The sequence below is a fragment of the Spermophilus citellus genome (assembly GCF_964194105.1).
Source record: "Spermophilus citellus genome assembly, chromosome: 6".
Classification (NCBI taxonomy): Eukaryota; Metazoa; Chordata; class Mammalia; order Rodentia; family Sciuridae; genus Spermophilus; species Spermophilus citellus.
The window spans coordinates 27,090,605-27,306,459 of NC_138187.1; the positions used below are offsets into that span (position 1 = coordinate 27,090,605).

Below are 215,855 nucleotides of genomic sequence, written 5' to 3' on the forward strand. Positions count from 1 at the left end.
CTAATGACTCATTCATGATGGGAGGATTTACAGATGCTCATATTACTCCCAATCATGTGACTAGATTTAATTATTCTGGCTACAGTGCCCAATTACCTTTATGTTGGTCACATGATAAACATGCTGGCTGTCTGAAAGTATCATTTGAAGAAAAGACAGCGATTGGTAAACCTAGACTGACAAATAATTCTATTTATGGAGACTTAAAACCTAATACTAGATCAATAATTAAGATGGGACTTTCCCATAACAAGCCAGTCATTTCTGCAAAACCTCCACCGGTACCCCACTGTCCAAATAGTTCTATAATTGAAATTGGCACCTTTCCTAAATGGATGGATTGTGTAAATACCTTTCCTGTACAACATAAGGTGTCTAAAGCTAGTGGGTATATTTTAGACTGGTCTCCAAAAATTGATAAGAGACAATTACGAAGAAATTCTGCTATGACACCTGCAGGATTTGTTAGTAATATTTTGACTTATAGTGAAGGAGGCATTCAAAGAGATATTTGGCGTTTAATTGCTGCCTCAGAGTATTTACATTTTTCAGACAAACCTTTACCAAAATTTGTCGGCAAGAACTGTAAAGAGGGATCTTGCTATGGCCTAAGAGCCTGTGTCCAATCTCCTTATGTTTTAATTATTGGAAATGTAAAAGTTAGATGGATAGATGATAGATATTTTGTTACTTGTAATAAGTGCAACCTAACCAATTGTATTTCTAGGTATAATGGAGGAAAAGGAGTGCTGATACTTCATCAGCCCTCTTTTGTTTTATTACCTGCTAATATTTCAGAGCCATGGTATGCTGATGCTGGTTTACAAGTTTTACAGCAAATTCATGCCCAGCTAACAAGACCTAAACGTGCTATTGGAGTCATAATTGTTGGTGTCTTAGCACTGGTCTCATTTATTGCCTCAACCGTCTCTGCATCTCTGACATTGTCTCAGAATATTCAGCATGCAAAATTTCTTAATAATTTAGCTCAAAATACTTCCAAGGCTCTGCGTAATCAAGTAAATATTGATGAAAGGATTGAGACTAAGTTAAACGCCTTAGAGGCGACTGTTATTAACATTGGTAATGAACTTTCAGCCTTAAAATTTAAGGAAAGGCTTAAATGCCATGCTAATTATAAGTATGTATGTGTTACAGCTGCCAAGTACAATGCTTCTCTCTGGGATTGGGAGAAGGTTAAAACCCATTTATTAGGTATTTGGCAAAATAGTAATAATAGCTTGGATATTCTGGAACTTCATCACCATATCCAAGACATTCAAAATAATAGAGCTGATTTTTCAGATCCTTCTTCTTTGGCTAACCAAATATTGAAGGAGTTAAATGGATTCAACCCTGGAAATATTCTTAAACACTCCGCTTGGTACATTATTGGATTATTCTCTTTGCTGTTAATTCTCTTTTGTATTGTAACTATAGGATGGCGAGTCCTCCAATCAAGAATCCGGGGACTCCAGAGAGTGAACCGCCGCCTCATTGTTAAGAATAAAAAGGGGGAATATGTGGGGAGCCATTCTGACACGTGATTGGGTGACTCCCGTTAAGGGCCTGAGGCACTCTGGCTGTGTCGGAGTTATCCCGACCCTTTCCTGATGAGAGAGCCCATCCGTGTGGGGGTGTGCGTAACCACTGACCCTGGAGACCCAATCACTGACCCTGACCTTGGAGTACAGCCCCCCCTCAACCTTCATTGGATGGAATTCTCCCCTGAATCTCTTGTTTCCCCCAAATAAAAGGCTGATCCCCGGCGTGTTCGCTCTCTCTCTCTCCTGCTAGCCCAGAGTAATCCTCGCTGCCCTGCTGAGCGGCTGGAGGCAGGGAAACAGGGAGACCGAGCCGTCTCGGACCTAGCATTAAAATAAGGTACTGTCTGTGTGTTTTATTTTGATCTCTTCTAACTAACTGAATGCCAGAACCTCATTAATGAAACCACTGCGCAGGCCGCGTGGTAGACTCCTTGTCTCTCCTGGAGGCCAAGGTCAGCGCTCGCCTTCTCTGAATCCCCTGAAGGCTGAGAACCAGGCTCTGACTGACTGTAGATTAATTAATACGGAGTCCAGGTCCCCACAAGGACGTTTTTGGATGTTTAAAAATAAAACTAGACAGTGAAATGCTATGTGTCACTTGTCAACAAAGCCCAGCATATTTCAGTGAAATAAGCATCTGATTTTGGAAAAACTTAATTAAAACTGCTGCTGGCGCTCAAGTGATTTACACCATCATTCCCAGCCTCCGCCCGAAGATTCCCTGGAGAGACACCAATTATCTCCTGGGGATGTTGTGAAATTTTCAAAATACTCTAGTTCTAAACAACATGAATCTTTAATACATTTTAACTATTAAAAAAAATCAGATCACACAAAGCACTTTTTTCAGGAAAAAAAAAATTCCAAAGTTTGAAGGGAAGTAAAATCGAAAAGAAATAAAAAGACCCTAGCAGACACGGGTCTGAACTCCAGGATTTCATCAGGTGCTGTGAGCCTACTAGGTGCTGTCACTGGGAAAATCCCAGGCAAGTCACTATCCCTTGGATCTGGGAAGAAATGGCTTTGTAGATAGAGGAGGGAGCTGGGCCTTAGCTTGTCACCTCCACCAGCCTCTTGCATGAATCAGAACTGGCCCAGAGAGAAGCCCGCTGCTGATCATCCATCATCTGCTCACCTCCACCTCCTCCCGAGGCTACAGACATGGTTGTGGTGGTGTTTCTGACCTCTCTTGTTCTTAGCAAGACTATTGACTGGTCACCTACCACTCTGTCCTCCCTGGAGGCAAGTTCAAAATTGCATCCAGTCCTGCACCACAAATGATGTGTTAGTCCATACCGAGCCACATCTGCAGCCGTAGTCCCTCAAGATTATAGTGGAGATCTGTGCACAGTGGCACACGCTTGTAATCCCAGGGGCTCAGGAAGCAGAAACAGGAGGATCATGAGTTCAAAGCCAGCCTCAACAATGGTGAAGTGCTTAGCCACTCAGTGAGACCCTATCTCTGAATAGGGCTGGGGATGTGGCTCAGTGGTCGAGTCCCCAGTAGCCCCCTCCAAAGAGAGAGAGAGAGAGAGAGAGAGAGAGAGAGAGATTATAATGGAACTGCAACGTTTCTGCCATCTGGGGCTGTCATGGACATTATGGCACCACAGGGCAACATGCCACTCACATCTGTGGTGACATTGGTATAAGCACACCTGCTGAGCTGCAGGTCACATAACCACGCAGTCCCACCTGACATATCACCTGCAGTGGTGTACAGTACATAACCTGGTCAGATCACAGACGGCTGCTGGGTATCCGCGGGGCTAGGTTTTTATTGTCATTTTAAAGCATTCTCCTCCTTATGTTTTTAAAAAGGCAGGTCCTTCAGGAGGTGCTTAAGAAGGTGTTGTCACCACAGGAGTTACAGCCCCATATGCGTCTCCTGGAGGCCTTCCAGTGGGACGAGATGTGGAGGTAGAAGGTGGCGATGTCAGGTCACGTGGGCTGAAGAGCGTGCGTGTGTCTTAGACTTTGGCAAAAAGTTTGCAAAGTAAAGTAATCATAGGAATAATACTTAATTTTAAATAGTTGCACCGTGTGGCCCAGGAGTGGAGTGGGCTCTGCCTTCTAGGTTTGTGTAGGTACCATCTGTGAGGTTCAGTGACAAAGTGGCCTCAGAAGGCGTCTCCCTCACTAACCAAGACACAACTGTGTCCACACCCATGAAATACGGCCCGATCCACATGAACAAATCCACCCCTGCGCTCATTTAACATTTAGGAGGTGGCCCTGGACTTCTCTGGGCCCATGGCTCTGTGCCGTCAGAGGAGTGCGGAGCCCCATGGTTACGGGAGACGGAGCCCTGCCCTCCTGGCTGCTGTGGAGCTGGCTGTCCTTCACCTTTCTAGCTGTTCGGGCAGCATTTTTCCCTTTGTGCTCTTTTCTGATCTGACTTCAAGCCTCTTAGTGATCTGTTTCATCTAGATCCATAACGTGTTTTGTGGGATGATGAATGCTGCCCTCTGGTCATCATATCTATGCCCAAGGCAGACATCACTAATCCATCCCGGGAAGCCTTCCCTCTGATCCAAGGGCTGGCCTCAGAACCACACTCAGCACAGTGCCCCGGTCAGCCACTACCAATCGACCACAGACAGCAGGCAAGACTGGACACGCTCACCAGCCCTAGGTGCAGCTGGGCTCTAAAACCTGTCAGGCCATGAAGGGCTTATGGGTTTGCTTGAGCCATCTCAAGGCAGGGGGCAGTGATCTTCTGAGAACTCTCAGTGCAATGCCACCGATTCAAGACACTCCATGTGTGCTGGCACCTGTCCATCAGCTCAGACAGCCCACGGTCCAAACGCAGCAACCCAGAAGTAGAGGAGGTGGGCGCTGAAGGGAAAGCAAGGAGCAAGAGACGGGTAAGTGAGAAATGAGAGACCAGGCAGAGATGCACACAGAGGTTATTTGTCAGAGTTAACAGAAAGGCCCTCTCTCCATAGACAGGGAGGGCAACACAGGCTTGGGGTTCCGGGACTTTTGTGGGGGAGGCTCAGGAATCAGAGCCTGTCGGGTCCTGTGTGGGCAGTTAAGGGTGGGGTGCTATGAGGGGGTGGCCAGCCTTTCTCAGAAACACCTCGGGGCTCCGCCTTGACTCTTAATCTTGTCCATGAGCCTGTGCGGTGGGCACCAGTGGTCCCCCTGGACAGGGGTGAAAACTGAGGAGCTTTTCTTGACCTCGTGTGTATACTCTCAAGATTGGAAAGCAAGGGGCTGGGGTTGTGGCTCAGTGGTAGAGCGCTCGTCTAGCATGTGTGAGGCCCTGGGTTCAGTCCTCAGCACCACATAAAAATGAATAAATAAAATAAAGATGTTGTGTCTAGTTATAACTAAAAAATATATATAAGAAAAAAAAAAGACTGGAAAGCAATACAGTCCACACAGACAAATCCCAGCCCCGCCACTTAACACCTGTAGGGTATGACTTGCTGCCCACTTCCAGTCTTGGGGCCACACATGTGGCTGGGATGGCTCCTGGCCATCAGCCAGGAGGCGGTGCTGTGGGTGGTGACGGAAAAGGCGGACCACCTCCAGGATAGGTCCGGGACTCTTCCACCCTCGTGGACAGCTCATGCCTTCCCTTACGGACTATGGGATCGGTGTACACGTGAACTCGCTCCACCCTTCTGACCTTTATCCTGATTGGCTCCTGTGCAGTATATTAGCTGTGTGTGTTTCCTCAATAAACGAGATCCTGCTTTGAGTCGTCTCCCGGGCGCGTCTGATTGTCCTCTGGCGAGGGAGGGCTGGGGTGGGCGGCCAGTCCACCTTTACCTTTCTTGGCTCGTCCTGGTCCGGGCGTGCTTTCCCCACTTCTCCTGCAGGTCAGGAGGAAACGGGGGCTAAAACCCCTGACAACTACCGACAGCTCTGTGCCTCTGTTTCCCCTTCCTTAACGCGGGATTGGCTCCCTCACCCACCATCACCCTGAGGAGCCAGAAGCTCTCTGTACCCAACTTGGAGAGGTCCTTGCTCGTATCTCCAGTCCTGCTTCATCCCTGCTTGGCAGCTCTGGAGGTGAATCAGGAAAACCCATGTGAAGAATGCAGAGCCCATCTGAAGGGCTCCAGTCACCTTGAAAGAGGAAGCAGGAAGCAGGATGAACTCAAAATAACCCCACTTAGCTCCGTCTGTCATCGGTTATGTGACCTTGAGAAAGTCACTCTGCCTCAGGTCCCCTCTCTACAAAATGCATGCAATGCCCACCTGGTAAGGCCACATCAGGGATTTCATGCTCCTGCTGTCTGGAAAGCCACACCTGTGGGTCTCTATGAGTTGGTGACGATGAAGATGAGCGTCCTCTGGGGACAGCCAAGCATGCTCCAAGTCACCACCTTGCAAGGAAGAACCTGGCCCAACATAACATGGGCTTGGTGCTTGTCCTGGGTCCTGTCACAGAGCTTCAAAAACCCCAAGGATCTGGAGAGAGAGGGGCATCCTCTGATGTCCATAGGAAGCCCTTCTGAGCCAGGAGGGGGACACGAAGCTCTGTGCCCTCCCCACGCCTTGCTGGCCTTTGGGGAGTTGTGTGCTCCATGATCAAACTGTGGTTGTCGGTCGTCCTGAGTTCTGCAAGCTGTGTTGGCAAACGTCCAAGCCTCGGGGAAGGACGGGAGACCCCTGAGCCAGTAGCTGGTCAGGTAGCTGACCAGGCAGGAGTCTGAGCAGCGGGGGCCACCCCCAGGGCTGGGCGGGTGTCTGACGCAGGGGCAGCCTCATGAGTCCTTTACTACTGGGGTCCACTAACCCTAGTTCCAGGCAGCTGGTGTCAGACTGAGTGGAGAGTGGGCAGCCCAGCCCAGGGGCAGCGTCAGGAGCAAAGAGCATGAGGTGGGCACATCCAGGCCACGGAGGAGAAAGCCGCAGTCGAAGATGTTCAGAGCCTCCTCCCCCAGGGCCTCCCCTGCACCTCCTCCCCCACCTCGGCCTCCCCCAGAAACAGAAAGATGGGAAGAGATGTGACCAGGACCAGGGCTGGTCACTGAGGGAGAACCTCGGGCCCCTTTACCTTTCCCCAGTGGACAAGTCCCCCTGACACCTGCCTCCTCTTTCTGCACGTCCTTAGCAATCTGCAGACCATAGCTCTGTGGGGCGAGGGTGTGGCCCAGACAGGTCCGCGCCCAGCCAGCCACAGCCCTCCACTCGGAAGATGGATTCCAAGGAAGACCCGCTCCTGACAGATTCCCCAGAGCCAACCCCCGTGAAGTGTTAACAGCAGAATCCACAAGAAAGACGCTTCCTGTGAGCAGAGTGCTCCTGGGGGGCCACTTTGTTTCCTGCCAGGTCTTTAGGACCCTCCGAGGAGGGCGGAGGCCGACTTCCCATCAGTTGCTCAGAGCACAGGACGGGGAAAGGGGAGGAGGGACAGTAGCTGCAGTGGTGCCCGGCAGAGTGGCTCTGAGAGGCCTGGGGTCCAGGTCCCCAGCTGGGCACGCAGTCCCGGGCGAGCCAGCCCCTTCCTCTGCCTGTCCCTGTGGCCAGCACTGCAGGGTGGTTCAGGATAAAACATAATGGGTCATGTGGGGAGTCCTGACCCCTGATGGCCTCTAGTGCGCTCCACCTAAGGGCCATCAGGACACAGGAAAGTCTCCACAAATGCAGGTGGCTGGGCCCCGAGAGGGGACCCAGGCGTCCCATCTCTAGCGGGCTCTGCGGGACAGCAGGTCCATGGGACCCTGTGTTGAACCATGTCTGGGAATGGTGAGTGGGGGTCATGGGGCAGAGGGCAGGAAGGAGTCCCCTGAAGTCCTTTGCCTCCTGTGTCCTAGTACAGTCACCTCTCCTGGGACACCTTTACAGGCTGCCGAGGCTCTGCTCTCAGCCACCTCCTGCCACCTGCAGGGGCCTGCGCACACCTCCAGCCAGGGCTCCCCAACCTGACCCACGGCATCACCTGGGGCAGTACCCTGGGGGGTACCCCAGAAGACAGGAGCCCTGAAACCCAATCTAACGGCTCCCTTCAGGGCAGCCTTGGTGTCCACTCAAGGAGGAGGGCTGTTGCCACCTCAGAGGAGCGAGGCACTGTGTGGACGTGGGATGTGGCCATATCTCCCTCCACGCCCAGAACTCAAGTGCTTTCTTTGTCTGGCCTGCCCCAGATTCTGCACAAAGTCCCTTGGCCGACTCAGCTCTATGTATACATAGTCTGGGGACAAAAATCACCTCCATACAAAGAAAAACGTCTCCTTTTCTCTGGGTAGAAGCAAGCCCATGTCACAGCACACAGCCTGGCCAGCAAGCCTCATCCACTCTTTGCACCTGTTGCCTTGGTTCAGTGCACAAACCACACAACCATACATAGCAGACCTGCCTATGGCTTCCTCCCGTCAGCACCTCCAGGGCCTGGATGGCCTCCCTGAGGCCTCTCTGTCCAGCAAACAGTCCTCCCCTTTGACCTTTCTTGGGTCTGTGCTGCCCCTCAGCTGATTCGGCCTTCTTTCCGCCATCTCCTGCTGAGTCCGTTGATTCAATCCCCTGGCACACAGGGGGTTCAAGTGCCCCAAGCCCCTCGTCACCTCCACAACCATCCATAGTTCTTCCACATCCTCCGGTGTCCAAAAGAAACAGCCAGTCCCCCGTGAACCCACGCAGGGTCCACTTCCGTGACCAGCTGTGCGCACCTGCAGCGTCCCGGGCAATGCCTGGGAAGTGACCAGGCGGTTTCTCCCTCAGCAGCCTCGTCCTTGGCCACCAGCTTTATCAGAAAGGTCTCCCTCCCGAGACGTGGCTGTGGCTTCCCACATTACACAAGGGTTTGGAGCAAGGATCGCTGAGAGCCATTTTCTGGCCCCAGAGGGGGACCGTTGAGGCTGGAGTTACTGCACAGACTTCAGGCGCCTCTCCCGACCGGCCTCCGGGCTCAGCCTCCTCTTTCAATTTCTCATCTCAGTGGAAACATCATTCCATGAAGTAAAAGAAACCCTTTCCCATCCGTTTTTTTGTTTTTTTATTTTTTAAGGAAAGGAATAGAAAGAAAAAGACACAGCTGCAGAGGCAGACCTACTGCCGCCGGCTCGGGCCCCTGGATAAGCTTCTTCAGGAACATGCCCTTCCTGCCTGCTGCTGAGGATTAAGCCCAATCCGCCCTGTATCCTGTCACTCCTAGCAAACGGGAAGCCGCGGCTGTGATCCCTCCCCTGTCCCCTTTCTCAAGAGGGATCAGTGTCACCGCCAGGGCTCACGTGTCATCGGCATTGACAGGTACCAGGGCACATAGCGAGGCGCAGCCTTCCCGCCGACAGCATCAGCTGCTCCATCTCCTGCTCTCCGTGGGGTGTCACGTCCGACAGAAGGAGCCACAGCGAAGAGCCCCCCCGCGAGCAGGACCCCAGAGAGCCACCTCGGGCTGCCACGGCCCAGCGCCTCCTGTCCACCCAGAGACGCCCGGGCCCCCCTGGCTGGCACCCTCCACGCTCCAAGACCCCGCTCCGCCTCTAAAGTGCCTCTGTATATAAATATGACAGCGGAATGCATTACAATCCTTATTACGCATACAGAGCACAATTGTTCACATCCCTGGTTGTGCCCACAGTGTATCCACACCAATTCGTGTCTTCATACCTGTTCTTTGGATAGTAATGATCATCACATTCCACCATCATTAATTACCCCCTGCCCCCTCCCTTCCCTCCCACCCCTCTGCCCTATCTAGAGTTCATCTATTCCTCCCATGCTCCCGCTCCCTACCCCACTATGAGTCAGACTCCTTATATCAAAGACTCCTTATATCAGCATTTGTTTTTGGGGATTGGCTGACTTCACTTAGCATATCTTCTCCAACTCCATCCATTTACCCGGAAATGCCATGATTTTATTCTCTTTTATTGCTGAGTAATATTCCATTGTGTATAAATGCCACATTTTTTTTATCCATTCATCCACTGAAGGGCATCTAGGTTGGCTCCACAGTTTAGCTATTGTGAATTGTGCTGCTATAAACATTGATGTGGCTGTGTCCCTGTAGTATGCTGTTTTGAAGTCCTTTGGATATAGTCCGAGGAGAGGGATAGCTGGGTCAAATGGTGGTTCCAGTCCCAGATTTCCAAGGAATCTCTGTACTGCTTTCCATATTGGCTGCACCAATTTGCAGTCCCACCAGCAATGAATGGGTGTACCCTTTTCCCCACATCCTCGCCAACACTTATTGTTGTTTGTCTTCATGATAGCTGCCATTCTGACTGGAGTGAGATGAAATCTTAGAGTGGTTTTGATTTGCATTTCTCTAATTGCTAGAGATGATGAACATTTTTTTCATGTATTTGTTGATTGATTATTCATCATCTTCTGAGAAGTGTCTCTTCAGTTCCTTGGCCCATTTATTGATTGGGTTATTTGTATTTTTGGTGTTTAGGGTTTTTTTTAATATTTTTTAGTTTTCGGTGGACACATCTTTATCTTTATGTGGTGCTGAGGATCGAACCCAGCGCCCCACACATACCAGGTGAGCGCATTACCGCTTGAGCCACATCCCCAGCCCCTGGTGTTTAGCTTTTTGACTGATTATATATACCATAGTGATTCGTGCTCTATCTGATGTGTGAGGGGTAAAGATTTGCTCCCAGGATGTAGGCTGTCTGTTCACCTCACCGATTGTTTCTTTTGCTGAGAAGAAGCTTTTTAGTTTGAGTCCATCCCATTTATTGATTCTTGATTTTAAATCTTGTGCCACAGGAGTCTTATTAAGAAAGTTGGGGCCTAATCCCACATGATGGAGATTAAAGCCTACTTTTTCTTGTATTAGACGCAGAGTCTCTGGTTAAATTTCTAGGTCCTTGATCCATTTTGAGTTGAGTTTTGTGCATGGTGACAGATGGGGGTTTAATTTCATTTTGTTGCATATGGATTTCCAGTTTTCCCAGCACCATTTGTTGAAGATGCTATCTTTTCTCCAATGCGTGTTTTTGGCACCTTTGTCTAATACAAGATAATTGTAGTTTTGTGGGTTTATCTCTGTGTCCTCTATTCTGCACCATTGGTCTATCAGTGGGTTTTGGTGCCAATACCATGCTGTTTCTGTTACGATTGCTCTGTAGTACAGTTTAAGGTCTGGCATAGTGATACCACTTGCTTCATTCTTCCTGCTAAGGATTGCTTTAGCTATTCTGGTTCTCTTATTTTTCCAGATGAATTTCATGATTGCTTTTTCTATTTCCATGAGGAATGCCATTTGGGATTTTGATCAGAATTGCATTAAATCTGTATACTGCTTTTGGAAGTACGGTCGTTTTTATAATATTAATTCTCATTCCCAAGTATTTTTTTTTTAGGCTATTGTAAATGGGGTAGTTTTCCTCGTTTCCCTTTCTGAGGATTTGTTGCTGATATACAGAAATGCCTTTGATTTATGGGTGTTGATTTTATGTCCTGCTACTTTGCTGAGTTCATTTACTAGTTCTAGAAGTTTCCTGGTGGAACTTTCAGGGTCTCCCAGGCACAGAATCATATCATCAGCCAGTAGTGCCCATCTGAGTCGGAGGGTCCTCTGCGCTCTTCACTCACTCCCTGACGCCCCATCCCACCCAGCAGAACTGAAGCACTGACCCCAGGGCCTTGGCATGGCGTTCGGAGGTATGAAGCCAAAGGGCAGCCCTGGGTGAGGCGCCTAGTCCACCCATTAGAAGAGGGGCCTCAGGGCTGGGCGGGGGCTCAGAGGTGGGTGCTTGCCTGGCCCGTATGAGGCCCTGGGTTCCATCCCCAGCACTGTGTAGAGACAAATAAAAGAAATAAAGGTCTCGTGTCCATCTACGACTAAATATATATTTTTTTAAAAAAAAAGAAGAAGAGACTCAGACACACAAGGGACAGCAGGTGACCTAGGACAGCAAGGTAAGGACTCAGCAAGGACACAGCCATCTGCAAGGCCAGAGACTGGGGGAGAGCAGACGGACCCCCAGATCTCGGACTCCCAGCCTCCATCAGGGTGAGGACGAGGAGTCCCTGGGGGATGCCTCCTGGGCGGTGGGGACCACAGGGCAGCCTGAGCAGACCAGGATGCCTGCCGTGTGCGGGGCCAGGAGCTGAGAGCGGGGACGGAGCAAGGGGGCCACTCGGCTTCTGCTTCCAGGAAGGTCTTGGGAAGGACCCAGGGCCCCCGGGAGCTGCCTGTCCCCTCTAGTTGCTCTTGGCCACAGTGATGGGAAGCTGGCTAACACGCCAGGACTCGCCCTCTGCATGGGAGAGGCGAGCTGTTTGCACTGAGGGAGGGACACAGAAGGTGCCTAGGGACCTGGCAGGGCTGCAAGGCGCTCGCCCTCTCCCCCTGTCCACTGCAGAGGCCCTGCTCAGACCTGGAGCCTGACAGAGAAGCCTTCGCACCAGACGCTGAACAGCCGCCAGAACCAGGAGCCAAACAAAAGTCCATCCTCTATAAGGTGCCTGGCCTCAGGTATCGTGTCCAGGAACCAGGACAGACGGCATATTAGCGAGAAACTCGCCCCTTTCCTGGGCACAATGGAGGGTAAAGGGCCAACACACCAAGGGGTGGGTGGACAGAAGGGCCTCTCTCCCTGACGGGTGTCCACCTTCCACATGAACCCTGGAATTGCCGAGCTGCCAACTCCTGAGTGCACACGATCAGTGGACGTCCCTGCTGCTCACGCTGTGGTCCCCGGGATTCCCTGACCCGGTTGCAGCCCCCTCCTTCGCACACAGCGGAGCCGGAGCAGGGTGGGAGGCACTAACGGAATGGAACTGGGTGCCCAGAGCCAGGAGGGAATCTTGTGTGGCTGGGCACAACAGGGCCTGCTGTCTCTAAAGTCAGGTGGGCCAACCAGAGGCTCGGCTGAGGGCAAACCCTCCTGTGGCTATAATTAACCTCCCTGGGCAAATTAGCAGGCTGGACACAAAGCCCTGTCAATCAAGGCTCAAGGAGAAGCAGTGTGTAAATGTGGTGACGTGAAAGATGAGCCTATGGGTGCCAGCAGGCCACCCCAGGGCCACCTCCAACAAGCAGAGCATGTTCCCTACAGCCAAGAGGAAGAAGCAACCCCAATGCCCATCAGTGGATAAATGGCACCTTCTGTAGTGGAATATTACTCAACCATGAAAAGGAAGGACACTTTGATGCAACATGGCAAGCCTGGGAAATTCTGCTCCATTAGAGAAGCCAGGCACCGCGCACTCCGTCACCCCATGTCATGGTGGGATGTCCTGGCCAGGAAACCATAAGGCAAGAAAGCAGATGCTCGGTGATGACCAGGGCTGGGAGAATGTGGGCAGAAGGAGAATGAGAGGGGCAGGAGGTGGCTTTGGGGGAGTGACAGGGATGTTTTAAAACAGATTGTGCTGATCTGCGCACAGGGCTGTCACCACGCAGACACCCACCTCTCATGATGGGCTGCCTCAGGTAAACCCACAGTAAGCTGGAAATTCACTGACCACCCTCCCCAGTCCCTGTCATGGCTTGGCCCTGTCATGGCTTGGCCTTCCCCGCCCAGAGAGCCCACGGCTGGGCAGACGTCAGCACGAAGCCTTTGCTAGACCACAGCCCTGAGTGTCTCATAAAATCCATGGAATGTCGCGCTGAAAGCGAGGAACGGAACAGAGGCACACGTTCGCCACCACAAAGCCGGAGTCAGAAGTCGGACTGCAGCTCCATCGGCTCCACCTGCCCCAGACGCCACCGGACGACTCCACTCCAAGTGGCAAGAAATTTATCTCAATAAAGCTGCTTCTAACAAAATAAAAGAAGCCTGGCCCACGAGCTCAGGCCTTCCTGGCCCTGTGGACATGCCCCACTGAACCCCGGGGGCTCCACGTGGTGGGGGGTCGCTCCCTGGGGTCCCTGCTCTTTGGGGACAGTCCAGCCGCTACCTCTGTCCTCATGGCTGGGTCCACGCTGGCCACCACCTGTAGCCCTGAGACAGCCCAGTGTGGCCTCCGCCACTGAAGGAAAGAAGCTGTCAGCCGGGAGGTCACGTGGGGTGGCCACCACAGGAGACAGCAGAACCGTCTCCAAACCAAGAGCCAGGGGCTGAGCCTCTGCTGAGTGTCCTCGCAGGGGACCTAAATCCTCCCACGAGCGGGCACGGCCACTAGGACACTCGCAGTCAACTCTGCAGTGTCCTGCCCTTGACGTAGGAGAGGGTCACCTCCCAAGGGTCACATGTCCTACGTTGATCTCACGGGACGCGCCTCGCCTGGCAACTCAGGGAGTCTCAATCCGTCTCCTCCCTGTGTCCTGCCACGGCTCAGCCTCACGGAGAGGGTGTGCCTGTGTCCCAGCCCAGGAAAAGACTAAATCCAAAGTTCAGTCTCTAATGAGTGGCTGACTTGGGCACGTCCTAAAGCCGGGAGATCACAGTCAAGCCACCACGAGGTGGCCATCACATCAGGTCCAGGCCTTTCCCGGAGACCACGACCCCTGAACCTCACCTCTCCCTTTCTCTTCCGCTTTTATTTTCCCTCTAGGGATATATCCTGACCCCCTCCCTCTGTCTCTCTGTCTCTCTCTGTCTCTCTGTCTCTCTGTCTCTCTCTCTGTCTCTCTCTCTGTCTCTCTCTGTCTCTCCTTTGTCTCTCTCTGTCTCTCTCTCTGTCTCTGTCTCTCTGTCTCTGTCTCTGTCTCTCTCTCTCTCTCTCTCTCTCTCTCTCTCTCTCTCAGCACCCCAAAGCCTTCTGTTCTGTGGATGGCAATGGCCATGTCCTTTCCCGCACTAAGTCACTTACCTGTCACGAGGCCCACGTGACCGACTTGTGGTCCAACCCCATGGTGACAGCAGCTTTATAGATCAGGAGCTTCAGTGCAGTCTGTCCTCCAGGGGGACAGACGCTGGGGTCCTCTCCGCCCCCCGGGGGGGACACACAACAGGAACAGCAGCCCTGGAGCTCCAGGCCCTCACCTCCATCGCCGATTGAGGTAACTGCAGAGCAGGTGGTTGGGAGAGGAAGAAGAACGGGCGTGTTTGCATGTGGCCTGGGCACTCCCTCCTGCCGCGGCCAGCGGTCTGCAGAGGACTTGGGTAAAGGCCATGTGAATGACAGCTGCGACGCTCAGGAGGAAATGGCCAGGAAGACGCGGCTCCTGTTCTGCACAGACGCAGGTTCTTGAAAATGCTCCCCATCTTCCTACTGTCGGAGCAACAAATGGAGCAGGTGAGATCTGGAAAAGAACTGGCGCCCACTGGCTGCAGCTCCACAGCTGCCCAAGTCTGTGCGGCTGGGTCCCCTGGCCAGAGCCATGTTGGCTGAACATGCACCATCCGCTGGGCCGTCTGTCCAGCAGGGGCAGAGCCCAGTCCTTCTAGAGCAGAAGGGGACAGCACCACGTCCCCGTCCTGGCCCGGAGCTGGGCAGCGGCAGAGAGAGGCAGGGGAGAGAAGAGGCAGAGGTGGCAGGCCAGGGTCTCCAGCTCCCTCCCGCTGGCCATCCTGGTGAGGATGGTGGGGTGGGAAGAAGGGCTGGGAGGGGCCGAGCTCCAAGCAGCGCAGAGGGACACCCCATCTCAGTGACACTGAAAACCACAGCCCTGCTTCCCTCTGCGGGTCAGTCATTTATATATTTTTGATCGTCCGTATCCCAGAAAGACCTTTGCTTTCCTCAGTTCATGTTCCCTACGGGCTGGAGGTGCCCCTGCAGCTTTGTGACGTTCAGACGACAACTGTCCCGCCCGCTTCTGGGACCAGCCTTGGCGATGTGCTGGGCCTGCTCACACCTGGCCCACCCCAATCCTGAAGCCAGGGGTCAGGCCAGCTGCCCAGACCCTGCTGACGCAGAACCAAGCTGACCCACAAAGCTGGCCAAGCAGAGAGCAGGGCCTGCCCAGGCCATTTCGAGAACACCAGAACCACACCCACGAGGTGCCTGCTGCAGAGCAGCCCCGTGGGACCCAGCAGGCCCCTGGGGACGGCCAGGCTCAGGCTCCAGAGCTTGAGCCCAGGAGCCCCACGGATGTTTCCATGAACCAAGAGGGACACCTGGTGGCTGTCAGAAGCGCTCCCGTCCCTGGACCCCACCCCTGGCCCAGCTACAGGGCTCAGCCCTCCTCTCTGAGGACCTTTGGGAGTCCTGCTGGGCTGGACCCCCAAGCTTATCGACTTTCAGTCTCTATGATAACCTCCCTGAGCTAATTAGCTCCTAAAGGGAAACCGGCTATTTGAGCTCCTGGTGTTAGAGGTTTGGTCACAGTCGGGCAGACTCTCGCTTCGTAGTGGGTTGGGGGCAGATGGCAAAAGCCGGCGCTCATGGTGGACCAGGACACAGGGAGGACAGGGCCCCCCTTTCCCCTCAAGGACACTCCCCCAGTGACCCAAAGGCCTCCCACTGGCCAGGCACAGTGGGGGTTGCACACCTGTAATCCCAGCGACTCAGGAGACTGAGGCAGGAGGATAGTGAGCTTGAGGCCAGCCTCAGCAACTCAGTGAGACCCTGCCTCAAAATAAAAAAAAATAAATAAAAAGAGCTGAGGATGTGACTCACAGGTGACTGTAACAAAACACCTGAGACAAACAACTTACAGGGAGGACAGGTCTGTCTGGGCTCCCAGTTTCAGAGGTTCCAGTCCACGGTGGGCTGGCTCTGTCACCTTGGGCCTGTGGCAGAGGCCATGCCCCTTGACGGGGGCACAGGAGGGAGCAGTCACCCACCTTGCAGCAGCCAGGAAGAGAAGAGAAGAGGGGCTGGCTTCCTGCTGTCCCTCCCCAGGTATGCCCATGGCCCTAGCTTCCCTCCACTGTGCCCCGCATCTCAGAGGTCCAGTGACTTCCCAATAGTGCCATGGCCAGCGACCAAGCCTGTGGCACTTGGACCTTCAAGGGATGTTCCAAATGCAAACTGTAGCCATAGGTGTGGGGGCCACTCCCCTGGGTACCTCTGAGCAAGCCCTGGCTCATCCCCTCTTGTGTCCTTTCCCATGGTGACAGGGCCACAGGGAACCGGGATGGGGTGGCAGAAGGTGGGAAGCTGTCCACCTGGAGCATGGCTCCTTCCCTGTCACCAGAGCCCACAGACCTGGAGAGGGGCAGAGTGGACACTGTGGGCCTCCAAAGTGGGGGGCTGGCCCCAGCTATCTGCACAATGTGAGAAAGTAACAGTTTGTCCGCTCAGAGTCATAGGAGAGTCCCGTGGCGTCGCCCCTTCAACCCACAGAGCAGAGCCCTGGGGTGACCTGGAATGAAAGGTTGTGATTGCTCTGCCCAGCTGTTAGGGCGCCTCTGGGTTATTAGCATGGCACCACTGCCACCTAGTGTTCACAGGGGTGAACAGCAGGGACCTGAGGCTGCAGGTGGCCGGGCCACCTGGGGAGCTCTCCAGACAGAGGCCCCCAGGCCCAGAGACAGCTCTCTGAATTACACACCAGCAGGTGCCACTGCCCCAAAATAGACCACACCCAATTTCTGGCCAGGTGTTCAAAACAACTTGTTAAGACATGAGCCCAGCCCCTTGTTACCCCACTAACAAAATGGAGACAGGCCAAGCCCCAGGGTGAATGGACCAGCTGTGCACCCACAGGCCACTCCTCCGCCTCCCAGGGGCTCTAAAATGGCCTCTGAATTGGGTGGATCAGACCCAAGGAGAATTGCACAATCAACACCTACATGTCCAGGAGGACTCACCCCGATGAGGGGGGATGGCACCCGTCACGCCTGCCCCATCTCAGACACCCACCACCCAGCTACAGGACCATTCCCTGCAGGATCCCAGCCCAGGGGCCCAGGGCAGAGCTCTCTGTCCATGAGAGGACACAGAAGTCAAGACAAGCAGTACAATCGCTCAGGTTTTAATCTTTGCGATTAGGTTTGTTTTTTTTTTTTCAAAAATTCAAGCAAAAGACACAGACCTTAGGAATCACTCCACCGAGAATGCACACCCAGCTTTAGAAAACAGCAGGCAAGCCGGCACCGCGGTGCACGCCTATAATCCCAGCAGCTCAGGAGGCTGAGGTAGGAGGATCACAAGTTCAAAGCCAGCCTCGGCAACTTGCAAGGCCCTAAGCAACTCAGCAAGACTCTCTCTCTAAATAAAATATCAAAAGGGCCAGGCTGTGGCTCAGGGTGGAGCGCCGTCCCCAGCACAGAAAACATAAATAAAGGGAAAAAGAAAACAGCTGACAGGGACCCACAGGACAGCTCGCTGTGCATCTTCAGAGCATTTAGGTGGAGAGGGGAGCTGCTGAGGAGAGACGGCCACTGCAGCTGGGACCGCGGAGTGAATACTAGGCCACGGGGACAGAAAGCCTCTGGGGCAGACGGTACTGGGGACAACCTGAGCCTGGGAATTCCACCCATCCGTTAAGTGACACGTTGGGTCAGGGCTGAATGTCCTGGTAAGTGCACTTCTCTCTCCCGATGGTGTCCCGTTGGTAAACGTGGCCGAGTGCAGGGGCCCTCCCAAGGTCAATAGGAAGACATGGACCTACAGCCACCAACGTGTGGCTGGATGTCCACAGCTGGCCTTGACATAGTCCTGGCTCCCAGGCTGGCACAATACACTTCATATTATCGCTGGATTCCCCTGTTATTGCATTGTTTATGCTGTTGTGACAAAGACAATTGTGAAATGATTTCAGTTATTGTGCATGGTCTGGCCAGGCCCTGGGTGTCTACCTCCTGGCTGGGTGCCCCTCAGGGACTGCAGGACCAGCACCATGTGGATGGTCAGGCTGGCAAAGCCAGGTGGAGGGAGAGACCCAGTTCACCTCTCCTCACCGCCCCTCCCCCCTCTCAGTGGGACAGTGACCTCCTCCTGCCCAGCTTGCTGCAGGACAAGGACCAGTGTCATAAGCCAGTCCCAAACTGTCATTTAGTTCTAAATTTGGTTCTATTCTGGGTCCAGCCATGCCGCTAGCCCCCTGGGTGACCTTGGATGAGTGTATCAACCTCTCTGAGCCCAATTTTGTTATTGGTAAGATGGGGCAGGGGCTATGACCACGTGTCATCCTGCAATGACCGACAGGCTGGGGGCGACTGGGAAGGGAGGTGTTGGAGCCAAGCTGTGGGGGAGGGGAACACAAGGCACCTGCCAGCTATGATTGACACTCCTCTCCCTGGGGCCCTGGAGAACAGCTGTGATTTCTCTCTCGCTGCCCTGCATCCTCCAAGGCAGGGGACGGGGAAGCGCTGGTCAGGCCCCAGCAGGGCAGCAACAATGCCCATGAGCATGGAGGTCACAGGACAGAGGGATGTCCCTCCCTGTCACCATCACAGAGCTGGGAGGCCCATCTCAGCACAGCCCCAGCCCATGGCTCCTGCCTGCCCGGGAACAGCAGGTCCTGCCTGTCCCCCTGGACATGGGGCCTCGGCACCAGGCTCTTCAGGGCCCACCCAGCACCCACAGGGCCCGCCCATGACCTCGTGGTCCAGATGGCCTTAGGGGGAGGGGCTTCAGGAACACCTGGTGCTGGAGGGGCTACAGGAGAGCGGTGCCTGTCCCCACTGCTACCTCTGCCGGGAAGCTCAAAGACCGCACTGCAAAGTGCCCACTCTGGTGTCTCAGGCGGCAGGTGCCATGGGCCTGGCACCCGCCTGTCTGGCAGCACGTGAGTGAGCCCTGAGTGAACCCTGTGATGCCTCCAGCTCCAACACCCACGTTCACGTCCCCCTCCGCGAGCCTGGTGGTGCCCACGCCGCAGACAGTGGCAAAGACCGCAGCCTGGTGGCTTAGCAACAGCTTAGGAGGCTGAGGCAGGAGGTTTCAAGTTCAAGGCCAGCCTGGAAACTTAACGAGACCCTGTCTTAAAAAATGAAAAGGGCTGGAGACGCGGCTCAGGCAGAGCGGCCCTGGGCTCAGTCCCCAGTCCCAGGGGAATGGAGAAGAAGTCTTGAGGAGTGGGGGGGGTGATGTGCCGGGAACCAACAAAATGCTGAGAGCCGGGCCCGCCCTACCGAGTGAATGAGGACAGCCGCTGGCCAATGACCTCCCTGTGACTGTATAGTCCCCTGGGCTATCAGGTGCTTGGCTCCCATGTGTCCCAGCCACCCTGGAATGTCTCCAAGGTCACAGCACTTGCCATCTGCAACAGCTGGCAGAAGAGTCCACGCGCAGGTGCCCCACTGCCCAGGGCTGCCCAGGGGCTGCTCTTCCACCTCATCCTCTGCTCTGCCGGCTCTGGAGGAGGCCAGGAGACTCGGGCCTCCCCCCCACTCCCAGGCGAGGGGAGGCTGCGCTCAGCTCCATCTCCCACAGTCGAACGCCAGCTTTCCTGCTCGGCAGCTCCGCCGCCCCTGCTGACCCGCCTGCCTCCCGGCCCAAGGTGGGCTCTGCGGCCACAGGCCCGGGGCCAGCTCTTCCCTGCGCCCGTGGCATTTCCTCCTCCATCCTGCAGTGATCTTTTCAAAACCCAAATCAAAGAGTTTTCTTTTCAAACATGTTTTTCTTTCTGTGGGGAAAAATACTTTAGGATATAATAAAATCCGCGGAGCTGCAGAGCATCATCTGTCAGTCTTTGTCCAAAGAATAAAGTCAGACAAAACACAAAGGCTGATGATCCACTCAGATGCGGCTCTTCAAGAAGTCAAAATCACAGAGACAGAAAGAAAAGGGGACGGGGTGGCCAGGGGCAGAGGGAGCAGGAGGGGGTGGGCTTGGTGGGAGCTCAGTTGCAGATTTGTAAAAAAAAAAAAAAAAAAAGGCCCTGAGTTGGATGGTGATGAGGTCACACAAGATTCTAGCTGCATTAAAACGGCTAAAATTCACCAGGTGCATCGCCAGCCCTTTTCATTTTTTATTTTAAAACAGGGTCTCGCTAAGTTGCCAGGCTGGCCAGCAACTTGGGAGGCTGAGGCAGGAGGATTGCAAGTTGGAGGCCAGCCTCAGCAACTTAGCAAGACCCTAAGCAACTTAGTGAGACCCCCTCTCACTAAGGGGGATGAGAATGTGGCTCCGTGGTTCAACACCACTGGGTTCAATCCCTGATTTAAAAAAAAAAATAGTTAAAAACCTGGTCCTGGAAATAAGAACCACCGGCCTTCCTGGCAAATGCTCGACTTGTCCACCAGCTTAAGTCTTAAGGACCACGAACCCCACAGCTCCACCTGCCCCAGGAACTGTCGGAAACCACACAGCACCTGAGGGGGTCTCACTGGGGAAGCACAGGTCACCCGCCTGCTCTCACCCTGTCTGTTTCTAGGGCCCTGTGCATCGTGTCTTGGGCCTGAACCCAGAGGCCATGCAGAGCACAAGCCATCTTAAAATCCGGTTCTCGATGGTTCACTATGTTCAGAGAGACCGGCTCCCTGAGGGGACCCGGGGGGCTGAGCCTGGGGGCTGCTCCAGGCCGGTTCTCACGTGGGGCTGTCACCCGCGGGGACCGCAGTACCTTGTTCTGGTGGGTGGGATGCCCGTACTGTGATAGAAAGCCTGGGTGGTTTTGTCACTGTGACCTGACCAGAACCACCTGGAGGAAGAACAGGTTACCTTGGCTCCTGGATTCCGAGGCTCCGTCTGTGGTCCGGGGACTCCATAGCTCTGGGCCCAGGATGAGGCAGGACATCATGGTGGAGGAGCCTGGCAGGAGAGGGCAGCTCTCAGTCCATGACAGCCAGAGAGTGACTCAGTTCTCCAGGGACAAAACATGCCACCCAAAGGTGCACCCCCGTGACCTACTCCACCAGCCACACCCCGCCCGCCCACAGTCACCGCCCCATACTAGTCCTTCCGACTGCCTGATCCATCAAATGGATTAATCCACTGCTGGGGGGTCGGGTCTGATCGTCTCACCCTGAACATTCCTGCCTCACACCTGAGCTCTGGGGACTCCTCGTGTTTGAAGATAGCAAGTGGCACCAAAGTCTGTGTCACCTTTACATCTTCCTCAGCATAAGCTGCTCCTTGCCACCACATGTGAGTGGGCACAGCCTCTGACCACTGGGACTCTGCAGAAGCCACAGCTCTCCAGGGAGGACACAGTGGCTCTGGGTGGCCTCTCACACAGGGACTCGCCCTGCCCCAGTCACAGCAGCTCCGGGGCCAGCCTGGAAGGGGCTCATTAGCCCCTGGAGACCTGAACCCCAGTGCTCTGGGCTCCTCACACACACCCTTTGTCACAAGCAAAAGTCACCCAAGATGCCAGCTGCCACCTGCGGCCCCACCCTGGGCAGGAAGAATGACATGGAGCCCTGCCACTGCCCCACTGTCCTGTCAGGGATCTGGGCAGCCCATCTGGGAAGGGGCACATGTGGGATGGTCCCTGATCTCACAGGACATCGTAGGCCAAGTGAGAACATGTCCACTTCCCCCAGGACATGGTGTTTGAACCTGAAACCTGAGCCCATGGCTCTGGAACCGAGTCTCAGTAGAGGAAAAGCACCTCCCGGTTCAGCCGGGAGCTCAGTCAGAGCCCAGAAGCCATCTCTGTCCAGAAGAGAGCCCGTCCCAGCTCAGGCACCCAAACATCCCAGCCCAGAGAGCCAAGTCCCTGCCGCAGCTCAGAGACAGACCAGGGGCCAGCTCACCCAAGGATGGGAAGGACCAGTGCACCCATCTGCACCCAGAGCCACCCAGGTAGCCCCACCCACAGTCCGGAGCCCAGCGCCACCACTCAGCTGCCCACTCCGGCCACTGGAGAAGTTTGGCCCCATGGAAATAGTCAAAATCAAAATGGCATCACTGTTGTTCATCCCATCAAATAAATAAAGCCAGGGAGATGCAGTGGGGGGTTCTCACACATGATTGCCGAACAGTAACTGCATCAGAGACTCCGCTACAGACAACTGTCCCTTCAGCCCTGGGCTGACATCACCCTTGTTATTAATCCCGGGTGGACAAAATATCTTGTGAAATCATCCTGATTTGTTGCCTTTCAAAACTGGCCCCAGCCCTGGCCCCAGCCCTGGCCCCAGCCCTGGCCCTGGCCGCTCTGAGCACACCGTAACTCACCAGGGCTGTCGTGAGGTTCTGCTCTTCCCAAACCAATGCGATCCCACTTGGGCCTTAACCTCTTTGTGTTTCTCGGTCAACAACCGAAAGCCCAGCAGAGTCCAGATCCAAGGTTGGCAAGACCCAAGGAAGAGCAGTGGGGCCCAGTGGTGAGACCTGCTGGCCCGTGAGTCACCCAGGGCCTGGCACTGTCAGGACCCAGCACCAGTCTGAAGCCACCACCCCCCTGTAGGGCTCACAGACGCCCCGACCGTGAGGCCCAGACCACGTCCCAGACCAGAGGCCGCCACCGGAGCCCCTCAGCAGAGCCCAGCCGGAGTTGGCCTTCCTCAGGAGGAGGCTGAGCCTGCCACGGTCCCGCAGGCTGAGGCACAGGGCCTGCCTCCCCTGGAGTGACAAGTTCCCAGGGAGGGACAAAGAGTGGCAGAGACAGCCCAGGAGTCCAAGTCCCAAGCCCAGACTTCAGGCTGGACAGCACCCCTCGAGGTTTCTGAGCAGGGACTGAGCACACAGCGGTTCCTCCACAGGGGGACGTCGCAGGATCCCGCAGCCTTCAGGGACAGTTGGACCTTCCCTGATCCAAACTGAGAACAGTTCTAGGTGCTTCAAAGCCCAACCCACTGGCCTCCACCTGTGGCTCCTCTGAATGGAGTCCCTCTTCTGGGTCTGGGTGGTGCAACGGGGAACAGCACTGGCCCTGGGACCAGGTTACCTGAAGTCTGGTCCTGGCCCTTCTACTTCTGCCTGTGTGATCTTAGGCCAGTCACTCACTTCCTTCATCTGTAAGATGACAATAAATTGTGCCTTTTTCCAAGAGGAGGATTCGAGGTATTTAACCACCAGGGTTGGCCAGCCACCAACCACGGGGCCCTCGTGCAGTAAATCCTCAGACACCAGGGATCCATCCTCAGCACCAAAAAAAAGAAGACAGAAAATGATTTGCTTTGTTCGATCCAGGTTTGGTTGAATCTTCAGATGCAGAACCTGCAGATCCGACGGGCCAATGGTCCGTGCCAAGGAGTTTACATAAATCACCTCTGATCCCGACAGGCTGATGCCACTAATGCATAGGCCACAGGAGGAGGTGGGGTCAGGCTTTGGTGGAGACCCTGCCCATGTCAACTCCTTGTAGCTCACAGGGGGAGGCCCACGGAAGACAACGCAGAGACCCGGGAGAAGGACAATGGTGATGAGCCAGCAAAGCCATCTGGGGAGAAGCCACCCAGAACTCAGGCTCCAGCCTCCAGAGCTCACTGATCAGGCCATCCAGCCCCTGGCTCTTCGTCACGGTGGCCCTGGCAAACTAGCACAGTGAGGACAGCTCCAAGTCCAACCCATGATGTTGGCGCCAGTGTCCACCACGAGTCCCTGCCGCTGCTTCCAGATAAGAAAGCATGAAAGTGGCATTTGCAGTGGGAGTCGTGGACCTGCCCAACTTCCCCCTGGCCCAGCCGACCTCCTGCGGGTCAGGGCTGTCCTGGGGGCCAGAAGAGAGATGCTAGGACTGTGGTGGCTTAGAGTGCACTTGGGGATTTGCATTTGCCCTAAGCATCCATCTCCAACCTCCTTTATTCTACATCCCTCCCGCCCCCCACGCACAGGGACAGAAGGCTAAAATCTGCTTGCCAAGGTCCTTTTGCTGCTAAGGTTCTGTATGCATTTCATGTTCAGCTAATGTAACATGATGTATGTGATCAGGAAAGATCTGGAAGGCGGAAGAGAGGCAGAGAGAGGCTCCAACGGCCTGACATTCGCACTCCAGCTGACAGGAAGGTTTGTAATGCCTGGACTCCCCAAGTCACCCTCGAGTCACCTGCTCATGGCTGTGACCTCAGCAGTGGTCGCTGATGTCCCCTGCAGCTCCACGACCCAGGACAGCAGCAGTTGTCTGACCTTTAAGCTGTCACAGCTACAATGACAGCTCCCTGGATTCCTTTCTTCCAATCCTTCCAACAGTTTTGTAAGCACTTAGTTACTTGTGCTAAATGCCTTTCTGCTTGAAATGCTGAAAAGTTGGGTATGTCAGCCAAGTGTAACAAAACTGGATTACCTAAGAGGAAAATGGCTGTGTAATCATTTGAATCAGTGGCTTGATCCCCAGCTTGGCAGTATCAGGAGGTGGCATGGACCTTTAAGAGGTGGGGCCTATTGAGAGGGCATTAGGTCATTGGGGGGGTGTCTTTGAAGGAGATGGTGAGTCTTCTCCTCTTTCTCTGCCTCCTGGTTTAAGATGTGGCTGCTCACTCCTACACACACTTCCTGCCAGTGCCACCTAGAGCCCCCTACCAGAGGCCCAAACTACTAACACAGTAGTAGTTAGATGTGAGCCTCCCAAGCAGTGATCTAAATAAACCAGCTCTTAGTTGCCTCCAGTGTTTTGTTATAGCCACTCAGCGCTGACTGATATAGGCCCTGACTTTGAACTTGATGCTATTTTCTGGACAAAATGAATTACCCAAAGTCCCTTGGAAAACACTAGAGGAAAGGAAGTATGTAGAAAATAATTTTAATTGTCCTCTCTGGGGAGACATTAAGTGCTTTCAAAGGTTAAACCTTTTCCTAAGAAAGGTAGAAAAAAACTCTAGTTTTTGTTTAAAATATATTTACTGAGCATGACTAGCGATGCCATAAATACGTCCTGAGTACCATGTGCTAAGCATTATCCTGAGACAATTCCAAACCTCCTAAGGTGTTAATGATAAAACCCCATGTTACTCATCTCAAAGTTTTTTTCAGTTATTTTTATAGATGTTACAAATATGTACATATTATTCCACATTCCTAATTTCACCTCTAAGTTTTTTTAAAAATATTCCTTAATTGTAGATGGACACATTATCTTTATTTTATTTATTTCTATGTGGTGCTGAGGATCGAGCCCAGTGCCTCATGCATGCTAGGTAAGTGCTCTACCACTGAGCCACAACCCCAGCCCTATAATTTGAGTCTTAGTTATTGGGTCTAATATGTTTCCCATCTCCAATTATCTTATTTTCTTAAAATATTATTTTATCTTCTAGACTTTTTATTCAGTGTAGTAGTCAGCTTTTACTAGTTTGTGCTGCAATAACAAACAGCCCCACATCTCTGTGACTTACAACTGAACAAATCAGCTGTATCTGAGAAATGCTGTCCTCACAAAAGAGAAGCAGATGCCAGGGGCTGTTAGGACCACAGTGCCTGGTAAAGCCTCTGTTTACCTGTCCACTGACATACCATTGGCCAAGCCAGCCACACCCTCGGCCTAGTGTCCACACATATGCATATTCCCTCACAAGAGGCAGGCACAGCACCTGGGAACAGGATGTGTGGTTCTGTTTCAGAATGGAGTGACACTTTGCCAGGACCCAGAGTAGGATCCCCCACATTCTTGCAGGTAAAGTTTAAATTTAATGGGTTGGTTGTGGATTGGTTGATGGTTTTTGGTTTGGGGTTTGGGGGGTTTGTTTGGTTGATTTGGTTGGGTACTGGGGATTGAACCCACAGGGGCATAACTACAGAGCTACATCCCAGCCCATTTTTGTTTTTTTTATTTTGAAACAGGGTCACATTAAGTTATTCAGGCTGTCCCCAAACTTGTGATCCTCCTGCCCCAGCCTCCCAAGTCACTGAGATCACAGGTGTGTGCCACCATGCCCGGCTTAACATCCTTTTGACAAAAAAAAAAAAAAAAAAAAAAAATCCACAAAAAATGTCATTGGAGATTTTGATTGGCATGATATTGGAAATTTGCATGGTATTTGTTATGCATTTAGTATCACGTAAATAATAATATACCCTTCTTAAAATCCTTAAAACCTAGCCAGAAATACAGTAATTGTCCTCCCTTTATGTTAAGGAGCTAAATACAAAAAAGTCATATGATGGACATCAGATAATAAAATGGAGTTATTCTGGATTCTTGGATGCATGGCATTTGACTTTCCAAGCTTTGAAGAAATACAAGAAATCACAAATGAGATCTTCAGTTGAAAACACAGAAAAGTCCTGAAAGTACTACAATTGGAACTAAAAGGAACCTACTGGGGGAAAGCACCGCTCAAGCACGACATGTTCATCTCCAAGTCTCAGAAAAGGCAAACTTGTGTTTTGAGGGGGAAGGTGGCAAACACTGGAGGCGTGAGCTGCTCAAAGAGGAGCCACAATTCACACGACGGAAAATGGCTCCTTTAAAAGGGTTCGACCTCACAGTTACCAAAGAAATGCAAATTTAAACTACATTGAGAAATGAGCTGAGCAACGTTGTCATCTGTCATCGTCCCCAGGGATATTAGTGCAGAAAAAGGTGCTGTTCCCTGGCTTGTTGGGAGGGTGACAACAGGACAGCTTCAAACTGCCCCCATGCAAGGCGCTGGAGAAGGCATCTCAACCCAGACATGCTCACATCTTCACACAGCAGCCCAGCTTCTAGGATTTTGACCTAAGGAAAGTGTTCCAAAGGAGAAAGAAAGCTATTTTTAAATATTGCATGCAATTTCATTCGCAGCACCTGAAACGCACCAAGGTGCCATGGGAAGGGAAAGAGCTTGGTTTCAAACACAAAGGACCCGAGTTCTGTCTGTGCCTCTTTCCTTCCTGTGCCCTGGCCGTCTGTGCAATCCCTCAACCCTCGCTTCTCCCCTGGAATCCTTTTAAATAAAGTAGCACCGGCGCCCTGCCGGCTGTCGGAGAGACTGAGACATGTGAAGTCCCAGTCCCACACACACTTTCATCATGTTGTGTCCAAATCCATGGCGCTGCCTGATCTGAGACTTGATCCTCCAGAACCATGAACCAAAATAACCCTTTCCTTCCTTGATTAGTAGCCTGCCTCAGGCATTCTGTTACAGCTCTGGAAAGCTGACTGACACAACAAGGTACCAAGCAATTCCTCTGGCCAGAGATTCTCCAGCCTGCTGTGGTGAGCAGAGGGTACCCCCCCCCCACCAGACTGCATGAAAACGTTTGCCTGGGGACTGCCACCTTCATTTAAAAACCAAATTCCTCTTGTGCAGCAAGGCTTACAGTGGGTTTTCTTTTCGTGGCTGTGTTTTTTGTTTTGATGCAAAAATAAAATTTTATAACTAAAGAATTATAAACACACTTCAAGTAACGTCCCATTAAAAGGCAAAGTAGGCAAGCAGCCAGCCTGAAAGACGGGCCACCTGTGTCCCTCTCAAATCTGGCGGAAGCTGAGCCTCGCCTGGTGATTGCCGGGACTTAAATAACTACAGCCCCATTGCTGTGCTTAGCACTCAGAATTCACCACATGTGCCCAGAGCCAGGTGTGAGTCTCTGGCATGCGAGTCCCCATTTCCTGTGACATTCATGCTTTACTCGGGGTGTTCGCTGGCTCAGTTCTCTCTTACAGAAGCTTTAGGACTTCGGCATCTCGGGGATGTGTAGAGCCAAGGACGAGGAGGCTTGCCATCAGGAAGATGCTCAGAAGCTGTGGCTGGGGACTAGTGTGCTCTCTCCTGTCCTGCAGCATAAGGAACACGTGAGACCTCCGGACACGTGGAGCTGAAGTCCACCCCACTGCTGTGCTTTGGGTGTGGCTTGAGCATTGCCCATGGTTCATGCATTGGGAGTTGGTCCCCAGGGGGGCAATGTGAGAGGTGGTGACACTTTTAAGAGGAGGGGTCTTCCAAGGGGTCCTTTTGGGCCCCTCCCAGCTGCCCCGGGTTTCCCCAGGTTTGCGACGGGTTCTCCTTGCTGCGTGCACTCCCACTACAAGGCCATGTTCCATGAAGTGACAGAGCCAAGGGCCCTCACCAGAGCCTGCGCCATGCTGCTTGGACTTGCCGCCTCTAAAACTGGGAGCAAAAAAACCTCTTTTCTTCACACGTACCCAGGCATTTGCACGACAGTAATAAAAAATGAACAAAGGCGTCCCCTTGTGGTCAGGGTGGAGCCACAGCTTGGAAAAACTACAGATTCCAGGGACCAGACCAGAGGAGCCTGCTGTGCTCTCTTGGGTTTAAAATGACATGACAAGGTGGAAATCTGTGGGCCCCTAAGAACAAAGCTGGGAGCTAGATGGGATTCGGGAAAAGGAAACAAAGAGAAGCTGGCTCCCTGAGCCAGGCCCTGTGGGTGATTCACAGGAGGAGCCTGCTGCATCTCGAACCAAACTTAGTGCTAGAATAATTTCTTCTTGTTACTTCTCATGGATTGGCAACTGGGTTTGGTCAGAATACCTAATTTCTGCTCCATTGGTCTGTTGGGCTACTTGAAGGCTGGGGCTGGACTCCTCCAGAGGCTGATGTACCTATATCTATTGTTGGCACTGGCTGCCAGCTGGGCACTCAACTGGGCTCTGCCCCAAAAACCTGTGTGAAGTCTTCCTGTGCCTGTGGGCTTCCTCACAATATGGCGACTGCTCTTCAGGATGCACATCCCAGGGCCTTCCTGTGCCTGTGGGCTTCCTCACAGCATGGCGCCTGCTCTTCAGGATGCACATCCCAGGGCCTTCCTGTGCCTGTGGGCTTCCTCACAGCATGGCGCCTGCTCTTCAGGATGCACATCCCAGGGCCTTCCTGTGCCTGTGGGCTTCCTCACAGCATGGCAGCTGCTCTTTAGGATGCACATCTCAGAGCCTCGCACAAACCCTCCAACAAAGCCAGCATCATCTGTATCTCCACCAGGACTCCAGAAAGCATTCTCTCACCTCAAACGTGATCTATAACTATTACCCCTGCAGCCCCCACAGTCTGATCGCTGTCACTAGAGATTGGTTTTACCCTTCCTAGAACTTAATAGTATCACAAAACAAATTCACAGCCCATTTGGTCTGAAGATCTTAACTGCTCACTGACACAGGTCCTGCTGTGCCACTGACCAAGGCCAGAGCTGGTGTTGCTGGGAGAACACAGATGGAACTGTGGCCCCCTCCCTAGACCTCAGGCACCTCACTACCCCTCTCTGGCACTGTCAGCTCTTACATTGCTGTGACCAAAAGACCTCACAAGAATAATTAGAGCAAGAAAGGTTTGTTGGGCTCATGATTCCAGTGGTTCAGTCTGTGGTTGCCCAGCTCCACAGCTCCGGGCCCAAGGTGAAGCGGAGCATCATGGCGGAAGGGCATGGAGAAGGAAAGCAGCTCAGGACCGGGCCATCAGGAAGCAGAGAGCTCTGCTCACCAGCGACAAATGTCTACCCCAAAGTCACATCCCACAAACCCACCTCCTCCGGCCACACCCCACCTGCCTACAGTTACCTCCCAGCTAATCCATAGGAGTGGATTAATCCACCAGTTAGGTTAAGGTCTCCTAACCCAGTCATTTCACCTCTGAAGATGTCTGCATGTCTCACAGATGAGCTTCTGTGGGGCACCTCGTATCCATAACAGGTTCCCTGTCTCCCATCTGTCAAATGAGGATATTTGAGGAATGTCCCAACAGCCCTGACGTTTGTGACCCTGGCCTCCATTTCCAAAGTGTCACTGGTAACAAGGCTGAGCACCCTCCCTTATCGCATTTGGATTGCATTTAGACTCTGGGTTAGACGTCGGCTTTCTTGTGGAAGGCAGTGATTGACGCCCAAGTCTCCTCTGTAGCTGATGCTGAGATTTTGCCCCCCACCCACCCCATGGTTTCCAACCCCTCTGATCTCACTGGGCCTGGGGCAGCAGAATAATATAGGGCAGTTTAGGGTTAGCTTCACTGGGAACTTGACATTATCTTCAGGGCCAGGGTTAGGCTAGGTGGTGAATTCAGGGTTAGAGTTGGGGTTGTTTTTAGGGTTGGAATTGGGTTCGGGGTGAGGGAAGAGATAGCAGGAGTAGGGCTGGAGTGAGGCGAGCGCTAAGTTAAGGTTAGGACCTGGGCGAGGTTCAAGGTCATGGTCAGGGTTAGTCCTAAGGTAGACCAGGACTAGGAGGGCTTAAGGTCGGGGTTATGGGGGTCTTCCTTGTAGGGTTATGGGGTCTTCCTCGTAGGGTTATGGGGAGTCTTCCTTATAGGATTATGGGGATCTTCCTTGTAGGGCTGTGGGGGTCTTCCTTGTAGGGTTAAGGGGGTCTTCCTTGTAGGGTTATGCAGAGACTAGGGCCCTTGTTTGGCTGGAGACTCATCCTCTACTCTTGCCACGACTAACTTCTTTTTAGGGAGGAAAAATCTATTTTGGTTCACAATTACAGAGGTTCCAGCCCATGACTGGCCAGCCCCACAGCTCTGGTGAGGCAGAGCATCATGGCAGAAGGGCCCAGAGAGAGCCACTGCCGCCTTCTGACTGCTTTTTGAGGCGTCTCTTGATTCACACACCCCGGACTTGTTCAGTCTTTAAAACCTGGCACCCCCCCGCCCCCAGCTGCCCTTCCTCGTCACTTCCTGTAGGGCCTGCAGCCTCCACATGTCTCTCAAGGTTTGGACCTGGAATGTCCCCAGAGGCTGGGTGCTGAAGGCTTGGACCCCAGGGCAGCAGTGTGCCGAGGTGAGGCTGGGGAGTGACTGGCTCCCGAGGGCTCCATCCTCCTCAGTGGATCCACCCATCAATGGATCCAAAATCTGATGGACTGTAAGGGGCAGGGCCTGGCTGGGGGAAGCGGGTCACTGAGGGTATATCTTGTCCCCAGTCCCTTCCTATCACTCTGTCTGCTGCCATGGGCTGAACAGCTTTCCTCGGCCACGCCCTGCCGCCATGATGCTCTGCCTCACCTCAGCCCAAAAACAGTGAAGCCAGCCACCCCTGGATGGAAGCTCTGAAACCCTGAGCCAAAATAGACCTTTTCTCCTTTAAGTTGTTTTTATCAGGCATTTTGTTCACAGTGATGAAAACCTAACAGCGCTTTGCACAAGTTAGAATAGCAACTCTTGAGTCACCTCACTTACCTTCCATCTTCCAGAATGTTCTATCAGTAGGTTGACTTCTATTTTTCAGAGATAATTTTATTACAGCCAAATGCAGAGGTCTTACTCAGATGATCTAATCCATTTTGACCAGCAAATCCCCACGTGGTCTGCCTCTCTACCAAGATCCAGAACATTCCAAGGCCTATAACCTCTCCCCCAGAAGCCTCCACAGATCTGGTCCCTACCACTAGAGAATGGCTTTATCTGTTCTAGAACTTAATATACCGAAAGACAAAAATCGCAACCAATTTCGTTTGAAGACGTTTAATTGCTCTCATTCATGATTCTACAACCAGGCAGACCTCGGAACCAGAACGGACTCAGAGAATTCCAGGGCTGCCCGATGATCAGACAACATTCACGGACAGAGAACAGCTTTATTGGTGGCAGCCCGGTGTCTCACTGTATTTGAACTAGATGATTGGCACTTGTTCCAAGCCCAAGGCTCCCAGTCAGTCTGCGAACCGAGCCAGGCTGCCGTTCATTCACCACACAAGGACCTGGGCACAGAGGAACCTCCTGGCTCCAACTTAATGAACAATATGAACAAACCCCCGTGGCCTGCTCTGCACAAAACCTCCTTCCCAGCAGAATCCGGCTCTTCAGTTTGGTTCTCGCTGTAGTCGACGGGCATTTTTAGCACAAGATGTACAGTCTGATTTTTTTTTTTTTATTACCAAGGACTTTGTCACTCTCTGTTTAAAGCCTGTCACAATAAATGTCTGAGTCGACCCTGTCTCCGGTTATGACTTCTGTCCTCATACAAGGTCCTCTGCTGAGCCATGTCCGAATTACATGATTTCTACACGTCAATTTGCTTTGATGAAGTAGAAGGGGAGCCCATAGGACATTCCAGCCGTGGTAGGTGAGAAGAGACCCTGGGTGTCCCCTCCCTCCTCATTAACTCACCCCATCGGACCAAGATGAGCTGGAGGGGAATGTGAATCAGGGGAGCAGGGGGCCAGGCCCTGATCCAGGAAAGGGCAGGCGAGTTACCCTGGGAAGTGGGAACCAGATCAGAGGTGGCCATGATGGAGAGTCTCCTGGACACAGAGTTGGGGGACAAAAGACCCAGCGAGGTCACTGGTGTCACGGATTTCGGCTTCCCACTTCACCCTGCCTCGCCTGTGAAACGTGGGCCCCACGATTGCCCTAGTGATGGTAACCAGGATTTAGGTACTGCCTCTGAGAGCAACTGAGGCCCCGGAAAACAGCAGGCACCTGGGCAAAGCCAATCAACGTCCTCAAAAGTGCTTTGTAAAGCGGCCACCGGGGGGCACGCCTGTGATCTCAGCCACCCATGAGGCTGAGGCAGGAGGATCCCAAGTTCAAGGCCAGCCTCCGCCACTGAGCAACGTCCTAATCAGTTTAGTGAGACCCTGTGTCTAAATAAAAGGTGAAGAGGGCTGGGGGTGTGGCACAGTGATAAAGTGCCCCCCCTGGTTCAATCAGAACCAAAAAAAGAAAAAAGTCTTCCCCTCATGGTTTGCAGGGACAGGCTGCGCTGTCACTCCCTAGAAATCTTGCAGAGCTGGCTCTCAGATTCACGGACGGCTCCTCCCTGGTCTGCACCATGTAGCCCCCGCCAGTCTCCAGGCTCAGGTGCCACAGACAGCAGAGTTTCCCAAGTGAGTCTGACGTCCCACCTGGGGACAGCACAGAGCAGCTACTATTCGCTCAGGGAGGATGGGTCTGGTGGAGTCAGCCTGAGAGGAGTGACTCCCCAGGGAGCCCCCAGGTCTGCTCTTGTATTAACACCCATCATTCCCTTCCAAAGGTGGCTGACCCTGCAGGCCAACAGTGGACACACACCCCAGCACCCTACCAAAGAACAGGGTACCCACCATGACCACCTGCTGCCACCTCTCAGAACACACAAAGCAGGGACACCTGGTGCCCAGAGAAGTCAGGACTCACCGAACACACCCCCGGAGTCCCTGCAGCTCTCAGCCTCCCCTAAAACCATGCCACTAGTTTTGACCAACAAATTAAGAGACATAATGGCATGTGTCACTTCCAGGTTGAAGCATGGTCCTGCCTGTCTTCCCCTCCCACAGGGACCTCAGAGGTGACACATACCCAAGTCTCCTTCAGCCTGGATGGATCCCTGGGGACTTTATGGAGCAGAGACAGGCTCCTGCCATCCTGGCACAAGGATCGAGAACCCAGGGAGGAGTCGACCTGTGCTGTCTAAGCCACGGAAGGTCAAGGCTGTTGTAATGCCTTGGTCAGCAGCACTCACCCTGAAGACACAGGGACACAGCAGGTGGTTTGACAAACTCTCTGAAACACTGTGGACAGGCAGCGAGGCTCTGGCAGCCTCCAGAACCACCAGCAAGGTCCCCGACTGATGGGCGGAGTCTGCTCTAAACCCTTTGGAACAGCTCCCAAAGAGTGCATGGAATGCTCCACCCGAAACCCTCCGCTCGGTGCCCCTCCTGAGGACCCCCGCCCGGCTGTGAGTTGGCACCAAAGCCAAGCAACTGGCCACCGGCTCAGCCCCTGCGCTGGCACCTAATAAAGATTTTATGGGCCTGTTCAATTGCAGAGCGATGCAGGCAATTAACCTCCATCGAGGTTTTATTGTGGAAAGATGTTGCAAGCTTGGCCCGGGAGCACAGGCTGTGCGTCAGCTGGGGAAACGCGGCTGCCAAAGCCGGGTGGGGTCGGCCGGCCGCGCAGGGCAGATCAGATGGGCAGCTCGTGGCCAATGGGCTGCTCCTGATCTCGCCCAGGGTCGCCTGGCGCTGGGCCCCTGGCAAAGGTCCTGGGAAATGCTGGACAGAACTAGCCACCCACCTAGGATGGGGTGATGCTGAATTCACCCCGGAGGGGTGCGCGGTCATAAAAATCTGCTGCGTTTGCCTTCCTGGCTCAGTCCTGTCCCCATCGCAGACCCACGTCCTCCTTTGGCCAGTGCCGTCTCATGTCCCTCGTCCGAGGGGTGGCTCCTATTCATGAAGGACACAGAGAAAGAGAGGGGGCCTGGACCCTGGGGAGGCTGAAGATGAGACAGAGGGCGGGCAGGTGGCTGTGCGCCTCCCGGTCCTGGTGATGGCGTGGAGCCGCGTTTCCCCAGCAACAGCCTGCCATTGGCCCCGGCCCTGTCTGTCCACCAGCTGACCCAGGTCCTCTCAGTCCCCCTCCCAAGCCGGGGTTCCAGCTCATGGCCGCTCCCCCGCCCCTTCCATCCCCAGGGCCACATTAGGATCTTTAGACGCTCTAAACATTGGATTCACTGATGCGTGCCACCGTCCCAGCCTGTCACTAGGCAATTCACGACAAATGCTCACACGGAGGCCGGAATTAGAACAGTCATCTTTCTCAATTTTCTGATTGCAAAAGTGGTCTCTTCTCTGTCTCTGCGAGTGTCTGTCCTGTGTGTGTGGGCATGTGTCTGGGTGTGCGCCTGAATGGGGGTGTGCCCATGTAAGGGGGGGTGTGCCCGCGTAAGGGGGTGTGCACCCGCATAAGGGGGTGTGCCCGTAAGGAGGTGTGTGCTCACGTAAGGGGGGTGTGCCCACGAAAGAGGTGTGTGCCCACATGGGGGGGGGGTGTCCCCATGTAAAGGAGTGTGCGCCTGAATGGGGGTGTGCCTACGTAAGGAGGTGAGCGCCTGCATAAGGAGAGTGTGCCCACGTAAAGGGGTTGTGCCCACGAAGGGGATGTGTGTCCGCGTAAGGAAGGGGCTGTGGGCCCACGCTAGCGGGGGTGTGCCCAGTGCCCTCATAAAGGGGTGTGCCCATGTAAAAAGGTGTGCCCACGTAAGCCTGTGTCCCTGTTTCCCTGGCCCTGCGTCTGTCCCCTCGCTGTCCTGCGGGCTTCATCTCCCCCAGCGTCTCCTTCTTCGAAGACCCCAGATGAGCCTTGCCTCCCCAGGGAAAATAGGTCAGGGATCCGACCTCTAAGCCAGGCAGGTTGCTGGACAGGATCATGCCAGGGAAAGGGGGTGCAGGGTGGGGCACAGAGGCAGGATGGCCCAGAAGCTGGACGTGAGGAGGGAAGTCGAGTGGGGGCACATCCCCGGATAAGGCCCCACCAGAGGGTCAAGCTGGGACCGGGGCCTGGGAATCACCACCCCTATCCCTCACCTTCACCCTTACCTCCATCACCACGTGCCAGACCTTGCGCCAAGGGTTTGCATACACTGTCCCCTCTAATCCACACAACAATTCTTACATACCCTTGTTCCCAATTGTGCAGATCAGGACCTGAAGATCAGAGACGTTAAGTGACTTTCCCAATGTCACACAGCTAGTGAAGTGGGGAGCCAAGATTCCAACCTAGTCTGCCTGCCTCTAAGGGCTCTGCTCATCCTGCTAAGTCTTGCTATTGCCAGGGAGGGACATATTGGATATCAGAAGTGGTGGCCAAGGATACACCAGAGCCAAGGAAATTATATGAGCAGGCAGTGGGGATGTGGGGAAACCAGAAAGCAGACGGACCCTCAAGGCTCCTCCCTGTTGAGCTCAGTGGCATCTCAGAGGGGAAGCTGGAAGCCAAGCAAGAGACCCCCCCCCCCCATCCCTGGGCTGTGCTCTGAGGGTCAGGCCTCGACGGGACCATCTCCTGCTCTCAGAAAATCTCCACATTCCAGCAGGACAGAATCCTCCTTGTCACTGTGTCCCCAGGAGCACACCGCTCACCCTGAGGGTCTTCCCTTCTCCCCTCCACAAAATGGCAGCAGTAGCCCCCCACTCCCACAAGGAGCTCTGTACAAGGGTCACGCGGTCCCCAAGGTCAGCCAAATGCAGTGGCTTCCGCAGCCAGAGCAGTAGCCAAGGTGCGTGTGTCCAGGGTCTCCACGTGCTTCCCCAAACCCACACTTTGGGAAGATAAAAGCAAGCACGCATTTTCCTGTGAGGAAAAGGCCAAGCTGCAGGACTGGTCCCTGACGGTGGTGGGTGGATGGACCCCTGGCCCTCCTCTCTGTTGACCTCACCTTCTGCTCCTCGGCTGCTGGAAATCCTTCCGCAAGGCCTGTTTGTGCCCACGGCGGCCACTGCCTGGTCTTCTCTTGCTCGGGACCCACCTCCCAGGCAGGGAATTCAGACTTCTCTTTTCTCTCCTTCGAGAACTGGTCAGAGCCTGGCGCGGTGGTGGCACAGAAATCCCAGCAGCTCGGGAGGCTGAGGCAGGAGGATCAGGAGTTCAAAGCCAGCCTCAGCGTAAGTGAGGCCCTAAGCAACTCAGTGAGACCCTGTCTCTAAATAAAGTTCAAAATAGGGCTGGGGGTGGGGCTCAGTGGCCAGTGCCCCTGAGTTCAATCTCCAGTACCAAGAAAAAAAAAGAGAGAGAGAGAAGAAAAGAAAAGAAAAAAAAAAAAGAAAATCTGGTCAGAGAAGGCAGGTCTGCCCTACCAAGGAGGGAGGAGCCGGTGTCCGTGGACCAGCTCCGTGCTGGGCAGCATTCACTCCGTCAGCGCCGGGATGCACCAGACAGGTGAAGAACATCCCAATCCTAATCCAGGGGTCAAGGCCCATGAGATTCAGGTGACCTGTCTCTAAGCTCCCGAACCAGGAAGCCAAGGTGAGAACCCAAACCTGACCCCTGACCATGGGCTTTCCCACCCCAGAGCTCCTGCAAGAGACAGTGTGTGGCCTGACTGGGAAATGGCCGCTTTCTACCTCCTCAAGCCCTCTCTGTGGGTGCCTAACAGCTTGTCTGTGAGACCCGCATCACCTCCAAAGCTGCAGGGCTTCTCCCCACGGCAGGCAAGCAGGGGGCCCTCGAGTCCAATCCAGCTCTGACATTGTCTGCCCAGGCGGTCAGGTCCCACGGGCAGAGGGCTCAGTCCCTGGCCTGGCCCTGGGTGGTTCTGCCTGTGCTTCTGACCCACTAGAGACCCGGGGTCCCAGAGCCCCTCCTCAGGGGGCATGGATTTGCTCAAGCTTCCCGCAGAACTCAGCAAAGCGCCAACTCACCTCTGCTGGCCTGTTATAAAGGCTGCTACCAGGGGTACAGAGGAAGGGGCGCACCCACCCTCCAGGAACCATCCCTAGTTCCGCTTCCAGAAGCTCCTTTTGGGTTTCACGGAGTCTGCATTGATTCCGTCCTCGGCCATGGATGATCAGCTCGCCCGCCCGACAGCCCCTCTCCCCTCCTGACTTGTTTGTCTTTCCCACTGAAAGCCATTAGGGGTTGCCAGCCGTGGTCAGCTCATTAGCATACACAATGACAGCTCATTGGAGATTCCAAGGATCCTAGGAACTGTCACAGTGTGAAGAACAAATGTGCAGGCCACAGGCCCATGCCCTCACAGGGGACTCCCTGGAGGGGTGAAGACCCTCTTGGATCTGACCTGTTCAGACCCCAGCGTGAACATGGTGAGCTCAGGTGTGTTTGTGGAGAAGCAGGGGCTGGGGGATGAGTGTTGTGGGGTCTTCCATCTGTGAGGAGGCCCCTCCTGGGCTCGGGATCCTGGTTTCCCAAGATATAAAACGAAAGCCGTGGGCTAGACCCGTGGTTCTCAAGCCTCAGCAAGCATCGGAATTCCCTGGAGGACTCGTTAAAACACAGACCCACCCCCAGAGACCAGGGTCACTGGGATCTGGATTACTGACCGGTTCCTGGGGGATGTGGGTGCTGCTGGCCGCGGTGCTGGGCTGAAGGACTTGCCTGGGCCATCTCTAAGTGCCCCTCGGCTGGACTTCAGGATCAGGCGACTCCCCATGGCCAGGCCTCCCTGAATCTAGGTGTGGCTCTGTCATCTCTAGCTCTGTGGCATGGCAGGTGATTGATCTCTGCAGACATCAGTTTCCTCTCCCGTAAGATGGGCTGGATGTGAGGATGAAAAGAGCCACTGGGTCGAGCACTCGGAGCCCGACACCTGGTGAGGCGCAGTGTCGCAATTGCTAGGGTTTCCAGTGCTTGATCCACCCACCCGAAAGGCCAGTCAGAAGAGGGTGACCCACTTCCCAGTAGGAAATAGTGGCCACCTTCACTAGACCAATGTCTCCCCCACTGGGACACAGGAACCCCAGGAACCTGGTAACCCCCAGGTCAAGAGGGTACCCCTTCCCAATCACACTCGGGGAAGAGTCACTCTTAAGTGCTTCTCAGAGTCACAAGTGCAGGGACAGCTGTTAGCTGACAGGATAGGCCACAGGATCCCTCCCTGCAAAAGCCCCTCCCTAAGGGGAAAGAAGCCAGCCGGACCCAGAGCTGAGCCTGTCCGTGGCCAAGGCTGGGGCAGGGTGGGAGATTCTGCGTTTCCCACAAGCTCCCAAATGTGCCCAGGCTCCCGGTTGGTGGGCCACACTTCCAGTAGCAGCATTTAAATAGCATTTCTTTACAAAGCAAGGCTGGATAGAGTGTCGGGTAACATGGAAAATGTCTGTGGTTTCTTTTGCATAAAACACCAAACACCCAATAAATGTCCCTATTGTGCTAGACCATTTCAGATAATGCACCACACGAACCACCCAATTCCCTCAGGAGGCAAATTCTCTGCTCTGAGATCTATTTTGGTGGGAAAACCAAGTGAGCTCTGTTAGAAGCCACAGTGCCCTCCAAGCTCTCACGTGTAACTGAAAGCGAGGACCCAAAAATCCCTCCCAGGGGACAATCCACACTAGAAGGAAAGACAATGGATGCTCCTTTGTCCCAACAACAAAGCCTTAGACAGCAACATATGTGTTACTTCTGAGTGTACCACAATCTATTGGCTAAATCTGTCCCCCCCCCCACGTCCCCAGACTCATGCCAGGGTCTGAGACAGAAACAAACGGGTATAAGCTAAAACTAAACGAGCTCTTTTCAAGGATCTAGCATCTCCCACAAAAGGTCTCAAGCCAAGCCACCAAGAGTCCTCTTGAAAAGAGTGATCCAAACAGGAAGGCTTTTTCCATATGCATCAGTGGCCCCCACGTGACTATGATGGCCTGATGCCCAGGGTGGCCACCTGCAGAACAGGGCAGGCAAATGTGGAGCAGCATCCTTCTAAGGAAGAATCCAACCGGCCAAGGGAGTTGAATCAAGTGACCTCCTAGGGTCCTCAAGCAAGGCAACAGAAACTGCCTGCCGGAGAAAATCACTGTCATAAAACAAGAACATCTAGCCCTGGGAAGTCTGGGGGCATCCAGAGGAGGAGGCTCCAATAACGGGCCAAGAAACCGTGGGGAGATCTGTAGCCCTTCAAAGAAGAGATCAGAGGAGTAAGAGCAAGATTTGGGACCAAAAAGAGGGTCTTTCGGAGGCTGACACTCCATAAGCCCAGCAGGTGCCTGGTGGGGCTGAGGTTCTCAGGAACTGGAGGAGGGAGAGGTCAGGCCACCCCAAACTTTCTCATCACGGGAAAGAGCTTGGGCTGCACCCTGGGGGCAGGGAGGAGCCATTGAAGGTTTAAGGGAAGAAATGCCGTGGTCGGTTTTAGACGGATTGCTCTGGAGGCTGGGTGAAGACTCAGTGAGGACTTGTAGCCGAGGCAGAGAAATGTGGGCCTGAACAGAAGTACAGAGTAAGACAGAGTGTCAGAGGGGGTGGTTCTCAAAAGGGGGTCCCTAGAGCAGTAGCAGCAACACCCAGAAACCAGCAAAGGGTGCCAATTCTCGGCCCCCTCCCAGGACACGCTGAATCAGAAACTCAGGGAGCTCAGGAACCATGGCTGTACGCAGCTCTCCTGTGGAGGTTGAGGCATGCTGAAATCTGGGAGCCACTGGCTTAGATCAGCTCAATAAGACCTGGAGATTAGTGACCTCCGAGAGATACAAGGGTCAAGGATGACCCCCAGGTATCTGAATTAAGGAACCAGGTGGAAGGTGGGAGCACTACCTGGTAGGAAACACGGATTTAAAATGTAGATTTAGGCAGGGAGGGAGGAGATCAGTATAGGATGTGTGGAGCCACACACAGTGGCCCCCACCTGCAGTCCCAGCCACGTGGGAGGCTAAAGCAGGCGTTTAGACTAGCCTGGGCAATATAGTGAGAGCCCCCATCTCTTGTTCAAAAACAAAATATGGGATGCACTGAATTTGAAGAACCCATAGGTCATCACAATAAGGAGATGGTCCTGAGCTTGAGAGACAGTACGAGAGTCATCAACTTGGGCATACACCCACTGGGATGCTCAGAGCTAAAAAAAATAAAAAATAAAAAAAACAGGGGGGTGGGGGTGGGGGTGGAAAGACACACAGAAGGAAAGTATGGATTTAATAAAGACATTTAATGAGACTCAACCTAACAAGACCCATGGAAGTAGGTGATCCCAGGGGGAATCCAGAATTGGCATCTCTCCTCTGAATGGAGATTTGTGTTGTTGGGTTTTTTTTTTCAACTATTATAAGCAATACCTTCTACATCCAAATGTGTTTCTGGACATCAATGTTAGAAAGCCCCAGAAATTGAGCTGCTGGATCAAGTGGCACGGGCACTTTTAATTCAAGTGGCTTCTGCCCGATCGCTGATCCTAGTCTTTGCAGCAGTGTGCACTGGTGTGAACGAGCCTGCTCCCCTCTGCTTACCAACCTAATATCCCGATGTATCACCAGCTTGCTGGGCTTTGTCTACAAATGCCAGATTTTTAGAGCCTCTATACCTCTTTTTCTTATATCTCCAAGACTAGCTGACCTGTAAGCAAGCCTCTGCTACTTGCAAACTTCTAATGATCCAGACGCCCCTGGGGGATGAGAGATTGGAGCCTCACATCCTTCCCTCACTCCCAGATTGGAGCAGAACAAGAAGTGATACCAGCAATATAGCAGCTTGGAGGTCTCCCACCTGCACCCCCTCACACATACACACACACACACACACACACACACACAGAAACTTGCAGCAATCCACAGGTAACATACCTTGGGATCCAGGTGAGATGGGAACCCCAGTGGAGCCCAAGACTAAGGAGAGCCATTTTGTGAGGGAAAGTCACACCTAGGTGCCAGCTAGGGTCCTGGATACAGACCCCACCCCAACTGTCCCCACCATAGCCCCACTCAGCCTTGATATGGCAACCAGAACCATCTACCAAGGGGCCCAGGAAGAGTCATGCCTCAGGTTAGAGGCCCACTGATCTCAATGGTCCAGAAGATCCTGAAACAGCCCAGTAATTCAACTCCAGACTGTCTCAGCCATGGGTCAGATACCTGCCAGGAGATACATCTGCCCATGCCTAGAAGCAGGCCTGCCAACCTTGGTCTGACTATAGATTTTCTTTGTTATAATTAGCTATGCATGATAACAGAATGGATTTCTATTCTATGCATGATGACAAATGCAGCACAACTTTCCATTTCTCTGGTTTTATATGACATAGAGTCACACCACGTACATGTACCTAGGGCAGTGATGTTCATCTCATTCCATCATCTTTCCTGCCTGGTCTGACTATAGATTTTAAAGCAGCCTCATGATCTGAATCCATCCCCACTCAACCACTGTCTGAGGGATGTCCTGTCTGTCCAGGAACCTAGCAAGCCCATCTGTTGGTTCCCCAAAGGCAGGTATGCATACCTCAGCTTCAGCTGTGGACCCCGAGTCAGACTGTGACTCAGTTATGTGGCTAGACCTGCCAGCCCAGTGACCTGACTGCCAAACCAGGACCCTCCCAGGAACCTGGTGGGAAGCAAACCATCTGAACAACTGAAAACAGGTCTGAACATCTTCAGACCCAAATGCAGACCCTGAAATAGACCCTTGTTCTAGAACCCTCCCTACTCACCATGTTCCTGGAGGTAGTCCAGTCCACCCAGAAGAATGGATGCCCACCGGAAGCCCTGTAACAGCCCCTATTGCAGACACCACAGCAGTCACATGACCTGATTCCAACTTCACCCATTTGCAGTATCAGAGGCAATCCCTTCAACTCAGATCTTCGACTAGTGAAAACAGTCTCTAAAGACTAGAAAACATTTTTCCTCCTTTATACACACAAACACAAATACAAGGCTACATGGATCTCAAAGAATCAAGCAAACATACCACTAAAGGAAAATAGTAAAGCACCAGTAACTGACCTTCAAGAAATGGGGTTGCCTGAAAAAGAATTCAAAAGAATTATCTTAAAGAAGTTCAATGATAGGGCTGGGGATGTGGCTCAAGCGATAGCGCGCTCGCCTGGCATGCGTGCGGCCCAGGTTCGATCCTCAGCACCACATACCAACAAAAGATGTTGTGTCCGCCGAGAACTAAAAAAATAAATAAATATTAAAAATTCTCTCTCTCTCTCTCTCTCTCTCTCTCTCCTCTCTCACTCTCTCTTTAAAAAAAAAAGAAGTTCAATGATATACATGAGAACCCAGAAAAAGAACTAAAGAAAATCAGGAGAACAATACATAAACAAAGTGACAAGTATAACAAAGAAATAGAAGAGAGAGAGAGACACAGAGAGAGAGAGAGAGAGAGAGAGAGAGAGAGAGATCACAATACAGAAATCCTGGAGCTGAATAATACAATGATAGAACTGAAAAATTCCAGAGAGAGATCAACAACGGACACAATCAAGCAGAAGAACCAACCAACTCAAAAGACAGCTCATCTGAAATTAGTCAATTTGAGGGGAAAAGAATGAAAAAAAAGTGAAGAAAATATATGGGGCATGTGGGACCATCAAGTGAATGAATATACTCATTATGGAAGTCTCAGAAAGAAAAAAACAAAAATTTTAAATAAATAATAGCTAAAAACTTCCTAAATCTAGGAAGAATATGGACATCCAGATTCACGAAATTCAAAAGCAAGACAAACCCAAAGAAGAATATCTAATAAAAATATTTTGACAATTTGCAACCAAATTGTCAAAAGTCAGAGACAAAAAGAATTAAGGTAGCAAGAGTGGCTTCTCCCATACAAGGGAAATACCACAAGGTTCTCAGCTTATTTCTCAGCAGAAATCTGAAAAACGGAAGGAAGTAGGTTGATATTTTCAAAGTGCCAAAAGGAAAAAAAATACTGCCAACCCTGGAGAAGCTCTACTTCAGAAGTGAAGGAGAGACAGACATCACCATCAGTCAGAAGTTGAAGGAGTTTGTCCTCATTATACCTGCCCTGCAAGAAATGCTAAGAGGAGTTTTTCAAGTTGGAACCAATGGACCCTCAGGAATGGCCTAAAAATATATGTGAGTTAAAAAATGTTTGTAAGTAAACACGAGACAAATTCAAAATACTCTACTACTATAATGGTAGTGTATAGATCACTTTTAATTCAAGTATAAAAGTTAAAAGACAAAATTATTAAAAATAACCTTAGCTACAATAATATGTTCATGGACACACAATATGCAAAGATCACAGTGTAACACCAACAACATGATACAGAGGAGAAAAAGTCAGTGTGGGGTTTTATATGCAATGGGACTTAAGTTGTTATCGACTTAAAACAGACTGTTATAACTGCAGTATATTTTAGGTACACCTTATACTAACAACAAAGAAAAATCTTGTAGTAGATACACAAAATACAGAGGGACAGGAATAAGAGCATAGCACTAACCACCAAAAAATGAATAAATCACAAAGGAAGACAGCAAAAGAGGAAAGGATCAAGGGGACTATGAAATAGCCAGAAAACAATTAACAAAATGGCCACACTAAGTCCTTACTGCTGATGATTATTTTAAATGTAAACGGATTAAATTCTCTAAAAGATAGAGTGGCTGAATGATTTTCCAAATATAAAAATAAAGACTAGATCCAACAATATAATGCCTACAAGAGACCCGTCTTAACTTTAAGGACACACACAGGGTGAGAGTGAAGGTACAAAAACACATTTCATGCAGATGGAAACCAAAAAGAGCAAGTAATGATGACATTCATATCAGGAAAAAAGGGACCACCAGTCAAATCTGTCACAGACATAATAATGGTCACTATATAATGATAAAGGTTTCAATCAATCAAAAGAATATAACAATTATAAGCATGCAATCAATCAGCATTGAAGACCTGAATTTATAACAGTAGAGGATATCTACATTACACTTTCAACCACGGATAGATCATCCACGCTGAAATTAATGGAGAAGCCAGGTGTGGTGGCACACACCTGTAATTCCAGCAGCTCTGGAGGCTGAGGCAGGAGGATTACCAAGTTCAAAGCCAGCCTCAGCAACAGCGAGGTGCTAAGCAACTCAGTGAGACTCTGTCCCCAAATAAAATACAAAATAGGGCTGGGGATGTGGCTCAGTGGTCAAGTGCACCTGAGTTCAATCCCTGGTACCCCCCCAAAAAAAAAAGAAATTAATAGGGAAACATTAAGGCTAAGAGGATCTAGCCAAATACAGAACATTCCACCCAACAATAGTAAAACACGTGTTCTTGTCAGATGCATATGGAACACCCTCCAGGTTATATTATACATCAATTGGACCACAAAAGAAGGCTTAACAAATTTAGGAAACTGAAATCATAGCAAGTCTCTTTTCCAACCACGATGGTGTGAAACTATAAAACAGTAACATGAGGGAAAAAATGGAAAATCCACAGGTGCACGGAATTTGAACAACATACTCCTGAAAACCCAGTGGATCAAAGAAGAGAGGAAATCAAAAAGTGTCTGAGACAAATGAAGACAGAAAACACGCACATCAAACCCATGAGACGGTTCTAAGAGGGCGTCTGCCGTGATACGCACCTAGAGTTAAAAAAGGAAAGTTCTCCAGTAAACAGGATGACTTTACACACCCAGAAACTGGGGAAAGAAGAAAGAGCTGAGCCCTACCTTAGCAGAAGCAAGGAAATCAATGAACTAGAGATTAGAAAGACAATAGCAAAGATCAATGAAATCAAGGGTGGATTTAAAAAAAATTAAGAAGTCTTTGGAATAGTGAAGGAAAAAGAAAAAACTCAAATAAAATTTTAAATGAAAGAAGAGACTTACAATAATCATGCCACAAGTGTGAAGGATCCTAAGAGATTACTAGGACAATTACGTGCCAATAAAGTGGGCAGCTTAGGAGAGATTAACAAATTCCTATGAACAACCTGCCAAGACCAAATCACCAGAAAACAGATGATCTGAAGAGAGCCGTGAGGAGTCGGGAGATGGAGGCAGTGATCAAACACTTCCCAGCAGAGAAAGCCCTGGAACCAGGTGGCTCCTCAGGTAGACTCCGCCAGGCATTTAGAGAGTTGACATCCATCCAACTCAAACTCTTCCAGAAACTTGGAGAAAAGGGAACTCTTCCAAACTCTTTTTACCAGGCCATCGTTACTGCCATACCAAAGCCAGAAAAAGGCCACTGGGAGAAACACAGCCAGGCACCGAGTGGTGCACACCTGTAATCCCTGCCGCTTGGAGGCCAAGGCAGGAGGACTGTAAGATCAAAGCCAGCCTCTGCAACTTAGCGAGGCCTGAGACCTGAAATTGTGAAACTCAGGAGAAAGCATGGGGGAAACATGTCGAGACCAGGGTGGGCAAAGGTGTTTTGGCTGAGAACCCAAAACAACAAAAGCAAAAATAGGAAACGGGGTCGTATTAAAGGAGGAAGCTTTAGCATCACAAAGGAAGCCATCACGAGCTACAGGCAACCGTCAGAACGGGAGGAGACGTTCGCACACTATTCATCGGATGAGAGGTTGCTATTCAGAGTATATAAGGAACCCAGCTCCTTAGCAAAAGCAGAGAACAAACAAACCTGTTTAAAGATGAGCAAATGATCTGAAGAGACACTTCCCAACATAAGGTTCCTGAACAGCCCAATAGGAAGATGTCACCAGCTCAGCGTCACCAGCCATCAGGGGAGTACAAATCAGAACCACCAGATAGCGCCTCGCACCTGGTAGGATGGATGCTGTCAAAAAGATGAGAGACAACTGCTGAGGAGGGTGTGGGGAAGTGACCTTGTTCACTGTTGCTGGGATGGAGATTGTTCAGCCATTCCAGAAACCTTCAAATAGAGCCACCATGTGATCCAGCCACCCCACTTCTGGGCACCTACCCCCAGGAGGGAAAATCAGGATCTCAAAGAGACATCTGCCCTCCACATCCATTGTACCAGTCTCAGTAGGCGAGACACGGGAACAACCTGTCTCCAACAGCAGATGAACAGATAAAGAAAACATGACGTGTACTATGCTAAGTGAAACAAGCCAGGCACAGGATGACAAACACTGCAAGATCTCCCTTGTACGTGGACTCTTTCAAACCATCTCATTGCCGGCTGCAGTGCCCCATGCCAGCAATCTCAGGGGTTCAGGAGGCTGAGGCAGGAGGATCACAAGTTTGAGACCAGTCTCAGCAACTTAGTGAGGCCCTAAACAATTTAATGAGACCCCGTCTCAAAATTTAAAAAATAAAAAGGGCTGGGGATGTGGCTCAGGGGTTAAGCACCCCTGGGTTCAATCCCTGGTGATAGGTAGATAGACAGATAAATAGATAGACAGGCTAACACACAAAAGCAAATCGAAGGGTGTTGGCAGAAACTCAGGGAGGGGTGCCATGGAGAGGTGATGGTATAAACTTCACAAAGGACACAAACCTCCAGTTCTAAGGAGTCTAGTGTACGACACAGTGACTACTGTTAATAATGCCGCCGTTTACTGTTCACCAAGGCTCCCTTATCCAGGCGTGGAGCGGCCTCAGGGCTGGAAGGTTGCCCGGGAGCTGGGGGAGGCTGAGGAGCAGGGTGTGGCCCCCAGACTCTGGAACGTGTGCAGGGCTCAGGGTCCCAGCTCAGAGACCTGTCCCTTCAGGACCTGGCCACGTGGGGGGACCTGTTAGCCAGACAGATCGTGCACAATAGCTCAGGGTGGCTGCACCCCGGGAGATGGCTTCCCAAAGCCTCCTCTGCTCAGACTCACCTGCCTTCTGGGGTAGACCTGAACCCTCTGGGGTCCCCGTTTGAAAAGCACTAAACCCGCGTCGCCCTCCACAGTGGAGACAGTTCTGAGATGGTCCCTGCTGTGCGTAGAGTCGCATTCCCCAGTAAAACACTCGGGGGTCCTGACTCCTGGTACCTGTGACCGTGACCGTGTTTGGAAATAGTGTCTTTGTAGATGTGATTGAGTTAACTGAGGTCACGCTGGGTGGGGGTGGACCCTAAGTCCAGTGTCCTTGTAAGAAGAGGAGAGGAGGCCAGATGAACTCAGGGAGAACACCAGGTGACCATCTAGGCAGAGACTGGGGTGATGAGCTACAAGCCAAGGGACGTCGAGGATTTCCAGCTGCCACCAGAAGGAAGGAAGAGGCAAAGCTTCCCTCTGTGGAGCCTTCTGGCTTTGGGCTCCCAGCTGTAGGAGCTGTGACAGAGTACATTTCTGTTGCTTGTTATGGAAACAAGTACCACCCCCAAGATACGCCCCATTGCCTGGAGTAAGTCCCCACATAACCCACCTCTGCCCACTGTGAGCATAGATCAGTCCAGACCTGGGACAGCGGCTGAAACTGGAGTCAGTCAGTCCTGCCCAGTGCCCAAGGGCCAGTCACCCAGTTCCCCCAGGTCAAGCTCACTGGAGCCCCTTCCTTGACCTCAGAAAGAGAAGGAGCAGCCCACCCATGGGTCAGACATCGCGGCTGGCTCAGGCCTCGGCAGCCGGGTGCTCTGGGGACTCTTGTCCTGTTTTGAGCCATTTTTATTTGGTTTTTCACATCTCTGTTCCCTTGTGCCATGGAGCTCAGAGTGACTTTTCCAGGACTGTTTGAAAAATATCAAGGGTTCAGTAGCCACAGAAAGATGTCTGAGGAAATTTACTGAGAGAAATTCTAGGGCCTCTTCCTGCAGAAGGAAGGGAGGGCGGGAGGAAAGAAGGAGGGAGGGAGGGAGAAGAGAGCAAGTGAGGGTCGCTGGGAAGCAGGCTGGAAGGGACTACCTGCAGGGACAAGCTCACTCTCCTGACCAGGGGAGCATATACCACACACCAAGCACCCACACCAGGAAACTGAGGTTCAGGGAAGGAAAGAAAAAGAGACAGGAGTCCCAGAGAGACCTCTGCTGAGCAAAACTGCCCACAGGCACCCTCTGTCCATCAAAGGCACAATATGATGTAAACGAAGCTGAAGAGCCCAAGCAGGAGCCAGCCGCGGGGTAAAGGAGCCACAGAGAGGAGACCTGGGACCCCGAGAGGCCCCGTCGTCCATGCGGTGACGAAAACAGCATGAATTTCAAGATCCTTGAGTAGGGAAATACAGATGGGGTGACTGGATCTGGTTTTCTTATTCATTTTAGAACCTGGGTTCAATCAAAAAAGCTGGGTGAAACAGAGGAGGAAGGAAATAAAGCCCTTTTGTTATTATAGTCAATAGATGAGCTTCACTTTGGACTTTGAAGTGAGACAAGCCAACCAGGAGTCTAAAACCACAGAGGCCACACTGTAGAGTCCCACCAGGGGGTATGTCAATGACAGACACAGAACAGGGCCTGGGTGTGGCCCAGCGCAGAGGGCCCACTCACCACCCACAAGGCGCGGGGTGCCAACCCCAGCACCGAAAGTCAATAAAATGTACAAGGGCACAATCCACAGATGAGTGGATGAAGAAAGTGTGATATAGGAGAAAACCTGCTGGGGGGTCCTCTCGTGCACCTCAGGAGGTCTGGTCCCGGGTGTATCCTTCAATAAATCCTTCTCTTACACTCACAAAAAGAGAGAGAGTGTGAGAGAGAGAGGAAGGAAGGAGGGAAGGAAGATGGTATATATACACCTTGGAGTTCTACTCAGCCATAAAGAAGGATGAAATCATCATGGCGTTTGCTGGTAAATGGATGGAACTAGAGATCATCAACGCTAAGTGAAACAAGCCAGGCTCAGAGCGTCAGAGGCCAAACGCTCTCCCTCGTATGCAGAAGCTACACCTCAAGAAGAGCAGGACGGGGACCGTGAACACAGAGACAGGGAAGGTCAGCTGAGCAGAAGGAGATTGAGAGGGAGGGGGGAGGGACGGGAGATGGGGGGATGCAGGGTGGACTTGACAGCGTCATGCATGTGCTGGTATAAATACACCACAGTGGGTCCCACCTTTATGCATATCTATAAAGCACCCATTAAACTTATCAGTGAGTGCCAGGAAGGCCAGCAGGGAAAGGGGGATGGGGAAGGGAGGGGAGGGAGGGGGCCCAGGATGGAAACGGAGCACATCAGATTCCATGTGTGTGTGTGTGACAAGCTGCTACGGCGCACAGCGATAAGACACCAGGAAAAGAAGAGGCTAAGGGGGCATATACCCTATAGGGAAAGAGAAAAGCAAGGAAAATAACAAGAAATGTCAGAAGAGCCAGTTAAGGGCTTAAAGAACCCTCTCTTTACATACGGCCAAGTGAGAACAGACTATGAAAGAAAGCTTCCAGATCAAGTCAAATCTACTTTATAGGGTTTTAGAAAGAGTGTGGTGGGAGGAGACAGAAAAATCCAAAAGAATATACATCAAAATGTGAACATAAGCATTGGTATCTCTGGGCCTGGGGAGGGATTGGGGCCTGGGGAGGGACTGGGGCCTGGGGAGGGACTGGGGCCTGGGGTGGGATTGGGGCCTGGGGAGAGACTAGGGCATGGGGAGGGATTGGGCCCTGGGGAGGGATTGGGGCCTGGGAAGGGACTGGGGCCTGGGGAGGGATTGGGGCAAGGGGAGGACTGGGGCCTGGGGAGGGATTAGGGCCTGGGGAGGACTGGGGCCTGGGGAGGGACTGGGGCCTGGGGAGGACTGGGGCCTGGGGAGGGCCTGGGGCCTGGGGTGGGATTGGGGCCTGGGGGGGATATGGCTGGGGTGGGATTGGGGCATGAGGAAGGATTGGGGCCTGGGGAGGGATAGGGCATAGGGAGGGATATGGCATGGGGAGGGATTGGGGCCTGGGGAGGGACTGGGGCCTGGGGAGGGCCTGGGGCCTGGGGTGGGATTGGGGCCTGGGGAGGGATTGGGGCCTGGGGAGGCACTGGGGCCTGGGGTGGGATTGGGGCCTTGGGAGGGATTGGGGCCTTGGGAGGGACTGGGGCCTGGGGTGAGACTGGGGCCTGGGGAGGGACTGGGGCCTGGGGAGGGACTGGGGCCTGGGGAGGGATTGGGGCCTGGGGTGGGATTGGGGCCTGGGGAGGGACTGGGGCCTGGGGAGGGATTGGGCCATGGGGAGGGATTGGGCCATGGGGAGGGATTGGGGCCTGGGGGGGATATGGCTGGGGTGGGATTGGGGCCTGGGGAGGGATAGGGCATAGGGAGGGATATGGCATGGGGAGGGATTGGGGCCTGGGGAGGGACTGGGGCCTGGGGTGGGATTGGGGCCTTGGGAGGGATTGGGGCCTTGGGAGGGACTGGGGCCTGGGGTGGGATTGGGGCCTGGGGAGGGACTGGGGCCTGGGGAGGGATTGGGGCCTGGGGAGGGATTGGGGCCTGGGGAGGGACTGGGGCCTGGGGAGGGATTGGGGCCTGGGGAGGGATTGGGGCCTGGGGAGGGACTAGGGCCTGGGGAGGGATAGGGCATAGGGAGGGATATGGCATGGGGAGGGATTGGGGCATGGGGTAGGATTAGGGCAATGTTGATGCTTTTTCTTTTCTGCTTTAAGTGTCTTTGGATGAGGATGATAATCATCCCATGGAGTAAAGAGTTTTAATTAATTATTTCTTATTCCAAATAGTTGGGTCCAGAAGTGGCTCTGATTTCAGATCTTTTTTTGGATTTTGAAATATTTACTTATATGCAGTGGAATGTCTTGGGGCCCAAGTCCCAGTACAAAATTCACTCATGTTCCGTAGCCCCCTCACCCACGCAGGCTGAGGATGATCTTACACAGTATTTTCAGTGTCTGCATTTAGACGGTGACCATCACCTGCCATCAGGAGTGGCATTGTCCACACCTGATGTCACATGGGTCCTCAGAAAGTCTCAGATTCTGGAGCATTTTGGCTTTGGGATTTGGGGGCTAGGGATGCTGGGAAGGGCCGAGGGGTGAAGGAAACAGACCCTCCTGGTGACCCTGGGGCAGGGGGTGGCGCTCGGGAGGGAAGGGAGGGCTTCCTGGAGGGGGCCTGTGAGGATGACCCTGAATTCCCCAAGGCCTAGAGAGAAGGCTGTGCTTCTCGGGCACAGGACCTTGTGTGCAGAGTCCCCTGGACATGAAAGAGCAGGTGACCAGGCAGAGGACAGGGCAGAGTCTCTTGAAGCTCAGTCTGGGAAAGGGAAGTGGCCAGAGGGGAAGATGGAAATTCAAGGAGCCAGATGCTGACAGATGTTGGCATTTACTGCTCATTAAGGGACAGTAAGAGGCGGGGCCTTGCTAGGGCCATGGCGCCAGCCTGTAATCCCAGGGGCTGGGGAGGCTGAGGCAGGAGGATCCCAAGGTCAAAGCCAGCCTCAGTGAAAGTGAGGCCCTAAGCAACTCACTGAGGCCCTGTCTCTAAATAAAATACAAAATAGGGCTGGGTATGGGGCTCAGTGGTCAAGGGCCCCTGAGTTCAATCCCTGGGAACAAAATTTTAAAAAGAGGCGGGGCCTCTAAGGGGCCACCAGGGTCCTGCTGTCAGGAGCCCGTTATTCTCGCGTGTGATTGGTGGGCTGATGGGTTCCCTCCGGCGTCCTGTTGGTGAGTTCCCTGTCTCCCCACATGATGCCCTGTGCCCTGACGCTCCACAGAGACACCCCCCTCAGCCATCCCCCAGTCCCTGCAGTCACTCGGTTCCCCACTGCATAGTCTCAGCCCCCTGGGACCCTCACCCCACACAGCACCTGCCTGCAACAGGAAGAGCGATCTCCAGCAGAACTGCCCAGCAAAGCACTTCCAGAGTCCCTGACCCATAGAAATCAGGAAGTCATAAGTTTGGGGTGGCCCACTTTATGCCACTAAGTTTTGGGGTGGTTCGCTGAAGCAGCAGTCATTAGCAAAACGCTCCCCGAGGTCACACCAGAGCTGGGTTTGAACCTGACTTTTGTTTTGAATTCAAGAGTCTTGGATTCACACGCGAGAGAAGAAGGTCCTCCTTTAATGCCAGAGAGAATTTTGAACCATTATGGATCCTGGGATCCTGGGCCTCAGAGAAACGAGGCCCCTGTCCAACAAGGAGCATGGTGGGGGAGTCCTGCAGGAGGACAGAGGATTGTAGTGTGCTGGGGTGACATGTGGGGTGACATGCTGGGGGGACGAGCTGGAGTGATGTGCTGGAGTGACAAGCTTGGGTGACGAGCTGAGGTGACATGCTGGGATGATGTGCTGGGGTGACAAGCTCAGGTGACGTGCTGGGGTGACGTGCTAGGGTGATGAGCTGTGAGGGCAGAATCGCCAAGCTGGTTCCGTGGCTCTGGAAAGAAAAGTAGGTTAACGAGCTGTGCAGGGTCTGCGCTGCCCGGGGGGAGGCTGTGTAGTGAGGAGAGAGGCTGCAATGGGGGCGGGCAGGGAAAGCCTACCCCCGGCCAGGCACGGGTCAGCGCCCATGCTGCCATGTCTTTGGAAAAAAACAAGACGAGGTCAAGGTCTTTGACCCACGAGGTAAAATCCGTGCCTTCTGCTGGGAAAGGGGCCTGGTCAGTGGTGCGCTGGGCTCTGTCAGGCCTAGTTGGAAGGGGGACAGGACAGGCCTTCAGGCTCCGACCTGCAGGAAAGCAGACTGACCCCTGGCTGACCACAAAGGAGAGCCCCACGGGCTGGAGGCTGCTGAGGGCCTGTGAAGGCAGCCCCACAGAGGCCAGGGAAGGCCAGGGCAGGGAGGGCCCTCAGCAGGCCACAGCCAGCCCCCAGCTCTCCCCGCCCCCGGGGCTGGGTTTCTCTTCTTTGGGTCTCAGCCTCCACCTTCCTGGGAGGACCAGGGCCAGCCTGCTGGGGAGCAGGGCTCTCCCAGCCCAGTCAGCTCTGAGCCGTCAGGAGACCCAGAGCCCAGCCTCACGTCCAGACTGGCCGGTGGCCTCCCTGCTCAGTTCAGTGCCTGAATTAGTTTCCCACTGCTGCTGTGACAACTGCTGACCAAGTCGGTGGCCTCAGCAACACCAGTTAGAATTGAAAACATATTCAAAAAAACACTTGTCCCCTCATGTTCACTCTGACAATAGCCAAAACGTGGAACCAGCCCTGACATCAGTCAGCTGATAAAGGAACGAATAAAATAGGAGTCTGTATTTTATAAATAATGATACAATGTGGGATTGTTTTATCTATTGTGATTGCACAACACGATGAATGTACTCGCTAAACCGTGCACTCTAAAATGACTTCCATGGTCTATGAAATTGACCTCAATACAAAACAATATGCACATTCAAATTTATCACCCAACAGCACAGGAGGTTACTGTCCCAAGTTCATCTCACCAGCTCACCATGTTGAGAGGTCAGCAGGCTGGTTCTTCCTCAGACTCCAGAGACAGTTGCTTCCCCAGACTTGAATGTCACCTGCGCCCTTCCTTCCTCAATGCCACCTGCGCCCTTTCTTCATCTGAAGCCACATGTGCCCTTTATTCCACTCCTCCCTCTCAGGAGACTGGGCAGAGCCTGTGACAGGCCTGGCCTCCAAGGGCTGCTGAGCTTTCGGGAGCCCCAATACTCCTGAGAGCCAAACATCAGGCACCATCAGACCTCCAGAACCCGCCTTGCCAATCTCTTACCTCCCAAGCCAACTGAGCTGACAGCCAATTGTATGTGAGCTCAAGGACATTAGGAAGGATCTGCAAACATCATTTTACCCAGCTGTGTGATATTTCACCTCTTAAAAAACAAAAGTCAACAACTGATAACTCACAGGACTCTACTGCAAATTAAGAGACTGGGAAAAAATTTTTTTTTCCTATTTGGAATCTTCTTTAGACATACAGTGTGCACAGTGCTGGGCAGCTTCTCCAGCCTCCGCGTGCTCACCTTTCAAGTGAGGACAGCACTGGTGTCCCCCCCTCCCACCGGAACGCGTAAGGATCAAAGAAAATATTGAATGCAAAAGACACATGTGCACCCAACTTCCTTCGTAGAGGTGGGATCTCAAGCAGAGTGGAGGGAGACACGGTTCCCAGGGTCCTGTGTGGCCTGGGCAGTGCCCACCTTCTTCCTGCCCTTCCCCACCACGAGGACAAAGAAAGAAGAGGCGAACAAAGGAGTACAAAACAATGCAAATATGGTAGACATTACCGCCATGACGTCACTGATCGCTTTCAACATCCGTGATCTCAATACTCCAATTAAAAACAGAGGCTGTAGGGGGCTGGGGATGTGGCTCAAGTGGTAGCGCGCTCGCCTGGCATGCGTGCGGCCCGGGTTCGATCCTCAGCACCACATACAAAGATGTTGTGTCCGCCAATAACTAAAAAATAAATATTAAAAATTCTCTCTCTCTCTCTCACTCTCTCTCTCTCTCTCTCCTCTCTCACTCTCTCTTTAAAAAAAAAAAAACAGAGGCTGCGGGTGCATTCTAAATATAGACCGACTCTCAAAGAAACCCACTTTAACCATGAAGACACACACTAGGAGCTGGGAGCGTGGCTTAGCGGTAAAGGGCTTTCCTTGCCTGTGTGAGACCCTGGGTCCCCGACCCCAGTACTGAAAAAGAAAAGAAGAAGAAGAAAGGCATAGGTGAAAGGGGATCTGCATGGGTTGACCTCTTCCCCTCCCCACACCACCACCCCCCGCTGCCGCCCCCAGTAACCACTATTCTACTCTCAACTTCTACGAGACCAACGTCTTTAGATTCTGCTTGTAAGTGAGATCGTGCAGTGTTGGTCTTTCTGTGCCTGATTTATTTTGCTTCATAGGATGTCCACAAACACTCTGTGTCCATCAAAAAAAATTTTTATCATTTTTTTTTTAAAGTAAAAGAAGGACTACCCCGGGGTGATCCGCATAGTCCATATATTCTCTACCCAGGTCTCGATGGTATCAGTTACAGAAATAGAAAACACTATCCGAAAATTCACATGGGATCTCAGGGGACTCCCCATAGCCATACTGATCTTGAAAGAGAAGAGCAAGCCTGGAAATCCCCCCACGGGGTGAACTGGAAACGCAGGACAGGTCGCCAGCCATCGAGACGGTATGGTGATGGCATAAGGACCGACCGTGGACCAGCCGAACGGGGAGAGAGCACCCAGAAAAGAGCCCTGACCTTATACAGGAGCTGGACATTTTACAAAGGGGAAAGGACAGTCTTCAAACATGGCCTTGTGGAAATTCCATGTCCACATGCAAAAGAATGAAGCAGACCCTTGACTTAGAACAAATAAAAATGAACTCAATAGGGTCCACAGACCTCAGTGCCAGACCAAAACTAGAAAACTCCAGATCATAGCGGGGAAGATTCCTTATGTTGGATTTGGCAATCCCTTCTGGAACTTGATACCAAGAGCACGAGAAAATGCAGAGGCAAAAGATAAACTGGACCACATCAAGATGACAATGTTCAGTGGGAATCGCTACCAGTGGCCACGGAAGTTCTCTCTTGGGTGATGATAATGTCCTAAGATGGACCGTGGACATGGTCACACAACTCCTTGGTGACCACATTCAAAGCCAGCAGCCTTGTACACTTTAAATAGGTGAATTACATGATATGTGAATGAATCGATGTCTGTTTTAAAAAAAAGATCTTATAATTTTTTAAAAGTTCGCCTGTGCAGCCAAAATCACAACCAACACAATGAAAGTGCCACCAACAGAATAGGAGAGAATATTTGCAGAGCACATAATATTAGGATGGATATTAAAAATACATAAAGAACTCCTATAACTGACCACAAAGAAACGAATCATCTGATTTTAAGTGGGCAAAGGGCTTGGACAGACAATTCTCCAAGGAAGACACTCAGTGATCAAGATATAAACTCTTGGTTAGCAAATGCCTTCAAAGTCACAATGAGATACCGCCTCACGGCCATCCGGAGAGCTCCTGTCAACCAAGTGTTGAGAAAGATGTGGCGAAACTAGGACCCTGGCACCTTGTTGCTGGGAATGTAAAATAGTCCGGGAAACAGAAGGACAGTCTTCAAAACATTAGAGACAGATCATTGTGTGATCAGATAACTCCTTACAGAGGGCAGGCTCCTGAAGATATCTGTATCCCCAGGTTCATATCAACTCACTCACAATAGCCAACAGGTAGAAGCAAATCAAGGGTCCCTCCGTGGCAAAGAAATAAGCAAAATGTGAGATACACATATATAAGCACTTGAATATTGCTGTTGAGGTCAGCTTTTTTGCTGCTGTGACTGAAAAACCTGATAAGAACAATTGGAGAAGGAAAAGTCAAATTTGAGACTCATGGTTCAGAGGTCTCAGTCCATTGAAGGCCGGCTCCATTCCTTAGGGCTGGCGGTGAGGCAGACCATCATGGTGGAAGGGTGTGGAGCAGGAAAGCCACTGGGAACATGGCACCAGGAAGCTAGCTTCTCCTCCTCAGCAAAAAGGCTGAGGCAGGAAAACAACATGGTCAGACCGAGCAGCTCTGTGAATTAGCTGGATCTAATGGCTATCACAGAACACTCCATCCAACAGAAGGGGACCACATGTTCCTCTCAAGCTCACACCACGTGTTCAGCAAGCCAGGACACACCCCAAGCCATGAAACACACTTGACAAAGTATGCTCCCAGACCACCATAAAGCGAAACTAGAAACTATAGCAGAAAGACAGTTAGAAACCCCCAACAGAACAAAAAAAAAAAAAAAAAAAAAAACCACCTCAAAAAAAATAAATAACACACAGGTCAAAGAAAAAGTCTTAAAAGAAAATCTGAGAATATTTTGAGCTAAGCCAGGCATGACTATAGTCATTAAAATCCCAGTGACTCTGGAGGCTGAGGCAGGAGGATCACAAATTCAAGGCCAGCCTCAACAACTTGGCCAGGCCCTATCTTAAAATAAAATAAAAAGAGGTCAAGATGTAACTCAGTGGTAAAGTACCCCTGGGTTCAATCTCTAGCACCAAATTTACATATGCATATATGTAAACACACACACACACACACACACACACACACACATATATATATATATATATATATATATATATATAATATGCATATATAATATTTTTATTATTATATATGGGCTAAATGCCAATGAAAACTATCAAAATTTGTGGGATGCAGTAAAAGAAGTACTTACAGGGAAATTTCTAGTATTAAATGCATATATTATGAAAGAAAAAAGATCTAAAACTAATCGTGTATGCTTGCACTTAGTAAATTAGAGAAAGAAGGATAAATTAAACACAAAGGGAACATAAGAAAAAAATAATAATAAAAATTGGGGTAGCAAAAATTAAATGGAAAACAAAATCAACAGAGAAACATCAATGAGATCAAAAGTTGTTTCTCTGAAATGAAAACAAAATTGATAAAGCTCTGGCCAGGTGAGCTAAGTCAAAAAGCAAGAAGACACAGAGTCCCAGCATCAGCAGTGAAAGAGGCCGAGTACCCGTCCCAGGGACACGGAATGGGAACTAAAAGGACATCGTGCACAAGCCATGCCCCCAGATCTGGTGTCACCGATGAAGTGGGCAGATTCCCTGAGAGTCTCCAAACTCACATAAGGAGGGACAGATCATCTGAATACGCCCCTGCTCGAGAGATTCACCCATAATTAATAATGTTCTAAAACAGAGCGCAGTGGACCCAGATGAAGCCACAAACATTTAAGGAAGAGATGATGCCAATTCTCTACCATCTCTTTGAGGAAACAGAAGCAGAGAAAATACTCCGTTTATGAGGGCAGCACGCCCTTAATACCAAATCAAACAAGCCAAGAAAGGCAAGAAAGAGGAAGTAGAAGCCCCCCATCTCATAAACACAATTGCAAAGATCCTCAACAAAATGTGAGCAAGTCAGATCCTCCAAACTGTATAAAAATAATCACACATCATGATGCCTGTGGTTAGTGTGGTTCGTCCCCACCAAAACTCACGTCAAGGCTGGGTCGTCAAAGGGATGGTGTTGCAAGGTGGTGACCTTGACAGGCCTTGGGGCCTTCTAAAGGGACTCATGCTGTTCTCATGGGCAGGTTAGGTCTCGCAGGCGAGGATGAGTTCCTGCAAGATCTGGTTGTTGTAAAGGAGCAAGTCTGGCCCCTTCCCTGGTCTCTCGCTTCCCCTCTCCTTATGGGATGCTGTCCGCCATGTTGTAGGATGGCCAGGGAGTCCTCACCAGAGAACAAAGCCACTCAAACCAATGGAAATCGGGGAAGAACTTAGCCAAACGCCCAGTTGGGGGGTGAAGAAAGCCATCAGGAGGCAGCATGAAGAAGCTGAAGATTTCTCCGGCCAGTGCCACCAAAGCAGGTACAGACACGTCAGGACAGGCCAGAAGAGATGACATCTGGCCACGTCCACCGCAGAGCTGCTGTGGGAAGTGAGACGTATTGCATTTTCCAAAGATGGCCATGATGACCTCTCCCATCCCCTATGCTTTGATGCCTCCCCCACCAGGAAATGGGGTCCACCAATAGAGCGTGGTGGAAGTCACTGTGACCCTCCAAGGGTGAGTCAGAAAAGGCCATGCAGCTTCCTCCTGGCTTTCATGGACGCTCAACCCCAGGGAAACCATCTACTAGGCAAAAACTGGCCCCACTGAGACTGGCACACTGGAGAGGTCATCTGTAGCAGCCTACAGCCAATCAGCATCGACTGCCAACCATGTGGGTGCGCCATCTTGGATGACCCCTTCCCAGCCCATGTCAACCCCAAGTTGACGTGGAGGGGAGAGGCCAAGCAAGAGAGGCCCAGCTCAGCCCTCCTCTGATCCCTGACCTACCCAGTCGTGAGCAAAATAAGAACAGTGGTTGAAGCTGCTAAGTTGGGGTGGGGGTTGTTATGCAATCATTAAAAACAAGGACAGTAAGGAAGTTAGAGTGGACAGGAGGGAAGAGCCTTGGCCAGGGCTGCTTGGAGGACACTGAAGAAGAAGAAAGATACACCTGACCAGGAGGCAGAAGAAGGAGATCCAGGCCCATCTTTCCTTTTTAGGGGGAAGGGGAGTACTGGGGATTGAACTCGGGGGCACTCGGCCACTGAGCCCCACCCCCAGCCCTATTTTGGATTGTATTTGGAGACAGGGTCTCACTGGGTTACTGAGTGCCTCGCCATTGCCGAGGCTGGCTTTGAACTTACGATCCTCCTGCCTCAGCCTCCAGAGCTGCTGGGATTCCAGGCATGCCCAGCTCCAATCTTTCCTTTCTAATCAACCTTCCCATCTGGCAGTGGGTGTGGCCTGTTCCTTTTGGTTAGGCACCTGGTGCTCTCTTTATATCCTGATATTCATTTTATTTGGAAGGGGGATGCATTTTCTGCCCCATTTTCTTTTTTTTCAATCCCTTCCTCCCTCAACAAAAAAACTTTACAGAACCCACACTCCCCGTGGGAGCCGGGAGAGACAATTTCCACTCCCCTGGTCACCCTGCTGGCCCCCTGGAGGCGGCCAGGCCCGGGAGTGGACACAGGCAGAATTCCAGCTCCTTCTTCCCCTGTGTCTGCATCCATGAGCACACAGACAGCAGGCATTCTCCAACACGCACAAACCCAAAGCAAGGACAAAAGCCGGATTAGAGACAATCAGAGAAGAGGAGTGGAGATGGGTGGGAAGGTTAAGTGGGTCTTTGGACAGCACAGAATGGGTGAGGTTCAAAAGATGCCCTTTGCAAGTTGAACTGCCACTTTAAAATCCTCGGGGCTCAGGGTGGGGCTCTGAGTCTGGGCACTTGCTTAACAAGCCTGGGGCACTGGGCTTCATCCCCAGCCCTGGGATGAAAGGGAAAGAACACCTTCTAAGGAAGACAGAGCCCCGTCTCTGGTGGGAGCCCAGCAGAACACAAAGGAGATCATTTGGAAATGGCATTCCATATTGTCATTGTCATACTGTTTTATTTTTAAATTTTCTTCTTATGATATGTCTGCAATGTGCTTTAAACCGTCCCAGCCAAGAAATGTCGGTGGAGGGACATAGATGAAGTGCTTGGCAAAATGCTCCCCAGTATTTAAGTTGGATAATGGGCCTTTGGGGGTTCATTGTACTCTTCTCTCAACTTTTATGAATGTTTAAAAAATTGTTTTCCATTATAGAAGACATTTAGCCGGGTGCAGTGGCCACAGCACAGGCACCGAGAGTTCCAGCTGCCAGGGAGGCTGAGGCAGGAGGACATCTGGACCTCAGGAATTCAAGACCAGCCTGGGCAGCATAGTGAGATCCCAGTTAAAAAAAAAAAAAAAGGCAGGAGGGATATTTTTCTTTTCCTTTAGCTAGAAAAGAAGATGTTTGGTTTTAAATGTTAAAATGTACAAGCTACTTTGTTGCAATAGAACTAAATGTATACACAGAGCCACTGACATTAGAACCTATGCAGTCATCCCTCGTATCCACTGGGGATTAGTCCAGGGCTCCATGGACACCAAAGGCCAGATGCAGGCACTTCCTCCAGTGTACTTTAATCCTCTCTTGGTGACTTATGATACCTGATACAATGTAAATGCTCTGTAAATAGTTGTTACAGGTATTGTTTAGGGAATAAGGACAACAAAGGGGTCTGTCCATTTTCAGTGCAGATGCAACTGGGTTTAAAAATGTTTTTGATCTGCAGTTGGTAGAATCCACAGCCGCAGAACCTGCAGATCTGAGCAACAGTACCTCAGGCCTTCTTGGTGTGATGCACTTAATAAACACATACTAGAACTTAATATCTCCAGTTCTAGTACATTCCTGTCCCATGCACATTGTCAGTGACCTCTGGGCCACAGTTCTGGTCTAACACAACCAACACAAACTCTCAGTGGGTTTAGTTCACCTGCAGTGACATCATCCATACACACAGCTCTGGGATACCCCCACGGTTAAAATTTGGAGCTTGATTTTATATTTAATGTTTATCACAAATTGACTGCTTAAAAATGGGTCCTAGTTGGGTGCTGTGGCTCACACCTATAATCCCAGCGGCTCAGGAGGCTGAGGCAGGAGGATTGCAAGTTCAAAGCCAGCCTCAGCAATGGCAAAGCCCTAAGCAACTCAGTGACACCCTGTCTCTAAATAAAATACAAAATAGGGTTGGGGGTATGGCTCAGTGGTGGAGCACCCCGAGTTCAATCTACAAGGAAATGACACCAGTGTGTGGAAGAGATCTCTGTGCTCCCAGGTTGACCTCAGCATTATTCACAGTAGCTGAGAGAAGGAAGCAACCTGGAAGTCCATCAATAATGAGTGGAGAAAGAAAACATGGCAGACATAGACATGGGGGATCTGGTCAGTCTCTACAGAAGAAAAGCACTCTGCATGTGTGACGGCAGTGTAGGTGAGAATGGAGGACATGCTAAGTGGAATGACCCAGGCCCAGGGGACAGGCCGTGCCTTCGCTGTTACACATGGGGTCCAAACGCGTTGAACTTGGAGTTGGAGAGTATACTGCGGGCTCCCAGAGCCCAGGCCTGGGGTGGGCTGCACGGGGCGATGTTGGCCAAAGGGTATGAAGTTTCCACTGACAGGAGGAATAACTTCTGGGGTCCTTTTGCACAACATGGTGAATACGGTTAACAATAATATATCACATATTTCAAAACTGCCGCAGAAGTAGATTGTAAGTATTCTCCCCACAGAATTAACGAGCGTGGTGATGGAATGCTAGTCCAGTCTACTTCCTCTTGGTGCATTGGATACATATATCAAAGCAGCATATTGTACCCCATAAATCTATATGATCTATTCATCAATTCAATCTCTTCTTTCTAAGTTCCAGAGGTCGCAGGCTGAGGGTGTAGTTCAGTGGTCAACCCTTTCCTAGCTGCACAAGGCCCTGACCCCCATCCCCAGCACCAGGGGGGAAAAAAATCCTAAAGCCCCATCGTTTTTACAGCAATGCACATAGAGTTAAGAACACCCTGTCATACACATAAAATGTTGTCACATTACGTATTCTTTACCATGATAAAAATAAATAAATAACTAAGCAGGCGATCGGTCGTGCATATGGAAATGGTAAAGTCCACCATCAACCCAGGGAGCTGTCAAGTGCTTGAATGCCTGGGGACCATCGGGCCATGTGCTGGAAGCTCTTTTGCACCCAAAGAGATAAAGAGACTCTCAATAACAATGGCGGAGGGGCTGCCGTAGGTGTCCCCAGTAGGCGTGATCATGAGCCACCTGCTCCCAGGACCCACAGGTGAGGGCTTTAGCCGTGGCTCCAAGCAGCTGGGCATCCTCACGGCCAGTTGCCCTAAACAAGCAGACGGTGATCCTCACACTGATGCATCTGCTGACATCTCCTATGGTCAGGCCGTGTTGGAGGTGGGGACGTCGGGAGGACGACGGGCGGTGGGCACAGGTGGAACCCGTGCTGTGGGGCTATGAGCAGGTCCCCACCTTCAAAGAAGACTTCCCTGGGGAGCCCTCAAGGGCTGTGGCCACCTGGATTCTTCAGAGTCACTTAGTTCAGCAACTAGAGGACTAGCTCGACCAGAACAGTTGAAATTCAAAGCGGTCGATTTCCAAAAAGCAAAATAATGAACGGCCACAGATGAAAAATGTCCTATTTACCCATTTTACTGTTCATAACTATGCAGCCTCATCTTGCTTATAGTTTAAAAATCAGACATTTTCCTGCAGCATTAAGTTAGCTTAAACAGGACAACGTCATTGTCCTACTCCTGCTACCATACTAAAAAGACAAATCCTAAAAAAAAAAACAAGGGCCAAATGTTCTCCCTGGTAAGTGGGTGCTGCTCCATAATGGGGGGCAGGGGGCAGGAAAGATGGCGGAATGAGATGGATGTCATTACCCCAGGGACAGGTGTGACTGCACACATGGTGTGATGCTGCATCGTGCACAACCAGAGAAATGAAAAGTTGTGCTCCATTTGCGGACAATGAATCAAAATGCATTCTTTATGTATAACTAAATAGAAAAAAACTTTTAAAAAATAAAAATGCTCTTACCAAAAAAAAAAAAAAAAAAAAGAATCATTCAAAAATCCAGGTGTTTTGTAAAACAAAATGTTGATTAAAATGAATCACTAGAAAGATTTAAAAAGAGGGGAGTCTCTCAAGAGCAAAGAACTATGGAAGAATTTGGATAAAAATTCCTTTTGTTCTTGATTAAGTGTTAGTTATCAAGCAGAAAGCAAAGCCAGATGGGCTCACCCCCAGGCCTGGTTGGAACAGCGGGCCTCTCTGGCCAACAAAAGGCCCCTGTGTGGCCACAAAACCCTTCAGGGCAGGTGCTACCACTCGTGACCACGGAGAGCTGCAGACCCAGTAGCTGAAGTCCAATGTCACTTAACTGGTTTTAGAGAGGTGCATGGACACCCATTGATTTAAGACTTTTAGGGGCTCAACTGCATCTCCCCAAAATTGACATTTTGAAGTACTAAGCTACAGTACTTCAGAGGAAAGGTTGACCTGGGCTCACGGTTTCAGAGGTTTCAGTCCATGGAGCTTGGCCCCACTGTCCCTGGGACGGGGGTGAGGCAGGACAGCACGGTTGTTGAGCGGGCTGGGAGCAAAGGGGAAGGAAGAGATGGGACTCAGGGTCCCAGGGCCCCTTCAAAGTCCTGCCCCCCGTGATCTGAGGCCTCCACGAGGCCCCGCCTCTGAAAGTCTCTACCGACTTTGAACAGACCACACTGAAGACCAAGCCTCCAATGCAGGAGAGTCCAGGTGCACAGGTAGCCTGAGAGGGTCCAGGTGCACAGGTAGCCCGGGAGCCCAGGGAGACACTGAGGCCTCGCTGAGGCCATGAGGGTGGATTCCCATCGTGGGAATGACATCCTATGACATAGAGGGCTTGTTCTCCTCTCTCCCTGACCATGTGAGGACACAGCAAGATGCTGGCCACCTGCAGACCAAGAATCAAAGCCCTCTGCAGACTCTGGGTCTGCTGGCACCTGGGCCCTGGCACCCCAACCTCCAGGAACCTAAGAACAAATGAGATATCTGAGATATTCCGTTACAGCCACCCAGTCACCCCTGGCCAGGGGCCTGGCCACCAAGCTCGCATGGCCAGCCTAGTGGACAGCAGAGCGGAGAGCGTCCCCCTTACTACCCGCAGCTCTATGGGGCAGCGCCGCTCTCAGGAGTCTAAACGTGGGGGTCACAGCAGCGGCCTCTCCAAGGCAGGGGGAGCTGGACAGACAGAGAAGTCTGGGACTAACAGTGGGGACAGCTGCCGCCACCTCCCACCGAGCGTTTGTCCCCGCAGGGCCTGAGTCAGAGGCCTGTAGGCCTCCTGGGCACCCCCTCATCTCTGCGGGGGCCACAGTAGCATCAGCTAAGGAACCTGAGGGTCAGGGGTAGAGGCTCCGAGCAAGTGGCCACGGGGAAGGGCGCCCGCCAAGTCTCCCAGATGGCAGGAGGGTGGCAGCACCGGGGGAACCCAGACCACCAAAGGGCAAGCTGAGGCCAGAGCTGCTCCCCAGGCCGCCAGGGGAAGGGTGGTTCACGGGTGCCAGGACCCCGCAGGCCCACTGGCCACTGCACCTGAGGTCAGGAGACCAGGACCGGCACCAGCTTCTCGGGGAGCTGAGGCTGCTGCCCAGCGCTCCACCCAGGCCAGGGCTGGTGCAGCACCCCCAGCAGAAAGGCCTCAGTGACCCCAGCTGCAAAGGACCCAGAGCACCAGGGACAGAGTGGCCCGGTGGCAGGGCACCCTTGAGAGCCAAGGACAGCATCGCCTGAGCTTCCCCATCGAGAGCCACTCCTGGCCTGCTGCCCAGCTTCACGGTTTGTGGGTGACATTCCTGGGCCCCATGTCCTCCTGGCTGCCAGGGGTCCCCACATCCCTGGACAGGAAGCCCCCAGCCTCAGCAGTTCTAGGTTGTCTCCTGAGACAGACGTGGGAGGAAGAGGTGACAATCGCAGAGGTGGCCCAGGGATCTGTCACCCGAGCTCCAGGACAAACAACTGTGACCCCAGGTGTGACCCCAGGAGCCTCCCTCTGCTTCAGGGTGGGGGTGGGGACATTCTGCCCCATCTGGAGCAGCCTAGGGACCTGCCCTCACTGTGCCCTGGCCCTGGGAAGCCAAGCAAGAGGCAGAGGCCCTGAATGTGCCAGACAGCCGCTGGCAGGCGACCGCGAATCTGCCCGAGGTGTGACATGTCTGTTTTTAGAACCAGAATGTCACATCAGCAGGAACCAGTGGCCAGAGCTGGGAGGACGGGGGTGCCAAACGAGGTGGGTCAGCGCTGGCCCACGGCTGCAGGTATCTGGGGCTCATTTGCACAGTGCCCGGGGCCCCCAGCCTCACCTCGAGGAGGTCCCTGCTCCCCAAAACTGTAGGGCCCCCAGGCTACGCTATTGGCCTGGAGCATTGTCCCTGCTTTGCAAATGGAGCACCAGCGTCTGGGTCACGCACCCTCCAGGCCAGCCTCACGGCTGGCAGTAGCCTCCGCAGCTGTTGGCTGAGGGCTCCCGTCCTGGGCACCAGAGCAGAGCAGAGCCACAGAGCAGAAACAAGCACCCCAGAACTAAGGCCTCCCACTCCTGGGGTCACCCTTACCGATGACTGATGAGAATGGCAACTCTGAGCACTGAAGGAGCCACTCCAGCCCACAGGTGGGACAACTCGGGGCCCTGCCACCTGCAGTGTCCTGGAAGTCCCCACGGTTTAAGCTCAGCCGCCTCCTGGCACTTGCTGGGCATGGCTCCTGTCCCCCCGCCACCTGGGGCTCTAGGCTGCCTCACTGGGGATCCTGGGAGGGACCCAAACAGGCTGTGGGAAAAAGAGAAACCTGACAGCTGCCGGGCCACCACTGGCCACCTCCACTGTCCCGCCTGGGGTCAGGGTGGGGGTGCAGGGATGCAGGAGCCTGGCGGCAGTGGGCTGGAGGTGACATCAGGTGGACAGGTGGGGGCTGCACCCAGCAGCAGTCTCCAGGGAGCAGAGCGGCTGGACTGTACTCTGGGTGGCCTGTCCAGGCTAGAGAAGGACCTGAGGATATGGAGTCAGGGTCCATCCCTGGGAGAGGGGTCAGGATGGACCTGGGCACCCGGGCAGGGCTCGAAACTGAGGTGGAACCACAGCATTCATCACGGCTGCAGCAGAAACCCAGAAGGATCTGCTCAACACGGGTCAAAGGGGAAGTCAGAGGTACAGGTCACAGGCTTCTCCAGGTCTCCGACGGAAAAGAGTCCCCAGGAGTCCACCTGACCTGGCCCAGGAGGGGCAGTCCTGGGCAGGGCCATCGCACTGGACAAGGATAACCTCCCCCCTCCAAGTGGCAGCTGAGCCCCAGACTCCCTCACCCCTCCCACCATTCTTCAGATCGCCAGGCTGATGTCAGTCCCCGAGAGAAACCCCTGTGGACCACATTCAGTTGGACCCTCTCTGTGCCAGAGAGGTCCTGACCTACAAGAGGCACTTCAAGAGCTGAGTGATGAACTATGCAAGAGCCCAAGGAGGAGAAGGGGGGAGGGTGGGGGTCCCCATCACGGTAACACAGGTTCCAGACCAAGAGGAAGGAGGAAGGTTGGCAGCAACGGGAGGAGGAGAGCCAGCAAGTGTCTCCAAGACGGGAGTCCTCCCACCAAGAGTCCTCCCTCCAAGAGTCCTCCCTCCAAGAGTCCTCCCACCAAGTGGCCCTAGAACAGAGAGCACTGTAACATGAATGTAAGGCCCATCACTGCTCAACCATGTCAAATCCAGGGCAAAACAGAAATCTTAAAAGTCATCCAAAATAAGGCATATCCACAAAATAAGAGAGATACGATCTAAATCTTCCAAACTAGCAAAAGTTAAGTATATTTCAAAATATGTGTGTAGCCTGATGTGGTGGTGCACACCTGTAATCCCAGCAGCTCGGGAGGCTGAGGCAAGAGGATCGCAAGTTCAAAGCCAGCCTCAGCAATTTAGTGAGGCCCTAAAATAACTTAGTGAGGCCGTAAAATAACTTAGTGACAGCATGTCTCTAAATAAAATATATTTTAAAGGGGGAAGAGCTGGGGATGTGGCTCAGTGGTAAGCACCCATGGTTTAATCCCCAATATATTAAAAAAAAAAAAGTGTGTGTAAATATATCCAGAGATGACAGAAGACAGAGAAGATAAAAGGAAGGAGAAAAAAATAATGTGAATAAAAAACATACAAGGAAATGGTATAGTAAATCTAAATGCATTTCAAATAGTAATATGTCATATGAACTTCACAATTAATATATGTTATCATATATACAATGTGCTATCCTGAAAATTAAGAATACTCATCATTTTCACATATACATTAAAGACCTATAAAATAAATCATGCATTAGGTCACAAAGGGAGGTGTGACAAAGTTCAAAAGTGTGTATCCTACAGACCAGGTTTTCTGACCACGATTGAATTAAAATGGATCTCAACAATAGAAAGTTGTTTTTTTCTTCAAAGTTTGGAAACCTAAAATTTCATCCTGAATAGCTCCCAGGTGAAGAGGAAATCATACTTGGAATTGCAAGTATGATTTTTATAACTAAATGAGAGTCGGCGCGGTCCTGTGTGACACAGCCAGCACCATTTTTAGAGGTCAATGTGTAGCCTTTCACGCATGTATTGAAAAAGCAAGAGAGGGCTCAATGAATTAAACATGAGTTACATGATCAAATATTGGAGCTATAAAAAGGAGATAGAATATTCAAAGATGGAAATAATAAAGATGGATCCGAATAACAAGTTAGAAAAGAAAAAATAAGAAGAAAAAAATTTTAAAAAGCTTATGGCAACAGTTGCTGTTGTCTGCAGTTTTCATTTTCTTCTTACCCACAAAGCAATAGACCCTTGGTGGGGGGTGGCCACCCAGTCACCCTGCAGCCAGACGAGAGACACAGGTGTGAGCGTAATCCTCCTGCCACTCGGGGTCCGGGCTTTGGAGTGAGTTTCCCTTCCCTCCCTCAATTCTGCTGGCTGGATGCAGGCGTGATGGAGGTAGACCAGGGTGACTGGGCAGAGAAAGACAGAGGGGACCTGGGTGACAGCAACCTCAACAGATGTTTGCACTTCTCTGAGCGACACTGGGCCTGTTTGTTGGGGCAGCCGCACTGAAACAAGGCCACTGGGCGGCTGGAACCACAGGGCTCTCTGCTCTCTCCATCTTAGCTACAGGAAAAGCATTTGATAAAATGTTACACTCATTTACACCGTTAAAGGGAGAAACAGCAATCTAGAAATAGAGAAGAATGTCCTTCCCGTGATAAAGGGTATTTGTTCAGAACTCACTGCAAATATTATATTCTAGAATAAAATTTAGAGGCAACTCATTAAACTCAGAGTCATCAAGAGAATCCACGCCCTTTAGTATTAGACCAAAGCACCTCACCAACGAAATAAGGCAAGAAAGACACTGAGCACAGAGAAGATAAAATTCCCTGTATCCAAAGAAAGTATGTTTTTGTTGTTTGTTTGTTTGTTTGTTTGTTTTGTTTTGTTTTGTTTTTGGGGGGGTAATTGTTTGGTTATTTTGGTACCAGGAATTGAACCCAGGGATGCTTAACCACTGAACCACCTCCCCAGCCCTTTCTATTTTTTGAGACAGGGTCTTACTGAGTTGCCTAGGGTCTGGCTAAATTGCTGAGGCTGGCCTCTAATTTGCAATCCTCCTGCCTTAACCTCCTGAGCTGCTGGGATTACAGGTATGTGCCACTGCGCCCATTGAAAGTATATTTGTCTACACAGAAAATCTGAGAGAATCTACACACAAACTTGTCACCAGCAAGACAGCTGTACACAGACTGGCAGGTAAAAATCAATGGCATCCCTATGTACCACTAATAACTACAGCATGCTGCGTTTTCTTTTTAATTCCATTCGCCATAGCAAAAGTAATAATATCAAATTTAAAACAATAAGGTGCTTAAAGTGAAACCAGCAGAAGTTACACAGGCTTTTCTAATGCAATTGACACAATACTCTGAAAGATTCAGAAAACCCTCTGAGTCAACAAAGAGATGCCAGGGACAGGAGACTCTGAAGTGACAAAAGTGCCAGTTCTATCCAAGTTTGTCTACAAATTAAATAGAATTTTTAAAAATCCAAAGGTCTCTTTTGGGAACTTGATGAACTGCCTCTAAGATTTATTTAGAAGAACAAAGAGCCAAGAATAAGCCCAGACAGATTTACTGGATAAAGATTTACAATAAAAATAAGAAGTATACAATAGGTATAAGAAAGATCAGTAGACCAATAAAAATAGAATAGAGCCCCAAACAGATTCAAGCTCATATAAGTCAGTGGAGAAAGGATGGGATTTTCAATAAATGATATGGAACTACACATATGGAAAAATAAAATGTACATCATACAGAAAGATCAGTTCTGCATAGAGTTAAGTATTTGAAAAGCAATATACTTTCAACAGGCACAGTACGTGCCTGTAATCCCAGCAGCTCAGGAGGTTAAGGTAGGAGGATTGCAAATTAGAGGCCAGCCTCAGCAATTTTAAAAGTTCATAGGGAAATATACTTTATGACCTTGTAGCAAAAAAAAAAAAAAAAAAAAAAAAAGGATTTCTTAGGACACACCAATCACAGTAAAGCTACAAATCTCTATCAAGAGCCCAATAATTCAGAAGCAGAGGAGGGAAGGAGGGAGCTCGTAAAAATCAAAGAAAATATATAACTCAAAAGAGGAAGGGAAAAAAATCAGGCAAGAAGAGGAATAGGTTGCCTCCCCAAGGAAAGACCCAAATGACCAACAAACATAGGGTTGGGGCCCAACTTCACAACTAACCAGGAAGTCACAAAATAGAACAGCCATGAATCAGACTCTTCCAGCCATCCGCGCGGCCAACCCGCCTGCTGGTACCCACAGTGGACAGGATGTGCAGCCGAGATGCTTACGGGCTGGCAGAGCAAGCAAGCCGTCTCCATCTCTGCTCCAGCCTCAGTTAAATACCCACCAGAGAAATCCCAGCGATTGGCGGGTAGAACAGGTCGCCAGTCTGTTTATTGCAGCCTTGTTTAAAATAGCAAGGAACAGGAGGGAACTCTAGCAGGAGACTGGAAGAGCAGGTTAAGATACAATGTATACAGTTGTAGCAGCTGAAATGCATGAACCAGGGCTCCACCCCATAATGATACTTGTCCTCCACACAGTATCAACTTGAACCTTTGAAAGCTTCATGGTGAGCCTCCAAAGTCCACAGCAGAAGGATGTGATGATGGCAGTCAAACAACATGTTGTGATTCCATTTTTTTAAGGTCTGGCTTTTTGAGGTGTAATTGGCAGAAAGTAAAATGTACCCACCGTAGGGTCCAGTTCTATGAGTTTTGGCAAATGTATATTGTGCAGTCATCATTACAATCCATGCAGAACAGTTCCATTGCCCACCCCAAGTCCCTGGTGCCTCTTTGTAGTCAGTTTCTCCCCCATCTCCACCATAGCGTGCATAATCATACCACGCATGGCCTCTTGAGTCTCTTCTGCCATTTAGCATAGTGGCTTTGAGATTCATTCATTTTTAATGGCTGAATAGTATTCCATTATATGGACATACAAATGCTAATCTTTCCACTCACTAGTTGTATTATGTTCAACTATACATAATATACATATATAATATACAACTATACATAATCAAGTAGCTTCATCTGCTGTAAACATTTGTGGGCTACTGTTTACCTTTCTCTATAAATACAAATCTTCCTTTCTCCTGGGTAAACTTATAGAAGTGAAATTGCAAGGTCATGGGGTAAATGTATGTTTACTTTTATCAGAACTACCAAAGCATTTTCCAAATTGTCTGGGCCCTGTAGGGGAGTGCTACTTGGCTCTGCATGTTCCCTAGCACTTGATATTGTCAAGTTTGTTTTTTAAGTCACTGTAGAGGGTATCTAGTGGCGTCTGACTGTGGTTTCAGTTTGCATTTCTCTAATAATAAAGTCACCATGCTAAGCAACCTTTCCTGTGTTCGTTTGCCCCTTCCATGCATCTTCTTAGTTATAGAGTTCTTTGGTGCGTTGGCTATTTCTAATTTAGGATTATTTGTTGTCTTATTATTAAGTTTTCCAGATTCTTCTTTATATTTTGGATACAAATCCTTTATCACATATGTGTTTTGCAAATATTTTCTCCCAATCTGCAGCTTGTCTTTCTATTTTCACAAGATGTTTTTCGTTTTGACAAAATCTGATTTAGCATATTTTTTGCATTTATAGCTCATGGATATAGATGATGTTATATATAAGAAACTTTTGCCAGATCTAAAGTCACAAAGATTTTTCTCCTTTCCTTCTGGAAGTATTTTAATTTTAGGATTTGCACTTAAGTCTGGGATCCATTTGAGGTAATTGTTTGTATAAATTGTGAGGATTAGGAGATCAACATTCTTTTTTCCTTATTTATTTCTTTTTCCCCCTTTTTTAATGTCAGTCATTCCAGCACCATTTATTGCAATGGCTACCTTTCTCTATTGAGTTGCTTTTGCAATTTTGACCATGTAGGTGTGAATCTATTCCTGGTTCATAAAGTTCCAAACCCTAAGAACATGATAGGACTTTGACTGCTGGGGAGAAAAAGAAGGAGAATCTAGACAGATGAGATTATTCAAATTTTTAAAAAGTATTTCAGCCGTTCTAAGTTGATGTGATTGTCATTAACACCTGTCCCCACAAAGCAGGGAGTGAGATGGATTCCGCATAGAGTATTTACCAAGAAGTGAAATGATCATCAGAATAAAGAGAAAATAGCAGAATGGGAGAAATTATTTGAAAGCTATTATTCAGACAAGAGATTAATATCTAGAATATAAAAGGAACCCAACCCCGGGGCCCATCCCCAGCACCAAAAAAAAAAAAAAAAAAAAAACAGACTAAACTAAAAAACTATCATTTGGGGGGGGGGGGGGGGAGAACCACAGCTTTGGTTTGAATGTTATGCCCCCCTCAAAAAAAACAAACATTGCAGCCTCTCCCCAAATAACAGTGCTGGGAGGTGCGGGGCCTTTGAGAGAAATCAATACTTTTCTTGAAAGAGTGAATCCTTCCTGACTGATCCAGAGGAGGGGCTAGCCTGGGAGCTTTCAAGGTGGATTGTTATGAAGTGGGGCCTCTCCACACCCACCCCGGCCGCTCTCACAGGTGACAGGGTGCAGTATGAGCCCTCGCCAGAGGAGGCAACCTGCCCTTGGACTCCTGAGCCTCCCAAACCATGAGCCAAAATAAACCTGTTTTCTTTATAAGGTGCCAGCCTCACGCATTTTACTAGAGTGGCACAAAGTGGACCGAGACTGTTATATGTCACCCCAGTCCTGCTCTCCCTGGCTGACAAGCTCACAGGACTCCTTTCTGATTCTCCTGTCCTGATGATTTCAGTGACCTGCATCTAACCACCTTCCTGGTGGGCAAACATGCAGAGACCTGCATGGTACTGACCACAAAATCGAAGCCCAATTTACCCAAAATCACTCCCTTGGAGTCTCGGCCCTGCCTTCTCCAGGATTGGAGTCAGCCTCTGCAACAGGCAAAATAACTACAACAGCAGTCACCTCTGTGGGGCTCTTCCCACTGGCCAGGCCTGTCCTTGGCCTATCACCTCATATCCTTACGACAACCCCAGGACTGAGGCACGGGGATCCCAGAGAGTGGCGTGGAGGCCCCACAGCCCCTGTCATCCACCGTGTCAACATTTTGGTCCTTAGAAGTTTTGCAGTCTTAACCCTCGGTTATAGATGATGACCAAAAGGAAGGGGACAGGGCAGAAGGTCACAGGCTGAGGTCACAGCATGAGGCAGGTAAGGCCACAGGCAGAGAAGGCAAGAGGAAGGGAACATGGTGGCCTCTTGTCCTGCCATAGCCCAGCCCAGGGATGGCCCAAGAAGGAGGCTGGGGCTCCAGCACTCACCGCACAGTGCTCAGGTTGGATTCCTCCCGGTGCTCCTTCAGTGCGTCCACGGCATGGCTCTGGAGCCGGCCTTTGGGAGACTAGAGGACAGACCTGTGTGCACCGGCCCCTCTTCCTCTAGCCCCCAGCTCTGGTTTCCACATATGTAGAAAGGGTGTGTGAATCCCCACCCTCCAGGGGATCAGATGTGACGTTGCATAAGTGGGCAGCAAGGAGAAGCCCCTGGACACGCCCCTCTGGTGTGGATTAGGCCGGGCCTGTTGACCCGAATCCAGTCCACTGCACTTTGAGAACCAGTAATCCTTCCCCGAGGGGGATGCAAAGGGGTGTCATCAGAGAAATGACTTTTTTTCTGCGGCCCTGGAGAAAAGTGTGGGGAGGGGAGGTGGCTGAGGCCTGGACTCCCTCCGAGGGGACAGTGGGGCATCCGTTCAGCTGGTCTCTCCCCTGCTGAAGACCAGGGCTCCCATGGTGCTCAGCATTGACCAAACCCAGGGAAGGAGCTCATCAATGGACTAGAGAAAGATCCAGAAAAAACTGAGCCCCAGAAAAAGACACCCCTTGGCCACACAGAGTCCTCCTGACCCTCCTCTCCTCTTCTGTGCCCACCTGATCAGCCGATGCCTCCTCACCCAGCACCCAGCCTTTCCCAGGAGCCCGGGAATCTGGGGATCTTCAATCCCAGGCAAAGCCCAAACTAGACCCTAAGGACACACAACTTGGCTCCATCCCCCAACTTGGTGAATCCCCCTCCCGCTGGAGACCCGCTCTGCTTGCTGGCCACCATTCAGCTTCCGTGGCATCCTCTGGGCCACGGGGAGCTCACTACCTCAGAAGGGGGTCCGGGGCTCACCACTCTGTCTACCCGTAGACTCTTCTTCTAGACCTCTGCAGGGGGTCTCAGCTCCAATGTGGCCTCCTCCGCCCACCTGACCTCACAGCACCCTGTCGATGTCTTCAGAGCCCGCATCTGTCTTTACGGGCTTCTGGACCATCCCTGGCCCCAGCTGAACTGTCAATCTTGCTCTCCTAGAGCCCCAGCAGGACCTCTCGGCTCCAGCCTTCCTCCTGCCTTCCAGAGCGACCTTCTCACCCAGGACGGCAGACTCCGTACAAAAGGTGTCCACCTACATTTGTGTTTCACCAGGATGGCCACACACCTCCGCCCTGACCTGGTGCCACGTGCCAACGCAGTCCAGCTCTCCCACACCAGCAGAACTCACCGGCCTTTCTGTTCTGTTCTGTCTGTTTTGTAAATTTGCACAAGAGGTGAAGAAAATTCAAAATAAAGTATTTCTGATTCCAAAGACAAATCCCCAGAATGGAGCTCAGATTAGTTTTGAGCAATAGGGATGCGAAACTGTAGACCTAGAAGGAGGGTTCAAGGTCATCCAGGGGTGGGGAAAATGGGTCTCAGAGAGGAGAGTTGTAGAGATGGGCGTCCTCCCCCCCCCCCCGCTCCACCCCTGTCCCCCTTCTGCCACCTCCACTCATCTCTCCATTCCGTAAACGTTCACTGAGGCCGTATCTGTGAACTAGGCGCTGGGCTCCAGCCCCCTGTGCAAGACAGACAAACCCAGCACCTCCCAGGCAGGTGACCCGGCCAGTCACTCACCTTACAGCACTCTTCTGTGGCCATTTTGAAATCCTTAATAACTTTCCAAAGAGGGTCCTCAGGTTTCCTTTTGCAGCCAGTCCCGAATGTCAGGCCAATCTGACAGGGGAGGAAACCAGGCCCAGAGGAGCAGACAACCTAGAGTTCACTCAGCTTGCAAGCAGCGAGCCGCGTCGGACACCTAAGCGATGGCTCCAGACATCAGAGCCTTCCTGCAACCCCATGGGCTGAGAGAACAGACTCCTGGAGATGTGTTGTCCTAACTGTCCCCCAGGAGAAAACTTAGCCTCCGAGGAAGCAAAGCTTCCCCAGCACCGGACTCTGAAAGAAGACCCTCATGTGGACCCAGGTGGTAGGAACTTATGAGAGATGGCGTGGGTGATCCACTTAGGAGACTGGAGCCCACTTGGACCGTCGGGTCAACTTTGAGAACCCAGAGATCAAGAGGAGGTGGCTCTGGCCCCCTCCCGGAGCAAACCAGCGAGTGGAGATGAAGGGGCACTGTGGTGTCCCCTGGATTCAGGCAACTCCAACCCCACAGATGACGGCAGGTAAGGCTCCGGCGCTTGGCGGTGGAAAGGTCTCAGCTGATGTGCCTTGGGCCTACTCCAGGTCCTGCATGGCGTGCGGGATTCCCAGGGTTACGTGCAGTCCCGGTGACAAGCCACGATGGAGGAACTCTCCTGATCCTACTTTGCACAGAGGGCAACGGGCACCCAGAGATACCCAACAACTTGCCCCAGACCACACGGCTGGAAGGAGATGGAGCCAGAGCTCAGGTGAGTGGAGTCTGCCATCAGAGACCCCATTCTTCACGAGCGGTCACACAGCCCTGGCTTGCAGAGCATGGTCATGCAGAGGAGGGGTGCACACCCCCATCTGCCAGGAAGGACACAGAAGGCTTCCCAGGGGACACAGTGAAGTGCAAACAGGTCTTCCAGCCTGGGGGGGGGGGGGCGAGGCAGAGGAGGGGACCTTCTGGCTGGAGGGTGGAGAACAAGGCTGGAGGAGGGGTCGGCAGATGGACGGAGTGTAAACAGAGCCCAGGCCACAGGCGAGCTCTGAATGCCAACTGCTTCCATTACGGACCTTAGTTACAAGCAACAGACTCCACTCTCTTCCATTTACACAGAAAAGGAATGTCTTTTTAAAATATTGAATTAACCATCACGGCCAAAGAGAAGCCCGAGGAGACGTGACAACGAAATGACACCGGGTGTCATGGGTGGGATCGGGGGACAGCCAAAGGACGTTAGATAAAAACTAAGGGACACGGATAAAGCATGCCCTTCAGTTAATAACAATGTATCGATTTTAGCTCCTCAAATGGAACCCATCGTGGAATAATGTCAGATGTTAATTATAGGGAAAACTGAGGGCAGGGTCTCTGGGACTCTTCACAACCTCTCTGTAAATGGGAAACTTCCCGAATGAAGAGCATATTTTTTTTCTTTTCTTTTCTTTTTTTTATTGGTTGTTCACAAAATTACAAAGCTCTTGACATATCATACTTCATACATTAGATTGAAGTGGGTTATGAACCCCCAATTTTACCCCAAATGCAGATTGCAGAATCACGTCGGTTACACATCCACAATTTTACATAATGCCCTATTAGTAATTGTTGTATTCTGCTACCTTTCCTATCCCCTACTATCCCCCCTCCCCTCCCCTCCCATCTTCTCTCTCTACCCCATCTACTGTAATTCATTTCTCTCCTTGTTTATTTTCCCATTCCCCTCACAACCTCTTATATGTAATTTTTTATAGCAATGAGGGTCTCCCTTCATTTCCATGCAATTTCCCTTTTCTCTCCCTTTCCCTCCCATCTCATGTCTCTGTTTAATGTTAATCTTTTCTTCCTGCTCTTCCTCCCTGCTCTGTTCATAGTTGCTCTCATTATGTCAAAGAAGACATTTGGTATTTGTTTTTTAGGGATTGGCTAGCTTCACTAAGCATAATCTGCTCTAGTGCCATCCGTTTCCCTGCAAATTCTATGATTTTGTCATTTTTTATTGCTGCATAGTACTCCATTGTGTATAGATGCCACATTATTTTTATCCATTCATCTATTGAAGGGCATCTGGGTTGGTTCCACAGTCTAGCTATTGTGAATTGTGCTGCTATGAACATCGATGTGGCAGTATCCCTGTAGCATGCTCTTTTAAGGTCTTCAGGGAATAGTCCGAGAAGGGCAATAGCAGGGTCAAATGGTGGTTCCATTCCCATCTTTCCCAGGAATCTCCAAACTGCTTTCCAAATTGGCCGCACCAATTTGCAGTCCCACCAGCAATGTACAAGAGTACTCTTTTCTCCACATCCTCGCCAGCACTTGTTGTTGTTTGACTTCATAGTGGCTGCCAATCTTACTGGAGTGAGATGGTATCTTAGGGTGGTTTTGATTTGCATTTCTCTGACTGCTAGAGATGGTGAGCATTTTTTCATGTACTTGTTGATTGATTGTATATCCTCCTCTGAGAAGTGTCTGTTCAGGTCCTTGGCCCATTTGTTGATTGGGTTATTTGTTATCTTATTGTCTAATTTTTTGAGTTCTTTGTATACTCTGGATATTAGGGCTCTATCTGAAGTGTGAGGAATAAAAATTTGTTCCCAGGATGTAGGCTCCCTATTTACCTCTCTTATTGTTTCTCTTGCTGAGAAAAAACTTTTTAGTTTAAGTAAGTCCCATTTGTTGATTCTTGTGATTAACTCTTGTGCTATGGGTGTCCTATTAAGGAATTTGGAGCCCGACCCCACAATATGTAGATCGGAGCCAACTTTTTCTTCTATCAGACACAGAGTCTCTGATTTGATATCAAGCTCCTTGATCCATTTTGAGTTAACTTTTGTGCATGGCGAGAGGAGGGGATTCAGTTTCATTTTGTTGCATATGGATTTCCAGTTTTCCCAACACCATTTGTTGAAGATGCTATCCTTCCTCCATTGCATGCTTTTAGCCCCTTTATCAAATATAAGATAGTTGTAACTTTGTGGATTAGTCTCTGTGTCCTCTATTCTATACCATTGGTCCACCCGCCTGTTTTGGTACCAGTACCATGCTGTTTTTGTCACTATTGCTCTGTAATATAGTTTGAAATTTGGTATTGCTATACCGCCTGATTCACACTTCCTGTTTAGAATTGCTTTTGCTATTCTGGGTCTTTTATTTTTCCATATGAATTTCATGATTGCTTTATCTATTTCTACAAGAAATGCCATTGGGATTTTGATTGGCATTGCATTAAACCTATAGAGAACTTTTGGTAATATCGCCATTTTGATGATGTTAGTTCTGCCTATCCATGAACAAGGTATATTTTTCCATCTTCTAAGATCTTCTTCTACTTCTCTCTTTAGGGTTCTGTAGTTTTCATTGTATAAATCTTTCACCTCTTTTGTTAGGTTGATTCCCAAGTATTTTTTTTTTTTTTTGAGGATATTGTGAATGGAGTGTTTTTCCTCATTTCCGTTTCAGAAGTTTTGTCGCTGATATACAGAAATGCCTTTGATTTATGCGTGTTGATTTTATATCCTGCCACTTTGCTGAATTCATTTATTAGTTCTAGTAGTTTCTTTGTAGACCCTTTTGGGTCTTCTAGGTATAGAATCATGTCATCTGCAAATAGTAATAATTTAAGTTCTTCTTTTCCTATTTTTATGCCTTTAATTTCTTTCGTCTGTCTAATTGCTCTGGCCAGTGTTTCGAGAACTATATTGAATAGAAGTGGTGAGAGAGGGCATCCCTGTCTTGTTCCAGATTTTAGAGGGAATGCCTTTAACTTTTGTCCATTCAGAATGATGCTAGCCGGAGGCTTAGCATAGATAGCTTTTACAATGTCAAGGTAAGTTCCTGTTATCCCTAGTTTTTCTAATGTTTTGAACATAAAGGGATGCTGTACTTTGTCGAATGCTTTCTCTGCGTCTATCGAGATGATCATATGGTTCTTATCTTTAAGTCTATTGATGTGGTGAATAACATTTATTGATTTCCGTATATTGAACCAGCCTTGCATCCCAGGGATGAATCCTACTTGATCATGGTGCACAATTTTTTTGATGTGTTTTTGTATTTGATTCACCAGAATTTTATTGAGGATTTTTGCATCTAGGTTCATTAGAGATATTGGTCTGTAGTTTTCTTTCTTTGAGGTGTCTTTGTCTGGTTTCGGAATCAGGGTGATGTTGGCCTCATAGAATGAATTTGGAAGAGCTCCCTCTTTTTCTATTTCCTGAAATAACTTGAAAAGTATTGGTATTAATTCTTCTTTAAAGGTTTTGTAAAACTCCGCTGTATACCCATCCGGTCCTGGGCTTTTCTTGGTTGGTAGTCTTTTGATGGCTTCTTCAATTTCATCCATTGATATTGGTCTGTTCAAATTGTGTGTATCCTCCTGACTCAGTCTGGGCAAATCATATGACTTAAGAAATTTATCGATGTATTCACTATCTTCTATTTTATTGTAATATAGGTTTTCAAAATAATTTCTAATTGTCTTCTGTATTTCTGTAGCATCTGTTGTGATATTGCCTTTTTCATCCCGTATGTTAGTAATTTGAGTTCTCTCTCTTCTTCTCTTCGTTAGCATGGCTAAAGGTCTGTCGATCTTATTTATTTTTTTGAAGAACCAACTTTTAGTTTTGTTAATTTTTTCAATAGTTTCTTTTGTTTCAATTTCATTGATTTCCGCTCTGATTTTAATTATTTCTTGCCTTCTGCTACATTTGCTGTTGTTTTGCTCTTCCTTTTCTAGGGCTTTGAGATGAAGTGTGAGCTGATTTATTTGTTGGTTTTTTTTCTTTTTTTGAGGAATGACCACCAGGCGATGAATTTTCCTCTTAAAACTGCTTTCATTGTGTCCCATAGATTCCGATATGTTGTGTCTGTATTTTCATTTATCTCTAAGAATTTTTTGATTTCCTCCTTTATGTCTTCTGTAACCCATTGATCATTCAGTAACATATTGTTCATTTTCCATGTGATGTAGGATTTTTCCTTCCTTCTTTTATCATTGATTTCCAGTTTCATTCCATTATGATCAGATAAAATGCAAGGTATTATCTCCACCCCTTTATATTTACTGAGGGTTGCCCTATGGCATAATATATGGTCTATTTTTGAGAAGGATCCATGTGCTGCTGAGAAAAAAGTATATCCATTTGATGATGGTTGATATATTCTATATATGTCAGTTAAGTCTAGGTTATTGATTGTGATATTGAGTTCTATAGTTTCTTTATTCAACTTTTGTTTGGAGGATCTGTCCAATGGTGAGAGAGGTGTGTTGAAGTCACCCATAATTATAGTGTTGTGGTCTATTTGATTCTTGAACTTGAGGAGAATTTGTTTTATGAATGTCACAGCACCATTATTTGGTGCATAAATATTGATAATTGTTATGTCTTGTTGGTGAATGGTTCCTTTTAACAGTATATAATGTCTTTCTTTATCCCTTTTGATTAACTTAGTCTTAAAGTCGATTTTATTCGATATGAGGATGGCCACCCCTGCCTGCTTACGAGGACCGTGTGCGTGGTATATTTTTTCCCATCCTTTCACCTTCAGCCTGTGTATGTCTTTTCCAATCAGATGTGTCTCCTGGAGGCAGCATATTGTTGGATTTGTTTTTTTAATCCATGATACCAGCCTATGTCGCTTTATTGGAGAGTTTAATCCATTAACATTCAGAGTTACTATTGATATATGGTTTGTACTTCCATCCATGTTTGATTATTTATCCTTTTTTTAAAAAAATTTAGTTTGTTTCTCCATGATTATCTTTCCCCTCGCCCTCTGTCTTTACCGAGGCACTTCCCACTGATGGTTTTGGTTATTGTTTTTCATTTCTTCCTCGTGTAGTGTTTTGCTCAAAATGCTTTGCAATGCTGGTTTTATGGCTGCAAATTCTTTTAACTTTTGTTTATCATGAAAGATTTTTATTTCGTTGTCATACCTGAAGCTTAATTTTGATGGATACAGAATTCTTGGTTGGCATCCATTGTCTTTCAGTGTTTGAAATACATTGTTCCATGACCTTCTTGCTTTCAGCGTCTGTGATGAAAAATCCGTTGTTAACCTTATTGGTTTACCCCTGAATGTAATCTGTCTCCTTTCTCTTGTAGCTTTTAATATTTTCTCTTTGTTCTGTATATTGGATATCTTCATAACAATGTGTCTTGGCGTTGGTCTACTGTGATTTTGTGTGCTCGGTGTCCTGTATGCATCTTCAATTTGTATATCTGTTTCCTTTTTTATTTCTGGAAAGTTTTCTGTAATTATTTCATTCAGCAGGTTACTCATTCCCTTGGTTTGAATCTCTGTACCTTCTTCTATCCCGATGACTCATAAGTTTGGTTTTTTTATGTTATCCCATAACTCTTGGATGTTTTTCTCATGATTTTTTACCAGCCTTTCTGAGTTGGCTAGACTCTTTTCAGGATGATATATTTTGTCTTCATTATCTGACGTTCTGGCTTCTACTTGCTCCACTCTGTTAGTGATACTCTCAATTGAGTTTTTAATTTGGTTTATCATTTCCTTCATTTCTAGAGTTATTGTTTGATTATTTTTTATAATCTCTATCTCCTGATAGAGATGCTTAACTTCTTCTTTTATCTGTTTATGTAATTCATTCTCAATGTGTTCTTTCGCTGCTTGAATTTGCTGTCTTGTATCCTCTTTAAGGTTCCATTCCATCTGTCTAAGGTGTTCCTTGAGTTCTTTATATGACCATTTTTCTGATGACTCTAGGTCCTCCTGAATATTTAGGCTGTCCTGCATTGTTTGTACTCCTTTTCTTCCTTGCTTTTTGAAGCTGCTCATGTTACTTCTTGTTCTGTTTGACTGCTGAGTTACTGTTTACTCCTATAAATTTATTTGATGCTTGGGAGGAAAGGTATTAGAAGGGAAGGGAAGAAGTCACTAAAGAGAATGAGAGTAAGCAGGTAGAATTCAAGGAAGGGGGGATAAGATAATTGAAAAGAAATGAAAAGCCAAAAGAAGAAAAAAAATAGGAAATAAAAAAAGGAAAAAACAATTTTTTAAAAATAGTTAAAAAAAATTAAAATTAAAATTAGAAGAAAAAACATTTTAAAAAATTGTAAGAAAAATTTTTAAAAAAACAAGAAAGAAAAATGAAAATGAAAGAAAAACCCAAATCAAAAAAAAAAAGAGAGAAAAGAAAAAGAAAAGAAAAACTAATAAATGCAGTCTTAGAGTTTGATTAACTTCTCTTCCAGTAGGTGGCGCTGTGCCCACCAGGCCAAGTTTCTCCTGTCAATACGTGGGAACCAATCACTGTGCAGCAGCTCCTCCCAGACTGGGCGAGTCTCCAATCCTGAGTGCCTAGGCCTCCTCTTGTGTCTAGTCACTTCCCACTTTTCCTCTAGCCAGGCCCCTCTCACGGGTGCCGCTCACCACAATACTGGCTACAGGCCAGGTCTGCTGCTCCTGGGAGCCCTGTTTTCATGAATGACTGGGCACACTCTTCCAGTTTGCCATTCCCTCAGACCCTAAGTTTGTAGAGCTTGGGGCTGAGAATCCTCAGCGAATTTTACTTGCCCTCCGGTAGCCACGCCCCCCCGTAGCTGGTGCAAGAGACCTCAGCTGTCAGCCCTGGTGGGAGCGGTAGTTCCGTGCTGCAGGTCCCGCGCTACCTCTGATTCCCTCGGGCTGGCTATCGCGCTCACGGGAGAGCTGGGAGGGGCCCTTAAGGTTTCCCCGATGTGTGGAGAGGGAAGGCTAGGGAATTACACACCTGTAGCCGCAGGTTTCAATGAAGTTATCTCCTCCGCCGCAGTCTGATGACGTCAGTTCTCTGCCATGGTGGTATCTCTTGCAAATGGCGACAGTTCATTTCCCTTTGCCGGGCGACCAATGCAACGGGTGGGTCCTTACTGTCTCTCCCAAGCCCCGTTTCAAACCTGTGGCCACTACCTATGAAGGCTCAGTAGGCATTTACCTCCGTAGGATGAGAAGGGCTGACCAGTTGTTTCAGCCGGATGGATTAGTGCTGAGTCACAGCTGTTTGTCTGCAGGAAGCAGGCGAACGGGAGTTTGAATTCAGCCGATCCGGGCTCAGTGTGTGTTCTGAGAGGCCCAGACTGTTCACCCCAGATCCACGTCAGCTCAGCATTGCCTAGTGATCCACGTTGTAGTGCCTCAAATAAACCCCTTCTGCTTCTTTCCTTTGACAGATATAACGCCAGATACCATTATCATTCCCACTTCACGTATGCAGGAACCTGGTCGAAAAACCTCCGGTTCTCCTTCTCTACTCGCAACTCCGTTACCCCAAGATCGGGTACGATCTCTGCGATGTTCACTGTTCTCATTGCGTGGACTATCTCTTCTCGAGTGGTCGTCTAGGCGGCTGGAGGACACTGATATTTGCCCCCACGACGCTGAGGAATCTGATCCTAATCCTCAATCGCCCTTCAGAAACGAAGCCATGTACCTAACCTCGCTGGAGTAAAGGTCGCCTAGAAGCCTCAGCTCCAGATACCAGCGCCATCTTCTGAAGAGCATATTTTTAAAACAGTGGAGGTAAATGGCAAAGAACTAAGCACGTACGAACTCACAATTGCAGAATTGACAAAAATATGAAAAAGCTCAGTGAATTGTAACCCAAGAAAACGTGCAGGTTGCGAGGTTAGACTCTGGTCTTACAAGTGGTCACCCCAGGAAAACTGGGCGCAGGATCCAGGGCCGGCTGCCTGGGAGCCACAGTCATCTCAAGACGAAAAGCTTCCTTTAGAAAGACTAAGTGGAGAGCAAATCTTGGGGAGGCTGGAGGAACGGGTCCTGGCTTACACTTCCAGACCCTCACCCAGCACAGGGCAGCTCTGGTCTGATGAGAAAAGGAAGTTCATCAGCTTCAATAGGCCCCACCTTCTAAGGCCCGCACATGACTTCCAGAACTGGCTACAAGAGTCACTGCTCCCAACAGCTCCCAACAGTTCCAAAGGGGACTTTGCCATGCCTCTGTCAGGGGATGGAGGCCATGACCCCACTCCTTGACACAAGCTAGGCACGTGACCACTCCCACCAAGAGATTACCATGGAAGCCATGCCCTTGTGATTTCTGATGTTAGGTAATAAAAGGCCCTGCGGCTCTCACAGCTGGCCCACTTGGAACCCTTGCTCCTGGACCCTCTTTGCCGTGCCCGCTCTGGAATCCAGCCACCATGAGAAGCCCAGGCCACATGGAGAGGCACACCAGTCCCAGTCCCAGCTCAGTCCTACCAGGCTCTAGTCACACAAGCAGAGAAGTCTCCAGATGATTCCAGTCCCGGTGTTCAAACCTCCCCCAGCCTTCACATCTCACCAGGCAAAGGCCAGCCACCACGAGGCAAAGACAAACTGTCCCCACGGGCCCTCTCTGAACCCACAACCTGCAGAATTCATGAGTGAATTTTTTTTTTTAAATGTCACTTGACTCCTCTACATGTGGGCTGTGTGTTACTTGGCAATAGTCACCACAGCGAATTCTTGCTGCCTCCTCTGGAAGCCCAGCACTCTGGGGCCACACACACCCTGTGTTCACTCTTGACCCTGAGTCCTGCATCTCAGCCCCAGGGGGGTGCTGAGGAAGCTACCACCTTGCAAAGACAGGTCTCATGCGTGGGAATCACCACTATAAGTGCTGGGTAACCACTGCGGACAGATGGGACCCCCTCAGTCCCAGGAAAACCAGGACATTTGGTGGCTTCCTTCCAAACACACTTGGACATTTTCTGGTACCTGAATTTTATATCAGGTTCTAACATAATTTAATAAAAATGAAGCAAAGTTTAAATGTCAATTGCTCATGGCACTAGCTATATCTGAAGCACTCAGCAGCCTTATTTGTGTAATGGCTACCATATTGGAGAGGGTGGCTCTAGGAGCCAGGAAGCCCCTTCTTTTGACACAACCAACCTGGGAGGATCTGGGCTTGCTTTTAGTTTTTGTTCGTGGTGCTGGGGATTGAACCCTGTGGCACTCCACCACTGAGGTGCATACATTCCCGGCACTTTTTAAAATTTTGAGACAGACAGGGTCTCACTAAGTTGCCCAGGCTGGCCTCAAACTTGCAATCCTCCTGCCCCAGCCTCCTGAGTCAATGGGATTACAGGCACATGCTTGGTTTTCTTGAGATGATGTTTTGTCTCCTGGGGAAACAGGCAGAGAGTTGTGGGTAGGGCCACAGTATTCAAGAGCTACCCTGGTGACACAAAGGAGATGGAGCAGGCACTTGGAGGCCACTGTAACCATCTAGGACAGGAGAATTATGCCCTGATATGGGACTGTGGTGGTCAAGGTGGAGAGACAGACCAGAGATGTACAGTGTATAAGTCATTAAGACCTGAAGACTGAATAGACTCGGGGGCCCAGGAAGCAAGAGGTAGCAGGGGACTCCGGATACCCTCACCGCCACCACCAAGCTGCTCTGAACGTGCTCAGTTTGTTGACTGCTACTTAACACCCCAGAATGTGGTGGCTTAACACAGCAATAATTATTATTCTTTCCTGGGGCTCTGAGGTCTATGAGGCTCCGGTGTCTCTTGCTCAGTGTCTGTGGTGAGATCAGTATGTCCCCACTCCTCATCTGGCACTGCTGGCTCCCAGTTGGCACCTCAGGTGGTGAAGCCGTGATAGGACTTCTAAGAGGTGGCTCTGCTGGGTGGTTAACTCATTGGGGGCATCACCCTGGAAAGGGATTGATATCATTCTCTCTGGACCTTGGTCAGCTCCTGCCAGACCGAGTTGTTATAAAAGAGCGAGATGGTTCCTCCCTGTCTCTGGCTTCCTGTCTCACCATCTGATCTCTTCTATACCTACCCCTTCCATTGCAATGCCATCCCCCAAGAGGCCCTCAGCAGAGGCCAAACCAAGGGGGCTGCTCAATCTTGGACTTTCACCTTCCAAAACTGTGAGCTAAATGAACCTCTTTTCTCTATACGTGACCTAGCTTCAGGTATTTTGATACAGCAACAGAAAATGGCCTAAGACAGCAGGGTGTGTTCGTGCAGTTGCCAGCTGGAAAGTCCAAGATGGCCTCGCTCACATGTCTGACAGTTGGTGCTAGCTGTTGGCAGGGGCTGGGTCCAGCTGGGTCCCTTTGACCTACTTTCCTTCTCTACATGGCCTTCCACCCAGACTTCTTGACAGCATATGGGTCTCAGGACAGCATTTCAAGAGGGCATGTTCCAAGGTACAGGACTTCCAAGCACATATTCTGATATTTCATTGGCCAAACCCATGAAAGCCACAAGGTTAAAAGCAGAATCAGTGTGGGAGGACGGATCTGGAGCCATAACTATATACCATGGGAAGGAACACCAGGTGGGATTTCATTCATCTTGGAGTTTGGCAGAGAAGAAACCAGTTAGGAATCCAGAAACCAGAGAAGGACCAGAAGAGGGGACCAAGAGAGAAGGGAATTCTGGGATGTCAGCTACCCAGCACTCGCAGGGCCCAGGGCACCCCACAGGCCTCACTTAATCCCAGCCTGAACCCACTCTCAGGACTTAGGAACCTGAAAGACAGTTCCTTTAAAATCTGAATATTAATTTCAGTAACTAGTTTCAGAGAAACCTTAACCACCCAATACAACTCCATGAGTGCAATTCTGCAAGTCAAAGCAGTAGGGTCTAAATTTGCAAACTCTCTGAGGCACTGAGTTGCTACATACTGATAAAGCCCACAGTGTTTTCAAATATTTTTGACCCAGACTCATGAAATACCTTTATATCACAATTCAGTAGACACCTAAGTTCAGACAAACACCCACATGCATGCGCACACACTCCCCCAGGGTCCAAACAAAAGTCTCTTGAGACACAGAAAAGAGTCCCATTTCCTTATATGCAATGCTCTGTGCTTTTTGCATTTGTTTTACTGCTGGTCCATTCATGGGTTGTAGCCTGCAGTCTGGAAAGTACTGACTTGGGCAGAGGTCAGAAAACTGGCCACTTTTTGCCTGTAGCCTTGTTTTTTGTTTCGTCACCTGGGTTTGACTTCTTCTTCTCCTTCTCCTTCAGGCCTCAAATGCTGTGACTTCAGACGGGCTTCTTTTCTCCTATAACATTCTGACTAACACCCAACTGCTTCACACATCTGTCTGTGACTGGTCTGGAGTTTCTGTTTGGTCCTTCCAGAATCTATACACTCTAAAGCATGGATGGATGCATTCCCCAAATATTGAACGAGTGCCCTTCGTGGAGGGTGGCTATGGCTGATAAGGAGAACACAGCAGAGGACCAAAATCACTGTCTATGGAGTTGAGATTTGGGGTAAGGGGGGAACCAGACAAGTCAATAAATAAATCAGTAAACGGACAAATAAATGAATTTTGTATTAGGGATTGATAAATTCCTTAGTGAAAATAGACATGCCCAGAGATCTACCCCAGACCACAGGCTTGGTTCATACTTTTTGTGGAGTAGAAACCACCTGATATGTTCCTATCTAAGCAGAAGAGGCTTGGGAGTGTGGAAGAGAATAGCCCAGATTTTCCTCAAAAAGCTCCCAGCCTGCCCCAGCAAGTGGACCTGACCCATCATGTCCCCAAATTACTGTGCCAAAGGGCAAAGCACCAGTAACTTTAACCTAGGAAATTTCAAAATCTGCCATGCCGCGGGGAATGTTGCGGGATAGGGTCCAGCACACTGGCCCTGGAGTTGGAATCACTTCCGATGTGGTTCATGGTTTTTTTTCCCCCCACTCAGCGTTCGTGGTCGCCATCACCCCTTCTCCCTCGGGATAAATGGCCATCTCATTAGCTCTGCACACATGACCCTCCCGACCCGAGTCCTGGTTACTGTGCCTGCCTTATCTCTCGCCTCTCCTGCCTCAGATTTTCCGCTACAACAAAGCCAAACACAGCGTCCTGGGGGCTTTCACGCTCCCGTGCCTTTGGACACGCTGTTCCTTCTGCCTGCAAGGCCGCTGCCCTCCACCCGCGCGCCCCCACCCGCTTCCTGCGCGCTCCCATTCACCCTTCAAAACCCAGCCTGGCTGTCCTCTGCCGGGGCTGCCCTCTGAGACCCCACGACCACCTCTCTGTGCTCCACACCCTCCTTCCGTTGGACTTCCCTGCACTGTAATTACCGATTTCTCTAAACCTCTCGCCTCCCACACTCGGGCCTCCACTAGGCGCTGGAGTTGTTTGGGGGACACTCGCTGGGTACCCCAAAGCGCTTTAGCCCGGAGCCCGAGTGAGTGACAGAGCGTGCACCCAGGCTCGGGCGGGCTCCAAAAGCCGGGTGGCTCCCCTCGGCCTCCGCTGCGGCCCTAGGGGACCCCGCGCTGCTGCATTTCCCGTGCACTGGTGGCGCAGCCGCCCCGCCCCAGACAGCCGCAGCCGCGGAGCGAGGACTACAAGTCCCGGCAGGCCGCGCGCGGCGGCGCATGCGCAGCGGACCGGCGTTTGAGTGGCAAGTTGTTTGTTACAGCGAGCACCAGCTGCTGCCTGCGCCAGGCGCCGCGCGCCGCTGCCCCGCCGCTCCGCCGCTCGGCCGCTCCGCCGGCGCTGCCTCCTTCGCCCGCCGCCGCCACCACTCGCGGCTCCTCGCAACTTGGCGGCCTCCCTGCCCGGGACGCGGCCGGGCCCGGCGCCGAGCTCGCGGTCCCCGGGCCGGCTGCCCGCGGCGGCTCGGTGCCGGCTGGGCGCGGAGGGGGCGGGGGCCGCGGCTCGCCCCCCGCCGATGAGCCGCCGCGGAGCGCGGGCGGACGATGGAACTCCACATCCTGGAGCACCGGCTGCAAGTTGCCAGCGTCGCCAAGGAGAGTATCCCGCTCTTCACCTACGGCCTCATCAAACTTGCCTTCCTGTCCTCCAAGACCAGGTGAGCGCGCGGGGACGCGGCGCCGGCCGGGGACAGACAAAGGGGCGCTCCCGGCGCTGTCCTCGCCGCCGCGCTGCAAAACAACTTCGGCCCCGAGCGCCCCCCCGCCGGCGCCCGCCCGCTGGCCCCGCGGGTCCCCGCGGGTCCCCGTCGCTGTCGTCCCCGGCCGCGGCCCCCTCTCCGAGACCCGGGCCCAGGGACGCAGGAACCGGGCGGAATGAATGAGCGAGCGCACGAACGAATGAATGGAAAACAGGTGTGGGGACGCGGCCGGGGGACCGGCTCGGCCCGGGCCCGGCCCCTGTCGCCGCGGCCGGGGAGGCGTGCGCCGAGCGCGGCCACCGGGACAGAAAACCAAGAAATCCTTAGTGGACGCTCGTCCCCAGGTGTCCGCAAGGGTCGCGCGCCGGGGGGCAGGGCCGGGGAGGGGCTGCCAGCGAGGGTCGCGGCGATCCTTTCTCCTTGGGGTCCAGGGAAGTGGGGGGTCGAGCCGTGAAAGGGGAGGAGCTGGCGTGTTTATGGATCAGCCTCGAGGCTGGGCTTGGAGGCTGCAGGGGGAAGACAGTTGAAGGCCTGGGAGGTATAAGGAGGAAATGGGAAGACTGATTCTCCAGGGCTGGCCAAGGGTTGGCTTGGTGAGCCCCCACAGGGCTTCGGATCAGGGTTTTTGTTTTTCTGTTGTTTTTTGTTTTTTGGGTTTTTTTTTCCCCCTAGGAGTCTGAGCCCTGTGGAGTGCCAGCTAGCTGCTGTAACTTAAGTCCCTTGTTTGCCTACCATTGTGACAGTTAAAAGGGATAATGAAGTTGTTGCTGTTTTGTTTGTTTGTTTGTTGTTTGGGCAGGGGAGGGGTTTGGGGGCAGAGATGGTTCTCCCTCTCTGCAAAATGAATGAATACGTTACAGGTCAAGGTTAAGTTAAAATGACAGCTCCCCCCCCCTGCACCCCCCTCCCCCGGCTGTCCCCTTTGGCACTGAGCTCAGGGGACACAGGGAAATAATTCATTCCAAGCCTGTTATTTGCCTGTTAAAGTTCTTGCTTGAAAATCTCACTTTGATGTGACTGAGCCCGGAGCCCAGGCCGGCCATTGTTTGGAAGACAGAGCCAGATCTGCCCGGGGCCCTGTTTACTTTCTACTGGGCTGCCTCCTTGGTGGTGGGGTCTGAGGTTTGGGAGCCCTTTGCCTGTGGAGAGCGCTGGCTTCTTTGATTGCAAAAGGTAATCATTAAACAGGTCATTTGAAAACAAAAGCCTGTAGCTCAGACTCCACACACCCCCCCCCAGCACACAAAGCCCCCTTTGGCTGTTTGGATCCCGCATCTACCTGCCCTGTGTCCCCCACTCCTGGCCAGTCTTGAAGGTCCAAGAAATCTTTGTTTTTTCAACTCCTTCCCCAAACCCCATGCCCCCCCCCCCCCGCACCCCAGTATCCTCCTGGCTGATTTCCTGGCCACCATTCTAAGGGGGGGGATGGTATCCAGGCCTGGGTGCTGGGAGGAAGGGCACTTGGGAGCAACAAAAGGTGGGCTCCCTCCTGTCCCTTTCCCTTTGTGGAGGGACTGGCCCAGTCCATCACTCCCCCACATGGGGTCCAGTTTGGAGGACTCAAAAATAGGCCTTGCCCAGGGTGAGCCTCACTGACCTGTCTGACCACAAGGAGACCTTCCCTCCATGGGTCCCCCTTCTCCCTCTCCTTCCAGAGGCAGGCAGGCAGAGGAGGCCCAGGTGAAGGGTCTGGTCTCTAGATGACTCAGAGGTCAAAGGTCATCTTCAGGTCTGGCTCTAGAAGGTGCTGAGCACACTTGTCAAATGACTGAGGACCTGCCAACGCTCGCACTCTGAACCCAGGCGTGGCTTCAGCTTGTGGCCAGTCCTCACTGCCCGAGTGGCCGAGGCCAGGTCTTTCTCTTTCTTTGGCTCTCGCTTTGTCTCTCTGGGTCCACTAGTTTCCACAGAGCTGCTCTGGAGGGCTCTTTAAATGGCTTCTTAGTGAGTGTAAAAGGGGTGCTGGGGTGTGGACCTATTAATTGAACTGTTTCCAGTGATCAGCCACCCAGGTAGTACTTTTGTTCCCTGTGAGTCTTCCCACAGTGCCTGTCCCCACACAGTGGCCCAGAACCCTGTCACCACCCCACTCCTCAAAACCTTTTTAGCCCGAATTAGTACAGCATCCACTGAGATCTCTGAGCTGCATGTTTAAAATTTTTCAAGGGGCTGGGGATGTGGCTCAAGCGGTAGCGCACTCGCCTGGCGTGCGTGCAACCCGGGTTCGATCCTCAGCACCACATACAAACAAAGATGTTGTGTCTGCCGAGAACTAAAAAATAAAAATTAAAAATTCTCTCTCTCTCTCTCTCTCTCTCTCTCTCTCTCTCTCCCCTCTCTCACTCTCTCTCTAAAAAAATAAAATAAAATAAAAATTTTCAAGCTAGGTGCCATGGCACACACCTGTAATCCCGCTACTGGAGACCCAAGCAGGAGGATAGCAAATTCGAGGCCAGCCTCAGCAACTTAGCAAGACCCTGTCTGAGAATAAAAAAAAAAAAAAGACAAGTGCTGGGATGTGTCTCAGTGGTAATCACCCATGGCTTTGATCCCCAGTACTGCAAAAAAGAAAAAGAAAAGAAAAATTTTCAGTCATTCTCTATAGGATCAAACCCTCAGCGTGGCACTCAAGGCCTTTGGGAATCTGGATCTTCAATCCTTGACTTTAGCCACCCCCCAGCAAATACTCCAGTGACCCACAATTCACCTCCTTTCCCTTCACACTTCCATGCTTCACACCTGAACATCTTTCTTCTCTTCCTGTTTCAACCCTTAAGATCTAGCACACTGTCACCTTCCTGAGCCCTCCGCCCTCTGGAGTCTGCCCAATGGGGAGGAAAACGGCATGGGGGACCCCTATTTGTGCTGGGGTACAGCTGGGTCCTTGAGATGCTGAGCTATCCTGCCCCTGCCCCTGCCTCTGCAAGACCCAGAGCCTGGTTCAAAGAAAGAACTAGGCTCTGCAGTAGAGTGGGGTTGGGGGCCGGGCCTAGCAGGGTTGGGAGGAGCCTGGGAGGCTTCCTGGAGACAGCTGAGCCTGAATCTGGACCGAAGGGCTTTCATTGAGATTAGCCAAAGGGTTTGGTCCAGCGTGCCCAGGGCAGGACAGTCGGTGAAAGAGGTGTGATACCTGCTTTTCAAAGAAGGGACCTGGGGCTCAAAGTTACATAACTCACCCAAGGTCACATAACAAGCCATAGAGCCCGGGACTCAACCTGCATCCAGGTGGCTCAAGCGCAAAGTTTTCATAATTGAAAGTTGCAGGTGGCACCCAGGCAGTGATGGCCAGTCCCTCTGTTTGCAGTGCACAGTTTTGAAAGATTAAGGAGCGCAGACTTGAGGAGCTGACCCTCCTCTGTTTCCTAGCCCCGGCGCCCACAGGGCTGGTCTCTCGTCACCTGCAGGTAGACGCAGGACGTCTCTTGCCCCTGCCTCGCTCCCCAGCTCCAGCCCTGGGCGTGTGTTGCCTGGTTGTCTTATCCTCCCCCTGAGATGATGACCCTGAATCCCAGGAAAGTGCCTCCTTGTCCACTCCCCCTCCGTGGTGGGCGATGATGGGGGCTACCCACTTTGCTGTGCCGTTCAGGGAGGTGAGGACACTAGGTCGGGAGGAGAACCACTGCTCAAGGTCTCAGGGCTAGGGAGAAGCAGAGGTGGGATTTGAACCCGGCCCTCCTCCACTGCTCAGGCACAGGGCTTTGTGGGCACTTAGTGAGTGCCTGGGGGGTTCCAGCCCACACCGAGGGACCCTGGTCTCAGCCAAGTATTTGCCGGAGTCTCTTATGAGTGCCCAGGGCTGGAAGCCCCCTTGAGGCAGGTCACCTCGGGAGCACTCCCCGCCCTGCCCCACTCTGGACAGCTGGCCCACGGTCATGGTCGCTGGGTGCACTCACTCTTGGCCTGAAGTTAGGGGCGGAGACCAGGGGAGGGAAAGCAGAGCCGTCCCCAGATGGCCCCCTCGCCCTCAGTGGCCCTCTGTGGCCCTCCCTGCTGGGCTCTCCAGCCCCATGATTGTGCTCAGAGCCATGGATCCGCAGAGTCCAACCTCTGCAGCCTTCAGGCCTCCATCCCATCTGCCTCCTCTGCCGGGAACTGTGCTCCTCACGCACCCCCTCGGCCTGCCTGCTCGTCCTTCAGGTCCCGGGTAGCCCCTTCCTCTAGGAGGTCCCCTGCACACCGTGGACCCGGCTCCATCTCTGGAAGATGAAAGGCAGTCTCGGAACCTCAGTGGGAGGCCCTGGACTGCAGCAGGCCCTGGCTGGACTGACCTAAAAAGAAGTTGGAACCTCGAGTGACAGATGAGACACCGAGAGCCAGGCTGTCCTGGGGGCCGTGGCTTGGATCTTCCCACCTCTCCACTTGGCCAACCTTGACATGGCAGCCGAGCTCTGGGGTCACAACTGGAGCAGCCTGTGGCGTCAGGGACCATCGGGAGGAAGCCCCACCAGGGCAAGAGCTGCTGCCCCTGAGAAAACCTCTCCAGGGGCCCTGTCCTGCCCAGGCTTCCTTGCTCATTGATTGGAACCAGGTCATGTGAACTCGCCTCAGCCAATCACTGACACAGGGAACGAGACCATCGTGGCCCAATCAGGGTTCCCTGCTGAAGGGGGGGCTGCCCCTGGGAACCTCTGTGGCTGTGGCTGAGGCGGGCTGTGTGTACCCCCGTGACAGAGACCCCGTCCCATTGAGGCCGAGCCCGAGTGCTGGCACAGAGAAGCCTCCACATTCAGACGGCATGCGAGCTCCTGACCAAGGTGGGCCCACAGTGCCGCCCCTCTGCCTCGCTTCCTGGACCCCAGCCTCACCCAGGCCTGCAAGTCCAGCCACCACAGGGAGGGCCTCAGAGCCTGGGGACCCGCTGGAGGGACTGGAGGTGTTCAGCCTGGATGCCAGGCCCACTCCGTCTTCATGTGGAGTAAGGCTCTCTGGAGTTGGAGGTGCTCTCTGCACCCCGTGAGGCAGGTGTGGAGACAGGTGACAAGACACAGCAATGACAGGCACTTAGTTCAGCTGGGCGCTACTCTGTTGCTCCTTTAATCTTTACAGCAGCCCACAGAGTGGGGGCCCCACTTTACAGATGAGGAAACCGAGAGAGTCAAGGGCCCAAGGGCACCCAGATGTGGCAGGACTGGGACTTGAACCCTGGAAGGAAGCCTGGCTCAGGACCTGCCCCAAGACCATTCAGCCCAGCATCCAAGCAGAGTGGACTGGACTCCCGTCCAGGAGCCTCTTGACGGAGCGTTGTGGAGAAGCCACGGCAATGCGGCTGGGGAGGCTGTCATCTCCAGTCCCATCCTAGAAAGTGTGTCACACTTGATTGACAGGAAAGGCAGGTGGGCGGCTGTGCAGGGAGCTGTGCCCTCCGAGCCCCTTGCATGGGCTCCTGTCTGTTGCGGCCTGAGCCTGTGCCCCCTGTGGCTCCTGCGCCCCATTGTGCCCTCAAGCCAGAGTGAGCGCTGGCTACTAACAGGCCTTTGTGGGAGAGAAGCTGAAAGCTGCGGAGAGTTTGCCCAGATGCTCCTTGCTTCCTCAGGTGCACAGGCCAAGGCCACCAGCCACCGTTTGATGGCTGTTGAGGGAAAGACGAGCTGACAGGGATTTGGGCTCCAGGGAGACTTCCGGGGAACCAGCGCTGCCACATGCCGGCACTGGACCTTGAGCAAGTTACCCATCCTCTCTGTTTGTTCAGCTACCTATGGCACAGGGATGGTGACCGTGCCCCGGGACTTCATGAGGTGCAGCCCATCGACCGCGTGGGGTGGCACCTGCTGCTGTGTGCTCCAGTTAGAGATGGCCCAGAGAGAAACGTCCCGGCTCAGCTGGCTGGCGCCAGTCTGGGGGGCAGAGCTGATGCCACGTTCTGATTCTAGGAGGTAGACATTCTGCCCCTTCCCTGGGAGGACAGGCTCATTTTTAAGCAGAGGGGCACCACAAAATGCTCTGGGACCTCAGCGCTGCCAGCAGGAAAGGCTTCCTAGAGGAGGTGGTGCCAACTGAGCCGAGCTCGCGTTGGGATGGGAAGACATCAGGGTGCTGGGGTGAAGGGAGACAGGCCTGCAGGGGGTTGGAGGGGTGGGCTGGGAGGGCCCAGGCAGGGGTGCAGATGGGAGAGCATGAGGCTGGTCCCACATGGGGTGGCTGTCTGGTCAGCCCACCAGATCCTTGTAATGGGAAGAGCATCGTGAGCAAAGGTCTGGACGCTGGAAAGAAGGGACCTGTGGAGGACAGGTGGCCAGCCCAGGGTTGGTGCAGATGGAATGTTCGTTCAGGAAGAGACCGGCAGGTGGCTGCTTGCTATGTGCGGAATGAGTTCCTGTCCAGGGGGCAGAGAAGACGTGTGATCCCATCAGGGGAGGGGAGCAGACACCCAGGGGAGGCACTCTGAGGGCAGGGCCCGGCAGGGCAGGGCGGCCCACATGGAGGTGGTGCGGGACCGGGCTTCTGTCCTCTGTCCAGCTCCCTGGCCGCATCGCTGCCTTGCTCCCATCCTCAGGCCACTCCTGCTCCTGGGTTGCAGCCCTGCGTGGCATGTGAATGTTCTTGACGTGATGTCTTCTGTCCTCTCTGGCCTTATCCTGCCCCTCCCCCAGAACATGCCTCATTTTAGGACAACCGTGGGAGTTTTAAAATACCCCAAATTCGGGGCTGGGGATGTGGCTCAAGCAGTAGCGCGCTCGCTTGGCATGCGTGCGGCCCGGGTTCGATCCTCAGCACCACATAAAAACAAAGATGTTGTGTCCGCCGAGAACTAAAAAATAAATATTAAAAAAAAAAATACCCCAAATTCTGCCAATGTTCCCTTTAAAGCTAGACCCCTCCTTTTCCCCTCCCACCTTAAATGTCTGCCTCAGTGACTCTTATAACAGGAGAAGGTGGCAGAGTGATACCCACAGTCCCCGGTGGCTCCGCCTGGTGCTCTCTCTCTCTCTGTCCCTTGTCCTGTGGGAAGCAGCCACCATGCTGTGAGGATGCTCAAGCAGCCCTGTGGAGAGGCCCAGGCAGGCCCTCAGTGGATCACGCAGCCCCATCGGCCTTGACTGTAACCTCCATAGGGATCCTAGACCAGAACTGCCCCACTGAGTCACGCCCAAACTCCTAACACCTAGGAATTGAGAGATTAAAAAACCTGTTGTTTCCAGCACTGAGATTCAGGACAGTTTATTATGTCGCAGTAGATAACTCAGGAAGTGACTGTGTCATTCCTCTTTCAAATGGGGCCATTTCAAGAGCAGCAGACAATAACAATAACTGCCCCGGACGGACAACAGGGCAAGCCAGAACGTGTCCTGGCCCCACCATCCATCCCCCTGGTCCCCTGGAGTCCTGACACTTAAAGAGTCACCTACTCTGGGGCTGGGGATGTGGCTCAAGCGGTAGCGTGCTCACCTGGCATGCACAGGGCACTGGGTTCGATCCTCAGCACCACATAAAAATAAAAAATGAAGATGTTGTATCCTCCAAGAACTAAAAAATAAATATTTAAAAAAAAAAAAGAGAGAGTCACTTACTCCAGGGAAGCCATCCTGGGGCGGGGACCACAATGCTCAGAATGTAGGCTGGGACAGCTAGTCCCATTCCATCCTCACCCCAGGTTCCTGTCCAGGCCCCAGGACTGGTGTTCCATGGTATCATCTCCCAGGGGTCGAGAGCGGTCACCGTAAAGGCTGCGAGGTCTCTTCCGCTGGTTTCTTTAGCACCAGAGCAGTCAGCTTCTTGATGTCCCCAGGCCAACCTTCTGCGGTGGCCCAGCACCACACCTTGGCACAGAAGATGGGCCGCCGAGGCCCACAGAAACTGCCCACCCATCTCTGTGGCCACTCAGTTTGTGTTGGAGGAGACACGGGCCTCAGCAGTCACGCTCGTCCTCCAGCTGACACTGGGCAGGCCTGAGCCCTGGGCTCACTGGCCCCGCGGGTCCTGTTCTGCAGCCACGTTATTAGCATTACTTTAGTCACGGGGACCAAGAGACAGAATGGCCCTCGTGTCCAGCAACGTGTCCGTGTACCACGACTTGGGCACCGAGGGAGTCTGTTCTGGCACAGGGTGAGGAGGAGGCACCATGTGAAGTGAAGCCCACCTGACCCACGAGGGCCAGGACACGCCTGCACCTACCACACCTACCACGAGGGCCCGAGGAGTCCAAGTGCAGAGATGGGACTTCGGGGCCACCGTCCAGCTGCGTGGGCCTGCAGCAGTGCCTGGCAGGAGGGGCCTGGAGACAGCGGTAGTGACGTTCCTTGGCAGTGCAGACTTCTGGGTCCACAGCGCTGGACGCCTCAACAGCAAGGGGATTAGCGCCTGTGCGTTTTACCATCATTTTTTTAAAAAATAAGAAATTAATTTTTTATTTTATTTTATTTTAGAGAGATAATTTTATTTTAAGAGAGAGAGAGAGAACTTTTTAATATTTATTTTCCAGTTTTCGGCAGACACAACATCTTTGTTGGTATGTGGTGCTGAGGATCAAACCCAGGCAAGCGTGCTACTGCTTGAGCCACATCCCCAGCTCAGAAATTAATTTTTTAAATGGGTGTTCATTGAACACTAGTTTTTGGGGGGGTGGTACCAGGGATGAACCCAGGGGCCCTCGACCACTGAGCCCCACCCCCAGCCCTATTTTGAATTTTATTTAGAGACAGGGTCTCACTGAGCTGCTAAGGGCCTCACTTTTGCTGAGGCTGGCGTTGGACTTGGGGTCCTCCTGCCTTGGCCTCCTGAGCGCTAGGATCCAGATGTACCCACTGTGCGGCTATTGAATGCCATTTTGTGGGTGCGTCCCAGGGCTGAGGTGCACGGGCTCCTCGCCACTGTATCAGTGGCCCCAGAGGACAGTGGTTCCTGCATTTTCCTCCCCCCGCCGTCGAGGGGCTGCCCTGGCTTCTGCTGTCGCATGGAAGGGCTGCAACTTGCAGCTGTCGACACTTTGAGACCCACAAGAGCTCTGGGTCTAGACATGCTCAGGGGGACGTCCTGGCCCTGCCAGCCTCGCCCTTCATCTGAGGTTTGCTGAGACACAAGGACCGGGCACTGGCCTGGCCCCAGTGGATACCAAAAGGAACCAGGTCACAGTTCCTGAGTTTACAGGGCTTGTTGTCTTCTTGCCTAAGATAGTGGACAGATCAGGGAACCTCAGGGAGTGGCCAAGTGCCCTGACGTCACTGCAGCAGCGGGTACCAGGGGTGGGAAGCACCTGGTTACTGCTGGACCTCCGGGCCACCTGCAGTGGTCTGTGAACTTCCCAGGTGACAAGCAGGGGCTGGCCATGAAGATGCAGGGGAAAGGTAACGGCCAACACAGAGGCGGGAGCCTCCTCCCGGGTCAGGACAACTGCTGCCCGACACAATAGCCTGTGCTGGTGGGGAGCGGGTGGGAGCAGGGCCGGGGGCGTGACTGGCCCACCCTCCGCGAGAACAGCATGACAGCTCCCCACGAAGCTGAGGGTAGACCGCCGTGGGGTCCAGCAGCTCCTTCCACGCGTGAACGTGACCCCAAACCAGGAGACGTCCTCGAGAGCCCCGGGCACACCCACGCCCTGGCAGGACACGCACAGCAGCCAGAGCCAACACTCCCCGCCATCCCTCGGCGACGAGCGGATCCTCAGCAGGCGGTCCCCATGCACCCGAGGATCATCCAGCCTTGAAGAGGACCTGCTGACCTGGGCCACGTCGGGACAATCCCTGAGGACACTGTGCCAGGCACCGAAGGACACGATGCCCGGTTCCACGGGTGTGGGGGCCTCAGAGCGGTCGGATCCACAGAAACGGAAGCAGGTGGCGGTGTCCGGGTCGCAGAGCCGCGTGGAGCTTCAGTTTCCTAAGACGGAAGAGCCCTAGAGACATGGCAGCCACAGCTGCCCAGCGGTGTGAAGGGCTTCACGTCCCTCAGGGTGATCACGATGGCGGTGTCCTCACGATGGCGGGTATCTCTGCTCCGCACACTTTGCCTCGATTTTGAGAACAGCAGAAAAGGGAGCCTGGCAGGCGGGCAGAGCCAAAGGGTTGTGTGGCCACCGCAGAAGGAGCCAGGGGTTGCCCGGTGAGGCCGGTACCCTGGGCGTGCCAAGTCCGCACGGTGACCCGCCCTGCGTCACCTCAGGGAAACCGAGGCACCACATGCTTTGGCAACTTGTCCGAGATCCCAGAACCCAGTAAGAGGAGGAAAGACGTTCCTGTAACAGCTTTATGAGGTGCCACCGCGTCCCCTGCCTCTCAGCCTTTTCAAGTCTGACTCCTGGCTCCCAGCAGTCAGTGCTGCACAACCAGCTCCATGTCTAATTCCAGAACATTCTCACCACCCAAAAAGGAACATACCCAGGGAGCAGCCATTCCCCGTCTCCTCTCCCCAACCCAGCAGCGCCCATCCACTTCCTGTCTCTCTGGGCTCGCCCATTCTGGAAACTTCACATGGTGGAACTTTATCAGATGTGGTCTTTCGTGGCTGACCTCTTTCCCTTCGCAGGGTGTCCTCAAAGTTTGTCCATGTTGTGGCATGTGGCAGTACTTTTTATAGTTACATACTACTCCATTACGTGGATATACCACGTCCTGCTTATCCACTGGTGGACATTTAGATTGTTTCCACCTGTGAGCTATTGTGCTGTGAATGGCCATGTACAGGTTTTTGGGTGGACACACCTTGTCTTTCTCTTGCACACATGCACATGGCACTGCTGGGTCACGTGTGGTAATTCTGTTTAAATTTTGAGGAACTGAGCATCCTGTTTTCCACAGAGTCCCACGTGCCCAAGGAGTGTGGATTTGAACCCACATCTCTGGCTCACAGCCCATGTGCTAAGCCAGGACCACCAGGAACTTGGAAGCCCATGGGGCCTGGGAGCCTTCCCAGCTGAGGGCCCACAGTCTGGGGACTAGACTCCTGTGGGACCCCATGGCCCTGCCCTCCGCCCTTAGCCTCCCCGGCCTTCTTGTTTCTGCCTCTTCTCCCCCTGCAGTGCCCTTACGCACTGGCAGTGTCACCCGCCACAACCCCTCCCCAGAGGGGGAACCCCCTAATGCAGCTCCCAGAGGCACAGGGGCCCACTTACAAGGAAACCTGTGGCCCTGAAGCTTGGGGACTGTCCCCTCTAGGCACCTGCGCAGGGCTGGCTCGCGGGACAGGCAACCCAGCCCTCATCCACAATGGACGTCCCGAGGACCAAGGAGGGCGCTGGAAGGGGATGCGGGCCCTCGGGGCCCTCAGACTGGGCCCTTGCCCCGAGCCCATAGAAATGACTGGCCCCAGGCGGGAGGGCGGCTGCCCCCCTCCAAGACCCTGGAGCCTGGGGAGTGGCACGGTCCGAGGCCCTGCGAGGAGGTGAGTGAGGCAGCGTGACCTCAGGCCAGCAGGGTGAGTTGGCCATACTGGGGAACCAGGTGGGAACAGGAGCCCAGGTCACCAGCCCCAGTAGGACCTGGGGCTCAGCCACGGTGTCCTGGGAGAGCTGAAGTGCTGGTGACAGAGAATGGCAGGCCATCCCGGAAGCAGAGCCTCAGTGTCCCTGAACCCCCCTGCCGTCCCTGGTCCTCGCTGTGAGGGTGGCTCAGCCTGCTCAGGCCACAGGCCAGCCTGTGCCAGGCGCTTCAGACAGGTTCTCAGCTGAGGTGCCACGTCACCTCCCCACTGCACAGACGGGAGCTGGGGCCCCAAGGGGAGGGACCGGCCGTGCACCTGGCAAGAGGAGGAGCAGTCTGACTGAGGAGCCCCGTGCCCCTCTCGTCCTACAGGGGGACAGAGACCATAGCTGGCCAGCTATGCTCCTAAAGTGTCCCGAGAAGAGCTAGCCGTCATAGCCCCTTGGTCACCACCTGGAGGAGCACTGTTCCCAAGAGATGGGACCCTGACTCCTGGCTGGGACAAAGGTCCCCAAGTCCCTCCAGGCCTGCTGCACACATCCACATCAGCCTTGATCCCTCTCCCACAGAGGGTGGGGACAGGTCAGGGAGTGCCCAGGGTTCAGGCCCCGGCATGGCCTGGCCTACCGGGCTGTCCATCACCTGGGCTAGGCTGGGCCGGGCCTGTGGTCGGTGGCTGGGCAGGCCGGCTGCCCGGGGCGGAGCTCCGTCTTTCTGTCTGACCTTCACCTGGTGCAGGCCTGTCTGGATGCCCACCCTGTGCTGGGCGCTGGTGTCCGTGGGGCCTGGACCCTGCTGCCTGAGAGGAGGGCAGCTCCCCAGGCCTCAGGATGTGGCAGGAGGTGAAGAGGCTTCTAGGAGGAGGTCTAGGTGGCGCGGGGACGGTGTCCAGGGCCAAGGAGGTAGAGCCAGGCTTGAAGCCAGACAGGAGGGCAGTGTCAGTTCAGAGGAGGGACAGGTGCAGCACCAGGGAAGCCCCTGTGGCCACTAGGGGCTGGACATTGGTGTGAGAGGAGGGGACTGGTAACTGCGTGGCTCCCGGCTCAGGTCACAGTGGGCTGAGGGGTACTGTGGCCTCCACTCCACCCGGCCTCCTGTCCGCTCTGACCCAGTGCTGCCAAGGGTGCCTTACCCTGAGGTCCCCCACCTCCCCTGGGGGTGAGAAGGACACCCTCGCCTGCCCAGCAGGGGCCAGGAGATTCACTGACCCTTCCGCTGGCCAGTCACACGAGGTACGTCCTTCCTGCCGGGCAGCTTGTGGCCCTTCGCAGAGAGTTGGGCTCTCAGGCCTCGGTTTCTTCATCTGTGAAAGGGACAGTGACACCGGCTTGGCCGGGCTGGCAGAATCTCATCTGTGGTTCTAGGCTGGTGACTTCATCTGCCCCTGCGTTTCCCTTCCTCTCGCCTTTCCTGTCTGGGGAACGTGGTGGCCCTGGGTGAATCCCGGGGTACTGGCCACGGGCAGGGGACACTTCATAAGACAGACTTGCTGTCTGGCCTCCTGGGCCTCCTCCCTGCGGGTAGGGCTCCTCAGCCGCTGGAGCTCCACCAGGCTGCACGGGCAGCTCGAGGGGACGACAGGTGTAAGCCAGCTGGGAGGTGCTGGAGGGGACACTGGGTCATGAGACGCGGACTCAGCCAGCAGGCGGCCGTGTTGACTTTAGGTGTGAGTCCCCTGCTCCAGGCAGCTGAGGCCACCGTGGCCAGGAGTCCTGGACCACAGGACGGTGGTTCTCAGCCATAGCTTCACCCCAGGCCAGCGGGTGACCTCCCCCTGGCCAGTAAGCAGAGCCCTGCTGCCAGGAGCCCACTGTGGCCTGGGAGGCAGGGGCAGCTGGGGCCCAGCCCTGGGGACTTGAGGAAGAGGAGGAGGCACCAGGCCAGCGGTGGCAGGAGGCCTGGCCCTGAGGCCTGTAACAGGACCTTGGTCACTGGGGGCGAGCGAGCCTCGCCTACCCCATCACCAACACCGCGTGCTCGGGCCGGGTGCCACCACACTGGCTCAGGGGCAGGCCCTCGCCTGGTGTGCACAAGGCCCTGGATTTCCTCCCCGGCACCAGTACCTCAAAATTAAATAAATGCCCAGTACTTGTCCACTGCGGGCTGGACTGAGCCCGAAATAAAAACCAGCATTTTTCTTTCATGGATTAGGATCAAAAGAGGAAGGGACTCTCCAAAACCCTGGGCCGGGCCCTGGTCCACGTGGGGCCCGGGGCCTGGCGGTGGTGTCCACCCACGGTGGTGTCTGGTGGTGGGGACTTTGTTCTGTGAGGAGGGACCTGTGGCCATGGCAAGGGATCTGGAGCTGCTGGTGATGGCTTGGGATGGGACCCGGCTTCTCTTGTCACCTGTGCACTCTTGACACCACAGTGGTGGGGGCAGGGACATCTGGGCTTCGACTCAGACGGAGGCTGCCTAAGCTGGAACCATGGGTTGGAAAGTTCTAGCACTGTCCACCCTGGCAGCCTCGAGTCGCGGGCCGCTGTTCGTATTTGAATTAATCAAGATTTCAGACCCGCTTCCCTGGCCACGCTGGCTCCGCCTCAGCGGCCAGCACTCGTACTGGACAGTGTGAGTGCACACGTGATCTTCCAGAAGGTCCACTTGAGCTGTCCGGGCTCAGGGATGGGTGGGACAGGGGCCCACGGGTGCACCTGGGCTCCTTTGGGCAGAGCCGTCAGGCGCAGGGTGGTGAAGTGGCCTGTGCCCACAGGAGTTGCCAGCAGGATGCCATGTGAAGCCCTGGCCCTCGTGCTGGCTGTCCACCCCCACCCAGTGCCCCACCTCCAGGTGCCTTCCCATCCCGCCTCCTCTCATCACCACACCTGCATCCCCAGCCAGCCCAGAGCTGGACACTGTCCTGCCACAGAAGTGGCCTGGAGCGCAGGACAAGCCCCGGCTTGCTGGGAGCGGCAGGGACACTCCCCCTCTTCCCAGGCTCCTGGGAAGCTGCTTCCAGGAAGGGCCTGGGGGGCGGCTTGCCCGGGCATGGACACTGCTGGGCGCTGCTGCCCAGGCTCCTGGCTTGCCTGCCGGAGGGTTCCGGAAGTAGCCCCGCAGGTCCTAGCTGGCGGCTGGCCTCGTCCACCTGTGGTGCAGACAGGTGGACGCGGGCCACTGAAGTCTTTCCGGTCAGCCCCTTCCTGACCCCCACCAGCAGGCAACACAGGACCCTGGGGTTCTGCAGGCCGCGGCTTAGGTCCCCTGGTGCTGCTGACGCTGTCCCCTAAGCAGTCACACAGCTGCTTTGCCCCCAGGAAGTTGCTCCTAAAACCAGCGGAGCCCCTCTGGGGTCCAGGGAAGGAAAGCGGGGCACCAGGAGGCCGCGTGTCCCCAGGTCCACCCAGTGGGTTCAAAACCTCATCAGCATTTGAACATGAGGGCGGCCACAGAACCGGCCTCCGTCTTTTATGAAACATCACGGGACGGTCCTGCGGTCCAGGCCCACACGGTGGCTGTCCTGGCTGGGACGGGGGCTCCCCAGGCACCGCAGTCCCTTCCCCTCCCAGTGTCCCCCAGCTGAGGCTGGTACTGGCTGACTTCTCGGGTACAGGAAAACGTGTCCCTGTTACAGTGTCCCAAGAGGGCAGGGAGGGAAGGGACTGGAGGCCCAGGGTTCCTTGGTGGAGGGGAAGAGTCTTCCCGGTGTTTGGGGGACAGAGTGTGTCGTGGGCCTGGAGTGTCCCTTATCCCGTCTGTCCCTGCAGTGAGCGCTACGCCCTGCTCTGACCATCCCCAGGTTCTTCCCGGACTGGGGTCCTTCCAGGAAGGACACATTCGCGTCCCGACTCTAGCAGACACTGGGACTGCGAGAAAGTGATGGTGACAGCTCCTCACGGTGCTCCTGAGGTCCTTTCAGGAGGGGCCCCTCCGACGTGACCAGACGGAGGCCTCCGTTGCTGGTCCTGCGAGGCAGTGGGTGGAGCCCGTGGTGGGGATCGCGGGTGTCGGGCTAGCCCCGTTTTTTGGGCGTGTCAGGACATTCACATCAGCAGACTGTGCAGGAATGTCCATCTCAACATGACCAGCCCCCATCCAGTCAGCCGAGGCCTGGAGGGAGCAGAGGACAGAGAGCAGGTGCAGCCACAGCCCCCCTGTCCTGGAGTGGGGCTCTCCACCCTTGGTGACGGAGCTCCAGGCTGCCTGGTCCTTGGACTTCAGGACTCACGCCAGTGGCCCCAGGTCCTCAGCCTTCAGCCTGGACTGAAGTTCCACCCCCAGCTTCCCTGGGTCCTCATCCTGCAGAAGCTCGCCATGGGAACCCTCGGGGCCACCAACCCGTGAGCCAGTTCCCTTCACAAACCCTCTCAGCTCAGTCAGCAGCTCTGTTGATCATCCATCCTGTGGGCTCTGGCCCTGGAGAGCCCTGACCAGTGCCCAGCCTGAAAGAAGATGGGCCCAGGCAGGAGCAGAGAAGACTGCCCAGAGACGGAACAGCGTGTCCACCGCGGCCAGGGGCAACTCCTCCACGCAGCCAGGGCAAGCTGCTTACAAAGTACAGGTCAGGCTGGGTGCCAAGGCACAGGCCTGAAATCCCAGCGCTCAGAGGCTGAGGCGGGAGGATGACAGGTTTAAGGCCAGCCTCCGCAAGGTAGCCAGGCCTTGTCTCAAAATAAGACAATAAAAAGGGCAGGGTGTGGCTCTGTGGCTCAGTGCTCCCCCCAGTCCCTGGTACCAGGGAATAAATGTAATGAGACATATTTGCATATGTAAACGTGCACATATGACCCACCCCCAGGGCTGGGTGGAGCTCGGGGTACACGCGAGGCCCTGGGTTCAGTCCCCGGGCTCAGTCCCCAGCAGCACCAGCCACACACACGCAGGTCTCATCCCGCGCTCCAGCGTGCTCAGGTGCACAGTGACGCACTTGCCTTCGTGATCCGTGGCAGTTGTTAATCCTGCTCTGACTCTATTTGTTGGAGTCACAATGTCCCTGGTGGCTACCTTGACGGGACAGTAATCGCTTGTCCCTGGATGACTGTGAATGGTTTTGTTCCTTGGAGACTCTCCACTCTACATCACAGGACACAGTGTAGCCCACGCTCCTTGTCCGCGGGGCCCGACGCCCTGACTCACCATGGCAGAGGAGTCCTCGTCCTTGGCCCAGGGACCCTCTTCTACCAGGTGCCGCTCTGGGGGCCTCTTGGTTCAGACCTGGGCTTCCAGTCCCTCCTCTGAGCCCTTCCCTGGACACTGCCCCAGGGCGGCCGTCCGTCCCCCCCAGCCCTCTGTCTTCCTGCCTCAGATGGGGAGTGTACACACCGAGGGAGTTTCTTGGGCTCAGGGCTGGAGGCTGGGAGGCTGGGAGGCCTTGGGGCTGAAGGCTGGGAAGCCTGAGGGCTGGAGGCTGGGAGGCCCGAGGGCAGTCATGGGCGCTGCCTGAGAATGTGGCCAGCTCTGGTCTGCCGCAGGAGAAGCTGGGCCGCTCACCCCTTTTGTCAGGAACAGCCCCCTGAGGTAAAGGCATTAATCCGTGCAAGGGACAGAGCCCTAGTGACTTGTCACCTCGTGATGGTCCCCCACGTCAGCGTCTCTCTTGGAGGGGACTCTGGAACCACAGCTCTCTCCCCAGCTTGTTGGCCCAGCCCAGCCCGAGGGCTGCTTCCCGGGCGGCACACAGTTCTGCAGTGACCGTGGGCTACTCCGGTGGAATTACGGGAATTTGGGGCGAAGGAAACAGCCGGGGGGTTTAAGGTCATCGCCGTGGTTTTCTTCATGATGGTCCCAAACTGCGGGCCACCAAAGGAAGGACAAACAGGTGCACCTATGGTGACGGTGTGGAGGGGTGTGTCCAGCATCGAGGACAGCGGCAAGTGGCACGGAATGAAAGGAGCAACTCGGAAACGGCGCACTGAGCAGGAGAGGCCAGAAACAGGAGCTCACCTGTGTGACGCCGTGGCCCTGGAGTGGGAAAAGACCTTCACAGGACAGAGTCAGTCAACAAATACATGAAAAAATGCTCATCACCGCTAGCGATCAGAGAAAAGCCAATCAGAGCCACTCTATCATCTCACTGCAGTCAGAATGGCAGCTATCATGAAGACCAACAACAACAAGTGTTGGCGAGGATGTGGGGAAAAGGGTACACCATACACTGCTGGTGGGACTGAAAATTGGTGCAGCCAATATGAAAAGCAGTTTGGAGATTCCTTGGAAATCTGGGAATGGAATCACCATTTGACCCAGCTATCCCTCTCCTCGGTATATACCCAAAGGATTGTGGAGCCAACCTAGGTGGGTGAATGGATATATTACACACACACACACACACACACACACATTGGAATATTACTCAGCCTTAAAGAAGAGTGAAGTGCTAGCAATTGTTGGTAAATGGATGGAGCTGGAGAATATTATGCTAAAGAAAGTAACTAAAAAACCAAAGGCCAGATATGAGGACGCTAATTCACAATGGTGGAGGGCACTAGGAAAGAATAGAGCTGCTCTGGATCAGGCCGAGGGGAGTGAAGGGCTTCCACACTCTGCTGGTGACTGCACAACCGGTGGGATTCTATATCATGTGCGACCAGAAGAAGGAGAGACCCTGTTCCACCCGTGTGGTAGCCAAGTGCCTTCTGCCGTCACGTACAACCAATCAGGACAAAGCTTAAAAATTTTTAAAAAGAGAATCTTTGGAGACAGCAGAGCAGCGGTCACCTCCGGTTGATGGGAGAGGGGTTAGAGGCTGGCCCCCTGCAATGGTGGCTGCGCCCCACATCTTCCCAGGCCGGGGCTGACGTTGGCATGTTTCTGCACCAGGACTTCAGGTCGTCCTCCCAGGCCCTGTCCTCTTTATTCTAATAAGTTATGGCCCAGTTTTTAAAAATGAATTTTGGATTTAAAAAAAAATTATAGACCTTCCTAGTATCCCTGGGGAGTTGGTCCCAGGACCCGCAGGATACCAGATCCCGGGAGGCTGAAGTCCCTGTAAGAGGTGTGGAGTCCACGTGGAACCCGGGTTGGTTCTGGTCCCCTACAGTGCAGTGTCACACCAGGACTTGCAGGATGCGTCACGTAGGGAAGACGACTCCCTGTCAGTGCAGGGGATCGCGGGTACCCAGGACCCAGGCTTGGGTGCCAGCACCTTCGAAATGTTTCTCACCTGCGACGAAGAGCACCACCTGGGGTCAGCGCCGGGCATGGCGTGGTGATGGAGCAGTCCTTCCTTGTCCAGCTCGGGTCAACTCCAGGCCCCTCTCCCCTCAGCCTTGGCTTCTGGGGACCCTCAAGGCCCACCCTGGAGCCCAAGCCACATGGCCACCTGCAGGGGACTGCTCGACGTGTCTGGCTGAGGCCCATAGGAAGACCCGGGGACCGTGACCCTGCAGACTTCATCTTCATTCCCAGGGGGCAGGCAGCTGATGTGGTGGGTGGTCCAGAGCTCAGCACAGGGAGCCAGCACACAGACGAGACCTGCCAGAGAATGAGGTCCGACTCTCCTCCCCCACCCTGGCCTGTGTGCGATTCTACCTGAGTCCTTTCCCCAGGCTTAATGTGGCTCCCAGCCACACCTTGGTGACTCGCACCCGCGCCCGGGTCTGCCTTGACCACCAACAAGACCTCACCAGGCTTGCTGAGTTGGAGGTAGTGGAACCCACAGGCTCCAGGGGCCCGTGAAGGCACCTGCCTGATTCTGCCAAATCCTCCACACCACAGCCCCCACACGTCCATGGGGAACGAGTTCCAGGCCCCCCATTGGATGCTTGAAACCATGGAGAGAACCAGTTTAAATGGACACAGTTTTCTTAGATATGATAAAGTTTTATTTATAAGTTAGCAACAGATGACAATAACCACTAATAAAAGTAAACAAATACAGTAATCGCTCCTGTAGTTCTTCAAAACCATTAGTGAGTAACATAGGGGTTACTTGAACTGTAACAAGGACAACAGTGTGATAACACAGACTGCCACTAAGACTAGCCAGGTGACTAACGGGCAGGTTGTATATACAGCATGGATACACTGGATGGGACGATTCACATCCAGGGTAGGATACAGGGGGACAGCGTGAGATGGCATCATGCTACTCAGAATGTCGTGCAACCTAAGATTTACAAGCTTTTCGATTCTGCCCTCCTCACGTGGCGGACTCAGCGGGATGTTGCCACAGCCCTCTGGACACTTGGAGCTGTGAGTGGGGGTTGCAGTGGTGAAGCAGCCTTGGTCCCCACCCATGTAAGCACCCAGTATCGGGGCAGGGGCAGTAAACTCAGAAGAACGGGCTCTGGTTCTATGCATCCCACTCACTGAGCAGGCGCTGGCCATCAGGAGGGGAGGTATGGGTGGCACTGAGAGGGCTTCCCATGGAACAGAGGGCGGCCCACGGCAGGGTCCACCTGAAACGTGAAGTTTGAGGAGCACAGGGTGGAACAACCCAGGCGGGGAGCAGAGTGAGGGGACATCCCAGAAGTGGCCCTGCCGAGCTCTCCGCCACCCTCCCAGCTGCGACACCCACGTTCAGGTGGGCATCGGGGGCCCCGAAAGACAGAATGAAGATGAGCCAGGTGTCCCCTTACAGGAGGCCTCATTGGTAGAGCATCTAGAATCAGCTGCCCCGGGAGGGAAGGGTCGCTTCACGGAGGGGACGCTGGCCTCCTGGGGTCTGAGTGCAGCCTCACCAGCCTCCAGGGTCTGGAAGATGGCACGGCTGGCCTCCCAGCCCTGCCCTCTCCCTGGCCCTGCTGATTTTATCTGGTCCATAAACCCCAAGTCTCAGCTGTGGGCCTCGCCTAACCAGCTCCCCTTCAGCTGCCCTCTGCTCCACTCCTGGTGAAGGGGTGTTGCTGGCCGGGGCTTGGGCTGGATGGGGCTCAGGCTGGCCGGGGCTCATGGCCCCGGTGCCCAGGGGAGGCCGCCGAGGGCCTGCCCTGCAGAGTCGGGAACTCGGAGTAAACAGATCGGGTTTCTGATGCCGCCCAGCGGCCAGCGCGCCTGCAGATGGCACTGTGCTTCTTGGAGGTGACTCAGCTTCCAGGCCTGCACAGGGCAGTCCCAGGCCTTGGCTCTGCCCTGGCTGTGGGCCCTGATCCAACCCCAGGGAGGCAGGACGGGATTCTAGGGTGGCAGTGGGCATGTGGCTCCACTTAATCCTCTGGGGACAGGGACAGGCCACCCCTGGGGCCCGCTGCAGCTGGACCTGTCTGGTCACTCAGTCTCCCTGGGCCTCGGTGTCCTCGTCTAGGGAATGGGGAGAAACAGTTCCCATCTCGGAGCAGGGCTGTGAGGAAGGCGAGGCTGGGGGAGGCTGAACCTGGAGGGAGAGTGGAGGCCGTGGGGCCAGGCAGGCCTGGGCGCCCTCGAGAGCGGCCACCGCTGGAGGAGTCCCTGCAGGAAGCAGAGCGATGGCAACAAGGACCAGCCGCCGGCCAGGGTCCTGCCCCCAGGTCTGGCTGGTGGAGCAGCCAGGGCAGTGCTGGGCCGGCAGAGGGCCACGGGGGGCGGGGGGGGGAGGAAACTTGAGCCTGTGAGAGAAGCTGAGGTGACAGTGGCCTCAGAGAGGCGAGGGCAAGACAGGAAGGAAGGCCCTGTGAGGACCCGGCTTCCTGAGGCCAGGACGGGGCGGAGACATGGCCCTTGGACATCTGAGGACGGCCCTCGCCGGCTCCTTAGGGAGCCCGGGGGCCTGGGCCAGCCAGCTGGGGACAGGAGAGGAACAGGGGAGGGTGGCCAGAGTCGTGTCCAGGACGTTGTCAGGCTGGAGGTCATTTCTTCAGGGGCATCTGAGGATGGGGTCAGCCATGGGGCTGCCAAGGACACCCTGCCCCATAGACGGAGGGGTTGGGGTGGCCGGGGTGGCCGGGGCCCTGGATCACCAGGCAACAGGACAACACCTCCAGGCGATGTCCCCACTGGGCCCTGAGGCCTTGCAGTGACACGCTCAGGGGACTTTGGGGACTTGGGCACAGGAGGCTTTAGACCAGGTGTCCAGCTTATGTGTTCTGGTTACAGGACTTGGGCAGTGGATGGGCTCCCAGTGTCGGGAGGAGACCAGGGGTGGCCGCCACAGCCACCTGGTGGTCCTGTTGACAGGACCAGCTCCCCTGAGGGAGGGACATGCCCCTCTTGGAGAATGGGCACAGGCTGGGCTGGCACCAGGACTGAGGCCCTCCACCAGAGCCACGTCGGGGCTGGACGCTGGTCCAGGGGGCCAAGTTAGGGGCTGGAGGTCCATCTGTGGAGCCACAGTGAACGCCCACGTCGCTGCCCAGCCCCGGCTGGACAGAGTGACCCAGACCCCGTGGGCCTGGGTGGGGGCTGTGGCCTTGTCCGCCTGGGGTCCTCCTGACCCTGTCCCTCTGGCCTGCCCTCTGGTGGCCGGTGCCTTGTCTCCTGCAGCTGGCAGCAGCCCTGGTTCTGTGGCCCAGCCCTCCCCGCCCTCTGCCAGACCCCAGGGCCACCGCCTGCCCCTCCAGGCTCCCCAGGGGACCAGGCAGGCCGTGGTTCCAGCTGAGGTCCTCGCACGGCCTGTTGGTCCTTCACCTAAGGGCAGGTGTTAGGGGTACGATCAGTGGCTGCGGGGCCAGAGAGGAGGGAGGGTCCACTCGGCAGCCTGCCCATCACCGGCCGGTGTCCAGGGCCCTGTGGTCATCTCCCACCCAGGGTGACTGTGATCTTGATCCCTCAGGGACAGCGACTAGAGGGACCCTCAGGGGCGTTTTTCAGCTGCCTTAACCCTGCAGGCTCCGTGTGCACAGAACCCTGGGGACGGTCCCCTGTCCTTGCGGGATGCTGCTGAGGTGGCCTCCCTGTCACCTGGGTAGTGATGTCCCTCTGCCGTCATTCACCCCTCCTGCCGTGGGCCTCTGGCCTGCAGCCAGGTGGTCGTCACTGAGAACAGGCCATTGGGACCGTCCTCCTCCTGCCTCCCGTTACGTCAGTGAGAGGGTGGACACCCCTGGACGGAGGCTCACGGAGCCCCCATCGGAGGCAAGGTCGGGGTTGGCCGCCGAAGCTGCTGTCAGTATGCCCATCTGTGGCAGGAACAGGGCAGGGAGGGACCCAGAAGTCCCCAGAGCAAGACTTGAACCTGCTGTGCACCTAGTGCTGTGGGTGTTGTGCGAGTGAGGAGGCCACCGAGTGCCACCATGCGCCCAGGGGATGTCCTCGGGTGTCCAGAGACGGCGTGAAACGAGAGGCGCAGACAGCACAGGTGCCAAACCACTCTGTGGAGGGCTCTTGAGCGTCGGAGGACTTGGGTGTCTGTGAGGGTCCCATGACCAGTCCCCCAGGGGACGGCCATTCTACACCTTCGTTGTGTAACGGACCCTGTGCCAGGTGCTGTGTGGCATCGGGGCACTGGGGACCGGGCTGAGAGAGGAGAGGCCGTCTCCCAGGAGCAGGTGGCTGTGGCAAAGGCAGCCCTGGAACTGTGACCTCAGCACGGTGACGGAGCTCCTCACAGGGAGGTGACCACTGGCAGACGCGGGCGCTCATGGGGAGGGGAATGGCGCGTGGCCTGGGAGCCCCCAAGTCAGTGAGCACCTGGCACCAGAGACGCCACCAGAGACCCGGGGCCCCCGCAGGGTGGGAGTGGGCCAGCTGGGTCCCTGGGCATTTCCAGATCTTCCTGTCCCTTCTGCCATCCCCGGTCCTGCCCCTGCAGGTCTCCCCAGGTGGCCATGTGCCTTCATTGATCCCCCAATGGCCCCCGTGACACAGCAGGGTCTGTCTTCCATCTTACAGAGAAGGCAGTGCCCATCAGGTCCACCCTTTGGCTGGCAAAAGCTGGGCAGGGCTTGGCCACAGCTCAAGCTGCCCCCTGCGCCCCCCACGGCCAGGTGCTGAGATGAGGCGTCAGGGACACGGGAGGCGGTGGGGAGGGACTGTGCCCCCGAGAGCAGAGCCCGCCTGCCACCCACCAGTCTCTGCCTGGCACAGGAGGCCCTGTGGTCATGGCCGGTCAGGGCCCCTCTGCGCCCCAGCGACCTGGCGGCCTGAGTGGCCAGCAGGGGCAGTGTGTCCCCGGTGCAAGCTCAGCTGGTCCCTCCCTGGTGGCTGCAGAGATGTGGCTGAAGCCCTTCTTCCAGACTGCAGGGGTCGTGCTTGGTAAGAAGCCCCGACTCTGCACCGGGCCGTGACCCCCAGGGGCGCAGGGACACTCTGCAGCCCCCGGGACCTGAGTGGGTCATTGGCAGAGCCGCGTCCAGGCCCTGGGCTCCACCCAGCCACCCTCCCTGAGCCCTGCTCTTTGCAGCATGGGGGGGGGGGGGCATCAAGCCCTGCGGTGCTCTCAGGCCACCTGCCTAGCCCCGCTCAGTCCTGCCGAGAGGCCAGCGACTTCCTGAGGTCTCAGCCGCAGCTCTCGGGAGCCAGGGACCAGCCGGGGTCGTGCTCCGGACTGCGGGTTTGGCTCGGTTCCTGTTCTGTTGTAAAGGGGCGTCCCTGTCCTATCCCCGGCCACCTGGGGGCAGCTGGAAGGTGAACAGACACCTTGCAGCTGAAGGGTGTGCTCGGGGCAGCTCGGGACAGCTCGGGAGAGGTGGGTGTTTAAGGAATAGAGGGTGGTGGGTGCTCAGTGGTGCAGTGTTTCATCACATCCGCGAGGCTCTGGGTTCCATCCCTAGCATGAAAAAGAAGAGAATTAAAAACCCTTGTCCACCAGGCATGGAGGTGGCTTAACCCATCCGTCCTCCCTGGAATCTGCAGCTCGTCTACCCAGGGCTTAGAGTGGACGACTCCACCTCCAAGCCAGCTGTGGGGTCAGCTTCTGTTACTGTTACGAAACACCTGAGACCATCAGCTTAAAAAGAGGGAAGGTCTGTTGGGACTTGTGTTTTCGGAGGTTCGGTCCATGGTCCTTTGGGCCTGTTGCTCCCAGCCTGTCGTCAGGCAGGAGCACGTGGCACAGCCCTCACCCCCTGGAGCCAGGGAGAGGAGAGGGCAGGAAACGTGCCTGAAGTCACACAGCTGGCGTCCCATGGTCCCTTCAGAGAGTCCATGGTGTGACTGGAGCCTCCCCCAGGCTGGTGGGGACACAGTATAGGGTCCCTTCGGCCCCCCTGGGCATGCTCTGTGTTGACTGTGATGCCCTGAACAGACCTGGGCTTCCTCGAGCTACCTGCCCTCCCCCAGGACCCGTGTTCTCTTCCTAGGGTGCTGTGGTGCTCCTGAGCAGGGGACCCTGATTCTTGGGGTGTGCCCTGAACCACAGTGAGCCACAGCTGCTGTCACCGTGGTCTCCCTCTCGTTGCTCGGAGCTCTTGGGTTCACGTCGACCTGACTGCTTCTGCAGAACCTGCCAAGTGACCATCACACACAGTTGCACGGGGTGTGTACTGCCCAACACTAAGGACACTCTCCACTGAGACACGAAAGTGCCCTCCCCTCCAGAGTCGGGCTGCGCCACCTGTCCAGTTGTGTGGGAACAGATCTGTCACTAGTCCAGTCCAGTTTCTTGGAACTGGATCAGCACTGGTTGGGGGATTTCCTGTTCTTGAGAGTTTTCTGGACAGACTGGCTGGTTCTGGGATGACCTGTCTGGCTCCCCCCCCCCTCGGTGGCCAGGGCTGGAGGTCTGCCTGCTGGGGGGCTGGCAGGGTCCCTGAAGGCTGGGCACTGCCCAGGCTGGAGCTGGACAGCAGCTGGGCCACCCTGGGCCTGTCCCTCGTGGTGCACGATGAGGCAGGTCTCCTGCAGCACCAAGCACCAGGCCTGGTGACAGGTCTTGCCCCTCAGCTCTCTGTAGTCAGGGACGCGTGGCCACCCACACTGGGGTGTGCGTCCAGCCGTGGCTTGAGAGAGGGCAGAGTAGGGACTGGAGACCGTGGCCTCCCCCAGAGGAGAGGGGTCCATGCAGACAGTGCCACCCAGGGGCGGGCAGAGCTGGTGCAGGCCATGGCTTCTCCAGCTGCCAAGGTAGGTGTGGGCCGGGCACGCCTGTGAACCCAGCAGCTCAGGAGGCTGAGGCAGGAGGATTGCGAGTTCAAAGCCAGCCTCAGCAATGGTGAGACACTAAGCAACTCAGTGAGACCCTGTCTCTAAATAAAACCCAAAATAGGGCTGGGGATGGGGCTCAGTGGTCGAGGGACCCTGGGTTCAATCTCCAGTACAAAAAAAAAAAAAAACCAGCAGTGTGTGACCCTTAGCTTAGCAGTCACCAAGTGCTGATTTTATACCAGCCAGGGGTGGGTTCTGGATGTGCGTCCAGAGGACCCACTGCCCTAGCCTCTGAGAGCTTACAGCCTCCTGGGAGAAGCAGACCCCCCCTTCTCCTACAAAGTGTCTGTAATAAGTTGTGGACGGCACTCAGGACTGTTATGTGCAGTTGCCCGGGTTGTGTACTGCCCAGCTGTAAGGGCGTATTTCATATAGACCATGAGGAGAATGAACTCTCTTAGAGTTGGGAAGCAACTCTAAGCTATCCATAGTGGCCTAGACGTCCCCTCCAGGACAGGGGCGAGAGCCTGAGGCTTTGGCCTCCAGGAGGACCACTCTGGGGTAGCTGAGGGAGAAAGTGGCTGGCGCTGACTGGGAAGGGATTTTCCTGAGGAGAGGCTGGGACTGTTCCCGGAGGCTGGGCAGGGAGTCGGCAGCCAAGGAGGAGAGGAGTACGTGCCGGTCAGTGGAAGGAGCCCTTTCCAACCCTGGAGGCGGGCGGAGCATGGACAGCTGGCCAGGAGCCAGGGCAGGACGGGGGCAGGACGGGGCAGGACGGGGGCAGGACGGGGCAGGAGGCCGACGCAGCCTCCAGCCAGAGCCGCACCGGGGGAGGCGCCCGGGGAGCAGAGCTCGGGGACCCAGGGTCACGGGGATGTGGAGAGCCCGTCCGAGAGCCGAGTCTGGTCACCCGGGTGATGCGAGCAGGTCCCTCCACTGCTCTGCCCTCCGTGGCTGCCACCTGTCCCTGAGGCGGGTGTCCCACCGCAGGCAGGCCACAGGCACCGCCCGGGTCGGGTCATCCAACGACTTCTTTATTCAACCCTGAGTGCAGGGGCCACGGTGGCCTTTGGCCGCAGTCTGTGTCCCGCGGGGCCATCTGCATGGTCTCTTTCTGGAGTGTCCCTCAGCCACGAGGGTGACAGGAGCAACCACTGGGTCTCTTCTCCTTCCTGGGGCTCTGGGACGGCGGGAGGCTCCTCGGAGCATGTGGGGTCCCCGGGAGGCGCCAGGCCGGGCCCCTGGTGGCCACTTACAACTGTGACCCATGGCTGTTGTCCAGGAGCCTTGAGGGCCACCACCTGTCCAGGCAGCCACGGCGATTGGCCTGGACCTGGGGGGAGGCTGCTTCAGGGGAGTGGAGGCTCCGCCCGGCCTCCCCGGGGTCGGGTTCCTGGGCGTGGCTCAGGGCCTCCTTTGACCTGATGGACGACAGGGTCTTACCAGCGGCCACCCTGGAGCAATGGAGCCGTCCCGGCCCCACAAAGGCTCGCTGGCCTGTCCTCTTCCAGAAGTCACGAGGACAAACTCCCAGTGTGTGACCTCACAGGGGCGCAAGGGTCACTAGCCCTCCTGTACGTTGCGTGGAAGGAGGGTCGCGGGGCCTCTGCAGCTCAGGCCACGAGAGGCGGTCAGGAGACATGTGCGCATGTCCTGGTGCGGAGCTTCTGTCCTGAGCAGGTGGCGGCCTGGCGGCTGGACCGCTGGGCCTCCAGGAGCCACCAGAGGACCACAGGGTCTGGCTCGGGTCCTCGAGGACCGGGGAGGCCAGAGGACATTCAGCATCTCTAGGCCTCTCTGTGACCTCCCCAGCCAGGACTGGGGGGTCGGTGGGGACATGGAGGGTGCGAGTCCCCACAGCCCAGGGTTGGGGCTCTGGGGAAACAGAGTCGCACCCCACTGGGTCCAGCCAGGACTGACCACCATGTCCCTGTCTGTCCCCAGGTGCAAGTTCTTCAGTCTGACGGAGACGCCGGAGGACTACACCATCATCGTGGATGAGGAGGGCTTCCTGGGTGAGTGGCCACCCACCCGGTCCCCTGCCCCTGTGGCCAGCGGGAGGCCCTGAGGGGCCCTGAGGTCGGGGACCTGGTGAGCGTGACCTGGCTCCGTGGAGGACGCCCTCCATCATCCGTCATTCTCATTTCCGTCCTTTAAGAGGGGTGTCGCTGTGTCCTGAAGCCCCCCGGCAGGCACCTCGCCCCGTGTGGCACCCCAGCCCCAGGGTCACCGTCGTGCTGTGTGTGCCTGTCACTCGATCTGATTCCAGGGCTCGCCCCCTCCCCAGGACGCCCGGTCCCCACTCCCTGTCCCCAGGTCCCTCGAGCTGTGCTCTGAAAGCCCAGGCTGCGCCCAGCTCTCGGCTGCAGGCGGGACACCGATGGACGGGTTCACTTTGTCACCTTCCACCCTGCAGTGACAGGCAGAGGGCAGCCTGTGCCTTCCCACGGGCGGGGGCTGGACCCCTGCAGGGACCCCCAGCTACTCACCCCCACGCTGCGGAGGGGCCGGTGCAGCCCAGCAGCAAGGCAAGGGCCCGGTCCCCCAGGCCCATGGATGCTGCAGGAAACATGGCCAGTGGACGTCCGCAGGCTGGCCCAGAGGGACGAGTGGCCTCGCCTCCCGTGTCCGAGCCCAGGTGGCTGCTCTCAGACTAGAGAGAAGCTGCCTCTGGCGCCAGGCCCTGTGGTCAGTCCCTGCTGACCCCCGGGTGGACTGAGGAACCCACCTCAGCACACGAAGCCACTCAGCCGGGCCCCAGAACGGCACCAGAAAGGGCGCCCGTGGGAAGCTGGCTGCGTGGCCATCTGGTGGGGCCTCGGGGCAGCAGTGCAGCCTCGCGCCACTGATGAGAGGGTGATGGTCACAGGAGGAGACAGGCATTTCCCCCCCTGGGTCCTTCAGAGGCTGGAAGCCAGGGCAGGGAACCTGGCCCACTTCCCCATCTCAGGCGCAGTGTCCCTGGCCACCTGCAGGGGGCAGAGTGTGGCCAGGGCAGGGCCAGGGCCTCCTGCTCCGCAGGGAGGAGCGTGTGTGTGCAGAGGGCACATCGGGCACCCGCCGCCCGCTCACAGGGTCGTTGTTTCTGAGCAGAGGAAACAGGAGCTCCCGGGTTGACCACAGAGCGTGCCCTGGGGACTCCGTGCCCTGGGAATCCCGTGCCCGGCAGCTCAGAGGCGTTCTCATTTGTTTAATTTATTCACGTGACATGACCGTGGAGTGTGCCTAACGTATTGTGCACACATGGAGTGTGACATATTCTAATCAGGATCCCACCCTGTGGTTGTAGTGATGTGGAGTGTCACCGGTCTGTGTGAACACAGGAAAGTGGTGTCCAGTTCATCCACCGTCTTTCCCAGTCTCACCCCCTCCCCTTTGTCTAATCCAGTGAACTTCTTTTCCCTTCACCCCTGGTTGTGGATTAGCACCCGCATATCAGAAAGAACATTTGGCCTTTGGTTTGGGGGGGCTTGGCTTATTCACTTAGCGTGACAAAATGAACCTGTCAGTGCCACGCCTGCACGGTCAACTCCAGATCCATCCATTTACCAGCAAATGCCATGATTTCATTCTTCTTCATGACCGAGTAATGTTCCATTGTTTACGTGGACCCCAACAGTCCCATTTCTTCCGCCGCTCATGGACCTTTCTACCCAGAGCTGCAGCTCGCAGCACCCCAGAGGCAGAGGGAAGTGGCGGGGCCTCGGCTCCCTGGAGTAGATGGTCATTTTAGTCCACCCCCAAGATGGGGCCAGGCAGTGGGGGTGAGAGGCCGGAGGAGCAGGGAGACAGGGAGGCTCCTCCCCCGGGGCCACATTCCAGGGACCATCTGTGGCCGAGAAGATGTCCTGTGGCCAAGGTGCTGCTCACCCGGGGCCTCTGGCCTCACAAGATAGAGGCAGCATTTACTGACAGCTGCTGCGCCCAGCCCTGGACCAGACCAGGGAGGGGAAGGTCCAGCCCAGCTCCACAGGCCGCCGGCCAAGTGCACAGAGTCCCTGAGCCACAAGAACTCCCCACAGGGGTCCCTGTGCAGGGGACCACAGGAGGGGCCCGGGATCTGGAGGAGGAAAGTCACACCCGGGTACTCTACCCCTCCGAAGGGGCCGCCCCAGAACCCCATTGTAAGTGGACACAGCGCACGTCCCCAGCGGGGCAGCCAGCAGGGCCCACGGTCCCCAAGACCAGGGTGACTGGGCCAGCCTGCCGCTGGGCAGAGTCCCCAACCCAAGCCCGTTTCGTGCTAAGCGTTGAGCGCCTTGGCGTCCAGTGGACGCAGTGCTGACCTGAGCAACCGGGGAGGTGCTTCCTGCCTCGGTGGAGTCAGAACCGGGAGCAATGTCCCCAGATGTCTGCCTCTCTCCAGCCTGGCACGCTGCCCTCTGCAGACGCCGGGAATGGCTCTTGTCACCCAGCTGCGTGGAGGAGGGTACCGAGGCCCGGAATGTCACAGCTTGCCCAGGGCCTCACGGCTGAGTCTGGATGCTTCCGTGGGCCAAGCCCTGGGCAGAGAGGAGGGGTAAGGGGTCCAGCCTCGGCCTCTAAGAGACTTAGGAATAGCCAACCGATTGTTGCGTCAGAGGGCAGCGGCACCCAGCCCAGCTGGCAGGGGTACAGTCCCAGAGGGCTTCCTAGAGGGAGCAGTCCACAGTGAGCCCTGCAGGGGTGCCACTCGGAGGGGCTCTCCAGACAGAATCCTGGGCTTCCAGAGACGGCTGGCCGGCAGCCCCAGGGAACCTGGCAGGAAGAAGAGAGGGACAGCTGAGGCCAGAAAGGCTGGGGCCGGGGGAGTGGGGGGCCTTTATTCTGAGCCATCAGAGGATTTCCTGGCCCTCGGCGCTGGGCACTGAACCCAAGGGCGCTTGACCACTGAGCCACATCCCAGCCCTTTTTATTTTTTATTTTGAGACAGGCTCTTGCTGAGTTGCTTAGGGCCTCACTGAGTTGCTGAGGCTGGCCTTGAACTTGAGATCCTCCAGTCTCGGCCTCCCAAATAGCTGGGATCACAGGTGTGCGCCCCTGTGCCCGGGAAAGGGTCCTCGTGATGCTGGCGGCCTGCGCGGAGGAGGAGAGGGTGTCCGGGTCTGCGTTCGCCTGGAGGCTTTTCCTGACCTCTCCGCCTGGCCAGCAGGAGCCCCCTCCCGAGCTCGCTGGGGTGTGGGAGAGCAGGGTCTTCCCTGGCCCTTTCTGGGGCTAGGAAGGCTGCTTCCAGTGGACCCACATGGTCAGGGAGGACATCTGGAGGAGGTGCCACTTTTGCTGGCCCTGGAGGGCTGGGAGGCCGGGGAAGGGGAGGGGGGAAATCGTGTGAGTAGGTGGGACCCTGCAGCTGGCCGAGTGCTCCAGTCGCCCCTGGGGCTGTGCTTGCTGAGAGGCCTCCTACAGGTGTCCAGCGGGCTGTGTCCACACCGAGGCCTCAGGCCCCTCTGAGGCTCCTCACTGCCCGGGGAGGGAGCCCTGCAGCTCCTCCACCACGGCCTCTCCCCAGAGCCATGAGGATGCCCCGAAGACCCCGGGCACAGGTCCTGTAGGCCTGGCCTCGCTCCTCTGCGGCCCTGGTTCGACCCCAGAACTGACCCAGGGGCTCCCTGAGCAGCCTTGCGGGCCCCGGGCCCATCCCGGTGGCCGGAGCAGAGTGGGGACGACATGGGGCCTTGGCTCAGTCCTCTCCCAGAGAAGGCAGGACAGAGGGCAAGCAGGCGAGGCGTGCCCCACAGGGGCCAGGAAGGGCCAGCCCTGCGTCCCCAGCTGAGTTCTGGTGATGGCCTCCTGTCCAGGCCACAATTGCTGGGCCGTGAGGGTGTCCATGACCACCTGAGAAAAGACACTGGGTATGTTTAAGTTATAAATGTCCCTGGCACCGTCACCCAGGAGCCACAGGTGGGGGAGGTATGAAAACAGGTGCCCAGTGACCGCTACCGAGAGCTGGCAAGCCACCCGGGCCAGCCCATCGCTCAGGTGAGCTTCCCTGGGGTCCCGGGGGGCAGCCATGGGGCAGTGTGGCACCTACAGACAGAGGCTCCAGAGCACCTGGGGGCAAGGGTGGCCGGTGTTCCTGGGTGCAGTGGAAGGTTCTGGAAGAACTGAGGGGAGTGTCTGTGGGTGAGGGTTCTGGCCTGGTGGCCGCCCCGAGGGACCAGGGGCAGTGGTGGCCCCGCTGTGCTGCCGAGAGCCAGAGCGGGGCACCCCCAGCTCCGAGAGCTTTGCTTGTCACCCAGGGCCACCTTGGCCCCTCTTGCCGTTGGCCAGGGCATCTGGTGACCGACAGCTGTCTCGGCAGAAGCCAGCCGCCGTCTGCAGGTCACAGTACGCAGGTCGCTGAGCCCCCAGAGGGGCTCAGATGGTGGCAGCAGGAACCAGCGGGGTTCTTTGTGACCTGGAAGTCGTAGGGGCTCCTGGCTCAGGTGGGCGCGTGTGGGCTGGGTGGCAAACGGCGGGTGAGCTGTGCGCACCTGATCTTCTCTGTGTCCAGCGGGCACTGGCCACGTGCTGTGCGTCCTCAGGGACCACTAGAGCAGAAGCAGCCCCCGGCTGGGGCCATCCCTAGGCTGGGTGCTGCGGGCTGGGTGCCGAGCTGGCCTCACCCATCACCGAGCAGTGGTGTCCACGTGACCCATAGCACACATGGTCAGGGAGTGGTCAGTGGGTGGAGGAAGGAGGACACTGAGCTTCAACTCCTGCCAGACGCGGTGGCACACAACCGTAATCCCAGCTACTCGGGAGGCTGAGGCAAGAGGATCGCTTGAGCCTCAGGAGTCTGAGGCCAGCCTGGGCAGCAGAGGGAGACCCTGGCTCAAGGAGTCACCGGCGAGTTGGGTGCGGCCTCGTGGGAGGGTGCTGCTTAGCAGGAGCAAGACCTTGGTTCCACCCCAGCACCTCAAAAGTCAACGGCAGCCGTGACTCCTGCCTCCCACCCAGCCGGGCTCGCCCAGGCTCTGCCGTGCTCCTGACCGCCCCCTAGCCCACAGTTCACAGGGTCCCTGGGCGCTGTCTGTTGCGCACCTGCCCAGTCAGCAGCAGAGCCTTGGCTCCTGCCGTCTCCTTCCCGGCTCAGCGCGCAGCTTGCCGTCTCCGTGAGCCAAGGGGCAGAGGGGTCCCCCAGCGGGGAGTCACCTTCGCGCCCTCCCCCCCCCCCCCCCCCCGTCCAGCACAGTGGAGGAGCTGGTGTCCTGGTTAAGGTAGAGGCCCAGCCTCGGGGCACGTTCTTCCTGCTGTCCCTGTAGGTGTCCCCGCACGGCAGGCGGCCCAGGCACTGTGCACCCCCACACGCATCCCGTACCCCAGCCTTTAACAGAGCAGCTTGGCCCAGAGCTGATGCTGTGCTGCCCAGAGTGGGCAGCAGCTGGAGGGCAGCGAGGGACGGGAGGGGTGGACCTGAGGACCCGCTCCCACCCACCCGCTCCCCTGCAGGCCTCCCCAGGGTGGCTTTATGGACGGCTGTCCCTGAGCCGCCCGCACCCTCACTCGTCCTCTGTCACCATGCAGTGCTGGCTGGAGTGGCCCCAGGGTCAGGGCTCAGACTTGCAGAGAGGTCAGGCCCGCCGTGGGGACAGCCGCGCAGCCTCCCCGAGGCAGGACTCGCTACTCACCTCCAAGGACAGGTCCTCCCTCTCCTCCATAAACACCTGACATGAATGTGACACTCTGGTTTTCTCGGTTGTCTAAAGAGACGTTTGGTAGCCGAAAAATACATGTTTTGACCCACGTGTGGTGCTCTGCCCGGGTGTCCGTTGGAAGCCCTCTGGGCCGCGTGCTCCTGCCCGCGATCCACACCCCACAGAATGAGCCCTCGAGACCCTGAAGGCACCTGGGCACTCGGGCACCAGAACCAGCAAGGCGGGCAGAAGCCACGAGGTCACAGAAGCTCTGTGGCGCTGGCTGAGCCCTGGGGTGGCGGCACTTAGATCAGCTGAAGGACTCTCGGTGCCCTCTGCCCTCAGCCCCAAGTTCAAGGCCCCACGTTGAACACAAAGGAACCCAGGGCGGGGACTGGCCATGTCACACAGCTGGATTCAGCCCACCCGCCTGACCTCAGGGTGCACCCCACACCCCGAGCCGCGGTCCCAGGGCCAGGGCAAGACGGGGAGAGGCCTCGGCCCCCAGGAGGTTACTTTGGGGTCCTGGATGACGGGCAGCGGCAGGAAGAATGCACTTGGCCTTGGAATGGTCTGCTCCCCGCGGGAGGCCGGGCTGGCTGTGGCCCACCTTCCTGAGGCTTATCCCCAAGGCCCCAGAGTGACACCGTGGGCGCCCCGAGGCTTGGCCCGGGGTGAGGAGGGGACCCAGGAGGACCTCCCCTCCCCAGGGCCAGGCAGTGTTCAGGTGGGGGCAGCGAAGCCCAGGGTCTCTGTGCCTGTCACCTGAAGGAGCTCAGTGGTGTCACCTGGGCCGAGGCCGAGAGCAGTGGCAGGCCTCCCAGATGGCAGCTGCCGGCTTGGTCTGAGCTCTTCCGGGCAGTGTCGACCTGTGGGCTGCCAGACGTCACCCCGAACCCTGTGCCCCCATTTCTGGCTGTCTCTGGCTTGGACTTCCCCTAGAGACCCCCGCCCCCGTGACTCCTCCAGGCCCAGGAAACTAGTGGCACCTCAGTGACAGCAGCATCCCCACAGATGACATGTCCTCCCCATCTAGGAAGCAGCAGCCTCTGGGGGCCTCTGTGGGGAGGGCAGCCAGGGCCACACCGTCCAAGCCCATGGCCTGGGTCGTCGCCCTGCCACCGGCACCCTGGGGTACGGGGAGACATCCAGCTGTGAGTGGTCAGCCGGCTGAGCGTGGACGGGCGGTGCGGGCCTGGGGAGGGTCCATCCACAGGTGTCGGAGCTGACCTCCCCCTCGGTTCTGGAGCTCAGCCCCCACCGCAGGCTGGCAGCCATGGTGGGCAGGGAGGGCTGTCCTCGGTGCCTGGGGGACCCCCTCACCTGTGCCGTGACCTGCGGCCGGTCAGCCTGCCTCTGGCCTGTTCTGTGATACCGGGAAGGAGTGGCTTCTCGGGGCCGTCAGCTCACCCGTAAGCAGAGGGTGACGTTCCCCCTGCCCTCCCTGTGGGTGGAGAATTCAGAGAAGGTGGCCTGGGTCAACTGCCAGACCCAGAGTGGTGTGGCCTTGGACGTCACCCCTGCCCCTGACCCCAGCGGGAGAGTCGGGGTTGGCCCAGGAGCAGAGGGCCAGCTGTGGGCCAGCGTCAGGGCAGCCCAGGTCCCAGGCCTTTGTCCCTGTGCACAGCTGAGATGGCAAGGGGCCCCCAGTACCCGCACAAAGCGCCTCCTGGACAGGTTCAGGCTCCTCGGGGTCCCACCCTTAGATGAGGCTCCGGCTCTGGTCCTGGAGAGCAGGTGAGGTATCCCTCACCAGGACAGAGGGCCCTATAGGCCACCGCCAAGCCCCTGCGCTCCTCCCCACGGAGGATGGCCGCTGGCCCTTCCCAGCCAGCAGGACCAGGGGGCTCCCGGGCTGCGGTCACCATAGCAACCAGAGCTGGGCTGGCAGGCCTCTTGCCTGAGCCCAGCACAGCCCCCTTTGCTGGCCAGTCTCTGAGCCCCATCTTCCTGGGGACCTGGTCCTTCTTCCCACAGGTGCCCAGGCCCAAGTGTGAGGCCTGGTGCTGTTCGTCCCCACCTCGGTGACCTTGGACAAGTCCCCGACCCTCGCAGAGCTTCTGCATTGGGGGATGTCCAGTGAGAATGACCTGTCCCCACTGCAGGGCCTTGCAGGGCGCAGAGGCTCAGAGGCCACCTCCAGGTGCCTGTCCCCCCTCTGATCCCAGGGCCTGTGAGTCTGTGTCCTGGAGACAACGCCTGTGCCCACACCCCCTGTGCGGGGTCTCTGGGTGCTGTCTGCAGGACCAGCAGGGTAGCCCTGGCATCTGGATTCCGGGTCTCCACAGGCTAGACACATGGACGTGGTGACTCCTGCTGTCAGAGCTGTCCCCCCGCCTCTGCCAGAGCCACCCTGAGCCCTCCCGGGGCTGCGTGCTCTTCCCGGGGAGCCCAGGGGAGGCCTGGCAGCTGGGGTAGCCTGCAGGACCCCTGCCCGCCCTGCGCCAGGCCCCCACCTGCCCAGGGTCCATTGCAAGGCCCCCTGGAACCCAGTTTGAAAACCTGGGCAAGTTACCCTGGGGACAGAGAACTGGGGGAAGGCCGAGGTGTCCCTGCCCACGTGACAGCCAAGGAAACCAGGGTGCCCACAGATGACCTCTTGCCCGCAGAGCTGCCCGGTCCTCCCTGGAGGGACCTCAGAGGCACATCCCATTCTGTTGACCAGTGGGGAGGCCCAGAGGGGGGCAGAGCTGGCCAAGGCCCAGAGGGGGGTGCAGAGGCGCAGGGTCACAGGCTGCCCTCTGTCCCCACAGAGCTGCCCTCCTCGGAGCACCTGAGTGTGGCAGATGCCACCTGGCTGGCTCTGAATGTGGTGTCCGGTGGCGGCAGCTTCTCCAGCTCCCAGCCCATCGGAGTGACCAAGATCGCCAAGTCCGTCATCGCCCCGCTGGCCGACCAGAACATCTCCGTGTTCATGCTGTCCACCTACCAGACGGACTTCATCCTGGTGAGCCGTGGCCAGGCCTCCCGGGCAGCCACAGGCAGCTGCCCACGCCCCAGCACCTGGTGCAGCCCACCCCCCCACCCCCCGTCCTCTCCAGGTCCCCCCCCAGAGGCCACCCGGGGAGGGAGGGAGCTGGCTCTGGGGCAGGGTCTCGGCCCCAGGCCCACCGCCCAGGGCTTCCAGGGACTCAGGGCCCCGCCTCCCATCCCCAGGTGCGCGAGCGAGACCTGCCCTTCGTCACCCACACCCTGTCCACCGAGTTCACTATCCTGCGGGTGGTCAATGGCGAGACCGTGGCCGCCGACGACCTCGGCATCACCAATGGCTTCGTGAAGCCCAAGATGGGTGAGTCCGGCCGGGGCTGTGCCTGGGGATGTCCCAGTCCTACTTCCCACCAGCCCCACTCAGAGCACATGGGCTTCTGTGGGCGCCAGGCGTGACGTGGGCCGGTCCTGGTCAGACCTTGCTGCTGAGGTCTAGCAGAGGTGGTGGCCCTGGATGCAGGCGAGGTGGGCAAAGGCCACTTCTACTCTAGCCTGGGGCCAGGACTGTGGGGCAGAGGCTTGGGCACAAAGGAAAGCTAAGCCAGCGTGAAGGTTGGGACGGCCATTCCACAGCTGGAGAAGTATGTGCAAAGGCCCTGGGGCCGGGGTCAAGCATGGAGAATTGGCAGCTCGGGTGGTGGTGGAGGCTGGAGAGGCTGCAGGGCCTCCCAGAGCAGCTGCCCTCTCCCTGGGCCCCCACTGTCCATACACCTTAACGTCATGTCTTGGTGTCCTCACAGTCCAGAGACCAGTCATCCACCCGCTGACCAGCCCAAGCAACAGGTTCTGCGTCACCAGCCTGGACCCCGACACGCTGCCCACCGTGGCCACCCTCCTCATGGACGTCATGTTCTACTCCAACGGGTAGGTCCCCGGGGCGCGCTGCTGGCAGACCATGGGAGACGCAGAGTTCCAGGAGGCTGTGGCGCAAGGGCAGGGGTTGTCCAAGGTGCCCAGTGGGGGGCGCCACAGCAGGGCAGGCAAGAACGTGGGCGAGACTCTGCGTCCTTCCTCATAGTGTTTTGCTCAGGTCAAGGCAGGTGGGGCAGGGTCTGGTGGGTTGGCAGTGGCCCTGGCCTGTGCCTGGGCAGCCTGTGACACGGGCAGAGAAGCCTACACAGGACACCCATTGCCCGTGTCAAGGGCCGGCTGGCCTCCAGCACTGTGGAAGTGAGGTGCCCGCCTCTGTGAATGCAGCGGGGCCCTCCCAGGCCCTGGCAGATGTGAGGAAGGATGGGAGTGTGGGGGCCCCAGTCCCAGGCTGAGCTCCTCCCACCTGGGCGGGGGCTGCTGGGTAGGTGGGGGGCAGCAGGACTCCCCTCACAGCTCCCCGTCCCCAGAGTGAAGGACCCCATGGCTGCCGGTGACGATGGGGGCCACATCCGCTTCTTCTCCTTCTCCCTCATCGAGGGCTACATCTCCCTTGTGATGGACGTGCAGACCCAGCAGAGGTGAGCGGGCCGGGGCAGACGGTCAGCGCAGGGGCTCCCGCTGTCCTTGCTGTAGCCTCCCGGGGCAGCCCCTCATCCCAGGTGCCTGGCAGGTGCCACAATGGGGACCTGAGTTGTGGCGGTGCCTCTCCTCCACCATTGCCCACCCTGCATGACCCCCCCCAAAAGGAGGAGGGCGTGAGCAGCAGGTCGAGGACCCTGGGGGGACTGTCCCCGCCTGCCCCGCCCCTTCCTTATGGCTGCCAGTGGGCAGGGAAGGTCTAGCCGGTGACGCTAGCCGGCCTCCTGTCCCCTAGGTTTCCTAGTAACCTGCTCTTCACAAGCGCCTCCGGGGAGCTCTGGAAGATGGTGCGCATCGGAGGGCAGCCTCTGGGATTCGGTGAGCCTCCCGGGCGGCACGGGGCGGGGCGGGCACTGCCGGGCTCACACAGGGTCCTGGGGGTGGGTGGAGGTGGGTGGTGGGAGGCCGGGAACTGCCCCTGCTCTGGCCAGTACCGGGCCACTACCTCCTGGGAATGTCACCTGTTCTGTCCTGGAGGCGCCTCCCTCCCGAGTCCCTGCTGCCCCCGGAGGCTATCTGGCCTCAGTGTCCACCCTCCTGGGGCCACAGGCGAGGCCCGGCATTTAGAAGGAGCGGAGGTCAGCTGTGGGGCGTCCCCTGACCGCCCGTGCTCCCTGGGCCGTGTGTCCAGCCGGGAGCAGCAGCAGGGGACCCGTGCCAAGGCAGCTCTGCCCCCGGTGGAAACTCTTTCTTTGCTGAACATGGTGGACCGAAGGCCTGGTGCCAGGGCCTGTGGAGCGCAGGGTGGCCTCCCTCCGACAGCCGGGAAGCCTGGGCCGCAGCGGCCCTCAGCAAGCACTGGGGCCCAGGGAGCCCTCTTCCTCATAGAGACAGAACATTCCAGAAAGAGTTCAGAACGCTCCAGGGTCCGTGGTGGCAGCCCTGGGGCCCTGCTCCCCGTCTTGGAGGCAGCAGGCCACGTGGCGTCAGAGTGAGGGAACTCTAGGAGCCGGGCTCTGCTCCCCGCCAAGCCTTTGTCCTAGAAAGCTCACAGACCCCTCATTGCACACACTTTGGGGACAAATCCAGAGCCTTCCTGGGGCAGGACAGGACAATTGTCAGGCGCACTGGGATATGTACTCTTAAGGCTCCTGGTCAGTCCCCTGGCCCAGCCTGTCCCTTGGGGCCTGTGTACACCGAGGGCCCCTGGTCTGACTCTTGGGCCCAGCCTGTCTCTTGGTCTCCTTCACAGTCCCAGCATTTCTCAGCCCACATTGGCCACCCAGTGCAGGGTCCTGGGGATTGGACGCTAAGCAGCCTGAGGAGCTGGCCAGTGAAGGGCAGGAGGGAGTCCACCTGGGCAATGGCCTGTCCTCTGAGACCTCCCTCACCTGAGTGGGGACTGTCTCACGGGGTTCTGAGCACCCCAAGGTGCCAGGGACTGGGCCGTAAGCAGGGCGAGAGCCAGCCCTCGGGAGCTCAGCAGCCACCGTCCCCTCTGAGGACAGGTGGCTTTGAGGAGGTTCTGGAAGGGGGGGCTTCCCAAAGGTGATTCATAACTGACGGCAGGTCCCCCAGGAGCAGGACAGAGCCAGGGAGCTTCAGGGCAGCCATGTGGAGGGGGGACGGGGCCTGTCCAGCCATGTGTTGGTGACCACGGCTCCAGATGGCTCCTGCAGCTGGGCCAGAGCGCACAGACCACAGGTGGGGGGCACCGCCAGCTCATGGCCGCAGGGGACCAGCCTTGACACCAGACCAAGGGCCCCCACAGCTTGCCCTTCATAGGGGGCAGCAACAGCACATGGGCGGGGAGGTGGCCAGCGTCCTGGAGAAGCCCCGGCAGGGGGCAGGACAGGGTGCTGTGCTCAGCTGTCCAGCCCGGTCACCAGAGGCCCTCCACACCCTGCCCGCGGCACGGGAGGCGCAGAGCCAGGAAGTCGGTGGAGGGCGAGGAGGAGGGCGGCTGGCAGAGCCGGAACTGGGCCTCGCGGCCCTGTGGCCCCGTCCACACTTGGCTGTTCCTTTGGGTGGCCCAGGGCGGGGCGAGGAGAGGGCCACAAGGAACCCCAGCTCTGGCCCTCGTGTCACATCACCACCCAGCAGCCACACCACGGCTCAGACCAGAGCTCCACAAGACCACGCTCCTCCTGCCTCCGGAGCCTCGGCCTTTCCCTGGTCTGTGCCACATGTACACACTGGTCACCAGCCTTCCCGGCTACGTCATGGCCCACAGTTCAGAAGGAGCTAAGCCTAGGGTGGTGGCACACGCCTGTGATCCCAGCACCTCGGGAGGCTGAGGCAGGAGGTTGACACATTCAAGGCCAGCCTCGGCCATTTAGCCAGGCCCTGTCTAGGGACATGGCTCGGTGGCAAAGCACTCCTGGGTTCAGTCCCCAGCACCAAAAAGAACCCTCCTGGGCCTTAATCCGCTGCCCGCTGTTGACAGGAGGCGCTGTGTCTGCAGCTGAAGGTATCTCAGGACCCAGCCAGGCTGCACCGCAGCGAGGAGTGGACGGTCACCAGACACACGGGCCAAGGCCTGCACAGGGGCCGGGGTTCTGGGTTTAGCAGGAGCCCCCCACCTGCGCAGATCAAGCAGAACGCAGGGGACTTGCCCGGCCCTTCCTGCCCCAGTCAGGCATGAGCTGAGGATGCAGAGTCAGGGACGTGGCCAGGGGGGCACAGGGGTGGGTCCCAGGTCCGTTCCCAGACAGGGGTTTCAGGATCCGTGGGGGCCTTGTGGCCAGACCTGCCCCCACCTGCTGAAGAAGGCAGGCTGCCCCGGTTGACCACAGCAGGGTTCTCGGGGATCGTCCGGGAGAGTGGCCCCGGGTCCTGGAGGCCTCCTATAGGAGGTCCTCCAGTGGGATCCTCACATCACGGTGGGAACAGAGTCAAGGAGAGGACGAGGCCGTGGTCGCCCCAGGGTGTCTGCAGAGAGCTCGCCGCCTGGCTGGGAAGACAGTGGCGGGGGCGGCTCAGCATGGGCTGGGTGGTCAGAGCAGGCAGAACCGGCCACGGGGAGCCCCTTGGTGGAGGCGCTCGGAGCCCGGCCCTAGAGCGTGGGCTGGAGCCTCCCTGCAGTGGCCTCCCGGAGGCTGAGCACGGGCCTTCTCCCCAGATGAATGTGGCATCGTGGCCCAGATCTCCGAGCCCCTGGCCGCGGCGGACATCCCTGCCTACTACATCAGCACCTTCAAGTTCGACCACGCGCTGGTGAGAGGGGGCCCCAGGACCAGGGCCGGCGGAGGGTGGGGGCCAGGTTCCTGGAACCTCACGCCTTTGCTTGTGGCCTGCAGGTTCCAGAAGAGAACATCACCGGGGTCATCAGCGCCCTGAAGGTCAGTCAGGCGGAGAAGCACTAAGGGCTCCTGCCCTGCGGCCGCCGGGCCAACCAGCCCCTCCCTGAAGATTGTTCTGCAGTATTTCTCCACGGACTGGAAAGTCGGCCTGGACCCTGAGCAGGGCCCTCTGGACACCCCCATTGCCAACCCTCCTGCCTCCCGGAACCCCCAGCCCTGCCAGGAACGACCGGCCTCCTGCCCTCAGCCCCACCCCAGAAAATGGTTTCTGAGGCCCAGGGACCTGGACGTGACCTACTGCGCGTGTGGCCTCACAGGGCCTGGGGCAGGCGCCCGAGGAAGCCAGCGTGTCCCAGGGGGTGCAGGTGTCCCATCCCCAGAGTCGCCGTGGGGGCGGGGGAGCGCGGCTGAGTGTGCGCAGCTCGGGGAGACCCCGGGGGACGGGGACAGGTGTCCTGGCCGCTGGTCCCTGGTCGTGAGCTCAGGGCTGGTTCCCTCAGATGGACGCCTGTGGCCCAGCGGCCGGAGAGGCTCAGGCAGGAGCAGGCCGAGCCAGGGGGGACCCGAGCCGCCCGGACCTGCCTGCCAACACAGGGCCTGCGCCCAACGCCCAGCGCGACTGCCAAGAGGGGCCCTGGCCCCACAAGCACTCCCTCCTGGGGAGGAGGGGTCCCCGAGACCACCAGCCGCCGCCCTGCCCTCCCTGCACCTGGCCTGGGCAGGTGGGGCCTGGGGCTCCCGGAGTCGCCCACCTCCCCAGCAGCCGACTAGACCAGCACAGGGCTCCCGGTGTCCTCCCTGCTCCCCTGCCCACTCATGGGGGCCTGGCTGCCCGCCCGCCCCTGGGTGGATGGCGGCGCCCTAAGTACTTGACCCGGGAGGCAACGCAACTGAGCCTTAATAGAGAAGCCGTGCTTTGTTTTAGTTTTATTGTATTTGCGCCCGGGCTGCTGTCGTGCAGTGTCCGTCCTGTCGGGTCGGACAGGGTGGATGCCAGGCGCTGCCTGCTGAGCGGGAGCTGGGCTCTGGTTCAAGACACCGCGCCCCGTGGCGCCCATCAGGGCCTCCAGCCAGCGCGGTTCTGTCTGGGCATCCAGGGGGCAGGGGGACCCAAGGGCCCCTGGGAGGTGGGAGGCGGTGGAGGCAGCCACGTCCCACAGGCAGGGCCAGCAGGACCCCGGGCTCGCTGGGGCTTGGCTGTCAGTGCTGTTCCCAAGCAGGCCAGGAGTGGGGACGTCAGCGTGTCCTGACGAGGGGTTGTGTGGACCCTGCTCCCTGCTTCTGTGATCCCAGAACCCACCCCCACCCATGGAGGAAGTTCTGGAACCCCGGGTGGACGCCCAGGGCGGGGCCAGCACACGATTAGAAACACTCTGTTTTTTGAAGTCATTTTGCACAAAACAACCAAATCTTGTAAATGGCTGGTCCCAAGAGGGAGGTGGCCAGGGGTCAAGGCCTGAGTCCCCTCCTGTCCCTGGAAGGCCTGGTTCTCTGTGGTGCACTCCCCTGCCTGTCTGCTTCCTGGGTCCTCTCCCTGGCCCCTCCTGCGTGCGGGTGTGTGGCCCGGCCCAGGACCGTCCGTGTTCCCCCTATAGATACCTGTGTTCTGTCGGTGGAGGTCCGGACTGTACATGGCACATAGACTGCAGCAATATCATGTAACAGATTCTCTGTGCGGCCGTGGGCACGGACACGAGGGCCCCACCCTGCCCGCCTGAGCCTCCGTGTTTTAACCCCAGTACATAGGGCAGTGTGACAGGGAGTTGCCGTCGGCAGGAAGACAGAACCAGCAGCCAGCAGAGCCAGGGACGGCTGCGGGGGTGGCCGTGGTCACTAGTGGTCCCTGACCCAAATCCCACAGCCAAGGGCCCTGGACACCCTGATTGATTGGCTCTGGGGACACAGGTCCAGAGGCAGAGGAGGAGTTGGATTCCTTGCTTTTTAAGAAAATGGCCCCTCCCCAGTGTCACCCTGAAGACGGAGGCCAGTGGACGGGTCACACTGCGCCTTCCTGGATGGCTCTCATGCAGGCAGCTGCCTGATTCCTCTCTTTCTGTTTTCAACCTGCGCTTAGCAATCTCAGGTTCTTCTCCCAGGTGTCCCCCTGGGAACTGGCCCCTTCTGTCCCAGAGAAGCACGGACGGCCTTGTGTCCAGGGAGGGGCGAAGGCAGTACCCTCCAGCCGCCTCCCCAGGAGCCCTGCTGCCTGGCCGCAGTGGCCCCTTGTCCCCCGTAGTCCTGCTTGTGTCCGTGTGTGACGAGGGTGTGAAGTGGTCTCTTGCTCTGGTGGATGGGTGCCATTCCCAGTGACCATCTGTCCCATCTGCCCTTGTCCTTTCCCATGGCCACCACCGTCTTCTGGTCTGCTGGTGTGAGGTCTCTCCAGACCCCACCTGGTGGGCCACGCGTTTCTGTGGGGCCCACATGCCCAGGCTCCCTGCCCACTGCCAGCCTCCTCTGGCCCAGCCTCGGGCAGCCTGAGGAGCCTGCTGGTCAGCACCAGGTCTGTTTAGCTCCAGCCCATGGGGCTCTAGGAACTCAGCCCAGCCACCCGGGCAAGGCGGCCACGCAGCAGGTGAACAGGCCCAGACCCACCACCCGGGCTCCACGAGTCTCCATGCCCCAGGAGGCCACCTAGTGCCCAGTGCTGCCCAATGCCGCTGGCCTTGGCCCACCCCTGCCTGATCCCTGAACCACAGACCGTGGGGGAGCAGGGACCACCTCCCCTGGGGACAGAACGCCCTCCAGCTCAGTCCCCAACATGGGGCTGCCCCACTTCCCACAAAGCCCCTTTGCCCCCAGGCCCGTCCTGGCCCTGCGGACAATAGGCGCAGCCAGCCCTCCCCTTCCTCCATGGGGGTCTCCAGCCCCCTGAGAGGCGCTGCCTGCCCACCGTCTTGCCCTCTGCTCGCCTTTGCAGAACTGGAGAGGTGACCCTGTAACAGCCCTGTCCCAAATTCAGGGACCCAGGGCTTCCCGAACCCCCAATTCCCAGCAGGCGACCCTGATGGGAAGGGAAAGAGCTGACCCCACACTGCCATGTTGGGGGCATCAGAGAACACCTGGGGGTCAGGAGAGAGGACTCGGGAAAGGTAGGGAGGGCCAGGGCACTGAGCCACCAGCCCCTGCTGACCGCGTTCCCCAGGCAACCGTTAGGAGTCCAGGGCCACCTGGGTCCTTCTGAGCCTCTAGATTGGACATGGGGACAAGGTCTGAAGGACTCTTGGGGAGCATGGAGCACCCTTGCCCAGTGGCTAGGGGTGGAGGGCCCTTGCATGGTGAGGCCCAGAGGGGGATGGGAAGAGGGGCCACATGCAACAGCGGGCAGGTGGGCAGACAGGGCACCCGGCGCCCACGCAGAGGCTGCCCTGGGGCCCCTGAAGGTGTCAGGGTGCTGTGGCGGGAGTAGGCTCAGCCTGGAGGGACAGCAGGCTCCATCCAAAAGGGCAGCCTGGAGGGGAGATAGCCAGGGTGGCTGCCGGTGGCCCGAGGTGGCCCGAGAACAAGCTGGGGGAGCGGGCCCCTGGCTGCTGGATGACCTCTCCTGCCTCGGAGGCTCATCCAGCTCTTCTTCCACCTTCAAGTTAGAAGTGACGTCCCTGTGACCTCTTTCCACCGGCGGGGAGGAGGCCGAGGGGTGGCCTTCCTGCGAGGGCTGCTGTCCTAGGGAAGGCAAAGGCAGAGTCACCGGCCGAGGCAGTGGCTTGTCCTGGGCCAGGGCACCAGGTGTGCCTGCACTGGGATCCCCTGAGCAGCCTGGCGGGGCAGCTGGTGGCTTGTGGGGACTGTCCTGTGTGTGACCCTTCGTGCATGTGTGTGGGCGTGTCGCGTGGGAGCCCTGTGCGCCCATGGGCGGGGCCCAGGTCCGGCCCGGTCAGTACCGGGCCCGGAGCGTCCCTGCCCAGGGCCGCGTGTGCAGAGGCAGGAGGGCAGCAGCCCCCCACGGGCCCAAGCTCCAGGCAGGAGCGGAAGCAGGACTCCCTGGCCCTGGTATTGAGACCACTCTGCAGGGAACCGGGCGTCCCTCAGGCCATCCGTGCAGCTGGCCTGAACTGGACCCTGCGTCATCAGGACCTGCAGACGGTGTCCACAGGGAGGCAGGGGTATTGCCCCTCACCATGGGGCTCGTCCTAGGAGAGGGTCCAGTGAGGTTCGAGGCCCGGTGGGGACAGGGGTACCGGAAGGCCACAAGGAGACATCCGGACAGTGGCCTCCTCCCTGCCTTGGTTTCCCTGCGTTCAGAAGACGCCCAGGAAGAGCAGGCGTCACATGGCAGGGGCTGCCCGCAGAGGACCCGGCCCTCCTGCGCTATGCCAAACCATTTCCGTTACCTTGAGGTGGGCGAGTGGGCGTGGGGGGGGGCGCTGCTGGCCTCCACCCCGGGCCTCACTGGGGGGCTGGGCGTCCTGCCCGCAGCCCCTTCTGGGCTGCACCTGGCCTGTTGTGCCCGGGTTACCAGCAGTGGCACTTTGTCCACCCAGAGGCCTGGGCAGAGGGGAGAACTGGAAGCCCCGCCCCAGCCCCGGGGCCTCACGCTTACTTTCTTTGTCAAAGAAACACAAAACCCTCGAGATTCATGTACTGTATGGCGGAGAGAAAAGAGTACCTAATGTTCCCCAAAAGACAGTATATTTTGTACTTTGTAAAGTGTTAATTAAATGAAGGGAAAAAACGACGTCCAGGTCCGTGTCTCATCTCTTCCCCTTTCTCCATATTGGGTTAGGGGACACAGTCGGGCTAGAGGGCAGAACAACCCTTTGGGTATTACACCCCAACTCTGAGAAACTGCCCCCAGCGTGTATTAGTTACCTGATGACCATGACAAGTTGTCCCAAAACATAAGAAGATACATCATGGTTTCTGGGTCAGGAATCTGAAGGTACTTGGCTCAGCAGTGCTGGCTGAGTCCCTGTGAGACAGCAGTTACCTCCAGTCTTGGTGTCTTAGTCTGTTTTCTGTTGCTGTAACAAAATACCTGAGGCTAAGTGCTTTACAAATAAAAGGGTTCATGAGTTACAATTTTGAAGACTGCAAGCCTAAGAATGGACAACCCATCTGCTTGGTTCTGGTGAGGGCCTTCTGGCTACATCACCACATGGCACGTGCAAGCGGGAGCAATCATATGGCAGGACGGGAAGCCAGAGGGACTCAAGGGCCAGGCAGAAGCAAAGTGGCTAAACTAACAAGCGTCCTGAGAAGTGCACTTTATCGGGACAGCGCCTGCGACCCAACCTCCTTCCGCTGGGGCTCCACCTGCTGCAGCCTCCCCACATCACCACACTGGGGACCCCTCCACTGAGGGGGGCACTGCTTCCACGGGGGTTTATCCCGGGCCTGGCTGTTGGCAGGGCCTTGGTTCAGCACGTGGGCTCCTGGGGCTGCTCGAGTGGCCTTCCAAGCAGGAGAGTCCAGGGCCATGCAGAGGCGACACACCCTGCCTTCACCACGCTGTGGCCACAGTCCAGCTCTGAGTCAAGGGAGGAAATGCACAGGAGCTGGAGGCCCGGGGCTGGGAACTCCTGGGGCCATCCTGCAGGCCAGCCAGGTGCCCGCCGTTCCCTCCTGGCCATGGAGCTTCTGCCCCGAGCATGAAGCCTGCTCTGGGCTCGGCTCCAGGACGAGTGCCTGCAGAGCTACCCAGGCACCCCTCCCACAGGCTCTCGGGCCTTTGGCTCCTGCCCTCCTAGGTTGGCGCCATAGGGCTGCCCGGGCAAGAAGCAGGGCTGGAGCCAGTGTGGTGGCCAGCACCCGTAGTCCTAGCTCCTGTGGAGGCTGAGACAGGAGGATCGTGAGATGGAGGCCAGCCTGGGCAACACAGCAAGACCTTAACCAAAAAAAGGAAAAAAGAAGAGAAGATGGGTTTGGCTGCAGGTTCTGACCTTGAATGCCCTTGGCCCTGCTCCTCTCTGCTCTCCTCCATGGGGCCAGGTGGAGCTAGGCCGGGGCTCACTCCAGGCCCCCTCGCTGCAGGAGATGGGGGCAGCTGGCCGAGCGAGCACCAACCAGCCCACACCAGGCGCGCCCGGCTCCATGGGGAGATTCCCTTCTGGGGTCTGCAGACAAGGTCAGCCCTGGAGGTGGCCCAGCAAGGACGAGACACCCATGGGGACTCAATCGCTTCAAAGCCTTCTAAACAGCCCCAAGGCCCCCAGAGCTTAGCTCCCACTTCCCACCGCACACTCAGCCCACTGTGCTGGGTTCTGGGGACCCAGGGACCCACCATGGCCTCCACACCTGGGCCTGAAGCCATGGGCACCAGCCACCAGAGGGAGTGCAGAGCCAGGACAGACCACAAGGGGGTGCTCTGCACCTGCCCAGCAGTGGGGGACAGACCTCAAGAAGTCAGGGCATGGGGAGGAGCCTGGTTGGACCAGAGGGACCCAGGAAGATGGACCAGAGGGACCCAGGAAGATGGACCAGAGCGCAGAGGCTCAGAAGCAGAGGGAGCCAGGGCTGGGGGAAGAAGTGGGGGGTGGGGAGACAGAGAGGCTGAGCGAAGCCGAGACTGGAATCCAGGGGTGACCCAGCCAGCTGACCACCTCAGGCTTCTGTGCAGAACAGTGGGTTCCAGGTTGCTGAGACAGATGAGGGGGAAAGTGGGATGTCCAGGTCCGGTGTCCTGCCTCATTTCTCAGGAGACAGGCTCCGACTGGCTCAAGGTCATCTCCTGGCCCTTCCCAATGCAGGTCAGGGGTGGCAGGGCCTGTTCTGGAGGCAGAAGACCAGCGGGTGTCCAGCCAGCCGCTCAGAACCATTATTTGTGCTTCCCTCCCTGGGTGGGGTGAACTCTGGGATGGCGCCTTGGCTGCTCCTTGGCAGGGGCTCAGCCACAGCTCACGTCAGAATCCCTGGGGAGGCCAGGCACGGTGGCCCACGCCTGTCATCCCAGGGGCTCGGAGGCTGAGGCAGGAGGATGGCGAAGTTCAAAGCCAGCCTCGGCAATAGCGAGGCGCTAAGCAACTCAGTGAGACCCTATCTCTTAAGTAGAATACAAAACAGGGCTGGGGATGTGGCTCAGTGGTCAAGAGACCCTGTGCTGGAACCAACCAGAGACCAGATCTGCCGGCCTTGGTTTCAACACAGTGTTTAAAGCTCCCCAACTTCTCTCAGAAACAGGAAGAAGAGGCCACGGCAGGAGGGCGTCGTCTGGATCTTTTGCTGTTACATGGTCTTATGTGGCCACATCTCAGCATCTCGACAAAGGGCTGTGTAGGGAGAGCAACAGGCCTGGACATGCGGCATGGGGGCGGTCTAGAAAGCAGGGTTGTCCTGTTAGGGACACAGCGAGGGGAGGGCAGCGCAGAACGGGACGGAAAGATGGAGGAGCCCTACAGCGGTTGGTGGAGGGACATCACGTCTTAGACGGTCCCCAGGACTCCACCGACTACAGGGGACGCAGCCAGCAGCTGTCCAGGGGCATCTCCGCCCACGGGAAGCCGTGCCGGGAGCTCCCACGTGTCCTGGGCACCTCCTGGTCACCACGTGGCCTGGCGTGGAGGCAGGGGCAGGCAGTCTCCAGCCAGCCGTCGGGACAGCCGGGGCTGCAGTCAGGGGGGGCCGGAGCGCTGTGGACCCCAGAGGCAGATGTCAAAACTTCAGGAACAGACGAGGGGCCCAGAAGTTGCCCTCTTGGTGCACCAGAGTGGGAAACAGGTCACACAAAACCTGTGTGACCCAATGGGCAGGGTGGGGGGGGTGGCTGAGTGACAGGTCCTTTGCCAGGCAGGCACAAGGCCCTGGGTGCCATCCCTGACACTGGGAAAAAATATGCCCAAAACAGGTGCTGAGCGCTCAGCCAGTGTGACACAGACAGGGGCGCGTGGCACTGCCCATGTCACCACAGCTGGGAGGGACCCGACTCTCCACTAAGGGACGAACGACAGAGGAGCTCCCAGACGTCCTGTCACCAGATGGTCTGGTGCCAGCGCGCGGCAGGGGTGAGCACCCAGAGTTCATGGGCACATTCTGCCTGAGGCGCCCCAGGGCACCGCTGTGCACACCGTTCCCGTGGCCGCTCCCAGGGCAGGAGGCCGGCTGGTCAGAGGCCAGCCACCCAGCGTGTGGGCTCCCAAGACGGGTGGCCGCCCACCCCCTGGGCAGGCGCTCAGGAGCACACAGGGCATCCATCCACTTCACCTTGGGGGTCCTCCCACTGGGTTGAGGTCTGGCTGCTGCAGCTCTAGAACCAGCTTGTAACCATCAACCTCACCTTGTCCAGTTGTCACCAAAGGGGACGTAATGAGGGCCCTTCCAAGATGAGCGAGGTTCCAGGTGAGCTCTGCTGGATTCCTGGCATTGGCTGCCATGCTCCCTACCAGAGCCCCAGCAGGACCCTTGATGATCACCAGGAGTGTCCCCCACCAGGGACACCTGGACTGTGCCTTACCAGCAGGATGGCCAAGGCCTGGTCAGAGGCGACCAAGGGTCTGGGCTCACCCTTTTAAACCTGACTACTGAGCCAGGTGCCGTGACGCACCCTATAATCCCAGCAACTCGGGAGGCTAAGGCAGGAGGATGCCGAATTCAAGGCCAGCCTCTGCAACTTAGCAAGGCCCTGTCTCAAGATTACAAAAATAAAATAAAAAGGGCTGTGGATGTGCTGGTGGTGAAGCAGCCCAGGGTCAGTCTCCCGGCCAAAAACATCACCTCAACCAGACAGCTGAGCGGGCACGTTGGTGCGCCCAGACCAAGAGGGGTGTGGCCAGGGAGCTCTAGTGCTGTCCCCAGCAGAGTCCACTTGGCCACTGCTGATCCCGTTAAGCCAGCTTGTAAGGAGTCTGGAATCTTTGTGCAAGGGCGAGACTGGGGACTGAACCCAGGGACACTTTGCCACTGGGCTACACCCAGCCCTTTTTAAGCACCCCTGCCAGCCCCTGAGCAGCAGGACCCAGACTGGAGTTCCTTCATGGGTGCAGCACGAGTCACCGAGGGGGCCGGGAAACGCATCTCGAGAGGAGGGGACCTCCTGGGCAGGGCATGCTCCTGGCACAAAGGGCCGCCTCAGGGCTGTGCCAGTGCTGGGTGGTCCCCCAAGGCCATCCGAAAGGGCCTGTCACATGGGGCTGCGGGGGGGAAGCTGGGACCTGGAGAAGGGTTCAACTCCAGGACCCAAAGCAGAACATGGCCAGCGACACTCCAGACACAAGAGCCTTGGAGGCTGCCCCCTGGCCCCTGCGGGAGGGGCTCTGTGAGCTGATTTCAGTGTCGCCCGGGAACCCGTGGAGCAGGGCCAGCACAGCGCTGGCCTGAGGGGGAGACCAGACGCCCAGGAGCCACTCTGCCCAGGAGGGATGACAGTGGCCCTGAGCAGCTGAAGCAGGACACACTGCAGCCCCCATTCCAGCTCCCCCCTGGCTGCTGGCCACAAAGGAAGGACAGTCTGGCCCTAGAGTGGCCAGAGGGCACAGGGCTGGCACGTGGCTGGGTCGCCCAGGTGTCCTTCCCTTGCTCACTGATCTCCGGGTCCCCCAGGTGTCCTTCCCTTGCTCACTGACCTCCGGGTCCCCCAGTGTCCTTTCCTTGCTCACTTCAGGAGGTTGTAGCAGGAACAAAGGAGATCACAGCAACCGCCCATGGACATGGCGGAGGGTGCCTCCAGTGTGGGTGGGAGGGAGGGCAACGCCAGAGCCAGGCAGAGGGCAGACGACAGCCGGGCAGATGACAGCAGGGCAGGGCCTGGCTCCCGGCAGAGGAGCCCCAACCCACCAGGGCAGGGCTGCCCGCAGAGACCCTGACACCCTGGGCTCAGGAGACCCAGGGGGCCACCGCACACTGGGGCTGCAGCCGAGGTCACGCTCAGGAGCCTTCCTGACTCTAGCGCTCACCTGGCCACCCTTAGGACCCTCCAGGCCCTGCCCTCCAGATGTGCCGCTAGCCTGTGTCACCACCGGGCGCCTGCCTGTCACTGCAGCAACCTGAGCCAGCCCAGCAGGGCGTCAGCGCAGAGAGTCACACCACTACCACGGGCTTCCCAGTCCCAGACAGCAGGGGCAGCTTGGCCAAGGAGGTCCCTGAAGCTGCGCTGGACACTCCCCACACACTAACCAGCTGGTTCTCACGTACCCTGCCCAGTGACAGTGACAGTGACACTCTACTTCCACCTGCAACCCTCCCACCCGTCCCCTCCTCCCCGCTGCTCCCGTCCCTGGTCCCCTCTCAAGGTAGGGCTCCCATCGGCACATGTCCCAGAGCACAATGGCCGGGTCACAGAGGACTCGCCACAAGTATCTGCACGGCGAGTTACAGCAGCAGCCGGATGTCGCGGGTGGTGGTGGGTCCCCACCTGACCACGGCCCCAGGACCTGGGAGCAGGACTGGCTCGGAATGTCCCAGGCAGGGCCGTCCACAGGCCTGTCTGCTGGCTTCCATCTGCCTCTTGACCCAAGTCCTGGTCATCACCGCTGACCTCTTGGAGGTAAGAGAGACCCCTAGGAGACCTCAAGAGGCAGAAAATAGACTTTATTCCAAAAATATCTGTAAATACTGTTCTAAGGGAAAAGGCCAACAGTGACCAGGGCGGACATGGCCGTGACTTCAGATCCTCGTCCGCTGGCCCCCAGCCAGGCTGAGCCCCCCGAGCCTCCTCCAGCAGGCAGTGAGCGCGGCGGCAGGACAGGGCGGCGGGAGGGCTGGCCGCTCAGCGAGGAGCCCGCGGGGTCTTGGAGGCTGCTCACTGTTCTTGGGCTCAGCGTGGCAGCGGGCAGGTGGCTGTGTGCACGGGGTCATCCAGCACAAGTTTCACAGGAGCCCACCTGGCTCACGACCTAACCGAGGCTCACCTGGGTCACTAGGACACACCCAGAGCCCCCTGGTCGCTGTGTCCTGGCAGGCCACCGCCTGAGACCAGACACATCCTGAGGCTGAGCCTCCCTGGACAGCCGTCCTGGGCCAACCGGGCCCCGGAGCCCTGAACAGGTGGGTGTGCCAACCGTCGTCCCACACCCTGGCCAGGACCCCTCGGGAGCGTGGCCTACAGAGGGCAGTGGTTCTGTCCCTCCAACATCATTCAAGAGCCCTACCAGGCACTGTGTCCCCACCCTGCTGGGCTGCCTCCGACAGCCCTGGGAGGGTCAGGCAGGAGGTCAGATGAACGACTTGGCCAAGGTCACCATGTGGTCCACACCACAGGCCATGTCCACGGGCTCACCGGGCATCGTCACCTGAAGGAACAAGAGCAAGACACCCTTCACTGCGGGCAGCGGCCGCAGGGCCACCAGCCTTGTCAGCCTCTCGGGAGGCCACTCCCTCACTGCACCCTGCCCACAAGGGCGGCCATCGCAGTTCATGTCCACACCTGGGACACCTCTGGGAAAGCGAGACGTGTCCTGCACATGTGCATCCCAGAGGCCGCAGCCCTCGCTCCTACCCTGTGAGTCCAGTCTGGGGCAGCCCCACTGGCCACTCCACCCAGCGACCCCACTGCAGACACAGGCTGTCTTACTCACAGGTACCTTCAGGGTACACACGCAACACACGTGCATACATGCACACACACACGCACACATGCACACACACATACGCACACACGCACACAGCTCTGCAGAGACTCCCAGAGGGAACGGGAGACACCAACACGGGCCACTGCGCGGATGGGGGTTGGCGCAGGAGGCTGCCCTCCACAGCGCGGCTGTAGTGACTTTCGAGGACACCTCCTAAGCTGGCCGTGAGCCACAATGAGACAAGCTACAACTGAAGAAGGACCCCCGCCCCTTAAGATTTGAAAACGCCTCCTGCCTGCTGCGTCCCCACTACAGAGCCTGGATGCCCCCAGCAGCTGTGGACAGGCCGTTGACCCTCTTGGGCCACCTAGAGCGCACTCCCGGGGCCACGGGTGAGGACCTGCTCCAGGCCTGGTAGCCCCCCTGCCCAGGACAGGCTCTGATGGAGATTCTTGCAGGGACAGGAACACCCGCAGGGCCACTCCCTCCAGCCACGCCCTCACCAGGCCCCCCCAGAGAGCTGACCTCACGGGAGCCGAGGACAGCGAGCCCTGAAATCCGGGAGCCTGGCCTGGCCCCAGCTACCCCTTCACTGCAGCAGGGGGGACAGCCCCCAGCCCAGCCCCGCCCCGCCCCAGGCCCAGCCCCTCTGCATCCTGGGCAGGCACCAGTTCAGGCACCAGGCACCAGGCACCAGGCACCGGCGGCACGGAGGCTGCTCCCCGCGTCCCCGCGTCCCCGCCTGGCCTTACCCTCCAGGGGAAGTACTGGTCCTCCAGGCGGCCGATCCCCAGGCACCCTCGGAGGTTCTTGCCCCACACGAACAGCTCGCCCTTGTCTGGGGGAAGAGGACAGCAGCTTGGCGGGAGCTGGCAAAGACCCCGTCCCAGGAGCCCGGCCGCGAGGACAGACCTTCTGCAATCAGGCACAGATGGCCTGTCCCCACCTTGTTCCCTCAGTGCTTCCTGGGAAGGGAGAAGCCAGTGTCTTAGGCACCGTTCCCACCCTGCCATTGGACCCCCGGGAGGCGAGTCTGAGGGATACGTGGCCCTGCCCAGCCCTGCCGGGCCCTGGTGACCCTGCCACACACCCAGGCCACTCCTGGCTTCCTAAGCCACAGAGAGGCTGTTCTTTCTGGGTACCCTGGGGCCTGCCTGAGCCAGGCCTGGGCCCATGTGCTGTGAGCTGGGGACAGGGCGGTGACAGGACACAGTGATGGGACCCGACCTAGATGAAGAGCTAGAACTAAACAGCCCAACCCACCCATGATTGCAAACCACAGAGGCCACAGAGGACAAGGACACAGTCCACAGAAGGGACCCGTGTACTGCTCAAATACAGTCTGTCCCCCAAATCCATGTGGTGGACACCTGGTCCCCCAGGGTAATGGTGAGGACAGTGGAGGGGCCCGGAAGGAGCAGGCGGTCACCAGGGCCTGGCCTCATAAGGGGCTGGTGGAGCTCCCACGAGGGCTGCCACAGATGGGCTCAGGCCGTTCCCTGCATGTGCCCCGCCAGGGTCTCAGGGACCTGCCTTCTGCCATGTGACAGTGCCAAGCCAGGGAAAGCCCCCGGGTCTGGCTCTGCGTGGCGCCGGGAGCCACCTGTCCTGCCCAGCACTCATGCTCACGGCCACTCTCAGGTCATGCTGCCACTGGGAGCAAAGAAAGAAGGACAAAGGAAACTGCCCAGGCCTGGGGTCCTGTGGCTCGGGAGGCTGAGCAGGGAGAGCACGAGTCCAAGGCCAGCCTCAGCCACTTAGCGAGGCCGCAGCGACGTAGTGAGACCCCCTGCCTCTAAATAAAAACCCAAAGGATGGGGTGCAGCTCAGTGTGAAGCACCCTGATGGCACCTCCCTGAGGAAAAGGGGCCTTTCCCAGGAGAGGACTGAACACAGGGGTCATCGACAAGTGAGCCGCCGTACTGTCGTACTGCCCAGGGAAACCCACAACCAGGGCACCCAGAGGCCACGGGCCGTGCCAGCCTGGAGGCCCGTGGGACAACTCGTCTCCGACAGCTTGTCATCTGGCCAGGCCATCCTGTGATGGCCCCCAGCACTTTGGAGCAAGGAGCGCTCCACCTCCAGAAACCACAGGGGTCTCCAAACTGCCTATGGCCACTGCGTGCCCGGGGCCGAGCGGGGTCTTGGCCTGCGGGGGTGGCCCACCCACACTCTCCATGGACTCGCCCACCTCTGCCAGGGCTTCTCGCACGGCCAACTGGTGCCCTCGAGAGTCACCCAAACATCAGCCTCACCACAAACCACAGGAACCGAGCCCAGTTCCAGGGGAGGAAGAGACGAGGTTGTTCACCTGCAAGCCACGGACGGCTGCTAGCTGTTCCCGGTCAGCCCACCCCGGTCAGCCTGTCCCAGTCATCCCACCCCAGTCAGCCCGTCCTGGTCAGCCCACCAAGGCACCACGGGCACACAGAGGGAAGGGAGCATGCGGGGGAGCACCTGGGTCCTGCCAGCCGGCCACTTACTAGAAAGGGCAGCAAAGTGGCTGAGCCCACAGCGGATGAGGGAGACCTGGACATCAGGGTTGAACTCGGTCAGGCCAAAGAGCGTGGGCGGGATCCTCTCCGGAAGGGCAGTTTCCATGAGGCTGGGTCCTTTGCCAAGGATTCCGTAGCCCCAGACAAACACGTGTCCTTCCCCTGCGCACAGCAGGACGGGGTCAGCGGGCCACCCAGCCGAGGCTCCCGCACACTCTGCTCACTGTGCCCACAGGAACAGGGGTCGCCTCCCTGGTGGCAAGAAAAGGCTGAAAACAGTCCTCCTGTCCTGGCTTCAGTTCCTGCCTCGGCATCTGCCCAGCTGCTGGCCACCGTCGGAGCCCAGAGCCCACGACATGCGGCAACCTGGGCGGGGGCAGCCCCTAAATGACCCAGGAAGCCCACATGGCCTCCTGAAGCTTGGAGACAGCTGTCCCTACTAACGGACCCAGGTCCTCGCTGAGCAGACACATAACACAGACAATTCCTGGCCAGACCCTTAAACTTTAAGGAAAAAACGTTTTTGTTGGTACCAGGAATCAAACCCAGGGGTGCACCCCCACGGAGCCACGTCCCCTGAGATGGGCACTCTCCAGGTCCCCTGCGGTCTTGCAAAGTCGCTGAGGCCACCTTGAGCCTGGGATGCTCCTGCTTCTGGCTGGATATGGTTTTCTGACACCAAGTTCTTGCTTTTCTCCCCGGACGCTGAGAACCGATGGCTCAGGCCAGGCAAGCGCCCCTCAGGCCTGCAGCTGGGGTGCAGCTTGGGGAGCGCACGGCATAAGCGAGGCCCCAGGTTCCAGCCCTGATACCCATGCCAAGGTTGGTGCTCCTCGGTGTGCCACACACTCACTCTCAGGGCACAGACCTCGGTGTGCGACACACTCACTCGCAGGGCATGGATCTCGGTGTGCCACACACTCGCAGGGCATGGACCCAGTGTGCCACACGCTCACTCTCAGGGCACGGACCTTGTGTGCCACACACTCACTCGCAGGGCACGGACCCTGGTGTGCCACACACTTATTTGCAGGGCAGGGACCTCAGTGTGCCACACACTCTTTCACAGGGCACACAGTGGTAGTGCCCACTCTGTATTTACTTCCTGGCTGGAGAGGGGATCTGGCCAGGCTGAGGGAACAGGGACCCTGCACCCTCGAGGTCTGCTGGAGTGACAGGCTGAGCAGCTCTCTGGCCACGTGTCACAAAATTCACCGGGCTCGGTCCAGCGGATCATCCCATGGCCACGTGAACCTGACAGCCTGGTGGACATGCCCACCAGTCCCCAATGACTACCCAAGGGGGTCTCACCGTTCAGTAAGGCACAGCCGGTGCCCCCGCAGGCCGCCTGCTTCACAGTCCCCACTCCTGAGAAGGGCAGGCACCGAGGGACGTTCACCTGCAGCGAGAAAGGGCTCCAAGTAGGACAGGCTACGTGGGGAGTGGGCCGTGGGCAGGGCCACATGAGCTCTCTGTCTACTCCAGGGCCATCTCCTGAGCACCGCACAGGCACGAAGCCGGGACCTAGGGACCTGGATGCACAGGGGCTACAGGACCAGCCCACCCTCAAAGAGCACTGGCTGGCCCAGGGGCAGCAGTCAAGGTCAACCTCAGACCTCACGAGCAAAACGCAAGGGGGATCCAGGGGTCTGAGTGGCAGAGCCGTGCAGGCGGGGGAGAGGCAGCCAGGGGGGCGTCTGTGCCTGAGGCCTGAGGAGAGGCAGGAACCAACCAAGCCAGGGCGAAGCGGGGAGCAGGGCGTCCACCTGAGGCAGGAGAGGACAGCTGGGCGTGAAGCCACTCGAGGAGCTCACAGGAGGCCAGAACAAAGGGCCCACGGCCTGAGTGGCACAGGTGGCCGAGGAGAGGCACTCTGCACAGGCCGTCCTCTGGAGAGTGAACAGGCAGCGCTGGAGGAGCCCAGGGAGAGTAGCACTCAGGAGCCCGGGGTCAGGGGCAGGTGAGCGGCAGAAAGACACTGAAGCCACAGGAGAGATCTTCTAGTGGGAGATGCAGAGGCCAGGAAGGGCGCCCACACCTCAAAGGGCCAGCGGGGGAGGAAGAGCAGGGGCCAGACCAGGGAGGAGGGGGAGGGCCGGGGCACGAGGACAGCCGGGAAGGAGTGCGTCCCAGCAGCGCCACGGCCAAGGTCAGAGATGAGGCGGGAAAAGGCTGTCCAGTGCCCTCCTAGTGCCTCTGGCCCCAGGGAGGTCGCTGGTGGCCCTCATGGGAGCCATGGACAAGCTGACAGGCAGAGGCAAACTACAATGGACAGGGTCGAGAACTTGGGGACAAGGTTGAGAACTCGGGGACAAAGACGTGGGGACAGGATGCAAGCATGGCTGAGAGGCCCCCTGGGAAGGGCAGGCCAGAGGGAAGGAGGGAGGGAGGGAGGACAGGCACAGAGTGGACAGGACCCAGCAGGTGCACTGAGGTCGAGGGGAGCCAGCCCCAGGGCAGCCCCTCGGGGGCCGTGACAAATAAATAAGTACAAGTTGTCTCAGCCACTTGTAAGGCGGCTTGGTGACCAGGTCTCCTGCTGTTCCAGCCCCTGAGGACCCCTCCCCTGAGTGAGGCCACCCAGTACAGGGAGCGGCACTTCCAAGAGGAAGTCACAGGACACCGCCTGGTCAGCACCCTCCTGACGAGGCCAGCTCCACAGTGAGCCACCCCAGAGCAGCCCAAGAGGAGGGATGGAAGCAGCCAGGCATTGGATCTTGCCGGGCCAAGCACCAGCGCAGCGCTGGGCTCCATCTAGCAGGGCCCTGCCTCCCCCAGGCACAGCAAGGAGGCCAGCAGCAGAGCCCAGGGCAACACAGCCCTGGACAGTCAGGGACGCAGCTGGCCACCTGGCACCCAGCCACGGTCCCATGTGTTGCTTAGTTCTCTGATTCGGGGTCAGTGTCAGATAATCATGGCTAACGGTGGCTCATGCAACTGTCCCCACAGGAGGTCGGCGTGGGAAGGAGCAGCGCTCCCTCGAGCCCCTGCCCGCCATCCACCTCCCACAGATACTGCGCCTCTAAACGACTGGCCTCCTCCCCTGTTGGGTGCCGGGGCACTCAGAGTCCACACACAGCCTCTGCTGGCCATCAGGCTGGACGCTGAGGAGGCAGCCCCCCATCGGCTGACCTCTGCATGGCCTCACTCAGGTCTGTTACAGCCTCTGCAGCCAGGCGCGGTGGTCACCCTGCCACCCAGCACTCAGAAGGCTGAGGCGGGAGAGTCACCAGTTCCAAGGAAGCCTCAGCACTCAGCGGGACCCCGTGGCAAAATGGAAAGTGACAAAGGCTGGGATGTGGCTCCACAGGTGGCGCCCCCAGGTTCCATCCCCAGGACCACGAAAAATAAGTGAAAGTAAACAAAACCCTGAGTGTCACCAACAATTCCATCCCATCAGGGAACACGGTGTCTCTGGAAGACACACACTGACCCCCCGGGGATGAGCAGGTACCTAGGTCCCCCTCAGAGCATCCCAGGGCGGGGACGTGGACACTGGGGTGGGGCCCCTCCTGTCCTGAACCAGACTCAGGTGATGGCGCAGCCTGTGAACACCCCCCACCCGCACGTGCTCTACAGGTGGGTGTGGCGTGCACATCACCCTCCCCAGAATGGCCGTTGGCTGGTGATGGCCGCACAGGCACGCGGTGGAAAGACCAGGCCAGCCTCCACCTTCTGCTCCATGGACAGTCTCCCCCAAGACCCTGCATCTGCGGCTTGCGGCCCCCTTCACAGGGTGGGGTTGGGGGCCGGGACAGAGCCCCTGAGATGCTGCTGGCCTGGTGGGCCACGCAGTCTTAGCTCAGGGTCTGTGTCATGCTACTGCCACAGCACACAGGACATCACAGAGACTCCGCAGCCTGCTTCAGACCCTCTGGGAAGGGGGACCTGAAGCCCTGACAGCACCCCTGGCCCCCGATCCCACTCCCCAGGCCCCCGCAGGCCCGCGTTCCCCGCCTCCTCGCGCGCACCTGAGTGGACTCGGTGACGGAGGCCAGCTGCAGGTACTCCGAGTTCCCCCAACCAAAGAGGCCTCCGTCCGCTGACACGGCCAGGCAGCAGTCCCCGTAGGTGGCGACCTGCACGACCTTCACTCCGGCAAGGTCCCCTCCCAGCTTGGTGGGCACGCTGGTGACATCGTAGTGACCGAGACCTGGCAGGGGAAACGCGCACCTTCAGTTACTCGCCCTTCCCGCAGGCTCGCGCCACGCCAAGCACAACGCTGGCCCCAACAGCACCCGCACAGAAAGCCTGGCCTGCCCTGCTGGCCGCACCCCTGCTCCCACGAGGGAGGACTCGTCACACACAGCTATTCTTCGTTTTTTAATTTCTTTTTAATATTTTTCAGTTGATGGAACTTTATTTTATTTGCTTATCTATATGAGGTACTGGGAATGGAACCTGGTGCCTCACACGTAGGAGGCCAGCACTCTACCACTGAGCCACAACCCCAGCCCCACAAATGGCATATTCTTAAGACCCAAAAGGCATGTTTTTAGGGACCCTGGAATATTTTAGGTCAGAATCAAGTTAGAAACTTTGTAAGATAAGCACTGGGCAAGTGGCCCATGCCTGTGATCCCAGCGACTCAGGGGGCTGAGGCAGGAGGATGGGGAGTCGGAGCCAGCCGACTTAGGGAAGCCCTAAGCAACTCAGCGAGACCCTGTCTCTAATAAGACGTAAAGAAAAGAAAAAGGGGGCTGGGGATGTGGCTCAAGTGGTAGCGCGCTCGCCTGGCATGCATGCAGCCCGGGTTCGATCCTCAGCACCACATACAAACAAAGATGTTGTGTCCGCCGAGAACTAAAAAATAAATATCAAAATTCTCTCTCTCTCTCTCCTTTCTCTTTCTTTAAAAAAAAAAAAAATGCATCCTCAGGATGTCAAAAAAAAAAAAAAAAAAAGAAAAGAAAAAGGGCTTGGGATGTGGCTCGGTGGTTCGGTGGCCCTGGGTTCAATGCCTGGTGCCCCAGATACACACAGATACACACACAGATATACGTAAGAGCAGAGGCTGGGATTGGCCCCGTGGTAAAGGACCCTGGGTTAGATCCTAGTGAAGCAAAAACATGAAAAAGGAAATTTAGAAAAATTAACATTACTAAACACCTAAGGAAGGGAGCCTCCACACACAAGTCGGGGCCACAGGAGCGAGTCGCCCTGCAGGGCCAGAGCAGGACCAGCAGTGGGGGTCAGGGCTGGCCAGCTGCAGGCTGCATGTCCATGGTCACAGGCAGCGGAAAGGGGGTCACAGGCAAGTGCAGGGGACAGCACTCCCCAGGAGCAAGGGGGATGGGGCCCAGTGGGAGGCGGTCCTGGCCCCCAGGGCCACACCACGGCCTCTCATCACGCACCTGTCTGCCCATCGGCGCCCCATCCACAGGAGTAGACCTCGCCTCGATCCGTGAGAAACAGGCTGTGATCCTGTCCGCAGGCCACCTGGAGGACACCAGTGGGCAGAGGAGACCCTCTCCCAGAGAGTCCCCAGGCCTGCTCTCCCCTCTGAGCAGCCAGAGCAGCAGCTCCTGAGGCCAGGAGGGGGCCAGGAGGGGGCGGGGGGGGGCAGGGAGGGGATGAGGGAGGGCCAGGGAGGGGGCGAGGGGGGGGCAGGGAGAGGGGCCAGGGAGGGGGCCAGGGAGGGCCCACCCTCACCCCACCCCCACCCCACCCCTGTGCCCCCCCACCACCACCACGCCCCACCCTGGCCAGCTCCAGCTCAGCCTCAGCCCCCTTCACCGCTGTCCTGGGCCTCCTGCCTCTCCCTCTCCCCACACCTGGCTGCTCTATTCCCAAGGCCCACTGCCACCCCACGCTGGTCTCCAGACCTGGTCTCTAACTGCCTCAGGAGAAGCAAGCCACAGCAGGACCACCCAGGACAGACTCAGGAGGTCTGGTGACACCCGAAGCCACTCATCCATGGGTGGAGGACGGGGACTTGAGCCCACAGGCACCTGGGGCTGCGCAGGAGGCTCTGCCTCTCCCGTAACCCCTGACCAAGCCCCCACGTCCCCCATTCTGCTGGCCAGTCACTCTGGATCCCAGGGTGCCCTCCCTGCTCCTCTCCTGACCCCGAAGCCTGGCTGTCCAGGGGGTCTATGCCCCCACCCTCCCAGACTCCCCTCCTGGCCTCCACGCCTCTCCCCTCTACTTCCCACCAGGGCTAAGTCGTCTTTCTGGAAGGTCACGACTCGGCAGCCACCTCCCCTGGAACGCATTCCTTTGGAGATGCTGGACATGGACCTGGGCCTGGCGCACACCACGCACCTCCACCCCCGCCCTGCTGAAAACCTTACAGCCCACTACCCAAGGACAAGGCCCTCAGGGCTCCACTCCCCACCAGTGCCCAGACCGTGCGTCGTCCACTCCCGCCTGCCCTCCTGACCACTGCAGAGCGCACTACCGCGAGCACAGCAGTGACCGCCAGCCACACCCCAGGCCTGCTTGGGCCTCCAGGATGCCCCTCCCCTCCTGCTGGGCAGCACCCCAGCCTCAGCAGGAACACCCGTGGCTAAGTGTTTATCCTAAGTGGCCATCGGGTGCCTGGGTACCGCCCCACAGGCCCCCACTCCAGGTGGACGCAGCTGGGCAGGCAGCCTGGTCTCCACGGGAGCCTCACCCCCGCCCCAACTCTTCTAGACCCCCATCCCAGGGTTCAGCAGGAGCCTGGTCTCCAGCGCAGGCCAGGAGTCCTGACCAGAGTAACCTGACCCTTCAGGAAGTTCCCCTAGCCGCCTGCCAGCACCCCGCCCAGCATCGATCCTTCCAAAGCGTCCGGGAACAGGAGGAGCCCGTCTCTTACCTGGACCACCTGCCCATCAAAGTCCTGCATCCTGTGGATCTTGTGACTTTCACTAGAGCCAAGAAGAAGAGACGCGGCCATCAGCCCCGCACAGGCCAGGCCCCTTCACCCTGGCGGTTAGCCCAACCCCACGTGCACAGGGCCACCTTCAGAGCACAGCAGGCCTGGCAGGGGACAACCCACACAACGAAACTCAAGGCGTCTCTTCCTCCCCGCGGTACTGGGGACTGACCCAGGGGCACTCTGCCACTGAGCCCCTTCATTTAGTTATTTATTCCGAAACCAGGTATCGCTAGGTCGCCAAGGCTGGCCTCCAGCTTGCGCTCCTCCTGCCTCAGCCTCCCACACAGCTGGGGTTACAGGCGTGGCTACCGCACCAGCTTGATGTGAGGTTTTTTAAATATTTTTAGTTGTTGGACAATAATTTAATTTTACTAATTTTTTTATGTGGTGCTGAGGATCAAACCCAATGCCTCACCTGTGCTAGACAACGCTCTGCCCCTGAGTCACAGCCCAGACCTCGACATGACTTTTGTATGAGGCCAGAGACTAGCACTCAGGCCACCAGCATCAAGCAAGGAACTAGTGGAATTTTTTCTTTTTTAATACAAAATGAAAAAACTGAAATGAAGGTGAACTTTTTAAGTTAACCAATTTGAAAACGTGGTTAACTTAAATAATTCCCCTTCATTTAAAATAAAAAGGTTATAAAAATTAATTCGGCCGGGTGCAGTGGTGCACACCTGTGATCCTAGAGGCTCGGGAGGCTGAGGCAGGAGAATCAGGAGTTCAAATCCAGCCTCAGCAATTTAGCCAGGTGCTGAGCAACTCCGAGAGACCCTGTCTCTAATAAAATTCAAAACAGGGCTGGGGATGGGGCTCAGTGGTCAGTGCCCCTGAGTTCAATCCCCAGTACTCCCAAAAAAATTAGTTCAAAAGGTTTGTACACATGACGACCAAGGCTCACCCCTCACCCCCAAGCTCATGTCTGAGCCCCCCCCAGCAGAACGGCCCCAGGGCTCCCCCCAGGGGTACGGAGCCCCAGCTCTCACCCTGCGGCCACTCAGGTCTGGGGGCAGAGCTCAGCACGCACCTGTACACTTCATTCTCCACGACCTTCCGGCCACACTGCCCATACGAGTTGTTCCCCATGCTGAACACTGGAAGGGACACAGCCGACCCAGTCCACCCAGTCCACAATCCACCGCGCAGGCTCATGGGATCCCAGCAGGCCAGGGCCACCAGGGTCTCCAGAGCCGTCCCCCACAGCTGCCCATCCCGACTGCCACGGGGCTCCCTCCTGCAACACCCGCCTCCAGGGACACCTCAGGCCTTCTGGGTCCCCGTGCCCTGGTCCCACCTCCTGGGAATTCCACAGTGTGGGCAAGTCCCTGTCCCTGTGCCTGTGGCCAGGCTGCACGGACACCAAAGGCCCTGGTGAGGGCCTCCTAAGGCCACTTCTGCCTTCCCCCATCAGGCACCTTGGCCAGGAGGAGAAGCGGGAACAAAGCGGCTTTGCTGCCTCTCCCTGGACACAAGCCCTCTGCAGAGGGACCTCAGGCACAGGGACCTCGGCCTGAGAGGCCACACTAGGGGAGGTGCGAGCAAACAGACCCTTTGTGGGCACACAGCCCAGTTCAGAGACCTCCCGAGGAGCTCAGCAAGCCCACCAATGGCCCTCCCGCAGGGAGGGCACTCACCTCCCTCGCTGTCCGTCAGGACCAGGGAGTGCGCCCTGCCACAGGACACCTGCAGCACCCGGGTCTCCTGAGGCCTGTCCAGGGGCAGCGGGACGGGCGACGGCTCCAGGACGTACTCATAGCCCCTGGCTGCAGAGGACCGCAGGTCAGAGCGAGGCAGCGGCCAAGGCCACCTCCGGCAGCAGGAACCACCGTCCACCCCGTTCCCCACAGAGTCAGGCGGGAAGCTCCCGGTGCCCGTCGGGGCCAGGAACCCAGTGGTCACTGAACCGCACGCTGGGCCTCCTTGGGAATCTCCTGGGGCTCCAGAGGCTGCGGCCGGTCTGGACAAGTCAGTGATCCACTAAGGGAGACTTAGGGCGGGGAGGCTCAGGGTGGCACCTGCTCTGCATGCGCCAGGCCTGGGGTCCCCCCAGCGCCGCTCAAGGCCTAGCGGGCCAGAAACATGGAGGGCGGCCTCTCAGGGCCAATGAGGCCCAACCCTGACACTGGGCTTCTCTGATACAGAGTCTAAAACAGCCCAAGACAAAACAAATGAGCGCTCTGACCCAGGCAGAAACAGACTGCAGGTGGTCGGGGACACGGGAGGCCGCCTGCTGTGTAGGTGGACAGGGACTCGGGACGTGGGAGGCCTGCCCGCTGGCGTCGGGCTGATGGCTCCCGTCTTAAGAGTAAAACTGCTCTGTGGTGGCACCTCAGCTCACAGCCACCTTGGTTCCTGTGGCTCTCGTGACAAGGCCTGCTTCCTAAACGTCCTCATCGGCCGTTCCTGACCCTTTACATCTGAAGCCCCAAACGCGAGGACGAGCTCAGAGTCTGGAGGGCCCACTGGTCTCCTCCCAGGCCACGTCCAGGCACGGGCGCCCGGGGCCAAGCGGGAGCAGCCACTGCCCACCCCGGTGCCCGCCCTGCTGCCTAGGGTCCCCGTTGCTGCTGACCAGGGTGAGCTCCAGCTGGCCGGGGTCACGAGCCAGACTCTCAGTCCCACCGCCGGCCAGCAGTCCCCAGGCCAGCGCAGGCTCCTGCGGCCCCGCACCTTTGTCCCTCCGGCTCCTCTGAAATCCGAGCTGGGAGTCCTTGTTGAGCCCCATGCCCCACACCTTGGTGACGTCCTTGGTCCTGGAGGACAGCAGTGTGAATCCATAGCCACAGGCTGCAGAGGAGATCTGAAAGAAGCCCCAGTGCAGAGTGGTGACAAACCACACCCATGTGACCAGCGCTGACCCCGGGTGCTCCATCTGCTCCAGGCACCTCGTTCACCCCCAAGTCACCCACAAACCAGGACTTCCCATCCTACCACGAGGCCATCAGGGGCCTCGGCCTGCTCTTGGCCCAGCCTGCCACCTGTGTGGCCAGAGGGACGCTGCCTCTCCAGGGACTCCAGAAGCAGGCGTCTGCTGGGTGGCCCTGAAGACAGGTGAGCCACGGCAGCAGGGACCCTGCAGCAATGGCACCTCCTCAGCCATGCAGGCGACCCCGGCCATCGGGGTTGGGTCCCTGGAGGCTGCCCCTCGCCCTAGGCTGTGCTGCGACCCCAGATGAGGAGAGGGGAGGCTGCCCCAAGGTGCCACAGGGACAGAGAAGACAGAGGCCCAAACAAATGGGACACAGTCCTGCCCACGGACCGGAGCACGCACAACAGTTTCCATGGCAACTCCGCACACTGAGCCCTCTCAAAGCCCCAGCTATGGAGGGACGTGGCCCAGGGTCGAGTGCCCGGGTCCCATCCCTAGCACGGCAAGACACACAGCGCTGGCTGGAGCTCGGGGTCAGCACCTGCCCAGCAGGCACAAGGCCCGGTTCGACCCCAAGCACCACAAAAATACCTAAGAACCCAGAAGGGATTTTTGCAGAAATGGACAAGCCAAGCCTAAAATTCATGAGAAAAAGCAAAGGACCCAGAGGAGGCAGATCATTTTTTAAAAAGGAAAAGAGCCAGGCACGGTGGCACATGCTATGACCTCAGCTACTCGGAGGCTGAGGCAGGAGGATCACAAGTCCAAGGCCAGCCTCAGGAGCCTAGTGAGAACCTGCCTCACAAGGGCAGAGGGTACAACTCAGTGGTAGGCTGGCCCCGAGCTCCGTCCCCATCCCCCCCTCCACACACACACACACAGGGAGGACAGGGCTGGGCAGAGCTCCCACCTCCAAAGAGCTGGAGGGCGGCCTCCTGACCGCAAAGCTCACCACAAGCCACAGCCATCCAGACAGTGACCAAGACGGGTCATTCTGACGTGAGGGTGGACACAGCTCCTTGAAGACAGCTGGGAGTCCAGAGTCAATCCTTGCCTTTAGGTCACCCCGTTTCCCACAAGGGAAGGGCAGGTACGGTTGCTTGGACAACAGACCTCGGACCCTGCCCCACCCCACAGGCCCAAACCAGCTCACAGGGGCTCAGAGACTTAAATACAAGAGCCAAAGCCACCCAGTGAACAAGGGCGCAAACGTGGGTCTGGCAGATCCCTTGGATGAGCCACCAAAGCACAACCTACAGCAGAAAAACCGGTTGAGGAAATTCATCAAGATGGAAAAACGTCTGCTCCTCAAGACACTGCCCAGAAAACAAGCGCTGCCCAGGAAAAGCCAGGAGAACCCTGCAGTCCCGTGCCCAGGGCCCAGGACTGAGGACTCAACACGGCCAATTGGCCAGGGGGTCAAGTGGGGAGGCTGAGGCAGGAGGACTGAAGGTTCCAGCCAGCCGGAGCTTGGCTCAGCTCCCATCCCCAGCCCCTCGCTTTTCACCGGGTTGGAACAGAAGTCCCCCTTTCTCCGTCCCCCGTTTCTGGTCCAGAGTTCATTGGCAGACGTGGCAGAGAAGTCAGAGGCCAAACTGGACAAGGTGCCTCCTTTTCATGGCCTACCAGGGCCTCCACAGCCACACAGGCAGGCCCAACCTCGTGTCAGCTTCACGCTCCTGGAGTGTTGGCCTCCAAGAGGTTCCTCTGGCTGCCACCCCTCCAAATCTAGGGGTCACTCCACCGACCCGCTGGGCTAACTCCTTCTGAATGCCTTGTCCCAAAGGAGTCCTCAGCCTGCCCCCAGCAATCCGTGTTGCACGCCTCCCAGTCCTCCCCAACCTCCCTCTCCCCTCCTTCCTCCCTCCCCGGCCTCCTCCCTTCCTCACTCCTTCTCCCAGGCCTCCCCCTCCAGTTCTTCCTCCCCCTCCAGTTCTTCCTCCCTCCCCAGTCTCCCTCTCCCTCCTCCTCCTCGGCCTCCCCTTCCCTTTACTACCTCCCTCACCGGCCTCCCTCCCCAGCCTCCCTTTCCTGCCCCCTTCCCCCGCCTCACTCCCCGGGCGCCCAGCGCACCCTCTGCGGCAGCTCCAAGCGGTAGGGCAGCGGCTGCACCCTCCGGCGCGGCGGGCGGGCGCGCGTAGTAGGCGCGACTCTGGGCAGCACGAAGCTGGGCACGCCTAGCGCCCCAGAGAAGCTGAAGCCCCACACGAAGACGCGGTCCGTTCGGGCCGCGCGCTCGCCCACATACTGCAGCACCGGCGCCTCGGCCTCGGCCTCGGCCGCCTCGCGCCGGCTCCGGGAGCGCCTGGCCGCCGTCCAGTGCCCGCGCCCCTGCCCCGGGCCCGGCCCCGTCAGCCACCGCCCCAGCCGAGCCAGCGCCGCAGACGCCATGCTTCACTTCACGCCTCAGCCGCCGCCGGGCGCCACCATCTTGCGTCACCCTTGACTTCCCGTGTGGGCGGAAGCGGCCGCCGCCATGTTTGCTGCTGGCGGAAGGCGGCGAAGCGGACCAGTTCTTGAACCCAGGGGCCCAAGGCCACTTATCCGTCTGCTCCAGGCGGCCCGCCCTGGCCTCCTGGGCTCCCTGCCCCTCGTCCTTTCTCAGCTGGCTCCTTGCAGCCGTCCCCACTCCCGTCGCTCTTCTCAGGCTCTCACCTTTAAAATGAGAGGCTGAAAAACTGCACCGACTGTGCGGGCCGCGGCGGCGCAGCCTGGAGTCCGGGACTGGAGGCCGGCGGGGCAGAGGCCGGCGGGTCCTGGTGCGCGCTGCGCCACCGCGCCCAGCCCTTATCTCGCTTTCTGTCTGTTGCTGGTCCTGGAATTCACCCAGGGTCAATGTGCTCCCAAGGCCAGTTCAAAGGATTCCCCTGTGCGGGGATGCGCCCTGTACCCCTCCTGTGAAGCATGAGCCACCTCGGTGGGGCTCAGACCTCAGGTGACAAGCCAGCGGGGACAAGCGTCACGGTTGTCACTGTTAATGCAAGATAGAAAGCTTAGCCGAGCGGGGCGCGGTGGCGCGCGCCTGTGATCCCAGGGACTCGGGAGGCCGAGGCAGGAGGATGGCAAGTTCAAGGTCAGCCTCAGCAACTTAAGAGAGGACCTGTCTCAAAACATTTTTTAAAAAACTGGGGATGCAGCTCCGTAGGTAAGCACCCCTGGGTTCAGTCACCCGTAGCAAAAAAAAAAAAAAAAAAAAAAAAAAAAAGTCTCTTCTGCGACAGAAGTCCCATTAGAGGGTAAGGGAGCTGAAAGCCCTTTTGGCGCACAGCGGGCTGTGACTCTGGCTTTGTCCAAGTACCTGCTTTGGTGCCACCACAACAGAATCAAGCCTTTCTCAGAACTTGACCCACCTCTCAAGACTGTAGGCAGGACCTGGTCCCTGGCTCTGGGACATGTGGATAAGGGAGACTGTGAACATGGCTATGGAACATACATGTTTATTAAGTGTATGTTGGAACCCAGGGCCCCCCACACACCAGTTGAGCCTTTCCCGCAGAGCCCCCCAACCTGTGATTTTTTTCGGTACTGGGTATTGACCCCGGGGCCCAGGGGAACTTATCCACTGAGCCACATCCCCACTCCTTCTAATTTTTGAAGCAGAGTCTCACTAAGTTGCTTAGGGCCTCACTAAGTTTGTTTGGGGTTTTGTTTTTGTTTTTTTGGTACCAGGGATTGAATTCAGGGGCATTGGACCACTGAGTCCCGTCCTCAGCCCTATTTTGTATTTTATTTAGAGACGGGGTCTCACTGAGTTGCTTAGCGCCTCACTGTTGCTGAGGCTGGCTTTGAACCGTGATCCTCCTGCCTCAGCCTCCCCAGCTGCTGGGATTTCAGGCATGCATCACCACGCCCAGCTAGGGCCTCACTAAGTTACTGAGGCTTGTCTCCAACTTGTGATCCTCCTGCCTCAGCCTCCCGAGGAGCTGGGATTACAGGCGGCACCACCATGCCTGGGCAATTCTTCACAGTCCTTTGGGAGCAGGACTGTCCTTTTATCTGTGCTTATGTTTTTTCTGATTCATTTGGTCTTAAATGTCTGTTCCTTCACAAAACTGGAAATAATGGAAAATAGTAAGCTTTTTGAAAAATCTTTGTCAAAATTTAAAATCAACAGCCCTAGGTAAGGCTTCCAAATTTCTAAAACATTTTGCTTTTAAGGAATATCCAAACAAGAAAGCCTTGGTTTAGTAAGATTTGAGGACTAAAGGGCAAACTGCAATGTGAGCCCCAGCCACCAGGTGGCAGTGTGTGCCCGCGGATTCTGTGGCTCCTGTTGGTGGGAAGGATGAAAAGTCTGGGGCCAGTTGAAACTTAGTCGGTTGATCCCCGGTATGTCTAAATAAATAAATAAATTTAAAACTCTTGTTGGCTTTATAGACGCTCTATGGGGGCAGGGACTTCCATCTTTGTCTAAAATTTTGCTTGGAAAAGTTGATTCCACAGCAAAACATCAGATTTCTAAATGTCTGCTAATGTCACCCAAGCTAAATTTTACCTCCCACACCCAAGGGACTTTTTCTTGTACGTTTTCTATTTTTTAATTTATTTTATTTGTATTTGTGGTCTGTTTTGTTTTGCTTTGTTGAGATGGGGTCTCCCGATGTTGCCCAAGGCTGGTCTCCAGCTCCTGGCCTCAAGGGATCCCCGTGCCTCAGCCTCCCAAGCAGCTAGGACCAAAGGCTCCTACCACTCTGTCTGGCTGTCTGATATTTTGAGGCAGTTGAAATTCTTTAGACTCGGAAAGAGGGAACTTAATTAGCCTTACGTGTTTTCATGGTTTACTTGTGTGTGTGTGTGTGTGTGTGTGTGTGTGTGTGTGCTGGGGGTTGAAACCAGGGCCTTGTGCATGTGAAGCGAGCACTCTACCAACTGAGCTGTATCCCCAGCCCCTTGTTTTACTTTTTATTCATTAACTTTAATTATACCACTGATAAACTAACAGTTCCTTTGTTTAAAAAAAATATGGGTAAGACCAAAAGCCCCTTTACCCATGTAACTCCACATATGCATCACCATGGAAAAATATTATTTTTGTCGTGTGTTTAAAGAAAATGTTCTTGGAGATGTGGCTCAAGCGGTAGCATGCTCGTCTGGCATGCGTGCGGCCCGGGTTCGATCCTCAGCACCACATACCAACAAAGATGCTGTGCCCGACGATAACTAAAAAATAAAATATTTTTAAAAATAACAAAATAAAAAATAAAGAAAATGTTCTAATATGTATCTTATATTGCAGTTTCTTTTAACCCCAAATTAACTTGGAGACACTTCCCTAACTGTTCCTTTGGACCTGTCCCCAGCTCTCACATTTTTGCGCATTAATGTAAATTAACCACTTTTTGGGGGGGCGAGGGGTACTGGGGAACCCAGGGTCTTGCACATGCGAGGCACGCACTTTAGGACTGAGCTGCACCCTTAGCCCTGAGCTAACCACGTCTCATTTCGCCATTCTTTTGGTGAACATTTGGTTTGTGTATAAGTGGTGTGAGGCCAGGCTACATATTTATTGATAATTCCAGAAGTTGTCTGAGGAGCCAGGCGCGAAGGCGCACCCTGTAATCCCAGTGGCTCGGAGGATCAGAAATTCAAAGCCAGCCTCAACAACAGTGAGGCACTAAGCAATTCAGTGAGACCCTGTCTCTAAATAAAATACAAAAAATAGGGCTGGGGATGTGACTCAGTGGTCGAATGCCCCTGAATTCAACCTCAGATACCAAAAAAAAAAAAAAAAAAAGAGGTTGTCTGAATTTATGATAAATGTCCAATACAGCAGTTTTGTTTTGTTTTTGTTTTTTTCTGTGCTGGCATTGAACCCAGGACCTTGTGCATGCCAGGCAAGCCTCTGCCCCAGAGCTGCAGCCCCAGCCTCACAGTGAATGTGCTTGAACATGATTCCCTGTGCATCTCTGTGAGGACATCTCTTGGGTTGATGTTGATAAATAATAATTCAGGTTCACAGAAAAGGTTAGTTTTGGAAATTCTTTTTTTTTTTTTAAGAGAGAGAGAGAGGAGAGAGAGAGAGAGAATTTTTAATATTTATTTTTTAGTTCTCGGCGGACACAACATCTTTGTTTGTATGTGGTGCTGAGGCTCGAACCCGGGCCGCACGCATGCCAGGCGAGCGCGCTACCGCTTGAGCCACATCCCCAGCCCAGTTTTGGAAATTCTTAATAGACGCCTTCAATTTGTTTTACATGAAATACATCAATACAATAAGATTTGCAGGGCACGGTGGCTCAGGAGGCTGAAGCAGGAGGATTGCAAGTTCAAAGCCAGCCTCAACAATGACAAGGTGCTAAGCAACTCAGTGAGACCCTGTCTCTAAATAAAATACAAAATAGGGCTGGGGATGTGGCTCAGTGGTCGAGGGCCCCTGAGTAGTTCAATCTCTAGTAACCCCCACACACAAAAAAAGTTTATTTTGATGTAGCCTGTTTTACTAATCATATCTATTGGAACTTCTGGGGTTTTTGTTTGTTTGTTTGTTTTTTAATTTACCCATGACAGCAGAAGGCATTACAATTCTTATTACACATGTGGAGCACAAGGAACTTCTATATTCTGCCTTGTTTAGAAAGACTATCTTTACCCAAAATATTGTGTTTTATACAATGTAAAACATTTAATGTAACTCTTTTTAGTTTTATATTCATTTTATATTAACTCTTTAGGTTTTATATTTAAGATGATTTTTGAGTGGTTGAGGCCAGACTACATATTTATAGGTATTTTCCCCAAAGAAATTGCTGATTATCCTTAAATATTTTTTTGGCTAGCATGGACATTATCTGAGGATTGGAAATGCTGTTTTTAGAAAACTCTTTTTAGAACATATGATAAATTTCCGTAAATTCGCGGGTCAGTTTCTGGAAGCTCCTTGCTCTGCTGTGACAATGTCTCACGTGAGGTGGCTTCACGATCTGCTCTGATTTTTGTTCAATCAACTCTCTCTGCTTTTCTTCCCTGTTCTTTTTACAAAATTGACTTTGCGATTCATAACATTTACTGCTATATAAATTTTAAAAATTGCCTTGTCAGGCAGCATAAAAAATCCCACTGGGATTTTGAGTGAAACTGCATTAAATTAGTGAGCTAATTCAGAGAAATCAATGAGGAGAAGTTACATTTACAATGGCAAGTCTTCCTATCCATGAAGATGGTACTCTCTAGCATTACTGCTGGCTTCTGTCACTGAACGGAGCCAGCACTCTGCGTGTGGATGGATACTGTGCACTGTTGAGAACATACTTTTTGAGATCCCAACTTTTCAGGGCAGTGGTCTCCAAATTATTTTGATTACATATCCATATGAGTGAAATTTGTGAGCATGAAAAAACATACATTAGTTACATACATATTGATATAAATATGTACTTTATGAAAAGTTTTAAAAACTTATATAATGAGGTAAAAATCAAATCAACAATACTTTTTTTAGACAAATGTTTTATTTTGTTATTTAAAAACCATTTGCGCTCATTAAAAATAGCAGTGGTTGCCAAGCACGGTGGCACACACCTATAATCCCAGGGACTCGGGAGGCTGAGGCAGGAGGATCATAGTTCAAGACTAGTCTCAGCAACTTAGCAAGGCCCTAAGCAATTCAGGGAGACCCTGTCTCTAAATAAAATATTTAAAAAGGGCTGGGAATGTGGCTCAGTGGTAGAGAGCCCCTGAATTCAATCCCTGTTACCAAAAAAAAAAAAAAAAAAAAGAGGAAACTTGATCTGAGGTGGGGCTTTGGGGAGGACTAGATGATGTCACTAGGGTGGAGCCCCTTGACTAAATACTGGTGGCTTCCTAAGAAGAGGGAGAAAGACTAGAAGAGAGACATTCATGCACTCTGTCTCTTGAAACAGGATGATCTGCTCCACCTTGGGACTCTGCCATTAAGAAAGCCATCCCCAGCTGGGCATGGTGGCCCACACCTGTAACTCCAGCAGCTCAGGAGGCTGAGGCAGGAGGATCAAGAGTTCAAAACCAGTGTCAGCAACATCGAGGTGCCAAACAACTCAGTGAGACCCTGTCTCTAATAAAATACAAAAAATAGGGCTGGGGATGTGGCTCCGTGGTTGAGAGCCCCTGAGTGCAGTCCTGGTACAAAAAAAAAAAAGAAAAAAGAAAAAAGAAAGAAAGCCATTCCCAGATGTGAGCCCTCTCCTTGGACCAGAAATATGAGTCAAAATAACCTTTTTCTTTGTAAATTCCTCCACGCACGTGTGATGGTTTGGACAGGAGGCGTCTCCCTAGAGCTCCTCTGTTAATGCCGAAGTGTTCAGAGGTGAAGTCACTGGACTGAGAGCTGTGGCCTGACCACCCATCCTAGTTTTAATGAATTGACTGCAGTAACTGTAGGCAGGTGGGGTGCTGGAGGGGAGGATCTCAGGGGCTGCCCAGTAGGGGCGCATCTTCCCTGCAGCCCCCTCCTGTCTCTCTGCTCCGGGCTGCCACGAGGCCAGCAGCACTCCCGCTCCCCCCATAACACCCTTGCACCACGATGTTCTGCCCAGAGTCACGGACGCAGAGAGCTGGGGACTAAACCTCCAAAACCATGAGCCAAATAAACTTTTCTCCATTTAAGTTGCTCTTATCAAGTATTTTGGTTAGAGTGATGAGGAGCTGACCGGCACAACAGAAAATGGACCAATGCAAATGTCCTTCTACAGGGTCTTGATGGAGGGAGTCACCCCCTTTTCTGCACCTCCATCCCTTCTCCACGTGAGCACACAGCATTTCTCCCCTCTGGAGGAGGCGGCAATGAGGCACCAAAAAAAAAAAAAAAAAAAAAAAAAGAAAGCCACAAGCGTTCCAGAGAGGATGGAGCTGGAGCCATGGGTTACACAACAAAGTGACTCACAGAAGACTCAGACTACAGGATTTACAATAGGTGGCCCTCGTGACCCTGGGAGACTGTTACCCAAGTGGTGGGGATTAACTCAAGTGAGCTCATGAGAAAGACAGGAACTCGAGGTCGTGTGCACACACTACCTTCCTGGCACCAATTAGAGATTCAAACCACTCAGAAAACATGTTTTTTTTTCTTTTTAATGAATGGGTTATCGTGTAGATTTTAAGGCAGATTAGGCCATCACGTCCAGGTCTAAGTAGAGAAATGTAAGAGTTTTGTCCTCTCATAATTTTTGGCAATACAGTTAATCCTCATTATTCCTGAATTCTGCATTGATGGATTTGCCTACAGTTTATTGGTGCTTCCCCAGGCATTCGAAGACCTGCCCAGGGGTGAGGTGCTCGCCTTGCAGGTGCGCAGCAGAGGTCACAGAGGCGAGGCTCTGTCTTCCTCTAAATTACAAACAAGATTTGCTTCTTGGTCTAGTTAATGTTACATTTTCCCACATACTTTTCTTGCGTGTATGTGTGTGTGACAGAGACAGACAGATTTCAGGGCTTTGCTGCGATGTGGACTACCGCCTACGGAGAAAGAGATGGACTGGATGTGGCATGAATTACAGTGCTTTGGGCTCTAAGTTCAGGGTCAACAATGCACATCGACTAGAGTCCTTCCATAGAAACCCACAAACACATGTATTAGCAGGTTCACAGAAAGGCCCCATCCAGATCTGACGCCCAGATCTCTAGGAGCAAGGGTCCCGGGACTTCAGGGAACAGCTGTGAATGAGGATGGACTGTAACTAATAAAAGCTTTGCAAACAGCTCTTGTTAAAATGCATAAAGAGCAGACACCTTCCCAACAAACTGCTGGGTTGTTGTCTTTGCTTTGAAATAACTTTTTTTTTTTGGGGGGGGGGGTAGGGCATCTTCTAGTAAATAAATCCTCGACAGCCACTAGAAAGAAATGCTAGCAATGCGGGAGCCCGTCTCTTTGCAAAAGAAACATGCACCTTAGCACGTGCACGTGGACCTGGGCAGCTGCCTCCAGGGACGAGGACAGGAGGAGCTGCCGCCAGGGACTAGGACAGGAGGAGCGTCTTTGCACGGCCTAGGGGGACGCCTGCGGTCCTGGCCCCTCGGCAGGCTGCGGCGGGAGGATGGCTTGAGGCCACCGGAGCCGCACAGGAAGACCCCATCTCTCGTTTGGGGGGGACAGTTCCGTTCAGCTGTGAACGCATCGTGAGGTTTCCTGAAAGTGTCAACGAGGCGCGACGTTACATCTAGGCAACGGGTAAACGGTCCGCCGACCCTCGGGGACCGCAACCTAATCCGAACGCCGCGACTGCGACGTCGGGCGGAGGGGCCTGGCGGGTGGCCGAGGCCTGGCGGGCACGCCCGGGCCGAGACCGACCACCGGCGGCCTTCCTCGAGGCTTGCGACCGGGCGCCAGGCGACGCGGTCGGGCAGCTGGCGGGACGCGAGCACCGGAAGCGGCGCCGCCCACTTGGGGCGCTGCGGACACGCGCGCAAGGCCGCCTCCGGACGCAAACAAAAAGGGGCGCGGGGAAGGGGACGGACGCGCACAGCAGCGCGAGCCAGGGCCGCCGCCCGCACGCCTGCCGGCCGCCGCCCCCGGTCCAGGACCCCGCGGCAGCGCGCAGCCCGCGTCCCCAGGTGCGTATCCGGCCTCGCCGCCGCCGCGGAGCGCGCGCCCGCCTCAGTCCTGCTCCCGAAGGCGGGGGAGGCCAGCGCACGGCGGGCGCGAGCCCTCGGCCGCCCCGGCCCCCAGGCGCGCCCCGAACCCCATCCCCGCGGGCAGGCCGGGAGTGGGGGTGGGGCGGGAGCCCTGCGGCGGGGACGCGGCCGCACGCACGCACGCACGCACGCAGCGCGCGGCCCTCTCCCCTCTGATTGGCTAGGCGAGGGCGGGGGTGGGGGTAGAGACTAGCCAGGCCGCGGTGCGCGCGAGGTCACGCTCCGCCTGGCGTACGAGGGGCGCCTGCGCTGCGTGCCGACGCGCCTGATTGGCCGGATGGGGAGGCGGGGCCGCCGTCGTTGCTCGGGCTCCGCCCCCGGAGTCACTCACTCCGGGTTGGTTTTGTCTGGGTCTGCTGCGCGCCGGGCGACCGGGGAGCTGATTGACGGCCGCGACCCTGGGCCGATCCGGGGAGGGAAAGGCTCAAGCCAGGAGTGCGACCCGTCGCGGTTCCAGCTTCGAGTTCCAGGGGGACAGAAGCCTCCGGGGTTGTGTTGTCCGCTCCAAGCCCAGGCTGTTTGTCCTTTGTGTTCGTTTTGTTCGTTTTGTGGTGCTGGGGATGGAACCAAGGCCTGTGCCTGCGGGGCAGGCGCTCTACCAGCTGCGCTGTATCCCCAGCCCTGTTCTTAATTGACGCATAATTGTATTTGTTTAGGGGTACAGTGTGACCTTTTCATACGTGTCTGCAGAGTGTGGTGATGACCAGATCAGGGTGATTGACATCACCCCAAGTACTTATCCTTTCTGTATTAGGAACATTCGGGATTCTCTGCTGTTTTAAAATACACAACTGTTGTCAACCGTAATTAAGCTTCTGTGCTACAGAGCATTGGAAGTTATTCCTTACATCCACCTACTGTTGGCCGTCCCTCTGTCCCTCCTCCCACACTCTTGCCAGCCTCTGCTGTCTACTGTGAAATCTAAGAACATTCCTTTCCGTGCCTGGCCCATTTCACTTAACATAGTCTTCCAATTCCATCCATGCTGCTGCAAGTGACGGAACGTCCTTCCTCATGACTGAATAATATTCCAGTGTGTATATGTGCCCCATTTCCTTTATCCACCATCTCCTGTTCCACATCTGGAAGGGTTCCTTATTCCAGTTATTGCCAGCGGTGCTGTAGAATTGCAATACAAGTGCAGATTCTGATCTTCGGATGTGCACCGAGCAGTAGGATTGCTGGAGCATATGGAGCATATGTTTCCAGATTTGGGGGGAGCCTCCATACTGTTTCCCACAGTGGCTGTACTACTTCACAATCCCACCAACAGTGTATGAGTTCCCCTCTTTTGGAATTCCTACCAGCATTGTACATTTTTCTTCTTTTTTAAAACGTATGTGTGTCCTGGGGTGGAACCCAGTGCCTCACACATGCTAAGCAAACGCTCCACCACTGAGCGCCACTCCCAGCCCTTTCTTTGTAATTTTATTTTGGAAGCCCTTCTTCCTCCTTTGCCCAAACTGACCTCCAACTTTCAGTCCTGCCTCAGCCTCCCAAGTAGCTGGGATTACAAGCCTGGCTATTTTTGTCTTTTTGATAATAGCCATTCTATAAAAGCATGTGAGTCGACCTTTGTGTGTTTTAAGGGAAAAAAAAAAGATGTTTTATTTTTGTGCTGATAATTTTAAAGTTAAACAGATGTCTGGGTATGAAATTGGAAATTGGCCAGTTGGAGACAGCTCACAGCTGCAGCTGAACGACTTGAGCAGACTTTTTCCTTTTTTCTTGGTGGTGATTTGCAGTGATAAACAATTCAGAGTGCATCCTGGTTCTTCCGGCCTTCCTGATTTTTTCCCCCAAGTGCTGGGATTGAACCCAGGGCCTTGCGCAGGCCCAGCAAGCACTCCCCTGCTGAGCTGTATCCTGCCCTGCCCCTCCTGTGTGTTGCTTAGCCCCTGAGGTCTGCTGCCCTGAGCCCAGGGCCTCAGCCTGCACAGTCCCTTTCCTCCTCCTCGGGCTGCAGAGCTTGGAAGGTGCCTTCATTTCCCTCGCCCCCCCACAGTTGCTCACTGTCCCCATGTGCCCTGGACGGGGTGTCCCGCTCTCTCTTGCCTCTGTTGCCTGTGATTCTGCCCTGGGTATGCAGCCTGCCTTGCTTGAGAGCACAGGAGTTGAATTCTATCCTCCTTTGTGTCTTGAGTCCCCTTCGTGCCCCCAGTGTAAGTTGTCACCCAGCCGGTGCTTGGTACATTTTAATCGAGTGGTGAACAGGTGCACTTGAGTTTGTAGCTTCATACCCTGTAGACCTGAGCTGAGTGGGAGAAGGCACCTCCAGAACTTGGTAGCTAAAACCAAGCCCTCAGAAACCCGAAGAATGGAGCTTTGGAAAAGAAAACATTGAAATAAATGTTAAAGACTCAACCAGGCTTCTCTTTCAAGATCTCAGAGATTTACTAGATGGAGCAGATGACATTCCAGGTGTAAGTGACAAACTCAGTTTGTGTGAACTGTCAGTACTTTTGACCTTGGGCCATGGGGTCCTTGACACATGGCTGCAGGAAGGCAGCCGTGAACAAAGGAGTGAGTGTGGCCGTGTTCTAGTGACATTTTATTCACAGAACCAGGCGGCCTCCGGATTTGACCCCCATGCTGTGGAGGGCTGACCCTGTTCTGGAGGTTTGCTTTGCTCCAGTGAAGTATCGCACAGAGGAGGAGGGAGTCCTGGGACAGCTGGGACGTTCAGGGGGCTGGCGAGTTTGGGTTCTGTTTATTTTTATTTTTATTTAGTTTTAGTTTACATTTCCAGTTTTAGAAGAGCAGAAGTTGGGCTAGGGCTCAGTGGTAGAGCGCTTGCCTAGTATGCAAGAGGCACTGGGTTCAATTCTCAGCACCACATACATATACACCAAATAAAGATCCATCAACAACTAAAAAATATTTTTAAAAAAGCAGAAGTTAATTACTATATAAAATCTGTGATCTAAATAAATGCACTGGTACCTTAGAGGTGATAGGAAAGGAGGTCACCACCATAGCTTCCAGCAGATTTTATGCTGGAGTACAGACTCATTCCCTGCAGTCTTTAGCCTGATTAGAATGTGGGGACTGCTTCTTGGGAGAATGTTCTTGGGACAGGCATTAGCTCCCTTCAGTCATGTCATTGTCTCCGAGCTCTGTCAGGCCTGGCGTGTGCCTCATCAGAACAGAGGAGATGGGCTTCCCTCCACTTGTGGCTATGCTAAGGCTGCAGTAAACCCCAGGGATTAGAGTACACTTGTTATTTATTTATTGCCCTGCTGGGATTGAACCTGGGGTACTTTTTCACTGATAAAGTGACCCAGCCCTTTTTTATTTTATTTTTGAGACAGGGTCTCACCAAGTTGCCCAAACTGGTCTTGAACTTGAACTTGCAGTCCTCCTGCCTTGGCTTCTCAGTGCTGGGCCTGCAGGTGTGTGCCACCTTGCATGGTTTGTTTTGTGGTACTGGGGTTGGAACCCAGGGCCTGGTGCGTGCCAGGCAAGACCTCTACCACTGAGCCACACCCCTAGCCCTCTGCTTTTCTCTCTCTCTCTCTTTCTTTCAAGGGTTTTTATTTTTGCTACTGGATATTGAAACCAGGGGCACTTTTCCACTGAGCAGCACTCTCAGTCCTTTTTATTTTTTGAAGACAGGATCTCACTGAACTGTTGAGGATCTCACTAAGTTGTTGAGATTGGCCTCCAACTTGAGAGCCTCCTGCCTCAGCCTCCTGAGACACTGGGATGAGCTTGTGCCACCATGACTATATGTTGCTTGCCTGCTGGGGTTGGAACCCAGGGCCTTGCACCTGCTGGGAGGTGCTCTTATACTGAGCCCAGCCACAGTCCTCTTAGGGATCGCTGTGATATCATTAGCAGAAAGTGGGGTCCTTCCTCTGCTGCCAGCAGGTGTCCATCAAGCAGCCTCCCTCTGTGTCTCAGAGGAAGGCTTTGCTGAGACTTTATGGAAAGAATTGTCCAGAGTTCGACAGGCACCCCACCACGCAGCTGTTAAGCCATGGTCACCTGCAGAGGCGAGGAGAAATGGCTATGTCCACTCTGTGGGCGGTTCCCACCTTCAGCCTCAGGCACAGCTTACTCAGGGCAGGGTGGGTGGGGCCTGGGACATGCCATTCCCTTGAAGGTCTCAGTCCTCCGGGCTTCACGCACTGCAGCTCCTGACACCCTGCCCGGATGAGGAGTAGGAGACCCCGCTGGGTCAGTGTGGCAGCAGGGCTGGCTCTGGGGCCGCCATGGACGCAGGCTCACATCGGCAACAACTGGTGGTCAGGCTGTGGCGTCTAGCAGCCCAGGACCTGCGAGGCCACCAGCCAAGTATGTGACGAGGTTTCAGGGAGCCTGAAAAGTGTCCGAGTCACCTTGCAGGTGAACTCTAGGGACGCTTCTGTCAGTGACACCAGTCCAAGAGAGGCTGGGGTGCGGCTCTTTGGGGGGGGGGGCGTGTGCTCAGCATGCCCAAGGCCTGGCTTCCATCCAGCACCAAAAAGAGACAGAAAATTAAACCCCCAATCAAAAATCCAGCAAAGGTCTTAGAGAAGAGCCAGCTGCCTCTCCAGCCGCCCAGCAAGGACAGGTGTCTGGCAAAGGCAGTTCAGCAGCCTGCACTGGTGCTGAGCAGGGTGTGTCTTGCCCCCAAGACCCCCCCGCTGGAGGGCAGGCTGCCCGTGGTGGTGGGACCCTAGGTGGGGGCTGTAGTGGAGGTGGGAGGTCTGCAGGGCGCTGCCCTCAGGAGGACTCCCGTTGTGTTCTCAGGAACTCACTTGGTTCCTACAAAACAGGTGGTTATTAAAGGAGCAAGGCCACCCTCTCCCTGCTTCCCACTTCCTGTCTCCCCACTCAATCCTCTGCTTATGCTCCCACCATTGTGATTACCATCCGCCATGAGGCCCTCACCAGAGACTGAAGCGATGGGGTCACCTGATCGTGGACTTTCAACCTCCAAAAATATGAACTAAATAAACCTCTTTTTTAAAAAAATGAAATATCCAGCCTCAGTTATTTTGTTATAGTAACAGGAAACGACCTAATACAGGTGGTTAACAGATTTCAGAACTAGTTTATCTGGAAAAATGCACAATGATGACAAGTTGTATCTACTGATAAAGGGCTAAAAAAACCTCTCTGAACAATTAAGGATCATAGAAGAAAAATGCTGTCCCTGGAACAGGTATCAGGTGCTCCCTAGGAGCCTTCCCATTCAGGGTCTCAGCCAGGCTCTCTGTGTTCTTCAAGGGTGAGCTTCTCAGTGCAGAAGGATGGTTTGGGCCACCTTGGTGGCCGCCTCATGGCTCTGAAGTGTGCTGAGTCCCTGGTTTCTGTCACTCATGTCCTTGTTGCTTCTTTTGCACAGGGATCATGGCCCAGGTAGCGATGTCTACCCTGCCCGTTGAAGATGAGGAGTCTTCGGAGAGCAGGATGGTGGTGACCTTCCTCATGTCTGCCCTCGAGTCCATGGTGAGGTGATCTGTGTTTCTGCCGCGTCCCTTAGTGGGTCCTTATTGACACAGAATTGAGGGGCACTTTCCTGTCATTTATTTTTGCAGGGGGGTACCAAGGATTGAACTCAGGGGCACTCAGCTACTGAGCCCCACCCCCAGCCCTATTTTGTATCTTATTTAAAGACAGGGTCTCACTGAGCTGCTTAGCCCTTTGCTGTTGCTGAGGCTGGCTTTGAACTTGTGATCCTCCTGCCTCAGCCTCCCCAGCCCCTGGGATCACAGTTGTGCACCAACCCGGCCCGTGTCACTTTTGATGTTGACCTGTTTCTGTCTCTTTTGCTGAAAAGTATAATCCAGCCAACTTCTGAAGACGGAATTCTGACCCAGTGTTTGCATTTTGTGTGTGAAAGGCTGTTCTCCGCAGAGGACGGCAGGCTGTCAGATTGTGCTGTCAGATTGTGATTTGTGAACGTGGGTGTGATCGTATACGCGTGGGCTTTCTGGACGGGAGATGTACTTTTGTTGACTTTTTTTGTATTTTGGTTCTGAGGATTGGACTCAGGGATTCTTAACCACTGAGCCACATCCCCACCCTTTCTTTAATATTTTATTTAGAGACAGCGTCTTGGTGAGATGCAGAGTACCTCACTAAGGGGGCTGGGGATGTGGCTCAAGTGGTAGCGCACTCTCCTGGCATGCGTGCGGCCCGGGTTCGATCCTCAGCACCACATACCAACAAAGATGTTGTGTCCGCCGAGAACTAAAAGATAAATATTAAAAATTCTCTCTCACTCTCAAAAAAAAAAAAAAAAAAAAGTACCTCACTAAGTTGCTGAGGTTGGATTTGAACTCACAATCTCCTTCCTCAGCCTCCTGAACCCTGGGATCATAGGTGTGCGCCACCGTACCAGGCTTCTTTGTTATCTTTTGAAAAATATTTTTCTTGTCTAAATTCAGAGCAAAATTGATGCCAAGTGCCATGGCACATGCCTGTCATCCCAGCGACTTGGGAGGCTGAGGCAGGAGAATCAGAAGTTTAAGGCCAGCCTCAGCAATTTAGGGTCACCCTGTCACAAAATAAGAAATAAAGAAAGCTGGGGGTGTGTCTCAGTGGCAGAGCGCCCCTGGATTCAATCCCCAGTATTGCAAAATAAATAAATACGACATAACTTTGTCTGGGTGGTTAAAATTGGATGAGGAATTTATAAACCTCCGCGTCTGACAGAGACACTGATTTAAAAGGCAGAGTCAGGAGCTCACAGTTGAGAAACCTGACAGCTACCACCTAGGCAGGGGTCAGAGGTCTGCAGTGCTGGGACAGAGGGACAGGGACACCAGCTGCCTCCTGAGCTGGTGCACCTAAGGGGAGAAGCACTGCCATGGTTTCTGCAGCAGCAGGGACCTGACCAGGAGGCCTCTGACCATCCCGACCGAGGGGCATCCCACAGAGTCCCGGGGTCCGCAGGACAGACGGAGAGAAGAGAGCTGCCCAGGTCCCAGGGGGCTGAGAGGGGACGGCCAGATAGGAAGTGTGGCCTGGACTGGATCCTGGGCCAAAATACTGAGTTCAGAAAACAGAATAAAAATGCTGACTTTAATGTATGTACATCCACTTTCCTTATCCATTAGGGACATCGGTGGGTCAGTTGGCAAAATACCAAATATGGAACTCCCATGTCCACAGGTGTGCGCACGTGCGTGCACACTCACACTCAGAAGCAACCTTCAGTGGATTGACCTGTGGCCCCAGAGATAACCACCAGGTGCTCATCGCCAGGTCCCATGAATGTCCCCTCCCCTGGCCACAGGCACTTCACAGATGTGACCAGTTAAGGATCTGGAGTGGGGACCCTCGGGATTGGCTGAGGGCTTATTTGACACCCAAGGAGCGAGCTCCTGGGCCCTGTTCCCAGAGGGCCAGAGGTGCCCGACAGGCGCCAAGCAGGACTGGCCCCTGCTCCCGTCCCGGGCTCCGCTGCCCTGGCCAGGCCCCCGCAGGGATGGTCCTGCAGCACTTGAGAGGATGGCGAGGCCCTCCCAGATCTTGGCTTCTGTGTGGGAAGGGGACAGTGATCCAGCTCTGTGTGTGTGTGTTACCCAGGAGAGGCAGGGACAGGCTCAGGGGAGGGGCAGCCAGGCCACCACGGTGGGGCAGAGCAGGGGACGGTCGTCCGAGGCCCGAGCTGGAAAGGACGTGGAGAAGGTCAGCCAGCTGCAGCAGAGCGAGGGAAGTGGTCAGGACAGGCTTGGGAAGTGCGTGGTGGCCGATCGCCAAGCTCTGGGTGTGTGATGCGAAGCCCCGGGAAGTTGGGTGAAGGAAGTCCAGGGGCCAAGAGGCAGGGAGGCCGGGGGCAGACTGGCCGCAGTTCATGTGGGGACTGGGTGGCTGGGGTGACGGAAACTGCAGAGGCAACTGTTGGTGATTCTGTAGTTCATCCTAACATTGGATAATAGACATACACACAAGTTGCCATTTTAAGACTGCAGCTTAGCGGCTTTGGGGCCTCCACCATGCGGTCACCTCGTCCATCTCCAGGACGTCCTCTTCCTAGGCACAAAGTCCACCCCCAGGAGGGGCAGTTGTACATTGGCCCCTGCCCTAGGCGCTCCTGGTCCTCAAGCCTCTAGACCCAGGCTGGCCTCCACATGCGGGCTGTCCAGCTCTCGAGCCTCCGAGCCACATACTGGCCTGCGCTTGGCCAAGCAGCCCTGGACAGCAGATCCCTAGCCTGTGGCCCCAGCCCCGCTCCCGGCTGTGAGTCAGAGCTGCCCTGCACTCACCTAACCTAGGGTCGTTTCCGCCAGGCCATACCTACACGGTGGGCGCAGGTTGTGCCCTGGGGATCAGGAGGCTGGTCCTGCCCAGCTTTGCAGGAGAGGAGGGCCCTGCCTCTCACCAGCCGGAGCGAAGACAGGACCCAAAGCCGCCCCCACACCATCCTGACGCTGGGAGATGGGGCAGGGATGTGTGCGCACCTCCCAGGGCTCCCGTCCATCTGTCTGCCTGCACCTTTCTCCACGGAAGCTGCTGGTCTTCTCTTTCCATGTTCTGTTCTTGGCCCACAAGTCCCAGATCTCAGTGCTGGTGACCGCAAGGTGGCAGGTCTGTGATTGGGATGCGAGGCACCTTCCAGAAGCTCAGATGTGAGCTGGTGTAAGAATGTTCAGCCGGGTGCGGTGGCGCACACCTGTGATCCCAGCAGCTCAGGAGGCTGAGGCAGGAGGATGGTGAGTTCAAAGCCAGTCTCAGCAAAAGTGAGGCCCTAAGCAACTCCGTGAGACAACCCCCAAATAAATTACAAAATAGAGCTGGGGGGGTTGCTCAGTGGTCAGTGCCCCTGAGTTCAATCCCTGGTACCCCCTCACCCCAAAAACAGAACATTCAGAGGTGAAATGATCAGGTCACAAGAGATGCGACCTATTCAGTAGACGAAGCCACTGTCCACCTTGGGGGTTTATTAGGGTGGTAACTATAGGAGGCAGAGACGGGGAGGAGGTCATGGGCGGGGTGGGGGGCCACTGGCTTTGTGGTCTATATTTTGTCCCTGGGAGCAGAGCTCTCTGCCCCCTGGTTGCCGAGGCCTGAGAGCTCCTCCTGTCCACCGCCCTTGTCAGTGATCTGGTTGGAGTGACAGCAGGAGTCGCTCTCCAGAGTGCTGTCAAGAACCTAAAAAGAATTTATACTCTTTCGTGCAGGTGTCCCGCCGGGAAGAGTCTGTCTCCTGGAAATGACCCAACATGCCCAGAGTATTTACCGTCACGGCCCTTGGTCGTAGTGCTGTTATTTATAACAGGAACAAAACCCCTCAATGATGTTACGGCTAAGCCAGGGTGTGTGTGGCGTAGAATATCATGTATTCACTTAAAGGTCATTTTTTTCACGATCATTTAGTTGTATTTTGAGAAATGCTCAAAAATTAATGTTGGCTGGGGATGTGGCTCAAGCAGTAGCGCGCGCCTGGCATGCGCAGGGCGCTGGGTTCGATCCTCAGCACCACATAAAAATGAAATATTGTGTCCACCTAAAACTAAAAAATAAATATTAAAAAAATAATGTCAAGGTAATAAATCAGAATACCAGCCTATGTTCAGTAGTACAATCCCGATTTTGTTTTTAAACACGTGTATGCTGTTCTTGACCAGCCTGGGCAACACAGTGTGGTCCCATCTCAAAACAAACACACATCTCTGCATGTGTGCATGTTCCCAGGTGTGTGTGGTGGCTCCTCTTGGTAAAGGGTTTACAGGTGATTTTTCTTCCATGTACTTCGCTGTGTCTGTACCAGGGATTGAACCCAGCGGTGCTCTACCACTGTGCTACATCCCCACCCAGCCCTATTAGTGTTTTATTTTGAGATAGTGTTTCCCTAAATTGCTGAGGCTGGCCTCCAACTTGAGATCCTCCTGCCTTGGCCTCCCACCCGGGTTGCTGGGATTTTGGGTGTGCACCACCATGCCCAGCTACAGGGTATGGAGTGTAGAGGATAAAGGAGGTTTCCGATGCACAGAGGCCGAAGCTGGCCCAGAAGATTCTCCAACCACTAAGATAAAGCATCTGCAGGTGGAGGATCTGTAGAATCTCTGGGGATTCTTGTGTCTGTTGGGACAGGAACCTGCAGCACTGCCCCAAACATCGAGGTGTCTGTCTGAATTCTCAAACCTGGCGTCTCGGTTGTGAATGATTAGCATGTTGGGCCATGTTGGAATAGTAGGTGCTCTCTCCACCGTCCATGCAAAATAATGTTGTGAAATTGTTGTTAAAGCAAGAGTCTGCATCCAGAGGGTCAGGAGAAGCCCTGACGGAGGGACGCGTAGCACCTTAATGTACCTTCCTTTCCGGCTTTCGTGACATGGTATTTGCTCCATAATTTTTTTCATGGTGATTTTTTCTCTTTCCAAACAGATATTCCTCTTGGGGGGAGGCAGTGACCAGGGGTTGAACTCAGGGACCTTCGGCCACTGAGCCACACCCCCAGCCCTATTTGTGTTTTATTTAGAGACAGAGTCTCCCTGAGTTGCTTAGGGCCTCACTGTTGCTGAGGCTGGCTTAGAACTGACAATCCTCCTGCCTCAGCCTCCCGAGCCTCTGGGGTCACAGGAGTGGGCACTGCGCCCGGCTCAGATACTCCTTCCTTTACCTACTTTTGGTTCCTCTCCTGAACTCCAGATCTGCCCGTGTCTGGACAACGCCATTCGCTGCTTCTCTTGCAGTGTAAGGAGCTGGCCAAGTCCAAGGTGGAGGTGGCCTGCATCGCCGTGTACGAGACAGACGTGTTCGTGGTGGGCACCGAGAGGGGATGCACCTTCGTCAATGCCAGGAAGGATCTGCAGAAGGACTTCGCCAGATACTGTAGGTGTTCACGCTCCCCCTCGTGTTTCCCAGACCTGAACATGCGTGGGGGCCAGGCTGTGTCTTACCATCTTCTGAGCTTCACGTGTTGTCCTAAGCATGTTTGTTGTCGTGTTGTGTCGTGTTGTGTCATGTCATGTTGTGTTGTGTCGTGTTGTGGTGCTCGGGACGGACCCAGGGCTGCGCTACCACGGAGCCACTCCCCCAGCCCTTTTATTTGTTTTATTTGAGATGGGGTCTTGCTAAGTTGCCGAGGCTGGCGTGGAACTTGCAACCCTCAGCCTCCTGGGTCACTTTGATTACAGGAGTGCGCCACCGCATCGGCTCTTTGGGACTTTCAGGGCCTTGAGCAGGCCACGGCGTATTCAAGTGCCTGGGGAATTAGTGAGCACTTGTGGCCCTTGTCAGAACGACTTCAGGTGTGAGAGCTGACACCTGTGCAGTGGCCATCTCTAGGAGGAGGGAGGGTCGAGTTGGCAGGTCGGTATTCCTTGGAATCAAAAAAGGAAAAACCCAGGTGTGGTGGCGCACGCCTGTAATCCCTGTGGCTCGGGAGGCTGAGGCAGGAGGACGGTGAGCTCAAAGCCAGCCTCAGCAATTTGGTGAGGCCCTAAGCAACTTACCAAGACCCTGTCTCAAAATAAAAAGTGAAATAAGGGCTGAGGATGTGGCTCAGTGGCTAAGCACCCCTGGGTTCAATCCCTGGTGCACAAAAAGGAAATATATTCATCAGTTTTGTCAGAGGTCATAAGGGTGAGTGTGTGTGTTTGCACATCTGTGTAGTTCATATAGCTGCCTCCAAAGGTTGGCCAGGGGTATGTGTGTACGATTTTAGTGCAAAACACTTATCTATTCATCTAAGACATCCTGTCTGTGTTGTGTCTCCGTGTTTCGTAATATCTCTGCTGTCTTGTTTTAATGCCTGTATGTTGGAGATACATATCAATATTTCCACTTTTGTTTCGATATTAATAATTTGTTTCCCTTTTTTTCCTAAATACATCTTGCAAAAGATCTAACCACCTGGCTCTCCAATAGCCAATGTTTGGCTTGTTTATTTCTCTCTATTCCTTGTTATGTCTATTCTCCTCTTTGTTACTGACATACTGTATTTTTTATTGGGTTCAATTGCTTTTCTTTTCTTGGTTTGATAGCTTAGGTCACTGACTTTTTCCCATTTCATGTGTTTAAAGTTAGGATTTTCCCTCGAGGTAATGTTTTAGCTGCCTTCCACTTGGGATAGGTTTTCGTGATCAGGTAGCTGAAAATATTTTCTGACCTTCACAGTCTGGGGGTGGGGGCACCCCTGAGCTACTGGAAACCTCTACTCGGCCTCGGGGCCTGGGAGATCTTGGTCAGGCATTGCAGGTCATTTTGTGGCTTCTTTCACTTAATGGATCATGCAAAGCACATGGTGACCTCAGTCTTCCCTCGGCTAGAGAGGCTGCTCTTAGCTCTGGACCCTGGTGTTACTGCTGGGCGTGGACGGCCCTCCTTCTGTCTTATTTGGCAAAAGGATATTCTGTGAAAATCCCTTGAAGCCCCCTTGTATAAATAAAGCAAATGCAGGCTCTTCTCTCTCTCCTTCCAGTTTGAAGCAGGACGCTAGGTCCTAGAGCCGTCCTGCCCCCACTTTTTGAGAATTACTTTCTGGGTCTGTGATTTTCACCATGTTTCTCAACTGGTACACTTCACACAAGGGGAACCCAAAATCCATAGCCCGCACAGGCCGTGGGCAAGAGGAGTCTTCCTTTTTGACTTGACCTAGAAGCATTTTGCTTCATTTCTGACTACGTGGGGCCTTTCTTCAGTATTGATTTCTAATTAAATTCCACTGTAGTCTAAAAAGGTGCTTCAGGTGATTTCAGTTCTTTTGAATTTATCAAAACCTGAGGTCTGGCTCAGCATATCATTTGTATTGGCAGACATTTCATGTGCACTTTAAAGAACATTGGCTTGTGCAGTTAATGGGCCAAACAGGTCAGTTGTCGAATATTGTTCTGCACTCTTTCTGGTTTTTGCCTACTTATTCTGTTCCTGACCAAGGGAGGATTAAAATCTCTAACCTGGGTGTGTGGCGCCTACCTACAATCCAACTACTCAGGATCACGCATGTTTCCATTGTTGTGAAACAGATCTCTGATCTCTGAATCTTGCAAGTCTGAACCTCATACCCAGTAAACTACCCCTCTTCCTAGCGCCCCCAGGCCTGCCGGCTCCCAGCCCGCTCCCCATTCCTGTGAGTTCTACTATTTTGACATCTCATACAACAGAATCATACACTAGGTAGAACCCAACTTTTGAAGGGTAGTTTTTCCAAATACTAGGTTTTTGGTTGGCAGTTTATTTTTTTCTTCTTCTTTTAGCACTTTGAAAACATCAGCCTGTTCTTGTTGGCCTGCAGAATTCCTGCTGAGAAGCTGCTGCTGGTCTTATGGAATCTCCTGTGTGTGCTAAACCGCCTTCCTCTCCCACCTCCACCCTCTCCTTCGCCTTTGAGTTCAGGCGGGGCTCTCCAGTGCACCGGGGCGGGGCTCTTGGGTTCATCCCCACTGGAGTTCATGGAGCTTCTTGAATTTGAAAAAAAAAATCTGATTTTCCTCCTCAGATTTGGGAAGCTTGGGGCCGTTATTTCTTCAAATAAACTCTGTCCTTCTTTTGGAATTCCCATTGTGCATGTGCTGGTCTGCTTAATAGAATTTCTCAACCCCCTTAATCTCCCTTTCCTTTCCCTCCTTCTTTTGCTCCGTTACTCAATGATTTCCAACAGCTTGTCTCCTTCATGCTCCCCCTTGTTTCTTTGGACCAGTCAAGTCTGCTGTTGAATACTTCTTTTTTTTTTTTTTAAAGAAAGAGTGGAGGGGGGGAGAGAGAGAATTTTTTAACATTTATTTTTTAGTTCTTGGCGGACACAACATCTTTGTTGGTATGTGGTGCTGAGGATCGAACCCGGGCCGCACGCACGCCAGGCAAGCGCGCTACCACTTGAGCCACATCCCCAGCCCTGTTGAATACTTCTGATGAATTATTCAGTTCAGTTACTGTATTTTTTAACTCTAGAGTTTGTGTTTGATTCTTTTTATAAATTCTCTTTGTTGGTGTTCTATTTTTTTTCATGCATTATTTACCTGTTTCTGTTTAATTGTTTATCTGTACTCTTAGCTCATCGAGCATCATTATGATAATTATTCTCATTTCTTTGTCAGGCAGCTTGTAGATCTGCATTTCTTTTGGATCTAATTCTGAAATTTTATGTCATTATTTTGGGCCATGTTTCCTTGTTTCTTTGTATAGCTTATCAATTATTTCTTGTTGTTCTGGTGTTTAGACATTTTGAAAAACATCAACTTGTTTCAGTCTTTGCATGTGGACTTTGTGTAGGGAAGGCCTCACCAGTTAGCCTGGCTGGAGGTTCCAGGACCTCTCAAGCCTTATTTGACCTTGCTCTCCCTGTCACCAGATGGTGGAACTGCTGCTTTAACATTCTGCATGTTCTGTTTTCAGTGGCTTCAAACTCTGGTGCAAACCTCATCAGTATAAATCAAGTGGGACGGAAACCAGTGCCTCAGGCAGACCCCAGACAGACCAGAACTCTGGGCACATAATCCCTTCTTTCACTTCTGTCCTAAGGAAGGAGCTTCATTACTGGGGTGGGGTCCTCCAATTGTTTTGTACTCCACCACGTAGAGGTAGGGGTACAATAGGTGTCCCAAATACTGAGAATTTTGATACATCTTGCACTGGAATAACTTCCTTTTGGTTTGGTTTGGTTTGGTACCAGGGATTGAACCCAGGAATGCTTAGTCGCTGAGCCACACCTCCCAGCCCTTTTTATTCTTTGAGACAGGGTCTCACTAGGTTGCTGAGACTGGCCTCAAACTTGTGCTCCTCCTGACTCAGCCTCTCCAGCAGCTGGGATTACAAGGCGCACAGTGACACTAGCATCTGGGATGCCCGGTGGCACTCCCCTCCCGGGGCTCCGCGGGGCCTTCCTGCAGCTTCTGTGGGTTCCCAGCCGGCCGCCCTCACGTCTCAGGATCCCCAGGCACTCCAGAGCGGGCCTCCCCGCGAATCCCTGCAGCACAGAGCTGCCCAGGCAGCCTCCCAGCTGCGCCCTCAGCTGCCATGACTGTCCCTCACTCTTGTCACCCCTTGGCACTGATTTCTTATCACTAGTTGATCATCCTTTTAAGCTTTCCCTGCCCAAATGATTTCACAGTTTCCACCCCCTGACTTCATCTTGATTAAAACAACCAGCTGTAAACTTGTGGAGCGGCCGTGGCTGGAGGCCCAGATGTTCAGAGGGGTGGTCTGCCTCACAGTGACCGCCACTTTCCACAGCATGGTAAACGAATTTCTGGGATGAAAATGTCTTCAAACTCTAGTCTGTCTTTCCAGGTTGGACTATTTACAGGTCTCTGTATCAGCAGATTCATTGCAGCGTGCGCTGTGTCCTGTTCATAAAAGTCTACACTAGTTTTTTGTTTTGTTTTTGTTTTGTTTTGGTACCAGGGATTGAACCCAGGGGCTCTTAACTCCAAGCCACATCCCAGCCCTTTTTATTTTTTGAGGGAGGGTCTCACTGAGTTGCTGAGGCTGGTCTTGAACTTGGGATCCTCCTGCCTCAGCCTCCCAGTCCCTGTGATTGCAGGTGTGCATTTCTGCACCCGGCTCGCTCTTTTCTTTCTTTCTTTCCTGGTTTTGTTTGTTCCTTTCCAGCTTTCTTTGAACACCCACAGAGGGGACTGTAGGTGGGCGCAGTGGGGGCTGTAGGGTGGGTGGAGTGGGGACTGTGGGGTGGGCGCAGTGGGGAGGTGCAGTGGGGAGGTGCAGTGGGGATTGTGGGGTAGGCACAGTGGGGACTGTAGGTGGGCGCAGTGGGGACTGTAGGTGGGCGCAGTGGGGACTGTGGGGTGGGTGCAGTGGGGACTGTGGGGTGGGCGCAGTGGGGAGGTGCAGTGGGGAGATGCAGTGGGGAGGTGCAGTGGGGATTGTGGGGTAGGTGCAGTGGGAACTGTAGGTGGGCGCAGTGGGGACTGTAGGTGGGCGCAGTGGGGACTGTAGGTGGGCGCAGTGGGGACTGTGGGGTGGGCACAGTGGGGACTGTGGGGTGGGTGCAGTGGGGCCCACAGCAGGGAGCCGGTGGCCCCGTGTGCTGACCTTGCCCATGGTCTGCGGCAGGCCTCGTGGAGGAGCCGAGTGAGGCAAAGCCCCCCCGCCCTGCCCGCGGGCCACAGGCGTCCCCAGGAGAAGCAGAGACGCTCAGGAAAGCAGTCGGGGACCACTTCTGCCTCTGTTACGGTAAAGCCCGCCTCGAGCACGAGCCCTCTGGTCACTAAGGGACAGGGTGTGACAGCCACCAGCATGGCTCCCAGGGCATTATGGGCATTTTAAACCCACTTACTAATCAGGTCCAGGCTGAGTGTCCTTCGGCAGCATCTGTCTCAATCCAGCCCCTCTGTGCTGACCGGACTTCCTGCCCTGGTCCCCTCGCAGAGCCCCCAGCAAGACTGGGTCCAGGGCCCCTCTCCCCTCAGCTGTCTCTGTACCTCCCGTGCCCCCCAGGGACCTTAGGACAGCCCAGCAGTGCCTGCAGGAGGCCCTGGGCTCAGCCCCCAGCACACAGGGAGAACCCTCGGCAGGCGCCCGCGCAGCTCACCTCCGTGACCCCCAGCACCCCAGGGCCTCGTTCCTCCTCCAAAGACCTCAGCATGTCCGTCCCCTGCAGGGGTCTGAACATTCAACTTTGGGGTCCTCCAGGTGACATCCCTCTATGAGGGGTCTCAGGTGACATCTCTCTGAGGAATGGGGCTTCATGCCTGGGGGCTCACTGCCCCTTCGGAGTCCGACACCACCCCAGCTGGGCGTCTCCCGGAGGTGAAGGCTGAGGGTAAAGCACGCGGGAGGGAGAGGGACAGGGGCTTTCTGCTTTTGATGTGTGATCAAAGCCAGCGCCACCAGCTGGGCTCACTGGTTACACCAAGTCCAGCCGCGGGTAGCGTCCTCATGCCGTCCACGGCTTGCCCTCTAGGGAAGGCGCTGGGGACCACGGCAATGGTGCCCGTCCCATATGAGCAGATGCTGCGCGACCAGGCGGCTGTGGAGGTGCAGGGCCTCCCAGAGGGGCTCGCCTTTCAGCACCCCGAGAATTACGACCTCGCCACCCTCAAGCGCATCCTGGAGGACAGAGCGGGGATCTCGTTCGTCATACACAGGTGACCCGCCCGTGCCCTCCCCGCGGTGCGCTTAGAGCTGCCTGGATGGCTTCGCTGACTGGCTGTTGAGTGTCCTGTGGCCCTGACGAGGGGACCGTCCGCGGTGCGACGTGCTGGTGTGCTGCGGACGGGTAACCGGTGTTGGTTTTCTTGCAGACCTTTCCTAGGTCCCGAGAGCCAGCTGGGTAAGTGACAGCTACTGTCCCTCGGCTTGGCTGCACTGACCGGCCGAGCACCTTCTGCTTCTCCTTAAAACTCGCACCTGGGCACATCTTGTGCTTCCTCCTCGGCGAGCAGGGTCAGGGCGCCGTCTGTAGGGACTTGAGCTTAGGGAAGGACATGTGCAGCCAGGAGAGCTGTGACCCTGCCCCCAGGCCCCTGCTTGCCTCCCCAGAGGGCAGTAAGGCCACCTCTTCCCTGTCCACAGAAGCGTGTGGCGCAGGCACCCCCATATTGGGATGCTGGCACTGCTGGCTTCCAGAGGGGACCTAGGTGTGCTGCTGTGGTCCAGAGGAGTGCGACCACCTAGCTGAGCCAGGGACGGCCTCTATGCTGTTAGGACGGCTGCAGGGGGCCCGGGCCTGGGAGGGGCTGGAGAGGAGCTGGCCCTGGCCCTGGCCCCTGCGATAAGCCGGGGCTGCACAGGTCGGTTCTCGAGGGAAGCCACCCACAGACCAGCCAGAAAACTGTGTGGGTGCCCAGCACCCACTGGCACCAGGCCCCGCACGGCTCCTCGGCCTCAGGCTGAGGAGGGGACCATGTGCCCGAGCAGCTCCAGGCCGCACTTGGCCACCTCCCAGTTCCTCACGCTGTCCTTCCGGGGCGTAGTCGAAGCCCTTGACCTGGGGCTGTCACGAAGGACCAGGACTGAAAAGGGCGCCACACAGCCTCCACCAAGACAGGACAGGCCAGCCAGGTTGGCTCGCCTCCCCTGAGCCACGGACAGCATGTCGGGGCCATCGTGCGTTCTGCTAACTCGTGCTAGAATAGGGTGGCAGGTGACCAGGTGACCAGCCTCCCGGGCAGCTCGGATCTTCATTGCAGGACAATACCAGAGCTTAGTGGCTGGGCACTGTAAGTCCCTTCACGTACATAGTGTGCCCTGGGGTCCGTGAGGGACGGTGCCAGGACCCTCTGCCAGAGAAGCCCTGCAGAAGCTCAGCTCTTCCCCAGGCAGTGTCTGCAGAGAACCCCCTGGTGCTCACGGCCACCCTGAGCAGTGCAGGTGGTGGCTCTGCTGTGACGACCCAAGTCTGGGCCTGTCTGGTGCCGAATCCACAGTGATGGGTCTGGAGCCCGTGGCCTCGAGGGCTGAATGTGATCAGCCTCCACAACCACCATTTTCCCCAGGAGGCAAAGGGGAAGTTCAGGGCCTTGTCCGAGCACCCAGTGGCGGAGGGTGAGGCCAGCCCATCTGTCCCTCTCGCCCCAGAGCCTCTGCTCAAGTCCGTGGTCCTGGACACAGGGTCTGACCCGAGGGGGCCTCCTTCCCCGCCGCCCTCCCACGATGACTTGAGCCAGGAGTGTTCTGTTCTCCTGCATTTGCTTTCATTGATAGGACTGTTTTTTGTTTTTTTTGTTTTTTGGGGTTTTTTAATATTTTTAGGACACAATATATTTTTTTAATTTTTTTTAGTTGTAGATGTACACAGACCTTTATTTTGTTTTATTTTCTTTTTGTGGTGCTGAGGATCGAACCCAGGGCCTCACACTTACTAGGCAAGTGCTCTTCACTCAGCCCAGCCTTTTTTTTTTTTTTTTTTAGAGAGAGAGAATTTTAATATTTATTTTTTAGTTTTCGGTGGACACAACATCTTTGTTTGTATGTGGTGCTGAGGATCGAACCCGGGCCACACGCACGCCAGGCGAGCGTGCTACCGCTTGAGCCACATCCCCAGCCCTCTTTTTTTTTAATATTTATTTTTCAGTTATTGTGGACACATGCCTTTATTTTACTTTATGTGGTGCTAAGGATCGAACCCAGTGCCCTACACATGCGAGGCAAGCGCCCACCACTGAGCCCCACCCAGCCCAGGTGACAGAGCTCTGAACCCTGGTCACAGTTCCAGGGCTGAGAGGGACCAGCACGTCTTTTTATTCTTGCACAGGTGCCCATGGGACGGTAGCAGACTCTGAGAGAGCAGTACTGTCACCAAAGGAAAGGTAAGGGACAAATGGCATCCATATCCAGCCACAAAGTGGTAACTTTTTAGAAGTCATAACATTTCCAGTCCAATACGAAGGGCTGTGTCGCTAATTTTATTCTGAGTGGTTTCATCCAGGCTAGGTAACGGGCACCTCTGACTCTGCAGCGGGTCACCAGCACGTTTGTGTTAAGGCAGTTCAGCATTCAGGGTCGGTCGGACCTGGGGGCTGGGGATCCAGGGCGTTGGGGCTCTCCGGGCCCAGGAGCCTGTGGCCAGTCCTCACGTGGCCTGTCTTGACCAGACCCCTTCTCCTTTCAGCTGTGGTGCCATCAGCGTGAAAACCGAACCCATGGACGATTCTGGTAGGTCTTCAGAATCAGGTGTGACCACTGGACTCTCTTTGGTTTTACTTTAAAAAGAGGAGGGGGCTGGACACTCATCAGCCTTGACCGAGGCCCTGTTTGAAGGATCCAGGTGGAGTGTCTCTTACTGGACATGCTGGGACCACAGATGTTTCCGACTTTAGATTTTGTGGGATTTTAGAATATGTGTGTATGTCTGTGTGTGTGTTTGTGTGTCTGTGTGTGTGTGTGTGTTTGTGTCTGTGTTTGTGTCTGTGTCTGTGTCTGTGTGTGTGTGTGTACACGCACGCAAGCTGAGACAGAGAAGAGACATCTTGGGGACAGGAGCGGAGGTGAAACAGGAAAGGCGCTTCCGTTTTAGGAACATCTTTGCGCGTAGCCGAGGTGGTTTTACGTGGTGTCTTCGGCACGCCTGTGTTTCGAGTGTTGCCATCACGTGGGGTTGCGTGTGGAATCTGCCACCAGGGAGCTCATGTCAGCGCTCAAAATCCTCTGGATTCTGGAGCTTTTCAGAGTTGGATGTTTAACCTGTGATCATATTTGACCCAAATATCTGGAAGAGCGCCTTCAAGGTCAGTGGACGCAGCCACTCAGGTGTCCTTGAGCAGGTGTGTCTGGGGACAGAGTTTTATTTTGTTTCTACTTAAATGAAGCCTGAGTGGGGAGTGAGTGGAGCCCTGAGCGGGCGCTGGGAACCCCAGCCTGACCGACCGGGGAGCAGCATCCATTTCTGGAAGCATCTTGTCTGCCTCGCAGGCCTGGCATCTCCAAGTGTTCTGTGACGTAGGAGCACGGAACGTTCTAGTGCCTGTGTGTATAGTGGCCAAGCCCCTCTGATGGACAAGGAGATGCCCCCAGCTCCTCAGGAAAAGACAGTCAGCACGAGTTACAGGAACATGTTAAAGACAGAAGGGAGACTTGTTAAGAACCCAGTGTTCAGTCCAAGGGTGGGAAAGCACGGAACGCCTTAAACATGGGAGTCAGAAAACTTAGACCAAAATCTCAAAAAGGGCCAGGCCTGGTGATGCATGCCTGTCATCCCAGGGGCTCGGGAGGCCGAGGCAGGAGGATCACGAGTTCAAAGCCAGCCTCGGCAATTTAGTGAAATCCCAAGCAACTCAGTGAGACCCTGTCTCTAAATAAAATGTAAAAAGGCCTAGGGTGTGGCTCAGTGGTCCAGTGCCCTGGGTTCAAACCCTTGTGCTCCCCCCAAAATAAAAAAATAAATAAAGGAGGGGGAGGAGGAGAAAACAGGAGAATGGAGGCCTCAGTGGTTCTAAATGAGAAGTCAGCCCTCCAGCCTCCCCCAGAGGACTGGTGTGTCCCTGAGAGGGACACAGTGGCCAGCATCCCTGGCCAGGCTCCCCGTCTGTCATCACCAAGTGTCCTTTCTCCATGAGGGAGCCCTCGTGTCCTGTCCACACGTAGCCTGGGCTGAGCTCCCTCTTCACCTGGGTCTGGAAACAGGCGTGGGTCCCATTGGTGGCTGTGAGAGCCTTTGTCATGACAAAGGCCTGAGATCATCAGTTCCTGAGAAGAGACTTATGGGGTGCACAGTTCTGAGGATTTGGGTTCATGATCCCTTGGCCCCATTTCTTGGGCCTGTGGCGAGGCGGCCCAGCGTGGAGTGTGGTGGGGAGATGTGGCTCGTCCTGTGGCCAGGAAGCAGGGAACTGGAGGAGGACAGAGCCCAGCCCACGGCCTCCTGGGGCACCGCAGGCATCCAAAGGCCTCCCAGGTGGCTCCAGGGCCTCCATCTCCAGTGGCTCCTCTCAGGCCAAGCCTTTGACACTGGGCTTTGGAGGACATTGGAGACCCAAGCGCAACAGGGGCTCTGGGTGAGGTCAGCGGAGGGACATGGAGGGACACAGGCGAGTACAGCGGCTGGGCAGCACTTGGCCAGTTCCAACCTCAGAGTGGGACAGGCTCCTCTGAGATCCAGGAGGACCCGCAGTGGGAGTGGGGCCTGTTGGCTGCGGCGAACAACGTGGCCACTAGCAGATTCTAGCGAGGGGAGAAGGGGAACGAGGAAATGAGACTCTTAGGCGCCAGATGATAGCTGGGCTCAGGCGGAGCTGAGCGCTGCGCTGCTGGAGAAGCCAGCCTCAGGGTGACACCAGCCGTCATGTGTGTCTCACCATCAGCTGGAAGACTGACTGTCTGGCGTCACGAAAGCTACAGAGCTAGCAACAGTGGGCGGCTTGTCCCATCTGCGTGGACAGTCGCAGTGTGCAATGTCCGGAGCTTGTGCGCCTTTCAAGGAAGCCCATTGTTGGAGTTACTGCCACGCAGGCAGGTTCAGGAGCAGGGAGCTGGTGAAGCACTGTGGTTGACGAGCAGGAAGTCCCTCCGTTCCCAGGAGCTGCGCCTGAGATCAAGGTCCCGCTGATGAGACTCCAGCCAGAGCCTCCTCCTGCAGGCCATGGCCACAGCAGCTCCGCACCCTGCACCCTTGCACAGAGACTTTCCCGGGCACCAAGCATGCCACAGGCACGACGTCATCCGAGACCCCAGTCTCAGACCCTGCTCCCCACAGTCGGCGTCTCCCCAGGCCCTGAGGGACCCTGGCCCCAGCTCTGCTGCCTCCTCCTCCCCACCTGCCTGGACGTGGGCCTCCTTGGTCGAGGCCTCTCCTTGGAGATGTGGTTCGACTGAGCAAATTCCGTTCCCTGTCAGTATCATGTGACTTTCCACTGAGGGTTCCACGGTGCAGCGAGAGTGGATCCGAGATCAGGCCTCAGTCTTTCCCTCTGGGATATTTGTGCAAAGGCTTTGGCAGCTACAGTTTTGCATTCCCCTCCCTCCTGCCCTCCTCCCTTCCCTTCCTCTCTTGGCTGAATGAGCTTGTTCCTATCAGCATCTCAGACACTCACTGTCAAGCGGGTTTCAGTGCTCTGGGTCAATTAGAAAGGAATTTTTCTTGGCAGCAGAGCTAGAACACACAGGTTTATTGATTGCTTTTATTCGAATTGTCTAATAAAAGTGTCTGATAACTTGGAACTTTAAAAAGTTTACTACCGGGGCCTGGGTCGTGGCTCAGTGGCAGAGCACTTGCCTAGCACGTGTGAGGCCCTGGGTAAATAAATGAGTAAAATAAAGGTCCATCAACATCTAAAAAATATATTTTAAAAAGTTTATTACAAATACTGTGCATGTTTGAAATGAAAACCATTCAGGCTAAAATGCCAGCAAGGGAAGAAACACCTTCCCGTCACTAGGTTCATGGTGGAAGCTTCAGTAACAGAAGACAGATTAACACGAGAAAAACACAAAGTTACTCAGCACCAGGAGCCTTCAAAACTGAAGGCCCAACAAATGATGCTGTGTGCGTAGACAAGTGCCCTCCAGCGAGTCCCCCACAGTGTGGAGTTACCCGGTGGCCTTGACCCCCACCTAACCTTAGGTCTCCTTGCACTCACAGGGATTTCCCTGAAGACAGAAGCCGTGTCCGTCAAGAAGGAGTCAGAGGACCCCTGCTACTGCCAGCACCACGTGCCAGGTACTGACCTCTGTGTGAGGTGGTGAATCGTAATCGCCCCCTCTGAAGGCAGGCAGAGGAGTGAGGCCCGTGTTTGCTGACCTAGGACCCAGCATGCGGCCACGCGGGTGAATAGCCTGACTTCAAAGATGGGCCTGATTTCCCCTAAGTGTATAGTGTGGAGGTGCCTCAGGGCATTTCGCTTGAGTTCATTGTGAAATATTCTCTGTGTTCCAAAATACTTCCCACTTCACCACTCAATCCCCTCTCTCTCTCTCTCTCTTTTTTTTTTTTTTTTTTTTTTTTGTTTTTTGTTTTTTGGATTGAACCCCAGGACACTTTACCACTGAGTCACGTCCCCATCTCTTTTTATTTTTTTAATTTGGAGACAAGTCTCACTAAGTTGCTGAGGCTGGCCTTGAACTTGTGATCCTCCTGCCTCAGCCTCCCGAGCCTCTGGGATCACCAGCGTGCACCACCCCACCTGGCCGATGGCTTCTTTTTAAATTCGCATCTCTCCCTTGGTCATAGTTTTCTTTTTCCTTTCAGAAGGAGACTGTTCTTCCACAAGCAATGAAGAAATGGAAACGGAATTACCAATGGAAGGTTAGAAAAATGAAGCATTTTCTTTTTTTTAAAGTCCTCTCTCCCCTCCTCCCTCCCCCTCTTCCTTCCCCAGAGAGGTCCCAGGTCCCTTCATGCATTTCCCCCAGAGGTGACGTACTACATACCTACAGTACAGTGCCAAGTCCATGGCATTTGTGTTGAGTGCTAGCCTTTCTGTCTTTAGTAAGAATTAGTATAATTTTAGGCCAGTGCTGCTAGAAGAGCCTGAGTTTGGGGATCTAGTGTCTAATGTCTAGCCAGGTAAGGATTTTATCCGTCTTCTGCTCAGGAGGACTGGGGGGACAGTCCCTTTATAAGATGAGCCCTTAGGAGGGGATCCTATACTGTCCCCTGGACAGTTCCATCTCCCCGTGTGGACGATGCATGGAAAAGACACTCTAGATGCCGGGATCAGCCCCATGTTGCTCAGGGAACTGGGACCATGGGGACACCTGGAGGTCACTAAATAGTGAAGGTCATTTTAGACATTTTCCTTTCCAGAGTCTGCCCAACTGGTCTGTGCAGACACAAATGAGGACCCCAAAGGCCACGTGAAGGTCGAAGGTGAGAAGCCTCGTCATGGCCACACGTGGTCTTCATTCTTCCCAAAGGGCTTCCAGGGAAGACTGGAGGACACCGAGACGGGGCGTGTCCAGGCCGCCCACCCGGAGCCCCCGGGTACTGTGGGCAACACAGCCAGGCTACGCACAGTGGCACCAGCCCTGGGCAGGGAGGACGGCTGGGGGCCAGGTGCAGGCGAGAGGGCGGGGGTTGGGCCGAGTGTCTCGGGGTCAGATTCCTCCAGAGCATGGGGGCTGCTTCCTATCCCAGCCACTGGGACCCCTGCGGTTTCCACTGGGGGACTGTGCTGCTAGCGCATTGGCACTTGGTGTCACCGGGCCCGAGTCGGTCGGCTGGTGACCCAGAGCATCAGGGGCCTAGTCTCAGGCACTGCAAGGTGTCCACGTGACCCACGAGCTTCCTACTCACCGGTGCCTTGAGATCCGCTGCCCTCACCATGCTCAACGCCCTGGGTTTCACCCCAACACCTCAAAAGGAAGAAGGGGAACCTCTCCATCACCCCAAGACATGCCATGAAGCAGCTGCCCGTTCCCCTGGCCAGCCCCTCCTGGCCTCCAGCTCGGGTTCCCTCGCTCTGAACCACGCTGTCCTAGATTTCCCATGTCTGTCTGCTGTCACTAATGTCTGTCCTCGGGGTTCATCCACGTGGTACCATGTGTCAAACTTTTTCCCTCCCCTACCTTTTTATTTTATTTTTTTAGCTTCTTTCCTTTTTAAGGCGGATACATCACAGTTGGCCCCCACACCTTTTGGTGGACACATGGGTGTTTTCCTCAATGTACTTTTAAGAACGGAAGGAACAAAATTGAATGTCAAGGTCCAAGTCCCACACTTACGTATTTATTCATTATTCTTCATTTCTTTACACTCGATGGGGGCGGAACCCAGGGCTTTGCGCTTGCTAAGCAAGTGCTGACCACTGAGCTGCATCACAGCTCCCAGCACTAACTTAAGTGGAGGCCCGTGGAAACATTCTCCAAGGCGGCTGTGTGCTAGGCTTTGGCCCTCAGGGGCATTGCAGATGTACAGCAAGCACAGGCCTCAGCACGTGCTAGACAGACAGGAGGTGCTTGCGGTTTTTGGTTTTTTGGTTTTTGGTTTTTTTTAAATAAGAATTAGCCATGAGTTATTTGCTGAATAACTTAGCCCCTATTGAGCATACGTCTGTGGAGGGTTGGAGCACTGGGAAGTCCATCTGTACGTGGGCTCTTGTCCTCTGTCTGACAAGGATCATGCTGGTGACTCATGGTCTGTGGAGCCCGATGAGTTGTAAACTAGCCTCTAAGGCAGGTGAGCGGTCAGCTCAGGGAGTCCTTGTTGGGCTGGAGTTGTGGCTCAGTGATGGAGCACCTGCTGCCTTGAGGCACTGGGTTCAATCTTCAGCACCACATCAAATAAATAAATAAAATAAGGCTATTGTGTCCATCCATCTACAACTTTAAAAAAGTATATTTAAAAAGAGTCAAAATGGCATTATTTTTTATGATTTCTTTTTTAAGGAAACACAAATTCATTCAGTATTACAAATTCTGCAGCTGGTGTTGAAGATCTTAAGATTGTACAGGTGGCAATTCCAGGTAAGGACATTGATCTCACTTTATCATAATTTGTACTGTACCTTCCATTCTGTCTTCACTGTTTTATGACACAGGTTGGTCTTTTGGAGCTGTTGATTTTTGTTTATTAGTTCACCCTGACCTCTAAGGAACAACAATTCAGGAATATAAAATAGTGCAGGTCACCACACACCAAGTGCACTCCTATTATCATGATTACTGGGACTATAGTTTCGCCAGGGTAGGGTAGGAACTTCAAGTACCAGCTGTCATTGAATTGGAATTGGCCACAGAGGTGTAATTTATTTACTGCCCATCATTAAATCATCTTTTGTTCTAAATGTGTTGTAAGATGTATCTGGAAAGATAGCAAAGAATCTAATAAGATAGTTCCTCTAGGGTAAGAAACTGAGAGCTGAGGTAGGGATTTCTATATGCTGTTTTAAAATAGCATACAATTTAAACCATTTGATTGCTTTAGTTATTCAAAATCAAATAGAATAAAATGTTAACATATTGAGAAATAGTTCCTTCTAGTCCTACTATCTCTTATTCCTTTTTCTTGTTGTATTGCTTTGGCTACAATTTCTACTAATTAAGATTTCTAATTATTGAAGAGTGTTAGAGTTCACATCCTTGTCTTGTGTGATATTGAAAATGTTCCCTAAAAGTAGTATGGAGTGTATTTATACAGGATTATAGTCTGGAAAATTCTCTATTGTCTAAAATGACTTTATTTACAAATTTCCAAAATGCCTGATTATTTATGAAAGTAAACTGATCAATAAATCAGGTGAAGTGCTAATGGGCATTTTCTCAGCAGCTTTCTTGGGGGAAAAATACACTAATAACCCTGGCTTATTTATGTACTTAATTATTTTTAGATAACGAGAAAGAAAAATTATCAAACATTGAAAAGACTAAACAGCTACGAGAACAAGTCAATGACCTCTTTAGCCGAAAATTTGGTAAGTTTTTGTATCGACTATTTATATCCTTGAAATGCTTCTCTTTAAAAGAATGTCTTATAAGAAATTGATCTGTGAAAAAGCTGTGATCGGAATCAGTCAGTATTCTCTTTTGTTGTTGATGGTGTCTTTTTTGTGTGCTGGGGATTGGGAACAGGGACCTGTGCACACTGTGCATCGAGCTACATCCCAGCCTGTCAGTATGTATTTGTAACCAAAGAGCTTTTCCATGTACCGCTGGAGAATAAAGTAGCAATAGCTAGTCACCCAGGGTCTCATTCAAGGAGGATGAGTTTTAAATCCTGACATTAAAGCTAAAGGATGGTGCCAAGCACCTTGGCATATGCCTGTAATCCCAGCAACAGGAGAGGCTGCGGCGGGAGGATTGCAAGTTGGAGGCCAGCCTCAGCAATTTAGACCTTGTCTAAAAAAGTAAATAAAAAGTTCTAGGGCTGGGATTGTGGCTCAGCGGTTGAGTGCTCGCCTAGCATGGGTAGGACCTGGGTTCGATTCTCAGCAGCACATAAAAATAAAGGCATTGTGTGGTGTCCATCTACATCTAAAAATAAATAAATAAATAAATATTTTTTTAAAAAAAAGTACTGGGGATGCAGCTTGGTGATGGAGTGCCTCCACATTCAATCCCCAGTACCCCCCACCCCAAAAAAAAGAGAGTAAACATGGTTTGGGAAGAGTAGGTGAGGCTCAGCTTTTTATGTTGCTCATCGCGTCCCAGGTGAAGCGATTGGCGTGGACTTCCCTGTGAAAGTTCCCTACAGGAAAATCACCTTCAACCCGGGCTGCGTGGTGATTGATGGCATGCCCCCGGGTGTGGTGTTCAAAGCCCCCGGTTACCTAGAGATCACCTCCATGAGAAGGATCTTGGAGGCTGCAGACTTCATCAAATTCACAGTCATTAGGTGAGCGAAGTCTCCAGCGTGGCAGGGACTGTGCGGAACCCAAGGGGCAGCCCAGGGAGCTCTGTCCGAGGGTGGCCCGGGGGCTGCTGGGATTCCAGGCCAGGCTGGCATCTTGCCACCTGCTCTTTGAGGTGTGAGCTCGTGCCAGCCTCGCTGCCCTGGCCTGCAGCCCACCTCAGCTTCCCGCCCTCTGCCCGGGCTGCGCTCTAATGGGGGACTGCGAGCTCCATGGCTTTCACTAACACTCTCTCTCTCTCTCTCTCTCTCTCTCTCTCTCTCTCTCCAGACCGCTTCCAGGCCTCGAGCTCAGCAATGGTGAGTGTCTGCATGAGGGGACATGCCGCGCCGGGGTACCCTGGCTGGGTGGCAGAGACTCACGCAGGGCCTTTGCTTTTGGAGGCTAGAGCCTCGGATCGTACTTCACTTTTCCTGGCACAAGCTTCTAGACGCTAGTGCTTAAATTTTTTTATGTGTTTGCAGCACAGGGCGTGGCACACAGACTCCAGTCCTACTTGCTAAATATTTTTAATGTCCCCTGCAGCCCTGGAAAGGAAGTCAGTGTCCTATAGAGTGATCAAGTAGGAGGTGTAGTGATATTCCCGAGCTCTCCGGTCACTAGGGAGCCTCCTGATTTAAAATTTGGAAACTAGGCCATGTGTTTAAATGTTCCTATTCCTTAAACTCATCTGGCAGCCAAAAGATGTCCTCACTTTACTGAGGAACCATTTACACTTCATCAGGTGGACTCAGTGGTCAAGCACCTTCCCAGGCTGTGCAAGGCCCTGGCTTCAGACCCCAGCACCACCCCAAAATCCACTTGTATTAAGGGAATTCCTTCATCCCTCACGTTGACAGCTGAGCTGCTGCTGCTCTCCCACGGGAGCATTCAGAGGCCAGGCTCCACCACTTTGGGTGCATCTCCACACCCAACATCAGAACGTCCCCCCATCCCCCAGCACATGCGTCCCTCCCACTTTCAGTCATTTCCCCTCTCCGTCCCCAGCCCCAAGCCACCAACACTTGATTTCTGTCCTGTAACTTGCTGGGCTTCTGTCAGTGAACCCTTCCCTTGTGCCCTCTGGAAGCACCTTGCTGACCTGCCCAGGGCCAGGCTCCTAGATCTCAACACCGACACAGGGAACAGGTGTACATGCATGAGCCCTGCAGGTCTGGGGCCGTCTGGTAATCGGCCTTCTGCACTCACTGCTCCTTACTTCAAAGTTCTCTTGGGGTTCAAATGAGAAAGCATATGTTGAAATGCAAACGAGAAGGCACAGTGGCACGTGCCCCTAATCCCAGCTACTTGGGAGGCTGTAGCAGGAGGATCATAAGATCAAGGTCAGCCTTAGCAATTTAGCAAAACCTTGTATTTAAAAAAAAAAAATGGGCCACTTGTCGCGGGGCACACCTGTGATCCCAGCAATTTGGGAGGGTGAGCAGGAGGATTGCAAATTTGAGATCAGCCTTAGCAACTTAGCAAGATCCCTTCGCAACTTAGCAGGACCCTGTCTCAAAATAAAAAGAACTGGGACGCAGCTCAATGGTAAATCATCCCTGGTTCAATCTCCAGCACTACAAAAAGGTTAAAATGTAGACATAACACTCCAGTTCATCCTGTTTGAAGCAGATGTAGCAAACACAGCTATGCTCTGAACAAAGATTTTGTGTGTGGTACCGGGGAGTGAACCCAGGGTCTCACACGTGCTAAGCCTGCCCTCTACCACAGCTCCGCCCCAGCTCCCGTTTTTTGGCCCATATGCCTTTTTATGTTTTGTTTTGTATTTACTCATGGGCAGCCTGCCTTTATTTCATTTGTTTATTTTCACGCGGTGCTGAGGATCCAGCCCAGTGTCTCACATGCCAGGCGAGCCCTCCCCAGCCCAGCCCCTGACCCTGACCCTGCCCCAGCCCCTGCCCAGGCCCAGTCTCACCCCAGCCCCTGCCCGCTGCAGCCCTGCCCCAGCCCCTGCCCCAGTCCCAGCCCCTGCCCCTGCCCCAGCCCCAGCCACATCTACCTTTTAAAATGGAAGTTATAGGTCATGGTACAGCGCGGGTGGAACCGTATTTCATCCTTAACGCCACACACAAAGAAAGTCTCGCAAAAATCCTTCCCCAGGTTTTCTTGAGACGTGACCCTCTGGCCACAGCAGGCGATGTCCACTGGGCAACAGTGTGCACGTCCCCTCTGCAGGGGCCATTCCTGCCCCAGCCCCTGTGTCCCTCGGTTCACCATCGTGCTTTGATCCCCGTGGTACCACGAAATCAAAGGGTGACCTAGTTTTCTTCCCCCCACCCCCTGTCTCCCGGGAAGTGGGAAAGCGGAAGATCGACCAGGAGGGCCGTGTGTTCCAGGAGAAGTGGGAGCGCGCCTACTTCTTTGTGGAGGAGCAGAGCATCCCCACGTGCCTTATCTGTAAGCAGAGCATGTCGGTGTCCAAGGAGTACAACCTGCGGCGACACTACCAGACCAACCACAGCAAGCACTACGACCAGTACACGGAGCACATGCGTGACCAAAAGCTCCGCGAGCTCAAGAGGGGGCTGCGAAGATACCTCCTGGGCTCCCCCGAGGCCGGCGCCGCTGAGCAGAAGCAGGTGCTGCCCAGCGCAGGGCGCCTCGACAGTGCCACCGAGCAGCCTGCCGAGGACATGGCCGGCAGCTTGTGGGAGAAGCTGCGTGAGAAGCTGCGCTCGTTCGTGGCCTACTCCCTGGCCATCGACGAGATCACGGACATCAACAACACCACCCAGCTGGCCATCTTCATCCGCGGCGTGGACGCGGGCTTCGACGTGTCCGAGGAGCTCCTGGATACGGTGCCCATGACGGGCACCAAGTCCGCCAATGAGGTCTTCTCGCGCGTGGAGAAGAGTCTCAAGAAGTTCAACATCGACTGGTCGAAACTAGTGAGCGTGGCCTCCACAGGCACCCCCGCCATGGTTGATGCCAACAGCGGCCTCGTCACCAAACTGAAATCCAAGGTGGCCACGCTGTGCAAGGGCTCGGATCTGAAATCAATCCGCTGCATCATCCACCCGGAGTCCGTCTGTGCCCAGAAGCTAAAAATGGACCACGTCATGGACGTGGTGGTGGACTCGGTGAACTGGGTCTGCTCCCGGGGGCTGAACCACGGCGAGTTCACCACGCTGCTCTACGAGCTGGACAGCCAGTACGGCAGCCTCCTCTACCACACCGGCATTAAGTGGCTCAGCCGCGGGCTGGTGCTCAAGAGGTTCTTTGAGTCTCTGGAGGAAATCGACTCCTTTATGTCCTCCCGAGGGAAGCCGGTGCCCCAGCTGAGCTCCAAAGACTGGATCCGGGACCTGGCCTTCCTGGTGGACGTGACCATGCACCTGAACACCCTGAACGTCTCCCTCCAGGGCCATTCGCAAGTCGTCACGCAGATGTACGATCTACTGCGCGCCTTCCTGGCCAAGCTGTGCCTCTGGGAGACGCACCTGGCCAGGAACAACCTGGCCCACTTCCCCACGCTGAAGTCGGTGGCCAGACACCAAGGCGACGGCCTCAACTACGTCCCCAGGATCACAGAGCTGAAGGCGGAATTCCAGAAACGACTGTCCGACTTCGAGCGCTATGAGAGCGAGCTGAGGCTCTTCAGCGCCCCGTTCTCCACCGGGATTGAGAGCGTGCGTGAGGAGCTGCAGCTGGAGGTGATCGACCTGCAGTGCAACTCGGCGCTGAAGGCCAAGTACGACGAGGTGGGCGTCCCCGAGTTCTACAGGCACCTCTGGAGCAGCTACCCCAGGTACCGCAGCCACTGCGCCAGGGTCCTCTCCATGTTTGGCAGCACCTATGTCTGTGAGCAGCTCTTCTCCATCATGAAGCTGAGCAAGACCAAGCACTGCTCCCAGCTGAAGGGCTCGCAGTGGGACCCCGTGCTCCACGTGGCTTCTTGACGAAGGGACAGCTGCTGGCCAGGCCCCACGGCAGGAAGCTTAGGATGTCCCTGGCCCTGGACTGGAAGACAAGGATGTGAACTATTAAGCATTTTGATTATTCCAGGTTTTTTTCTTTTCCACTTTGAAATGGAAGTGTAATTTGCAGCATCATACCTGTTTGTACGGCATTTTATGCTTCCCTGTAGTTGAGTAAAAGTCAACCAAGTTTTACTGAATTTCTGCTCAGTGACTCCACTGGCCTGGCCTGCTTCACCCATGAGCCTGACCTGCCCTTCCCCCCAGGCACTGTGGTGGGCATCTTCAAGCCTCAGAGAGTCAACAGGTAGAGGAATGGGTGACCTGCTGAGGCTACTTGCACACCCGCTGGTCATCCTGCCTGTTTGCATGGTGTCCCACGAGGCCTGACACATTCCCAGGCATCAGGAGGACGGCTGGTGACCTAATTACAGAGTATAGCCCTCCTGTGCAGGCTGCCTCTGTGAAGCAAGAAAGGTCAGGCTTAAAATGGAAACTGTCCAAACCAGTAACACCTATAGCCAAGGCAAAATAAGCTGAGCTTTGGAGGTTTTTTTAAAAAAAAAAAGAGAGAGAAAAGAAAAAAAGGACTTTATTTTGAATAATTTCAGATTTATGGAAAAGTTTCAAAAATAAAAATAGCATGAAGAACACTCTTGCACCCACATTAGCGGCAGCCCACAGTGAGCCTCTCAGCCCAGGGTCCCCCCCCACTCATCTAAAATCGGTGCCTGTCAGCAGGAGGAGTGACTGTGCCTGCACAAACACGCATTTTTAACTAAGCCATTTGAGAAAAGGTTACATACATCATTTATCCCTAAATACTTCAGGGAACATTTTCTAAAAATAACAGTGTCCACTTATATAACCATAATTGGGAGACCGAGGTCAGTAGGCTGAACATTGGGGTAGCATTTTATCCAGCTCTCCACGATCCTCCGGGTCCATCTGTTAACCGGGTGACCACCTTTCCTTTACAGCACTTTCCTCCTGGCATTGACCTTCGAAGTCAGGTAGGTAGGTAGGTAGGTAGGCGTGCATCTGTGTCCAGAGTCTATTAATCACTGGAATTATCGACCCCAAACTCAGAACTCTCCTGATCCGGAGGAAGGCACTTGAGTAAGGGGGGGCCCCCAGCCTGATGGCCGCCTGGGGAAGCTGTGCAGATCCGGCTTTGACAGAGACAAGGCGGGAGCTGGAAGGAGAGACCACGCCCCACACTGCACCTGCTCGCAATGGAACCCAGTGCCTGTCCTCAGGGGAAAATGGTCCCACCCGGCTCTTCCTCTTCCACAACTGACACAGGGTGTGGCTGGGTGTGCAGGCCCAGAGGCTGACTTCCTGGGGAAGGAATGCAGGAAGGACTGGTCCCTACTGGGGGCCAGTGGGAGGCCCAGCTCCTGTGCAGCTGAGCAGATGTTAACACTGGATCATGGGTGGGGGCCCGAGGCAGGGAAAGATCAACCAACCCTCATTTTATAGACAGGCAAGAGGCAAAGAGTGGTTGAACGGCTTGCCAAGGTCACACAGCCCTGAGGGAGTCATCAGGATTCAAGTCTAAGTCCCAGTGAGGCCGGAGTCTATGTTCTTCATTTCCACGCAGCCACTGAGCCAGACATGGAGACCCAGCGAGTGTCTGTCCTGCAGCCTCTGAGCTCCTCCTCTGTCTTCTGTGTGGCTCCCTGGTGGTGAGCCCATCAGAGGACAGAGCGGGAATGGCAGGCTCAGCTTAAGTGTCTTGTGTTAACCCAGTCAAGGGGCTACCCAAGCCCCAGATTCCCTCTTTACCCTGGAGTGAGTTGGGATGAGCCTGGTTTGGGATACAGTGGCTGTTGACCAGCAGTGTCTGTCACGCATGTGACTAAACCAAGACATAGGAAGCAACCGAAGGAGAGTGGTTTTCAGTAGCTATGGTGATGGGTGTCTCCAGATGGGAGCTTTGGAGTGACGGGGTCAGGGAGATGGAGAGGGGGCCCAGCCTAGGACCTGGGGCCTGGATTTGATAGTCTGTCAGTTCCCAGGATGACCTGTGTGGCCTGTTTCAAAGCCCTGCCCTCCCATCCGGGGATGGGCAGAGAAAAGAGCTAGTCACACCTCCAACACAGGCCCTAGGACTAGGGGTCTTCAGAGGGCCATGAGGGCCAGGCCACCTCCCCCAGCTATGTGTACCTCCCCCAGCTTCCCTAGCCCAGTGCCCACCACAAGGCCTGACTCGCCTGCATTTCCTAGCTTCAGTTCCCTCATCTATAAAATACCCACCTGCCAGGTTGTTCTCAGAACTAGAGATGCTAAAATGAGCCCAGCACTGCATTCAGCTTTGAGGAAATCGTTGGCTGACAGACAGTGCAGGCCCGACTGGAGCGGGCCCTTATAGGATGCAGGTGCGGGCTTGCGGGTGACCCCCTGACCACCCCACACACACAGAACGCTACTGCTGACATGTTACTTGGAGGGGGCCAGAAGTGTGGAAGAGATGAGGTCAATGTTTGATCAGGATTTCAACTTAGGGGGTCTAATATGAAACTTAAAAAGGATGAAAATAAGTAAGATATATTTAATAAAAAGATAAGAGCCACTGAACAAGCAGGGGTTGGGGCTGCTGTTGGATCTCCCACAGTGCGTGTGATAGTGATTGAAGCCAGACTTTTCCAGCAAATAAGGTCTGCAAAATTCCTAACCAGGTAGGGGCTCCGGTGGCTTTCCCAAGGCCTCTGTCAATCCTTTGATGGTCAAATGTTTCTAGAAAGATTTGTCCTTCGTGCAGGCTCATCTCCAAGGGGACCAGCTTTGCCCCTCCTCAAGTAGCCACTGCCCATGTAGGAGGAGCAGCTCTCCACACACCCCATGGCCTCTGGACAAGAGAATCTTCTGCAAGATTTGCAACTCCACTCGGCTCCACGGTGGCTCTGCATTTGGGGAAGGACTCACCAGGAGAGACCTGGAGGCCGTGGGCCAGCAGCAGTGCTTGGGGAAGTGGTGAGGCCGTGTTCATTAATGAATTTAGCCTTCTGTTACACCCTCTTAACTGGGACCGGTCTCAGGGAATCATCGGAGGAGCCTCCATTCCTAAATCTCCTTTTTTTTTGTCCCGGGTCTGCATAGGCACACTTCACCCTGGACTGCAACCCTTATCCTGTCTCGAAGCGGGGCTGCATCCACCCACCTTCAGGACTGTTCTGCGTGTAACTAGAGTCAGAGCGGGAGGTTTCTGTACAGACAAAAGATCAGCGAGGGACTCGGGGTTCCTCTTGCATTTGGCCTTCTGCAGACCTGTTCTTGGCCAAGGCCAAGGCAATGGGCCCTTGGCTCTTGAAACTTCCACCCAGCAGAACTCACTGCCTCCTCTCCTCATCCTATAAACACCCTTGGGGCGGAGCCTATCTCTTCGGAGCCTCGGTCCACTCTAAGCAACATTCATGTAGGATGGCGGATAGCCACGTGGGGAGGGGGCCGGGGCTGCCCCGGCAGATACCAGGCTATGTACACACAGAGACAGGGTACGGGATGGCTGCCCCGCCTCAGACGGCGGACGCCAGCTTCCTCTTGGTGCTCTCGCTGCAGCGGTGCAGGATGAGGTCGGCGCTGGGTCGCGGGGGCACAGCGGGCTGCGGCTTCGCACGCTGACTCTCCGGATTCTCCCCTGCAGGAGGACCTCAGGCGGGTCAGAGGCCCCGCCCTGCCTCCCAGCCCTTGGCTCCGCCCTCCCTCCGCTCCCGCCTTCTCGCCCCCACACTCCATTTGGTCCCGCCCCCTGGGTCGCCCCGCCTATCGCGCCTCGGGCCACGCCCCTAGCCCGTGGTCCCGCCTCGTCCTGTAGAGCTCGCTCCGCCCTCTAGCCCCGCCCCGTCTAGCCCCGCCCATGGCCCGCGCCGCCCCAAACTCACCCCGAGGGCTCCCTGCACTCTGCGGCCCTGGTTGCGCCAAGCGGCGACGCTGCTGCAGGAAACGGACGCTGTTGCGGCGATAGGAGTCCTGGCTGAGGCGCTTCCGCGACCGCTGGTGGATACTGTGCGCGTTGCGGATGGTCGACCTGGCCCAGCAGGAGGGGACGTCGTCAGAACGCTGGCCCCGCCGCGCCCGTGTCCCTGCGGCCAGGGACACCTAGTGGGCACCTCCCCGCCTCGGGGTCCAAAGATTCTCCCCGCCCCGGGGTCCAAAGACTGGCTGGAGGTCCCGCACGGCCGGGACATGCACCTGCCTGGGTCTTGAACACTTAGCCCTGACCCGCTGCAGAGCCCAGGCCACCTCCCACGCACCTTGCTGGCCTTCCCCTTCCCCGGGAAGCCCTCCGGGGCTTCCCCATGTTCACCGACCACCCCTAAGGCCAGTGAACATCAGCGACGTCGCCTCTATCTCAAGTTCCCGCGGCCCTCCCCGTGCCTGCCCCGCCCAGCCCCACGATCCTCGCACACCTGCGGGGCGGCGCCCCTCGGCCCTTGATCTGGCGCTGGGCCTGGGCCGGGTCCTGTCCCGACTTCTGCAGGTACATGGACGGGAAGTAGCCAGTGACATCCTCCTTCCTGCAACAGAGGCAGCCCTTGAGGCCGGGGCAGAGGTGGGGGGCTCCGGGAAGGCAGTTTAGGAGGCTGCGGGCAACCCAGGGCCCCAGCCCGTTTCCCCACCCGCGCTGCGCAGCCCCCTTCAGCTCTTCTTCCGACGGGGAAGGGGAACGACGTTAAGGGAGGGTGCTGGTCCCCCAAGGGTCTGGCGCTCGCTATAGGACATCTGCAGAACTGTATGGTCAGCGTTTCCTTTTGTGGTGATGACCTTTTGTGTCACATTCTTCTCTGCCTTCTTCCAAACAGCTTTTAGGTTTTACCCTGGGTGAAACCCTGTGATCCGTTCAAAATGAACGTGATCGTGTGAGGCGGGGTCTCGGCTTTCCTGCTTCTCCCCATAGGTCTATCCAGCTGTTCCTGCAGGTTCCTGGTAGGGCTTCCTCTCCACCCCCAATACTGGATTTGGGAGTGAAAGCAAAACTCTGCACAGCACAGAAGACCCAGGTGAAGCCTAACCCTTCTTGCTGGGGAGAGATTCACAGGAAGACTCCTGGGGTGCGAGCTGGGGTGTTAACTGGAGAAATGCTGCCTCAAAACGAGCCCCTAGCCCAGGGCCAGGCTCGGATGTGTGTTGTGACCACAGCCTTGAGCCCAGGTGGCCCAGGGCTCTGAAAACACAGGCTCTGGGAGGCCCCCTGGCTCCAGAGAGTCTGTTTTCCTCAGAACCAGAAAAAATACTGTTGACATTCCTTAGGAGAAGCCTGGAGAGGAATCCAGTGAAAGTCTTCAAAGCAAGAGGAATGACTTGGTCATCTGTGCCTTTGTCACACGTGACACAAACAGCTGTGCTGCTAGAGGAAGAAAAACTGGTGGACCAGCCAGGAAAAGACCCTAAGTCACAAAGGGACGTGTACCCCTTTGGACCAGTACAGTGAACCCCACAGGACAGGCAGGATGAGCTCATCCCCCAGCCCTGGCTACTGTGATGAAAACAGCCCAGAGATGGGTGGTGGCTCACCCAGAGTCACTCAGCCAAGCCAGCTCAGAGACCACACAGGTTATGCCCAGGCCAGAGCTGACTCAGGTAGGCACTGCAGTGGGGAGGTGCTCTCCTACCTGACCACCCACCAGCCGTCCAGGAGCTTATGAATGACCTCGATGGTTTCCCCCTGGGACAGAGACATCTCGTCCTCCTCTACGGCAGTGTAGGCTTTGATGGTGATGTAGGGCTCACCTGGTGGGTGACAGGGCCACAGGACATGATGTGAGGTCCGCCCAGCATGAGGATCACCATCCCTGGCCTCACTCCTACACCCTGCTCCTTCTTGGTCTCCCTCTGCAGGTGCCTCCTGCCACCCACTGCTGGGGTCCACTCAGGCCTTCAGCCCTCTGCCCACTATGCCCAGTGAATTGCCTCCCACCCACCACCACCCGCACCAGAGATGAGGAGTCTCATAGCTACCAAGGCCTGGCCAGGCACCCAGATGTGAAAAGTGGGTAGGGGAGCACCCATGCCCGTGGCACTCAGAACCACACAGCGCTGGCCCAGTGTTGGCACCTGCGGCCGGCAGGCCTTTGCTAGGCGTTGGTGGTTTTTTTTGGCGGGGGGTACCAGGGATTGAACCCAGGGGCACTCGACCACTGAGCCCCATCCCCAGTCCTATTTTGTATTGTATTTAGAGACAGGGTCTCACTGAGTTGCTGAGGCTGGCTTTGAACTCACGATCCTCCTGCCTCAGCCTCCGGAGCCACTGGGATTACAGACCTGCGCCACTGCATCCGGCCCTTTTCTAGTTTTTAAGGAGGAGCCATAAATCACCCCCACCCACCATCAGGTGGTGAGCTTCCTGGGCTTTAAAACATGACCGAACATCCTGGCTCCTCCAAGCCCCCTGCTGGCCCCATCAGCCCTGGGCTGCCCGGTTCCACTTCTGGGCAGCGGTGGCACCACCTGCAGGCAGCTCTCCTCCCCAAGCCCCAGGTCTTCCTGCTGGGCCAGCCCCAGGCGGCCACACTGTGACCCTGGCTGACCTCCTCCCAGGTCCCCTGTCTCGGCCAAGGACACCATGATCCATGAGGCCCCGAGCCAGAGGATGGGCCTCCGCCTCTGCCCACCTGGCAATCGGGCCCAAACCCAAAGCAGTCACCCTGGCCTCTGCACATCCCGGGCCCTCCCGCCCCTTCCTCCAGCAGTCCCGTGGCCTGGCTGTCACCTGCATAGTTGGGCTCTGGGTCCTCTGCCTCATCGGGACTGTCCAGGGGCTCCAGGAAGGATGCTGGCACCCAGCCACGCTTGGCCTTCATTTGGCAGAACCACCAGCCTGTGCCAGGGACATGGGGAGGTAAGAGGTGGGGACGCAGCCTGCCTCGGCCATCAGGGTGAGGACACAGACCCACAGACACCCAGTGCACAGATCCCGCAGTGTCACCTCCATGCCCACAGGCTCCGCGTGACAGCGCCGAGCCCCCTTCAAATGAGCTGTGGCCTCCCTATACGGCCCCTGTGGCCCCCCGTGGAACATGTGCGTGGACATGGCAGGGGCCAGGCCCAGGGGCCCCAGGCTGCCTGGCCTTGGTGGGGTGGTGGCTGCAGGGCCTGAGGCCTGCAGCAGGGTGGGGAGCTGACCGCTCTCGCTCTTCTCCACGACCTCCACGATGTCCCCTGTGGCCACGGCCATCTCCGAGGCCGAGTTCTTCCCGTGGTCGGCGATGGCCCGGTACGTCTGCAGGATGATGGGGCTCGTGATATCTGGGGCAGGGGAGGGTGGGGTGAGGAGCAGGGAAGGTGTCCTCCGCACAAGTCACCAGGGCCGCACCGTCCGCCCCCCACCCCGCAATGCCAGGCTACCAGGTGGGTGGAGGTGGGCAGAGAGCCTGGCAGCCCTGCATCACCCAGGGACCCGCCTTCCCGACACCGGCCCATCCCCCGGGCCCTTCTCAGCTGCTGGAGGTGGCCCCCAGTGGCCTTCTCCAGCATGAACCAGGATCCGCTGGGGTCCCCCGGGACCTTGCAGGTCAGGTGCCTCTGCAGGGACTTCAGTCCCCACATCAGCCAGCCCCAGACGCTGCCCCCGCTGCTGCTTGCTAGGAGCTCAGCCCTCCCCCAAATTCTAACTCTGGGCCTCAGAACGCGACATGTGTGGACATGGGGCCAAACTAAAATGAGGCCACAGGGTGGACCTGCCGCAGTCCACCCGCGTCCTTGCAAGGAAAGATGCCCGGATGTGTAGGGAGCCCAGGGAAGGCCGGAGGGGGCCCAGAAGGCCAGAGCCCCCTGGAGACCAGCCTGCCGACCCCTAGACCCTGGGCCTCCAGCCTCGGAACCGGGAGAAAGTCCACTCCTGCTGTGCACGTCCCTCGGGCCACGGGGCCTCGTGTCACAGCCAACAGGCACCACTGGTCTTCGGGCCTCATGGAGGCCTCGCTCAGCTGAGGATGCTCTAAGGCTGAGCTGCCCGGGCCACGCTCAGGAGCCCAAGTCCCACTGCACGGATGGGTGGCCTGGGTAGGAGTCTGAAGTCACGTCAGACTCAATGGCACAGCCGTTCCCACCTCCTGTCCCTACAGAGGTGGTGACTTGGCTGGTATTCTTTTCTCTTTTTCTTTCTTTCAAGACGGGATCTCATCACATTGCCTAGGCTGCCCTTGAACCCCCGAGGTCACGTGCGCCCCCACTCGACAATCCAGACTAGAAACGGTGACACCCTTGTGTTACCCCTGAAGGCCATTTTGGCTCCCAACACCTGTTCATTCACTCAGTCACACCTGTCCCCCAGGCTGCTGGGAGCAGGGGCTGTGCGGGGCTCTGCAGCCACGGGGTGGAGATATACTACCACCTGCACAGTGTCCCCCGGAGACCCAACTCTTCCATGGGACAACATGAGCCCGCACAGCTGCTCTCCCCAGCTGCTGTCTCCCCTGCCGGCCCCAAGCTCTGGGTCCCTGACCACGTGGGCAGTACCCAGGTACCCCTGCTCCTGACCCCGCCCTCTCACCTGCCGCGTTACTCTTGCCATCTTTGGGCATCAGGTATGTCTCTGGCTTCTTCACCCTAAGAAGAGAACAGTCTGGGTCAGACCCTGGGCCTCCCACTGGGGAAGGGAAGGCTCTGGGCAGACCTGCAGGAGGACTTCCCAGGAGCTAAGAAATGAGGGGAATTGTCAATGCAGGGAACAGTAGAGGCTAGATCCTGGAGGGAGGCCTTGGGGAACCACCAGGGCTTCTGCTGGGTCAGCCCAAGGGAGGGGCGTGCAAAGGGCTGGTAGCCCCCCGCAGCCCCAGGGAGGCAGAGGCCCTCCTCTCCTGGCTGGGTGACCTCACACACTGGTGGCTGCAGGTGGCCTTCCCCTGGGGCCTCAAGAGCCTCCTCCTTCCTACCACCTCCTCCCGCCATGGAGCTGCCCTCCCTTGGACCAAGCCGCAAGTTCAAGGTCAACAAGTGCAGTCTGGGGCAGTGCCATCAGGCTCTGCCTCCCTTTAGGGACAGACCTGTCCTCCAGGCCCGTCCCTGAGTTTGGTGATCAGAGAGAGACTGGTAGAGGCCCCTCGCCCCAGCTGCTTGGAACTCACTCAGCCTCCCAGGTGGCTCCATGCAGGGCCTGGGTACAGGAGCCCAAGACCCGCTCAGTACCCTGTGTCCCTGAAGGACACTGGAGATATGCTGTCACTGTACCTGGCATGACACCCATCCCTCCATCCTCACCCCCCATCACGGATGCATTCAGAGGGTGGAGGGGCCACTCCTGGTCCACAGGCAGAAGGCCGAAGGGTCAGGACGAGACCTAGGACTTTGGGCTTCCCTCAGCACCAGGAGCTCAGAGGAGTCCCAGGCCAGATGACACCACCTGGGTTGGCACCTGCCTCCTCCTTTCCAGCTGTGTGACTGGGACAGGTCACTTGCCCTCTCTGAGCTTGGAGCTTCTGATCTGTAAAATGGGGCAGACCCCACTGCCCTCCAGGCCCACTCCCGCCTTCCCGTTCCTGCCTGGTGGGCGGAGGCGGCCACTTACTGGCTGTCCGAGGGGAGCTTGAGGTCATCCGGGCGCACCTTGAAGAAGTCCAGGAGGTGTGGGCAGCGGGAGATCTTGGCGGGCAGCCCCATGAGCGCGTTGCAGTACTCAGTGAGCGTGCCCTGGCGGCTCTCCGCCGCCCGCTGGCCGTCAAACCACCTGGGAGCTGGCCGAGGGGCGAGAGACCAAGGGCGTGAGCACACCCACAAGGTCAAGTCCAAGGGGAGTGCAGGCAGGGGCCGTGGAGGGGGGCAGGGGCCAGGCGGTGGCCAACGCCCTCACCTGGGAGGTGGGGGATGATCCTGCTCTCGGGGTTGATCTCTCCGGCCTCGATGGGGAACATTTCTTTTAACAATTTCTAGAAGAAGAAGGGAAGATGCCGAGGACCTGGCCCCCTTGGACCCCTCGGGCCAGGGACGTCCAGGCCTGGATCCCTCCTCCTCGCCTGCCCTCACCCAGGTCACCAGGGAATCCTTTCCCTCCACCCCGGGCTGTGCTGGCCCCGGTCAGGGCACCTGGCCGTGCGGCCTCCACCCCTCCTTCTTCTCTCTCCCACCCACCCGCCTGTGCTGTGAGTGGTCCCCGCAGTGGGGACACGCGGTGGCTAACATTTCTTGAAAGTTAAATACGGCACCCTAAACTGTGGGTCAGGGACCTGGGTTCCCTTGTTCCCCAGGACGGCGGGCAGGACCCTCCCGAGGACAGAGCCGGGCGGGCCAGTGTCCCCTGCCCACCCCACACTCACGTGGAACTCGTAGATCTCGGTGAAGCGCCGGTACACCACCTTCTCAGACAGGTCCTGCCACTTCACCAGGAACATGTACACCTGCGGGGGCAATGGGGACAGTCACCTCACTCAGCCTCCCGGATGGGGCTGCCATGAGCCATGGAGGAAGCTAAAGGTTGGGGTGTGGGCACCCTGGGGGGGGGGGCCTGGGCCACAGAAGCACAGCGCTGGGACCGGGAATGTTCCGGAATATTCCTACAAATCTCAGGCAGAAGGCTTGGTCCCCATGCAGCACTGTCCTGGGGTGGAGCAATTGGATCACGAGGGCCCTGATGTCCTCGGTGGACTGACCCAACAGCTGGAGGTTGTCCGCCGTTGGTGGGAACTGCAGGCTGTGGGGAACGGCCGGGAGCGGGTCCCTGGGCCACGCCCCTGGGGACCATGTCCTGTCCCTGGCTCTCTTGGGTTTCTGCCTTGCTTCCCAGCGCCAGGAGCGCAGCGGCTTGGCTCTGCCGCGTCCTTCTGCCACGATGGCCTGCCTCACCCCAGGACGAGGGTCATGGCGTCTGCCAATCGGGGACCGAACCTCCGAAACCAGGAGCCCCAGATAAACCTCTCCTCCCTCTTGGTCACAGTGACAAGAAGCTACTGACCCGTGAGGCAAGACGGGCAGCTCCCATTGGGGTTAGGATGTGGCCTGTCCCCGAGGGCTCAGTCCCCAGTGTGAGGGTGTCAGGAGCTGGTAGGACCCTTAAGAGGTGGAGGCTCGTAGGAGGGCATAGGCACTGGGGTGCTGCCCGGGGAAAGGATGAAGATGGTTCTTGTGGGACCTTTTGATTAGTTCTTGTAAGACTGAGGTAGCTCTCCGGCTTCTTGTCCTGCCATATGACCTCTCTCCTCTCTCTTGTGCTGCAACCACTGTGGTGCCATCCGCCATGACACCCTCCCCAGAGCCTACGCCAAGATGTTTGGACTTTCAGCCTCCTCACCTGAGAGCTCAGCTAATCCCTCTTCTTCCTAACTACCCAGCCTCAGGCATTTTGTTCTAGTAATGACAAATGAACAGATATCGTGTCTCTGACATTAATTCAGATTCCTCGTCGTAGAAATTAGAGAGAAAAGTAGGCCCTCACCCCTAAAGCTGGTGTGGGTGTCACACGAAGTTGGGAACGAAAAGGGGTGTGCCTCAGCCGTGGAAGAACTCAGTAAGATGATGTACAACTGCATTCCTACGAAATGTCCAGACCAGACAGATCCAGAGAGACAGACCGGAGAGGCGTGTGTGGTCGCTGGGGCTGGGCTGGGGGGAGTGGCTGCCAACAGGTGCAGACTCTTCTGGAGGGAGGTGTGGCTGAGAGGTTTCAAGCTGACTTGGGCAATGATTGCACAACTGCGAACACACTTGAAACCGTCGGATTGGGTGCCTGTGAGTTACAGCTCCATAAAACCATTCACAGAACAATTCAGTATAAAAACACAACTCTGCAAAATGTTAGGAGGACATTCTTCAGCGTGCCAAGGAGCAAATCAATGATGCGTGTCACAGTCTGGCGGGGTCTGCAAGTCACTGTGCCAGGCACGAAAGGCCACCGCTGGCTGTCTGATCCCACATCCAGGACGTCCTGCATCAGCAGGGCTGCCGGGAAGGGCAGGAAGTAAGGACAGGGACGGCCGCTGGGGTGGGGAGAGATGGGGAGTGAAGCACCTTCTGGACCCGGATGCAGTTTGGGTCACACAGAGACCAGCCCCCTCCAAACCCAGCAGAGGCACCTTGGAGATTGGTGGATTTCGCTTGATGTAAATTTGGGATCAGAACAGAAAAAACTAGAATACTGAGCTGTGGTTAGTGACTTGCTGAGGGATCCAGGACAAAGCCAACGGTGTTTGCGATGTACTTTGAAATGCACCAAAAATAAAATGAACAGACAGGAATGGGGCGTCACTCAGGTGTGGAACCCTGGTTCAGCCCTCAGGAAGCCCTGGGCTCCATCCTCGGGCACCGAAAAGAAAAAAAGTGTACACAGGATGATAAAACCAGTACAGGAAAGTATTCACTAGTGTGTGTGTGTGTGTGTGTGTGTGTATTTTTTTTTGATACCAGGGATTGAACCTGGGGTGTTCAACCCCTGAGCCCCAGCCCCTGTTGCTATTGATTTTTGAGCCGGGTCTGGCTGTGTTGCCCAGGCTCCCGGCGTGGTCTTGAACTCCTGGACTCCAAAAAGCAATCCTCCTGCCTCAGTCTCCAAGCAGCTGGGACCACAGGTGCACAGCAGTACGACCCTGAACCCAGCTTCAATGGGTGTTTGCACACGAACTTTCATATGTCAACAGCAGGGAGATAGAAGGGACCCAAATGTCTAAAATACGTATGTGGGTAAAAAAAATGTGGTCCAGGCGCATAATGGAAAGTTATTCGACCATGACAAGAAAGGAAATTCTGACCCATGTCACAAAGCAGATGGACCTGGGGGCCGGCATGCAGAGGAGGCAGCCAGGCGCTGGAGGTCAGGACCGCACACTTCCGCTCACTCCAGGTTCCTAACGGTGGCCAAAGGCAGGCAGCAAGCTGTAGGTGGTGGCTGTGGGGCCAGAGGGGGACACCAGGAGGTGCTCTTTACTGTGTGGAGGTTCAACCTAAGATAATGAAAGCCTCTGTAGACGGGTGGTGGCCCCGGGGGAGAGGGAACAAGAGAGTACGCTCAACCCTGGGAGCTGTGCCCTTAAAGATGGTTGAAATGGCAGCTTTCATTTAGTGAGGACCTAAGAAACTCAGCAAGACCTGTCTCTAAATAAAATATAAAAAAGGGGGCTGGGGATGTGGCTCAGCGATTAGGCACCCCTAGGTTCAATCCCCAGTACCAAAAAAAAAAAAAAAAGGCAAAAATTGTGAATACACACACACACACACACACACACACACACACACACACACACACACGATGTCCACAGCGCCCCCATGCCCGGCTTTAAAAAATTTTTTTTTTTTTTGAGAGGTTCTTGCTAAATTGCCAAGGCTGGCCTCGAACTTGTGATCTTCCTGTCTCAGCCTCTGGAGTTGCTGAGACTACAGGCGTGCACCACTCGGCCTGGCTAATTGTTGTATCTTATTACTCATCACTGTTAATCTCTTACTGGACCTAACTTATATGTCAAGCTTTATATCATAGGTATGTATGTATAGGACATGTCAGGTTCTGTTCTGTCCCCAAATTTCAGGTGTCCCCTGGGGGTCCTGGAACCCATCCCAAAGGACTAAAGGAGACTTGAGTAATGAAAGTAGTTGTAACCCACTGGGTGAACCAGGAACCCAGGTGCCCATGTGGACATAATTGAGCAAACAAATGGGGAGGGAGATCTTGACAGTGAAGTGCAGACAGAATGGCGGTTTATGAAATCACTCTCAGGAGCGCTCCCGTCGTTCGGGCAAGGGTCCTTGGGAACAGGACAGTCCCATCATTTCCGACACTCTCTCCAGAGGTTGGCTACCAATGACAAAGGGGAAAACAGAAGCTCGACCACAGATGACCTTGGAAGACAGCCCAGAGCTGGAGCCAAAAGTCCCTTCTGCAAAAGTGGGACCAGCTGAAACTGCAGGCACCTGCCAGGTCGCAGGAGCCTGGAGTGGCCTCCAAGACGTCCCTGCCCAGGCCGTCCAAGCCAATCTCATGGAGGCTTTTGATGAACCCAGACGGACATTCCACAGAGCACCTGGCCTGCCCTCTCCAAAGTGCCAAAGTTGAGAAGGACAAAGACCCGTGAAGAAGGCTCGGGGGATCTGCTCCATTGGCCAAGTGGCCACCTCGATGCACAGGGTTTGGTCCTCACCCCCCAAAAGAATGATCCAGATTAAAGAAGACGGTGATGGCTGATTGGTCACAGACGTCATGCTGAGCCTGAAGACACTAACACCGAGGACACCTGCGTGCAGTCTGTGGCCTGGGGACTGGGGCCTGTCAACACCGATTCCTTGACTTTGGCTGGCGGCCACTGTAGTCATGTAACACGGGGCACCTAGAGTTCATGGCAATGGAATACGGAGCCTTCAGGCCACCCCGAGATAACTCAGATAATCTGGGCTCAGAGGCCGGGGAGGAGGAGGGTGCGGGAGGAAGAGTCGTGTTCGTGTTCTTGGCCCCTGTGCTAAACTGACACAAGTGTCACAATCTACTAAGCAGGGGACCTCCCTGACTCCTCTGGGCTTGGGGACCCAGTGACAGGGTGGCATGTCTGGGCAGGATGGGGACATTTTTGCTCCCCCTGTTGGTGTGGCCCTGAGGAGTTAGACTGTATGTAACTGACACCAGGAGCAGCTGGGACAGCCTGGCTGGGGGCCACCGGGTGCCAGGCCGCGGGGCAGTGGCGGGCGGGAGTGCCTGCAGCCAGGACAGCCCACGTCCACCGCGACCTGGCCGACCATGGCCACCAGCCCAAGACCCTGAGACCCCATCCTCACCAGTCCAGGTGGCCCCTGTGTGGCGAGGTGACATCACCGTCCCCCACGGCCGCCCACCAAGTGGTCACGCGCAGTGCTGCTGGGTACTCACGTAGTGCTGGCTGGGGACGAAGCGCTTCTCGAAGCCCAGGAGGGCAACGTGGCGGATGAAGGTGTCCCCCATGGCTGGCAGCGGTTCAGGCTTGGCCTCCCCAGGAGCCGCCCAGGCTGGGCCTTAAATGTGCTGGAAAGAGGAAGTTGGTGGCGACTGTCCCCACTGGGCGGGGACGGGGAGGGCGCAGGAAGGGCCTCACTGCTTCTTTCAGTTTCTAGGGAATTTTTTGAAGCTCCCACAGGGGGGTAAGGGGACGGGGACAGAGATGGGCAGTCACAGGGCATGGGCCAGGCACTCGCAGCAGGATGGCTCCACCTCCCCGACCTCCCAGGGAGGCCCACAGGTGGCCCTGGCGCCCATGTGGCCCATCCCAGGGCCTGTCTCCTGGGGACACCCACTGCTCCCACCTCAGGGCCCTGGCACTGTGACAACCTGGTTTCATCTTCCCACATCTGTGACCCTATCCTCATTTCCTACACGTTGGCCAATGTCACCTCCACTGAGAGGCCTTCCTTGATAATGTCACACAGAACAGGACGCTTCGCCCCCCACCTTCCTGCTCTACTGTTGTCCCCAGCGCCCATCCTGATGTGTCACCAACTTCACTTCTCTGCTGGCCAGAGCGTGCGTCCTGGAGGGCAGGCCCTGGCCCCTCAGTCAAGGGCTCTGGTCCCACCCCTATGCACAGAGGGCCCTGCAGTACCCGGGCTATGACCCCCTGCTGCTGAGTGACTGAGCCTCTCCTTGGAGTGCATGTGCACACGTCCCCTGAGGAGCATGCGGGACTGTCACAGCCAGGAGATGTATGGCACAGCTCTGAGTGAAGCCCAAGTTCTGATCAGGGAATCTGTCCTTGTGAGCAGTTTCCTGTGTCCCTTCTCTGGGTGTGCCGGGGATCCTGGCACCTGGGTAGGCCACATGGAAGAGCAGCTTCCTGGAGCACGCGGGGGTCGGGAGGCGAAGGCACCCCCTGCAGCACTCAAGGCCTGGCCTGGAAACCACCTAGGCCAGCCTGAGGTGCTGGGAGCCAGGTGACCTCTGGCTCTGGGGCGGGGACAGCAGCAGGGGCTGGACAATGCGCCCTTCCTTGAGAGGGAACCTGGTTCCCTGAGTGAACTCATTGTCTGAACTTCGAGTAAGGAACTTCAAGTAAGGTCACAGCTGTCCTTCTGTAAGAGGTTGAAAACAGGTTCCGTGGCCCACGCCTGTAGTCCCAGGGGCTGGGGAGGCTGAGGGAGGAGGATGTGAGTTCAACGCCAGCCTTAGCAATATCGAGGCCCTAAGCAGCTCTGTGAAACCTGTCTCCGAATAAAAATGCAAAATAGGGCTGGGGACATGGCTCTGTGGTTAGTGCCCCTGAGTTCAATCCCTGGTTACTGCCCCCCCCCCAAAAAAAAAAACAGAGGTTGAAAACAAATGGGAGACTGAGCAGACCCCAGGCTGGTGGCTTTCCTCCTGCCACCTCAGCTCCGCGTCCCCTCTGGTCCCGTCGCAGGTGCCGTGGCCTAGAAGGATCTAGGCACAGGACTGCCGCAAGTGGCCTCTGGCCTCAGCACTTCCTTCCCCTCCCAGGCTTCCTACTCTTGAGTAACTGCCCGGCCAGGCCTTTGGGTCCTGGGGACACCAGGCCTGGCTCAGCTGCCACCCTCCTGCAGCCTCCGGAGACCTGGCCTTGTGCCTATGTGACCCCTGGCACAGGCCAGGTAGTGCCAAGAACATTTGACCTTGTAGTGACCTCTGTGAGCAGGCCTTAGGTCTTTGTCAGGGTGACGTGGGATTCATGTGAACGCACGGATGGAGCACTTTGGTACCAGATTATTATTTTTTTTTTTAAGGAACTGAAGGCCGGGGGTGTAGTCCAGTGGTACAGTGTGCACTGAGGACATGCCGGGCCCTGGCTCGGAGCCCCAGTACAGTGGGTGAACCCCTTCCCTGCCCCACAAAGAGGGATGAACAAATAGGTAAGGAGATGATGAATACAGACTTTTTGTAGGGGAGGAGATAAAATTTTTAAAAACTTTAAAAAATTGTGAAATAGGGCTGGGGTGCGGCTCAGCGGCAGGGCGCTTACCTAGTGTGTGAGGCCCTGGGCTCTGTCCCCTGCACCACATAAAGTCATTTAAAAGATGTGAAATATGTAGAAAACTGCAGTTTAGCTAAGCAGTACGAATTATGACTGCTACAGACATCCAGGGAGCTGTCACCTGGGCAATGAAGCAATACCCGAGTTCCCCAAGTCCCTAGGTCCCCAGCAGGAAGGATTCCGGGTCAGGTGCAGTGTTTTGCACTGTGATAACAGCTTCTCTCCAGGACCCTTAGTGCTGCACTTCACAGATGGGAGAAGCAAGGGGGAGGGGTCACAAGGTGGCCCAGCTGGCAAGCAGAGCTGGGCCTGGAACCCAGGCCGTCCTCCAACCCCACAGCCCCCTCCCCACCAGCCTGCAGGAAGGAGGGAACTTCTCACACCAGGCCAGACGGGAGGGGAGGCAGGGAGGACCTTGGCTTCCCTCAGGCCACTCTTGGCTTTCCCCAAATGGGCTGGTCTGGTCATTTCCTTACCCAGGAAATCCCCGAGACTGGGCCAGTGGACAGTGTGGAAAGGGGCTTCATGTCTGGAAACCAGGCCCAAGCAGGGCCCTCTGGGATCTTCTGCCAGGGGAGGTGATCTTTGTGGTGGGACACTTCTTTTGAGGCCTAAGACCCTTCTGGTGCCCTTCTTAGGGTCTTGACATCCTGATCCTCTGCCAGGCCACTGTGACAGCCCTTGGCCAGCCCACAGAACAGTTCTAGACAGGCCCAGAGCAGCAGGAGGGGCCCCGGAGCCAACTGCTTGGCCGGGACACTGGCTCTGTGGGGCCAAGGTCGCAAGGGCAAGAGGTTTCTACAGGTTACTCATAGGGGCTCCGCCTCCCAGGGACCCCAGTTTCCCTTCAGCACAATCGTGTGGGACGTGCCCTGCTGAGCAGGGATAGACACCTGGCCACTGCATAGAGGACACAGGCTCAGGCCACGCCACTGGCCCCGCTGCGTGGGACTCTTCTCTAGGGCAGCTCACGGTGTCCTTGGGTCTCTGTTCAGGGGCACTGGAGGGAGGGGGACCCAGGCCCCTGACAGGCCCAGTGGGGAGGGCAGACTGCTGGGCTGTGAGCACTCCGACCCCGAGGCTGGTCCTGACAGTCCCTGGCCAGTCTGCTTAAGCCCTCTGGGTCTCAGTTTTGCCAACTGTACAAGGGCACTGACAACTGTGCCCACCTCCTGGGCTCCTGTGAGCACTAAGCAAGGTGAGGTGCCAGGGCTGCCTCCGTGGTGCAGGGATGCAAGGGGAGGGGCAGTTCCAGGCCAGGGGTCAGGGGGTCTTGCTGCAGAACGTGGGCCTGTTTCAGGTTCAGCCGGCGGGGCAGCAGCACCTGCGGTGGGGCAGATCTGCCCAAGCTTCCTGGGCCAAAGGCCAGGCTGGTGGTGGAGGTAGTCTGGAGGCTGCCCTGGCCACGCCTATCCCACTGCGCTTCTGTCCTCTGGAAATACCTGTGGGAGAGATGGGGACTCTCCAGGCCGCCCTGCCCAAAACCTGGCTCCCCTTGCCCTTCCCGCTGCCCTGCGGCAGCACTCCCAGCCAGCCCAGCAGCTCGGTACCATCCGGGGCTGAGAATGAGCCCAAGGTCCCTTCAGGGCGGGCTGGCCACTTTTGCAGTTGTCCCCAAGAGTGCAGAGCCAGCAGTGGTGGGATGCAGCCTGTCACTACCCAGGGAGACCCAGGGCGCAGCTGGCACAGGGCATATGTGGCTTTGAGGGACGCACACCAGGGTGTCCTGCCAACCAGACCTTTTGGAAACCTGCCTGTGGCACACTTAGGTCCTGGCTCCTAGGGGGGCCGCCACTGCACAGCAGAAGCCCCAGTAACGCCGCCCTCTTCCTCTGCAACCAACGAGGCAGGAAGCAGCTTCACAAACAGGTGTTGTGTCACCGACTTCCCCAAAACCAAACCACCAGCAAGGTACAGCGGCCTCAGGCCCAGAGGGAGCACCGCAGCCAGACAGCCCTTGGTTTTGGCCAGTGTGCAGAGGGAAGGAGCCGGCTGGCAAGGCCCACAGCACCTGCCATGAATCAAACCTGGAGCAGAGGCGAACCCCAGGATCAGGGAGCAGGGCAGTGGAGTCCGCACTAGAAACAGATGCCTGAAGGGTCCCCTCCTCTCTGGGAGCACATGACATCTTCAAAGCATGCACCACAAGTCCAGAAACTGGGGCTCCCTTCCAGGGGGTGAGTGCTGGACCCTGAGTGTCCAGAGGTGCACACTTGGTGACAATCATCTGCCCACTAAGAGTCAGCCAATGCCAGAGCTGGTCGCCGTGTGGACATGGCCGGGGCTAGGCGCTGCCTGGGTGTGGCCAGGGCTGGCTCACCGTCTTCCTCCCCTACAGACCTGCTGGCTTCTGGGGCAGGAGGCAGATGTGGGGGCTGAGGAGGCCCAGAACCAGCACCTCCGTCTGAGGGAATGGAGGAGTGCCACCCGGGCCCCAAGGCTGCGCAGGCCCAGACTCAGGCCTGTGTAGGGCGGGGTGTCAGCTTCCTCCAGAGCCCTGAACCTCACTACATAGGACAGTTTGTGCCAGTTGCCATCGCCCGCCTGTGTGCTGTGGCTGGGGGCAAGGGCCGTTGTTTCTGGTGCCAGGCGGCTGGCTGCCCCGAAGGCCCTAGGCAAAGGCCACTCCAGGACAGAGCTTGACCCTCAGGCTCTCCCCCAGGGCTTGGGGGCAGTGAGATTTACCCTACTTAGCCAACAGGACTGAATTCGTACCGTCCAGGGACACAGACCTGCTCCAGGAGTGGGGTCTGCAAGGGTCCCAAGTCACCTGACCACACTGGCTAGTCATCCCATCCCGCCTTGAACTACCACGGAATCACGTTGTCCCACGAACAGGAACACGTCAGATCTACCTCAGAACCCAGACACGTTTTTTTTCAAATTCAGATCTAAAGGCTAATGGGCAAATCTCACCCTCCCACCTCCTAAATAACCGTGCTCCTTCCCACTGGCCTTCTCAACAGGGGGGCCAGGCCTCTGTGGGGGCTGCTGGGCTCCAAGCAGGCCACAGCTTCACTGCCACCATCTTAAACAGGCCTGGCCCCTCTGCCATGTGCTGTGGCTTGGGCAAGGGCCCCTGAAGGCCATGGTGCTGCTGAGGTGGGTCCTTAAGGAGGTGGGGCCCCAGAGTGGAGTTGGCCACTGGGGCTGTGTCCTTTAGGAAATACTGGGACCCCTACCTCTTCCCGTCCCTTGTGCTTCCCAGAGTCCACGAGGGCAGCTTCCTCCCCCAGCCCACCAGCCAGGTGTGGCCTCATGGCCTGACCAGCAGCAACTAACTGGGTCAGACGGAAACCTATGGAACCACCAGATAAACCCTTCTTCCAAGCTGGGACCCCTACCTCTTCCCGTCCCTTGTGCTTCCCAGAGTCCACGAGGGCAGCTTCCTCCCCCAGCCCACCAGCCAGGTGTGGCCTCATGGCCTGACCAGCAGCAACTAACTGGGTCAGACGGAAACCTATGGAACCACCAGATAAACCCTTCTTCCAAGCTGATCATCTTCAGTATTTTGTTATGGAAACAGAAAGCCAGCACAGTGTTGCTGCTGAGGGGCAGCCTGGTAAGGTGGCCACCCCGGGACACACAGACGGCCAGGAAGGGAGCTGGGCAGGCCTGCCCCTCCACGCCTGTCCAGGTCACAGAACATGCAAGAGGTTGGAGGTGCTCCTCACACCTGAAAACGCAGCGGCCTGAGCCTGGGTAGAACGCTCAGGAGACACCTGTCACTAAACCCTAACAGGGGCCTGCGCATAAAGCACACAGGGGCAGACCTCTGGTCTCACAGGGAGGCTGCCCTGCTGTGGGGCGGGGCGGCAGAGCTGGGCACAGGGAAGGCCAAGTTAAAGGAAGCTGAGATCCTCCCAGAGCAGCTGGCCTCCCCATGCGGCTGGCGGTGCCCTCCCTCTGCAGAGAGGGGTCTGGCCTACAAAGCGCTCAATACGCAGGGGCTCCACCTGGAACCCCACCACTTGGGAGGCTGGAGCAGGAAGAGCATGTCATTTCAAGACTAGCAGAGGCAACAGTGAGACCCTGCCTCAAAAAACAAGACAAAGGGGCTGGGGATGTGGCTCAAGTGGTAGCGCCCTCGCCTAGCATGCGTGAGGCACTGGGTTCGATTCCCAGCACCACATAAAAACAAAATATAGTGTGTCTACCTAAAAAACTAAAAAGTATTTTAGCATGGAAATGGAGGGAGACCCTCATTGTTATACAAAATTACATATAAGAGGTTGTGAGGGGAATGGGAAAATAAACAAGGAGAGAAATGAATTACAGTAGATGGGGTAAAGCGAGAAGATGGGAGGGGAGGGGAGGGGGGATAGTAGAGGATA

The 215,855-nt window shown here is 55.3% G+C and overlaps 4 protein-coding genes and 2 long non-coding RNA genes across 13 annotated transcripts; 2 read left to right on the forward strand and 4 right to left on the reverse strand.

The window, feature by feature from the left end:
• Positions 1 to 87,867: 87,867 nt before the first annotated feature.
• On the forward strand, positions 87,868 to 133,522 carry CASTOR2 (cytosolic arginine sensor for mTORC1 subunit 2). Of its 4 annotated transcripts, none has more exons than XM_081297919.1 (9): positions 87,868 to 88,239; positions 115,455 to 115,525; positions 123,859 to 124,052; positions 124,262 to 124,394; positions 124,834 to 124,957; positions 125,434 to 125,544; positions 125,841 to 125,923; positions 128,667 to 128,761; positions 128,845 to 133,522. In XM_081297919.1, exons 1-9 carry the CDS (start codon positions 88,127 to 88,129, stop codon positions 128,908 to 128,910), a joined length of 990 nt encoding a protein of 329 aa, XP_081154045.1. In that variant the 5' UTR covers positions 87,868 to 88,126; the 3' UTR covers positions 128,911 to 133,522. The 4 variants fall into 4 exon arrangements, with proteins under 4 accessions (XP_081154045.1, XP_081154046.1, XP_081154044.1 ...); XM_081297920.1 differs by lacking the exon at positions 87,868 to 88,239 and adding an exon at positions 88,470 to 88,495; XM_081297918.1 differs by lacking the exon at positions 87,868 to 88,239 and adding an exon at positions 109,346 to 109,365.
• On the reverse strand, positions 95,059 to 99,746 carry LOC308651128. The gene is made up of 3 exons (XR_014022501.1): positions 97,937 to 99,746; positions 95,868 to 96,579; positions 95,059 to 95,745 (listed from the first exon to the last, which is right to left on the reverse strand). It is a non-coding gene; the product is annotated as an uncharacterized lncRNA (long non-coding RNA).
• Positions 132,730 to 135,168, reverse strand: LOC308651129. Its single transcript, XR_014022502.1, has 2 exons — positions 134,727 to 135,168; positions 132,730 to 133,808 (listed from the first exon to the last, which is right to left on the reverse strand). It is a non-coding gene; the product is annotated as an uncharacterized lncRNA (long non-coding RNA).
• Positions 135,169 to 139,288: 4,120 nt separating this feature from the next.
• On the reverse strand, positions 139,289 to 154,962 carry RCC1L (RCC1 like). The gene is made up of 11 exons (XM_081300442.1): positions 154,588 to 154,962; positions 152,316 to 152,445; positions 151,280 to 151,408; positions 150,673 to 150,739; positions 149,580 to 149,631; positions 148,135 to 148,219; positions 146,752 to 146,933; positions 144,092 to 144,179; positions 142,769 to 142,942; positions 141,038 to 141,123; positions 139,289 to 140,006 (listed from the first exon to the last, which is right to left on the reverse strand). The coding sequence occupies exons 1-11, from the start codon at positions 154,903 to 154,905 to the stop codon at positions 139,929 to 139,931; spliced, it is 1,389 nt and encodes a 462-aa protein (XP_081156568.1). The 5' UTR covers positions 154,906 to 154,962; the 3' UTR covers positions 139,289 to 139,928.
• A 7,499-nt stretch (positions 154,963 to 162,461) lies between these two features.
• Positions 162,462 to 195,181, forward strand: LOC308650893 (general transcription factor II-I repeat domain-containing protein 2B-like). 4 transcript variants are annotated; one of them, XM_081297387.1, is made up of 16 exons: positions 162,463 to 163,038; positions 168,452 to 168,555; positions 173,751 to 173,889; positions 179,071 to 179,190; positions 179,921 to 180,104; positions 180,261 to 180,289; positions 182,213 to 182,267; positions 182,570 to 182,613; positions 186,035 to 186,112; positions 186,641 to 186,697; positions 187,199 to 187,375; positions 188,779 to 188,856; positions 189,720 to 189,803; positions 190,540 to 190,723; positions 191,010 to 191,038; positions 193,035 to 195,179. In XM_081297387.1, the coding sequence occupies exons 2-16, from the start codon at positions 168,457 to 168,459 to the stop codon at positions 194,636 to 194,638; spliced, it is 2,961 nt and encodes a 986-aa protein (XP_081153513.1). In that variant the 5' UTR covers positions 162,463 to 163,038; positions 168,452 to 168,456; the 3' UTR covers positions 194,639 to 195,179. The 4 variants fall into 4 exon arrangements, with proteins under 4 accessions (XP_081153514.1, XP_081153513.1, XP_081153515.1 ...); XM_081297388.1 differs by lacking the exon at positions 180,261 to 180,289 and having other exon boundaries at positions 162,462 to 163,038; positions 173,707 to 173,889; positions 187,199 to 187,261; XM_081297389.1 differs by lacking the exons at positions 162,463 to 163,038; positions 180,261 to 180,289 and having other exon boundaries at positions 193,035 to 195,180.
• Positions 195,182 to 195,678: 497 nt separating this feature from the next.
• Positions 195,679 to 209,551, reverse strand: NCF1 (neutrophil cytosolic factor 1). Of its 2 annotated transcripts, none has more exons than XM_081298087.1 (11): positions 209,436 to 209,551; positions 204,910 to 204,990; positions 204,447 to 204,522; positions 204,165 to 204,330; positions 203,151 to 203,206; positions 201,791 to 201,904; positions 201,369 to 201,476; positions 200,272 to 200,389; positions 199,069 to 199,176; positions 198,541 to 198,686; positions 195,679 to 198,296 (listed from the first exon to the last, which is right to left on the reverse strand). In XM_081298087.1, exons 1-11 carry the CDS (start codon positions 209,505 to 209,507, stop codon positions 198,175 to 198,177), a joined length of 1,167 nt encoding a protein of 388 aa, XP_081154213.1. In that variant the 5' UTR covers positions 209,508 to 209,551; the 3' UTR covers positions 195,679 to 198,174. The 2 variants fall into 2 exon arrangements, with proteins under 2 accessions (XP_081154213.1, XP_081154212.1); XM_081298086.1 differs by having other exon boundaries at positions 195,680 to 198,296; positions 201,782 to 201,904.
• Positions 209,552 to 215,855: the final 6,304 nt, after the last annotated feature.

Coding starts and splice junctions, on each gene's coding strand:
- CASTOR2 (XM_081297917.1), top strand. CDS start 111,421: ATGAGGCGTCAGGGACACGGGAGGCGGTGGGGAGGGACTGTGCCCCCG. Junction 124,958..125,433: donor GTCATGTTCTACTCCAACGG/GTAGGTCCCCGG, acceptor CCCCGTCCCCAG/AGTGAAGGACCCCATGGCTG. Junction 125,924..128,666: donor AGGGCAGCCTCTGGGATTCG/GTGAGCCTCCCG, acceptor CCTTCTCCCCAG/ATGAATGTGGCATCGTGGCC.
- RCC1L (XM_081300442.1), bottom strand. CDS start 154,905: ATGGCGTCTGCGGCGCTGGCTCGGCTGGGGCGGTGGCTGACGGGGCCG. Junction 152,446..154,587: donor GCTTGGAGCTGCCGCAGAGG/GTGCGCTGGGCG, acceptor GGCTTCTTTCAG/ATCTCCTCTGCAGCCTGTGG. Junction 144,180..146,751: donor CCGTCACCGAGTCCACTCAG/GTGCGCGCGAGG, acceptor TTCTCGCTGCAG/GTGAACGTCCCTCGGTGCCT.
- LOC308650893 (XM_081297387.1), top strand. CDS start 168,457: ATGGCCCAGGTAGCGATGTCTACCCTGCCCGTTGAAGATGAGGAGTCT. Junction 179,191..179,920: donor CCACTTCTGCCTCTGTTACG/GTAAAGCCCGCC, acceptor CTTGCCCTCTAG/GGAAGGCGCTGGGGACCACG. Junction 188,857..189,719: donor TGTACAGGTGGCAATTCCAG/GTAAGGACATTG, acceptor AATTATTTTTAG/ATAACGAGAAAGAAAAATTA.
- NCF1 (XM_081298086.1), bottom strand. CDS start 209,507: ATGGGGGACACCTTCATCCGCCACGTTGCCCTCCTGGGCTTCGAGAAG. Junction 201,905..203,150: donor TGGCAAGAGTAACGCGGCAG/GTGAGAGGGCGG, acceptor CCCCTGCCCCAG/ATATCACGAGCCCCATCATC. Junction 198,297..198,540: donor GAGTGCAGGGAGCCCTCGGG/GTGAGTTTGGGG, acceptor GTCCTCCTGCAG/GGGAGAATCCGGAGAGTCAG.